This window comes from Gavia stellata, chromosome 4 (assembly GCF_030936135.1).
Source record: "Gavia stellata isolate bGavSte3 chromosome 4, bGavSte3.hap2, whole genome shotgun sequence".
NCBI classification, from domain to species: domain Eukaryota; kingdom Metazoa; phylum Chordata; class Aves; order Gaviiformes; family Gaviidae; genus Gavia; species Gavia stellata.
The window spans coordinates 48232993-48496895 of NC_082597.1; the positions used below are offsets into that span (position 1 = coordinate 48232993).

Genomic DNA, 263903 nt, shown 5'->3' on the forward strand with positions numbered 1-263903 from the left:
TGCTGAGGGTGCACTCAATCCCCTCATCCAGATCATCAATAAAGTCATTAAACAAGACCGGTCCCAAAACTGAGCCCTGGGGGACTCCGCTTGTGACCGGTCGCCAGCTGGATTTCACCCCATTCACCACAACTCTCTGGGCTCGGCCATCCAGCCAGTTTTTAACCCAGCGAAGAGTGTACCTGTCTAAACCACGAGTCGCCAGCTTCTCCAGGAGAATAACTGTGGGAGACAGTGTCAAAGGCTTTGCTGAAGTCCAGGTAGACAACATCAACAGCCTTCCCCTCATCCACTAGGCATGTCAGATGCATTGAATTCTTTCCTGATTGAGATGAACTCTAGTAATAAAAAAGCCTTTTACTGATTAAAATTTAATTGAAACTAGTATAGTCCCATGAATAGTTTTGATAGTGATCATTCAGAACTATCAAATGAAAACCAACTATATGGGCTATTTCCCTATCAAATATTTTTCTTAAAGTGTTGTGATTGTTTCCATTTCTTTTAACCAGATTATTTGTGTTATGCCATGTAGATTTCATTCTAATTACTGATTTATTCAAGCTTATGTGAGAAATTATGACCCCCGGTCTTTTCTAATTTTACAATTGCAGTAACCGTGCAAATTCAGCAAAAAATATTTGACATTCATTTTCAAATTATGTTCAGTGGTGGTTCCATATGCCAGTATAATTCTGCCTTTCCCAGCTTGCCTGCCTCACTTCTTCGTTTGTTTCCCCTTTTTTAAATGCGAGTTCCAATTCATTGATTGCATATATGTACTAATGCCAGTAGTATATTATGTCAGTAAAAACAAAAGCTGACTGTCTGAGATTTCATTTTATGAGAGAGAATGAAAAATGTAAAAACAACAGTTCTCCTACAGGCTGTTTAGTATTCTTTATTTATAATCTTACCCTCCCACATAAATAATGTAGATACTTATAGTTATGACTGTGTCGACTGATTTAAACAGCCTAAGATAAATGCATGACAGTGTGATCTACTTTATTGTTTGACACATAGGAAAATAAGCTGTGATTGTATATAGATATATATTAAAAAAATGTAATACAATAGCATAAAGATGTGTTTTATATTCCTAAAATATTAACTGTGTATACAAAAAAATGAGTATTTTAATTGTATTTTAAGATTGTATTATTGTGAGATTATCTGAGTTTGATTGTAGAGAAAGATAAATCGTAATGCATTTTATTTACTGGAATATTTTAGATCAGTTCTAGTAATTTGACTTGTAGAACATTAAAAACTGCCAGACTATTTGTTGCTTGACAACAGGAAACATTATTAAACTGTAGGTTACATTTAATTGCAAGAGGAATGCTACTCAGTCACAGTAATTTTCAAGGACCAGCAAATAGCACAGGTCAAGGTTACAACCCAGGTAATTACTATACTTACAAGTAAGGGAGCAAGAATTAGATTATTCCTCCTGTATCTTGTACACTCTTCTATCACTCAGCAAACTGAATTATGCTGTGCATCTAGAATGAAGTGTCACAGGATAATTTACATGATAAGGTCTTGCACTACTGGAGAAGTTATTAAAGAACCTCATAAACTTCCCTTCTGAAAGATATATAGAGCAGTCCATCTTTGATAAAGAGTAGCCGGGATTGAAATATCTCCATGCATCTTGATCCCTGATCTCTGGACAAGCTGTTACATATAATGTGCAGATAATATTTCTTTCCACTTGCATTGCAGTGCAACTGTTAAACAGAATACAAATTACCTACTGACAATCCTTGAGGCAGCATTTAAAAACTATACAAATCTTGGTAAAACTATACCATATAAGAAGCATTATATTTCATTACGTCAATCCTACAGATGCATGAGGCCACTGATTTCATCTTTCAACTTAAATTCAAAGCACTGCGACTTATTTTAAATGTTTTGGGGGTTTTTTTTTATCTTTAGCCCTTTACTGTTCAAAGGGTAGGGAGGAGCATTTAAATTATATATGGTAATTGCCTTCAAGAATACTTGTAAAAGTGAATCAAATTTCTGGTTGTTTGGGAAACATTTTTGAGAGTAGTACATAAAGAGAAAGGGAATAGCACTGTGCTACAAATAAAAGTCATTTAAACTAAGTTAGTTTTTTTACATTTATGTATTTGGCATCACTGAAGTATCCACCCATCAGCTGAAAAAGCAGACACACAAACAAAATCATGTTCCTGAATCATAACAAAAGCTCTAATAATTTAATGAAAATATGCCAGATTTCTAATAGCAATTTTGATGTATCCACCTCTACCAGAAAGAAAGGATTTAGGAGCATTTTGACTTATCAGTTGCTTGACTGCTTCTACAGATGACAGGTCCTGCTTGTCACAAAATTCACATAATCATTCATTTATCACAGAAACAAGACGCAGATATAGAGCATATTTTATACCAAAAGATTATGCTCTGTGGCCATATTAGGTATCCATAGATTTATTATTTTGATGAAATATCCACTTTGTAATGAGCTGCAAAACCAAGCATTCAAAGCTCCAGCCAAATCTAATAGGTAAAATTATACAGTGTCTGTCTTAAGCGGATACTGAGGAGCAATGGGATAAGCACCTCATTCAGTTGTCTTTATTAATCAGTCAAAATAACAAGTTACAAATTGACATCTGGGTTGACCATTGGGAGGGAGATGGGAAGATGCACCTTTGGCCAGGAACCTCAAGCAAGAATCTATCTAATTCATCACTGGATCTAGACCCTTCAGCTATGATCAGACTAAACCACATGCTTATTGAGTGGCTCACTTATGAGACACTACCTTGTCCTTTCTGTAACTTAGTGAGATGTTGATGACCATTATTTGAAGTATACACAGTGAGAACACAATAATTTGGCTAATACTTTTAGCCCAGAATTCTTACCCTCTCAGTTATTAATTTTATTCAACAAATTCCCAAATATTTCTAAATTTCTAGGTATAATTTCAAAAGCATTTAGGCTGCCTAACTTCTTAGTATCTGTAATAAATTTTTAAAATTTTTTGCAATTTAACTGAAGTTACAAATAAAAAAAACCCCAACAATAATAAACCATTTTACCTTGATGTTTGTTAACTATTAAGTCCATCAACCATTTTAAATTTTAAATAATCTGTTGTGACAAAAAAACAAATCTAAGACCATTCTGTCATCACTGTAATAGTAATGATGATTTACATAATGATTTTGAGATTAAAAGCTAAAAGTACCTTAAAAAGGAAAAAAAAACACCACCAACCAACAAGCTTAGCAGAACTTCAGATGATATTTGATTGCTTACAAATTAAACAGAGTACTAGACAAATATTTATTTTAGTAATACCATAGAAGTTTCAGAAAATGTATGTATTTCCACTTATGTCCATAGGCAAATGACAACAATGCATCCACTTATGACCATAGGCAAATGACAACAATGCATTTTGTGACTTTATAGTTTTGTTCTTGCTGGTTTTTTCTTTTTAAATAAGACTATTATATAGGTGAAGCTGTATTACAATATCTAGCAGAACTACGGTTTTAAAAGTATCAGTATTATACAATACAGTCAGCCTCCAAAAAAAAAAATCTGTGTTTCTAATGACTATTTGGTTAAACCTAATTCTAAAATTTTCTTTGTTATTCAAAATTATTATATATTTTCAGGATTGTTATACCACCAGTGATGTCAATATGTCTAAGTAATGACATATTCTTATTGCATGTTTTATAAAGTTAAGGAACTATTCAAATGTTAATTAGGAATATTCTTGATGGATCTTGGACAGGATATGGTCAGAAATTATTCATTTGTTGCACAAAATAATATTAATGGTGACTACTGTGGACAATTAATTCCTCAACATTAGTACCGGATCAGGGTTCTAGAAGGCCCATTGTTTTTACTGGTGTTATCAACTCACTAACAAATAGAATCAGCACATGCAAGTAATACGGGGCAGGAGTGCTATAAGTTGATACTTAGCTAAACTTAACCGTTTGCACTTACTATTAGAATCCTCATGTAAAATTAAATCCTCTGGTGAAATTAAAGGCATAAATCATGCTGGACTTCAGCTACAATAATTTACATATGTATACTTTGTCTACTTACCCATATCCTGTCTTAATTAAGCTCTTATTTATACTGAACTGGTGTAGTATTCCTTGCATTCTGAGCGCTATATTGTCATATACTGACAGCAACAAATCTTAAAAGAACTGTTTCAAAATTCCTTGAGAAATGGGAATGCACTTCATTGGAAGTGATATCTATATAAGTTTATGAAGTTACACACAGTCTAACTCTAGCAGTTCATCAAACCAAATCACAGCCTAAATTTCATTAAATTATATAGCCATGGTAGAATACATGGATGCATGGATGATGCAAAGAAATAATCCAAATCCAGTTTAATCTGAACAAAATAGTGAGCTGCCTTAACAGTATTATTGTATTCTCTTAGCACCCAGGAAAGCTCTTCCATTTGTATTTCTGGCTTGTTTATTTGGCAAAACTCAAATTTAAAAAAAAAAAAAAAAAAAGCACTAAGTATAGGACTATGCTGATACTGAGCACAGCACTGTTTCAGATTCCCTATCTGTTCCGCCTATAGAAGAATGACTCATAATGTTTCTGAATTCCTGGGGTTTCCTAGGATATTAATGCTCATAATCAGTGCCTCATTATCACCTACTACAAAATTAAGACATCAAGGTGAAGAGAAAGTTGAGGTCAAAGTTACCTTTGCAGGAAGAGAAGTAAATGCAAAAGAAGGTAGAAAAAGAGAGAGTCAAGGGACATTGAAAAGAGACCATCTGATGAAAGGAACATGAGATTAGCCTAAAAAAATGCAGAGAACTTGAGAGAATATTATCTGTACAGCCCTGGGATCAGAACTAACTGAGGAGGGTGTGACAAAGGAAGAAAATCAGGAAGAAACCATCAGAGAAGAAAACAAAGAAAATAGAAAGAAAAAAAAATACCTTCTTCCTTTTTTTGATTACCTTTTGGTATTTTCTGGAAAGTTAATTTCAGCAACTAAGAAGAAGAATGATGTCAAAAAGAAAGACTACAGGGTTAAATAACATGAAAATTGACTAATTTTCCAGCTTGCCTCATGATGCACATCTAAGACATGCATATTGCACATAGAACCCACATGAAAAACCTTAATTAATTTCAAAATCTTCCCTTTAAGACATTGTTCCTCTCACATTTTTCAGTATGTTATTAACAGTTTCTTGTAGGACTGGTACCTGCCTAAAATTCCTTGTCTGTGATTTTTCAGTTAACTTTACAGAGCCTAAGCAGTTTTCAATAGCTCCACAGTGACAGATAACTCATTCAGGTCACATTTATTTCATCATACAAACCCTTCCTTACCATGGAGAGGAGGAAATGGATACCTCTGACAGATAAGAATTTTGCTGCCATATAATTGTCCCCTTGGAAAGTGTATTCAATATCACAAACTCATTCAGCATGAAATCTTGGAACCTGAGCTATCAGTGCAATGTGAAATACTGATATCAAAGTGAGCTATAAGCAGGTATTATTTTCTACTGTGATAGAGGTTATAGTACACGAGGACTTTAAATGGACCTCAAATGCTATTTTATATATATTTTAATTTAATTCTAAAACAATATTACAGAATAAGTGATAAATTAAATGTGGCCATTTTCATTGTTATTTTCACCCTCATTCTTTCCCTTAATTGTATGTATGTGTTTAGGGATTTCATTTGATTCTTTTTAAGTAAGCAAATGAGACAGAAGTGCTACAGGCTATTTTAAATCTGTTTCGGAACTTTTATCAGTAACAAGATATGTGCAGACTGCTTTTCAGCTACATTATTTTGAAAGCTTTTTTTTTTTTCTTCTAAAAAACCAGTCAAATAACCTAAAGAGCTTTACCTGACAAGTCCTAATTAAATCTAAGAATCTCTGTTTCCTTAGTAACCACTCACAGCATCACTAGCATTCAAGAGAGAGCAGCAGGTGCAAGAAACCATAAAAATGAAAAATCTTATTTTGCCAATTACTTATTGAAATATTAGATTGAAGTATTTAATGCCAGCTTCCTACTGATTTCAGTGCTTTCTGAGTACAATCTTCTATCAATCTTTTAAATAATTGTACACTACTGAAACTCAATTCGATCATTTTCTTCTTTGGCATTTCACATTCTTGTGTTATCGGATAGTGTGCTTGCGTCCATTCTTGTGGTTTGATACAATTGCATGTTTCAGAGTCAAGTACATACTCCTAATGTTATTCTAATGTTCTTCATGAGCTTTTTTTGTCTATATTTTTGAGACGCGTAGACTGTTATATGAAAGTATATAATGCTGTAGAAACTGAGGAGAAAGCATTTAAATGAGCTTTACAGAGCAATATAATCTTTAGAGAGCAAAGCAAAATTATGTAATCACAGTGAATTAAAAATGGAAATCTGTGAGGCAGGACCGTCTATATTTCAACAGTAGGATTTTCAGGATGTTTTATTTCATATTTATACTACAACTACTTTTTATACGAATAATTTAGTTTTATTTAATACCGTCTGCCAAAATGAAGTTGGTTTACATCAAAAGAATGTCTTAAAAAATAGGTTGCCCAGCAGGGTCAGCTGGGTGAGGATGAAAGAATCAAGTTCATCTACTGCTTCAGCGACTCTGCTTGAGGGATGAATATGACCCAAACATAAAGAGACAATCAGAATAAGATAAGGCATTTAACTAGAAATGATAGCTCTCTGGCCTTAGATTCTGAAATGCCACAGTCACCTTGAAACTTTCACCTCTTATCCTCAGTTTTATGTCCCAAGTTATTTTAAACACAATGGCCCTTTGGTCAGCATAAGAACTTTAACAAGCCACTTTACAATGGTAAAATGTTGACATGCAGGTGTGCGTGTGTAGTGTGGCTAAACATGTATTTTGAATCCTTAAGAGAGCAATGTCCATTTTGCACATAAATGATGGCTTCGTAACAGTCAGTCATCCCTGTTATAATCCCATTGTATTTTTTTAAACGACTTCTCCTTCTTAAAATCCTACCACTTGTGGTAATTCCCCACAAACAAACCTATTAGATTAAAAAATAATAAAAGAGTAAGTAAAGGAAAAGGAGAAATAGCATAAAATACAGATCATCCCAGGATGCCTCTGTTTGACTATTTGCCCATCCTGTATCCATTCTGCTCTGTTGGTAAACCAGCTATTTAAAACACAGCTGTAACCAGTCTCGATAGTCAATGGAGGCATCCAGCCCAGAATGGTGACAGAGATTCTCCTTCACAAGGAGGAACGAAGAGGAAAAAAAAAGAGAACAAATTTGTTCAGGTATTGCCAGGTACTGAGGTCATCAAAAGATGTTGGTGCCTTTGTCCTGTCTGCACAGATCTTAATTAAACACTTTCTTAATGCTGGTCCTAAATCTCACCTTTTATGCTTGACCAAATTCTTGGCATTAATGTTTCCCTGCAGCTTAAAATTCTGCCTTTGAAAATCCTGCTAAACATTTAGTCCTCAGTGTGAGAAGGTGCAAGCACCCTACTCAAGTCTGTGACTCTTTAGCATTATTCTTAAATCTCATAGAGAAAGCCCCCCTCTCAATGTCACTGAGCAGCCACATTTACTTGATGACTCAGGATATGTGATTATCAAGTTCAGTTCCCCTATTTGACCTGAGACAAATTAAACCCACATTTCAAGCTTCCTAGCACAGTAACTGAGCTATCTACATGCAGGGCACTCTCACCCTGGCTTGTTGAAACCATTTCATTAGGTAGAAAATAATTGCACGTTTATTAAGCCAAAGTTCAAGAATAAGAATCGCTTTTCAGCCACTTCTTAGAACATTCATATGGGAGGCAGAGTCCTGATCTTCATTTTCTGTTCAAATAACTGCTGTAGTATTTTAAATTATTACTCCATTCTGGTAGAAACTGGAATTCAGAATGGTCCCTTCCTGTGTAGATGTCCCAATCAATAGATTTGACGCTTAGCTTTGCTCCAATATAACGTATATTCACTAGTGGAAGAAATTAAAGGGACAAAAAAAATTCCTAGATTATTCCTTCAAAGCGTCCACATCCTGCTCTTAAGCTCTAAACACAGAAATAGAAATTTGTTTCCCAAAAGCAGCTAACCTCTGCTATGCTTTGAAAAGAAAGATCAGACATTGCATTTCAGGAAAGGATTCAGGAATTCCAATCATGGGAGAACATAGCTTTCACCCAAATTGCCAAAAAGACATTGCTTCACACTGCTTATTAGAAGTTGATCAGATCACCAACATCCCCAAATCTCTACTATCCACCTGATAGTGTATGACTGGAAATTAACAGGGCTCTACATTTTTTTTTTTTTTTAAACTTTATTTGCTACATTTGTCCCAGTAGTACAGTTGCTTTGAGAATGCAACTTACATGTTCTTTGTGAGAACTTTAAATAGAAAAAATACGTTGTATGATGCATAAAAAAATACTAATTTTTGCATGAAATATTATGCTGTTGCATATTTAGTAGACTGACAAGAACTTACATTTTGTACCACTTAAAAATTAGCCAGAAGGCATTGGAAAAAATATAGCAGAACTGGGTTGTACCCAGAAAAAAACAGGTCAGGCTAATTAAATGTGTTCACTAGTTACATATTACCTTAATTAGATTGTTAAGAAGAATAGAATAAACAGATTTTTTTTGAAATTGAATTAGAGGCAGTCCTGTGGCTTTTTTTTCTGACATATTTATTATTACTATTTTTCAGACACTTTAGATACACATTTTTGATACATTTAAAATGATCAAATGAATTTGTCACTTGAAGAGATAAAATACAAATTTAGAGTATCAATAGTTACTGTTAAAAATGGTATACTATCATATACATGGGTCATCTCCAATTCATAGACCTCATGATATAAATAAAACACTTTCATCACACATATACCAAAATTTACATAAAGCACATGATCTATGAATTTTTAAATTTAGTAACCATGTTCTAAAGTTGTTTTTCTATACAGTGATTTATTCACGATATTAAGTTCAGGATGTCACAGACAATATATTGGCTTCCAAAGACTTTTATGACTAAACAAATTATAGAACTTATTACATACAAATTACAGGGCAGACCAAACTGCAAGAAAACTCTATTCTAGGATCACTGGACTTCAACAAAGAAACCTAGATGTAACACTCCAAGAAATAAAGACAAATAGCAGAGACATTTATCTAATAATTCATTCTATACCAAGAAGAAAAGAAAAAGAACAAATAAAGAGTTCAGTTTCTAAGAAAGAGAATATAAATAACAACTCCTATTTTCCTTTCATATAACAAGTCCACTTCAGATAAATTTATTCCTGCTGCCTCTGCATACCTTTTTGAAATAGGTCCTCATGCATATATATTTATGCCTTTACCTATGGTGTGAATAGCTGTCAATTATTAACAATAATGAACAACAGGTTATTTAATGACCTGTATCTACTTAAAAGTCAAGATATTTAAGACAAAGTTTTTCCTTATGAAATCCTCTGCAAAGGAAAATTTCATCACTATCTCATGCTGTTTCTTTAAGGATTGTTTTTTTAGTTTGACTATTCTGGGATTTTTGTTTCATCAGATTTTTGCATTGCCTTTGATTTTAAGAACAGAAATGACCAGTCAAGGTAAACGGTTGTAACATTTATTCCCATTGTTCTAGGAACAGCATTTCTGAGCAGTGAGAGAGAAAAAAGTTTCAGCCTCTTCTTTTTCTCTTAAATCAATTCATAACTTGGCAAAAACAAACTGATATGGAGTGTTTGTACCGTGAACAGAGTAACAAATAAACTGTGCCCACTGCCACATATGTAGCCATGTATTTTGATTGTGTTGCATACCAAGTAAATTAAGGACGTTTAAAGGCTTATCCATAATTTAAACAGTAAAATTTACAAGAGTTGGTTAATTAATTCAGTCTTTCTAGATCAGAGTTTTGGGAACTTGTTGGCTGAAGGAAATATAAAAGACTACAGTGAAGGGAGAAATTTCTTCTCACCTGTTGACATATTTGGAATTACTGGGAATATTCACATGCTGGGAATACATTCATATTTTAATGGAAAGAATTTTCATAAACTCTTCTGATATAGTGATATACATTTCAAGCAACCAAAGGGTTTGTGAAAGGGTTGTCAGACATTGGAATAGTCTGCCCAGGGAGGTGGTTGAGTCACCATGCCTGGAGGTATTTAAAAGACTGTGGATGAGGTGCTTAGGGACATGGTTTAGTGGTGGACTTAGCAGGGTTAGGTTTAAGGTTAGACTTGATGATCTTAAAGGTCTTTTCCAACCTAAACAATTCTATGATTCTATTAATAGACTTTGCATTAATATCCAAGTCTAGATCCTGGCCCCATTATGCTGTGTATGGTGAAAACATACATATGACTTAGTGTAGGTTATATCATTTAAGTGTAATAAACACAAAAGAATATCTCTAATGGTATTCCTTCCTATCATTTTTATTTCTTCAAACATAATAGTTCCATCAACTCAAACAACTGACTTTGATGTCAACGACCTAAAAGTGTCCATTTTTATCCAGTCAAATTCAAAAGAATAGTTCAGTCACAGTCTGGAGAAGAATGAGAATTACACAGTAAAATTCAGGTCACCTTATAGACTACAGGTAGATCCAAACTTTTCCCTTCAATAATATGTCATGGTCCTTGCATGCTCACTCACAGATTGCATATAGGGACATTATTCTTTATCTGCTAATTTCCTCAAAAAACTCCTCGAAGTATTGTGCAGTAGAAATTCTCAGTTGTGCTCATTCCTTTAGTAATTGGGAACAATGTAGTAATTTGTAGGGGTTGAACATTAGATTCCTTCCTGAATTTAGCTAATTAAGTTACTGAATAATTAAATCAGTTTAACAACAACATTAATTATGCAGTAGGTGTACCTTTAGCCACAATATCTAAAAATATCTGAGCAATTTTAATTGAATAATAATTTAATAATTTTACAGGAAAAGTGTTTCTGTTTTTCCTCAAAACTATTTCATTTCTTCAAAAGCTATCTGACAAAGTCTTGGAATTCAACTAAGCTTTATTTTCAATTCAATTATTTCCTGGTCATATATGACATCCTTAGGAGAACAGATATCACTTTAGACATTATGAATTTTGCTAAAGAAAATGTCTAGTCTCTAAATCTCGTTTACATGGTCTGAGTGAGGATAAAGACAATCTACTCTATGACATGCGAGCATTAAATCCTTAATTCATTTAGAAAAGATAAGTTTCAAATATATGATTACTGTATTTTCTATTGTTCTCCCAACTCTTTTTTATCCCTATGATTCCTGTTGGGTTTACTCACTTACGGATAGTAAATGACTATCTAATCAAACTGATGCTCTCAATTTGGTTAAAATTTGTACTTTTTTAAAAAAATTTCAAATGCTATAGAAGTACAAGTACTAGTTCTAATCATGCCATTCAGCTGCTCACTAGCCTTTTGGAAAACAGAATAATCAATCTGTAATAATTAAATATATTAAGATTATTTAAGACACTTAAAAACAAACAAACAAACAACAACAAATGGTTGAAAGCATTTACTTTGGGAGTGGAAAATGTAAGAACCAAATTTGTTCACAGTGTAGACCAAAGGAAAAACACAAAAATTAACAGAGTTTATCTGCTGGCTCTGATATGTACCAAAGTGCAGTAATTAACATAACATGCATTAAAAAAGCTCCAATCATCTTCTTTGATATTAGACACCTAGCAAGAATGAATCATTTAATTATATATTCTTTTCAATATTTGGGGGGGGGGGGGGGGGAATAACTACTTAGAAGAAATAAGCCATTAAGTTGGATATAGAAACCCCTCAACAGTTTCTGGAACCTCTTACTGAAATGCTTTCATTAGTTAAAACCAACTGGGAACAGATCATAGCTGCTCCTTTGATTTTGAATTCAGCTAAGCATCACGTTACATAAACCCTGTAAGAAAATGGGGGTGATGGGCATTTCCAACTACATCAGTGGGGCTAATAAAACTAGAAAATATTATTTCCCCCAAAAAAATCAACATCACTTATCTTTAGAGCATCACAGGCACAAACACTTCTGTAAAATATTGTTACCATTTAAAGATTTCTGCACCATCTGCAAAGAATGCTAGAAGAGTCTTTGACAGCCTTTTCAAAGTATTTGTACTAAATCTTGGCTGTACTGGGAAAAATCCGCACCTGATTCTATTTCGCGTCTATCCATATTTTTATAATTACCTCTGTCATATTTTATGATCTACGTCCAGTCTAATGGAGTTTGGTAAATCTACAACACAAAATAATTCTAAAGAAGGTTCTAATCCAGATGTATGAGTTTGAATCATTGACATTAAGCTTTAAACAGTGCACAGTCATTCACTGCATATAACCAGTTATTAAACTAATTTTGGACTGACTTACACTCACTGTTTCATTAAAAGGTAATTTAGCCTCCCAGAATAAAAGGCAAAGAAGTCCTACCAAGCTAATTTTGTGTGCCTAATGCTCTTGAGAGCTTTAAGTGCCCTCATCTGGGAAGTACATCAGAAGTACACAATCTAAGGCTTTGCACTGAACTTTCTGGGGCCATTACAGTTCTGCTTCAGCACCAGATCCACCTCTTCGCACGTGGCCCCAGTGGCTGCACTTCAGAGGATCAGGAATGAAAGGGGCTCAGCCAGCCAGTTGCTAAAGGACAGGATGCCCTGGGTAGGTCTTTCCTACTGTACAAATGCTGAGTAGCTGGTCTGCAAATATTCAGAGGACTTTGCACTGCATCAAGTAAATTCATTCTCATTCTGCATGCTATTTTATCTCTTTAAGGACATATGTAATATCCACAGATTCCCAGACATCTAAGACATTGCTATTCTGAGCATGTCCAGATGTTCCTCAGTGTTTACAGTTCTGCACCTGTCTCTTCTATAAATCCAGTTAAAATGAATAAAATAGTTGTTCGTCAATCAGAGTTGCTTCAGGCAATCTGGTTCTGAACAGATGTAGAAGATCAGGTTTTCTGTTAAAACAGACTGCAAGGATTTTTAGCAGTAGTGAACGAGAGCTCAATTATTTTCTTTGCCTGAAATGATGCAGGTTTCCCACTCTTCCCTGGTAACTCCCTTAACACTCCAGGATTATGTGCTCTGCAGGAGGACAACGCTAGGAGCAGGGGTAGCAGTAAAAATTTCAGATTCTTCTCACATTGCATAAGTAAAGACTAAGAGAACCAAAAAGAGTATGTAAATTATAATGGCTCTCCATCCTACCAATTAGGATGCTGACCCGGGCTGTTCTAGTACCTGAGTCAATTAATGTTTCAGTTTTATATTAACTAGTAACTGTTCAGGAAAACAAAATAAAAATTAAAACAGAATTGTAACGCAACTTACTTTGTTTCTCTCATGCCATATGCCTTCTCTCTCTCTCATGCTTTCTTTCCCACTTAAAAACAAATCTGTAATTAAATACACAAATAAAATAGCTTTAGCTGGAGTATGTGACCAATCAGGGACACTGAGGACCTGGTGGTAAAGGTCCTAGCAGGATCTTTCATTCTGGTGGATAAAAGATGAAGGATTATATCAATTAAAAAAAAATTCAGTGGGAAAATTGCATGTTGTGTGAGTGCAGTATCCTCTGAACTGTGAGATAAGAAGAAAGCCCATACTTCACATCTCTGGCTGTTGTTTGATAGTTGAAGGTGCAGATTACCTTTTGGGTGGTGATGGATACTGGAGTTATGAATTCCATTTGAAAGAAAATGGCTTAGTTTAAGAAAAGGCCAGGTCCTCTCTGCAGTATTTCTTGTTGACTAACCTTTGAAAGTGATAGTTTATTATGCTGGCTGTAATTAATCCTGTATTATGGACTCTATAATTTCTTCTCATTTTTTAGAGGGCCTCTTGCAGGTGGCACATGATTTTCCAGTAGTCAGGTCTAAAATTTAGATATCTTATTACTCCATGTTGTGGTAAAAAAAATTTATGGAATTAAGTACATTTCATTTCTATTTCTGTCACATCTGTGTATGTAGTTTAATATTAAGCTACTGAGTAATAAGATAACCATTTTCCAGAATTACTAGAATGCCAACATTATTTTAATGAGTCTTCATTCAATTTTTTGATTAATTTGTTTTGATAATTTATGCTACGTCATTACTCACTTGGGCAAAGGTAGGAGCTTCTGTGCCAATGTTGGGGCACCAGAACAGGCACACTCTGTCTTTAAAATGTATAAAAGACAACTGTGCCATAAAGATTCTGAACTAAAGATACATATTGACTGGCACTGTTATTGAAGCTTATGATTTTAGACAGAAAGTATCTGAAAAGAACTGTACACTCCTATTTTATGCACCAACAGGAGACCCTTGAAAAGTATACTAATTACACTTTTGAAGAGTTATTTCAGGTCTTGTTGCACAAAGAACATTGCAAAAGATAACGGCATAAGAGTGTCTGCAGATCACACATTTCTTTGGTGCACTTCTTAATTACTCTGCCTGAAAAGAGGTATAATTGAGCTGTTAGTTTTGCATAGTACACAGAAGTCTACAAGAAAACAGAGTTGGAAATGAGAATACTTGAAATATTTCATGGGCATGATGATTGGTACAATTATTTGGTGATAATATTAATAAGGGGATGCAAAGGTTTAGAAAGGGATTCTTTGACTCCTTAACCATTCATGCTGGTTTCTGAAAGTTCAAACGCATAATTTAGAGTTCTCTATTATGTACGTTAAAAAGCTTTAATTCTCTATTCATATATATATATGAAAACTAAAGGAAAGACCTGATTGCTCAGACAATTTTTTATGAATTCTACACAAACTACTTTGAGTAACGTGTTTAAAGATCTTTCAGGATTCGTCTCTACATACCAAAAGTGAGGATCCATAACTCTTCAGTATGTACAGGTTTCAGCACACACAGGAAGCATTCAGCATACAGAGGATTCAGACATCCTGAACTTTGTGTCCTTTGTTGGTCTAGACCACTCGAAATGTAAGTCTGCTGAAGAAAAGCAGGCATCCAGAGTTATTTAGACTTTTCAGTGTTGGACAGTGACTCACGCTGTCTACATTGCCCACACAAAAAATACCATTTACCCCTATTAGCTCACCATATTCAGACATCTGCATCTTTTAAGTGGCTGCCTTAGGTGGCGATATGTAGAAACACCTGTACGTTACCTCTCTGGTGCACATACATATGAAAATGTCAACCTTAGCCCTTGTATTAGAGGTAGTACAAATGAAGAGAGCAGGATTTTTTGTGGGTGTGGTTTAAGATGTCCAGCGACAAGTACTTAAAAATGGCGTTACATTTTCTTCCACAAATATTGTGTTCTATATTTATATAAACTAGGTCTTCCCGCTTATGTTTCAGTTTCATAAATGTAGCTAACTTGGCATGCATCCAAAGGTTTCACTTTAATGAGGGTTTTCATATACATAGCTTAAAATTTCTGTATCAGTGTGGAAGTGTCTCAACATCAGCTTTGATTTTTTCTCATTATGACTCAAAAGCCAACATGCTTTCAAGATCCTGTAGTGTAAGGCCTTTCAAAGTCCTGTGGTATGTGATATACTGCTGCCCAGGCCAGGGGCTTTTCTTTAACTGTTGGTGGAAGACTGAGGTAGACAAGGGGTCAGGATAGTGCAAGTAAAAAAAATTACAGCTTTTCCCACCCATGGGTTGTGTGATGCACTTGCTGTTTTCCATTCAGGAAGGATGTTATCTGAACTTTGCCTTCTGCCACCCCCACACAGGCATACCAGTGCCTCTTTCCAGTTAAGCCCCTGTGCATGTAACTCACCACAAAATTGAGATACCGGTCTCTGAAAGCAGTTTCAACTGCTGCTGTTCTGTGAGGAGTGTTGACTGAAGAGTTTCCTCTTGAGAGCAGCCAGGGTATGGTGCTGGCATTTGAGGGAAACATGATAACCTTGTGTAGCCTCCAACAGGCTGAGTAACAGACTGGGGAATATGGCTGTGAAAGTACAAAAGTTTTGCCCCTGATTTTAGCAGCATTTTGTAGGGAGTGGTTCTTTCTTCCTATGAAGAGCTTCCTGTCTGCTGGGGCTTGTGTTGTATGAAGATCTTGCGGGACAGGAAGAAATATAAGTGTGTCAACACCTTACAGAAAAGAGATTTTTTGGCAATTATAAAGGAGGAACAGAAGTATAGAGGGAAGTACCAAGAGGAAGAGAGGGGGAGGTTGTTTATTGTACTGTACTGACTTGCAACTTCCTTCTGATGTTTTTCATGTAGGAGGAAAAGAGACGAGAGCAGACACCCACATGAAATGTTCAATAGCTGAAACTGCTCTGGTCAAGGGCTCAGACATCGATACTGTCTTCCAATTTTATACCATAATTAGACTTTTGTTCAGGGGCAGATGAGTCATTATTAAATGCAGGAAACTTACTTTGGTAGAGAGATGCAGCCTACCTTTAACCGCTTTAGTCAGATGGATTAAATCTTGTGATGGCAAGAACTGCTTGGTTTTATCTATGAGGCCATTCAGCTAATGATGTGGATGGCAAAACTCTGTAGCAGACAATTGCGTATAACATTTTTTCACAGGATAGACAAAAAAAAGGTCGCTAGTGTTTAAGACTTGTCTTTTGTTCTGAGCAGAAGCATTTAAAGCAGTGTAAATTGCAAGGAGTATACAGCTCCCAAATTCATTATCTGATCTGAACAAAAGACCATCTAGAAATGGATGGTTAATATATAAAAATATGTAAACATCTACAGTAAAACTGGGCTTCCAAGGTGAAAAAAAAAATCAACTTCAACCTCTTTGAAAAATTTTCAATTATTTAAAAAAATAATAATAAAACAAAACTTGCCTGTAAAATCACTAGTAATCTGTAAATACTTTCTAGAATAAGATTAATCTCTTTGTAGTTCTTTTTTGTTGTTCAGTGCCTCATGATCTAAATTTCAGCAGCAGAGCAGCTGTTGAAACACACATAGAATCACACACACAAATATATAATAAAGTATATTTCATTATACTGTTGCAGAAGATTTTTTAATTTAAAAAATCATGTTTGACTAAATTATTTTCCATAATTTAGAATTATTTTTCTGAAGATTGTAATATTCATCCAGATGTCATCCATTTTTCATCAAACCCACTTCTTTCGTTTCTTTTTAAATAACTTCAGAACATCTGCAGTTAACAGGAAAAGATAGAAAAGCACATAATACTTCTCAGTGCGCTGATTTAGCTTGAGATTGGAGAGAAAGATCTGGTGCCAATTTTGCCATACAATTAAAAAATTATAAACACGTTGGGGCTAGAAAACAGCAATGTGATATTGAAAAGAACTGAAAGAGCTGAATATGTAGACCTATAGCACCTGAAAGTTTATAACAACGTTTATAATTACTATAGTTGACGGATTTTTTTTCTTGCAGTTTTTGAGTATCAGCTAGAGCTTCTATATGTCTTCCTGGAAAAAGTCCCAGTGACACTTATATGTGACAGTTTCTTTCTAGTACTTGCAGTTTAGATGGATAGAGGAAATTATGTATAAGCCTAAACTCCCCATTCTGGACCACTGCCACAGTTATGTGAGAATTTCTGTATTTACTAAAACAGCCACTTGAATACATGTAACTCTTGTAACAACTAATTACTTTGTAGGTTAGTCAAAATGTCTTTTCTCATACGTGACACATGAAATGAGCAATCCCAAGAAAATTATAAAAGAAGAAAAAAGATTCCTTTTTGCTGAGCTCAAGATAAACTATTTATCACACTCACTGAACTGTATACTACAGTTGCTGTGAAAACTGCGCACATCATTCCGATAGTTTTTGTTCACAGATGCTACCTTGCCAACATCTCTTATGCCAAATTGGCTGTTGAGGTACTGTCCAAGCTGATGTCTGCAATTTATGAAGCTGAAGGACCGTTCTGTGTTAAACTCTACCATCGCCAATAGAAATATTCTCTACAACCCTCTGCTAATCAGCATGAGCTGGAGAATGCTGTACCTACATCTTATGGCTAAAATGTCATCTGTACAGACAGAAATATATTTTTTTAAATCTGGAAAATTTTAATCTATGGTGATCCACTGAAAACAGTGACTTCATGTGATTTATTTTGTATCTACTACAATTGTACATGCTTACAAAAAGAATACTGTAATGAAAATTTCTGAAATATCTAGACTTTAACCTGTGTTATTAAAATAATATCAGTGTGTTCAAATAAATCATTTGACAGTCAAATGTACTCATTTTTTTCTGGAATGGTATATATCAATACCGTTAAGGACTTACAAATTAATTTTGATTAACAGAAGAACAAAAGTAAGTCTAATTACAAGCAGTAAAAACAGTATTATACAGAAGTTCAAAGCTTGCATTCATTTAATTGATTTTATTTCTATAACCTTATTGCTATAGGAATTTATATCTCTGATTTTAAATTAAAAAGTAATTAATACACTTTATTGTCTGCACATTACTTTGGGTTTAGAGAATACAAAATACAAAAGATAAAGCTGAAGATATAAAACTTAGAAAGGGGTTCAGGCTTTAGCACTGAAGGTAGGCAAGCACTGACCCAGCCACAATGTCCTCAAGAACTCTGTTATTGAAGTAGTTGTCACTTTCTCACAGAGCTCTGTGCAATTGCATTTATTGTTGGGAACTTTGAAAATTCTCCCATTTCAGACACTTTCTGTTTAATTAATGCTACATGTTCTGTCACCATACAAATACCAAATTTACTAACACACTATTGCTGGATGAGTATATCCCCATCACTTATTTAAATTCATGAAAGCTTGTTCAGACTTTTAACTTCTAGGAAGACAATTTTTCCTGTAGTTTTTCCAGTCTTACAAGAGACGAACCTCTTTCAGTCTTATAGACCAATACTTATAAAGGCATTGCCAGTAACTGCATGAAGTCCTCCAGCAGAGGCACAGCTTGAAGTGTCAAAAATAGAAATAAAATTTTAAAAATTAATCTGTTCCCACATGAAAGCAAACTCCTTTCTTCAGTATAAATTAGCTCTATATGAGATAATTATCTCATCTAGGTAATTACAGCTTTTTCCTACACTTAGGAGTTAGTTTTCTTTTTCTACACTCCCAATATTCATGCAGACGTCTATAAAGCTTTGCAGTGTAGACATGGCTTACGAAAATTAAAGCTATGTAATATAACATGTACATTTTACCCTTTCTTACCATTCTAAGTCTAGGTCCCTTGCTAGCACATAAACAGAAAATAACAGCTTCCTATTTAGACAAAGATATCAAAATTGACTTTGAAAAGTCCTTCAAAAATAGCAGTAGTTTTGGGAAAAGCATTTTATATTTCTACCTAGCCTCTACAGTCCTGAGAAGGGGACAAATAGATAGGCTGGAGACATTGTTTTAGACAACCAGGATACTTTCATTTAGCAGAATCTTGTTTCTCTGCTAAACACCTTCATGTGTCACTGAGTGGAATTCACTGAAATGAAAGTTATCTAATCACCCTTAAACAAGTCTGTGGTGAGACAGACGAAGAAATCTGGGGTTTTGTTAGTACATTATCCTTTGCAATTTGGAAAATAAAAATTTGTAATATAGTCTTATAATTCCTTTATTGCAAAACAATTACATAAAAGATTGAGTTTATTACCAATGAGAACCAAGCCATTTAAAAACAATTCAGTTTTCAAACTCATGACACTTAAAGAAAACAAGTTCTACTGTGTAAACAAAACTTTCATGATGCTCATAGTATCAGCAGAATGTACAAGGAAGAGTTGATTGTAAACAAAAAGCTTTGTATCCATGTAAAATTAACACACTGAATGGAGAATTACACAGCTTCTGTAGTCTTCTTCTGCAGTTTGACCCTTCTGAGAGAGTGGAAATTCTTGTGCTGTATTTTTTTTTACATTTTATTGGTGATATTAAATGTGAAGGAAAAGTTCTAAAGAGAGATTTTCTCCTCCCTACCTTTTGAATTGTATTATTGTTCACATCAATAAAAGGATGATAGCAACTTGGATGCACTCTGAAAGTAGAACTGTTTATAACACTTCTTAAGGATTCTTTCTATATAAAGTGGAATTTATGTACTGATGTTGATGTTGCAGTAGGGTAGTAAGTGTATTAAAGGAGAAATACCAATAAAGCTTCTTCACTGAAAAGGAAGACAGTCGGATCCTCTTTAATTGCTGTGATGTTTTACAGTGTCTTTTCTGCCTTATGGAAATACTATCTTTAGAATGAAAGATCAGCTTTATTTTCCACTCTGCTGGTTACTGAACATATTGTTTAATAGAGCTGTGGTGAGAGGTGTTGTTCAGGACATTCTTGTACATATTTCTGCAGATGCAGACTCTTGAAAGGAGAAAGCAAACAAAGGAAATTTGTTATTTGTTCTCTAATACAACATTAGAATGGCAGTAAAGTACTATTCTTCTGAAAATCCCATTAATTCACACAGAGAAGGAATAATGAGTTTATCTTAATATGTAAAGAGTTTACAGAAGCACACATAAGACTGAATTTTCATCTCTATCTCCCAGCTACAGAAAACAGTCACTTTTTTCCCCTTTTTTTTCCCTTTGTCTCTCTCTCTTCCCCCTCTCCTCTCTATCTCCTTTTCTTTTTCTGTTTTGATTATTACTGCATCTATAACTGCAACTGCAAAATAGGTGATTTTGCCCCCTACCACTGCTTAATAAGACCTAGTACAGAGCATTTACCCTCATAAGTTATCATCAGAGCTGAACCTGCATCTTCATGCAGAGCTCTGAAATCAGCAGTTATAGAAAATATATTGCATTTACCCCACCAGGCCTTCAGCCTGTTATGTAATTCAACTAAATAATAGGAAATGGAAAGTCCTATTTATAGGAATTTTCCTGCTCAAGATCAATGCATATGTCAGTATAAAATTTCTCACTTTTCAACAGACTTGAAGTATGTTTTTATTCAAATCCAACTGACTGCTTATTTACATGAAGATCTGATATTTTCTTTTTCATAAATGGTTTACATCTATTTTAAAGCATTGCAGGGAAAAATATATTTCAAAAGGGAATGAGCAGTCAAATGCAGGATACAATATGAAAATCTAGATTTCTAATTATCCATGTACATGAGTTAAATCCATCTTTATAAAAATAAAATAATTCCATAGAGCACAGCCAAAAATTGCAAAATTAACTGTGTTAAATCATCATCAGGAAAAATATACTGAACATGAAACATAGTCTACTGAAATTAAAGTCTTAGCTAATGGAGCTAATGAAGCTAATGGAGCTAATGAAGACTTAGCTAATGGAATTCCAGTAACCACTGCAGCACCTGACAAGGTAGATGTACTTGACCCTACCTGAACTGGAATTGCTCCAAGGAGCAGAAATAAGACTACTGGTTACAGTTTCTGCTATAGCTCTCCCTCCTGGTAACTCCTTAAAAGAAATTAACTTCTTATAAAACAATCCTTGTTATTGTTGACTACTGAGGAAATGAAAGCAACTATATATTTTGTTGTGAGTTTTCAGTAAATGCATTTATTCTGAGCTTATTAAGGTAATATGTTGAAAACCCAAATACTGTATCTAAACTGACAAGAAAGAAAAAGAATAGGAAGAGATACTACTATTTACAATATAAAGTGAAGTGTGACATAGAATCTGCAGGACTTTGACAGCACTCCTTAGTGAATTTGTGACAGAGGTAAAAAAGAAACCCGCTACTCCATACAGAGTGATTAATTTTCTTAATTGTAAGTCTTTTTTTTTTTAATCTTTCCCTGCTTCATTATAGCTTGCTCCCATTGGCTCCACATATTTAATACACCTGCCTAGCATGGAAGGGGTACGAAAATATTTCTCATCATTATCCCATAATTATTATAGCATGGGCAGAGTCAACAGAGGTAAGTGAATCTTCCAGATCCTCTATACATCAGGAGAGAAGGTTGTCTGTAGGTGTTTTCATGAATTTGGCTAGAGGAAACACATGACAGCTTGTGTGGAAGCTTTGTACAAGACAGGGACCCTTAAATGGTTGACCAATAAAATCATAAGAAAGAAATAAACTATGTAGGATCCAGTTTGCTGAAAAGGTTAAGACAATACAGTAAGGATTGTCAGTGGACTCAAACACAAGACTATGAGTCGTCTTTGTCAATTGGTGCTCATTACCAGAAAACAAAAGCTTCCATTCCTAATGAGGCAACTAGCACTCCACAGTCTAATCAATGTTTAAAAGAAGATTTTTCAAAAGCATCCAAAGGGAATTGGGAACCTTAAATGTCTATTTTTTTAAAAAATAGGCTTTTTGGAATTGAGGTCTAATTGAAATATACGTGGCTGGCCTTCTGTTCCTTCTACAATTTTAGAGTTCATATCTTTGACCTCTTCTGCAGACTTTAAAAAGAGACAAAGAAAGGGGAAATCAGAAATTTATTTTCTGATTATTTTTACCTCCCATTAGAAAACTACAATGTATCCTGGACAGCATTTCAGTTTTTTAAGACAGTTGTAATGAGATACGCCATTGCCAAAGGTATAGATCAGAGCTTTTCACTGAGAGATCTAACCATATGTTTTCTTATCATCTTCTTGTTATGCTGCATTATAAATTGTAATAGTTTCAAACTCTTCTGCTCTCCTCCATCCAGCTTCAGGCAATATATCTGAATCTGATTTTTTTTTCCCCTGAGAATATTTTGTGGCACAACTGACAGAAAATGTGATTTAGCCTGCATTCTTTGAAATGCTCTACATTCCCCAGCTGAAGTTCCATATGACTGTTTTTTATGACAGAGAAAATTTTCTGAACTGGAAACTTGTGTTTGATATAGGAGTTCAGAGTTGAGGCTTTAATTAGGCCAATGTTTTATCAGTGTCTAATGAAAATGCATATTCATCTGAAATTAATATTCTGAAAAAGAATCAAGGAAAGAAATTTTTGACCAGATACTCATAGTTTCTATGCTTGTGGGTTCTCTATCACAATATTTTTCCAGTCTAAACTCTAAGGTTGGAAACCTGCAGTATTCAAACTGAGTTTCTGACTTACTTTTTTTAATTCTTTCAAACAAAGTATTATCATACTGCTACTAAGAAACGCAAGATTCAGAGAATTTTAGTGAGAGAAGAGTAGAAGATTTCTTTCTCACTATTTTCAGAGTTCAAGCATAAGAAAGCTATGTTCCGAAACCCTGATTATTCAGTGGGTACTGTCAGTCATGAAAATCTAGGACACTAAAACATCAATTCAGGCAGCTCCAAAATCTGCATAAACAAATTTAAGGCCAGAACAATAAGCTGACTGAGAAAGATCCATGCTTGATTCCTCCATTCCTTAACACTGTCTTCAATAAAAAGCTGTCATTAACTGTCTAATTAGTGTTTTCTTAGTAATGACAAAGCCGGATGAGAAAAAATTACGAATTTTGCTTTGTATCACACAGCATAATCTATATAGCATTTTCGTAGCATGATCTTAGCAAAGTGATAGGAAAAGGTGAATCTTATATCAGAAACACTTTTTTCCTCAAAAGGAATGTTACGTTATCCTTTTGAGATGTTTAGATGTGGGAACAATTGTTTCATTTATGTAGTAACTCAACCCTTTTCATTTTTCTGGTATTGAAAGAGGCAGGTAAATTTTCTGTTCAGAGTCTAGAAACCACAATACAGAACATAGACATGAGGAAAATTATTTTTTTTCATGTGTGTTAAATTACAGTATTAGTTTCCTTATATTATTTTTCATAAATGCTTCTTTAACATTTTATAATTATCAATTTAAAAGACATTCTGCTGCAGAAAAAAATTTCACTCAGAGCTATACACTTATGTAGTATTAAGGGCATTAAACAGATGTCTCTGCTCAGGTACTGCTCATTGCAGAAGCACCCTCATTTAATCTTTTAGCTTTTCAAAAGTAAAGGCATCAGTTTCTACTTAGTTTCCTTACAAGTCAACTAATTCTGAAGGATTTCTCCCAGGTGAACATGATGGAACCAGCCAGACTGTACAACAAGCACTATGTTTTAAAATATTGCAGTTATTATGAAAGTTTCACAATTGTTAAATATTATTTTAGGACCTAGTAAAAACAAACCTTCATAAATTGACATTACGGTTGTGATGTTTCTGATGATGGCTACTATAATCCTTAGGCAGCAGCTTTTCACATTACAGTATTGGTCCTCTCAGGAAATACTGACATAAGGGACAAGAAAAATTACGATACTAGCAATTTCTGAAAGGTGTAACAGCATAACAGCAAAACATACTTTTGGACATGCAAACCTATATATTTGGTTAAATAGCTGGGGTAATCTAATATGAAGATGCTTGGTAATATTACAGTTAAGTGTAGGAAAAGCAAAAAAGATTACAATGTGAAGTATATTTAGCTCAATATAGTCTCTAAAAATTTCAAATACTCTAATATCTTTCAGATCTTTTCCATATTCAGTAATGAGATCCCCATTATGATATTTTCTCAAAAGATTCTCCTGTTAATAAACAAAAAGAAGTCATCCATGTTCTGACATTATAATAAAATTTAAAAAAAAACAGATCACAAAAAATTAAATTTAGATCCTTATAGACTCCATAATATCATCTGGCTTTTGAACTTGCCAGGAACAAATACAGAAATTTTCATTCTACATAATTTTCTGTGTAAACTTTGTTAAAGGGCAATGGAAACATAGAATTATTATTCTTCTAATTCTTCTAATAATTTTTAAAATTATTTTGTCCAATTTATATTAAAAATCTTTGTCATTTTGTTGCTTGTTGGGTAATATTAATGTTATTTCAGTATGAATTCTTAACAAGTTGAGTTATATTCCCGTGGTTCCTACTATGTCATCTTTCACAGTACAAAGAACATTTTTTTCCAAGAAAATTCAAGTTCTGGTTTATCTTCTGACAAAAAACAGGTGTAAACTCTTTACCTCATACGTAAAACTGGATGTGGTTTAAATAGCATTTCATTAAAACCTGCTTGATAGTGTTATGTCCTCAAAATTATGGTATGAAAGGATGTACTAAAAAATTTACTTCAGGGTATGTTACATAAAACAAAAATTAATCTTATTTTAAAGACTTGATTTCCTATAGCACAAAACATTACTATAGACTTCCTTTGCCCAATTTTTTTTGTTGGTGGTTTTTTTTTTTTTAAATTTGGTACATTTCTAAAGTAAAGTTTCAGAGAAAATAACTGACAACAGAGCAGCCTGCTCACCTAATTAAAGTACAACACCACACAGCACAAATCCTGTCTAAAAATCTGCACAATTCCATTGCTCTACCAGTGTTCTCAATCAGAAAATTACAAATAATACCAGTTTTGTCCATAATAAATATTGTCAGTAGTGACCACACTAGACTTTACATGTGAAAGTACTATAGCTATCCATTATACTAGTTTACTAAGCAATAAACAGTGAAGAGTAAACTGCGTTATTTCTGTTTGGAAGAAAACACATAATCTTGCATTTGAAATACAAGGCATACATTAGACTTTACAAATATTAAACCTATTAGATAAAAAGCTAGATCATAATTATTTCCTTCAAAAATGTTGAATTGTTAAAAGATTTAAGAGTAAAGTTCAGGAAACAAAATTTGAAAGACATAACTACTTGACAGCAATAAATAAAAAAGTAAAAAAGGGAGAGAAAACAGCTGTTTTCTTTTTTATTTGGTGTTTTTTACATTTCTGACAGGATTCCAAAATAGCAAAGTATATTTTTTTCTTAAATCTAATATAAATTAATGAGAAAATAAACATCCTCCCCAAAATGTGAAAAGTATGTTTTACAGGAGCAGGATCCATTAAAAAAGCAACCAAGTATATAAAATATTAGGGAAAATTTGGCATTCCTTTAAAGAAATGTATAAAGATCATAATGACAACCATAAGAAAACATGCTATAGTAATTATCTGTCATAACTGTTATTTTCAAAGAAACAGTGTAGATCTTGCCTTCCTGAAGACTGAATGCCACCTACACTTGTCCCTCATCCTGAAGATCATCTAGCTGATTTACAGTTTATGTTATTCACTGTCAGCTTCATGGTAGCACTCAAACATCATGACATCAGAGGTTTGCGAACCTGATGTTGAATTCCTTGGTAGACAGATATGTTTCATAGTATTTTGATCTACTATTCTAACATGAAAACATAAAAATAATTGATGGAACAGAAATAATGGTGATGAATTAGGTTATTCTGTTGCTAACAATCTCATTGTTGATCTGGTTTTGCTGATAATTATGGTGAAGCCAGCAAATGAAACATGTCACTCATAAATCTTCTTCAACAGTCACATTTTAGAGTTCTATAGCATGATTTTATAACATTTTAATAGTTCAATTAATAATTGAAAAGCAATCACAGAATCACAGAATCACAGAATCAGTACGGTTGGAAAAGACCTGTAAGATCATCGAGTCCAACCTGGGGAAAAAAAAAAAAAAAAAAACAAACAAAAAAAAAAAAAACACACAACGTCAAAAAACCCACAAAAGAAAAAAAAGAAAAAAAAACCACAAAACCCACGCCACACAACAACAATAACAAGCCACAACCCACCCAACACCACACAGCACCATGTCCATCAAGCTACATCCCACAATGCCACATCCACACGCTCCTTGAATACCTCCAGGGAGGGTGACTCTACCACCTCCCTGGGCAGCCTATTCCAGTGTTTCACCACTCTCTCAGTGAAGAACTTTTTCCTAATGTCTAGCCTGAACCTCCCCTGTCGCAACTTGAGGCCATTTCCTCTAGTCCTGTCACTAGTCACTTGGGAGAAGAGACCAACACCCACCTCTCTGCAACCCCCTTTCAGGTAGTTGTAGAGAGCGATAAGGTCTCCCCTCAGCCTCCTCTTCTCCAGGCTAAACAACCCCAGCTCCCTCAGCCGCTCCTCATAAGACTTGTGTTCCAGACCCCTCACCAGCTTCGTCGCCCTTCTCTGGACACGCTCCAGCACCTCTATGTCCTTCTTGGAGTGAGGGGCCCAAAACCGAACACAGTATTCGAGGTGCGGCCTCACCAGAGCCGAGTACAGAGGCATGATCACCTCCCTGCTCCTGCTGGCCACACCATTTCTGATACAAGCCAGGATGCCGTTGGCCTTCTTGGCCACCTGGGCACACTGCTGGCTCATATTCAGCCGGCTGTCAATCAACACCCCCAGGTCCTTTTCTGCAGGGGAACTTTCCAGCCACTCATCCCCAAGCCTGTAGCGTTGCCTGGGGTTGTTGTGGCCGAAGTGTATAACCCGGCACTTGGCCTTATTGAACTTCATCCGGTTGGCCTCAGCCCATCGATCCAGCCTGTCCAGATCCCTCTGCAGAGCCTTCCTACCCTCAAGCAGATCAACACTCCCTCCCAACTTGGTGTCGTCTGCAAACTTGCTGAGGGAGCACTCTATCCCCTCATCCAGATCATCAATGAAGACATTAAACAAGACCGGTCCCAAAACCGAGCCCTGGGGGACTCCGCTTGTGACCGGCCGCCAGCTGGATTTCACCCCATTCACCACAACCCTCTGGGCTCGGCCATCCAGCCAGTTTTTTACCCAGCGAAGAGTGTACCTGTCTAAACCACAGGCCGCCAGCTTCTCTAGGAGAATACTGTGGGGAACAGTGTCAAAGGCTTTGCTGAAGTCCAGGTAGACAACATCAACAGCCTTCCCCTCATCCACTAGGCGGGTCACCTGGTCATAGAAGGAGATCAGGTTGGTCAAGCAGGACCTGCCTTTCATGAACCCGTGCTGGCTTGGCCTGATCCCTTGGGTAACCTGCACGTGTCCCGTGAGTGCCCTCAAGATGAGCCTCTCCATAACCTTCCCCGGCACCGAGGTCAGGCTGACAGGCCTGTAGTTCCCCGGATCCTCCTTCCGGCCCTTCTTGTAGATGGGCGTCACGTTGGCAAGCCTCCAGTCATCCGGGACCTCCCCCGTTGACCAGGACTGTTGATAAATGATGGAGAGCGGCTTGGCAAGCTCCTCCGCCAGCTCCCTCAGCACCCTTGGGTGGATGCCATCAGGCCCCATAGACTTATGAGTGTCCAGGTGGCATAGCAGGTCGTTAACTGCTTCCTCCTGGATCATGGGGAGCCTATTTTGCTCTCCATCCCTGTCATCCAGCTCAGGGAGACGGATACCCTGAGGATACCTGGTGTGGCTGTTAAAGACTGAGGCGAAGAAGGCATTAAGTACCTCAGCCTTTTCCTCATCCTTCGTGACAATGTTCCCCGCCGCATCCAGTAGAGGATGGAGATCCTCCTTGGCCCTCTTTTTGCTGTTAATGTATTTATAGAAGCTTAATAAATATAGTCATGGCATTTGCTAGGTGAACATCAATGAATTTGGTAGATCTTCCTGTGTTTTTTGTGGTGTTGCCTTAATAGTGAAGCCCTTGACAGTGGTTGGTGAATATTTTCTTTCCTGGTCAATACTCCCCTCAGATTCATTAAAACTGAAGTAATTATCATTTGAAAATGAAAACTACTTGATATTTATTTCCAGGGTCTTGGAAACACATTTTGAAAGAGATAAACAAAGAAAAGACTGAAGAACATGGAGAAGTCTACTCTGGGTTAGATAAAACCTTCCCTGTCTAAACTTTTTTATGCAAGTGACCAGAATGACACTGGGAAATTCAGCACTGAAACAGATAAAAGTAAGCCTTCAGCTCCAAGAAAGGAATTCACAGGATCAATATTGTGCCACTGAACATTAGAAGTTGCACACTGTACTTAAGGGTCACAAAACTCAGCTGTCTGAGCACTGAGATACCCAACTAAGCCAGCAATAAGAAATAATAAAATGAGATATATGCCTGAAGCACTTACTCTTGCTTGGGTTTAGGCATATCTAGTTGGGTTTAGGCATAGGTATGCACGGGTACATAGTTTCTGCCTAACTAGCACACAGCCTGTAGATACATCCCTAGCTATCAGCCTTACAAGTACATTAGCATGTTTTCAGTCATTTAAGAATTTTGATATGTAATTTTCAGGTTTGTAAGTGCTTTTTTAGATATGGCCTTTAATGATGTTCTCATTGATAATCATGTCAAAGTTTGCTGCTTCTCATTCAATCAGATTTGCCTACCCATTGTAGCAACTCATCAAGGCAATTTAGTAAAGCAGTGTTTCAAGGTCCCAGAGCATAATGGTGTCCACCTTCGTATCACTAACAGCTGCTTTATCTAGCTCATAAATCTACTGTTTCTGTCAATTCTTAACAATGTTTAAGACAATAGACAGACTTGCCAAATAAATGCAGACACACCTGTGCTATCTACGTGCACAGAACTTTCCAATACCTCCAAGATTTCCAAGAACATTCTCACCACAAGAGTATCTTTCCTGAAGATGACTATGCAATTTTCCTTTTAGCAAAGAAACTACTGCTACTTAAATGATCATAAATGAGAAAAACAGGTAACTTCTGTAGCTTTCATTTATGTAAAATCAATGCTCATCATTCCAATCTGTTTCCAAGTATCTCTTATATACTGCATATTTCAAAATAGTCTTCTAAGAAAAAAAAGTGTGTAATTACTTACATTCTAAATCTCTATCCTTAAAAAACTGTACTCTGCATCAAGAAAAAATATAAAAAGCTTTGGGAATGTATTGTAAGATATATTAATGTATTTCACATACAATTCAAGATCAGTTGGCAGATAACAGTATGCAATGCTTGTATTTCAGGCATACACTCATAGTAAATGTTTCCTTTGGTAACACAGTTTTGTCCTTGCAATAGCTAGAATTATTAATATTGATGTTAGTAGTTAGCTCATCATGAACAGTCAGGTTTATAAGCAATAGCAAGCTAATAATTATCTTTTACACTGTTAATTTTTCAGTGAAACCCTGTCCTAATAGACCACAGGATCGTCCCTGATGTTACACTATTTTGGGGAAATGTAAAGATTATTTACTCACTACAGCTGAAATTAAGCCATAAGCAAAGGGCAGGAATGAAGTTCATGAATTATATATTTTCAAAATATGAGTGGAAATTAGTTGTTATCATCCTTCTTAATTAAGGCAATCTTACCCTTGCAAAGAGGAAGAAAAACACACAACCAAGTAGGGATTTAGGTGCCTCTGCTTTACTAAATTTTATATACTACATAGTATACTGTGACTCCCTTTTTTTTCCTTTCCTTCAGTACTAAGCATCATGGCCTCCATATGCATATTGAACAAAGGCCAAGGCTTTTTACCCTCATCTATGTCCATCATAATTAAACCAGCAAAAATGTCATTATCTCCTTTTCTTAGCATCATCAGGAGCTGAATTTAGAAGATATGCTGCATAGTTTACAAGATATGGATAATTTTCATAATCAATCAACAGAATCAGAAGCTATTAGGATAGATGATGATAAAAATATATTCACTGAATAAATAGTTACTTTGCTTTTTCTCCACTTGTGAATATGTGTTTGCAGATGTGCAGTCACTTGGGTCTTGGTATCTGGTATGAGGGAGATAACATTCGTACTGATCTGTGCTGCATAAAGAAGGCTGTGACACACTGCTAAACATAAGACTGATGTCCCTATGTGCCTTGCCAAAGTGAGTATCAGGAAAGAAATACCACTGAACAGAAGAATAAAGCTCATTATTTTAATATCAAATCCAAGTAAAAAAACTTTATGATTTTGTTCAAGAACATGTACTGAATTTTAAGTACTTTACACTCTTTGCTCTCCTCAAAATATTCTTATTCAGGTTGAAACAGAGACAATATATAAAATAACAGAGGCACATTACACAGCACTAGGACTCCCATAATATTATCAGAAGTTTGGCAGTTTTTTTGCTTCTTCTCACCATTCCATATTAAAATCACCTTCTACAGTACAGCTTGAAACTCTGACTCTTTAACATCAGAAACACAGAAAAGTTCCTTAACCCTAAGTTAACCTTAACATAAAACCAAACAAAATCCATCACCATCACCAGAAAAAATCAGCTCAACAAGAAAAATAAAATAATTTAAAAAAAATCACACACACCCCAAAAAAAAACCAGAACAGGCTCTCTCCTTTCATGTTTTAAATAACTTTTGAATGTCAATGTGCCCTGTAGAGGTGGCCAGTTTTCTAGAAAGTTGGCCTGAACATCTACAATCTCACTTTAAAGAAGGACATACAAAATGACACAACTTTATAAATATGAGCTTTTTATCCGAGAAACTCGGACTCCTTCTATGACCAGGTGACCCGCCTAGTGGATGAGGGGAAGGCTGTTGATGTTGTCTACCTGGACTTCAGCAAAGCTTTTGACACTGTTCCCCACAGTATTCTCCTAGAGAAGCTGGCGACTCGTGGCTTAGACAGGTGCACTCTTCGCTGGGTAAAAAACTGGCTGGATGGCCGAGCCCAGAGAGTTGTGGTGAATGGGGTGAAATCCAGTTGGCGGCCGGTCACAGGTGGAGTCCCCCAGGGCTCAGTTTTGGGGCTGGTCTTGTTTAATATATTTATCGATGATCTGGATGCGGGGATAGAGTGCTCCCTCAGCAAGTTTGCAGACGACACCAAGTTGGGAGGGAGTGTTGATCTGCTTGAGGGTAGGAAGGCTCTGCAGAGGGATCTGGACAGGCTGGATCGATGGGCCCAGGCCAATTGGATGAAGTTCAATAAGGCCAAGTGCTGGGTTCTACACTTCGGCCACAACAACCCCAGGCAACGCTACAGGCTTGGGGAGGAGTGGCTGGAAAGCTCCCCCACAGAAAAGGACCTGGTGGTGTTGATCGACAGCCGGCTGAATATCAGCCAGCAGTGTGCCCAGGTGGCCAAGAAGGCCAACAGCATCCTGGCCTGTATCAGAAATAGTGTGGCCAGCAGCAGTAGGGAGGTGATCGTGCCTCTGTACTCGGCACTGGTGAGGCCACACCTCGAATACTGTGTTCGGTTTTGGGCCCCTCACTACAAGAAGGACATTGAGGTGCTGGAGCGTGTCCAGAGAAGGGCGACGAAGCTGGTGAGGGGTCTGGAGAACAAGTCTTATGAGGAGCGGCTGAGGGAGCTGGGGTTGTTCAGCCTGGAGAAGAGGAGGCTGAGGGGAGACCTTATTGCTCTCTACAACTACCTGAAAGGGGGTTGCAGAGAGGTGGGTGTTGGCCTCTTTTCCCTAGTGACGAGGGACAGAACAAGAGGAAATGGCCTCAAGTTGCACCAGGGGCGGTTCAGGCTGGATATTAGGAAAAAGTTCTTTACTGAGAGAGTGGTGAAACACTGGAACAGGCTGCCCAGGGAGGTAGTGGAGTCACCCTCCCTTGAGGTATTCAAGGAGCGTGTGGATGTGGCATTGTGGGATGTGGCTTGATGGGCATGGTGCTGTGTGGTGTGGGTGGGTTGTTTTGGTGTGGGTTGTGGTGTGTTTTGTGGTTTGTGGGTGGTGGGGTTTTTTGTTTGTTTGTTTGTTTGTTTGTTTTGTTTGTTTTTGTGGGTTTGTTTTTGTTATTTTTTTTTTTTTTTAAATGGTTGGACTTGATGATCTTACAGGTCTTTTCCAACCTTAGTGATTCTGTGATTCTGGGAACTGTGGTATCTCCTATGCAATCAGCAGTTAACTGTATTTCAAAGGCTCTATTTAAGGCTGAAGTACCATCTACAACCTGAGTTGCCTTTCCTCTACCCACCTATCTAAAACAGGAAGAGGACATTAAAAAAAAACCAAGCAATTTGGCAGGAAAGGTCATCATAATACCTCTCTTGTGATACTTCCAGTAATTGTAGTCTTATAAGCTTTTACTTGTACATTTAGAGAATCATGGTACTTTATATTTCCAGAGTATTCTTGCTTTAAAAAACTGGTTGCAAGTCCTTTCAAAATATTTTTTCTTTAATCGATCATCAATATCTGAACAAGTTTCAGTTTCCATATTCCATGGACTGAATGATATTTTGCTCCATCTAGAACAATTTGAATTACAAACATTAAAATTTGGCATATAAAAGAATATTTTCTCTTCACAAAAGCTATAACAGCAGCTTTCATCAACACTCCATCAAGAACATTTTATAGCTAAACGATACATCTGGCTTCACAGAGATTTTATTTCAGCCCAGTTAGTGAACTCTAATTTCTGTACCAGGTTGACAAAACAGTGGTAAGTAGGAGGTAAAACACTATATTGAATTTGTATCCCAAGGCTGCTTTCAGAACCGCACGCATTATACAGTTCACTTTTTGGATTACTTGAATCAAGATAGTCTGGGAGTCTACTTACAGTTTCAGAGAAAGGATCAAGGTTTTGGAGTTTTTCTTAACCCTGCATTGTCATAGATAATAGTGAACAGTTCTGAACAGTTATAAATAATCAGGTTTAGCATACAGTCAGAGTTCTTCAGATTCTTTGCTCTGAAGAACAAGTAACAGAGAAGCATGAAGTTGGAGATACATAAATGATATGTAAAGAGGTCAAAATAATTAAATACCACAGTTATCATATGACAATGCAATAGGTGATAGAAAGAGAAAGCACCAGAAGGTCAAAAATCACACTGCCATAGAGTCAATGTAATGGCTCAGAGCACAAAATCTAAGTGTCTTCACATGACCTATTTAAATTGTTTGGTCATTTATTATTTAAACCACTTTTGCCCTCACTGTCCCTTACTTTATAAAGGATACAAAGATTTTATCCCTGAGTTGTTCCGAAATGTGTTAATTTAAAAAAAATAATTGCATTTCTTTATAAATCATGAAATCTTTGGGAAGTCAATAACAGAATTCACACCAACTTCAACAACAACAGGCTGCTACCCAGAAGTGTCATCCCATGGGGTGGTGCATACTCAGAATTTCACACAAAGAAGAAACCCAAGACTGTTCTTGGAATGGTGCTATTTGAAGGCCTGAATATTTTCAAGCTGCTGCTATTTCCCACTAGGTCTTCCTATACATAATACTCAGATACTGCCAGAAGAGTCTCTAAATCACTTGTCTTCCCAATGACTCCACCATTGCCAAAAAAAGGCTGACTGAATGTATGATGTGATACATAATAAGGAAATAGTTTGTGCTAAGACACAAAAGAGTTCAATGCTTTTGCTACAGTAAAACATTTGGGCAAAAATTACTTGAAGGGCAGTAGATAACCATCAGGTCTTGAGTCAAGATATGTGCACTTTTGGGGAAGATCATCAGATGACTGCATTGTTGCTAAATTAGCTGAAGTTGTCGTGTGGGTATTTGTTTTCACAGAAAGCAAAACAGTTGCCTGGGTATGGGTCTATCCCAAATTTTATTTGGTAACACTGCCTCTTGATGTAGTCCCTATACACAGCAGAAATACACATTCAGAAAATACACATTCAGAAAATACACATCCAGAAAAAATAATCCCCCCTTCTTTTTTCTTTTTTCTTCTTTTTTTTCCCCTCTATGGTCAAATTCATGCTAAAACCAAAGAAATGTACAATATTAGCCACATACCTGTATTTACTAGCATTCAGATTAACAATCTTTCCAAAATTACTTCTAAATCCATGCAGAATTCTTTATGGCCAGCAACAGACTTTATCCATACAGTCTAGTAAACCTGACTGATTGCCTGCTTTAAGCTTTCTACTGTCTTCATGAAACTCCACCTTATGTCTTCAAGCACAGCAAATGTTCTCCATTTTTACTGATTTGGTAGTAGATCAAAAGGTAGATGCAATTATGTGCAATTTACCATAATACATCTATATATGGCTCATAATTTTTTTTTTCAGTTTTAACCCCTACAGTGGTCCATACACTTGTAGCTTCAGAATAAATTACTGCAAGGTTATCTGCAGGGCTATAATTTTACTCAGTTTGGAAAATTAAACAGATTCAGAATTTTAACAACTTAAGCACCCCTTCAAATGTCAAAGAAATTATTGCTGCTCTGGGACCTACAATGACTGGTATGAATGTAAACTTTTTTTCTGATCTATTGGGTGTCAAATGGCTGGGACCTTAGCACCTGAGATACTCCCACTTGCCTCATACAAGGCAAAGATAGTTATCACCAGCAGTGTTCTTGGCCTGGCATTCAGGTTCCATTTTGATTTGAAGAAAAAGAACTATTTGTAGCATATAGCCAGGGAGAAAGCACCCGATTCCAAAATTTGCTTCCAAGGATTTTGGTCCAAAAACTTTTCAGTCGATTTTCTCCTACAGTCTTATTTGTCAGCTGAAAGAGAGAAATAAAATATATGAGGGGAAATAAACACAAAATAATTTCAAGATATGTTTACAAATAGAAATCCTCTTATCTATTTCAATTTGTGATGAAAATAGCATCAGTATCAGTAAGGTATAACTACCTATGAGATACTATAGCAAGATTAGACAGGAAACCAATCCAAAGATTTAAGAAACAGAAAAATTATCTCCGAAGAGGAAGAGTCACTGTCCACAAAGTGATTTAATAATAGCATATGATACAATCAGAAAAAAGTTCTTGTCCCCTTGGATTTAAGAATACTTCTCAAATGTTGTGTTCAGAAAATTCCACAGCCCTCAGTCTTGCAAATCTGCCCTACTCAACGGCAGCATCTACCTTTAAATTACACTCATGAGCAACCTGTGTTTTCTCAGAACTTCACTAATATGTCCTTAAATTTTAAATATAGTGCTCTCAGTAATTAGCTGATTCCATTTTGGATATAACTCTGTGCCTGATACTAGGTACAAACATTGATTCAGCTACAGTATCTTCAGTAACAAGACACCACAGGAACATAACCAGCGACCACTGGCTGACCTTTCACTGCCTGGAGTCAGTGCAAAGAAGATGACAGCCTCTTGAAAATTAAGTAATGGGTGAAAATAGATAAAAATAAATTTAAATAAATTAATTATTTATTATTTATTAATTTGGTACATACTTGTAAATAAATTTCATAAATAAAAATCCCAGCTTCTTAAAACTGTATGTTCAGTAATATTTGTAGGCAATCACTGATAAATATAGCAAACTCCTATTTTGAATTAAACCATCAAAGGTGAAATTAACTCAATAAATTAATGCAGTTCTAATCCATGGCCATTTTTTGTTCACAGTATTATGTCTGAGCAGTTCTGGTCATGTTCTACTGCAGACAGTCAGGACTGCAGTGTACACCAAGAAGACAAATTTTCATCCTTACTTCATTTAGAACATACTTGACAGCAATTTAAGAAAAGCAGCAGGGCTTTGAAAATTATAATGAGAAAGGAAGATCATTTTTGTAATTTCTATAATGTCAAGCGCTACCACTGGGCACTCATCATTGATTTCATTTCAGCGTTTTGCAATGAGTTGCCGCCACCACTGCTCTTCGAGCTGTAATTAAAGTAAAGTTACTGCGACAATCTTGTCATTTCAGATTTTTGGATTTTCATTTTTGAGGTTTATATTTTGATGAAATTCCTTCTTATCAGCCCACAGCTGTAAGCTAATAGACTGTAACAAATCTAAATGTCATATATAATGAATATACAGCAAATGGAAAGCTGACACAAAGCACAGCTCGTTCTAAATTTACAAGTACTGAAAGTTAATCAGCCATCCCTGGATGTGGAGAACATGTTATTCTATTCCCCTTTCCAAAAGTTCTCTCTCAGGACCAAGTAGCCCCACATTTCCAATAAAACACCGAAGCAGTATATCTAGACTCGTTCACTGGTAGTGGTATGTATTAGTCACCTCTGCATTTCCACTGAACAAATTGCTTCAGGAGTCAGACCAGTAATAATCACAAAGCTGTCAAAAATTAAGGTAACTGTGACAAGTATTCTGCACATTGTTACAATCAAAACACTCATCCTTTGGACAAAATGGCTGCAGGATTTGACACCTGAATTAGAGGAGAGGTATGAATGTTAAGATCTGACTCAACTAACTAACTAACGACTGTGAATATGTTAATCCTCCCCAGTCCCCAGCTCCCATTAGTAATACCCAGATACCGAATTCAAGCCAGTTAGTGAGCAATAAACGTAAATTCAGAAGCTTGTGTTTCACGTACAGTTTGTTCATTGCGTGTCTTCTGACTCTGATTGCTGTGCAGGATATATCTTATGTCAACTATTTGATTTAGGGTGTAGCAGAAAATGATGCATTGAGGACAAAACCGAATCCTTTGCAAATGAATTTGACTTTCACTGTTAATTCTATATGCTTTTCTTTAGTCTACTATTGCAGAATGCTTGTAGATAAAACCCATTGGCCTGACCATCTTGACTCAGAAATTAATTATATAAATTACAGTAGATATCTCTGTGAGAAAATGCCTGGAATTACTACCTTCTTTCCAAAAACTGCTAGCCCATGCTTTAGCAGTTTAATTGTTGATACATCACAGAAGTGCAGTGAGTAGAGGAAAGGGGCTTGAACAATACAATGCTATTCTAATTCACTTGAAAGTATGATTGTAGCAAAAGTTGCAAAATCCAACATAATAAGAATAAAATTACTAGAAGAGATCACACAATGATCTGCAGCTATTTTAGGCTAAGTTAAACCTAGTTTAATCTCTTCTGCAGAAAAAAAGTTTTAAGGCTGTCATTGATCTTTTCACATCATAAATAGCATGTTTTTATCCTTAAATCGTTAAACAGTATGCATTCACATGTTTGTTATAAATTCTGTTTCTTGTAGAACCTTTCTTGTTACTCTTAAGAAATAGTTTTCTTTTCCTGTTTTGCTTAAATTATTCAACTAACACTATCCTCTTAACACCATTCTATAAGAAGTCTAAATTTGTCTTGTCTTTACATCATAACAATAATAAATTCTGTATTAAAAGTTACACATTCTTACCAATTTTTATACAGACTCAATAGAAGTTCAAACAAACAAACAAACAAAATACACAAAACCAAAAAAAACCCCAAACAAACAAACCAGACAAAAAAGAAAACAATTCCAGAACACATTCTGTGCAAAAATAGTTTGTACTAATTTCTAGATTCCCATGAATCATGTATGTGAGAGCTAAAGACCTAGTCTATCTTCATTAAAGGTAATAACTAAATTTATATTTTTTTCACAGGCAAATGGTAAGACCTAAAGAAAATTTAACTCCTATTATTCATCAGATAAAATGAACAGCCACATTATTCTTTCTCCAGCTAGTCTGATCAACTTAAAGTATATAAATTCACACTGGTGTGCTATAAAGTTACTAGAAGGTGGCAGATTTTTTCTTAAGAAGATGCATTTATACTCCAAAGTACATTACTTGTTCTATCTGCAGCAAGATTGCAGCACTTAGGTATGTCAGTAGTTTGGAAACAATCAATACCTAGAAATGGTAAGGGAAAGAGGTGTAATTTTTTCTGACTTTACTTAGATTATGCCAATGAAAATCAAAATGTACACTGCTCCAAAATAGCCCACCAACTAGAAATTTGAATGCACAAGATTAATCGTTACATTTCACGCAAATAGTGCTGTTGTCTTGACGCTTCCGCTCTTCACCAGATAAATTGGTCACTTAAAATGTAAACTTGCCTTTTTCAGCTGTACCCTTTGAAAGAATAACACAGAGAAATCATAGCACTGCAGTTCCTACCTGGATGTGAGAGTCTTAGCAAATGTCCTTAACAATTGTATTCCAACAACCATTTTGAAGACAGACTAATGTAAAAAGGATTCAAATGAGTTGTCTGTGATCATATTAAAAGTCACTATGCTAGTTTAGATTGTTTAAAAATATATTTTAATTATTAATGCTGGCAGCATTTGTAGTAAATTATAATAATCTTTTTCTATTATCATTCTGTGATAGATGCGTATTTAACTGCTTTCTTATATTCTCTCTACACCACTTTCACCTTAATCCCAGAAGTTGTGCCTGTGACTAATCATTCAAATAGGTGTGTGAAAACCGATCATCTTTATTCCTTTTTCTTAAAAGATTTTAGATTTTATTTTGCAAATTTTGCAATACAATTGTAAGTCTGTGAGGAGTTTCAACAACTAGAAAGTGAATAACACACTGTGACAAGGAAATCTAGAATGCTTATAAAAATGCTCTATAAAATGCCAAGATCTGAGATTGACTGATCTTTCTGCTAAAAAAAGTGTATGGGAATTGAAGAATTTCTGGCTCTGCCACAGCTGTTCTTAGTGACTTCAGAGCAAACAGACCAACTAAAATTTTTTCTCAGTGAAATTAAAGGGAATTTGCTATTAACATCAAGGAACCAGAATATCACCTTTTATGCTTATGTTCTCATTTTCTATTAATATGATGAGGGTAGTAACACTGTATTTCCCATTCCATTTGTCTGTTCGGATTGTTACTTCTTCAGCATAAGAATGGTTTCTCACTGCACACATCAGAGGGCACTGATCTTGATTAAAACTTCTAGGGCTACCTTAATGGATACAGTTCATAGTATAAAAAGACATAGGCAAATGGAATATATTTCAGTCAACTTCAAAAAGACTGTTCTTTGAATTTCTTTAGTGGTACACATTCACAGTAACAACAGTATATATCTTTGCCTGGAGAAAAAAAAAAAAAGGCAAATATTATTCATTGTATACTTCCTACGCCTTTGCCCTGATCCAAAGCCCTTTTGATGCTGATAGAGATATGATAGGCCTTTGTATTTCCAGAGATTCCTGAAAAAAAATTAAATCCTATTTGTTTCATGAACATTCAAGAATGTTTATGGATCTGCTCTTTAAAACTAAAATAACAGACTTGACTTGGGAAAATTAATTTAATTTATTGTCAATTAAACAGACCAGGATAATGAGAAATAAGACCAAATCTAAAAATCACCTTCCCCCCACCCCTTCCTTTTTCCTAGGCTCGGCTTCACTCCCAACTTCTCTACCTCCTCCTCCCGAAGGGTGGAGGGTGATGGGGAATGGGGGTTGTGATCAGTTCATAACATTTTGTCTCTGCTGCTCCTTCCTCCTCACACTCTTGCCCGGCTCCAGCGTGGGGTCCCACCCATAGGAGACAGTCCTTCACGAGCTTCTCCAACCTGGGTCCTTCCCACGGGCTGCAGTCCTTCACAAACTGCTCCAGTATGGGTCCTTTCCGTAGGGTGCAATCATTCAGGAATGGACTGCTCCAGCATGGGGCTCCCCTGGGGTCACAGGTCCTGCCAGAAAACCTGCTCCTGTCTGGGGCTCCTCTCCACGGGCCACAGTTCCTGCCAGGAGCCTGCTCCTGCATGGACTCTCTTTGGAGTCACAGCTTTTTTAAGGGCACATCCACCTGCTCGAGCATGGGGTCGTCTACAGGCTGCAGGGTGGGTATCTGCTCCACCTCCATGGGCTGCTGGGGGACAAACTTCATCACCATGGTTTTCACCACAGGCTGCAGGCGAATCTCTGCTCCAGCACCTGGACACCTCCTCCCCCTCTTTCACTGACTTCAGTGTCTACACAGTCATTTCTCTCACATATTCTCACTCCTCTCTCCCAGCTGCTGCTGTACAGTGTTTTTTATCCTTTCTGAAATATGTTATCACAGAGGCGCTACCACCATTGCTGATTGGCTCAGCCTTGGCTAGAAGCAGGTCCATCTTGGAGCTAGCCGGAACTGGCTGTACCGAACATGGGGGCAGCTTCTGGCATCTTCTCACACAAGTCACCCCTGTAGCCCCCCCACTACCAAAACCTTGCCACTTAAACCCAAGACACTAGACTTAAACAATTATGTCATTAGCATTTTGGAAAGCCAAGATAATATACTTGAAGAAACAACTGATTATTTCCCTACTGTAAGTAGATAGCAAAATTTCATTTTCATTGTTGTTGTTATTTTAAAGTACTTCCTTTCTCCTTCTACATTTGAATACAGATGGCTAATAGTAATACTTTATGGATGTTCATTGTCTAATGTCAGAGCAACTGCAGACCATTTTACAGTGGTATCAGGAACACACATCCTTGACCAGCAATGTCTCATATGCATATTGCTTCATCTGAGGTAGACAGATGTTCTCTGATATTATTCTGCATTTGGAATCTGTCCTTCTCTTATTGTATGTTGCTGTTACTGACTGATCGATGATGTTTGTCAAACTGTAAAAATTGTATTCTGTCTCTGTGTCTCATTTTGGTTTTTATTGCCAGATCTTTCCAGGAATTATGTGTTACTGCTATATAGATGTCTTTCAAAGAAGGAATTAGATTAAATGATCCGTAAAGTCCCTTCTAGTCCAGTGCATAGTAGTTTTAGTTTTAGAAAAAAATCGATAGTGATAACAGCTATACTGGGTTTCTGCCTCTGATATCTGCTCTGCATCAAGCAATCTGGCAGTCTTCAGGCTTATAGAATATTAGGAGAGTGGAGATAAGTACAATTGAACTTACGCTATACATAAACATGTGCTAAACATGTTTTACAGACACAGAATGTACATGTTATTATTTTGACTGAGATTTTTGGTCATATGATAGCCAGATACCCAGAAATCCTGGGAAAAAAATCTAGCAAAGGAAACATATCTAGAAGATGATCACTCTAATAAAGGATTGTCAGTTAAAGTAGTCATGTGACATCTTCCATAACTAGTGAAAAGAAATAGTCACTTTTAGTCTATGAATTTCCTGACCCCCAAAGAAGATCCGTGAAAAATGTCAAATCCTTTAGAGAAGGAGAGTTTAGGATAAATAATTGAGATCTAGATGTCTAGATTAAAACCACTGAAAATTTAATAGAATTAATCCCACGGTAGATAAATGTTAAAGTGGGTGACTTGAAGTCCCCAAATTTAGCACAAAGTCCATATCAGTTGGAGCGTGTGAAATTCAGTGGCTAGAACAAAAGACTAGTGTTGAATTAGGCAGTTTAATTTGGCCAAAAAGCTGATACATGATTATTCTTTTTCTTTATATATTATGTACTGCAACTATATAGGTAATGAAAGCAACTGTAACTAAGGTTATGTGATATCTGTAATTCCAGTCCTGACTAAATTAAGTTAGAAAGGAATGATCTTTGTGAACTTCTAGAGTGCAAAGTTTTATCAATTTCTGGGCATTTCAGGAAAAACCAAACCAACCCATAGATGTTCTCAGACAGTCTTCTGCTCTGGAATTAATTAAACTAGACCTAGATACCAGTGCAATACAGCATTCTGTAACAGCATTGTTTCACTTTTCAAATGTCCTCCATACACTTACAGAAGCACAAAATAAAGTGACCTCCTCTGAATTACCCAGGTTAGCAGTTGCTGCTCTTTTTCAAAATAGAAAGAGAAATTTTGGCTGATTTCAGCACCTTTGAAAATGAGTCTATTGCAAGACTTATGCTTAAATATGGATTTAGAAGCTGAATTTTAAATATCTGCGTTTGAGAATCTGGCCTAAGTGCAGAATAAGTTATTCATATGTTTGCTTAAAATATTTGCCAGATATCTCTTGAAATGTAACAAATACCGTGAAATACAGAGAGACAGGATGAGAACAAAACTGAAAATAGTTCCTGCAGAGAAATAACCTTCCTTTCATACAGATGCTTTCCTATTAGCCACTACCTCTGACCCTTATACTTAAAAAATGACCTCCTGTAGTGAACAATGTATATAGTAAGTCTCATTCTGTAATAACCTCAGAATGTGTCCAAGCATGCCAGGAAATAAGTATTTTACTGACTGCAGCCACAAGCCACAATATTTATATTTAATAAGCAAATAATGAACATGACATTAAATTGCTAAAATTACAAAGACTAGAAGCCATCCATGAAATTGTCAATTATCTGACTCTCCCTGCAGTGCTGAAAGGATAAAGCGAAGATTCAAATCACACTTTGTTCTGTGTCAATCTCCAATTTATACACTCCCCCTAGCTCAGCCTCTTTAACCTCTCAGAACCAGTTCTCCCCATGCTCATTTTCTTTGAAAAATAACATTTGACCATTATACTTAACCCAAATGTGAGTTCACCTTAAATATGCATTTTAGACCAGTTCCCAACATCCAATATTGTCTTAAGAAATGTTTTCTGATATGATAGGAAATGGTAGAAAAAGAAGAGTATTTTTGATAGAGCTGTTACACGAAGATCAAGGTTACTCAAAACATAAGCATTACTATTTACCTTCCCTGAGTGAATCTCTCATTCCTGAGTTTATCAGTACTGAAAATCATTAATATCTGCAGTAAAGAGATGAGTATCAAGATACTTGACAACTTTCTTCCCTTCACGTGGGCAATAATTACCTACATACCAGTATGGCATATCTGCTGCAGCCTAAACAAAAAGCTTTGACTCCAATTAAACAGCTAGAATTGGTTAGTTATTCTTAGATCTGGGGTTAGAACTGTTCTAATATTTCAGCATTCAACAACTTTTTTTTTAAGAGGGACTAGTGGTAGACAGAAAATGCTAATTCAACAAGACTAAACTTCACTGTAAAAATGTACTGGTTATGAAACTGACTTACTGAAAAAGAGTGTCTGGATCCAAGCTGAAATTTCTAGTCAAAACAGAAGGAAAAAAAAGTGAGATGGGATGCATGATTTCTCTTCCGAGATGAAATATCGAGGTCATTGATTAGCAATTATCCCACAATCCAAGTGAATGTCCCAATTATTGGACGTGTGACTATACTCAGGTAGGGGTTTTTCCCATTACCTGCTCTTGGTATTGTCCCTTTTGTGTAAATTATATTTTGAACAAGATTCAGTTTGAGTCTTATCTTTTTAACATTGCTAGATCACAGTACCATTGGGATTTTTAGTTTAATGAATAACCATCACCAACAGGAGGTGAAAGAGGTGATACAGGCACTCAATTTTGAGTCACCTACCTGAATTTTTTATCAATTTTTTGTGATTTTTTTCTGAAAAGTTCTAGTTTCACCCTTCCAAAGAAAAGGAGCATTTCTTAAATTTCAAAGTTCAACTGATGGAAAAAAATACTGCCTGCCTGCCCAGAATTAATAATATTTTGGGGGGAGAAAAAGTGTACAGATTTCAAACACAGGTCAGTTTAAGGTATTTGAATTCTGGCATTTGAAACTACCTAATCAGTTCTGCCTTCTGTTTTCAAAAGCAGCTTCAGTGACTTTTGTTTCACTCATTTAATTTGACTAAGTGATATTTCACTTAGTTCATTTGCTTAAATACAGTATACTATTTTTGTTTTTTCTGTTAGATAGAACAGGATCAAATAAGTACAAACAGTGGCAGCTCTAATGCTTTATAGTTCTTTGGGATCACAAGAGAATCTTCTCCCATAGGCATCTGTGCATGTTTGTCACAACACAAGTTTAAGAGAACAATGTTCTACAAACCAACAACAGAGGTTAATTCATTATCAAGATAATACAAGATGAGAATGTTTGACTGGTATACAATGGAAAACAGTAAAAAATGGTTATTACCTTGTGAAGGACCTTGTAACTTCCTCCTGTTTTGCTTTTCATGCTCAGCCCAAATTGCCACATACTTGTCTCTGCAACTTTCGGGGTAACTGGGGACATCCCCACTGAGGACTAGTGTACGGACGTATCTCCTCTTCCACCATGTGCTGCTTCTTCGGATGTGTATGTCCAGTTCTGCTGTGTTAGTGTGCCAGGCTTCATGCTAGCATGTGTATCATCTGCATTTAGTGAAAGAGACATTCAGAAACATTTTATTGAGTATTACAAAGGTCTGCTTGGGGATGGACCTCATGGTCACCAAGTGTCGCGGTTTAAGCCCAGTTGGCAACTAAGCACCACACAGCCACTCGCTCACTCCCCCCCTGCCCCAGTGGGATGGGGAGAGAAGAGGAAAAGTAAAAGCGAGAAAGCTCGTGGATTGAGATAAAAACAGTTTAATAAGTGAAATGAAATAAAATAAAATAATAACAATAATGATAACAAAAATAGCAATGAAAAGGAAAATAACAACAAAGGAAAAAAACAACAAGAAAGCCAAGTGATGCAAATGAAAACAATTGCTCACCACCCTCCAACCGATGCCCAGCCCAAGTAGCGGTCCCCCGGCCAGCTTTCCCCCTAGTTTATATACTGAGCATGACATCATATGGTATGGAATATCCCTTTGGTCAGTTGGGGTCAGCTATCCTGACTGTGTCCTCTCCCAACTTCTTGTGCACCCCCAGCCTACTGCTGGTGGGGTGGTGTGAGAAGCAGAAAAAGCCTTGACTCTGTGTAAGCACTGCTCAGCAGTAACTAAAACATCCCTGTGTATCAATACTGTTTTCAGCACAAATCCAACACATGGCCCCGTACTAGCTGCTATGAAGAAAATTAACTCTATCCCAGCCAAAATCAGCACATCAAGGTAAGAGTCAGACCCAAGTACAAGTAAGTGCATGAACATGAATGTGTCACCTTTCTTTCTGCTATAGTCATAGAAAACTGGATTATATAGAATATAATGAACGACCTACAGAAAACAGACATTCTGGTATCGATAATGAGAAGTTTTTGCATAGTGTGGTACTTGTTCTGTCACTTCCTTGTCATACAAAGGCAACAAGTTTATAGCAGAGGTTATATCGATGCCATTACTTGATGTAGCTAAATACATACTAAGCAACATATAGATTCTAGGAGTAGAATACCTTTTCTCCCTACAGCTTTTTCAGCCTCACTTCTGTTTGAATAGGAATATATATTTCCTCACAAATAAGGTGTAATAAGTCAGGATACTTTGATGCTTCACTGTGCTTTGACATTTAATTATTTCTGACATGGTTCCAAAATGTGTTTGTTTAATGAGGTATAGATCAAATCAAATTTGGACTAATGTTTCATTTAAACAGAAATACTGTTTCTTCAATTCAATAAATTCCTTTTTGTATGAAGAGAAATGTACATTTGCACACAGAGTTTGTCATGGTTCTTATCTAAAATACAGTTCTAAACCTTTGTTTCCTGTTTCCCTCTGTTTACATTTTATTTACAATGACTAGCTTTTTTACCACATTTTCTCCCTTCTGCTTCACCTCTTGATAAATGACCAGCTCCAGAAGCAAATTTCACAGATCCATCACATTAACAATTTTCCTTCAACTTATGCAAGCATTTCCTACTTCCATTTGAAGAGCCCTCACAGTAAAAGAATGCTAAAAAATGTAAATCACTCCTTTAAAATGCCACAGTGCTGTCCATTACTGTCTTGCTGGTATCTTGTGTTTACTATACCAGCCTTAACCATGGTTTTATTGTTTATAAAGGATTCATTACAAAAGCCTTTTAGAAAATATCTGCTAGTGTTTAAAACTGTATATTGTAATCATCTCTCAGAGGAATGTGTCTACCTAAGGTTAGCTGGAAAATGCAAAAGACTAATTATCATCGTCAATCACCATTCAGCCATCTGTTATAAGAAGGCAATGCCCAAATCTGAATCACCCAAATAATAAGAACATTGGGAGAGAAGTCCAAATATATTTTGCTACAGTACTTATGGAGGTAATAGCAGTAATATTGCAAATAAACTTCATTTTCAAGGAATGGTAATACTACTTCTCTAAATGTTCATATATTATAAGGGATGTATGGATAGAGACTGCTATATATCAAATACATTAAATAATTACACTGGCATTCCACATTTGTTTCCCCTTGTGTAGGAAGACTGGTGGAAATGAAAGCATGTGTTAAACACAAAAAGTTTCACAAGAGGTTTGAAACAATTTTTATGGTTTTGATACAAACTATTTGGTAGCTTATGAGTTGTGCATTAAATTGAAAGCATATAAATATACATTATGTGTGCTTTCAATTTTTATGTATAGAGAGTTATATATATAATTTGAAATTTCAATAACTGTGTGTATAAACATACATAATGTACACAAGCATGCCAGCTGTTGAGAGTTAACTCAAAATATCCGACTCACCCAAAACCCCTAAATGAGGCTAGGACTTTCGTGTCACTTTCAACAACATTTCCAGTAATTCAGTCAAGCAAATCATAAAGTTCATATTTTGGTTTCCAATAAATACTTCACTTGTGACAGATAGCATCTCTTCTCTTTGTTTGTTAATTATTTACTATATGTTATTTATAGCATGTTATGTTTTAAAACAAAAGGCTGAGGGAGGGGAGGTTGAATCCTTCTGACTGCTGACTGTTTGCGGAGCTGGTGGGAGGGGGTGATGGCGTGTTCCCTGACAGTGATTAAGCATGGTCGACTGGGATAAGCTCCTGGACTCAAGGCTCAGAATGAGAGAAACCAGTAAGAAGTAAGAAGCCTGCAGTGCAAGAAAAGCGACAATCTCAGTTTCTCAGGTCTCCTTAAACTTTCACTTCTGAGAAAGTCCTGTTTCTCAGGACAAACACCTCAGGCTGTGCCTCCAGTAGCAGCTAGCATGGCCCAATAGCAGTAGACCTGTGGAGCAAACTGGTGCTAAGGGTGTGGTGTCCACAGTGTATGTACTTCAGCAGGATTTACTTCAGCATAAATTTAGTCTGGCCCATGGATTGACCGTCCATTAGCAGTAGGAGTATGTGCTTCTGAAATGTATCTTCCAATTTAATGTCATCTAAAAAAAAATAATATAGTTTGTGTACTTTCTGAGGCCACTTTGTAAATAAACCAAAGCACAATAAATAGTGGCAATGGGGAGAGCTGCTTTAAAAATACAGTCCTAATTCAAACTAAAATGTTAATGCAGATAAAATCTTTGGACTTGAATGACAAAAGACTTTTTTTTGAAAGGAGATATGCAGTTGGCAAAATCTGAAATTACATTGAAAATTGCTGAATCCATTCTGCAATAAGAAAATCACAGAACATAAAGAAGTTTTCAGACTTCTTTATTTCTTTTTGTCTCATACAAAAGATATCAGTTTTCTCTGTAGATAGTGTTACTTCATTCTGGTTCATAATATAATAAAACATAGCATTAGATATTTAAAGTCTTTTGGTATTTCTTTGGGTTCACTTAGAAGAAGAGGTGAGCTCAGAGACAAGACAGATACTTAACAGGGAAGAAATAAAAATTCTTTTTTTGTGGAAGGGAAAGATTGATTTTGGAACTAGGGACTTTCTTTAAGGCACTAGATGAAGAAACAATAAACTTAGTATCATACAGCATACTTTTTTCCTCTACAAGCCAAGCAGCACTGTTGACCAAAGCACATATTCTTTGTTTTTCACATTCAGGTTGTGAGCCAAAGAAAAACCACAAAAACAAACATCATAGTCTTCCATCTAAATGCTGTAGTCTAGTCCCATGAATAAAAGGTTGTAGCAAAGCAAGTTCGATACCATACCAGTGATGTTATCATAATTAGTAGATCCTTGAAGCAGGTAGATACCAGAGCTCTGTCTGAATGTCTCTACAAGTACATAAATCTACATCTTCTAGTAGTGCATTATTTCTGTTGAATGAATTATTTAAAGACCTCAGAACAAGGACATATGCATGACTAGCCTGTGCTAATAAAATATTTGTTGTCTTATCAGAAAAAAACAAAACAAGCTAACATAAAACTTGCAGGCTGTTAAATGTTAAAGGAAAATACGAAATTGTAACAAGGTTTCCAAAGGTACAAGCACAGGATGTTACCAGAGTTCTTCAAAATAAAAGCACATGACAATACAGAGGCCACAAGGCTATAAGCATGATCACAGATATATGATTGTAACTTTTTGAGCTGGTTTTAGTGATCTCAAAGAGAACAAAGCTCAGATACCCAGCACACCTAAAATACCACGTGTATAGTAAAACTTGAATGTAACACAGAAATGTGAATCAAGGAAGAAAGAACAAGTGAACTGTGTTAGAAAACCTTGTAAAAAGGAAAAGAGCGAACCTAAGCAGATCCACAAGTGAGGAGGAAAACCGCTTCAACCAGCATCATACTCCTCCTGATGACTGCATAATAAGATTATAATGAATAAATATTTGAAATTTTGATGTGGCCTCCATATTTTTGGTCCACTTCTTGTTCAGGTTCACCTGTAGCTGAATTTATCTAGTTCAGCCACAGTTTAAGCTACACCAAACTTGAAAATAATGACTTATATTTGATTCCAGGTTGAGAAAAAAGTGTAAACAATTCAAAACACTTTTTTGTCTGGGCTCATTACAAACGTGTTAAACCAAAATTTGCAGTGCATCTATGGTTACTGATAGCCAGATCATCCATACACTGTGTTTACCACCTGAAGCCTGCAGTACGTCCTATTACAACATACAGACAGAAGGTCCTGATCAAAACAAATCCAGCAATGTATCATAGTTTCTCTATGTTCCTTAAATGCTTCAATTTATCATAGGAATAAAAATTAAAAAATCAAGCCATTTCTAGGATTCTTTGCACCTCGCTTAAAGAGGAGCCAAGAACATGCTGATAACATTGCACTTTCAGGAGAAAAAGAGAGCATGTCTTCCCATTTTTTCTTGGTTCAGGGCAGCATAGCAAGAAACATAAAGTGAGGAAAAGATGTTTTGAGTAAAACCTTGATTTTTGCTGATGTGTCAATCTGAAAGGGTACACGGTCTTTTTCTTATATGATTATGCTTTAGGAATTGTGCTAGGGAGAAGCTGTGAAAAGGTAGATAAGAGTGACCACTAGGGTGGACTGTTGCCCTAGTTTACCTTCTCCCTCCTGCCAAATTTTAAGTCCTCTGTATCACTGAATATAGTAGAGTAATAACGTTTCCAAAAGGTCAGATGAAAGATGACCATGACAGTGGTTTTTTGTTTTGCTTTGTTTTGTTTGCTTACCTTATTATACTGTATGTCTTTAAAAAGGGGTGGTTGTGCAGCAAACTGAGAAAGCTGCTTATTTGCCTTTCCTGGCTGCCGTAATTTCAGTCAGATAGAAACTTCTGGAAGGATGAAATTTTGCTTTCCCTGCAAATGTCTAAACTTTTCGGGGTGGGTCTTCTTAAGTGCTCATAGAAAATGAGGGAGTGGGACAGCCAAAAGATATCATGGGCAAGCAGAGGCTGTGAAACTGCTGAAAAGAGCACGGCAGAGGTGACCAGGCAAGTGTCCAAGGTAACAGGGAGAACAGGGATTCAGCGTGCACCAGGTGAAGTCTGATGACACCCAACTGTTGTCTCGTAATGCTGTAAAGGACAAAAAAAATGGAACAAAGGCTCATCCTGTAAAGACAGTGTAGAAAAAGTAGTGATTGTATCCAAATCTTCCTAATTTCAGTCTGTTTTAGCCAAGAAATCTGAGATTTTATATTTTAAAAATTACCTGCTTTTGTTTATATTTTAAGAAATTTTAGCTTTATAAGTTCCATGTTCTCTTGGTGTTTTGCTTATATTCATTTAACAGAAAACATTCTGGAAGATCTAGCTAAAAATCTAGCCAATTTGGAATATATTTTACCAACAGTGACAAAAGAAGTGTGTTAGGAGGAAATAATGGGAAAAATGGAATAAAAATACATTAGAAACAAAAATACGATGAAAAAGTGAGATGGAACATATGACAAGAGAAATACTAAAGTATTCTGGATTGTCTCCTTCACATCCTCTCTAAAAACTGAGACACTTAATTTGCCCTGAAAGGCCACATTATGCCCTCACACTTCCTGGCAGACTCATTGATATAGAAATTGGTAAGGAATGATGGTTAACCATGCAATTCTAGAAACCCACAGTGCCACATCATGCCATCATGCTCATCCCACATCCACAGTTAGCCCACTTACCCAGGAGGATGAATGAGTATGACAAACATTACCTTCATCTGATGTTTTAGAGGTTCAGTGCATTAAGACCATGGTGTCAAACTGTGCAAATGGCAATTCTTTTTTAGTGGGGACAAGATTAAAAATTAAAAATAAGTATCTTTATTATTTTTCATTGCTCTGTTTTTCCTGTGTAAAATAGAAACACAAACAGAACTCTATTTCCTATCACTTCCTGTTAAATGCTCAGATACTAAGTTAGCTAGCCCCATTAAAATGTCCATGGGCAAACAAATATCATCAAAAGGCACTCTCATATACAGCAATGTTATATGACTTAGATTTTATGGTCAGGGACTAATTCACAGCCTGAACAGTAAAACTTCAATGTAAGACTTCAGCAAACACACCAAATCCTAATTCCCTTTCCCTTTCTCCGTCATACCCTTTTTTTTTGCGTTAATCTTCAAAATAAACTCAAATATCTAGAACAGCCCGAAGACATTATACCTTGGTCAAGCTACTTGGTTGCATTTGTTTGATGGCCTATCATTATTTATATAGCATTAGGCTACAGGTACTTGAAGCAGCAATGCCATTATACAGAAAGCTAGTCACAAAAACACTGATAACACTTCTTAGTATGAGTTCTAACAAAGACATAGACTCTTGCTTGTTATTGTCTGTTGTTTGCAATTGCCTCAAGATAGTGGTAATATTTCATAGGGTCCCCTTCATAACCCTTTTCTTCCTGTTTATAATAAAGCATAAGTAAGGATGATTTTGGAATATTAAAAACTTCAAACATAACTATGCTGTATTAACTGAGCTCTAAGAAGAATGGAAGAATTCAGAATCATCACTTTTTTTATTGTTTTAATCTTTTCTACCCTATTGACACAATAAAGAGGGCTTCATAACAACTGCTATATCTGAACTGCTGTGGTGCTCCAGGCTATACATTAATCTTCAAAGCTGAAGCATTTCAAGTTGTATTTCCAGGAATGATAGTGTGGTGTTAGTAAATCAATGATTCCAGTTCTGTAAACATTCTTACATAATATTTTTTATTTTTCTCCTGAAAGTGATAAAGGAGCATGAAAAGAATTTTGTTAGTAATTTTTGTCCCATGCGTCAAACTTCACCAACCATCATCTGCAAATTGAGATTAAAAAAGATAAAAAGTGTCAGGTATTTACAGCCTTTTTAAAGTTCTAAAACTGGCAATAGCTAAAGTTTTATAAATAAAAATGCATGTCATGGTTGAGTACATTTTAATAACTGTTATTTATAATAAGTGCAATATAGTGTTAGATTATTACTAATGTAGATTCATGCTTTCCTGATGGTAATATATTAAAAACAACAATAAAAAAACCCCTCCCAAAACACTGCAGGCTGAAGGAATAATTTATTGTAATTTTTTTTTAAAGCAATAAATGTTTCCAATTAGTGCTCAGAGTTCATTACTAATTAAATATATTATGATTAAATATGGAGAAGAAAACAAAAAATGGAATGTCTTGCCAGCAGAGGAAAGACAATGATAAGGAAAGGAGCTAATCATCAGAATCTAGGAAAAGAAAAAGATGCTATATCAATGCTGGGCAAGAAAATAATCCAGAAAAAAGAATAGGTGGTAGAAAATTAAAGAATCACAGCAACGACAATAGAAAAAAGATGGGAAACAGAACTCTGAAATTCTTCAATTTATATAGCACAGAGCCCTGTAAATAACATATTGCCGTCTCTAGAAACAGACCCAGAAATTTTGTGTTAGCTCAACAGCGCAAGGCCTTGGGACTTGTTAGACTTTGTCAGGATTTCCAGACAACCACAGATTTTTAACAGCCGAGTGACAGCTATCTAACTTGTATTAGCTTTTGCTTAGCTTTGTGCAATTATGTGGTTGAACGTCTGTTATAATAATGTCAACATATTTTTGTAACCAGTAGATAGTAACTACAGACAGTTGTTCAGTGCAGAGTGAGGTATCTATGATTCTAGGAAAAAAAAAGTGATATATAAAAGTACAGGATGGTAACAGTGTCCTTGAAAGTACAAACACCACATTACATCAGAGGCCCTAGGGCTATAAACAGAAGTTAGCGGTCACTGCAGAAAAGCAGGCTTGTGAGCTGGGTAAAACTTCTTTTAGGGATAACAAAGAACAATTATGTCATACATGCAAAACACCATGTGTTAAAAAAATCAGCATTGTCAGTAAACAAAAAAAGAACAATAAAGCAGACTATGTTAGCAAACTTACAAAATTAACTCCAGGGAAACCCAGAAGTGAGGGGGAAGAACCCCTTCCCTCAACGTCATACTTCTTCTGACAATTAATTCATACCTCTGAAAACTCACTGTAACAACACGTTGGAAAGAAGGTGAGCACAATGCGAAAGAAAGGAGTAGATGGTCACTGTATAACAGTTTTACGTGCTTGTTTATTTATAATGAGCTGCAATTGGATAACTGAAGCTTAAGTGCTCATACCACTGTAAGTTGACTAATAGCATCTCCTTGGGACTTTTTTTTGGTTGGGTTTTTAAAAAAAAATTTTGATTGTCTAACAATAAAGATTTGTTCTCTGCACATCAGTAATGTTTCTTTATCCCACAAAAATTCTTCTGGGTATGGTGCAAGAAGTAGAAAAGAGTTCTGTCTCTCCAGAGGGAACATACAAGATGGATCTGATACATTTGGTATTACTCTCCTTGAGTCATCTGGTGGGAAAAGACTTTCAAGAATTTTAGGCACAAGTGAAGTTTTTTCTGTCTTACATGAATGCACCCAATGGCGCAGCGAATCAGTAAAGCTCAGCAGATGGCCTGAGAATAGGGGTTGTGATGAAATTCTGAAGATGTTTGACTACTGGCAGTATCTATGGAAAGAAAATATTTCTTGTTAGATAGATTTCAACTATTTTTGGAGTGTGGTCTTTTGGGATCAAGTTTGGCAAGACTTAGAAGAGCTTTGAAATGGAAAACAAGAGAGAAGACTGATAAAGGCAACTATAATTTCCATGCCTGGCTATAATAGGGGATACAGAAAATCAGGTAAATGAGGATACAGTAAAGGGTGCAGGAGTATTTGCGGGTATGGTCATGCAAGTAAGTACAGACTAAGTTTGATATTAATGTGAGTAACAGTCAGACAACACACAGCACAGCTAATTCAGCAAGAACATTAGCTGAGATCAAATAAACAACTAATACAAGCTGATGGAATAAAAAAATGAAGCAACTAGTTAACTTACTGCAATGCATGAAAAAATGCTATAAGAATAGAAGAAACTTCATAACTGGAATGTTATGTTAGAGCATAAGCCATTCCAAAAAACCCTAAAATAAGCTAAAAGTAGTTGGAAAAACATTTATACTAAGGAAAAAAAAAGACTATATAAAGATGCAAAACCTGATGTAGCGTAGTTAGGCTTGACTAGAATTATTCAGAGGAAAGACTGTAAAAGAGATTTTATTGCTTTAATGTAGGTGTCCATGTTAATAAGATAAAGTTGGATTTTAATATTACTAAAGAGACAGCATGAACGTCTTTCTGTTTCAAGATACTCTTTGCAGGGAGAGGGCAGGATAGTGATTGTCGTTATGCCTACATTGAGAAATCCTTTTCACAGAATCACAGAATCATTAAGGTTGGAAACACAACACCACCATGCCCATTAAACCGTGCCCCGCAATTCCTTGAACACCTCCAGGGATGGTGACTCAACCACCTCCCTGGGCACCCTGTTCCAATGCTTCACCACTCTCTCAGTAAGTAAATTTTTCCTAATATCCAGCCTACAATCCTTAAAGCAGGGTCTGGAAGCCAAGTCTCATGTACAATCCCTCTAAACGTGATTCTGCTCCACAAGTGAAGGGTAACAGACCTTCATCTTCGACCAATGTTTGATGGAAAGCAGAAGCTGCAGCTTGTTTTGCGCACTCTCTAAGACTACTTGCTGTATTGAGCCCTTTAGGCAAGAACGATGGAAATGTATGGATTTGGGGAGGTTGATGTAATCCACTGAATATAGGCGAGAGGGTGGTGTTTCCAAATAATATTGGTTCATAACCAGTGACTCAGTGACTTCAGGAAGTCATAGCTATATAAAAATTTTGAGAATTTGTGTTTAAGACTTACAGAGCTACATGCCACCTATACCTCACTTTGGGATCCTCACTGTGCTTGCCATTCTGAAAAATTTACAAAAATGTGCTGATTTAGATTTAAAAAAGAAAAAAAGAAAGTAAATTAATAGGAAACAATTCTATAGCTACACAAATAAAAGAGAAAGAAACAGACATACAACAGTTTTGCAGTGAGAATAAGGTCGCATTTAAAATAATCTAGACACAACCAAATATTAATTGAACACTTTATCTCAGATTTTATGATGAGCATAGTGGAATGTAAGTGGGACTGTGTGAAAGTTAGTGAGAATGCATTATCGAAACATGTCAAAGAATTTAGTGACCTTAAATTGGGAGGTTGGATAGTCTTCATTTTAAAACAATAAAGAAGCTGGAAATGGATCCTACAATAAAGGCTTAAAATGTTTAGCTTTTTTAGCCAACCAAAATTAAGACTGACAGAACATATAATTGCTCTAAACAAATACTCAAGAACTTGAATATCATGGAGGGAGAATTGCTATTCAAGTTCAAGGACAAAGTTGTCACAGTAACAAATGGATTTAAGTTGACTGTGAATAATTTTGACCAGAAGTGAGAAGATTTATGATTCTAAAAGCAGGGAGGCTGTATAGCAACCCTTCACTCAACAGCAGAGGAAAAATCATAGCTAAACTGAATTTAGTTACCCTATGAGACAGACTTATGGTTGTATGACATAATTGACTGTAGGCACTAAGCTCTGTTCCAGATGTTTCCTTTCAATTCTTTGTACTATATTCCTAAAAACCAGATATTTGCAAATATATATAGATGTTGATTTCAAATGTGTCACAGTTACAGAATATCTAGAGAGTTTCCTTTCTTTGCTGTCAATCACTTTTTGACCCTACTTTAGACAGCATTTAACTGAACCCATGGATTTCAAGGTTTATTGCTTATCTTAGCAAGAATGCTTTCCTGTATTTGAGCTGTTGTGTTTGTGACTTAAAAAGCAGCTACTAAGTGAATGAGAAGCAAAAGTTCTCGTTAGATATGTACAAGTGAAGCAAATGTACTTGCTATACTGGTCTGATTATCTGTAAATTTATAAGAATATTTGTGATCCTCGTTTGCGCCAGCATGCATAAAAGCAAAAATTTGCCTAAAGACCTGTTTAGGGAAACAGTGTCAACAGGAATTCACATCAATATTTGTACAGGAATTTAAAAAGCTCTCTGCAGTCAGAAGATATCTTTTTTCCCACAAAATTAAGATATCTGTTTTCTTGTGACTAGAATGCTTGGATACACACCTATAACTTTTCTTCTTTGAGATGTGTTATCTACGTGACAGTCACAGTGTTAATATGCACCAGTTAGTACTATTAGAAAACATCTATATTAGCAGTAACTATCAGTTTGTCTTCCCTAATGCTCCTTCCTTGAATGTTAGCCATAAAGGGCATAGCATGTCCCTTCCTTTCAGGTCTTCTTAAAGAGTACAGCAAATTAAATAAGACTTTGAGAGAGAGGGATAGAAGAGAGTACTATAAATGTCTTTGAAGTAATGGTCTATACGTTCACTCACACTGTGGGTGGCTGAAGAGAGTAGCAACTAACAATTACCTGGAGGAGGACCCTTAGAGTTCTTAATTAAACAAAGATTGAAGGATAACTCCCAAAGGCAGCATGATCATTGGATGCTTCAGCAAGTGCATAATGCTTAGTCAAAGTGTGAACAGAGCTCCAGGTAGCCTCTCTGCAAATGTTGTGTAAAATGTTCCACAGAGAAGCCACTGTCACTGTTTAAAACGGCCAAATGAGCCCTTGTAAGCAAGGTAATTTCTCTGCTATCAGTTTGATAGCATTCATTTACACGTTAAGATAACCAGGATGGTATTCTTTGTGAGGACACTGACACCCCCTGAGGTCTTTCAACCTTGACACAAGGACATGGAAAGACCTCCTGAGGTCAGTGTAAAAGGACAACGAGTATTTGTACCCCAATGTGTAAAAAGTTGCATTTACTGAGGAATCATGGGGCTTAGGAGAGACACGGCAGTCAGAAAACCCCTCTGGTAAAACCTTGGAAAGCCTACTAAGGGTTGCTTTTTCCTTATGGAAATGACACAAGAGGAATCAGCCGTAAGACCCTGTATCTCAGCTAAGCCTTCCTGTAGAAATGGTAACCACTGAAAAGCCTTTTGATAGACAAATGAGGAAGAGATCATATCATTTAAGCTTTATAGAGCCTGCAGTTTTGAACTGAGTCTATCGATATTATACTGTGAAGCAGGTTTTTAACTGTAGGTAAAGCCTATTAGACCCTTCAAAATTTCTCCTGGGGAGTGAGAATGCTGATTAATCTTCTACCTGAGGACATAAAGCCACAATGGTTGCTAAACTGGCTGTGAAAGAAGAAAATTACAGGCCACACATCTTTAGTTTTGAGACATAGCTAAGAACTGGAAAAATTGCTGAGGCTGGGAAACATGGCTTATGAGAGTACCAATATACAAATGCAACTATTTAGTTTGGTAGGTAGATCTACCAGAATTTCTTCTACAGTTTATAAGACTGTTCTTCCCTATAGAACAGATATGGTCTAACTCAAAGCCATCCATCTATCCACTATATTTCCTTTTTCTCATGAGAAAGACCTCTTCAGAAGGACAAGGCCAGGGTGACTGAGAGGTAGTATCTTCAAAAAAAAAAAAGATAGTAGAATCCTTTGCTATGATATCCAAAACTCACTAGCCAGAAATTATAAACTGGGATGTTTAATGTAAATTTGACACTCAGTCCCAGAAAAGAGGCTGAGATGAGGAATTTGATAGTGATTCTAAGCGAGGCAACAATAATGCATGGCTCTTCAGCATACCTTCAAAATATTGTCATCATTCTGTCAGGCTTGTCTCCAAGATGGTTTCTACAAAGACAGGCCTGTAGGTAGCTCAGGGCATGGCTGTGCCGCTGTGTTTTCACTGTCTACTTGGAAGAGATCTCGTGTGTAAAAGAAATAGGGCCTATGTGGACATGTATATGGGCTTCTTGAATCAAGACTGGAGCAAACTCAAGATCTCAAGATGACCGTCAAATATTTACGGAATGTAGTTCATATAAGTATATACACTAAACAGGACTCTTGCCTTTGCAACTGCAGTTCCTTAGAGATATCTGTGGCTGTAGCCATGAGTGGTTTTTCAGAACATGTCTCACCATTATGGACCTAGCTGTGATATCCAAAGCAGCATTATCCCACAGACAAATTTTCAACTAGGATAGAATCAAAATCATTCTTAATTTCTTGGGTATAAACCTGAAAAGAACCTTTAATAGTAGCATACTCTATTTAGCAGCAGCAGTAATAATTGCTGATCCAGAATCAGGAGTGATGAAAGACATTTTCATTCAGAAAAACAGCCAGTATATTTGTAGTATACTTTGATGACACTAAAGGTCTAGAATGTTGCATAGCAGCAACTAAGGAGAAAGGGGCTGGTATATTAAATTTTAAAACCTTTATTGCCCTCTTCAGTTTTTGACACATTAATCAAACATATATTTACAGTCTGAGTCTTTTTCCCTTCTTTTTTTTTACACTATTCTAAAATATAATGTGATTGTGTTTATGCTAGAATGAAAAACTATTCTTCCAAGTATTTTCCAAAAGACTGTTGGGATGGTGCTCTGCATCTCTTAAAATTCAATCCCAACAGTAATAAGTATAATAGTACCACAATCTATGTTGTTACAAAAGTGAGAAAAAAACCTCTTTAAAAAGCCACAGTGTCCAAAATGTACCTCCTTATTATTCCTAAAATAGTATGTAATCTTTTATTTTTGGACAAGGAATTCACCAAAACAGATTTCTCAAAATTCCTTGAGTTGATTTTGGTGTATGATTTATATCTTCTAGGTATTCTGCATGGGAATAAATTCATAGATTAAGTTCACTCACATTTTCAGCTAGTAGCCTTCCAGATTACCATACATGATCATAGTTTCTGAATTTTCATTTGTGCTTTTTTATTCCTCACTGTGAGTTGAAACAAGCTTAAGGCCTAACAGGTAACTTATTTCCCTTTTGTATGATGTGCTTCTCTCTATTAATAACTATAATTAGAAGAAGTAGATATAATGCCATCTTTCTTTCACTGCATGGTGGAACAGGAAACACAGCAGTAAATTATTTTTTCTTTCTTTCTGCGGAGTACGATGGTTTCAATGGCTGCACTTTGACTGAGTCTACATTTCAGATCAGTAGAATGCTTTCAATAAAAATTTCTGAATTGTTTCCACTTAACATAATGTACTTCTCACTGGAAATGATCTTGGAATGCACAAGCCTACTAAATGGAAATAAACTGAGAGATGCACCACTGAAACAAACCTCAACGTGCTACAGCCACTACAGCTGTTCAGTCCGCAGGACTGAATGCTAACCCCTTGAATTGCACATAGTGTAGAATACCCGTTTTTTCATGCCAGCTGCTTCACTCTAGAGCCCTTTCCATTGCATGGCACTTCCTGCTAATGTAAAATCCTTTATTTATCTTTTCTGTTCATCAGAGGAAAAAAATCAGTAATGTTTTTTCCTCTTCCTATAATGAAAAAAAATTGATGGCATTAACAGCCTATATGAATTTCTTGAGGCAGAGAAAATGTTAGGACAAACTCTTAGCTTTCCTACAATCCTGTTGAATTAGAAGCTGTTTAATTTCTTGATTTGATTTCTTAAATGGAGACCATGAATTATATGCATTGCCATCCAGAGGGACCTTGACAGGCTTAAGAGGTGGGCCCATGTGAACGTCATGAAGTTTAAGGCCAAATGCAAGGTCCTGCACATGGGTCAGGGCCATCCCAAGCACAAATACAGGCTGGGGGGAGAATGGATTGAGAGCAGCCCTGAGGAGAAGGACTTGGGGGTGTTCGTTGACGAGAAGCTCAACATGAGCCAGCAATGTACACTTGCAGCCCAGAAAGCCAACTGTATCCTGGGCTGCATCAAAAGAAGCGTTACCAGCAGGTCAAGGGAGGTGATTCTCACCCTTTAATCTGCTCTCGTGAGACCCCACCTGGAGTACTGTGTCCAGTTCTGGGGCCCCTGATATAAGAAAGACATGGACCTGTTGGAGCGGGTCCAGAGGAGGGCCATGAAGATGATCAGAGGGCTGGAGCATATCTCCTATGAAGACAGGCTGAGACAGTTGGGGTTGTTCAGTGTGGAGAAGAGAAGACTCCAGGGAAACCTTATAGCAGCCCTGCAGTACCTGAAGGGGGCCTAGAAGAAAGCTGGAGAGGGACTTTTTAGAAGGGCATGTAGTGATAGGACAAGGAGTAATGGTTTTAAACTGAAAGAGGGTAGATTTAGATTAGATATTAGGAAGAAATTCTTCACTATGGGGGTGGTGAGGCACTGGAACAGGTTGCCCAGAGAAGCTCTGGATGCCCCAACCCTGGAAGTGTTCAAGGCCAGGTTGGACGGGGTTTTGAGCAACCTGGTCTAGCAGAAGGTGCCCCTGACCATGTCAGGGGGTTGGAACTAGATGATTTTTAAGGTCCCTTCCAACCCAAGCCATTCTATGACTTTATGATAGGCATGGTCCAACAAAAATTATAAGCACTCAGTTTACAAATAAAGCACTGCATTCTATAAGTATTCTCATGCTTAAAGCTAAACAAGTGCTTCAGTAATACATTAGATCAGAGTCTACATTTTTAGAATTAGGATGGATGTGACAGTTTCCAGGACTGGGCAATGAGAGATGCACTCTAGCAACACTGAATGAAAAAAACATAGTCTTATGATTATAAACCAGAAAAATACTAGCTTAATACTGGTTCACTACAAAATACTTTTTTTAAAAAAATATTATGAATAATGAATATTTTAAAAAAATACCATTGATGTACTATGTCAAGGCTGAAGACATTTGTTTAGTGCTGGTGTACATACATAGATGAAAGTAAGTAAATACAGCTATATTAACTCATTAATTCAAGTAACAATATTAAAGCTATTATTTTGATAGTTGTTTTGCTGCAGTGCATTATGAAGGTGACAACAGCTAATCCTGTTTCTGAATGACTGTTCATTAAAAGTTTATATTCAAACTTCCATTTTCACCTGATCTGTGTAATCGAGTGAAGAACTGATACATCCCCCAACAGCTGATACATACTTTTAACTTCCCCAGAAACTAACTGTGACATCCCCTTCTCCAGGCATTCACAATCACTTTTGTCCTTGCCTTATAGTCGCAAGAGAAAAAATGCTTCCAGAAAAGGAAGGCAACAAGTTTTTAAAAATATTAACTTTACTGCTGGACAACAGAGATGGCATGCTGGACCCAGAACAGAAAAAAAACAATAACCTGTCATCAACACAAAGTATACAACAGTTTTAGGTCAGACACTGCTGGCATTGAGCAATCTAGTTGACCTAGACTGAATAAATATCCTTAACTATTGACAACAGTTATTGACATGAACTAATTCAAAATAATTTCATGTTTCTTCTAATTTGAATACTATTTGCGTTGTCCACAATCTCATCTTGTAAAAGTCTCACAGAATTTAGAAAGTTACTAGCAAAACAAACATGAAACCTTTCCATTTCTTCAGATTTTCATGCATCAGGAGACGTAAGAAGCCTTTTTGTCTCTATTTACACAATTTCCCTGTAACAGTCCACAACATAATGGCATGCTGTGGAGACCAAAGTGAGTAGCCTAATGTGAGTAGAAAATGCCATCAAGGGAATCTTCTACTAAATAACTAAAATCACTTTATCTGGCCAGGAAAGTGCAGAGGCTCTTTTGTGAGGTAAGACATGCCCCACATGTTCAGAAGAGCCAAAAGCAGAAACTTTTTAAACAGAAATATTTATTTCTGTGTTAATTTGTTGGTTTTGTTTTAGGGAAACTAAGACGAAGACTGAAAATGTAATCCTTCAAGCTCTATGAAAAATAAAATTATGGAAAAAATTGTTTGTTACAGATAAGGAAGTTTCAGAGTGCTGTTGAGTCAGAATTCACTTGCTTGAATAAACTTGCCAAATGAATGCAATGTGAAACAAATTATTGCATTTGCTAAAATAAATACACATTAAAATGAATATAGCTATAGATAGCTGCAGTGCTTGGAGAAATAAATAGAGCTCAAACTAAAACAAATGTAAGACATTGAAAAAAGCATGCAACTTTTACAGAACATGATATAATGAACACTGCACCATTTAAAACTGATTGACAGGTAATGAACTATAAAATCTATACTGAAACGGAAATGACAGAGGAAGAATAGCACAAGGCATCAATGCTATAGTCACAGGGTTGAAAGATGGGAAAATTTCTGAGACAATAGCTCACCAAAATTAAGCAAATTAAAGACTGATGAAAAATCTATGTGTTCTGACTGAATTAACCAGTAGCTGAGAGACAGAACAGCACTAAAATTTAACATGAGTGTTAAACGGATGCTCCTGCTTGTATCAAACTTCCTGTACAGTTGAAAATGAGACACCAGTATAAAAAAAAATGCATTCCTTCACATCTGGCCTTTTCTTGCTTGTAACAACATATGTTAAAAATGGTATCTAAAAAAAGTTGACTATCCCAGTTTCAATACGGTAAGGGCTTGATGAAGCAAACAGCAGTTTATTCTGAACTTTCAGTTCAGGACTAATTTGCTTTGTATCTGTTTTGAATTCCTTTCTAAGCAAATCTTCTCCCAATCAATTTGATTAGCAGAAATCAGAATTGCAGTAATATTTGCCTGCAACATTTTCTGGGACTTGGATTTACTTGATAGGATGATATTTTTTTTTTCCCTAAGGGTGCCTTTGGTTCCTTTCCTGCATAGAACAACTTTCAATATTTGTAGTTTTCATTCAATGAGCTGCAATCCATAGCTTGAAGCCTCCAGCGAATCTGCAGAATACAATCACTTTCAAAATGTTTTCAAATAAACACTGTGACAAGAACTCATGGTAGTCATGATAAACTTTGATACTTAAAAGTGAACTGTTACAACTGTCTGCATTAGGTCAAACAACAAGCAACATTTTTTTCTTTTTTTTTTTTTTTTAAACAGGAACAATATCACGTTGGGAAAAGACCTATCTTCAGGAAAAGCAAAGAAGGTATTTACAAATTGATTGGTTCTTTAGTGGTGTTTTCACAACATCCTATCTGCACGCAATTTGATTTTTCTATGAATTATATGAATTATTCTACATCTTAATATACTGCCTCTACAGACAGCCAATAAGCAAACAGTAATTTCCCTGAATTTTTAGCACCAATGGGAAGAATATGTTTTAGCTATTGAACAAGAGGGATTTGATTTCAAGATTTTTGTAACTTCACTCACTATTAGCCAGAAAGTGCTATTAGGTTATTAATCTTTGTACAAGTAGTTCAGTAAATTTTGCCTTGCATTGTGTTTGTTTAGACATGTTTTCAAAAAAATTTATTTATTCTTGCTTTGAAGTCATCAGTAGATATCCACTGTATTTTCATGGATGTACTATACAGTTCCCAGGCTTTCTCTCCATTCACAAGCATGTTCAAAGGGTAATCCCTTAAGTTTATCATAAATTAAGGCAACAACGTGTGTTCTCCATCTTCTTAGTGTAGTCTAAAAAACTCACCCAAATAGTTTCCCTAACAACTTCAACGTATTAATCCTCAACATACTTTTTTTAAGTACATCCTCAGTGAATTTTCACCTCTTATACCTTGCTAACTGTGTTAGATGATTTTAATGTTGTGTTCTTCAACTTCATGAAGAAGCAATGTTTAAATACCAAAGACCATGATATCCCTTCAGCAGGTACTCCAGGTAATTTCTGAGGATAACAGGTTTCTGATTTTCCTGGCCTTTTTTTGGTAGTGCGGTACATGAATGGAATGAGAAGGAACTATGACACTCATGATTAAGCTCCTTTCCCATATTTCCAAAATCCTGAAATTATGAAATCACCTGGCTACAATTCATCTCTGAATCAGATCCCATTTTATTCTCTTTTTTACTATATGATTTAATTTTATATTTATTTGTTGTCATGATCCATTCAATGTTATTACATTTTGTCTCATGGTCAGAGCACCTCCCGAATGACATTTGTCTTGCACACATATCATGCTTTTAATGTTAAGCTTGTGATAAATTTTTTATAAGTTTAATATTCAAATCAGTCTCCATTGTGTTTAAATTATTTCAGATAAGTAGCTATTTTCAACAATAAACTCTTCAAATAAGAAAAAAAATATTAATTTTTTTTGGTAATGGGTGTTTCAGTGCTAGCCATCCTAATTTTTCTCTCAGGAATGTTAACTTATTTCAATTCAGCTTATCAAAAGGGAAGTATATTTTCTTGGAGAGTAAAAGGACATGACTGCAAGAATGCTGAGAATGAGTAAAAACCATCTTCCTGTCACTATGCAATGGATTATTTTTAACTACTTATAGTTTTTTCTAGTCAGTAATAGCCTGCAAATATACACATCCAATAAATCACTGAATAAGGAGGAATGAAATGGAACAGATCCGTTAAAAAAAGTATAGTGAAGTATGTTCGTTGCTCCAGTGCACTGAAATGAACTTGGACTAGTTTTACTACACTGTTGTATTGGAATATAAAATACAAGACTGTAGGCAATTTACAAAAATAACTTAATAATGCATTGAGAATATTTGTGGATCTATATTGACAGATCTTCATCTTCAAAACACTCCTCAGAATAATAAATATCAGTATCGTCAGTTACTAAAATATCCAGACAGAGACATTTTATCAATTACTGAAGAAATGAAATTGTTTGTATCAGCCTGTGAAATGTAAAACCTTGAGGTTTCTGTGTAACAAAAACTTCACAGTTAGATATAATTCTAAGAATACTGTCAAGAAATGTCAAAATTTGGAATAGCAAAAATGACGCTTCAGTGATACAATATATTAAAGCTGACTGTACAATGGCTTTGTCCAGGAGTAGTTAAATTTGTCAAGGACAAAATTCATAATGCATCTGGTTAGTATGAGAAATTTCTAACACATAATTTACAGAAATCTGAAATATTTAAAATATTTCTAATGGAAAAAGAAAGAGATTAAAGAATACAAGTAGCTGCACAGCTAAACTATATTTCGATTTAGTGCCCTCTGATATGTAAGCTGAAATTCATCCTGAAGGAATCAGCGTAAGAACAGTACACTACTTACGCATTGAATTACAAAAATTTCAGAAAAAGAAAAAAAAGCCCAATTGGTTCATAAGTGATACCAAAAATATCTAAGCAAGACATTTTGCACAGACTGAATTGGAGCTAGAGTTGTGTGATACAGAACTGAACTAAGATATGCTACATAGAAACTGGGTATCTTTTTTTTTTTTTTTTAAGCAAGCTTTTAAAAAAGAAAAGGAAAAATCAAGTCTTGCCTATTCACCCATCGTAACTTTAACAAAAAAACTAAAAATACAATGTTAAGATGGCTCCTAAAATGCCAGTTATTTGGGCTCTTAAATCAGTAACTGACAAAGATTTTTTTAAAAGAAGAAAGGGGGAAGGAACATGAACTTCAAAGTTTATTATAAGGGTAATCGGATGTTGAAAATGAAACCATGATTTCCTATTGTTACAATATCAGTCATTAACTGCCACATAGAGAGCATGAGATGCAGCAGATGTAGGAAGATGGTAACTTATATATTCTTAATTTTGCATGGTTTATAAATAATGGCCTCTGGGATTAATATTTTCTCAGAGTTAATGACTACCTTGCTTTAGGGGCAAACTCCTCCGGCTAGTCATTAACTGTCAAGAAATGCTGACCCCACAGGTCATTCTTACTGAAGTGCTGTATAATACATATAATAGTTATGTAAATGCTGAGTATCACTGCAATGAATATTTAAATGAGGTGATTAGGAAAAGCTTGTGGGTTATTCTTGAACAAATGCTTTGGCTGCCTGTGGAAGGTGGGCACGAGGGTCTGTGAACACTCGCGCACAAGGGCAACCAAGCCTAAGTGTTTTTATTCTCTGATCAAAAGGACCTGGGATTAAGGTTTACTAGCAAAGGTGAGGGATACAGAGACTGCAGAAGAGACTCTTGTTTGGGGCCCTGCCTCTTGTGGTATTTGGCTGCAGTAGGAGGAATTACGCATTGCACTTCAAAATAAGTAGCATCCACTGCCAAATTTTTTCACTGTGTCAGTCACATTTCCAGAACCAATGCATCTGTTTTGCTCACCCTCCTTAGATTCGGATGTGTAGTTCAGGCACCTCCCTTAGGAGCACAACCATTATTGCCTTTAGTAAAAGCTATATGTCTCCAAAGAGTGTCCCTGAATTTTAAGTACTGAGCCTCCTCAAGTTTGCTAGTCAGACATATTGATGGAGGAGTAAGTTTTCCCTCCTGAATTTAGACACCTGATAAAAGGTTGCTATCAAGCGCACCTGCTCTGAATTCAGAGCACTGGGTCCTCCACTGTGGATAGATATATAACTGGGCAGCTATCAGTCTTTTTAAAATACTGATGGCCACAGTTTCCACATTTGCATAATAATAGCCACTAAGATAGAGAACACATCTAGGAAGTGAGTATTCAGGGATCATTTCCTTCCTAAATCTGAGAGGAATTCAGTCTACCTTACCCATTTCCCAAGTAAGTGTCTTATCCTCTAGATTATAACATAGCTAGAGCTAGAAGCACTGTCCACAATTCTGTTGGAATTGGGACTGTTGCATAGGCAAGAAAACAAGAATGAAGTATCCAGAAGCCAAATGTGTAGCCAACTCTTCAACCTTTTAAGTGAAGCATTAAGCATGAAGAAGAAAGGTTTGGTTTTCTGGTCCCCATCCCGACTTCTGCTTTGCTTTTTACATTGGATCAAACACTGAATAAAAAACAAATGCTTGGGAAATGCTTTCCAAATCACTAAATCACTTGGATCAGGCACCCTAAACTAATTTTATGCATCAAAATGAGTGATCTGCATCAATCATACAATCCCTTCCGCTGCCTCCAGATGACTGTTTAGGGTATGCTGAATATACTGCACTAAGACTTTGTTTATAAAAGCCATAATCTTACTACTGTAGCCAAAACAGAAGCCTGTGACACTTATAAATTAAACGTACTAATAAGCATGTAATTAATGCTTGCCTGGAACCTGAGTAGTTAGCCTACTAAAATACTACAATTAACAATGTTATATATCTGTTTTGCAGAACCATGATAGCAAGCATAGCCAGACAAAATTTCTTATAGGTATGTGAACAATGTATTCACCAAATATACAGATATGAGCGTAGTTGCAAGTAGGATCCAAGAAACAAAGTTTGCAGAGGACAAGGTGAGCACAGGGGGCTGCAAATATACAGGACACTTTCTCAAATGTACAACAACCATGACTGGCAAGACAAAAAAAAAAAAAAAAAGGAAAATAAGCAGTACTGAAAGCAGAAGAAACTCCCTCAGCTTTTTGCTGGGGAGGAGGGAGCAGGGGAGGGAAATACTATAAAAACACCAGGCACAAATGAGAAAAATCAGAAAGAAAAAAAGACAAGCCCATTTCCATTATGTCTGCTCTTCTTAAAGTGCTAAAAGCCAACAGGGACAGTAGACAACAGTAGATATCACTGCTAACTATACAGCTTCAGGTCCCTGGTATTGTATACTCACATACACATACACATAATATAAATTAGAATATAAAAGCTAAAGGCTATCAGTTTTGCATATATAGTAAAGATGATGCATTTAACTGATAATAAGAACTGATTGACTTTATAAAAAGGATTGACCATTTACAAGGGGTGTGTCATTAGTGAATTAACTTAGTTTTATAGTTTAAAATTGGTCTGGTTTGTAACTCTTCTAAACAGTCCCATAACAGTGATCTCTGATTTCCTAACTGATACATATATTTGTTGCTACACTACAAATACTTATATAAAAAATGCTTAATATCAAAACACAATAGAAAGAAGATTTAGAGATTTACTGTGGGGTAGCCATCACAAAGGATATTGCGTTTACAAAAGATGGTCATTGCCAGAAAGAAACTCAGAGATGACAAGTATAATTAAAGTCTTTGCTTTGAAATGCTTCTATGAATGTATCTAGTATGACAAGGGAATCCTATTAGGCATCATACATTCAAAATAAAAGACAGAAAAAAATGAGTGATTGTTGATTGCCAGGAAGACAGATTTTTGTTGTTGTTGTTGTTTTATTTATCTTCTATAGAGATTCAATTTTGTGTCATTTTTTCAGACAAAAATTCAAACTGATTGACCTGTAGTCCACCCTTTGAGCTATGACAAGAAGCAGGAATTATCTTAGTCCAAGTCTAATGTCTAGGATATAATTCAATGTTTTGGACTATAGTACACAGACTACCGACCAAACTGTCTGGAAATAAAAATGAAAAAGAGCTAATCAATGAGTATATTGTATTCAATATATAGCCCAGACGTACATTTTCACAGTGAGTATATATACCTAGGCATTCAAGACTAGAGAATTTTTACACTTTTAAACCTCCTTTCTTGTGTTTGATAGAGCTATGTAGGGCAGAACATACACATGCTCTCTCAGATCTGACTGAGCGAGAGAACTGCTGTGCTGCCACATGCTTTAAGAATTCTGCGAAAACCAAAAAAAGGGCAGAAACTTTTCTGTATAAATGTATAGACCTTAAAGACCTACAGATACTGAGGAAATCTTTCTGTATTCAAGTGATATACGCATTACAGAGTAAGCTACCTCAAGCAGTTACCCCATAGCATCATGATTTTCTGAATGTAGATCTCAAAGACCTTCATTAAAAAAAAAAAAAAAAAAACAGAGGACAACTTTATCAAAATGTGTACTATCTCTGAATGCCTTTGTGCAGTGTAGTCAAAATTTTTGATAGTTTTGTTCCCTGTAACTGTGGTCAGAATTTCAAGGGACCGTAAGCAGATGAGAGGCCACTGAAGTAGCGTAAGAAGTTGTTTCATACCCAATACCCTGAGACGGGGAAGTTCTCCTGTCTCATCAGAAGTGCTAACACAGCCCAGTATGCAGTTCAAGAGCCTTTGCATGAAGAAATTTATGCTATGGATATTAAATATCAAAAACATGAGTTTGAAACTCTTCAGGACCACTCCTAAAATAAAAGGGGCTCCTTGCATTGGGGTTGCAGAGTGCAGGCACATAAATGTATCTTAGGGACTAGATTATACTTTTTGGGCAAAAAAATGTTCTCTTGTTTTAGGTGGAATTTGGAAACCTTCATAAGTATCTAATCTCCTTTCTTGCCAGAAACTACTTGAGGCAAGAACATTTTCTTAGGTGGGTACAAAAGTATGTAGATTGCTAGATGCTCAAAGTAAGGCTTAAAAAGCATCCTGAGTGTCAGGATCAAGGGATCCAGGACATTATTTTTTTTACAGATTATTCTGAAGGTTAATGTACAAGTTCTATATGTCTACTGTCTGACAGATAGGACAGATAATCTCTAATGGATATATGCAGTCACACAGTGTACCTGGAGATCTTGCTGTTATCACACAGTACCTACCATAAACTGTAGAATACTGATGGGAAGGCTGAGCCTTTCTGGGGACCCATAATTTTCATCATCAGGCCCTCTGTGTGGGTATCCTACTGAAAAAATTAATTATACTGAGTGTAGGAGATGACTAGAAGGAAAATGAAAAAAAGGCTGGTAAGAAATGCAGCACTCAAAGGGATTTCAGATTTTTTAACTGAAAGAATGTCTTCTCAGAGGGAAAATCATCTGAAGCCATGACTATAAACTTCAGAGCCTGACCTCAGGCAGCATGAAGTTGTACGCTACCAAATGTCCTATCAGAGCTCAGTAGGATTTTATTGAAGTGGTAGGATGAGTGTCCAGACAAGGAATCAAGAAGGTGCCATGAATATGCATGTGTACCGCCCTGTCCCAATACAGGATGTCACATTAGAGATACAGACATTCCATATATAAAGAATGATGGCATAGCTCTACACAATGGATTTTCAGGCCTCCAGTAATTTGTTCTTGCACAACTTGAAAATTATTTTAAAAGTTCTTCTTAATAAACTTGTTTGCTTCACAACATTAATTTGCTTTTATACGTTTAGGGAATACTGTGTTCTAGCACATATTTGTTAAAAGTAATGATTGTCACGTATACGGTTGTCTGTCTCCATTATGCTTTTTTATTTATGCTGCTAGTGTACGTTATTAATTGTTTTCAGCTTAATTTTATGAGACTTTATGAAATATACTCTTAGAGGATTAGCATAAAATCATTTGCAAAGACAATTCCATTCTGTTTCTGTTTTTTAAATTAAGGGTAAAATCTGAAAAAAGAGTTGGTTAACAGTGTGTTCTTTCCCGTAAATAAAAGCAGGGGTTTGTGAATAGAAATATAAAAAGCAGAATTCAAGTATTTCTATTACAAAGAAATTATGTATGCTGTGCACGTGCTCACTTCTGCCCAAAGCCACAGGATGAGACGCTGAGTTAAAACTGACCTATTTAGCTATAGCCCAAAAACCCGCAAGATTATCACTTTCTTTTTCCAAAGCAAAACTCCTTGAGGAAAAGATGATATGGTTTCCTCCACATGAAACCTTCAGTTGCTCTTTAATATTCTTAGCTCCCTGTAGAAGTTATCATCACTTTTTCAGTATTTTACTTAATCTACTTTTTTTTCATTTTCCTTGGGAAAATATATTTGAATTTTGTAAATCATTATCCATCTGCCAATGTGAAAATAGTCATCAAGAGCACTTAGAAATAATGTAAATCCACAAAAATATACAAAAAGCTGTACTGTAGAGCTGTACAACTAAGCAAAACCTATTTTATCCCTTAGTCCTGGTTGCAGAATAAGAAACCTCAGTCAGGACAACTAGAAGGATTGATTTCATTGTTCTTTGTGCCCCCAAGAACATAATAAGAAGAGATGTCATTTTATGGAGGAAGGCTTGAAATATTGCATTAGATGGTATTGGTCTTTAAGAAAAGATGAAAAATTTGACTCTGATATATTGGGAGAAAAAAGACTTTATTATTTTCAGAAACAGTAGCAACATTAGTGAATACAATAAATAAACCAGATGACTAGCTGTCCAATGCTCTTTTATTCAGCCTCTGAAAAAGCAATCTCAGCTTTGACATGGATTGTTAAAGGCCTTTAGCTTTTAAAGAAATACTCTGTTACAGAACCTTCTAAACAGAGTAGTGGTGCTTAGGAGATAGCAATAGCATTGTTCCAATGTCAACAACATTCTCAATAAAGACATATTAAAAATGAAAAAATAATGATACTTTGTGATGAAGCATTTTTTACATTATGCAGATAATTTTTTTAAGTGAATCATCATAAATGCACCTTCACAGTCAAGTAATTAAGATGCCTAATTTTAAGCATGAACAGTACCAATGGTGAACTTCAACAGTCCTCTCTATATTCCTTCTAGACATTTATCATGGTGCTAAATCCTTGTAACATATAAAACAAGTTGTATAACTGTGAAAATCTTCATTTTTGTGTACTAGGAACAAGCACTTTGCTCACACAGTTTTCCTTTTCCAGAGAGTCTAGGTATATCTCACAGACTTGGTTTGGATTTCAATTGCCTATATTCTTGTTTTATTTGTCAAACTGTATAAATCAGCTAAACACTACAATGTCTGCAATAACTTTATCTGAGCTTACATCTTAATTCTTACATAAGTAGAAAACCAGAAGCCAGTGATAACTAAATCCTCCACCAAGTTGTTTCCAAATTACTGAGGAAAATACCTGTTCTCTTACAATTTTTTAATAGGAATCTTACAGCAATTTTAGCATAAATCTAACAGAAAATTGACATTTTTTCTTAACAAGTACTGTTTCAAATTACTTCTTCATTGACTGTTGGGAAACTGTAGAAGATATTTTATATGCATGAACATACATTTGTATACACATAGCCCTTAATCTATGCTTTGCCTTTTAAAGCAGTTGATCAAAAAATAATTACCTAGTTTTCAGGTAATTTCTAGCAAGAAAAGATTCAGAGGAAAGTTTTTTTGTGGATTCAAAAGCCTAGCCACAGTCTGCCTAAAACTCCTGCATGACTTGCCAATCTGGGTAATTGTTACAACCTAATACGTACTGTACCGTTCAGACTTTCCTTGTTCATATTAGAACATCCTATTTTTCTAGCTGTAGGATTATCATACACCTGAATCTAGTCATCTTTCTAGTAAAGTCAATGGCATTATTTACTTTCATTTCATCCATGCAGAACTGGCCGGAGTGCATCTCCTCATTTTCTTTCCTGTACTATCAGACATTACCCAGTAGAGCTATAATCTGTGCTCAGTGTTAGTGCCATTACTTCTGACAGCAATTTATAACATGTTCTATTACGTGAACAGTTAGAAATGAACTGAACTGAGATCTGTAAATGAGTCTCACTGCAAGAATTTTTATAACACATTTGAATTCAATGGGCACATACCGAATCTAAAATTCTGCATTAATTTACATTTCATGAAATGATTTACAGAAATGCAAATTAATCCACTTCTATAAAGTGATTACTGCATTTTCTCCTTTATCTTCACAAAAAAATTTTCTTCCTATTCACTTTTCACTCAAGCCTAAATCAACCAGTGATACTTAATGGTAAAGATGGAAGGAACCAGGAGGCTTCACATTGTCTTCTAAAGATCAACAAACAGTCTTTGGAGAGATCGGAAGAAAGAAATATCCAGAACTAAAGGTCTTTTATTTAAAAATATCACGTACCTAGCAAAGCCTTTTTGCTTGAAACAGAAGGCTTTTTCAAACATTTATTCCTGCAGCTATCATACAGTCACACTTGTTTTCCTATCACCTTATCACTGCCCTTCTGTTATAAATACGAAACCAAATTATGTGTGCACTCTTCTTTTCTTTTCAATGCAAAAACATTGGTTTCATAATTTTCTTGATATTATAATACAATTTCAACTCTGCAGTAGTTGTCTCTCTGAACTTCCATTGCAATACCTTGATATATAATAAACCATTACAGATATGCCTTACTGTATTAACTGATACCGTATTAACTGAGGAGAACACATTTAAATAAGTTTAAAGTGAGTCAGATCCTTTCATAGGTTTATGCTTAATTATTGTCTAGATGCGATGGGCGAGTTATATACTGCAAAAGTATCTTCTGGAATTTCAAAAATAAAGTGACTAGTGAAGGAACGCATACCAATTAAAGTGACTACAGTACATATCATGTAGCAATATATTTGCATGTGTTATATAATCCTTTTCCTCTGTAAATCTGAAAACCTTCATCACTGGAGGCACAGTGACTTATTAAAGTTTAATTGGCAGACCTTTAATCTACCAAACACTGGAATGATGTGAAGTTGCTAAATGATATTCAAAACTATCATGTGTCCGAGAACGCAAGTCACATCTTGGCAACAGACCTCATAAATACACAGATCTATCTCTTTATCAAGGCTAATACATTCAGATTCTTACAGCCCATCTTGGTTTTACACTATCTTCTTCTTATACTTGATATACGTCATTAGACAGGGAAGACAGCAGTGTGACTTTGTGGCTAGGGGATGCATTGCCCTACAGAGCCTCACATGTAAAGAAGCACACACAAAAAATAATACCAGTAATGCCAAGATTTTTCTGTTGCTTCAGTGCTCCCAGATTTGGTCTGGATACAAACCAAGAAGTACAAATATAATATCAATATTTCTTTGTGTCTCCAAAATCCAAACCAGTTTCAGTTTTGGAAGAATGTTTAGGCTATAACTTTCTGATATATGTATGTACTAATGTACTCTTTATTACAGCTAACAGAATTAATTCCATATTGCAAAACCAGCAGGGTATACAACTTTTTCTGACCTGTCTTTTCAGTGAATTGAAACTTTTCTCATTCAGACCTGTGTAATTGTGTCACAGTCTCTGTTAAGTCAGAATCAGAAACAAAAATTCACCTGAAGATGGACCCCTACTTTTGGGAAGAGAGATAATCAAGTCTCACAAAATAAAATCGAAAAATAAATACATTTTTATTTAAACATTTTTGAACCAAAATATGACTACAAAGTTAATGTGGTATGTATACAATCCTTATGTATGTAACCCCTTTTAGCATTGCCAAAAATTAATAAACACACTGTATTCATTATTTCATAGTTATTAGGTATTTTGTTCTAATATCTAAACAGCATGAATTATGTGAAAACAGGCAACGCATCAGAGGGGATATAGTAGCATATTGTTTGAAAGAGCAGGATGTCTGCAAGAGCATAGCCCAGTTGATTTATCTCTGGAATTGTAAATGATGTTTCGCAGAGCAAGAATCACTCCATGCAAAAAGTAATAACAGCATTACTCCCTTTCCTTCTGACAAATAATTTTCTGCAGTGTCATAATTCTATAAATCACTAGAACTGATGCTTTACTGTCCTTTAAAATTCACCTCTTTCACAAAAAATATTTTAAGAAACAATAAGACTGGTGTTCTGTTTATCTGGACAATTTTCTAATTTTTGTGAAGTTAGATTAGCAAATCTCTAAGTGAGTAAAATTTCATCTGGAGAAAAAACCTTGAATTACCACCAAGAGAACAGTGTGCCCTCTTGAAAACACTTTATTTTATTCATTCAGTTTAGCAGATTGAGTCAGATCAAGTGGCAAACAGTAAGACAAGGAACATGGACAATTTTTGAGAGTCAGGCTTGAATATAAATCAGTGATGTCAGATATTAGAGAGGCTAGCAGATTTACAGGATTAGAAAGTGTGTAAATTTCTGAAGAGGTAAAGGAATCAAGTTATTTCATAAGGGGTGGGGGTGAAGATCATTGTTCCCTACATTCCTGCTAATCCTGGAGAGGACTTAAAACTTAAGCTCCTTGGAACAGAATGTTCTGTATTCACAGAACACATCAGCTCTGGACATATAAGTCAGTGCCTTACAAACACAAAATTATAATATAAAGCCTTGTCGTTCATGCAGAAGTCATCTATTTCTGTTTCTTGACATAATATTCCTTTTTTTTTTTTTTTTTCTGCTGGATTAGATTTCTTCCAGTTTGGCATTTTGAATCAGTTTACTAAAGGATGAAGAAGCACCAGTACTAGCACAAAAAAGGGAGAAGGCACTTGCAGCTGGAGTTGGAATTGCACTAGGGAGGGAAAGTAGGAAGCAGCTCAGACTGATTTAATCTGTGTTGGAAGTAATTCTAACTGAGATAGTTAAAATGCTGCAAAATTTAAGAACAAGTTGCTACTTCCTGCGTTAGCAAAAGGTGTTGGAATTAATTTCACATTTTATAATACTGATTTGAAGGGAAAGGCACTGAGCATTGGATCAACCTCCACTTAAACAGTATAAACTTTGAGTCTTCAAATATAGCCCTTAAAATGTCTATTACATCTATAACATTTAAATGTGTACATTTTCTTCATAGGAAAAGGCAGCAAATCAGAAGTAGTGTACAGAATCAAACAATCATTGAGGTTGGAAGGGACAGCTGGGGATCATCTAGTCCAATGCCCCTGCTCAAAGCAGAGTCACCAAGAGCAGGTTTCCCAGGGCTGTGTCCAGATGGGTCTCTATTTTCATAGATCGAGACTCCACAACCTCTGTCAGCAACCTGGTCTGGGTTTTGATCACCCACACCATGAAAAGGTGTTTTATGCTCAGATGGCATTTCCTGTGTTTCAGTTTGTGCTCATCGCCTCTTGTCCTGTCACTGGGCACCACTGAAAAGAACCTGGCTCTGTCTTCTGTACTGCTCCCATCAGGTATTTATGCACATTGACCAGATACCTCCTGAGGATTCCCTTCTCCAGGCTAAACAGCCCCAGTTCACTTAGCTTCTCCTCATATGAGAGATGCTCTAGTCCCTTCATCATCTTCATGGCCCTTCACAGAACTCACTCCAGTATGTCCATGACTCTCTTGTACTCGGAAGTCCAGAGCCAGACCCAGCACTCCAGATGCAGCCTCATCAGGGGTGAGTAGAGGGGAAGGATCACCTCCCCTGACCTGCTGGCAGTGCCCTGCCTAGTACAGCCGCAGAGACTGTTGACCTTCTTTGCCACAAATGCGCATTGCTGGCTCATGCTCAATTTGGTGCACACCAGCACCAGCAAGGCCTTCTTTGCAAAGCTGTTTCACAGCCTGTCAGCATCCAGGGGTACATCATTCCTCCCCAAGTGCTGGACTTTGCACTTCCCTTTGTTGAACTGCATGAGGTTCCTGTTGGCCCTTTTCTCCAGCCTGTCCAGGTCCCTCTGAATGGCAGTACAAGCCTCTGGTGCATCAGTTACTGCTGCCAGTTTTGTAACATAAGCAAACTTGCTGAGAGTTCACTCTGTCCCATCATCAAAATCACTAATGATGATGTTAAACAGTGTAAGACTTGGTATCAACCACTGGTGTACACTGCTTTGAACTGTCCTCCAGCTGGATCACAGAATCACAGAATCACAAAATCACTAAGGTTGGAAAAGACCTGTAAGATCATCAAGTCCAACCTTAAAAAAAAACAAACAAACAAACAAAAAACCAAAACACCACAACACACCAAAAACCAACCCACCCAACACCACATAGCACCATGCCCATCAAGCCACATCCCACAATGCCACATCCACACTCTCCTTGAATACCTCCAGGGAGGGTGACTCCACTACCTCCCTGGGCAGCCTGTTCCAATGTTTCATTACTCTCTCAGTAAAGAACTTTTTCCTAATATCTAGCCTGAACCTCCCCTGGTGCAACTTGAGGCCATTTCCTCTTGTCCTGTCACTAGTCACTTGGGAGAAGAGACCAACACCCACCTCTCTGCAACCTCCTTTCAGGTAGTTGTAGAGAGCGATGAGGTCTCCCCTCAGCTTCCTCTTCTCCAGGCTAAACAACCACAGCTCCCTCAGCCGCTCCTCATAAGACTTGTGCTCCAGGCCCCTCACCAGCTTCGTCGCCCTTCTCTGGATACGCTCCAGCACCTCAATCAGCTGCTACTAATCACAACCCTCTGGGCCTAGATGTTCAGGCAGGTTTCAGTCCACCTCCCTGTCAACCTCATAGTCCACACTTAATCAGCTTATCTATGAGAATGCTAGGGGAGACAGTGTCGAGATAAACATCATCCACTGCCCTCCTCTCTTACACCAAGCCAGTCATCTCATTGTAGAAGACTATCACACTGATTGAGCATGATTTGCCTTTTGTAAATCCATGTCAACTACTCCCAAACAACTTCTTGTCCTTCACATGTTTGGAAACAGTTTCTGGGATTTGTTGCTCCTTCACCTTCCAGGGATCAAAGTGAGTTTAACCTACACGTAGTTCCCCAGACCCTCTTATTACTCCTTATTACTCCTTGTGGAAGGTAGGAGTGACACTTGTGTTCTTCCACTTCTGAGAAACATCACCCAATTGCCCATAGCCTTTCAAAGACAATCAAAAGTGGCCTCACAATGGCACTCATGGTCATCCCATCACGTCCTGTGCACTTGTGGGTATCCAGTTTGTTTAAATGTTTTCTAACCTGATACTTTTCCACCAAGGGGAAGTCTTCCTTGCTCCAAATTTCCGCCCTGGTCTCAGCAGCCTGGGATTGCTTAAGGCTGGCCTGATTAGTAAACACTGAGGCAAAGAAGGCATTGAGTACCTCAGCATTTTTGGTGTCCTTTGTCACTGTGTCCCCTTGCCCATTCAGCAGCAGGTCCACGTTTTTCCTTCTTTTTGCTGTTTATGTACTTGTGTGATCCTTTCTTGTTGTCCTTCATGTTCCTTGACAGATTTAACTCCAGGTGGGCCTTGACTTTCCTAATCCCATTCCTGCACAATTGGACAGCATCTCTGCATTACTCCTCAGACACCTGCCTGTGCTTCCACCTCTTGTACACTTCCTTTTTATGTTTGAGTTTAGCTGGGAGATCCTTGTTCATCCATGCAGGCCTCCTGCTGCCTTTGTTTGGTTTTCTGCGTGTCTGAATGCTCAAATTCTTGAGCTTGGAGGACGTGATCACTGAATATTAATGAGTTGTCTTGGACCCCTCTTCTCTCCAGGACTGTCTCCCAAGAGGTTCTTTCAAGCAGATCACGGAAAAGACTAAAGGCTGCTCTTCTGAAGTCCATGGCTGCAATCCTGACTTTAGTCCTGCTCCTTCTGTGTAGCATCCTGAAATCCTGTCACAGTCACTGCAGCCGAGGCTGCCCTGGCCTTCACAAGCCAAACAGTTTTTTCTTGTTTGTGAGTATGAGATCCAGTAAAGTCTGTCTTCCTGTTGGCTCCTCAGTCACCTGTGTTAGGAAGTTGCCATCAATGCACTACTAAAACCTCCTGAATTTCTCATGCCCTGCTGTGTTGTCCCTCTGGCTGATAACAACACTGATAGGCACCTTTGGGTGAAATGAGAATTTTAACATTGACTGGCAATACGGTTTTAGACCTCAGTCAGTACCTTCTAGTGGATGAAAAGAGAGGTAGATACTTTGGCTAGATGATTCTGGTAAAATCTTGATGAAGACATGCAAGAATGGTGGAACAAGACTGCTATGTTACAGAGTGTATCACACATTCCTGTACTTTTTTTACAGGCCGGTATCGTAAATATATAAGGTATAGATGATAATTCTTTATTTTTTTAAATTCAGCCTTCTGCCAGAAGTGCTGAAAACAGTAATAAATATTTTACTGTATGACTTATGCTGCCTGGAACAATTTTTAATTAATTACATTTTAATGCTGCAATCCAAGCATTAAACTGTCAAAGTTATGATTAATAGAGTTGCATTCTAATAAAGGAAAAAAAGCTCTATAAGAGAAGAGAATTTTGTTCATCATTACTATGACAGTGGTATGATAAGTGTACTGCACCATCAAATGTTTTGTAATAATAGAAATGTATAGAAAATACATTTTATGGAAATACAGCTGAATCACATACTTTTGAAAAGCCATAGTTGTAGCAGTGATGACCTTCTTAATTGCCACTGCAATAAAAAGGGGGAGGAACAGATATCTGCATTAGGATCATAGGACTACTTGTTAACCAAAATACCAAATTTTAGGGTCTAACTGAAGTGTAAAGTAGTTATTTCAAGAAAATAAAAATATTTAACACATTTTAAAAAATTATTTTTTGTTTCAGCATGAAAACCAAAAAATTTAACTTCAGGTTGATCTGACTGTTTCCACAATTGTTTCATTCAGCCAATGAACCAAAAAATCAATTAGTTGCACAGCTTTGTTTCGATGGTTCTTTTCTTACTTGACTGGTCTCAGGGAGAGTAAACAGCATAATAGTCCCAAGAGTAATCTACTATCAAACCCAAATAAAGGTTCTCAAACTAAATACCTTAACACATAGAGAGAACCCTTACTTCAGACTGATAACTTCTGAAGGTAGTTATTTATGTGTATGTGACAGAATACCATGGATCATCTGTAATTTATTTTTCTTTTCATCACTACTAGACACTTCAAAAAGGTCAAACACAAATCAAACTGTATTCCCTCTCCAGGTTAGGGAAATAGCATGGATTATATTTCCAGAACTTCAATCAAGTATCCACACAATATATTTGTTGTAGTGAAGAAGAACGGAGGCACAGAGGTGAGATTTGAAGTATTTTATCATTTAGATCTAAAAGATTTCTCTCAGGTTGGAAATGTGACTTCAAATTTGTACAAGATATACTTGAGGATTAGTTAGCTGTCACCCAAGTAGAAGTGCAGATCTGATGCATGCTGGCTTACCCTGTGCTTTGGTATCAATCATCTTGCTGTGAGGGAGCTTGCAGCAGAGTACACACACAGACACACTCTTTAAATCCTAATTTACTTAATAGTAAAGATAACACTTTTCATTTTACTAATAAGTCTGCAGTAATAAAATGTGCTGAATGGCAAATTCAAAAGAAGGGGTTTTTTCCTACAGAAGGGGAGGGAGATCCTGCTACAAATAAGTAGTAGCATTGCTTTTAAAATCATTAGTAAAGTTAAGGAGCAGGAAAAAAAATCTGTTAAATTTGTGATAAAACAGTTCATTTGAAATATGTATTTCCACTTTGTCAGAAGAACTGAGGTCTGAACTAAACTTATTAAGCTAGCACATACCAACCATGAGGGAGATATTGGTACATTGTTATGATTAGTAAGCACATGAAATATTTCTAGAATAAATTTTTTATTTTAAAGAACTGTAAAGAAGATCACAAAGACTTCTGGCTAAGTTTAACAACAAACTGTGTAGCCATTTTCTCAAGAACAAGAAAGGAGTAACTGCTTTGGCCTTAGCAGAAGGTAACAAATAATAATTTAAGATAATTTTTACTTCCTCCACTGCTAAATAAAACCAGTGTATTTTTCTCTATATTAATGAACAGAGAGCTCAGAATCACTGTAAAAAGATGCTAAACATGAAATGCACATAAACAGCTACTCCACTAGTGAAGTAGGTCAAAGGCAGAACCATTCGTGTCTTTAGCTAAACTCTTCAAACACAGTGCCCACTTGTCATTAGCGTATCACTCTCCGATATCTCAAGGTCCTGACTCCATTTCTATGCAATTGACCTCTCCATAAGAGCTTTCTGAAGAAAGTCATACAGTAAGATTTTTCATAGGTATTTAGCTTTAATTTGACAGTACTATAGCAACACAAACATCAACCACTATATTCATAGCTGAGGCAGACCAGTAAATAGGGATCTTTTCCACTTTGCTCTAAAAAAGAGAAAAAATAACCACCCCCAAACTTAAACTTAGATTTTCTAGTGAGCCTCTAATTTCCTGACAAAGACATAAGCATTTGAAATCACTGCTATGTATATACAAGTATAGATACATGCATACAAACTGACACCTACATATATATATATTTTTGGCAGTACAATATGACTATTAAGTTCTCCAAAAGCGTACGAATTGGTACTTTTGGAAAAAAACAAAAAAAGATCCTCTGTTGTGTGTAACATCCTGCTTATGTCCTGCCCCATGCACATCTTAATTTCTATTAAAAAAGCATTATTATTTTTTGCATTTCTTACAAATATCTACATCCAATTTCAGTAGGTCAGAGGACCATGCTTTTTGCTTCTCCTCCAGCCTAATGCAGAAATCTTGACAAAAAAACATTCAGGATTTTTTGGTAGCATGACTAAAAATGTTTAATACCATGGTCATTGCTTTGTTTCTGTAGACCCTGGAGAACTTTGAGTGGATACCATCATCAAAATCAGAGAGCTCTTACTGACTTATTCTTTAAAATTAAAAGTAATTTGAATAAAGTGAAGTGAATAAAAGCAACATAGTCTTGAAATATTTTTTTCTCCTGAAGAATGCACATGGTGGCTGCTATCATCATATCATAACTTCTTTTCATAATACACAGCTTCTTAAGTACTTTTGATTATTTAACAAAACGTGTCAAAAAGAGGACTGTTGCCATCTTGCATTTTCAATTATTCCAAAAGATTGGAATCATAGACTTCAGGAAACAGGGAGTTTGTTGTCAAAAACAGATTCAGGTTTTTAAAGTATTGCTAAACCCATGTTTTAAGCTTCAACACAAAACATTTATCAAATCATCATGCCACATTTTATTTGTCCCAGTGGAAAACTTTAAAACAATTAAAATTAAAAACAAGCTAATAAAGAAAAACAATTATGACCAAATACATAATTAAGGTACACTCTTTAGTTAAAAACTGTATTCTTCTCCCAGCTGATATCTTTGCCTTGCAATCTACATTTTGCAAACACAGGTTCATTAAACTTGACAAGCAATGGATGAATTACTCAACATCTTTTCTGCACATATGGCCAAAGAGATGAAAAATGAAGAAGCAAAAGCATTTGATTTGAAAATACAAGTATTTACAACAGTGTTTGAATGCAATGTTTTAATACAGAGCTTCCTACACTTAGCAAAATGTCTTATCCTTTACCTGAGCTTATGTCATTCTTTTTTACAACTGATTTTTTAAACCAACCAAAGAAGTTTAGAAAAATCTAAACTGAACATTGTTATCACCCACATTTTATTTCTTTCCTTATTTTTCCTTTACATTTAGTAAAGATTATTGTTACAAATTAAAAAATGAATTCATTTATATCCATTTATTTACGTCCATTAAGCTGTTTAAAAGATACTACGATGTATATATTAAAAAGTTACTGTTGAAGATAAAACTGTTGGCAGATAATCATATTGTTGCTATAATAGAAGTATTGTCTATGTTACATTGTAATACAATGAACAAAGAAAATTGCCACTTACCCCAAATTAATACCTGCATATATTTGGCTCTTTGTGAATAAAACACATACTAAGTCAACTAAAGAATTTACAATGGTTGAGGAGTTTCCAAGCAGGTATGGCAGATGCAGGTTAAGAAAAGTTAAGTTTCTTTCCATCCCCTCATTTAGAGTTACTAGCCAGAATAAATCACCACTGCCTTACATTCAAAAATAACTTCAGAACAAAGCAGCTCATATTTTTCAATGAAAAACAGAAAGAGAGAACAAGGGTTCCAAGCATGTTGGCTTTTGTAGTGCTGAAGTTCCAGATGCACCAGCAGGAGCTGTAAGTATTGGTTGGCAAATGTGTCATCAAGAATGGCAAAGACAGTTGGGCAGTTCCCTGCTTTGTGCCCAGTGAGCCACATGCATGCTGGAGGCCGCACTTGTTCCTCCTCTCCTCTCATTCTTGCCTCAGCCTCCCAGCCCCCCAAAGGTGCATTTTCAGTTTCATTACTCCCTTGCTCTGCTGCTTGTCCAACTTGCTTTCCTCACCATTGCAAATTAGAACCTAATCTCACACCCCAGCCACCTTGATCCACCACAGTACCCACTACATCCCTGTCTTGGCCTTGATCATGTCTATGGGACAGGAACAGCATGTCTCAATGTTAGCTGAGGTTCCTCAGCCACATTTGCAAGCAAGCCAATTAATCTGAAGTCACTTTTGTGTACAGTTGTTAGTTACTACCAAACACATAATTAGTAACTGGCTGTGTTAAGCTGACAAATTTAGGTCAGTGATTGCAGTATTATTATTTACACATTAAAGGAAACTGATCACATGAAGACAGCTAAACTTTCACTTAGGTGATAGTTTGAATATAGGCAAAGGGAAGGTGCTACCATACTGAAATGGTTTGCATTTCAGCACTGTCACTAGTATGATATTTTGGAAACCCTGATATATAAGATAGGAGATTTGATAAAAGATGCTTAGCATTGTGTGAGCACGTGGTGCAGAAAAAAGAAAATGGAAAGAATTCTTTTTGGTAAATATTTTCTTTGTGGTAAATGTTAAAAGGATTTGCAGCAAACTAACATGGTCTTGCAAGGCAGCTTTCTTTTTTGAAAAGAGTTCTTTTACCACAGAGCTATGAAGGACTGAGACCTCTCCAAGATTAATTTGGGCAGTCTACCAGAGGCTACAAGTCCATAGATAAGGACTGCTATCTGTCCTTCATTTTATTCAAAAGTTACTCTGGTGGATTAACCTTGGCTGGCTGCCAGATGCCCACCAAGCCACTTTCACACTGCTCCTCAGCAGGAAAGGAGGAGAAAATAAGATGAAGAAAACCCACATATGGGTCAAAATAAAAGCAGTTTAATGAAGGAAAAAAAAAAAAAAAGAAAAGCAAAGGCTGAAGCAAAGCAAAACCAAAGATTTATTCTCTACTTCCCATCAGCAGGCAATGTCCAGCCAGTTCCTGGGAAGTAGGACTTCAGTATGCATAGTGGTTACTTTGGAAGACAAACAGCTTAATAACGAATGTTCCCCCTCCTCCTCCTTTCTTTTAGCTTTTATTGCTGAGCATGACACCATATGGTATGGAATACCCTTTGGTCAGTTTGGGTCAGCTGTCCCAGGTATGTTCTCTCTCAACCTCTTGCCCACTCCCCAGCCTACCAGGCTTTGTGGGGGGGAGGGAGGGGCTTGAGAGAGAGCCTTGATGTTGTGCAAGCACTGCTCAGTAGCAGGAAAAACATTGGTGCATTATCAACATCATTCTAGCCACAAGCGCAAAGTGCAGAACTATATGGGCTGCTATGAAGAAAGTTAACTCCATTCCAGCCAGACCTAGTACAATCTCCACTCCTTATTCCATACCATTTGCACCACACTCAGGTCCCACATGATTTGATACATCTGTGTAACTTCTGACATCCCACTGTATCTATTTCTTATTCCTGAAATCCCCTCTTATCAACATTTACAACTTATAGTACATACTAAAACCATCTTTACATCCAACATACAGTTTTATACATTCCCTGTCCCTTAACAGATAGATAGTTCCCCATTCCATAGGCCTCTGCCACTCCCCAAAATGTCCATAAGGACAGGCAACGACTTGGGTCCCATCTGTCAAGGTGGTCACTCGGGACAGGATAAGCAGCATGCTGGATGGTTGGGCAGCAATATCAGGTTGGTTTGATGATTGCTGTACTCTCCCCGTTCCTTGTGAAGCTCACGCTTTTTTTGTTCAGGTAGCTCCTTCTTCATTACTTCATACAATATACAACTTACATAGTGGATTATTTTCCCCCAGGGTTAAATCTTGTTGCGGTACACACCAGATCTCCCCACCCTTCCACATTATCCACCAAGAGCACCTGGATTCTTGAGAGAAGATAATCCCACAAATGGGTTTGCCTTTTCTCAAGGGAGGAGCAACCCACACTGCCTTCCCCAGCCACTTTCCTGTGTATACTATGGGGATCTTATCTCCTCCCACAGCTTGTAGGGGCTTTGTTTTTGCAGGACCAGGATGATTAGCAAATCCTATGGTGTTAATCAACCGAGTACTGCTAAATTTATATCCCAGTGCTTCCAAGACCCAGTGGCCAACATTCTCAGCATAGTCTTTCACATTCCATTATATCACTCAATCTTTCCAGAGGTTTGTGGGTGATAGGGGACATAATACACCCAGTCAGTGCCATGTTTCTTGGCCCAGGAGTCCATGAGGTTATTTGGAAATGAGTCCTATTGTCTGACTCAGTTCTTTCTGAGGTATCGTGTTGCTGTAGAACTTGCCTTTCAAGGCCCAAGATGGTGTTTCAGGCAGTAGCATGGTCTATAGGGTATGTTTCTAGTCACCCCGTAGTCACTTCCACCATGGTGAGTACGTATCTCTTGCCTGGGCAGATTCATGGCAGTGGTCCAATATAGTCAATTTGCCAAGCCTCACCATACTGAAATCCCAGCCACCGCCCTCTGTTCTAGGGAAACTGTACTTGCGTGTCTCTCTTGATTGCAGCATGTTTACATTCATGGATTGTCGGGAGTTTCCCGAAGATGTCGGGAGTTTCCCGATGCCAGGAGTTGACCGACGGTTCGCGGCTGAAGGAACAGATGCGTCCGACTCAATATGAGTGATAAAGCATAGTCCGTCTTTATTATTCAAGCAACACATATTTATACAGTTAGACCTAATACGCACCTACTTGTCAGATCCTAATTGGCTGAGCCTAAAAGTTACTTTTGTTTATGTTCTTCTGCTTGCAGTTTGAGCCTAACAGTTACTTTTGTTTATGTTCTTCTACTTGCAGTTTGAGCAGCTGTATAACTCCCTTCTACTTTGATCATAACTTCTTGTTATCTACATCCTCACTTCTCAAGGACGCCCAGTCCTTGCCACGTAGCCCTTATTTATTGCTTCGTTTGTAATTTTCCACAGGCCCGTCTTTGTCTCTCTCAGAACAAGCTCTGATCTATCAGCTGCACAGGACCACCCCAGGGGCCCGCATCCTGCCTTCCCACAATGGATGACTTGTATGATGGCCTTAATGGTCAGGCCTCAATCACGAGCCCATCTGCATGTTGCACCTCTCCCTAGATGTCCCAATGTTTCATGGGTCCATCAAGCTACAAATAGCTCACCCTTACACTCGCAGCCCAGGTCCATCTGAGTCACTTCGGTTTTGACAGCCTGGGCTACCTGTTCGTTGTTTCGATGTTCTATAATAGCACGTTTTTTGGGCATGCTGAGTGTCTATATGACATCTTTACAGCAATGTTTTCTACCCAGGCAGCAATCTCTTGCCACAATGTGACAACCCAGATGGGTTTACCTCTGTGCTGCTGGATGATCTGCTGCCACTGCTGTAGCCACCCCCACAAGGTGTTTGCCACTACCCATGAGTCAGTATAGAGATAGAGTACTGCTGAATAAGAAAAGTGGCCAATCTCCAGCACCAGTCAGACAGCTTTCACTTCTGCAAACTGACTTTACTCACCTTCTCCTTCAACAACTTGTCCTGTGGGACTCCACACAGCAGCTTTCCACTTTCGATGGTTTCCTATGATATGACAGGATCCATCAGTAAACAGAGAATAATGCCTTTCATCTTTTGATAACTCATTATATGGCGGTGCCTCATGGTACAAGTCATCTCCTCAGGCAATGCTGCAAAATCTTTGCCTTCTAGCCAGTCCATGATCTCTTCCAGGATTCCTGGATAGTTGGGGTTCCCATTCAGGCCCATTACATGATCAATGTTACCTACTTACTCCATGTAACGTCAGTTGCATGATGTGTAGAGGGGATATTTCCTCTGAACATCCAGTACAGCACAGGCAATTGTGGTGCCAAGAGGAGGCATGCTTCCTTACCAACAACTTCTGAAGTGGCCTTAACTCCCTCATATTGTGCTAGCATCTTTTTTTCAGTTGGGGTGTAGTGGGCTTCGATACCCACAGCTCCAAAACCCTAGAGTTCAAGCTCAGATTTCTCCTGGTGTGCCAGAGGCTCCAGGTGGAGACCATGCTTCCCAGCTGCAGTGTAGAGCATATTTTGCACAACTGGTCCTGTACGAATGGGTCTAAGGGCTACTACTCACGCTATCTTCAGTTTGATCTGCTCAAAGGTTTGCTATTGCTCAGAACTCTACTCAAAGTAGTTCTTCTCTACAGTCAGTCAATAGAGAGGGCTCACAAGATGCCATTTGACTCCCAAGAACTGGATGTCTTAGGTAGGTCCTTTGACCTTGCTTTTAGAATAACCTGAATTATTCTTTTTCCCTTCTCAAACATTTATTCTGCTTTGTTGTCCCACACAATTGTTATTGATGTATTGCAGATGTTCAGGGGCATCACCCTGTTACAATGCAGTCTGGATAAGTCCATGACAAATGGTAGGATTGTGCTTCCACCCCTGAGGTACACATTCCAAGTGTATTGGAAACCCCTCCACATGGAAGCAAATTGTGGCCTGCATTTTGTTGCCAAAGGAATCAGGAAAAATACATTAGCAATATCATTCATGGCAAACCACTCGGCTGCCTTGGACTCCAGTTCATATTGGAGTTCTAGCATGTCCAGTAAAGCAGCTGTCAGTGGTGGCATGACTTCAGTCACACCACAATGCCCTACTGTTAACCTCCACCCTCCATCAGACTTTTGTACTGGCCGTATAGGGCTATTAAAACAGTGACAGTCTTGCTGATCAATCCTTGGCTCTTCAATTGATGAACCAGCTCATGGATGAGAACCAGAAAGTCTCAACTGGTGTGGCAGTGCTGCCAATGCGCCATCATGGTAGCAACCGGCACCTGTTGTTCTTCAACCCGCAGCAATGCCACAAAACTGAATTCTGCTTCCTCCAGGAGTCTTTGACTGAGACAAATACATTTTTCTTGTGTGAAAATCATTCAAGTGTTAAAAATTGTTTTACATCTTATTCAAACTGTCCACAGAAAAAGATTGCTTTCTGCCAAGGGACACTTGAAATGGTTTGTTTCTTCCAAATTAACCATATTTCACCATGTTATTTGAATAATGTAGATTCATCTGTACCTACACTGTTTCCCAGCTAGAGAAAACTGAGATAGTGAAGTGTAACATTTACTAATTTCAATTTCTTTTTTATGAAACATTTAATAAAACTGACTATCAGCAATTATTAGTATCAGTTATGAAGGCACTGACAATTTTTTCTGACTATTTTGGACAAGTGTCTTTGTAATGTTTGCAGCATTTCACATAGATATGCATGTATCAAAGAAGAAAATGAAGTCTATTAGATTTCTGAGAAGTGAATCAATAAACTCATGATGGTACTTCAGGGCAATCTTTAATGCAATACATCTTTCTGATTTCATAATTATGAAAGTTTATAGAAAGCAGTTGTACATTTCTTGAATATTACTAAGTTCTTTGATATGTCTATACTTCCAGGCTCTATTCCTGGGAAAGTCCAGATAGAGTCTTCCCTTCATAACAGAAGCTTTTTGAGAAATACATAAAAGAATGGCTGTTGATTTATTCTGAACAAAAAAATATCAGCATGTTTCACTGAAGACTTCTGTACCAGAATGCTTAAACTGCAATAAAGGGGTAGAAACTAGCCTGTGTCTGTAGCATTTGTTTGTCCTACATTTCCTTTGCTCAAGAAAAGAAAAGAGGTGGTTTTTGGGCTTTTATTTTCATTTTGTTTCCTTAGAGGAGATAAATTACCTTCATCAATTAAACACAGCTCTGATGTCTCCATTCTTTACTATCCTGTACAAGTAAAGGCAGTACCCAAAATAGTAGAAATAGCACCTCTGTGTTTCCAATGGCTGCAAAAGCTTTGTCCCAACCCACTTTCTCACTATTTGCCCCTCTTCTCCTGACAGGTTTAGTATCATGTCCACAGGGTATGGCACACCAGGGAAAAAAGTTAGGATGGGATTCTGGTTCAGCTTTGCACTGTTACAAGTAGGTGGCTACGTATGTACTAGGTATCTCACCTTCTATGGACACCTATTAACATCATCAGTGAACCCTGGAGAGCTGTTCTCCTGTATAACCATGCCTTCAGGGCCCTGCAGTATCTGACACATCTGCATAGGATTGATAGAATCACAGAATCACTATGGTTGGAAAAGACCTGTAAGATCATCAAGTCCAACCATTAACACAAAAAACACACAAACAAAAAAGCACACCACACACCACCATGCCCATCAAGCCACATCCCACAATGCCACATCCACACGCTCCTTGAATACCTCAAGGGAGGGTGACTCAACCACTTCCCTGGGCACCCTGTTCCAATGCTTCACAACTCTCTCAGTAAATAAATTTTTCCTAATATCCAGCCTGAACCTCCCCTGGCACAACTTGAGGCCATTTCCTCTTGTCCTGTCACTCATCACTTGGGAGAAGAGACCAACACCCACCTCTCTGCAACCCCCTTTCAGGTAGTTGTAGAGAGCAATAAGGTCTCCCCTCAGCCTCCTCTTCTCCAGGCTGAACAACCCCAGTTCCCTCAGCCACTCCTCATAAGACTTGTGCTCCAGACTCCTCACCAGCTTCGTTGCCTTTCTCTGGACACGCTCCAGCACCTCAATGTCCTTCTTGTAGTGAGGGGCCCAAAACTGAACACAGCATTCGAGGTGCACCCTCACCAGTGCCGAGTACAGGGGCACGATCACCTCCCTACTCCTGCTGGCCACACTATTTCTGATACAGGCCAGGATGCCATTGGCCTTCTTGGCCACCTGGGCACACCACTGGCTCATATTCAGCCGGCTGACAACCAGCACCACCAGGTCCTTTTCTGTGGGGCAGCTTTCCAGCCACTCATCCCCAAGCCTATAGCGTTGCCTGGGGTTGTTGTGGCCGAAGTGTAGAACCCAGCACTTGGCCTTGTTGAACCTCATCCAATTGGCCTCTGCCCATTGATCCAGCCTGTCCAGATCCCTCTGCAGAGCCTTCCTACCCTTCAGCAGATCAACACTCCCACACAACTTGGTGTCGTCTGCAAACTTGCTGAGGGTGCACTCAATCCCCTCATCCAGATCATTGATAAATATATTAAACAAGACTAGTCCCAAAACCGAGCCCTGAGGGACTCTGCTTGTGACCGGCCGCCAACTGGATTTCACTCCATTCACCACAACTCTCTGGGCTCGGCCGTCCAGCCAGTTTTTAACCCAGCGAAGAGTGCACCTGTCTAAGCCACGAGTCGCCAGCTTCTCCAGGAGAATACTGTGGGAGACAGTCTCAAAGGCTTTACTAAAGTCCAGGTAGACAACATTCACAGCCTTCCCCTCATCCACTAGGCGGGTCACCTGGTCATAGAAGGAGATCAGGTTGGTCAAGCAGGACCTGCCTTTCATGAACCCATGCTGGCTCGGCCTGATCCCTTGGTTTTCCTGCACGTGACCTGTGAGCGCCCTCAAGATGAACCTCTCCATAATCTTCCCTGGCACCAAGGTCAGGCTGACAGGCCTGTAGTTCCCCGGATCCTCCTTCCGGCCCTTCTTGCAGATGGGCATCACGTTGGCAATCCTCCAGTCGTCCAGGACCTCCCCTGTTAACCAGGACTGCTGATAAATGATGGAGAGCGGCTTGGCAAGCTCCTCCGCCAGCTCCCTCAGCACCCTTGTGTGGATGCCATCAGGGCCCATAGACTTGTGGGTGTCCAGGTGGCATAGCAGGTCGTTAACTGCTTCCTCCTGGATCACCGGGAGTTTGTTCTGCTCTCCATTGAAATGACAGAAGACTTTATGAAATATTTGTTCCTTTCCTTTTTGGCAAGGCAAGATCCCCTGGGACATCTCTGGCATCTGAATAACACTTTGTGCATGCACTCCAAGGTGAGCTGAATCACTCTGTCTCCCCAGTTGCAATGATTAGACTTTCATTAATTACAGTTGAAGTTTAGGCAACACAGAAATACTTATATGAAAACACTTAAATTATCAAACCCTAGACATCAGCTTCATTAAATAGTAGATGTGAATACTAGTTAAGGGGTCTGAATAACATTATGTTCTCAGACCACATTCTACTTTATTTGCATTGCAATGGGGGGAACACCTCATAAAGAAAGTCAGCTAGAGGAATATAGGATGCTTCTCACATTGATGAACATTAAAAATTCTCACACAAACATTTTACTGTACTGGACTAATAAGATAAACTGCCATTGAACTCTTATGCAGAATATTTTAAATAAAATCAAAATATTTGTCTCAGAAATCAGTGGTAAAAACCTCACCAGCTAATACCTCCAGCAAAAAAATTATGTTATGAAGGAAAACAAGTACAGCCATACTAAATCAGGCAGGAGTTTCCTCCAGTTCAGTAGTCAAAATATAAAAAATTTGGGGGGTAGGGGGTGGTGGGACAAGCCATAGAGGAAAGTGTGGGGAAAAACTCTTCCCTGCTAATCTCCAGTAAATCAAGCTTGGTTTAAAACTTGAAATATGGTAGTTAATTTTCACATTCTTGTGCCAGTAGCTTAAATACTGCAATCACGAACTGTCTGACAAAGTATTTAGTTCCACCACTTTTGAATTTATCATGCTCTATTTTAATTGAACACCATTTTGTGTTCATATTAAGAAAAACAGGTTATCTAAGTTCATCTTTTCTGCAATTCATTATTTTATGTAGTTAACATTTTGTTTTCATTCTTCACTTCTCTAGGTTAAGTCCTTTGTCTTTCTCCTTTGAGAGTTTTTCAATACCACTGGCCACTTTTGTTACAATTCCCTGAATTTTATGTAATGATAAAGTATTGTAAATTTACAGCGTAAATTGGTACAGCGTATATTATTTCCTATGAAATTATACTGTTGATTTACTTGTCTTTTTAATGTTGTCCACATTGTTCTCTTCCTTGTTTCTATGCAGACTGTTTTCTCTTTTTTCTCTGTTTTCTTTTCAGCAGCAGAAGAGACATTACCTGAGCTCTCCCCAGTGACATCTAGATCCCTACCTTGTATTAGTATAGCTACTGTAAACCCATGCAATAGGTAGGGATAGTTTATATTTTTCCTTACAACAGATTGTATTTTGCATGCCATCCAATAACTTTATTTCCATTCCTTTGCTCACTTAAAGTTTTCATAGTTTCCACTTACCAAATCTAGTAACTTAGTTTTTTTACAAATGAAAACGTGTAATGTGTATTAATTTATAAATATATAAATCTTAAAATATAAGTAAACATGTGTTGGACACTACATAGACTAGAGATACTTTCATATTAAACAAAAAAGGAGTATTAAAGATTTTGAAATGGTTTCCTTCATAGAAAAATGGCCCACATTCAGGATAAGAGATAAAAGAAAGCCAAAGATGTAAAAGAAGCCATAAAATACTTGCCTACCTCACAGACAGCTAATATAACAATAATGTAACTACCACTTTCTGAGGGTGGAAGTAATTATCATAAAACAGATTTTATAGCCACAAAAAAAGAAAGTGGATAAATCAGAATATGAAATAGGAATCATGAAATTCCAGAAGGAGTAGATGTGTTCAAAAAAGTAATAAGAAATATCCGCATTTAAAAGAAAAATTATTTTTCCAAAGTCCCAGTACATATAAGAGGACAAAGGATGCTTTTTTCTCTCCATCAGTAAGCCCACAGGTTTCAGAAAGGCATCTGAACACACAGAACTGAAAGTTCTTCTTCAGATTAACAATTTTAAACTAATTGTCTTAATTCTTCTTGTAAAAACCACATACATACATTTATACCTAAAAATCGCAGAAAGTAGAGTAAGATTGAAAGTTGTAAGTGACAATAATGTCTATCTACATAAGAACAATTCTTAATTTAGTAAGCATAACTCCTAACCATATTTGTATCTTCTGGAACATGCTTTCTAAAATCCAGGGACTTGTAGTAATTGTGAGAACTGAGAACACTGTGTTGTATTCATCCTCACCCCTTAACAACCTCTGTAAAATGTGACTTCAGTAGGAGTATGTGAAGACTCCCACTTCTCAATCATTTCATTCATTATACTCTCAAGTAATTAAGTTTGCTTTAATCAAGATTGTAAATATACTTTCCAAAGTCAGAGACTATTTTAATATTTTGTCTCCATTCATCTGAAAGAATTTGACGGAATTTGGCAAGTTATCTAACTGGAATTAATTTTGCTACTAAAATAAAATCAAACCATTGATTCTATTAAACAAAAAACTTGATTCCAAGAGAAAGTATGAAATCATTGTTAAAAACAAATTTAAATTTACATTTAAAGCAATTTAAAAAATAGCCCAATTATCCAGATACAATTCCACCACTGATTTCCTAAGTAACCTTGGTAAAACTGGACAAACTACCTGATAAAACAAAACACTTGTAGCTGGAATTGAAATAAGAAAGTCAGAAGCTGTACCAGTCTGTCTCTTGTATTTGCTTAATAAGTCATTCAAATATTGATGTATAGCACCTTGCAAATTTATTGTAAAGTGAAATTAATATCTGTAAACTATGTTGAGATATTAGAAAAAGTCTATATCATTGGGAATTATTGATAGCACATGAAATACAAGATTGTTTCTGGATTCTTTCTGGAACTAATACAACAACAAATGCTGCTGAATATCACATTTTTGTCTAAATTTATTTGAGGAACTAACAACACCTTGCCAGCATGAAAGATACAATAGAAATCAAGAAAAAAAAAAAAAAGAACTGAAATAAAGTACTGAACAGATAAACTATTGAAACTGATTTTCTACCATAGTGTGCTTTGATAAACAAGAGCAGAGGATAGCAGTTATATTTCATCACATCTAGCATCATTGTTCTCTCTCTTTCTGTAAAGAAAGGAAAACACTTAGCATTTGCAAGTAGCAGCGTAGCAGCAAAAATGGTAGACATTAAATCATATTTTTGAAAACATAAATTGAATATGCAAAGATGTCCCAGTTAAGTAAAAGGTTGATAATGAAGTATCAGTTAGTATATAGAAAGCACAATAAGTGATACCCACAAGGCAAAAATAAATGCCTAATATGTTAGCCCTTTTCTTCAAGGTCAACTGAACACTTCAGTGTTTACGCTCTGTTACAAAGAAATCAGAAATAACGGAGGTAGAATTATCATTTCTTCTTCATCTCAAGAAAGAAAATGATCTAAAACTGATGTCATCATGCTAAGGCAACTATTTTAATAGACTTTCAACTGATACTTGGAACAGATGCTTTTGAATCAAAAATATAGCTGAGCGGACCAATGACTAAATCTTTGAGAAAAGTTTTTACTATAATTGGGAAAATGAAAAGAGATTAGCAGCTTCATCCTGCTTCTGTTTTCTTAAGAAATAGGTAATATCAGATTGTGTACAACTTTCTCTTCATAACTCATTTTAGTGAATTAGTCCTTTTGTGATCCATTGTGGAACAGGGGTTTTGAAGCTGGGGCACCTTCTGCTAGTTTTGTTACCTTGCATGTCAATGTGAGGCACTAAGTGCTGGACTGGAGTCTCTGTGCTACATTGTTTAGGATTTATCAGATAAATTGAGTGTCATAAAATGCAACAAAGACTGGCATGGTCATCCTGAATGGCTTTTGGAGAAGTGGTCAGCACTGAGACCAGCTTGATGACTTAGACCAGCATGTAGTAGCTGGTCTAAGTAACTGGACAAAGAAAGTCAACAGTCTATTATTTAAGTGCATTGGAAGGGTGCATAAAGAGTTTTGAGGTTTTCTTACAGAGATTAAAACCTTCCTTCAGTGATCAAAAGCTTTCTAGCTAATGCCTCCAGCAAAAGAATAATTATGTTATGAAGAATAAACAAGAACAAACTGTTTAGCCCATAGAGAACTGCAGAACTCAAGTCTTCTATGAAAGCAGACAGCTCAGTAACTAACCTTACTGAGAACAGTGGTAAACAAGAAAGTGAAATCAACCTTCTAAACTGACCTCCTCAATCTATGAGAAGCATCTCTGGGGCATGGTACTGGGAAACATGAATGTAGCAAAAAAATCACTACCTGTAGCAGGAGCCAGTTGCTCTTTTATGAATTTAAAAGGCTAGTGCTAGAGAGGCTGAAAAGCACTATTTTAGGAACATATTTTCTTGAAACTTTTAGGTATTTCAAACCACGTAAGTGAATTCTTATTTGGCTTCTTGTATTGTCCACAGATAGGATAGGAAACATTGGCTAAAGGGAAGCAGCACAGACCAAGAGAAGCAGTACAGATCAGGAGTCATTTGGGCTGACTAGAAGGAAGTATGTTATGAAATTTATGAATGTATACAGATAGAGAAAACCTGCTGTAAGTTGACATGTACATACTAGTTAATGGCATTAATAGCTAATTAATAGCATTGTTGATTAATTAATAGCATGCTAATTAATAGCATTAATAGTTCAGAGCATTTTGTATCCATTTAGATATCGAACTTATACTGTTATATGTTACAGATTTATTTTCCACTCTTTTTTCTTGGGGAAATACTCGGTAAATGTAACTCATTATTATTTATTTTAAAAAATTGAATTCTTTAGAATTAAAAACAAAGTATTGCTGTTTTATACTGGTTGACTGTTTTGAAAAATTCTTGCTTACAAATTCAAAGTGCCTACAAAATAAATGCTAATAACACTGATACATAGGTCACACGTTTATAAACAATAGTTATTGTTAAACATCCATAATAATTGTTAGCACTATTGCATGGTATCATGGATTAAAGAGAAGAATGGTGATTTTTCAGCTTCTTTCTGGAAAAGTAGCTTTTTTTTTTTTTTTACACCCTACAAAGGGCCTTTGAAGCTATGTATCATGCAATTTAGTTGAAAATCAACAGGCATAATTTATTTTTATTTTCAATTCTTAAACAAGACTTTTCCAGCTAATTAACAATATAGCTCTGAATTATTCTTAGATCATTCTTTCTGTTTACTGAAAAAGATGTAAAGGTTATATCTAACAAACTCCTGCTTGCAATGAGGACAGTAATTTAGTGTTGCATAGGGATAGATGTAAAAAAGACAAATAATTAGAGCTAGTGATATTTAAACCTAACTGCATGAGGTCTGTTTACTTCAAAGAAATTGTGTGTCACTACAGTAAGGGGGAGGGGAGGGAAGGAGATGGCAGACTGCCAAGGCAAGTTTCTGTTGGGTGACAATCAGAATTTCAATCTAGAAAAATGCTTCTGTCATTTAAGCAAATTTGACAATGGGTAAATCAAGCTACAAAGCTATCCCTCAGTAAGAGATACATGTGCCATTACAGGGCCATAGCCACTCTCACATTATTAAAGGAAGTTTTCCTGGTTCATAAGTTCAAAGACTTCTGTAAAACATTTATATAGTTTGGAAAGCACCTTGTGTTTCTTCTGAAAGTATTTTGAAATGGAAATGTTGTGCTTCAAATTTTTTTGAATGTTTTTTTTCTAGTACTGAAGTTGCTAAGTTTGTTTAAGTCTGTGAGAGTCTCTTATGTCTAGAACATGTATTGGAGGGGAATCCTACATTAGTGAGACTACAGAGACAAGATAGTAAATCTGTAATTAACACTAGTGTCAGAAAAAGAAGGCGGCCAAGACTATGAAACATAATACTTTCTTTCTCACAGCTTTGACTAATCACTTTGAAAAGCAGTGACCACTGCTCCTCCCCTTTCCATCCCAGGGAACACTGGCAGTTGCTACCATCTACAACTCCTTCAGAAGCAGGAAGAAGTCACAATCCAGAATGTTCTCCCTTTCCCTTCTCAGCAGGCCATGAAATGCAAGAAGCTTAACAGGGTCAACATGTGAGGAAAGATTACTTACTTGTAAAAGGGGTTTGAAGTAGATAGGAAACACTGCCAAAAGAGACTTAGCATTCGGGGATAAGAATTAACATGGAATTTGCATAAAGCAGCAACAGAGGGGTAGGATATCCAAGTAAAGAGGAGAACAGAGACTAACAGGAGAGAACCTACCTGTCCAAGAAGCCTCACAAGTCCTTACTTATCTTCCTCATTGTGCTGGTTTTGGCTGGGATAGCGTTAATTTTCTTCATAGTAGCTAGTATGGGGCCATGTGTTGGATTTGTGCTGAAAACAGTGTTGATACACAGGGATGTTTTAGTTACTGCTGAGCAGTGCTTACACAGAGTCAAGGCCTTTTCTGCTTCTCACACCGCCCCACCAGCGAGTAGGCTGGGGGTGCACAAGAAGTTGGGAGGGGACACAGCCGGGACAGCTGACCCCAACTGACCAAAGGGATATTCCATACCATATGATGTCATGCTCAGTATATAAACTAGGGGAAAAGCTGGCCGGAGGACCACTGCTTCGGCTGGGCATCAGTTGGAGGGTGGTGAGCAATTGTTTTCATTTGCATCACTTGCCTTTCTTGTTTGTTGTTGTTATTTTCCTTTTCATTACAATTTTTATCATCATTATTTTATTTCGTTTCACCTATTAAACTGTTCTTGTCTCAACCCCCACAAGCCTTCTCACTTTTACTTTTCCTATTCTCTTCCCCATGCCACTGGGGCAGGGAGGGAGTGAGCAAATGGCTGTGTGGTGCTTAGTCACCAGCTGAGCTTAAACCACAACACCCATCAAAACACCATTCATCTCTCGTAAGCCAAACTTCTCCCTCTATTGTCCCTGAAAATCTTTTTGAACCAAGTTTAGGAGAGGGGAAAGAAGGCTCAGACAAGCCTTTACCTGTTTCTAACCAAAAATGAATTCTTATCTAATCTAACGAAATTTAAATTCCCCACAAAAACACTGTTTCCACTATCATATCCCCTGAAAGGCACTATGATGCTCCTCAGAAATAAGTGCGGAGGAGCAGAGTTTCATTCCCAGCTATGCTCATGACCTGATGCATGATGCTGGACAACTAACATAGTTTTTAGTGCCCTAATATCTGTTTAAAATGCATGCACTTTTAGGCAGAGAATATTTTCTGTTGCAAAGGTCAAAAAGAAAAATAGAATTGGGAAAAAGGATGTATTTTAACGACTTCTTTTATTAATATTATGTGCTATAAGCTTTTGTTTGTGTATCTCTACACTATCAAATTCTATTTCATGACCTTCACAGGAATTGCAAAAAAGTAAAGAAATATTAACTTCATTGCAGTATGTTTGACTAGATCAAGGGAACAAAGCCAAAACACTTGTGCCTAAAAAGATGTTTCTCAAAAATAAAGAAATAATTTGTCTGAATGTTTTTGTCAAAATGTCTGAAGAATGAAGAAAAAAAGGAAGTAGATATTAATTAAACTGTTAATTTGGCTTTAGAAGACTTTCCTGGAAAATAGGACAATTTCTACCAATTTTGTTGAATTATTTCCTTAGTCTGCTGCCCTTTTAAGTTCATTGGAACTTCAAAATCTTGTATACAGAAATAGGATAAAAAAGATTGATTTTTTTTTTAACAGAAAAATTTATTTTCTATATATACTATTTTATAACCTTTTCTGTTTTCTACATAGTCGTCTTAGCTCAACAGCTCAATTCAATCCTAACATGCTTATGACCCTACAGTCTTTGAAATTACTACAAAACAATGCATTAAAGCTTTTGAAGTGACAATTCTATGTTTGTCTTTCCTTAAATATCAAGGATATTTTACAAATTAATCAGGTTTTCTTCCTGATTCTGTTATGTTTAGTTATCTAATTATACAATTTACTGATCAAGCTGCATATTTTACTAATCAACCAGTACACTTTCATGAGTTGCTTATTTTAGTATTTGAGAACTTACATACTTTACTGATTGAATTACACAATTCACTGATCCAGTGGAATATTTTATTGATCCAACTGCATAATGTGAAAATCCAGGTAAACACAAAGCTGATTGGCTTTTAGCAATACTCTGAGGACTTGTTTTTAGCTTAAATATTATTCAGATACAAAATACTCTGCGTTTGGACAGTTTCTCTCCTCTTGACTGCTGCAGAAATCATCCCTGCACATTCAAGTTTTAACATTATATCTCCCTGGCAAGGTGAAACAGCCAATACTGTGCTGCCAAGCTACTGGTGCCCATGATAACTAATTTAAAGTCAGCTCAGGGAAACTTGTTCTACTTTATGATCACAATCTAGCCAATCTGAGGTTAAATTAAGTAATAGCAGACCAGGTATACCCTGACTGAAGAGATGAACTGAGCAAGCATCTGGTAGCTGTAAAGGAAGAAAGGAAGCAGAAAGGGACTGAGGCATCTGCACAAGTTCCCTGAAGTGGGAGCTGGGGAGGAGTCTTTCTAAGTAGAGATCAAACTTTTACTTTTCTTAGAACATTTTCACATAGGAAACACTTATTTAGAGGATGCTGAAATGAGAAAGATGGACAGAAAGGTCAACTCCATATTCCCCATCAAAACCATTAGCCAGAAAGAACTGAAAAGTTTTGAAAAGGCAACATCATGAAACTGCCTGTTGGCTTCTCCTATGTGAGAAAAGAACTTCAAGAGTCATCATGAAAGCTTTACTGGTATGTACTGCCATTCTACCAAAGCTGGAAGCAGATAGGAAAGTACAGGCCAAACAGAAAGCTGGGGAGACATAGGGAATCCCTATTCCACAAAGGATCAAGAGGACTTCTTGCAGGGAAGAGCAATAAGGCACTTCAGTACAAAAGGCTGAAGTCACTGTTTGATATAGATACTGAGATACAGCTTGTAAGAAGAAGAAAATACCAGTGCTAGGTGGGTTTCTGCAAGATACTAGGTGTTAAGTCTCTGAAGGCTATGAGCACAGGCAAACAGGAGCATTTTGTGTTGGGAAGATCAGAATAATTTTTCTGGGTAAATACTTGGGAGTTTTAATTCTAAATGCTTCTGGTCACACGCAGAAAGAAGGGTTAATGAAAACATTTCAGTTACATCATTGCTATACAGCACTAATCATGGTGGGTTATACAGAAATTACATTTTGTAATGGTGCATTTTAGTTCATAGTCCTTGAATTATACATTTAGCATCCTGCTTTCCTACAAAATATTCCATGTTGTTGATTTACCATGCTTTGGGAAATATATGGAAATGGCTGCATTTTATTTCTACTACTGCCAAACTGCTACAGTATATTTGCAATTTCTGAGTAGTAAACAGCCATCATACTTTTACTTACACACACACGTATATATGTATATCTACCTTTAAATAATTGAATGGAGACTTTTTTCATTCAACTTCTCCCTCATTTCTTGACTCAGAATTTCTGTGTTTTCATACCAGCTTGGTTTGAGTTTAATAATACACTACCAGTGTCCATTACAAAAGAAATATTTCTGTTAGCTTTGTTATTAAAAAAAGTAGCAGAAGGCTAAAGCGTAATCTATTCCTTATAATACTGAAACAAATGTCAAGCAAGTTACTTAAAACTCTACATGAGTAAAGTATTGGTATCAGGCCCTAAGCGAAAGCTAGGTTTTAATGGTTATACACATAACTCATACATTTCCTTACACACAGCATTCAAGAGAATAGGTTATATGCTGAGTGTTTCTGAAGTGCTACTTCAGTTAGAGCAAAGCAAAAATTGATACCATTTCTTACGGGAACAAATCCCACCTTTGAGCTAAGTATTAATCTGTGCTCATAATAACCATCAAAAGTGCAAGTGAAGAGGAAAGTGAATGAAGACTTTAAAATCTGTCATTAGTTTCTTTCCATCTTAACTATAATCAAATAATATTTTGGAATTTTAATAAATATTTTTAAAATAATTAATTTTCTATTTGTACTTTGGTGACAAGAGTCACCATGCCACTAGGCATGATGGAAATTGAAATAAAATTTATTTGAAATTCCACTATTGGAGTTTTTATAGAAAGATTCTTTACTTTGAAAGAACTAAGACCTATGTCATACTTGTCAAACTTACATTAATGAGGTGATATTGACTATTAAGTAACTGACCATGTGTCACTCAAAAGATACAGGAAATAGGTTCTGACTTATCATAGGTCTTCCATTACTGTATACTTATGTACATTTATGCAACTCACATGTAAAGATGCTTCTACCTGTATAATTTCATGTTTAATTTTTTTTATATGAAGACATCACTCTTTACCTTTTTGTTGCCCTACTGTAAGAAAAAGTGATAAAACAGACCAAGATTTTTTCATATAAAGAGTGATTTCATTAAGAAAAACTTTATCTACAAGCTTATTTTTTTCTAGCATTTGGCTAGTCAAAGTTAATGGAAAAATTTTACTGAGTGCAGAAGTGGAAAGAGAATCCTAAGAATACATTAGAATTCTAAAAATACTTTCTAAAAAATCTTTAAAAATTACTAAAAATACAGGTCTCTAATGACTGAATTAAAGAAGTCAAAAATGTTTGACACTTTAAGCACAGATAGAACTTATTTTGTAGCCATTATACAGTGGTGATTCAGAAAGAATTCTAATCATACTATGTAATAGGAAAGAAAGTATTTGCATTAATTTTTTATGCATAAATTACATATTAATAGATGAAGACAAAGCCAAGATCAAAATAACACTGAAGGATGGGAGGTATGACCATTCATTATCTTACTCTTTTTTTCCTCCTAGGGATTATATATTTAATAAGTTTCAATTAAATAAAGGTAAGGGTAGATTAAATGTATTTAACAATGCATGAAAATAATATAGTAATGGTGCTTTTTATGTCACTTAATACACAATGTTATTAAAAATAGGTTTAGATATTTGTTTTTTATCATAAAATCACAAATCCTGAACATAGTCAGGAATTGCTCTTTAATTAAAAACTGAATTTTTTTTACATGGTACAACTGCGTTAACTTGAAGTTACAAATATCAAGGGCTCTTATTCTAACGATTTTTTTAATATATATGTTTTCTGTCTTACATACTCTCTTAAAAGTTACATTTTCATGCAAACACAAACGATTTCACTAGAACAACCACAGGTATAAATGAAAACTCAAAGTACAATATGAGAAGCTCAATTAGGAGAAAATTTTAAGTTACCTCTGTATAAAGATATATTTCCTATTTACTTTTCATTTATGTGCAAAGAAAATGAAGGATTGTTAAAAACTGTTCCAAAATGTGGTATTCTGTTTCAGAAGGAATTGCAAGAATCAAAGAAAAACTCAGATTTTTTGACATAAAAGAGTGTCCCATTGTTTCACCTATTTCATCTGCATGTAATATACTAATCCACTTTTGTTCATAGACAAAATAATCAATTATATTAAACCTGTTAAAATGATATGCAATCTGCTCGTAAGTAACTCTTTTCCATGTTTCCATGATTCCATCTAAGCCAGTCAGTATGGTTCCTGAATTTTTTTAAGTAGATCAAGGAGACACAACATTTAGGTATCACCTCAAAAAGTGAAAAGGATTTGTCTCATATGACAGATGAGGTATCAGTGAAGGCCTTTCGCAGGTATTACATAGCATCAGAAACTATCCCTTTAATCTTTTCTAAAATTGAGTCTATAGTAGAAAGAAGTCCAAAAAATGTTGTTGACTTCAATACCCTTACAATTGTTTTGGACCACTTAAATAGGACCATTTTGACTATTTTGGACCATCACAAGTTGAAAAAGCATACTATACAAATTAAGTCCAGGACAAACAAGCTTAAATGGTCACAGTCCCTCCTAACTGCTATGGAAAGCAAGTCAGCTTCCAGGTTCAGTGTGGAATATTATTGTTTTGCTCCAGATTTAACTCCCCTTCCTCTCTTTCTGCAATATCTTTTCTTCAAGAAGCTACCAATAATATCTTCACACACCTTAAGTAAATATTCCAATATTAGCAACAATACCACAGTATGAAGGAGGACTAGCAGTAAGATTTCTTGGACAATCACAGAGCCAGACAATCTGCCTTACCCTGTGATATGTTACACAAGTCTTCAGTGTCAGCTTTATTTTGTGAGAAACCACAAATAGATTCCTCCTGCTGACCTGAGCACCTAAAGGGCTGGTCTGCAGTGTTGCTCAGATGAAGCCTCCATTGGGAATAACATGAGCATTCAATTGCAGAGTAGATGCTAACATCTATAAATTCCACCTCACTTATGCATCAAAAAGATTTCATGATCTGGAAAGTCAGTGAAAAAACCAGGGCAATCCTTATATGTCTGATATTGGGGGGAAGGCAAGGAGAGGGTTGATAAATACTATCAGAACAATTGTTTCATTTCAGTGTTTTAGTTTAGTTCTATAATAAATACAAAGTGAACATCGTAAGTTGTCTGGTGGTTACAGTTTATCAAGGATGAAGAAAAATGAAATGTGACCCTTTCTTCTTTTCTTGGAGTCCAGAGCATGGATTTTAATCAAAATCTTGTTACAAAGCTGTCTGTCAATGGGTTATAACACTGAACTATAAACAATTCTATAGTTTCTCCCGGAGTAAAATTCTATTTTATGTCTCAGCTAATCTAACAGTTCACCATTTGCTGCTGCTTGTTCTCTTTCCTTCCTACATCATTTTTTCCATTTGTATATTCCTGAACCTTTTTTTGAAGTGACTTTGGCACTCATCAGGCCTTTTATTGATCTGATCCAACCAACCAGGCTACTAAAAAAATAGCCTTTGTCAGGTTACTTTTTGATCACTTTAGCAAACTCACTCACATGCAGGGTCAAACACTCCCCAGAACAAGAAAAGAGGTCATGATTAAGAAAGAAGACAGAGCAGGGAGTAAAACTTTGATTATATATAGCTCCTTAAATTCCTCAGTACACACCTCCCTTTTCCTGGTCCTAAGTTCCTACCTCCTTTCTGATTTCCCATGCAAATTTCTGTATCTACACATTCATTCTCCTCTTCCCAAACACAGTTGAAGTGTCCACATACCTCACCTTTTGATACACATCTTGTCCATTCTGCTAATGTCTAATTGTCTAATCCCTAGATCCTGCAGCACTGATGGGCGAGTGCCTCACAGTAGCCACATCGCTACTACCAAGCACAACCCTGCTAAGCGCAATGCTCACAGCTAAGCACAATCTGCTTTTTCATACCCTTTTTTCCACCACAGTGTGCTTGACTCCTGTTCTTGATTGCCTAAGTTACAGCAGGCTCAAGGAGGAAAAAAAGCATAGTTTTCCAGACCACTGCAGTCATGCTAAGATGGACAGTTATAACGTATCCTGTTGTCTCAAGCTTTGTCTCAACATCTACGGCATACTAAGAACAAGGGCTTTCAACAAAATCTCTATAGCCAGCCATCCCTGAGCATAGACTGCTCCTAGGTTAGTGCCAAAAACTACCAAAGTCGCAAATCTCTTGGAAAACTCAAATGCATACCATGTCTGCCAAAACATAACTTAGTGACTCACAATCTGTAAAATACTGATGATCTAAGATGAGGGAATCATGTTGCTAATGCAACAGGTTTACCGTAACTGTTCACCATGACTCAGTTCTAGAGGAGGTAATAGATATAAATAGCAATGAATACTGTTTGTTTAGACATAGTCAGCATGAAGCAGTGCAAAGAATACGTGTGAATAAACCTAAGGATTTCATACTTTTTTTTGCCTATGGGTCTCCCAAAGTAGCCTTCATTTATTTGCATATTACATGTGGTTTACCACTTTCCAGATTCTTCTTTAACTAAGTATTAAGACATAAGCATCCTCACAGCCAAAGTTCTTAGCAAGTTAAATTGATTTTTTTTTTAACACACAAAAAATGGTTTCAGTGTCTGTATAAACAACTTATGAAAGACAGCTTATTTGAGAAGCAGGGTTCATGAAGATCTAGAAGAAAAATTGATGAAAAAAGATTCATCCTGAACAGGATATATGGTCATGTTTCCTCTCTCAGTATACTTGTGGATATCCAAAACTCAATACAGCAAGTATATTTCCTCAGGTCTTAAAAGGCCCCTCACAAATTAAACCTCTTTCATGAAACACATGGGCTTAGCGTTTCACATTTAAATATGTATTAATTGGCTACACCCTGGACTTCTAAACTCTAAATTAAATATTTAACATTTCTGAGGAAAAGAAAGTCTAGACAATCCAACATGTAACAGCCTGATTATGCAATAACTTGAGCAACCTCGGCCATACATGCCTGACATCACCAAATTCAATGCTTCATGAGTAATCCATAGAGTTTACCCTACAGCATAGCCTGCAAAAATTCTCTCACAACAGTGAAATTGGAAAAGGCATGGGAAAACAAGAAACCCTTTCCCCCAGAAGTCTGGACTCCTGCAATGAGGGGGTTAAAGTATGAGCCTATCATGATTATTACTGTCTTTTTATTCAAAAGGAAAACACTTATCACTCAGATTTAGTAATATTGCTTCAGCAGAGGAAGATAAAGCTCTGCAGGATACTGCATGTATTTAGAGGGAGGTTGCCTGACAGCACTATGAGGCGCCTCTAACATTTTTAGCTTCAGAGGAATGTATAAAGTCAGTTATGGCCTCTGTTTCATGTATTAAAGGGAAAGTACATTGATAGTAAGAATAAATCTATGTGCAAAGAAAAAGGAAGGGAAGGAAAGATGATACAGGATACAGTGAAGGTATAACAATTCTACCGTAGGTTATGTCTTTGCAGAGAGTTGTAAACCACTGAAGGTGAATCCACAACATCAGAAGGCATTACCCTCATACAAGAAAACAATTTCTCATGACTTGAAAGAAATAATTATTTCAGATACATCCTTCAAAATTCTCAAACCTAATCCAAAATTCAAAACCATTTTGTAAGAAAACTTTTGGAATAGGTATGGGAATATTAAGAAATTTATTATAAAAATTGTTTTATCATGTCACCTATTTTTGTACAAAACTCAAAACCACTGAAGTCTATTCTGGTAGATAAACTATACAAATAATTTGAATCAAGTGTTTATAAATAAAAGTTTAAAATTCCAAAACTAATACTTCATTGACACTGTTATTGATTCACTATTGCATAACTTGCATACTATAAAAGCTATAAAAAACACTATGTTTGTCTTTTTTGCTTCCTGATTATTATAATGTGGATATTTTAGAGAATTTTGTTATGATCTAAGTTATTTTCACATTGCAGATCAGGCAGTAAATCAATAGCACAAATGATGAAGAAACTTTGGTCTTCCAAACTGCTGTTCAGGGCATTAGTCAGTAGATAATGTTCTTGGATCCAACAAAAGATCTATTAAGTGAAATGTGTTGATTTGTGAGTATAGAATAAATAAAATAACAAAATTGAAACTGATTCTCTAGCTAGACCACCTCAGAAAGGAGCAGATACAAAGCTAAGATCTGGATAGCAGATAAGGAAACATGGCTATCAGAGGTGTATGCTGTATAAGTTATCCAGAAAGTACTAGAACTGAAGGAAAGAGAAGGGGATTTTTTTTTTATGCCACTGTATATTTCGTAACCAGATTGAAAGAATAACACAGAGAAGATTAAATAATGTATTACATTTACTTCTATAAAATTCAGTCAGGAAAATTGCAAAGAAGAATACCAAATACAGAAGCAAAGTTCTAGGGTACTGTGATACTCCTTTTCATCAGTAATATGGCATTTGTAAACGAAAGTACTTTCAGAAAAGAGTTACTACCTTAGGCAGTTTAACCATGAAGTAGTTTTCAAACAAGCTGCTGACTAAAGACTGGAAATGAGCCAAGTACTTAAAGAAACATAAGTAAAAAATACCTAAAGCTAGAAAAATGCTAAGTATCTAGAATAATCTCCATGTTGCTGGATATGAAATGCTGAAGGTTTGTGCGAAGGGAACAAAGCTAATTTGCTGGCTTCAGAAATGGGCATTGTAAAAAAGTATTCAATAAATTAAATAGTTTGGGTTCAGTATAGCATAAGGAAACATCATCAGTATTAGTCACAAGAAAGAGCCAGGAAGTTTACACCTGAATTGTTATTTGTAACAATAATTAGAGATAGTGCTCTTCTGGGAAACCATCCAGAAGGTATGTGTTAAATGGAACAGTCTGCCAGCACACTAAAGAGACAAAAACTACAGTACTTAGTGCAAAAAAAAAAAACAAATAACCCTGTAACTAGAAACAGTACACAGCTGCAGGTAAGACAAAAGGTTGTGTTAAATAGGAGTAAAATGTAAAGAGAGAAGAGACATTATTACTATACAAAATTTTGTTGAAAATACCCTCCTCCAACTGTTTCTGCAAACAGTAGGACAGATAACTTTGGTAAATGAAAACAAACAAGGTGAAGAACTGAATGTACGCATTGCCTTTTCAAACCTGTCTTTATAGCACAGTAGTAGAGTAGGCAACTGAAATCAAAGGTCTGTATTTACTTCATGAGGCAGACACTATTATTTGTCAGCAGCTTTTATAACGGAGGTAATATGAAAATAAATATATTTCACTATTTTGATTGCAAAAAAGCATGATTGTACCATAAGAGAAATTATACTAATCAAAATACAAATTTCAAAATAGCTAATAATTTGCTGCTATAACAGTCACTGAAGTTTAAGGAAAGCCAAGTAGGTCTCTTACATTTGTGAATATTTATGATTAACAAAAACGACTGTGAACTGACCACATTTTCTGAAACCAGGAATTCAGGAGACTCCATCAGCTAAAAGTAAAAATCACAATCATCTTTCTTTTTAGTCTAGTTTTAGAAAAAAGTTATATAGATCTAGCTAGGCAAATAAGCAAGCTTGCTGATATATTTACCTGGTGTCCTCCTTTTGCTGCTTGCTGTATTTAAATGTGGTGCCTGGTACTTCCCTCCGCTTCCGAGATATGACGTATTGCTTTGAAACACTGCAATTTATAAACTTACTTAATGTTTCATTGCACTCTTCTGTAAATACATACATTCTTAAAAAGCAGTAATTGCAACTACATACATACGTCCTATAAGTTTTCCCCAGGGCTATATATTCAGCCTCACAAAACATTTGTTAGGAATTCTACAGGGAATTTTATTACCATTCTCAGATAGAACAAGAAATTTGCTTAAGAGTTGACATTTCAAATAGTCTTTGTGGTACCTACCAGTCTTATGAGGTATTTCCTGCCCTACCATGATGGATTATTTACAAGAGAATGCCTGTATAAACAAAGCCTGGAGGACTCCAAAGAGCTGGAGGGCCACCAGATGCTCCATAAGAAAAAAGTGGGCTCAGAGAATAATATCTTGATCAATATAACTTTGATAGTACTGGAAAGCTACTGGAATATGTTCTTACTGTCTGATACTTTTCCAATTTCCAGGAGACCAGTTATGCTTTCAAAAAGAATATTAAGTCAATTAGGTTGTAGATAAACCCACACCATCTGTTTTAATAAGATCATTATGTTTTAGGGTCATAGGAATTCATTGCTTAATTCAAAATTATCTTGAAAGTTATGACGTAGGCAATTAGAAGTAAAGGATTAACACACTTGGAATAAGGATTAGTATACTCAGAAACAATATACTACTTAAATAGTTCATGTTGGAGACATGGATCTACTGGAAAGAGTCCAGCAAAGGACCGTGAAGTGATTAAGAGACCAAAGCATGTTCCTATGAGGAAAGGTTAAGAGATCTGTGACTTTCCAGGCTGGAGAAGACTGCGGGGGAACTTATTAACGTATATAAACAGCTGAAGGGAAGACACATTGAGGATGGAGCCAGGCTCTTTTCAGTGGTGCCCAGTGACAGGACAAGAGGCAATGGGCACAAACTGAAACACAGGAGGTTCCATCTGAATGTCAGGAAACACTTTTTTTACTGTGATGGCGACTGTGCACTGGCACAGGCTGCCCAGAGAGGTTGTGGAGTCTCCCTCCTTGGAGGTATTCAAAAGCCATCTGGACACAGTTCTGAGCAACTGGCTCTGGGTTACCTTGCCTGAGCAGGGGAGGTTGGACCATATGACCTCTAGAGGTCACTTCCAACCTCAAGTATTCTGTTATTCTGTAATTCTATGGTTCTGTGATATTGGCAACTAAATATATATTAAGCCTTCTTTAGCATACTTAGCTGAATTTACAACAGTGTGTTGTAACTTCTAAAGTTCACCAAAACATTATTTGATTACATCATTATAAAATAAACCACTACTCTTCTATATCCTAATTCCCATAGTTCTCTAACATTTAATTTCACAATTTAGTCTGCTGCTGTTAGTTATTTATTTTCTTTTATAAGTAAAGTCCATGGTGGATTTCTATCCACAGAGAAACCTCTCTGTCAAAATATTCTCAAAAGCTATTGTGCATAATACAGTCCTTCAATATATGACCTTCAGAGAAAAGCATTGGTTCTTCCACTGCAGTTTCCATCAGCAGTTATATGACATTATTCACCCTTAACTGGGAATTAAATTTCCCAATTTGATCTGAAATTATATGAATGGATAAGATTATTCATACATAGCTCTTGAACCACTTCACAGTTTGGGAAACTGAAGTGGGGTTGGATTTGAAGGAGTTGGTTGTGATCACAGGAGATCAATGACACAGACAAAATAAATGACTAGTCAATTAACTTCCAGTTGTGAGATGTATTCAGTCAAAGACTGCTCATACTTTAGATTTCTCCTTACCCTCCCCTCTATTTCATCACTTGGAAGTCAATGAAAGACCAAAAACTATCAGTAACCATAAGCTGAAGAGTAGGTCCATATTATGAAATCTATACTTTCCAGAAGACAGCTGATTAATGTCATTCTAAGCATCACCAGAACTAGGAAACACAGAATGGTTTAGGTTGGAAGGGACCTCTGGAGGTCATCTGGTCCAACCTCCCTGCTCAAGCAGGGCCACCTAGAGTCGGTTGCTCAGGACCATGTCCAGACAGCTTTTGAATATTTCCAAGGAGGGAGACTTCACAACTTCTCTTGGCAACCTGTTCCAGTGCTCAGTCACCCTCACAGTAAATGAGGATGAATAAGTGAACAATGTTCTTAAACTAACCTTCACAGAATGACTCTTTCCTGAATATTTTTAGTGTTTCATATTGCTTCAAAGAAATATTACCACTTTTGCCAGTCAAGAAACTTTCTGTATTCTTTTTGTCATCTTCACCCAAAGCTTCTTTTCTGCTAATAGCCAACACAGTGTTTCACTATCTAACCTCCTTCTCAAAAGTTTCTCCTATCCCATGCACTGACAATTCCAGGACAAGTTTAATTGGATTTCCAAATCTTGAAGGCACTATTTTCAAGTCTCTAACACTCTATTATATTCCTGACAGAGGCAAGCATTGCAATTTCAGATAGGAAAGCATGGTAGCTCATAAACAAAATGTTCAAAATAATTCATAAAACCAAAGACTATATTGTTGTGGATTAATCATTAGTATGGGCTAAAAAGCAATGAGATTCTCAGAAGAGCAATGCTTAGAATTAAAAAGGAAAGGACTTGAAAAACTTTTTAAAAGAAACAAACAACATAGGAACATATCAGAGCAATTCACTAGCAAAAAGGGAAGGGAGGAACTTACCAGTTAATTGATGGACAGTCGCAAAACCAAGATTGGCACAGGGATTTTTTGAGATAGCATTTTGTTATTATTGAGCCCAGATTTCTAGGCCATAGAGTGGTTTCTCAGCACAACATAGAAAAATGTCATTTTTTAGAAATATAGCAGCCCTGACTGTTGACAAAGATGCTCTCTCAGGCAGCCAAGACCAATTGCATTTGTGTCTTACAGTCATAAAAGCAACTGATTTCTATCATATTGAGAATTAAACAACCCAAAATAACAAGTTGTTAGGATTAGCATTTTAAATTCTGGTCACTATATCAGTTGAACGTGATTTAAATTTCAAATCCTGACCAGTTGTCATGAAAGACACCATGGCAGTTCTGTTTGTCTTTTTTGTTTGTTTTGGCAAGCAAGAAGTAGTTCCAGTCTTTTGGTTGATTTCCAGTTTAGTAATTAATTACATTCTGTCCACTTAAATGATCTTAGAAATTTCATGGGGAAAAGTTACTCCTCCTTTCTTCCCTAAATGTAGCATATTGCTGCTTTCTACTGTTCAAATAACAAACTTATTATAACCCAAGGCCATGTCTGGGTAAACAAAATGAGTTCTAAATGAAACTTACTTAGGGGAGTGCTTAGGGATTTCTCTTGAAGACAGTGTTCAAGACATACAGCATGAAACTTATCATTAGAAAATAGGAAGGCTTTATTTTCAAAAACAAATTGTTAGCTATGTTCAAACTGTTTTCTAAAATGTGTTTTCTTGTTTATTAAAAGTAGAAAAAAGCTTTAAGTATGACAAAATGTGAAAGAAATTCTGATTTCTGACTTTTCTTTCTTGTCTTTTTTCTCTGCAATATCACAGGCTAACAACAGGTGAACATTAACTTACCCAATTGGACTGCTTTCTGGCAAGTGTTGCTTTTTAGTTTTTGTCATTTATCAAAAGAAATCTCTGGTTGTCACTAATCTTCTGAGGATCAAAAGGTTGGTGAAGGAAATTGAAGTCAACATCAAAACAGACCTGCTGTGAAATTTCATTTTCCTCTCTAAGAGTTCCTTTGAAACTTCAAGAATCTCACTCTTCCACTCAGTTCTGTGTCCCATACTGAGATGAGCGATCTTCTAGATGTCAAAGGCTAAACATTTAAGGTACAACATATTCCTAATATTGAATGACAAATGAAATCCTTCTCATCAATAAGAAACATGTTTCAAGACTACAGAATTGCAAAACATATTTGCTGAGCAGGAAGTTTTTAGTTCACTTTCCAAATGGAAAAGAACAATTGTTATCACAAAGGAATAAATTAGTAGAAAGCCATGGGAATGCTTGATGCTCTAAAAAAGATGCTGGAGTTTAAACATTATCAGTTCTCAGAATTGCAGTAGTGACCAACCAAATAAATTTCAGAAGAAGAGTGAGGTGAGATACTACAATTATTTTACACACAAAAATCTTGGGAATGCAGTATTATGACAGTTTCAAAGTCAAGCCTTGAAAATATCTCCTTTAAAAGGGTAAGCTATCTCATGATTCTTTACAATACATTTATTCATAAAACTAACCTTATCATCCTTTGAAATAAAATACTGCTGTCATCAAGATCCTGCTAGAACCTGCGTGTATCAGAATTTTTGTACTAATTGGATCACATGAACTGTGACCATATGATGCTGTCCATTCTTCCCAGGCCTCCTCTTCCACATATTCCACTATTTTCTTTCTATTCTATATTTTTCTGTTCTTGGCTTTAGTGTATCTAAAATAGAAAGGAATATTCCTAAAAGTAATTTTTTAAGTTCACAAATCCTCTTAGGTGGAATGCAGACACATCCTCAAGTCTGAGAGTAAAGTGTTCAAAACAGTTTTTACCAATAAAGATTCCTAGCCCTTTAGAGTTCCATTACTGAACATAATACAGTTATCTGGTCACAGATGAGCAAACAAAACCTCTCTTCATCTACATACTAGCCAACCCTTGCCAATCCAGCAAATTGTCAGAGATTACCCAAGTCTTGGAATCAAATTCTTTCTCAGACTAAGGCTTTCCAACTCCTTTTCCCCAGAAAAGTTTCATAACGTTTGGCTACAGGCTAGTCAGTTTACAGGACATGCTCCATTTTTACCAGGTAAAACTGTATAATTGTGTAGAATTCAAAATTAGGCTCATGAGAAAAAGGTTCATTACCTTCTAACCCAATGATCCATTTGTTCAGAGTGTCAGGGATCCAGGATTTTGTTTCCTTGAGCAATTTACCATTGTGCAGTATTAACAAATCTATATTGGTTTCTGAACTAATATTTCTATGTGGAAAACATATTCCAAAGGTACATATCCATTGAGATTAGCGCAGGTTTTATTCAGAGCTGTGAGCATCAAACCAGGGCCAATGAGCCTACATTCCGTATTGGACATGAAATACTGCAATGTCTCTGCATGTCTAAGCTTAGATGTCACTGAAATCCAACAGTGAGGTTAGACTTGTCCCAAAGTGGATGTAATCAGGATGTTAGCAAATAGCTAACAGTAACCTGGGCTGCATTAGGCAAAGTATTTCCAGCAGGTCAAGGGAGGGGATCCTGTCCCTCTACTCAGAGCTCGTTAAGGCCACATTTGGAGTGCTAGGTCCAGTTCTGCACTCCTCAGTACAACAGAGACAGGACATACTGGAGAGAATCCAGCAAAAGACCATGAAGATGATTAAAAGACTAGAGCATCTCCCCTATAAGGAGAGGCTGAGAGAGCTGATATTGTTCAGTCTGGAGCAGAGAAGGTTCAGGGATTTCATCAATGTATACGAAGACCTGAAGGGAGGGTGTACAGAAGACAGAACTTGGGTCTTTTCAGTGGTGTCCAGTGTCACAACAAGAAGCAATGGACACAAAATGAAGTTCTGGAGGGTCCCTCTGAACATCAGGAAACACTTTACTCTGGCACAGGTTGCCCAGAGCGGTTGTGAAGTCTCCGTCCTTGAAGATATTCAAAAGCCATCTAGACACAGTTCTGAGCAACAGGGTCTGGGTGACCTTGCTTGAGCAGGAGGGGCTGCCACAGGTGCCTTCCAACCTCAACCATTCTGACTCTTTGGAAACTTGCACTTAGTGCAAGTAATAACTAACATCTTTTCTGCTTTCTTCTTTTGTTTTTTCCCACCATCTAAAAACTAGATTTATTAAAACATTTTTATAAAAAATGGCCTGCTGATGGGACTCAGAAAACATTCCCACATCCTGTATGATAACATGATCATATACTTTATAGATCTCAATGATATCTGCACCAATAATATACCCTGGCAAATATCAAGTACAACATATCAGGTAATACACCTGAAATCATCTTGCCAATTGTTCTGAACACTTTATTACTAGTGATAAAAAATACAAACTAGACCCCTGTAGTTTTACTGTTTATCCCTAGAATTCCTGTTGGGTAGTATCCACATTACTATTTAACAACACTATAATTTACAAAGGACATTCACAAGTGTTTTAGAGAGATAAACTCTTCTCTCACACATTCCTTTCAGCTCTTTAAGTACTCTGCTCTTTCATCCTCTTTTTCCCTTTCTGTTAGTCAGTTTATTGCTCTCTTTTTTTTGCTACAGAATTGTTTCAGGTTATTTCTTTCCCTTCATGTTTTCAAATACTTTTCAGAAAGAGCTGAGCTAGAGTTTTTTCCATCTGAAATATGACATTTTATTTTTAGGAAGTAGAATCATAGCTCTTTTTGATAGTCCTAAATGCTTTTTAGAAATGAACTTTAATTGATTCTTGGCACTTGTTCGGCTTAATAATCTACATAAAAGAAATGAAAGAGTAACATAATTTCCTGGTCACTTCATCTCCTTTTCTATATGACATATTGAAACATTTCACAATATATATTTTATTATTATCCACAGGATTCTGATATCTTCATTTTTTTGCTGAATACTTACATATATGCTCTTTTCACCTAAGAACACCTTACTATTCATTTTTCTTCCCTCTATTATACCTTTGCATAGCAATCATATGCTAGTCTCTCATCCAATGTTATCAAACTGTAAATAGAGATGCTCTGGTCAGCCTTCTCAGCTCATATGATATGACATTCCTCTTGTTCAACTGATGCTTCCATTCTTCCTACCTATTTTCCACACTATTTCCCCAAGGTTCTGCTCAGCTGAATTTATCACACACACTTTGTATGGTCTCTCTATTTTCTTACCAAGATAAGAGTAAACCAAGGCATTCCTGTGCCGATCAGGGGATAGAATGCAAAACAGAGTCCACAGGGAAGGTCCTGATGGGTGAGAACCTACTGCTGCCCGAACTAATAGAGAAGAAGAATGTGTTCAGACAGCAGAGAAGATAAAATGCAGCAGATTTGTTCAAGGATGAAGTCACACCAAATGGCTTTGCATCAGCCGGAACTGAACAGAATTGAAGGTGCTGGGAATGAAGAAGGGTGGTTGGGCAAAGGAACTGGGGCTGATGAGATTAAAGATATTTTTTTCCCCAAGACAAAACCAAGAGGGGTTTCTTTTAGAGTCCCTTCTAAGAGCCACAGTGAACTTAGTGTTTAACAAGAAGAATTACTAAAAACTCGTTTCTTCATTTCTAGTACATAATGCAGAGTTGTTATACCTTCAGGGAGATTAAGTGGAAGCCTGACTGCTGCACATTTTGCTAAATATTATCACCATCATATTTTATGAAACATTACCACCATCACATTCAGAGTATTTGATGTAATCTGTCCAGTTGAAATAAAGGATGATTGACCTGGCCTGTTTTGACAGCTCATTAAAATTGGCAGTATCATTAATGTGCTATATCCTAAACAGTACTAAAATAGGGAGAATTAGATGAAGTTTTCAACAACTGAAATTTACAGTGATTCTGTTCTCACTTTGTTTCCACAAGGCATGTGAAAGCTCTGCCCTTTCTCTTTGGTGGCTGAATGCCAAACCAAAAGGGGTTTTAATCATTTCAGTATGGTGTTGTGCTGCAGCACTGGATTTATAACTCAGTACCATGTTAGTACAGTAGCATAATTTCTCATTTGGAGTTGATGGGAAAATCCTAATAGCAGTATGCATATGGGCTAACAGAAATCTAAAGTGGTAGCCTCCCCTTTAAAGTAGCTAAATCACCCATGCACAAGCTGTAGTTTTTTAATTTTTTCTGCATACAGAGAGATCAATTGAAACAGTCTAAAATATTTCATAATGCCAAGCAATAATGCTAAGGGAAGTATAATCAAAGGAAGTGGCAATACCTAAGAAAACTCAGTAGCAAGAAATACAGAGATACAGTAAAATATTGGACAAATTACAAGAATCAAATGTATCTTGGCTGCAGAATAACAACTTGCTAAGATTGCCATACTTGAATTGTTACAGACTAATATTCACAAATATAAAAAAATATGGGATTGACCTTTGAACCATATTCCTCTGATCTGACTTCCTATTAAATCTGAACTTTCAACCCGTAGGTATAACTGGAAATTGAAAGTAGTCTTGAAAACTAAAAAAAATTTTGTCCTTAGAAAACTTATTGCATATTTTTTTCCTGGAACACAAAAATATAGAAAATTTAGATATAATTTTTTTCTGCCACTTTCATGACCGTTGTACTGCATACATGATTTGTACTGCATACATGGTTTGTCTTATGCACCATCTGGACAGTATAATTTGCTGCATTTTTCATTCAATATTTCCAACAAATTTCTTTTAAACTTGCCTTTACTGAAATATGTAGTTCCTTTGGGACATGCTTCCTCAGCATCTCTTCAGCCTCAGATTACAAAGAGAAGGCAAGTCAACAGTTTTCAAACTATCCATGTTTCTGTTCAGATTTGATTTTGGGAGATCACATACTTAGGTCTTCTATCTTTAGCTTGCAATTAGAGATGATCATGTCTCAAGATACTGTGCATCTGAAAAAGCTTTGCCATCAATGCTTCCCTTCTGGCAGATGTAGCTACTATAACAAAGGCTATTTGGTTGGAAAAACATGACAAACAAATTCTATAGCACATAGCTCAAAAGATAATTATGCTGATCTTTTGAATACAGAATATCCAAAAGGGGAGAGATTTTCAATGGCAGATCTTTCTCAGAAGACTTTTTCCAGAGTTTAACCACCTTAGTCAATGAAATCATTAAGTAACCTTAAAAAATAGCAGTAAGAAGCTGATATTCATAGAATAGAATCACAGAATCATTTAGGTTGGAAAAAACTTTTAAGATCATCAAGTCCAACGATTAACCTAGCACTGCCAAGTCCAACACCCAGCCATGTCCTTAAGTGCTACATCTACACATCCTTTAAATACCTCCAGGGATGGTTACTCAAGCACTTCCCTGGGCAGCTTGTTCTAGTACTGACACCTATCCAGGCCATGAGCAGGCAGTTTCTCCAGGAGTATGCTGTGGGAAATGGTGTCAAATGCTACATATTGTTTCTCAGTGAACTCATACACTTCAACAAAATGCAAGGTTCTTTACTAATAAAAGACACTTAGTGTGGCTGGTAGCTCAGTAAAAGACAGAGCTAACTGGAGGTTTTGTTGCCCAGCTACTGAAGCTTTTCCATTTGACAGAGTGATTAACTCTCAAAATCCTTTTTGGTGTGGTGGAAATTGTTTTATACTTCAGCTGAATCATTTAACAGAAGTCCTGTCTTAGTTTTAACAGTGTTGGGAAACAGAAAGCAGAAAAACATTTGTGAATTACACCAATTGTTATTTGGCCTTTTTTAAAAAGTTTACATAAACAAAACTTCTATTTCATACCACAAGACTCTGCCACCTGTTTTAAGTTATAAGTAACATTTAAATAGCCTCTAGAACACAAAAAAGATAGATTTACCTGACTTTGTTCTCTGAAAAGCACTACTTATGTACATAATCACTCTGTTTTTAAACATTAATGCAATCACAGTAGTTGTAGATTTTTCTTTATTTATTTCAGCTATAAGGATCAGATATTCTCTTTATGGAAGCAGTGGAGTATGTATTTTCTCAACCCATCTTAACTGAAAAGTGCTAAGAACTCTGCAGGAGATGAAAAGAGATTGGATTATGAATGTGCATATAGGTGATACACCTTAAAGAAGAACAGTTTCAAGTAGTCTGTTTGTATATCAGAACTCTGAGTTTCACCACACATCCTGCAGAAAAGCTCAGAGTCCCCTTTAAAAAGACCAAAGGACAGCCCTCCCAAAAAACTGGCAGTTTCAGTACCACTGTGAGGTTTAGCTGAAAGTATGAACAAAGCTTCAGGTATTTGGTTTTGCCATATTATTAGCAAATATTCTACAGAGAAGCCACAAAATTACCAGACTTATAACAAAATGTTCCCCAGCACAAATAAGGTTTTCTTTCTTTGTAAAGAAAGATCCATATAGAATTTCATAGTTCTTACAAAAGATCAAGATACAGTCAACTATTCAGTGGCATAATCTCGTGTCATCACTGAAAGCTCTTTAGATGAGAAGGGCCCAGAGATGTCTCCCTCTCAATCTCTTGTTGCTAAATATAAAGCTATAGATGCTCTAAGTACTGACAGGAACTCCTCCAGGAAGACTTGGATAGACTTCACTTCTATATTCAGAAAATTGTAATCTCTTGAGGATCACCAGTGCCCATAAGTTAAAAAGAAGGGCACACCTTTTGATGTTTTTCCTTTGCATTTGAAGGATGAATGAGAGTATGGGTGCCAATATGATTACCAATGTGGTTTGATGTAACTAAGTTTTCCTGAATTTCCTGAGACAGAGGTGAAGGACAACAATTCTTGTTCTTACTGATAAGAAGGACTAAGGATCTGTCCAAAGCAGATCCTCCCCATTTCTCTCTCCTCAGGTTGCCTTTACTACCCTAAGTTCTTCCTATTGGCCCAACATAAGAGCTCCACGAGCTTGTTAACCTAAAGATGGTTTGCTATGTTCACTCACAACCCTGTTTGATAAGCGACACAAAAGTTGTAGATTCAATTCTTATTGGTTAACTGTTTCTCTTCTTAATGCCAGAAGCATTGGTTATGGCAGTCATCTCATGAGGCCAGTTTTTCACAGTACACAATTTTGAAAGTGAGTGGAGAGATTGAAGCCCCACATACTTCAATTCATGCAGCAGCAGCAGCAGACAGCCTCTGCTCCAGGAAAAAGGAACTGGAATAGCACAACAAATTATCCTCTGAAAAAGTTAGACGCCTCTGAAGAAATTACAGGAAAAAGCCATTTAAGTTAAGACTGCTCAAGTTGCCAAACAGTTGAGGAGATGAAATAGTTTTACGTGGTCTTCTTGCAAAAATGGTGAATGAATTAGATTTTTACTATGCTTCAGGTGAAAAACAATGGCTTACAATATTTATGTATTACCAGTTCAGTCACAATGTGAGTGCAAATATAAACACTCTAAAAATAACATTCAACTCCAGAACAATATAAAACATTTCCTCACATTTGAAATTTACTTAGAAGATCAGGGTTTTTTTTCTCTCACAATGTGATTGCCTTGGATCAAAGACCAACTTTTATAAGTGTTTTCAAAATGTCTAGTATTTAGGGATACTACTATAGAAGTATTTTTGGCTTGGCATGCTGAACAGCTATTTTACAATAATGGATTTGGTATGCCAGTCAACACACTTCAAGAATGCAATAAAGAACTGCAGAGTAACCCACAAGTGCTCTATGAAATTGTTTATACTAGGAGTGACAGTGAATTTTCATGTATGCAAAATTTTCAATGTTTTCAATAAAGTTCAGTACAATAAATGAAATATTCCTTTTAAAATCTTGTGATATTAGCAATTAACACCAAACTAAATAATCTAGCTGTAAGAATCAAAGCAGATTTTAGTTTTGTCTTTTCAGTAACCTGATTTATTTGGTTATATTTATTTTGTTATATTTTCTGCTGAGATAAAGGTCTCATACAAAGGTAATTTCAGCATGTTTGGTATCAAAAGGTTCACAAGTAAATCAGATAAAGCAGATATATTTCCTGAAGATATTAATTTGAACATTTTAAAAAGGCAACTTGCACAAAAGTTTGGACATTGGCTTTGTCTTGTACTGAAGTCAGTAAAGCACTTGGGTATATTCACAGTCACAGATGTAGAGACTACTTAAAGCCTGCATAATTAAAAGACTTGATTAAGAAAACTTTTAACTGTGCTGATTCAAGTGTGCTCTCAATCATCATGATTGTGTATCTGTAAAAGTAGTAAAAAAGGTACTTCCACCTCTCCAATTTCTTTTTCTGCAGTGCCCACAAATGAATTGTATTTTAGCTGCTATTTGCACATAGGTTCAGCAATACAGCATGCTTTTCAAAGCATGACTTCTTTTGGGACTTGCAGTAGAAAATGTCTGTGCTCACCATAATTAATTTGGACTATTTCCTTTTTTTTTTTTTGGAAAGAGACCTTCTCCTAATTTTATTCTTTTGACCGATGCTATACCAAAGTATTACAATTAGTGTCAGTATTTTTAAATGCTGGAAAATATAACAGAGCACAGCCAATGTGCATCATTTAGAACATAATATGAAGAAATTAGCTTAGCAATATGTTAGCAAATATTTGGATGTCACAGTTTAGTATCTCCACCATAAATGTGTCAGCTCAAACTAAAAGGGCATTGTATACTGCTACATTGTAAGGACAATGAAACTGAATCCATCTTCATTTTCATTGTCCAAATGTGTGTCCAACCCTGCTGATATGGTAAATATAAAGCTGCTTTGTTGTTTCAATGTGACATTGATTACATGGAAACAGACTAGTTTGAGTTTAAATGAGAAATCAAATTGATTAGCATATAATTAGAGATAAACAAGCAGGCTCATATAAAAATCTGACCTCATGCTAGTATTGTTTGTTCAGTTAAGTAGGGCTCAAACTGAGCTTTCCATTTATAAACATAAATTGGACTTAAAGCTGAGAATTGCTCTGTCTCCTGGCTTTCAGTGATATGATTCAAAATACTTGATACTCTGTCATCATTTTGTACTGACATTTATAACAGTGAATACCAATATATACTGCAACAAAGTCTGTGAACTTTACATTTGTGATTCAAGTTAAGCTTCTTATCTACTCTTTAAGGAGAAAAACCTTGATGGCTTAATGGATAAAATCCTGATCTTTCTCAGTCCACCTTCTAAGCAATGAGCCCTAGTGCTGTTAGTGGTTAATCCTACAGAAGCAGGATACTGCATCCCTCACAATCAGCAATCACTATTCAAAGACAACTTGAGGAATGTTTACACAATGTCACTCAAACTATTTTAATGGATCATAAATATTTTAACCACATGATCATATACAACAACATTTTTACGCATAATCTTAAGTGTGTCAAAAAAGAACCAGGAATATTTTAGACTTTAATTGGAGCCTTTTTTCTAACTGGACTTCAGAGAAATATAAATCAATTTAAGATAATCTCCCATTCAGGCAAAGCTAGAAATGGAGAAATGGAATTTCAACTGTTGCAAAGACTAATCTTGCTTGGTGTTCTAGCTGCATTCAGTTTTATATTTGTGACTTGGTTTGGAAAACACTTGTTAAAATGTCTTTGTATGTTTTATTACAATATATAAACAGCATGAAAAATAATTTAAGTCAAAATATTTTAAAATATAATTGCTACTGCTTAGCTGGGTCCCACTAGAATTTGCAATCCTATCTTCAACAATTATAAAGAGACAGATGAATCATTCAATACTTTAACTGGACTATTTTAATTGCTTAGAATTAAGATAATTCTTCTTATTACACTAATAACTGGGCTGAGTTATTTGTGAAGTTGTTCATGTTTTTCCTTGAAGATGCTTCAATGCTCAGCATGTCACACACTGTTACTAGCCTCATGCATATCATCTCATCTTTATTTTTCAAGGAAATAAGTGAAGGAAGTATAACTTCAGCTTGGTATCTCAAGCAACTAGCAGTAGTACACAGGGTTAATACTCAAGATGGAGAGTCACTTACATGAATGGCAACTTAAAGAGATACTGAGTACATGTGAACCATTTCCATTACAGGCATTTTACTTGCCAAACACCATAATGCTATGCTTAGTCATAATCAAACACCATGCTTGGAAATTGAGTTGAAATTAAAATTATTTCAGAGAGAGAAATGAGAAGTATAAGGAATATTCTTCAAAACTCTCTGCATGAATAAAAAAATTGAGATTTCACCTTTGAACGGCTTTGGAGAGCAGAAAATGTAGGCCTTAATATTGATTTAAATGAAAAGATAAGATTGTCTTTGCCAGAAAGATTTTTTATTCAAGATAGATTACTCCCAAATCTTTCTTGGTTCTGCAACATATTGTTCTGCATCTTTATAAAGCATTTATTCCTTAGTGCCCCAACAGACTGCCTGGAGAGCTTATGCAGTCTCCATCCTAAGAGGTTTTCAAAATCCTGAGGTTCCTTGCAGCCTGAATTATCCTGTGTTTTTATGAGGAAAGCAATGGAAAGATAAACATAACGTCTTGTCCCCAGAATTGTCAGAATGTGTGGATTCTACGTGCTTTCAGAACAAGAGATTTCACATTTATTTACAATTGTAAAGAAACATTAAAGTGTCTGAAGAATTCCCTACTAATCAAAGATTGACCTGATGACAAGTATAGGATAGACCATTAGTGGTGGGGAAAAGCCTACTAAATGTCTTCCAGCTTTTAAAAAAATACCTGTTAAATGAACAACAAAAATTGTTATCTGGAGTTTAACATGTCATGAAAGTGTCTTCATGAAAAGCAATGGATAATTGTTTTTCAGCATAGTGAGGTAGATCTGACAACTCTTTGCTTGATCACTTAGACCATTATGGTGGTGCTGTCTATCATAACCAGGCAGCCTGACCTTTTAAGTCAGCTAAAAAAGCCAAACAAGCCAGATTCACTGCTGCATCCTTTGGAAATGACAGTAAATTCACTGTGAGATCTCAAAGCTGAGCCTGCATTTGAACAGAGAAATGCTTGCCTTTTGCTACTTTTCATGGTAGTGAAAAGACATTCCCTTGTTTTCCAATAGTCTAAAGTTGAAGACTTCGAAAGGTCTTTATAAATTGCTATCTATGTAGCAAACAGCGGGGTAATGAAAGGACTTTATCTATTCAGCAGACAGTGCAGGCAGGGCTAGCAAATGAAACAATCAGAATATGACCCAATTGTCACAGACATGTTCTTACCTTTCTCCGTGACTTTTCCTAAACAGTTTTTCCCTTACTAATGGCTTGTTTTTAAAATATAAGAGGATGAATAGAAGTATTTTTCTGTCACCTGAATGTGTACTCTGAAGATATAGATGCAAAATTGCCAATTACAAAATATTTTTTTAGAAACTTGACCTAATGTAAAATGATTTACCTCTAAAACTTATTATTTGATGTGAGCTCCTGATTTGGGGGGATTGGAGAGAAAGGTACGATAAGAAAATAAGAAAAAAGTCTTCCACAAAACTGAGGAGAAGCTATTTCTATCTTTCAGAAAATAACTGAAGAGATTTATACCTGTAACTCAAATAGTAAAAAGATGACATCCGCTGGAGGAAGTGGATGACAATGGCCTTGAAATTAGGCAGAATGACCTTTTGAATTATTTTCAGGATCCGTTACTTAATATTCCATTTCAGGATTCCATTCCATTTCTTTCTAGGTTTTATTTAAAAAATGCAAGTGGAGCCAGGAAATACAAAATAGTTGCAGTTTTCAGCAGAACAGTCAAATTGACAGTCTGGAGAGAAAAAATAGCCTATGTGCAGCAGGAAATGAAATAAGACAAGACATCCTTTTGTGAAACAGTTGTTTCTTTCTCAGTCATTACAAGTTTCTGAAAAAGGCTGGTAATACAGTGGGAAAAAACTATCTTGTCAAAAACAGTTGAAGATCTTCTTTTCATTGGGAGAATAAATAGCCAGAAAACAACAGTTGACCAATTTATGAGGTTTTGCCCACTGCCTTCAAAGGCAGTTTAGATTCTAAGGGACTCTTTCATAATAGAAAAATGCTGTGCAACACAAAAGCATAACCAAATAGAAGATCTGTGCACAAAGTAGTGCAGGACAGCTGTATATCACAGAGAAAAGAATTTATCATAGGCCTTAATAGCAGTATCACTAAATCAGCATAGGGTCACACCAGGTTAATAAATCCTGCCAAGCTCAGCCTGGTCACAGACCCCTGGTTACTGAGCTATCAAAGTTGTTGCTACAGCATTCATTCCATGATATGATGCTCATGTTCCTAAAAATGTTATTTGAATTTCTTCTGGACCAAGCCCTGAAATCCAAACATAATTTCCTCTTTATTTCTTTTGCAGGTAAAGCTTTGAAACAGAAATTTTACTTACACATCTTCAAGACCCAGACATCTAAGAATCTTCAGAATTAGATGAATTTCATAGGTATCTGATAATTATGTGTGTTTAAAAATATTGTGTTGTAGCTATATATGATCTATTATTGCTAATGCAAAAATGTTATAAAGAACTATTTTGTTAATATACATGCTTATTTTTCCCTTTAGTAATTAATACTTTAGTGGAGCACATGTTGAAAGGTGGGTCATCCCCCCTGCCCCGTCTTGATTTTAACCAATACTTATCCTATTAGCTGGGTTTTAGTAGATAGAGCTGCATATGCAAGTTCTCCCCAGAATATGTACTTTAAAAATCCAGATTTTTATTTCATAAAAATAGTTTACCTCTGTAAGACACAATACTTGCTGACAAAAGCAACAAAGCAGCATAGCTACACATTCAGTAACAATTTCTCCATTTAAGTTGCCTGAGATACAGGAGTCACACAGCAATGGTATAGGTCATTCTAAGTTGTGTAACCCTTGCTAATTCAAAGCACTGATCTGTCAGTTGTGATGTGTATTTCTGCCATGCCTCAGGACAGAGAGGTTAAAGCAATCTAAGTAGAGCTGATATTTTAATTATATTTCAACACAATAACATAAAGATTTAGCCAATGTTGATTAAAAATAAAATGCAAATGCTTTAAAATTATTTATGAGAAGAGTTTTGTTGTTTTTTTCATTTGTATTAGGGTTTATTTGTTTTACACTTCCTTGAAATTTAAGTTGTGATAGTCAAGGAATAAATGACAGTTAAGAAATTAGTTTATTTCAGTGAGAAGTGATTACCTTAGTCTTACAGGTGATTGAGTCTTCTTCCCCATCCCACCTACAGTTTTCTGTTTCAACAGATGTTTTCAAAGGATGCAGTGCTCAAGACATTGCATATTGGTTGAATTCTGTTGCGTTTCAAACAGTCATTGAAGTGAGAAAACACAAAACAAACCAACTGCTGTCATGTCTCTGCATTTCATCAGCTATTCTGGATTCCCAGAACAGAAACCAGACATGCTATCACTTTGGTCTAACTCCAGTTTGCAATGACAGAAAAATATAATTGTAAAATGCTTGTCACTGGGATGAAGTACTCAATATATAATAGCTGAATAAAAATTCAGCACTTCTACACTCATGAAAGCTGATTCATTGCTGCACACTCTTTAGGAAAGCACTTACAGTACTGTTCCTGAAATACTTCCCTGACATTCACTATTTCCTCTTTTTCCTGAACTTCCTGTGCAGCCTTTGATATTACTTCCTTGCAAGCAGATAGAGAGAATAAAGAAGTGAAGCAGTGAGAAATCTACAGACAAGTCTCCACACCAACTAACTTCAGCACATTGTGCTGTACATTCTAGCTCTTACATTAATTTGATTGAAACCATGTAATTTCTCTGTTTATTTACAGACAGTTGTGCTCTATGTTATTTACCTAATTATGCAGGTATAAATCTTAATCACACAAGAACAAAGGCAAACTGAATGATATAATTTCCATGGATTGTCAAAATACTTTTGACAAAGGAAACTAATCAGTCCTAGCATAAAAGAATAGCACATCAGAAGTGTGAAGATCCTTGCATACCTAAATAATTTGCTTAAAGGCAAGAAACAGGTGGTAGGAGTACATTTTGAGTCTCCATAGTCAACGAAGAAATGTCACCAGAAGAGCTATGCAGAGCTCTGAGCTGGGATCTATACTAATCCACAGACTCTCCAGCAGACTTCATTTCACTCCTCAGTCTGTTTTGCTATGTTACACATGTCTATCTCACATTAAAGAGAAAGGCAGACTCTGAAGACTTATAGAAGCATCATGTAAAATTGACTGACTCAGCAATAAAACATCATATGAAGCTTAAGGTAGACAAACATAAAGTGACTTATATGGAATAATCACAGCTTCACATATCTTTGAGATGCTAAATGACTTATTAACCAAGCAAACAATCTTGGCAGGGGGGGTGGGGGTAGTGGTGTTGGTGACAGGCAGTTCCATGAAACCACCAGCTCAGTAATACAAACCCATTTCTAGCATTTGATTTGCTTTTTTTTTTTTAGAAAAAAATGACAAGCCAAAGGAAAACTTCATTATTCCACTGCACAGATCCATGAGTTGCTCCCACTTTGAACACTGTGTGCAGTTATTTTCCCTCATCTACAGAAAGAATACAGCACAGCTGAACACAAATTGTTCAAAGGGCCACAAAGATGATCAAAGGTATGGAACAGCTTCCATATATTGAAAAAGTTGGTGGTCAAGGACTTTTTAGCTTGGAAAAGAGATGACTTAGAGGGGATGTGACAGAAGTTTAGAAATCGCAAAAAGCACAATAAGGGTGAATAAAGACTGACTGCTCATTTTGTATTACTCATAAGAGCTTTGTGTCATCCAATTGTTAAGACAAATCATTGTTACTACATGAGAAATTAAAGAAAATATATTACAGCAAGATAGTATCAATCTGCTTTCCTCTAGGTAATCACACCACTTCCTGTGCATCCTTCCCTATTGAAAATGCTGTTCAAGTTTTGTTACATAGTGCTTCTTTAATTCATAACCCAGAAGGAAAGTTTAGAAATTGTTCATCACAGAACTAGACATAGAATTACAGGATGTAATCAGAAATCAGAGAGTCAGAGAACCAAAAATCAGAAAAGAACATCAGAAGTCATGAAAAATTCCATGCTAGTATTTTTAACATAATTATTAAAATTCAAGTGTTTTCTTGGAAAATTATACTGTACGTAACATGTTTAACCACTCGTGTGGAAGTTGCATTGGACAGGAAAGAATTTTCTCTAATAAATTTTGAGGAAAAAGAAAATCAGGCTTTGTGTATTATGTATTTCAGAGACAGCTGGAATACAGTTTTCTAGTAAGGATATTTAGGAAGAAAAGCTTTTCTTTCAGTTGTTCATTTTATTTCAAGTAGGTTTTTTAACCTAATGGACTCTACTACCAGTCTGTACTGGAGCCCTTACCATAGCCAGGTCTGGAGTCATATTTTCCTATATGATACATAAGATTAAATATCTTTTTGGCAGGGTTTTAAAAGAATACATGACATCTATTCTGTTTCATGGATGTGCAACACAGATAATAGAAAACAAAAACTTCATAAACTTTTCAGTTGTTATTGTTAAATCACTTTATGTATCTCAGCAGCATGCTACATATACCATGTCATGCATAAAACTGTATCCTATCATACTTTTTCATTCTGTATTTATGAAAATGTTACAGGCAGCTGCTACACAATAAAGACTGAAAGTTCCCATTTTATTTTTTGCTTACCATGCCTTCAGGATTAAGCTCTGTACAGAGACAGGTACAGAAACCTGTAATTTATGACTCCCACTGCAGTTTAGGCAGGAGATAGCTTCCAAACAGATTAGTGTTGTCAGAATTTCAACTATCTGTTCATGCCCTGCAGCGGAAAATTAGATATCTATAGGATTTTGCTAGAAGAAATTTATATGCCCAAGGAATTGAGCTTCTTTCACACCAGACAAGGATTCTGAGGATCTACATTTTAGATGTTATTGCCTAAATCCCCTTCTAAATCGACACATAGTGTTGCACTGCCTAGTGCCACTGCAATTAAAAAAATTATATCAAGTCAAACTTCTTTAATTTTTCAAATTCCAGATGAACTATACACCTAAATATGAAAGTAAATCTCACCAAAGTTTTGTAAAACACAACTTGCAGCAGACTATATATGCTATACTAACTCTTGGCAGATTTTTTTTTTATTTTATTACTCAGCCTAACAGAAAATCCTGGAAAAGATTTTGTCTCACTTAGCAATTATGGCAAGAAATGATTTAGAATCTGCTGTAAAAATGCCTAGAAATGTAATAGTCTCTGAGAGAGCATACTGACCTGCATGTTAAGACAAAATGCTGGTCTTTTTCTATGACTCAGACTTAAAGTTGTATTTTAAAAGGACATTAAAATAACTACAACTCTCTAAAGAAGGAAACAAATGTTTAATGTAAAGAAGCAATGATAGGTTTTACTAGAACAAAACACAAAGTCTGTGACTTTAATAAGATACAGCTTACATTTATATTCTACAATTCAATTCCAATTGGTTATTGCTATTCACATTTAAAACCACTTTGCAACATCTTTCTTGTTTAAAATGCCTAAATATTAAGGATGAAGAGGTAATATGGGTGCCACACCTGACAAGCCACCATGATATTTACTACTCAGCAGTAATGAAAAAGTATGTGCCTTTCTTTTATTTTCCAGGAATGAACTTATATTTGTCTGCAATCATATCTAAAATGCTTTCTCCTAAAAGAATCTCTCAGTTTCTTCTGAGACACATGTATACAAAAGTACTATTTTGTAGTTATGATAATCTACTGTAAGATGCTGCGAAGCTCAGGTCACTTCCCTCTCATTTCACACCGAAATAGCTGAGCTACTTTAATGTTGGCATCCTCCAGACACGAGGTTTCCATGAATTTTTATCAATTTTTACCAATAAAGTATATTTAAACTCTTCAATCAAACATGAATTGAAGCAGAAGACTTAGGAATATAATAATTTTTACTGTATTTAAACACATCACTGAAGTGAACTTGAAATAATAAAACAGTAAGAAAACAAACCACATAGTGTCAGAAGTTTGAGATTCTAAACACTGTGACCTGACGTCATTCTTGCAAGGACATTTTACTTAAAGTTTGTCAAATGGAAGGTGTGGTATTTCCGTTTCTATTTGTTTGGGAGTTTTTTACTTCTTAAAGAAAAAAAAGAGATTGCAAAGAGACGACAGTCCTTAAATGCGCTTAATAAAGACTGCATAAGGCAGATGCACTGTTGAATCAGTTACGAAGATTTGTCTATACATAGCAAAGTCTGAATTGCAAAACTTCTGTTATTCCATTAATTTTAAACCTAACTTCTTTCATCCAAAACATCTGCAGAAGGAAGAGAAAGAAATCACTGCAGACAGCAGGTGGATGACCTTAAATAAAGACCTTCACATATCTTTAATACTCTCCCTAGCTTTAAAATGAGGAGAACTCAGACTTCCTTTAACGGAGATGTTTAAAAACCCCCAGATATTAGCATTAGAAAAGCTCAATATAGTTATTCTATAAAGCAGTACAAGGTAAATAAAGACATTTGTAACTGCTGTTCTGGTTTCATAAAATATTCCGACAGTGTTCAATAATTATTAGCATGTGAGTAATCTGAAAACCATCTATGGTGCATAGCGTGGTTTTTTTAATATTTTCTTAATTTCTTTAATGTTAATAATAACTAGAAATAAGAAAAGAAACTTGTTCATATATTTGAACAGTTGTTTGAGTTGCATTGTGCAAAGGTTTTTTTAGTTTTAAAAGGTAGATTTATTTGTCAGTGACATAAAATAGCTATAGTGCAAAAATAAAATTAAATCCATAACTGTTGAAATAGTTTGAAATACATTAAAAGAAAAAAAAAATCAATCCAGTCAGCAGTTTTTACTGCAGAGGAAAAAGAAATCAAAATGCCTGAGATTTAAGTCTGGCCAGTCTTATCTAAGTGACAAGAGGAAGAATGACAATCCACAGATACTGAAAAAAGTTAACATGCTAAAAGAAGTTGTTCAGCTCAGGACAACCTAGAGTTACAATGCCCACCTAATATTTTTATTATTATTTGCAGTGTATTTTCCATGGAAGTCTTACCAGTAGAATATTTGGTGTAATTATTGAACAAGAAGAGGAAAAAACCTTGAAAACTTTGGGTTTTGCAGTCCAAATAAAGATAGTTTCCCTGGAATGATCATTTTACAAATCTATCTGACCACAGAATCAATGAAATCTGTTAATGCAAAACACTGTATCTGGTTTAAAACATGTTATCTACTTTGTCTGCCATCTCTCTGTTAAAGCATTCAAACCAACAGCCAGTCTAGAGGGAACTGGGAAGAATTAGTTGATTTAATAAACATGAAAATTAAAAGCCAGTGACAATTACCATTTGTATTCTAGTGATATAAATACACAAGCCCCTGTGTCCCTTGTGCTTTTCCATTCATACTAAGGGATAGTGAGGAGTCTGCACTGTATTGTCCATTCTTACATCTTTATGCTAAGATTCAGAGTGAGATTAGTCACCATATTGATGAAGGATCAGTGGCTGTTGCTCCTGACTACGTGAAACAATCATGTGCCAGACAGTGCTGTTGGGCAGATTACAGCTGTGCAAGAGCCTCCAATAAGTCTGAGATATTCCATTCAAAATTTTGTCCAACTTTGGCAAGCATAATAACAAGCTTCATTACATAAATGCTGTCCCTACGCACACCAATTTTATACACACACATTCAATACTGATATTTTATATGTATCCCAGCATTTGCTTTCTTTACATATAAAGATATGGTGGATTAAAAGAAAGCTAGGACAAAAAACAAATGAAAAAACCACAAAAACCTTGCTAATTTCTTTCATAGGGTAATTAAAGCAGAAAATCATATATAAAGGCAATGGAATAAATACAAAATGAATGCAGATCTTCTGCACTTTAATCAAAACCATAAAACCACTCTGAAATTTTTAGAATTCAGATGGTCTGCCACATTATTGTAAGAGTAGAGTATAAGACAGAAGGATATAGAGCATTCTGGAAACTGGAGAATAAAAGGTGCAATGAGTCAAAATTCTGTATCTCCCTTGCCCACCTTTATGATTCAGGGAAGCCTGCTGATCGCAGCATTCTCTGCATTTTATTTATTTTAGCCTTTCTGGACCACATAATCATTTTTCTTGATGTTGTGATGTACCTATTATCCAGTGTTACCAGATATGCATATCTACATCTCATAACTGGAAGTGGCAAAAACTTCAATCTCTATACAAGGTTAGCAAAATTAACGTTAATTCATGTAATTAACTGATCACAACTTTGAATTTGATCTGGGCAAATATTTCCTTAAAATGAGCAACATCACTGCAAAAAATCAAAACCAGAAAATCCCAAATCTCTACAAGCTAACTTTTATTATAACACAATACTAAACACTGAACTTCTTAAAAGAGAAATTCTTAAAGAGAAATGCGCTCTGTAAAACAGACTAGAAACAAGTGTCTGCCAACCAGTCTGTCCCCTTGCCCTAGCTTATTTGCAGTTCTTTTATTCAATCTTTTTCTTCAGTTCAACAGCTTTAAGGGTTATCTGATTTGCACTAAATCCTATCCAGTCCTCTCTTGGTCCCTAGGAAGAAACAGTTCCTGTTCTGCAGGTAGGAAACTTTGCTGTATCATCTCCCTTGATTTCCCAGGAACCTCACCTCACTTTCTGTGAGTCTCAAACCTTCATAGATGACCCCATCCCCACCTCTAGGACCCTCTCCTGGCTCATGGTAGTAGCAGCTCTCAGCAAAGGATCAATCTCTCATGCCTCTAGGAGACAGGAGTATGAAAACAACCATCACCACTGCTGCTCAGCTTCTCCCTTCTTAAACTAAGACCACAACAGGTTGCAGACAAACAGCAAGAACAAAGATGTGTCACAATGGTTTCAAGTTAGACAGTTATATTCAGAACCCCAAAGACCACATCAGAAAAAGTAAAATTTATAGTATCATTAGGAAATAGATTGAAAAAGGGAGGAAATAAAGTACATGAATATTCAACTTAAGCTACTAGTATTCAGACATAAGACTCTTCAATGGTCAGCCATCCATGGTAAATGTGGCCCTTAAGAGGGAACACTTAAATCTATAAGTGATAGAGAAGTTAAATTTTTTTTTTTTTTTTTTTTTTTTTTTTACAGACTGAGTTGCTCCTTACTATATCTCCATGTCCCTTCATAGGGGGATAGACAGTTGGATCTTGTAAAGAGCTGGATTCAGTCCAGAAACCAATCTGGTAAAACTCATATTACAGTTTTATCATCAGCTAGTTAACTGTTCATAATATCTGACTGCTATCTAGTAGTCTTTCATTTTCTTACATGCAGTACTCCCTTGCTATGATTTAAACACCAGCAGGCAGCTAAGCCCCACACAGCCACTCACTCACTGGCCCACCAAGGGATGGGAGAGAGAACTGGAAGGGTGAAAGTGAGAAAACTGGTACATAGAGATAAAGACAGTTTAATAGGTAAATCATAAGCTCCGCACACAAGCAAAGCAAAATAAGGCACTGATTCACTAGTTCCTATCGGCAGGCAGGTGTTCAAACATCTCCAGGGAAGCAGGGCTTCATCACATGCAACAGTTACTTGGGAAGACAAACGCCATCACTCCGAATGTCCCCCCCCCCCCTTCCTTCCTCTTAGCCCAGCTTTTATTGCTGAGCACAACATCATATGGTATTGAATATCCCTTTGGTCAGTTGGGGTCAGCTGTCCCAGCTGTGTCCCCTCCCAACTTCTTGCCCACCCCCAGCCTACTTGCTGGCAGGGAGGTGTGAGAAGCAGAAAAGGCCTTGGCACTATGCAACCACCTCTCAGCAATAGCTAAAACATCCCTGTATTATCAACACTAGTTTCAGCACAAATCCAAAACATAGCACCATACTAGCTACTATGAAGATAATTAACTCTACCCTAGCCAAAACCAGTACATCCATCTGAGTCCCTAACATGACCTGGTCTGTGGGAAACCAAACAGCTGAAATTTATAAGTTATCTACAGATACCTAAGATATCATAAGCACATGACTGAGTTTTACACTTTTCAACAGGTGATTACAGTCCCATTGAGGTCAGCACAACAACTAACTTATCAAGAGGTGCAATCATTGTTATCTGGTATTTTGCAATATTCAGTATGACGCTGACTTTCACATATTAATACAACTCCTAATAATTCCAGTATCTAGTTTTGTGGTACTATTAATTCTCTGCTTTATTCTAAAGTGGATGTAAAAAGGAAAGAAAAGCAGCTTGAAAATAGTTGGGCTAGATTCCACGTGTCATTTAATGCTTTTGTGACTAATTCCTCATGTTTAGATAAGAAAGAAATACATTAAATCTTGACATAGCTTATCTTCATTTTGATTAGTACTGTCATGCAACCAAATCACAAGGAAGTCAGCAGGTACATATGGAAAGACTGTATGAAATATGACATCAGCTAGTATTTTCCTGAAGGTAGACTGTGCAATGTTACACAATCATAAAATAAAACCTCCAAATAGTTTACCTCTACAACATACTAATTCCAATCTCCCCTTCCCCAGCTTTCCTCCATTTGTTCTTACTAAAAGTTAGATTTCTTTTGAAAGAATGTAGGATACTAAACTCATAATGTGATAGTTGCTAATATGCAATTCCTTTAAACAAATACAAATATCATTTGCAGTAATAAGAATGAGTGTGGTTTTATACACAGGAGAATTTCAATGATCAAGACATATCTGGATGCATTTGAAGTCTTCAGAGAAACAGAAGCCCAGGAAAGAAGAGTAGAGTTCCATTATTCTTAAAGACAAGCCAGACATTTAGTTAAACCAAGAGTTCTACTTTATCAGAATTCAGATAAATGTAATACCAGACCCTTTTAATATTTCAATTCAGTTGTCAACAAAATGCTTTATAAAAAGCTCCATTTTATTTTACCATACTACCTGGACAGAAAGAATAGCCATTGTATGCCTTGAACATTTGTGCATTTTACTGATACAAGTAACAAGGGTCTGTTATTATTGTCAGGAAATGGCAAGAATCTTCTGATTTTTTCTTTTTTTAAAAGCTTAAACTAATGACTACATGTTATGGCTGGAATGAGAGAGAGTGCACTTCACTCACAAGAGAGAAGCAACAATATATTTTATTGATACACAATATTGAGTTAACAAAGTTCAATGGTAAATGCAACAGTGGTTCAACAAGATTCAATGACAATTTGACTATTTACTGCATAGAGGACAGTCAGACAAAACTATCACGGAGACCTCTCGTTGAATCAAGAGATTCAGAAAGGATCTCCTTGCATTTTAAACTCCTTCTCAGAGAGGAGTCTAGATACAGCTAGATACAGACTTAGTCCCAGATTTAGTCAACAGTTCATGCTTAAAGGATTATATATGTGAAATCAGGCCTTCATATCACTTAGCTAAGGTTTCAAAGTTTCAGCATACTATTAGACACTTACCAAGAATCTGTTACAGCTTTTTCAGCAAGGAATCTCTCAACCTTTGCAGAGCAACCCTACTCAAGAGACAATCCTGACATGCAGCCTACTGCCATACAAACTAGCTCAAATGGCCCTTGGGCTCCTCACTATTTATGGGGGTAAGATGATTGACTCATAGTCATATTTGCATACTGACCACAGATGTTACATTGACCAGCACTGCAGTCAGGTGGGTGGATTGCCCAAATTATCTGTCTCACCTGAATCCACTTTGGGCGAGGTGCAGCTGTCACAACCACCACTGGTAGTTATCGCTTGATAAAGGTTAGGCTAGGGCAAGGGAGAAGTACACCGTCAAACTATGTAATACCAGAAATGGTTATAGAATTTAATTTTAATATGATACTTAAAGAGACTGCTCTGTTTTAGCAGTATCTCTCCTCCAATGGCTATTGTATTTTTTGTGAAGTTCCCTACTAGACCTTTCTGGATCTTTAAAGTGAGAATAACTGTGTCATCACTTATTTTCATATAGTATGTTTAAACAATAATATTTGTATGTCAGCACTGAATCATTACCTTGTTGAAATGATTGCAGTTGGAACATATGTGGCATCAAACTTGTAAATTTTTTATTCAGTTTGGCAGTTGGCAAAGATTAATTACTATGACCAGAAAAACAGGCTTGAAAATTAATTGTTCTCTAACTGCCAAACCTGCCTAAACTACATTTCATTTCTAAGAGAGATATCAATTTTTGCAGCAGTTTTTCAAAAATTTAAGTGCATCAAGTACCATATATTGATTTTGGAAGAATATAATTTTAGTTTTCACACTACAATACATTTTTAAAATACTTTAAAAATGTATAGAAGCTATAAAATATAGTTATAATATAATATAGTTATAATAGTTATATAGTTATAATATAATAGAAGCTATAAGATACAGTTAAATTTAACGTGTTTGAAAAATAAACTTGAGTTATTTATTTATAAATATCAGTAATTTCCACACAGAGAAAAACTGAATGTACTGTTTTCTTTGCTGCTGGATATTCATACTTGTATTTTTTATTAGTACATGAGAGATTTTACCTTCCTAATAAAATACTTAATTAATTATAAAACTTTGAGTCTCAGAGAGATGTATACATCCAAGAATTATCATAGAGAGAACACAAGGGTTAGAGATATATTAAATTCTCAAAGGAGAACAGTAAAAAAGGAAGAACTTTTATAATCCTGAATTTACACATCATTAAGAGACTCAAAGTGTTTGGTTTCTTTCAGAGGTTTATGATGCCATTGCTTTTATTAGAAACTTATTTTGGTCTATGAATAAAATGTAGATAATTTAGATAACATTAAAAAGAAGGTGACAGAGCAACCTAACACTTGATAGTATTTTATATGCTTTAGGAATTACAACACACTGGTATTTTGAAGTGTCATAGAAATCATGTAGTCTGGCTTCACCCCTACTACAGAGAGTAGTCTAGGATTAAGAAAGCCCATCAGGGGACTTGTGCTGAGAATACTTTAAGCTGTTAGAATTCCTAAATTTAAGCTCTTAGCTTGCACCCAACAATATCATTTTAAAGGCGAAGCTTTAAGCAAATGACAAAATTAATTTAGTATACAAATCTCTTAGGGGTGGCACATTTTGTATTACTGAAACATATAATTTTCCCACACATTTACATTTTCTATTTTATATGCTTTATAAATAGAACATTGTGATTGTAACACAGGGAAGTGATGAAATCTTCTGTGATTATTAAATGTGTTGCACATAATATTCATTAAATCCCTGAGCTTTTTCATATACAGTTATTGAGCTAAAATTTAAAAATACACTAGATGAGACAATACAGTGAAAAAGGTGTATAGGTGTTCATGGTTCATGTATAGGTTACAGTTTGATTACTACGACAAATATATTAGAAATATAGTAAAAGAAAACAATTTTTAAAAAAAAATAGAAATGAAAGGAATAGATAAGAACTGTTGGAAGCCAGGCTGAATCAGGCATTTTGTAATATTTCAAGCAGATTAAAAATGGTATATTAGTCATAAAAACAGAAAGAAAGAACTGTGACTACTATGCAGTGAGGATAATCATAAACAGGACAAAATAAAAACATATAGATTGTCATGGTGTTGACCAAATTAGACAAATTTTACAAGATCCAGGATGTTTTAAATAATAAAAGTTTAATATCTCATTTTGTCTCCCCGATTCCCCAAACTTGCTTCCTATTCTGAGCACAACATATTTTTTAGGTAAAACTCATATATACTGCATACCACACTAACACTGTCTACACAGTCTGACTCGGTCTGAACATTAGTCCTTTCTGAATAGAACACCATTTACAGTGAAAGCCCATATAAGGAAAAATCTCCAGTAAGTTGTCTGGTGGCTCAACAAGAGGGAAAGTTGACAGCATAGTAAACTTCTTGTTCAGCACTTCAAATCAGCACTCAAGCAGAACTTTTTGAGAACAAATACAATATTGGAGAGAGAATATAGTATCATTCAGAAAAAGACACTTTTCTGATATATTTTCCTTTTCTAAATAAAGAATGCAGATCAGTGCTGACACCTTGGTATAGATACAAACTTTGAGTCATTCTGGCCATCTAGTGGGGTATTTCCTTTCAATTTTGCTCTTAATAGGAAAAAAAGACATAGCCACCAGTGCATATACTCAATCATTTCCAGCTGTGAAAACAACATGTTTCTGCTACATGCCACTGGTTCAGCATTTTTCAATCTGCATGAGTCCCAACAGTATCCGTCAGTCAAACCAAACCAAAATGCAGTCAGTGGAAGAGTTAGTTCTTATTCATCAATGCTGATGTTTCTTTAGGTGTCTTTGGATACATTAATAGGATCCAGTCAAAAAGAGAAAGCAGTGTGAGAACTGCTAGAGATGAACTGGAAATACTTGGCATGTAAACTATTCACTGGAAACTTCTAATTATAAAAAGAAGAGCACAAATCATGAGTTTTATTCATAATGAGCTCATAACTGACTCTCCTTAATACATCTAGAATTAGCCAAACACAGTCCTAAACACACACATATAATTTCATTTTTATGCTGAAAGTAGAATTTGACCAAGGCTTTTAACCTAACAAAGAAGGTAAATTTGAATAGGTTAAGGACATCGAATGAGTTGATAATTTGCCTCTCAACACAATAATTCCCTCTATCTCCTGCTCTAAAACATCACTAAAGAAATTCTGTTAAAACTAGAAGAGACAGTTAGGTTTTTAACAAAAAATTTCATTTCTGCATATGTATGTGATTAGTTACAAATCTTTGTATTCATGACTTAGCTTTTCATTTATTTTCCCAGTGTGCATACTGCACATGAATTTTAGCACTTTAAATAATCTTTAGGTCATTGATTTCTCAGCCAGCTGATATAATGCAACCTGTGTTATTGGCAATCAGCAGTACAGAGTGTGTTCAAATCTTCATTTTTGGCACATCACTTTCAAGAGGTGTCATCCAGAGAAAGGAGGCCTGTCTATCATGCCTCGCTAGTGGCACAAAAAAGTTGCTAAATAGTACATTATTCAAACCAGAAAGCAATCTATGAAGAAAACCTGGGTTTCTGTTGAAAACAGGTTTTCTAAATGGGTGGGGATTCCATTCAAGATGAAGGCAACTAAATGTTGGTGTTAACATAAAAGCTATGTGTGTAAATTTCCATTATAACTAGTGGTAAGCTCACTCTCAATAGATATGTACTTTCTGGTCAACTGAGTATCTAAGGTATCTGTCTAGAACTGGATTCCACCTGAAATATTAATATAATTTTGTTTTTTGTTAATATGATACCTTTAAAAAAAACAGGTGAAAGAGTTGAGTTAATTCCTCCCTTTTAAACGTGACAATTGGCATACAGAGTTCTAAGATATTACTTGAATTCACAGTACAGGTTAAAAAAAAAAACCATATAAATATTGTATAGCATTTACTTATGTCAACTATCTCCGTGACTCACAGCAAACATTTAACTGAACTTAACTTTACACAATAAGTACAGAACAAAAATTATATATATAACCATAAAATATTTGGTAAATTATTTAAGTACACACAAATTGCCACTCTGTAAAGTGACTCATCAAAATCACTTCCAGCAAATCTGATTTTCTGTTCATTAAATTGAAGTATTTTTATGGAATATTCTCTTTTAATGTATAATTACACGAAGATACCATTGCTACAAAATGTGTATTGCAGGCTGTTCACATTTTAATCATTGTCATTAATCATCACTGCTGTGCTAGTCTATGAGTATTTGACGAATTCTGTATTGGTCTTTGGATCACACAGATTGCTTACCATAATCCTATTCTCATCCAAATCGCCATACAAGAGAGCTATCTAACTTTTGGAGACAAAGGGTCTTAAAATTTAAACTACCATTTTCAGAATTATAGTTTAAAATCTGAAAAATAAATATAAAAAACTTAATCCTGTTCCATTAGAACCAACCATACTTTACCTATTTCTGTTTAGATATTTTTAAACCTAGAACATGTAATGCACCATAACAAATATAGCACAGAAGGCCTGTAGCATCACTATGATTAAAAATTACACAGGATTTTCCCAGTGTAAGATTATATTTCCAAGTGCTTATACTTTGCCAGAATTCCAGTATTTGAACTGAAATTTCCCACAGTAGTTATCTACTTAAGTACACAGTTTTATTTATGTCTGTATTTTAACATTATCCTAAGGTGAGGTAAAAAAAAAATTGTTTTCTTCTTTAAAAGTCCTTGAATTTTTACTCAATCCTAGCACTGATGTGAATCAAGGAAGCAATGTTAAATCCTTCAACAAGTTTGGCTTTTCAGTCAGAAGTGTCATTTTGCCACATCAGTAAAAAAGTCTTGATTTTTTTTTCATCTTTTCCCAGTTATTTCAACTAATCCTGTTTTAATTCCCCAGAGAATGAAGCAGAATGAACAATGTTAAAATCTCTCTTGTGTCTCCATCTTGAAAACAATCAAGCTATACCTTCAAAAAATCCACATGTAATTACTCTTACACAGGGAATTAACAGGAAAAATTTGCAAAACAATATTATACTCAGCAGCCAAGAATAAAATTATAAAGATCTCTCTGTCTTCGACAGAAAAATACACTATTTGAAAATGTCCACAAAGCCCTGTCTGCCAAACAAAAGGTTAGTTCTTTGTAATAGAAGCAGAGAAACTAAAATTAATTACGATATGTCTATAAAAATCTTATTAAATCATACAGTGTAACCTCAAACCATTTCTTCGAAACAGAGCTCAATTCACACTTAAAATGTAGGTAGGTCATTCATTATAATCTCTTTATCATACAAATAAGTTGTCCAAATTCATTCTGTCTTTGACGTAATGGTTTGTTGAAATTTCTATAAAGAGTTTTGCCATTGCTTATGTGTTATTGTTGAAAGGAAAAGTAGTTGTGTGCATTTAAAAAAGTCATTTCATTATTAAGACTTGTAACACCAACACAGATTCACAGACCAATCCGAAAAATTGGTTAACTTGTTGTTATAAAACTTTTTAATTTAAATGGATTCTCCAAACACTACTTTCTTTCTCCCTTTTGACTCACCATATGCTGCTACTGAAAACTATGAATTCCTCATATCCAGCTCCTGGAAAAAAATCCTCCATTTGTTCTCACCTTATTTTTAATAACACTGTATTTTCTTTAAGCCAAAAGGAAAGTACTTGTTTGTTAGATGAGTATCTTACTTCCAACCTGAAGAAATTGTAGAATCACCTATTTGTTTCTACAGTTTCAATCCTGTAATAGACTCTGGAAATCTAGGTGCCATTTTGTATACTTTGCTGCTGTAGGCTTACAGAATTCTTTTGCTCATTTGCTCGTGATTAAAATTTCTGTCACAACTTTGAGTAGTTCACCAGATACTTTGAATTCTAACATTATATTAGATAGTAAGGCACAATATAAAAAATGAAACAAATATCACCTTGGCTTGCCCAGCAAATTCATTCGCGGGTTTATCCTAGCAAGCTTTCTTCCTTTTACTATCTCTGTACAAATCCATGCTATATTTCTGTCAGTGTCACTGTGTCAGCTGAAGACCTTGGTTACTGTAATTTTTTACACTCCATAACATGGAGGTTGTTCTTATTATCATATGTCTCCAAAAAGAAATTGCATCTGTCAAATTCACCTCTAATCTTTGCGATGACATTATGACAATGCACTGCTATTAGAACATCTTGTCATAAAGCAGTAGTCTCTGCTAACTGAATGGTAATTTGTACAGGAATAACCCTATGTGTCACAGACCAATTCTGAGTGAGCAGTGAATATACAGTTGTATTTAATGGAGAAAGATGTTACACTCTCATATTTTTCACTCCTTACTGTTCCTCTTTCTTCTCCACTCTCCCTCCACGTACGTACATTTAGATTAAATCAACAGCTCCCAATTAACAAAGATAGACATTTCTAGAAGTGTTGCTTCAAGGGAGCACTAACAGCATGTAAGTATAACAAATCAACACTTCACAGATTACTGTCTCACAATCACCAAAAAAAAAAAAAAAACCAGAAAATCACATTCTTTGGTTTCAGTTATTTACTATACAGGATTTAGGGATACAACAGAAATTATATACAGCTATCTTTCAAACTTTCCCAAGTGACTACATATGCATCCATGACAGGGCTTGTAAAACTCTGCCACAGAAATGCAGAGGTCAGTCTCTAAAGCAAATTTAGTGACACTGGAACACACAGAATAGGAGGGTCCTCACTGGACTAACATTTCCAAGTATGTTTTCCTTTGGTAGGGGCATCCCATTCGCTGTTTCCTTAACTCTCCCATCAGCTGTGTCAAAAGCAATGAATATGTGATATAATCTCAGGTAGAAGCACAGACAATTTTCTCCATGGTGGCAATATTGTTTTTTAACCACCTGCCCAGAAATGTGATCAGTCTAGTTCAAGAGAATGATTTTTCTTCTAAAAGTCCACTCTAAGTAAAATCTGAATGTCAGAGTCCCATTAACCCTCCTGATCCTTCAAGCATTTCTTTATTGTTGCTAACCTTACCCACTGTATCAGAAACATGTTAACACAAAACATTAACAAGAAAAATTTTCTGAAACTGAGGTTAAACAGTTATAATAAATAATAAATAATAAATAATAAATAAAATTTATTATTATTCTTACTTTGACATTGCTGAGCATTCAGGTGTGAGAAGGGAGAGACTCAGAGTATATTATTTGGGTCCTTTCCACTCCAAATCCTCTTGAAATGAAATTAAATCAAATTGTAGGCCAAACTTTTCATAACTAGCAATCAATCCATTCTGTAATTCTCCCAGATAGACAACATTTCAGCAAAATTTGGGTAACCTTGTTTTTGTTTTAGAGGAAGGGTGTTGTCACTTTGACTGTCTAAGAGTGAGCTGAATAAAAAGTTTTGCAATTTGAAAACAAAGACTTGGAACTTATACCTTCTAAATATGGATTTCCATATAGAGATTACAATTTTAGGAAAACAAGTGGCCATAAAAGGAAGAAAAAAGAAAAAAAAAAACACCAACAGCCACACAAAAACCAACTCTTCCATCTCCACATAAATTTAACTATTCAACATCATGCTCTTTTAATGAAAGCATACTATGGCCAGTTGAAAGTATTATCTTTTGTTTCTAAATACTTTCACTTTGATTTTTTTACATATGTAACATTATGTTATACATCAAAAACCCTGCAGTCATTTCCTCCTGCAGAAGAAAGAGCTTGGATCAGGTTGCAACCTCAGATTATAGCAAAATTTATTTCAGAAGTATATTTTTCTTGCTTAATTTCATCCATTGCATAAATTCTTCACACAAAAGCAAGTTATTGCTGATTCTTAAAAATTTTCAAAATTCCACTCAGTAAGAAAATATTTTTAAGTGCTTATTTAAATTAGGCAAATATTGTGACAGCCCATTCTTTCAGCAGACTTAATTCAGTGCCTGCTCACATGGTCCATTCATCCTTCCAACACACGTTCTTTCATACCTATAGTCTCCAATTCTAGCCATATATCTTCATTAAAGATTAATTCAAATCAAGATACAGAAAAGGCTAAGAAAGGTTAGCCCACATAGGTGGACATATATATTCACATGCTTCCAACCAGGCAGATTCAACCCAAATGTTGCTCAGAAGCTGTGCAGCTGCAGTAACACTGTTCTTGAGCCAATCATACCCTGCCTCTCAGCAGGAGAATGACTGTCTATCTTATAAGTGGAGAATAAATGAAAAAGACTTGTTTTGCCTAACAAAACAAACAGTGAGATGGAATATAACTGCTATCTCTAAACACACTGGGGGGTAAACATTAGAAAGGAATGAGTTACTTAAGCTGAAGGGCACCGTTGGCACAAGAGCAAGTGAGTAGAAACTCACCATGAGCTGCAAATCAGATTTCTATCCAGCAGAAGATGAAGTTCTTTATTTGCTTTCCAGCAGTGCTGACCACTAATAGTTTTTCTAGTTTTATTATGGGAATTCATAAGTTTATGAAAGATCCTATGGATTAGCTACCCATTGTAGTAGTGGTTGGACTGAATGACTTTTCCAGTTCTTTGCTCTCATATTCAGTCAACAGATGTGTGAATAAATATTTCTGCATTATGCCATATTCTTATATGTTGTTTTGTGATTAGCATACCTTCCTGTTTTGATATCACTGATCTAATTTTGAACATTGACTGGAAGCTGAAAAGGTGTTCAAAGTAGTATACTTTAACTGTATCCCTCATCTCCTTCCTGCAGAAAAAGCTGTCCAAGCTTTTTAAATTTTAACTCATTCAGATTACCCAAGAAATTTGAAAAATCTTCTTAACTAAAAAGTATACCATTCAATAACAGTGCACTGCAGAAGTATATATCACTTCCACACAGCCAGAATATAATTCAGCCATGTGCTGATTGACTCAGTTAAATTGCACTCATATTTAAAGCAAATGTGAGAAAAATGCATCATCATCAAACTCGACTACAAAACCAATGCACCATTTAATAAAATGAATCAATTCTGAAGAAACACTGCTATTGACAATCAAGTACTCCCAAAAATTTTGGCATCAACAGCTTTATTCAATGGATAAAGAGGTGCTACTAAAAGATGCAACTAGCCATTATTTTTATCTTTTAGATTAAATTAAATTAGATGGAAATACCTTCAAAGGATAACTTGAGCCAAGGGAGATGGTTCCCAGAGGGATTTTTTTTACAGTCAGAAGAAAAAAAAGAGAGGTTTTTCCAAAGAAGAATTCAGATCAGGAGTCTAACTCACGTGTCCTGAAATGCCCTTTGAAGATCTATCTGACCCATGAAACAAGGGAGGATCGTTAGGTCTGGATACAATACTTTTAATAATTCTCAAATATCAAATCAAACCACTCTCACAGTCTTAATTCAGCTCAGCTCTTTTGGTCATGTTTTGCTTTCACCGGCTGTTAGATCTGGCATTTTCTGATTTTTCATGTAACTCGAGTACTGTTTTTGTACAAGTCTTCCATAGCTCTTGTTAGTTATACCAGTCCCAAGCAGATGATGGGATGTGCAGCCTCCTTCCCATGTGCTCCACACCTCGAGGTATGAAGCTTCCAGTAGACAGAATATCCTTTGCACAGGACCAGAAAGGTAGCAAGAGGACAGCAGGGACACCAGCTCTCTCTGGTGTCCCAAATGGTGTGATAACACTTAGGCTCAGGGAATCACTCTGTAAATTGCAAAGTATATTGTATAAGCATTGCTTATAATCCATACAATAAATCACAGAATCACAGAATCATTCAGGTTGGAAAAGACCTGTAAGATCATCAAGTCCAACCATCAACCAATACCACCATGCCCACTAAACCATGTCCCACAATGCCATGTCCACACGTTCCTTGAACACCTCCAGTGATGGTCACTCCACCACTTCCCTGGGCACCCTGTTGCAGTGTCTCACCACTCTCTCAGTAAAGAAATGTGTCCAAATATCCAGCCTGAACCTCCCCTGGCGCAACTTGAGGCCATTTCCTCTTGTCCTGTCACTAGTACCTTGGGAGAAGAGACCAACACCCACCTCTCTGCAACCCCCTTTCAGGGAATTGTAGATAGCGATGAGGTCTCCCCTCAGCCTCCTCTTCTCCAGGCTAAACAACCCCAGCTCCCTCAGCCGCTCCTCATGAGGCTTGTTCTCTAGACCCCCCAGCAGCTTCGTTGCCTTTCTCTGGACACGCTCCAGCACCTCAATGTCCTTCTTGTAGTGAGGGGCCCAAAACTGAACACAGTATTCGAGGTGCACCCTCACCAGCGCCAAGCACAGGGGCACAATCACCTCCCTACTCCTGCTGGCCACACTATTTCTGATACAGGCCAGGATGCCGTTGGCCTTCTTGGCCACCTGAGCACACTGCTGGCTCATATTCAGCTGGCTGACAACCAGCACCACCAGGTCCTTTTCTGCGGGGGAGCTTTCCAGCCACTCTTCCCCAAGCCTGTAGCGTTGCATGGGGTTGTTCTGGCCAAAGTGCAGGACCCGGCACTTGGCCTTGCTGAACTTCATCCAATTGGCCTCGGCCCATCGATCCAGCCTGTCCAGATCCCTCTGCAGAGCCCTCTTACCCTTGAGCAGATCAACACTCCCGCCCAACTTGGTGTCGTCTGCAAACTTGCTGAGGGAGCGCTCGATCCCCTCATCTAGATCATCAACACATATATTAAACAAAACTGGCCCCAAAACTGAGCCCTGAGGGACTCCGCTGGTGACCAGCTGCCGACTGGATTTCACTCCATTCACCACAACTCTCTGGGCTCAGCTGTCCAGCCAGTTTTTTACCCAGCGAAGAGTGTACCTGTCTGAGCCACGAGCCGCCAGCTTCTCCAGGAGAATACTGTGAAAAGGTCATCTTTTATTTACTCGAACTCAAAAAGAGGAAGAGCAACACCAAACATTTCTTGCTGATATAATTGATTGTTCTTCTCCTCATTTACTGCTTTACAAAGACTTTCCTTAATTTCTTTAGTTTTCTCTAAGTGCCTGATAATATGTCGGAAAGTATTTCATTACATACCAACCAGCTGGGAAAAAACAATGTTCCAGTTGGGTTAAGAGAAAACAAGTCACTTTCCTCTTTAGATGAAAAATGAGTCACGCAGAATGGCAAGTATATAAGCAACTACTGAAATTTGTAAATTTGAAAATCCTACATTTAATCAAACCCAGTCAGACAACCAGATGGGTCTTTGCTTGGAAAACAAGGGGGTTTTGATAGAATTCCACAAGCACACATGTTTCTGGAGATAACATTAAAATTTATTTCTCTAGTTTTTCTACTGTTGTTTTGTGTTTAACTTTGTAATTAGAGGTATCTTTGTAAAATATTTCTGCATTATTTTGTATCAACTTCCATATCAATTCAAAATTATTTATTGGTGCTCTTTAGAAATATTTTTTCTTTCTTCTTTACCTTGTTCTAAATTATTTCATTTAAAAAACCCCTTATTCAAATATTGTAGAATAACTACTAAAATTTTACTGATACACTGTCACGGTAAATTTGAATTAGAGAGAAAATATCTCTAGCCATGCCTAGAGGTCTGAAAAAAGTTTTTTAATGACAATTTTGCCTCAAACTTTAATTTACTTCCCGTAATTATTTTGATTTTTCTCATTAGTTCTCATGTGTGCTACCAGCACCTACCTGAGGAATATTCAAGGGCATGAATCAATTTTCCATTGGTAACAGGTGTGAACACAATGTTTTGCAGCTCTGTAAAGAAGCAGACTACTTTTCAGTGTGACAAGAAAATCAAGATTTTTTGTGTGTGTGTGTGAAAGGATGTAACTCTTATTTGTGAAACCGGTTTATTACTCTTTATAAAAGAGATAACAACTCCACTTTCAGTTCCTATGCTTGATCCTGTTTACACAGCAAACCCTGACAGCTGTGAGCTGCAAAATTAATTTTTGGTTTCTATTGTCCAAGGATGGAATACTCCCAGTATACCTGAAATGGATACCTCCTCTGACATAATACAGGTCTCTATTGAGTATGTTCAAATCACAATGTTCTTCCCAAATGTGCCAAATTGAAGCAGATTTTTCATGGTTTCAGCAGAATACTTCCAGATGCAAAGGTAATGTCTATTTCTATTTTGTGTTTCTTCCAAAAAATGTGGTGCACTTTTCTTAAACTTATCCTGAGAAACCAACAGAAATATCATCCAGATTATTATTAATAATATACTTGGTCTGTAATATTTTGTCTCAGTTACAATTTAGTAAATATTTCTAACCTTAACCTTGTAATTGAAAGTGTAGAGCTATATTAATAAAAATGTGACAAACTGGACCATCTAGGAATTTTTTTATTTTACACTGAACTTCAGTAGCAAAAATTACTTTTTACATAGGAAATATTTAACATAAGCAAAACTGCTTTGAGCAACAGCTGCATGTATAGACCTGCCTTTTAAATTAAGTTGTAAAGTCTTTTTAAGTTTTTGCTAGACAAAAGACAGTATTTACATGTTGTTAGTTTATTTTCCTTTGTGATGTTTTCTGAATATAACTTCCATTTGTCTACATTGGTAAATACTTGGTGTATAAAATAGTAATTCAGTGGCTATACAGGGTTCAAGAAGAACTTCAAATTCATTTTCAAGCTATACATCAGTTTATTGCTTCAAAAGTATTTGAAGCATTGAATTTCAAGGTAACTTTGTTCCAAAATACACTAAGCTGTCATATAAAGCTATGTAGCATGATATAATAGGGTAAAATTAAATACAACCACTCTAAGCTTATACAAAACTTCAATTGCATTTAAAGTACAAGCATGTAAACTATTGGCTGCATTTTAGCTACCATTTAGACTTTTTCTCTCTCTTCTTTAGAGCAGTATACCTGAAAACTGTCTTACTTGGATTAACTTGGAGTAAGGGTATTTAAAAACATAACCTAAACCAGATGGCTGTTAAAATGACTGAAAACCAGTAGAAAGATGTGAATTACAAGTTTCACCAATAGACTGTACCAATCACAAAGACATTGCCAATTATTCACTTTAACAGCCTATGTCCATTTGGCATATTTTCCCAAACAGATTTCAATTAGAATATTACTACATTGGAGACTATACATATTGAGACAGGAGGGCAGACCGAGCCCATGCTGTGTTCTTCCTTCTCTTGCCAAAAAGCAGTCAGAAAAATCTGTCCTTTCCTCTTCTGATTTGGAGCAACAAGGCTCCATTTTTGTTCTCCTTCTCACAATTCTTGCGGCCAGACCTCTTCCTGCAATTTCAATCTATTTCAGCTACTGACTTTTGGGTTTGAGGAAAAATTTAAATGAAGGTTGGCTTAGACCAGTATGGTGAAGTCCTGGCCAGAAGAATGGTTGCTGGTTTGGGCCTCTGTTGGAGTACAGCTTCACAGAAATGGAAGCTGGTAAATTATCAACATTAGGAGTTTGACAGAAATTGATAGTATTTTAGGAACATTGACAGAGAATGGTAACCCTGTTTTTCCGAAAGGCTACAGGTTAGCGTTGGAAAGAGAAATTAGAAAGTTTAGTACAATCAATAATGTAATTCTAATTTAAATCACAATAATAAAATAGTTTGCATATATTAAGTTTATCAGCAATGAACATCTTAACATATTAACTAATACACCTGAGGAATTTTGCAAATATACAAATAAAATATAAAAGATACATTTAAAGGGATGGTTCTCTCAAATCTTTCCCAAGACTGCTGTTTCTAGTCCTCATAATACCCTACTCCTGCCAGAACATGCCAAGATGAACGAGGTGAACAACTGATTTGTTTACCAATCCAGCCTCTACACAAAAGCGACATGATTTCTGCTTGAGTGATCTCCTGACTTTGACTAAAGATAATATGAGTTATTTGGGCCCTGTGTTGTCTTCTTTAGTGAGACAAATGATACCACAGGCAGCAATTCCGACTTTCGACACTCAGAATCACTGATTTCTACAACAGTTGCTGAATCACGTTTGGATGCAGCCAAGAGAGTGTAATTCTGACATAGCTGCATATTCTGCGTGTATAACTGTGTTTCTCTTTATTATCATCTAAAGTCATTCTGTTCTTTTCTCTGTGCTGCTGTTGAAGAACTCAAAAGAATTTTACTGCTATTCACTGCCAGTCTAAACTAAATTTCATTGACCGTTCTGAAACGTGTTCTACTGTTTCCTGATGAGATGTATGAAAAAGGCCTCCTCACCAGTGGTCAGGCTCTCACTAGCTCATTAAGAACATAAGATATGTGAAGTCACTAGTGGTAATACCTGGTTAAATTGTCGCAACTTGCATATGAACCCCCAAAAGCAAGATATTATTACGAAATATGAAGGAACCAAAATAATTACTGATCTCAGCATCTATCCTGTAGACTTTAAAGGCTTTGGGTGAAGGAGAAAGCACAGTGTATACTGAACAAGATAGTGGGTATAATCTTGTCCACAAATATTTAAACTGATTGTAGGTGAATCATGTATATGACAAAAAGATACATGCTCCTCTGGTTTTGTAAGCTGGATTTTGAGTGGTATGTGTTGAGACAAGACAAGACACATTATTTTCTCATCTTGTTAGGGAAGAGAAACAAATAAATGTCAGGTACAAAACCAATATAAATCATATGTTACCCATACTCGAGGCATCAAGATATGGAATTTTGCTTATATAGAGATGTGAGATACCAAGATATGAATGAACTATGGAGCTGGAATCTGCTTTTGGCCAGCACTATATTTGAGGTAATTAACTTCTGAAATATTTGATAAGGTGATCCTTCAGAATTTTAAATATACCAGTTCTTTTGAATCAGCCAAAAAGTGATTTTTTCATACACAAGAACAAAAAGAGACAGTGAGCCTTATAGCTGATGCATAATACAAAATTGGGCCTCAGGGATTTTTTATTATTTTTTTTAAGTGGCCTGCATATTCAGGCAATAAAATTAGATTTCAGTCAGGATTATAGATAGAGCTGATTTATTGGCTGTTCTGACTGACAACTTAAGTCTAATTCCATTACTGAGGGATTTTTTTATTTTAAGGGCAGAATAGCTACCGACATGTGACAGAAGGCTTACTATTGAAATATGTTGTGTCACCAGTGTCAGTAGCTGCCTATTATAATCTCTGAGATGTGTGATCATTTTGACTGTCTTTAAATTAATAACATGCTGTTTGTCAGCTGGATGGACCTTCAATTAGCATAAGAGATCCACTGAATTTCACTCCTCTTGAGTGAAATTAGGATATCCTAATTAAGAAGGAAATTTGGCATTATATAGTGTCAAACAATTTTAACATCTGATATCTTCAGATTCTCAGAGTCAATTTAGGATTCATGTGTCCTTCATGGCAGAAAATGAATGTGCAAATTGAATTTCTGCCCCTGTAAATCTTGTTGTAGACACAGATGACTAAGAGGGAAAATCTCATACAGAAGTGCACATGTATACAGACAACATGGCTACTGGCTTCAGGAAAATCTTCCATTTGACCTAAATGTATAAAGTAACATCTGCACATGGAGTCATGATGCCCTATTTGCTTTTTAGGGCAAATCAGAGGAGATGAAATGTTTGTTAAGGAAGTGCAATGGCTGCAAGCCATAAGTAAGCACCAGAAATGAATACCTTAAACTTGTTTATGTTGTATGTCACATACACAAGAAGATATCTTTATATTTTTATATTTTAGAGGATTTTTTTATTCCTAGCAAACAAGGAGAACATATAATCTTGTCATTAACACTTCTCATCACTGATTTAGATGGTTTTCTTCCAATATATATACATATGCAACAACATCAGCATCCACCTCATTTGTGTGGACGACACTCTCAGTGCAGACAGGAATTCTCCATATGTTTGTGAAAATAGTTTTTTTCAATGTGGAATAATACAAACAATTTGATCTGTATTTGGATTATGGTCTCCTTTAAAAATATCTAGTAGATGTGGATGCCTAGAATGTGGATGGCTCCTTGTTGCAAGATATTCATGCACACAGCCCTCTACAGAGAAGGTCCCCAGATCCCACAATGACCCCCAATTGGATTGCTCAAATAAGCAGCCTAGGCTTAAGTGAAGCTTTTGTTGGTGGGAAGGAGATTGAAAGGTTTCAATCTTTCTCTGGTATTAGCTACTGAAGAATCAGGGGTGTTGGGATTGTGTTCTAACCTGTCTATGGTCTATGGGGTGTTTGCTCAAGTAAGGTCATCTGTCCACTGACTTGTTTAAAAGCAAAGATTTTTTTTATATTGAGTGGCAAAGATACTTAAAGTCATAAGCCCCAAAATACGAGACATTCTAATTAAGGTATCAATAGGAGATTATATGCTGGCATTGCAATGCAGTATAGCTGAACTTTTCAAGGAGACAAGAAAACCTTTCACCATATTGGGCTATAATCACCCCAATAAATACTACTTTCACTATGGCATTTAAAACTGGCTTTTCCCATTTACAATTAGACCTGCATGATGAATTAGCTGAAGGATCTACTACAATTTGTGTGTACTTGTTATTTTGATAGACCTTGTGCTTCTTCCTTATCCAAGCAGAAAAACAATTGGATACCTGTTTTGCAGAGATAACCAGTTATTGCATGCAGATACTCCATAAACACTCTTTATGCTATAGAAAAAATGACCTCTTATTGATATATCAATGTTTATAGAAAAACTTGTGAGCAGAATGTATAGAAATATGCCACCTGTCAGACAAGAGTTTTCAGTTTTAAGAACAGAATACCTAAAGATCACTCTGTGCTAGTTTAAATATATATATTTAAACTGATTACTACGCACTGTTGGTTTTGCAGGTTGGCAGCGATGAGGTTGAACAAAGTAGCCTAAAATTGATCAAGAGGGACTTCAGAGCGCTGGGGAGACTGGTTGAGGGATCGGGAGCACAGGTAGTATTTTCCTCAATCCCCTCAGTGGCTGGGAGGAACACTGAAAGGAACAGGAAAGCGAACCTGGTTAACACATGGCTCAGAGGCTGGTGCCGTTGGTGGAATTTTGGGTTTTTTGACCACAGGGTGGTCTACACGGCACCAGGCCCACTGGCAGCAGATGGAGTTCAACTATCGTCAAGGGGGAAAAGGATTCTCGCTCATGAGTTGGCAAGTCTCATTGAGAGGGCTTTAAACTAGATTTGAAGAGGGAAGGGGATGAAACCAGGCTGCCTAAAGATGAGCCTAGGGGTGGCGTGCCGATGTTGGGGGCGAAATCAACAGCCCAGCTCAAGTGCATCTACTCCAATGCACACAGCATGGGCAGCAAATAAGAGGAGCTGGAAGCCGTTGTGCAGCAGGACAGCTGTGACTTAGTCGCCATCACAGAAACATGGTGGGGCGACTCGCATCACTGGAGTGCTGCAATGGATGGCTCTAAGCTCTTCAGGAGGGATAGGCAAGGAAGGAGAGGCGGTGGGGTGGCTCTGTACATTACGGAGTGTTTTGATTGTATAGAGCTCAACAATTGTGACAACAAGGTCGAGTGCTTATGGGTAAGGATGAGGGGGAAGGCTAACAAGGCAGATATCCTGCTGGGTGTCTGTTATACACCACCCAACCAGGACGAAGAGGCGGATGAAGCATTCTACAAGCGACTGGCAGAAGTCTCGCAATCACAAGCCCTTGTTCTTGTGGGGGACTTCAACTTACTGGACGTCTGCTGGAAATATAACACTGCAGAGAGGAAAAAGTCCAGGAGGTTCCTGGAGTGTGTGGAAGATAACTTCCTGACACAGCTGATAAGGGAACCTACCAGGGGAGGGGCCCTGCTTGATCTGCTGCTTATGAACAGAGAAGGACTGGTGGGAGAAGTAATGGTCAGAGGCTCTCTTGGGCTTAGCGATCATGAAATGTTAAAGTTCTCAATTCTTGGTGAAGTAAGGCAGGGGGGCAGCAAAACCACTACCATGGACTTCCGGAGGGCAGAGTTCGGCCTGTTCAGGACACTGGCTGAGAGGGTCCCTTGGGTGACGGTCCTGAAGGGCAAAGGGCTCCAGGAAGGCTGGACCTTCTTCAAGAAGGAAATCTTAAAGATGCAAGAGCAGGCAGTCCCCATGTGCCATAGGAAGAGCCAGGGGGGAAGACGACTGGCCTGGCTGAACGGGAAGCTCTTGCTGGGACTCAGGAAAAAAAGGAGAGTTTATCACATTTGGAAGAAGGGGCAGGCAACTGAAAAAGAGTACAAGGATCTTGTGGAATTAGGAAGGCAAGAGCCCAGTTAGAGCTCAATCTGGCCACGGATGTAAGGGATGACAAAAAACGTTTTTACAAATACATTAACAACAAAAAGAGAACCAAAAAGAATCACAGAATCACGGAATCATTAAGGTTGGAAAAGACCTGTAACATCATCAAGTCCAACCATCAACCAACACCACCATGCCCTCTAAACCATGTCCCACAATGCCATGTCCACACGTTCCTTGAACACCTCCAGTGATGGTCACTCCACCACTTCCCTGGGCACCCTGTTGCAGTGTCTCACCACTCTCTCAGTAAAGAAATGTTTCCTAATATACAGCCTGAACCTCCCCTGGCGCAACTTGAGGCCATTTCCTCTCGTCCTGTCACTAGTACCTTGGGAGAAGAGACCAACACCCACCTCTCTGCAACCCCCTTTCAGGGAATTGTAGAGAGCAATAAGGTCTCCCCTCAGCCTCCTCTTCTCCAGACGAAACAACCTCAGTTCCCTCAGCCGCTCCTCATAAGACTTGTGCTCCAGACCCTTCACCAGCTTCGTTGCCTTTCTCTGGACACGCTCCAGCACCTCAATGTCCTTCTTGTAGTGAGGGGCCCAAAACTGAACACAGCATTCGAGGTGCACCCTCACCAGCGCCAAGCACAGGGGCACAATCACCTCCTTACTCCTGCTAGCCACACTGTTTCTGATACAGGCCAGGATGCCTTCTTGGCCACCTGGGCACACTGCTGGCTCATATTCAGCCAGCTGTCGATCAACACCCCCAGGTCCTTTTCTGCAGGGCAGCTTTCCAGCCACTCATCCCCAAGCCTGTAGCGTTGCATGGGGTTGTTGTGACCCAAGTGCAGGACCCGGCACTTGGCCTTGCTGAACCTCATCCGGTTGGCCTCGGCCCATCGATCCAGCCTGTCCAGATCCCTCTGCAGAGCCTTCCTACCCTCCAGCAGATCAACACTCCCACCCAACTTGGTGTCGCCTGCAAACTTTCTGAGGGTGCACTCAATCCCCTCATCCAGATCATTGATAAATATATTAAACAAGACCAGCCCTAAAACTGAGCCCTGAGGGACTCCGCTTGTGACCGGCCACCAACTGGATTTGACTCCATTCACCACAACTCTCTGGGCTCAGCCATCCAGCCAGTTTTTTACCCAGCGAAGAGTGTACCTGTCTGAGCAAAGAGTCGCCAGCTTCTCCAGGAGAATCTTGCGGGAGACAGTGTCGAAGGCTTTACTAAAGTCTGGGTAAATAACATCCACAGCCTTTCCCTCATCCACTAGGCACGTCACCTGGTCGTGGAAGGAGATCAGGTTGGTCAAGCAGGACCTGCCTTTCATGAACACGTGCTGGCTGGGCCTGATCCCTTGGTTGTCCTGCACGTGCCCTGTGAGCGCCCTCAAGATGAACCTCTCCATAATCTTTCCCAGCACCGAGGTCAGGCTGACAGGCCTGTAGTTCCCCGATCCTCTTTCCGATCTGGTGGTGCTCATTGACAGCTGGCTGAATACGGGCAAGTAGTGTGCCCAGGTGGCCAAGAAGGCCAACGGCATCCTGGCCTGTATCAGAAATAGTGTGGCCAGCAGAAGTAGGGAAGCGATCGTGCCTCTGTACTCAGCACTGCTGAGGCTGCACCTCGAATGCTGCGTTCAGTCTTGGGCCCCTCACTACAAGAAGGACATTGAGGTGCTGGACCGTGTCCAGAGAAGGGTGACAAAGCTGGTGAGGGGTCTGGAGCACAAGTCTTATGAGGAGCAGGTGAGGGAACTGGGGTTGTTCAGCCTAGAAATGAGGAGGCTGAGGGGAGACGTTATTGCTCTCTACAATCACCTGAAAGGGGGGGCTGCAAAGAAGCGGGTGTTGGTCTCTTCTCCAAAGTTACTAGCGATAGGACAAGAGGAAATGGCTTCAAGTTGCGCCAGGGGAGGTTCAGGCTGGATATTAGGAAACATTTCTTTACTGAGAGAGTGGTGAGACACTGCAACAGGGTGCCCAGGGAAGTGGTGGAGTCACCATCCCTAGAGGTATTCAAGGAACATGTGGACGTGGCATTGTGGGAAATGGTTTAATGGGCATGGTGGTATTGGTTGATGGTTGGACTTGATGATCTTACAGGTCTTTTCTAACCTTAGTGATTCTGTGATTCTGTGATATATATATATATAAATGTCTTCTGATGCCCAGATTTGAACTAAGGCCTGTTTTTTATTTGTTTGTTTTAAAAAAAAAAAACCACACACACACACAAGAAAACCTCTAAAATTCTTTTTTTTTTTTTTTTCTTTTCTGATCATGCGCTACTGGTACAGCAAACATTGCTGAAGTCACAAATATAATTTGCTGCAATGTTTCCTGTGGAAGGAGTACCGAGACAGGAGGTGCATGTAGGAGGTAAGAAAAGAATTTTTTCATGTCATCCACTCCTGTTGAGACTAGCACACGTCTATATCAAGTGTATTTGGGCTACTAAATGCATTTCTTTCTAAACATGCACCTCCTATCCCTGAAAACATAACTTAAAATTATTTGTCTTAATGCAAGCAGTTAATTCATACATAGGTGTATTTATATTTATTACACAATTAACTGAGCTTACTACAGCATTAACTTTAACATCTTATAAGTCACTGCTCAGGAGGTCATTTGCAAATTTAATGAAGAAGATGATTGTTGCATGTAAAGGATACTGAACAGCAATTATCTTTTAGAAGAGATGCAAGTATTTACTTTATGATAAGGAAAGTCAGCTATAAAACATAACTATCTCCTGTTCTAATTTTAATTTTCATTGAAATCTATACATAGTCTAGACAGATTTTATAGATGTAAATTCTCATGTGCGAAAGCTACAGCATGCAAAATTTTATATTCAAGTACAGACTACAGTGAAACCAAGTTCCAACATTATCTGCAAACATAGAATTACAATGACCATTCAAAAATCAGTTATGATAAAGCATAGTCAATAAAAAAGTTAATGGAAGTCCATTTTCCTGAGGGTACTCAGGCAGACCCTTAGGTCCAGTTACAGGCTTTGTGCTTAGAAACGGGAAGGGATTTCTTGCTCAGCCAATGTGACTGCTGTGGTTTACAATGCCCCAGAGGAGGCTTATGGGGAAAGGTAGCAGACAGTCATTAGAAAGAGTAATGAGGCTAACACCACCTTTTCTGCACTCTGATAGGGAAGGTGCCTTTACACAGTCTTTCCCCTGCTCTTCCAAACAACGCAGCTTTGTTTCGCCCTCCATTCAGGTCAGCCATTAAGCCACAGACTGTGGCACCAAATCTGTAAGGATCTGCAGGGCCCCAGAGGACAGTATTTTTAACAAAATGATGTTAACATATAAGAGGTCATTGCGTGCATCTAAAATTGAGAAGATTTACGTAGGTTTTTCACTAAATCCTCTGGTCTTCCTGTTGTCATCTCTCTCCAGTTTTATTATGTTTCAGAAAGCAAAATCAAAGCAAAACTCCATAATGTGTTCTCAGATTCTTTCAAAATGCCGAAAATATTTGTCATTTAGCAATTTGAAGAGTAGTTAAATATATTTACTATACTGACACTCTTAAATAGACCACAGAGACCATTCCTTTTTGGAGAGGTTACAGCTAACAAATTCGAGCACCAACTGCTAGTTTTCCACAAAACCCAGGTGTTGCCTCACTGTTCTGAGACTTTCAGAGTCCCTTGATCTCACTTATAAATTTGCTACTGCTGCTATGCTATAATTTCCCATACATCTGCGAAAACACCAGCAATATACGTGCAAGGGGGCAATATGCTTTGGAAAGATTCCCAGCAGATCCGTTACTCTAACTTAGTGGCATTCTGACTTCACAAAAGGACATGAAAAAGTAATGTGGAATAGCTGAACCTTCATTTTTTAACCTGAGGGTTTATGTAGTAATTTAACAGCAGGTTGCTGGAGCTATTTGCTTACTTGCAGAAGGTCAGACAGTTAATTGTCACTTTTTCCTCCTCATCTCACTCTATTTATTTCAGTTGATTTCTCTCAGATAGGCACTGAAAATTTACATTAAGGTGATTAGATCTGCTAGTCTTTGATCAGTTAAAACTCATATCAACTTTGACATGGTCATTTAACAGTCCTGTACTGAAATTCAGTATAAGATAAATACATACGTCCAAACATAACTGGTTTAGATGCATTACTTCCAAATCTATCAAAATAATTCTGCTTACAGTTGGCTTCAGTGGGACTCCATATGGAATGTTGTACCACTTGCAGCAGATGCAGGTTCAGTGTATTTAACATCTTCTACATCATTCTTCATTAAGCTGTCATTATGTAGTATCTTATCTCTAGCAGGTTATTTAATAGGTGCAGACTGTTGTGTGTGATGTCTGTTGTTGTCTATCAAAGATAATCTACAATACATATTTCCCTCAGGTTATATCTGAGAATGTTGTGGGTTATTCTTTTTTTTAATCTCTTAAAATAAATTTCATGAAAATTATACAAAACAATATCCAAAAACTTACATCAATTAATTTAGTAAGTAAGTTCTAAAGCAAATTACTCATCTTGGTTTTAGAAAGACATGCCTATAGGATAAAAAAAGGAGCATTTTTGTGTATCCTCAAAATGCTGTAAATGATTGAACCACTTCAGAATTGCAATTGCAGTGAGAAACCTCTGACATGCTTCTAGATGCTAGTGCCCTTCGGTGCATAGACTGACCGCTGCAACCCTTGAAATTTGTGTCCTTCCTCTCATATTACTAAAAAATCTGTTCACTCATTGGATAGAGTTTCTTGACCTTGCTCCAGAGGATGCTGACTAATATATCATTTTTATAAAAATTCTTCTGGTATTTGAGATCTTAGATAATCCTACTGTTGAAAAGTAAATTAATGTGATTACCTAGTAACTGCACTTTTCCCAACCCTCTTTAGAATTTCATGTCAGAAAGTAGGCTGTGGTCTTTAACAATGCTCCACAACTATCTAGCAATTTTGAAGAAACTGAAGGACAAAAAAGCAAGCTAAATTATACTTTTTTAAAAATCTCCTATGTGGGAAAGAAAGTTTAGAAAACTGAGGACTTATTTAATTTCATGCTTTTTTTTTTATGGTCTATTACTAAGTGACGTGGGAAAACAAAAACTAGAAATAATTGGTAGAATTGAAAATTTATGTCCTTCATAATCCCTACCACAGGTAACAAGCTAAAAACTGTAGATTTGAAGCTCAGAAAAAAAGCCTACTTGTAGTTGTCTTGTTTTATCTTGCGATGTTTATGTCACTGTACCCTGCATAGAGAAAACTTCTAACAGTCACCTTTCTCCCAGAATGCCTGGTATGACCGAACAGGATGTAATTATGATTGCTTCTTTCCTGATCTATAAATTTTGATTTGAAAGAGATGTTTTCTTTTTCTGATGACAGAGAAAAAAAGGGCATTACCTAGGTAAAAAAAAGGTGTTACCTGAGAAGGACAGTGTAGGTAGAGTCAGTCAAACTTACAGTTTGGCACCTTATCAAAAACCTTATGTATGTTGCAAGACTGAATGAGATCAGAACTTGCTGACACTGCCATCTCAGCAAGTACAAGAACACACAATTTTGTTCACTTTTGTCTTATTTTCCTGTGTCCGTTACACTTTGTACTGGAACTGCTGCCTTGAGAGCAGTCAATCATAATTTCCCAGGACATTTTCATATGCACAACAGCCAAATACACTGATAACAGTACTAAAGTTAATTTCATTTTAGTCAGTTTAGGAATGCTGCCACACTAGATTAGACCATTTATCCATTTAATATGGCAGGACACTTCTAGCAATGGGTAATGTCTGTTGTAAAACAATGTTCTCATGTTGCAAAAAGCCAAGTGTGATTTACTACATTCACATGAGAAATAGTTCTTTCATTACCAGTACAATGACTACTCTCTGTCTAAAATAATGAGATTTTAATATCTTTGGCACAAACTGTGATTTTTCATCAAGGAAAACTAACTTAAAATTTTGACCTAACAACCAGCCAAAACAAATTTCATCATTTGAAAGTATGTAAGTAAAAGTTGTGCTAATAGCAGAAACATCCTTAGTTACTCATCTAGTTTCTGAGGTGGATGAACTGGCATCTACCATGCTTTTAGTGTCCTATAACTCACAAAAAGCAAGCATGTGAAATTATACTGATTAGATTTGAGAAGGTTTGTAAGAAAGAATTCCCTATGATACATAGAATTTATTCTCATATTTTACGTTTGAGGGAAAACACATGTTCTTCCAGGTTAGGCATAAAATGGAAATCTGGTTGCCAGATTTCTTATTGAAAATAGCCAGAACACTAGCCTCTAATCTGTGCAGTCACTGCTGCCACTCTAATTGAAGATATGCAGTTAGCAACAAAAGCTTTCTGCCATCAGATGCCTCTTTAATTTCCATCTCTATCCTTCCCATCACCTGCCTCTGGCATTCCTACTTCTGCTTCCCAGCTGACATAGTGAAACAGATGGAAAATTATGTGAAGAGTAAAACAGAAATATGGGTGACAAGACTCTTTTCCACATAGTGACTTCACCTGCAATGTCAAAAGAGCCAGAAGTCGGCAGGTTTGGAAAAACTGAAGAAGTACTATGCTGCACAGCTTTTAATAAGGAACCTAAGGTTTGAACTTGCAACACAAAAATCCCATATTATATGGGATGGCTAGACAATCCAGATGGAAAGACAATCCAGAGAGGATGTTGTAAGGGTTGTCTTAGTTGGAGAAAATTAGAAATCCTATAGAGAAAGCGTAAATTTCATAATCAAGCTTTTTCTTAGAGTTTTGCAGCCCTATACTAGCTGGACAAGGAAATAAACAATATTGAAAGGAAAAATTGTTTTCCAAATCCTATCAATGAATTTATGTTTCTGAGTCACCACTAAAAACACGTTTAACCTACACAATAAAAGTGATATAATGAAAAACATTAACAATTTTATCACCTATTTTCTGGCTAAAATAAACCTGAAGTTGTATCCTAAACTGTGTACAAACACCTAATAACCATTAAATTACAGTAGCTTTCTTTAGACTAATAAGGATAGCCCATCTTAGTTAATCTATTTCATGTAATGCCAAAAACATTCTTATAAAAATATTGTCCAAGTTCTAAAATCACTTTCTTTGTGAATTTGCATATGAGCATTAAAATGCCTGTAACAGTGGACTTGATATAAAATTTGGGAGGAACATCTCAAATGCATTATGCTTCTCTAACTGTTCCTGTCAACTTTTTAAAATTACGATGTTTGCAAAAGGGTATATACGTCTTCACCTGACAGGATCATCTTATTATAATAATAAGAGGACATACTATCAGCTTCTCTCTGCATATTTATCAATATATGCCAAATTTCTCTTTGACTTTCCTCTATTCCTTTCTAGTGATCTTTCTCCTTATTAAAGTACTGCCTCATGTTTCTTATGCATTTAGGGAGTTAATCTTTACTGTTTCAAATTATTTTCCAGTGAAGTGCAGTACTTGAAGTAATGTACATAATCACAACGCTCATTTTTTTTAAAGGATTTTACTAGTGCAACTGAACTTTTGAACTCAGATGTTGATTATTTGGAAATTCTTTACTGAGGTAATTTGGCTTTATCAAAAGCTACCAGCAGTGTTTGAATAGTAAAGAATTCCTGTAATAATCTGACCAGTTAGTTTTAAGATAAAAAATTGTATGAAAAACTAGGATGTCAGACCCATAGTTTAACAAGCAATGTGCTGTCTGCTATTTTCTTTCTTTTCTTGTCTACTAATACTTTTCAGTTCTTTTTGTAATACTTTCCTGACAGACAGCTTGCTTCTCATTTCTATGCTTGCCCACTCAGAATGACACTTTTTGGTAAACTGGCAATTTAAACTCCATTATTATTCTGCATTAAACTGCTGCAGAATGCCAGTCAGGCATTGTGATTTTTTTTTTCACTCCAGCTGTGCTGAACTACAAGTAGATATGAAGTAATTGACCTTGTTGTTCACTGAATTGTACAATGCTTTGCTACCTACTGTTTTTTGCCATTCACTTCACTTTATGTATCTTCACAAGTCATGACCTTTATGGTGGATATTATTCTCCAACATAGACAAAAAACGCCTTTACAAAAGTAAAACTAACCATGATCAACACAACATTTCAGCAACAGAGAGGCCAAGCAAACCTGCAGGTTTGCTACTAAGATTAGAGATTCTAGATGAGATTTTTTCAACAGGGTCAAAGAAAAAAAGAACTGTTTTTATGAAAATAAACACTTGAAAATCTCCAGTGGTCAAGTTAATCCTTCCTATTCTCTCAGAAAGACATGATGGTTTCTTTAGTAGCTGGGAAAATTAGACATATTGAATGTACTACTCAGAACAATTAAAAAAAAAAAAAAGGTGGTATAAGCAGTCCACTTGGCTAAATTCTATAGAATTACCACAGGATTTAATTTAGCTTTAGAGAATTGCTAATCCCTTTCAATAGTAGAGACTGTTAAAAATATAAATTCACAGCTTATTAAATAAAGCTAACCACTTACATGTGTATTTTATTTTAATTCTAACAGAGGGAACAATTCTAGGAGCTAAAATGGAAACATGTATCTATTCCTCTTTAATTTCCTGACTGTTGTAATATGAAACAAGATATTTGCAAATAATCCTTCTGAAGATACAAGTGCCGTTTTTAAAACGTATTTGAGACAAATTTTGTATTGGGTGTATCTGTGCGGCACAGCAGCTGTGAGAGAGATGAGTGAGAAAAATGTGAACACGAAGGTGAAAGAAGAAGTAGGAGCCGGAAGAGGTGCTCCAGCTGCAGGAGCAGAGATTCCCCTGAAGCCCATGGTGGAGACCATGCCAGAGCAGGTGGATGACACCAAACTGAGACGAGTGGCTGATACACCAGAGAGACCTCAACAAGCTGGAGAAATGGCTGTCAGGAACCTCATAAAGTTCAACAAAGGGAAGTACAGTCCTGCACCTGGAGAAGAACAACCCCATCCACCAGTACACGCTGGGGGCTGACTAGCTGGAAAAGAGTTTGGCAGAAAATGGCCTGAGGGTCCTGGTGGATACCAAGTTGAACATGAGCCAGTAATGTGCCCTTGTGTCAAAGAAGACTAATGGTATCCCGGGCTGCATTAGGCAAAGTATAACCACCAGGTCATAGAATCACAGAATCACTAAGGTTGGAAAAGACCTGTAAGATCATCAAGTCCAACCATCAACTAACACCACCGTGTCCATTAAACCATGTTCCACAATGCCTCGTCCACACGTTCCTTGAACACCTCCAGTGATGGTCACTCCACCACTTCCCTGGGCACCCTGTTGCAGTGTCTCACCACTCTCTCAGTAAAGAAATATTTCCTAATATACAGCCTGAACCTCCCCTGGTGCAACCTGAGGCCATTTCCTCTTGTCCTGTCACTAGTCACTTGGGAGAAGAGACCAACACCCACCTCTCTGCAACCCCCTTTCAGGTAATTGTAGATAGCGATAAGGTCTCCCCTCAGCCTCCTCTTCTCCAGACTGAAGAAGTCGAGGGAAGTTATCTTTCTCCTTTATTCAGCACTGGTGAGGCCATATCTGGAGTACTGTGTCCAGTTCTAGAATAAAATATAGAATAGAATAGAATAGAATAGAATAGAATAGAATAGAATAGAATAGAATAGAATATTTCACTTAGAAGGGACCTACAATGTCCATCTAATCCAACTGCCCGACCAATTCAGGGCTGACCAAAAGTTAAAGCATGTTATTAAGGGCATTGTCCAAATGCTTCTTAAATGCTTGGGGCATCAATCACCTCTCTAGGAAGCCTGTTCCAGTGTTTGACCAAGAAATGCTTCCTAATGTCTAGTCTAAACCTCCCCTGCTGCAGCTTTGAACCATTCCCACGTGTGCTATCACTGGATACCAGGGAGAAGAGATCAGCACCTCCCTCTCCATTTCCCCTGCTCAGGAAGCTGGAGAGAGCAATGAGGTCACCCCTCAGCCTCCTTTCCCCCAAATTAGACAAACCCACAGTCCTTAGCCACTCCTCATAGGACATGCCTTCCAGCCTTGTCAACAGCTTTGTTGCCCTCCTCTGGATGCGTTCAAGGACCTTCACATCCTACTTAAACTGTGGGGCCCAGAACTGCACACAGTACGCAAGGTGAGGCCGCACCAACGCTAAACAGAGCCGGGTAATCACCTCTGTTGCCCGGCTGGTTATGCTGTGTTTGATGCCCCCCAGGATGTGGTTTGCCCTCTTGGCTGCCAGGGCACACTGCTGACTCTCATTGAGCCTGCTGTCAACCAGCACTCACAGATACCTTTCTGCAGGGCCAGTTCTTCACCCAGCACACCATGAACCTGCTCATCCCACAGCTGGACAACTTGTCCAGAAGGATGCTGTGAGGGACAGTATCAAAAGCCTTACAGTTCTGGGCTCCTCAATACAAGAGAGACACAGACATACTGGAGAGAGTCCAACAAAGGTCCATGAAGATGATTAAGGGACTGGAACATCTCTTCTATGAGGAAAAGCTGAGAGAGCTGGGACTGTTCAGCCTGGAGAAAAGAAAGTTCAGAGGGATCTTATTAATGTAGATAAATAGCTGAAAAGAGGGTGCAAAGTGGACAGAGCCGGGCTTTTTTCAGTGGTGCCCAGTAACAGGACCAGAGGCAATGGGCACAAACTGAAACACAGGAGCTTCTGTCTGAACAACAGGAAACACTTTTTTACTGTGAGGGTGACAGAACACTGGGACAGGATGCCCAGGGAGGTTGTAGAGTCTCCCTCCTTGGACATACTTAAAAACCATATGGACATGGTCCTGGGCAACCAACTCTAGGTGACCCTGCTTAAGCAGGAAGGTTGACCAGATGATCTCCAGAGGTCCCTTCCAGCCTCAACCATCCTTTGATTCAGTGATATGCCCTGCAGGAACTGTGGTCCATGGAAAGCCTATGCTTCAATCAAGTTTATTCTGAAAGACTGCATCCTATACGGCGCCCACACTGGAGCACTTCATGAAGGACTGCAGCCCATGGAGGACCCACACTAGAACAGGGGAAAAGTGTGAGAAGGAAACATTGGCAGAGGTGAACATTTATGGACTGACTGCAACCACCATCCCCCTCTGATCTGCTCAGCAGGGGCAAGGAGTCAGGAACAAAGGAGTGAAGCTAAGCCTGGGGGAAAAAAAGGGGGCATGGTGGAAGGAGGTTTAGTTTTTGTCTTTGTTTCTCACCATCTCACTACCCAACTCTGCTATTTTAATAGGCAATAACTTACATTGATTTTTTCTAAGTTGAGTCTGTTTTGCCTATGACAGTAATTGGTAAGTTAACTTGACCCACAAGCTTTTTAATCTTGTTTTCTCCCCCTGTCCTTCTGAGGAGTTGTGGTGAGAGAGCAGCGAGATGGGCGTCTAGCATCCAGCCAAGGCCAATCCACCACATTCCTTTCTACCAATCACAGCAGCTAATTAGTCTGAAGGACATCACTGACCAACCCCACAGCAGAGTCTGCATTGTTAGGACAAAAAGAGTGAGAACAAGATGTTCTTTTTTTATCTATAACTTCTTTCTGCAGCCTAATGAAAAGATAGTCAAGATAGCTGAAAACATTTTTTTTAAAACTAACTAAAAACCCTCTCTCTTCAGTCTATCTTGCTCCTAGTTTTTTTCATATTTTTTCATCTTTATTGTACTATTTGTGCATTCATTATGTAAAAATGAAACAAAGAACTCTCCACAGCCCAGTCTTTTTCTCCCCTTTCCCTTTCTAGCTTCTAACCTTCTTTGTTCCAATCGTTATGTCTTCTGATAATGCTTATGACTTTTTTTGCTAATTTCTTCAGACCACAATGTTTCTGGTTTTTTAACAGAGAACACAAGAAAAGAGGGAGAAAACAATTATATGACCTCCAGATGTCCCTTCCAACCCCAACCATGCTGTGACTCTGATCTCCCAGGAGGCTTAACAACACCGATGAACTACCAGAGTAGTAGACATTAGGCTTAGTAAAATAAGACTGCCACCTATTCACTAGGGAAAGCACACTCAGACATATTCCTACCCCAGTTCATTGTAGCCTTTCCAATATTCAGCAAGGCTAAAGTTATGCACTTGCCAAAAAAAAACATGGTAGAGGTGAATTATTAGTCAGACAAATGATAAAACATGGCAGGTTGTCCCCTCCATTGCAAATGGCAAAACTGGGCTGTCCTAGATCTATAGATGATCTATTTTCTTCTTGGAAGAAGGGAAGATCAGCAACTTATGTCTGTTCCAAATCATTATAATGGCCACTGAAAGGGTAGTCTGTGTTTCAAACAAAATGCTCTCTGGAGGACCAATATGTTTCATATTGTCACCTGCACAGTGATATACTTCTGATGTATTCTGTTTGCTTGAAACAGCCACACAAAATCACATAAATTTAAGGACATGCTTGAGAAATGCAAAAAAAAAAAAAATTAGTGTGGTTTCCTTCAAATGGGACAATATTATTGATCACACATGGATAGCCAGTCAATTACATACTAAAACTAGTCCATTTAAACTACTGAAATAGATATGGTGGGGGAACCCACATAGAGTGGGTTGTGATATCTGCAGTGGAAGTGAAATAACTTGAATGCTTGTGACTGTCTGATTGAGGTGTAAATGTGCTTTGGAAGGTGAACAGGGCTGGTAAAAGACTCAGGGTAAAGTGATGCAGTCAGTAATCAAGTAGTTTTAGCCACACAGATGCTGTTGACTCATCTAAAGTCTCAAGAGGAGATTTTTCCTTTGAAAACTCTAGTATGTAAAAAAAGTCTTCCTGTAAAGGAGGAAGAAAAGAAATTTGTTTGTATAAGACTTATTCCAAAATGAGAAACACTGATTGTCCAGAGTATCTTCTTTTACAAACAAGAAGCATTCCAGAGTTTTCATGAAGGCAAAGGGTTTTCTAAAAATCAATCGTATTTGGAGTAAATTAAAGATATTTTTAAAATACTTAGCAGTTTTTATCAGCTCATTTTGAAAAATATGATTCAAAAGAAATTAAGTCAGTCATAATATTTTGTTATTAAACAACATAAGTAACAAAGAATAATAATACTAAGAATACATTGTCATGAAAAGATGAGAAAATATTTGTCTATTTTTTTGGGATAGTTCTATAGAGCTTTTTTTTAAAAAAACACCCTGCATGACAATACAAAGCAAAGTATCTTATTTTGAAACTTTTTTTAAAATCAGTTTTGTTCATCACCTTTATAAAAGTAATGCTAAAGAAAAAAAAAAAAAGACTAATAAAGGAAAAAAGAAGACTTTTCTTGAAGTGGACAGGATTTGTTATTGTCCTTTTCAGGTATGCTCTAGTTAATTCTATTACACTGGAAATTCTAGATAAAGTCATCTTAGTCCTTCAATGGTCAAACTACTCTAAGTTAAAGAATAACTAAGTAATTAATAAGATTATGGAGATGCATAGGTAACAAGAGTGTAACATAGTAAATAGTTACCATATGAAAATAGATGTGATTCTGTATAAAACTGGACTGCTATTTTCAGATTATTTTAGTTTTTTAGTATAAAACTGCATTGAAGGAATGGATGAACAGATAGAATAAGCAGTGGTCAAACTACTTTTTTGTGGATTATTTTCAATTATTTATTTTTTTTAAAACAAAAAGTGTGTACCCTGTCTAGTCTAGGTGACTGTGCATCAAGCTTTTAGTTTGGGTTTTTTTTAATTCTGCTCTGTATGACCCAAAAGTTGAAGAAATCTCTTTCAGGCTCCAACAAGGCTCCAACCAAAACAAAAAAAAAGGAAAGGAAAAAAAAAAAAAGGAAAATCCTCCACCTCTTTGGCGTTATGGCTTGTTACAAGAAAAATGAAAGAGGATTCTTAAGGTCCCTCTAAAATAAAACCAAAACAAAACAAAAAAAAAAACAAGCAAAAAAAGCCCAGGAGAGGTAGGTAACACAGAAAAGGACTAGCAAAGAGTATCATGTTGGATTTTCTACTCATTACAAGTTTTATAAGAGAACCTAAACTATTCATGTGTACTTTGAGAAGGATAGCCTGAAGTGTATTTCCACTAGAAGGAGGCAAAGGGACCCTGTTCTGATGCTGTAGGTTATTCTTTCTCCACAAACTATCAAATCTCAATACTCACAAGGCAAAATTCAATTCACAGAGTATTCCTCCTTATGTGGGACTATGAATGAAAAGGAGCGAGGCAGATAATTAAATTGTTCCTATTCAAAATGTCTCTTGCAGATGTTCTTATGGAAAGACACCATCTATTTCTCAGTTAATACTTAGATAACATTTCTATGCAGAAATATTCCATAATGTCTAGGGCTCTGCAATACTTTTTGATAATGGAAGCCATGGTTCAATTTAGTTCTGAAGCTCTAGTCTATAATCCTGTGCATCTAAATATAAGGCTTAGTAGGAATTAGTAGGTTTATTAGCATAAGAAATCCTTAGCTGCTTATTGTTCTTATCATACATTTTGAATACTAGATAAAAGGGTTTTTTTTTGTTTTTTCTTTTTTTTTTAATCAGTCAGTTGAAAAATATGTTTTCTAGGCAAGCACCAATTTTATGAGACACTTTTACTAATTCATCTGGATTTGTTCCTCACCTCAATATAAAATGTAGTGGCTTCATTTTGCTTCTCTCCTTGAGGGACCTGAAGGCTCTTAAACTCACATTACCAATTAGACCTTCAGAGCAAACTATGGAGATACAGCTACTTACTACTCTTACAAACATAATGTAGTTCTAAAACTGTTTAAGATATGACATACTTTACGTCAGCAGCAAATTGCTGTTAGTAAGTCTGCATTTTTTAAATAACATGGGCACATTGGCACCTGGACAATCAGAACTATTTAAGAGGTCAAAGGTAAGTTCAGTCTCAAGAGACAAAGATATCACAGCAAACAGTTTCCTTCCTATTTTTAAAGTTCTGTCATAACAAATCCTTTATTTCCAATGAGTTAGTGGGATAATTGCCACTAATTTCTGAAAATCTGTATCTGGAATATCTAGGAGTCATTAGAGCTGTTTAGTAAAATAATACATTTAACTAAATATGTACTATTCTAAATGAAAGCATGTATAAATACAATCAGGCCCTATATTTCTTATGCTAAGAAATGTCTTCAACTAAAAGAAGGCTACTTTTGAATGGTTCCTTATTATTATTAGCACAAGTTTAAAAGATCATCAACAACCAGACTGTCAAGAGTAAATAGAGCATATTATTTCATATCTTAGAACAAAAAAAGAAAATAAACTAAGAAACTAAGCGTTCCCTAATGTTTTACTTGTTGACGTGACCCAGTATAAACTTAATCTTAACTCTGCTTTGCCTTGTTAGCACATGCTATCAATTTTCAAGAAATGAAGGAATGTGGTCTCAAAAAAAAAGCAGGAAGCCTGGAAAAGGCAGATGATGATGGTTCTGACTAACCACCAAATTCTTATGTTGTTACCTTTTTTTTCTTAATTTAATGGAAATAGGATTGCTTACCTCAAAGAATGTGTCATGTGCCTTGCTCTAATAAATGTTAATAAAATGCTCAGAGACTCAGAAAAGTTCTATTTAAATTCCAAATATTATGATAAATAGCATTTTTCATTTTATGGAGAACGCTACATTCAAAAACTCATTTCTCTATAGTACACTGGCATATCCAATTTCTATATGGAATTCATAAATATTCCGCAAAATAAAACAACACATTATTCTTCATCTTTCAAAAATATCACACATTTTTACAATAATTTTGACAGGACTCACAGGTTTAGAAACATAACATACTTGACCATCTCCCTTTTATCATTTACCACATGGCAGATTTATCTACTCTGAATAAACAACTCTGACGTTGCCAAAGAATGCAGACAAGAGAATAAAAGAGCCTGAAGTAAGCTGCTGCATAGAATAATAATGTGGCTTCAGAATGATCCTAATCTTTAAAACCAAGGTATTAATTAAATAAAAAGTAATGGCATCTCAACAAAAGCTGCACTCATTTCAAATGACAGCACTAAAACTGCCTGGTAATAATAGTCACAAGATGTCTGTCATGTTTATGTATGTGAAGTATATGGCTTCACAGAAGCATCAAGCGCTTCTTAGTATCATCTGTGTAGTATTTTGTTTGCAAGATTTTAAAAACTGATAGAGCCTTATGCTTTGAACATGTCAATGGGAAAGGTATCAAACATCACTGTTCGGATTGCCAAGTTATCTGTTTTACTTGGATCTAAAAGCTTCAGTAACATTTTAGTCTGGGTTTCTGAATGATGTTCTAATGAAAGAAAAACCTGTGGATAGGTTAATAACTTTCAAAATTAATCATCTTGGAGAAAATTTTTGTTTCAGCCTTGGCTGCCCTTCCTGAAACCTTCACTCTACAAAATCCCTGGAGCTAATCCTGTCTCTGGGAAGTATTCAGTAAGATCTGTTTTCAGTTTGCTTTCCAATTAATTTCCTAGGAATTATTTCCTTGTAGAAAACTTGTTTTATTTTCTTTGTGTCAAAGTAGATGTCTATGCTTGTACTTCAGAGTTTATTTTGCATACATAGAGCATTCAGATTGGAAGCCTTTGGGCAGCAGTGTGAGCACCTCATTCCAGTAAGGAACTAAACAGGAGGGCTCATTCAGACCCCTCTCAGTTGCTTTGCACCCAAACCATGGAAGTCAGATTCGGGCATGGGTGTGTGCATGTGCCAGGGTGTACAGGGAGCAGGGAGCAGGAGACCCAGAAAAGTAGGCACATGTCACTTATAATAAAAGTAATCCTTTTTGTTCTTCGAATATATATTCCCCTTCCAGCAATTACTAAGCCTGAGTATTTACTGTCCACATGAAGTAAAGATTAAAAAAGAAAGTCTGCTTCAGGTAGGAAAGACACTGTACTAACTGTACTAACAGGTGATTATGCTCATGCTCATAAGATATCATTGTACTTGCCCAGCATCCTTCCTAAAGACACTGAAGTAATGGAACAAGACAAACAGAAACACAAAACTATGGGTAAATAAAACAGATTCCCACATATGGGAATATCTAACTGTAAATGCTTTGGAGTTAAACAACAGTCTTGGGAATAATAAAAGGCCAGCAAGAAGTCATTATTTCCAAACAAAACCTATATAATTTTTTTCTTGAAAACCCTTCTTGGGCATATTCATTCCTGAGTTCTAAGGAGGAGTTAATGGGAACAAGGAGTATCTTCCAACACAGTATCCTTCTGCAACAGATGATTCACCTGCTTGAGAAAAGACCTGGATTCTGCTAATTAATAAGGAATAAGGGAACACTTTTTCAGTACTTTCAAACACTCTTCAACGGCTTTGCAATTGAACAATGAAGACCACAGCTGTTTCCTAAAAGGAAAAGACATACAAGGCAGAGTAAGGTAAGTGTTGAATTATTCCTGAAAAGCAGTTTATTCTGGCTGCTCAGAGAGAAGGAGGAACATAGAGCATTGAAACAGAAGTTGAAGCACTAATGTAAGAAATATTTCCTCTATAAATCACCTTGCTACTCTCAGATGCACTGAAACCTTTCTCTTCTTCATCTCTACACTGTTGGAGCATGAAATATTGGGTCAGAATTTTTTGAACAAGTTTGAAGCAGAAGGTGGTGTTTTCCCAGCACAAATGTGTCATCCTTTGTTAGTAAATATCACCTAGTTTTCTCAGCCTCCTGCATTATCCAATGTACTAAACAGCATGACTTCTGTTGAGTCAGCCTGCATGCTACCTCTTGCATTTGCCTGCAGAATACCTAAGAGTCAAGGTCTGTAAGAAGTCATCTTTAATCAGTATAAATTATATACATTTTTCTGTGGAAAAGATAAGCTTCTGGGTACTCAAGCCTCTCTCCACCCCATAATAGAGTATTGACACTTTTAATAAAAAGGTTGCAGGCTTCATACAGAGTTTGCAAGGCCTCAGGACTGAGGTTTGACAGGCTTGCTCTGTCTAAACTTTTTGTTGAACTGCCCAATTTAGCAGCAAACAGCCGAGCCCAGAGAGTTGTGGTGAATGGAGTGAAATCCAGTTGGCGGCCGGTCACAAGCGGAGTCCCCCAGGGCTCAGTTTTGGGACCGGTCTTGTTTAATATAATTGTCAATGATCTGGATGAGGGGATTGAGTGCACCCTCAGCAAGTTGGCAGACAACACCAAGTTGGGTGGGAGTGTTGATCTGCTGGAGGGTAGGAAGGCTCTACAGAGGGATCTGGACAGGATGGATGGATGGGCCCAGGCCAATTGCAGGAGGTTCAACAAGGCCAAGTGCCGGGCCCTGCACTTTGGTCACAACAACCCCATGCAATGCTACAGGCTTGGGGAAGAGTGGCTGGAAAGCTGCCCTGCAGAAAAGGACCTGGGGGTGTTGATTGACAGCCGGCTGAAGATGAGCCAGCAGTGTGCCCAGGTGGCCAAGAAGGCCAACAGCATCCTGGCCTGTATCAGAAATAGTGTGGCCAGCAGGAGTAAGGAAGTGATTGTTCCGCTGTACTCGGCACTGGTGAGGCCGCACCTCGAACACTGTGTTCAGTTTTGGGCCCCTCACTACAAGAAGGACATTGAGGTGCTGGAGCGTGTCCAGAGAAGGACGACGAAGCTGGTGAGGGGTCTGGAGCACAAGTCTTATGAGGAGTGGCTGAGGGAACTGGGGTTGTTTAGCCTGGAGAAAAGGAGGCTGAGGGGAGACCTTATTGCTCTCTACAATTCCCTGAAAGGGGGTTGCAGAGAGGTGGGTGTTGGCCTCTTCTCCCAAGTGATGAGTGACAGGACGAGAGGAAATGGCCTCAAGTTGCGCCAGGGGAGGTTCAGGCTGTATATTAGGAAACATTTCTTTACTGAGAGAGTGGTGAGACACTGCAACAGGGTGCCCAGGGAAGTGGTGGAGTGACCATCACTGGAGGTGTTCAAGGAACGTGTGGACAAGGCATTGTGGAACATGGTTTAATGGGCATTTTCAACAGAAACATTAAAATAAATCCCCAAAACAAACTCCAAAGAAACAGCCATTTATTGGATTAAAACATCCCTCTATACAAAAATCTTCTACTGAAGAAATCTTCGCTATAAAATCATCCACTGGAGAAAAACTTGTGCTATAGAAATCGGGACAAGGTTGAGTAATAATTATATTGAAAGTGTAAGCACATTTTGGAAAACATTTTAGAGTCTTTTAAAGCTTCTACAGTCAGTTCAGCACAGTTTCAAAGATGTAAAATATGTTTTATGATCACTAGTGTTCTCATCCTGAAGCAGCATTTTCCTGGCTCAAACAGAAAGAGGATCAGAACTGTTCTAGTAGTAAGGGACTCAATGATCAATTTGCCCTATGCAATGATGCATTCTTCCGTTTACTTATTTAGTTATAAAAGCTTAATAGAGCTTCCCACAGGAATTGCAATATTTTAGAACCTACATTAGAGGGCATAATAAATAAAATTGCGATGCTTTTTCTGATACTACAGAAATTAGTATGTTTCTAGAAACACATTTTAAAATATTCCTTCTCCCAAAAGCCTAGTTGGAAACAAGATAGGAGCCTTCAATAAAAAAAGGTTTCAGCTTCATCTTATGAATTCTGAAGGAGTTTCTGAAGTCTAATTCAAGTACAAAGGTTAAAAAAAAAAAAGGAGAAAATGCAGATTATATTGTATACCTGAAAAAGGAGAAACAGAGAAGAGCATGCTTCAAGCAAAATACATAACCAGAATATGAAGGTTGAACCCCCATCTGATTCTGTGTGTTAGCATGCTGCAGAATCATAATTATTTTTTTTAATATTTTTCTTTCACTTTGCGGAGAATGTGATGATACACAATAAAATGTGCTGAATTAGTGTTTATGGTCTGGTTCTTAACTCCAGAGGCACTGACTGTTGACGAAAGGCTTGCCTAGAGAACTACTAGTATCTAGCATACGGTTTTCTTAGGATTTTGCTTTATATGTATATATGAAAGGTATAAGTTTTCAGCTGACTTTAAAGAGCTCAAATTTGTATTTATATTGGATATGTTTGCAAAGTCTCATGGAAAAGAAATTTAATATAAAGAGGAAGAACATGAGTGTCTAACACAGATTTGCACGTATGGGCTGGAGGGAGTAAGAACGTACGCATGTGCCCTTACCCCCGCAAAAGAAAACCTTAGGAAGGGAGTAATGCTGATTTTGGTGGTGATTACTGAATAGAAACTGGACCTTTGATGCCTCCCTCCTGCCCTCCAAATGGTAATACATCCTCGCTCTCTAGAGAGCATCTCTCCACTCTACATGGGAAGAAGCTATGCAGTTATATTGGACCAGAAAACAAAGTAAATATGAATCCCACCTTAAAGCTCATTACACTATCATCATTAAAATTACCCAGAAATATGTTCTCCCTAAAAAATATTTTTTTCTGTGTGCCAGGGAAGCAGCATGGGCTCTAAGTCAAACATTAACAGTTCAACAAATTATTAAAAAAAAAAATTCTACTGAAGAAAAATACACAATATGCCAGATCATACCATGCTATTGTTTTACATTAAATATCATCAAACCATCCACAAATATAAAGACACAGTCAGATGCATCTTAGCAACAACATAACAGCGACAACAACAGCATCATATCACTGGATATGTTAAAAATGGTGAAGTGTTTTAACTTCACTTTTTCCAGAAACATTATGTTATTAAGAGCTGTGTACTTAATTCAATTGTCTTGCTCTATGATGAAATTTAAAAAAATTAACTCTGGTCAAATTCAGCTTTTCCTGTGTCACTGGTAGAAAGGATCGAAACAGAGTATTTTAAAAGGTCTCAGAGTACGATTCTACACTGGAAAAAAAACTAAGGCATATAGCAGCATCAAATCTCTCCTGTTCATCAGTCAAAATATTTCAGGTGGGGAAAAAAAAAAACACAACAGGAAAAAAACAAACAATAAAACCCCAGAAAATATAACACAAATTGAGATAGTCCTGCCATTCTTCATTATGGCAAATAAAACAGCAGACAGCAATACTGTTGGACTAAAAACCTAGAAATCCACAAATTATTTCAAACCCCTAACTGCAGTAAGCCAGCATAGTTCTCCTAGGCTCATAATTGTAATTCAGTTCTAATTAATATGCTTAACATCACTGAAGAGTTACACCCAATTCCTTAACATTCTAGTTTCTAATGGAAGCTACTAGTTTATTCTAAGTATTGATACCACATACAGTTTCTTCATTAATGAAAAGATAAACAAATAAGAGAGGCCTATTGTCTCTCCAAAATCATAAGAATTCTGACTAGAACAGTCAGATTACGTTAGCTGCAAGGATAATAGTCCTCTATCAGCGAGATAAGATATGGCTGTTAAAGTAACTTTAGCTGATTGTCAAGCTTCTGATTATCTCCAGTAGTCTGAAGATAAAAAAACCACAACTGGATTTTTTGCCTCCAAGATTGTTTGCTATGCTTAGACATTGATGTTCCCCTTTAATCAAGACAATGTTGACATCATTGCATTAAAAAATATGTTTGAGATAAAACATAATTTGGATATGTCTACTTGTCTCATTTACGTGTTTTTCCAATTAAAGATAAATATTTATATGTACTCAAAATATTTCCTTCTGGATTTACAGCAATCTGTATTGCAAACTACAATTTAGGTAAGCTGCAGTTTTATCAGTCCCTTTTCACATTTTTCTAGTGAATTTTCTCTCTAGATGAACTCGTCTCCCATTTTATTTACAGAAGTTTCTTCTGGTGACTTAAGACAAGAAACTACACTCTTATTAGGTAAATATTTTGTTTCAGTGAATAGAATATTGATTTAAAAATTAAGACCGCAATATATTAGAAATAATCCTTTATTACAGATAAATATTAATTTTATTAATAATTATTTTATTATTGTTTAGTTCTAGTTTTAATTGGTTATGTGTGGTAATTGGAAATAATTTGTCTAATTACAATTCCAGTAGTTTGTTCCCTATGTCGGTTCACTTAGATATTGTCAGATACCATGCATCAGATTTTGCCTTTTAGCATCTTATCTTGGTCCTAAATGTGAGTGGTCTTTTTATCAATATATCAATTTTATGGAAAATTTCAACATTTCAAAGTTTTCAATATCTTCTGTGGAATATACATTAGAAAAGCATTTTGTAAATGGATGAAATTAAAGCAAACATAATTTCCAATGGAAATTACAATTCATGTGTCATTTTACATTGTTGCTGGCATAATAACTGTAAAAGTGTAAAAATAAATGAAAATATGTCATAAACTCTTTTCATTCAACATTTTTATTTCATTTTTATCAGTGACCTCACTAAAATCAATTTTATTTCTGGCCAAGAATCTGATTGTGGCAAAACATTTCAATAGAACTTTTCTGATCAGCCCTGACACAGAAACAGTGTGTCCCTGATAGTAAACTAGCATGCACTGGATAGATAGTCTGCATTTAAAATGACTGATTTTCCATTTCACTTCAAATTGGGTGCAAGGCTTTCTGGCAAAATAAAGAAAATAGGCTCACAGTGTGAAAGCAGGCAGAGGCACATATGAAATTATACACTGGCTGGCAGAAAGGAGACCCAGATCTCCCAGTCCCCAACATAGCCGAAGTCCTCCAGCCTCCAGGCACAAGCTACCACCACCTTGGCCATATGTGTCTCAGTTCAGAAAGCTGGTGGGTGGTGGCTAAAGAGATGTTATTATTCTTGATACCAATAATATTAATTCATGTGGTGACAGGGAAATAGTATATTACCTTATTTCTAAGCTTACCAACTTTTTATTTATGCATATTTGCCAGCCAAATTCAGCAACTTTCTTAAAAAAGAGGCATTAATAAAATTACACACTTCAGAAGTGGTTTTGTTTCATCAGTGAATAAAATGACATCAACTACTTTAAAAAAAATCCCTATACAAAAGGGCAAATCAAACTGACTTGGGGGTTATTTGAGTGAAAGTGTACTTTGTTATGAATATTTCATAATGTGATACATAAATCATTGTAGAAAAGCCTGTACTGCAAGTTAACTCAGGGGATGTTGGAAAGGTTAAAGCCTAGATAAGTAATGAATGAGGGAAGGAAAAAATAAAAACTTTTTCTTGGTAAGGTAAGGTATTGTATCATGACAGATTTTTCATAAAATAGATCTATTAATATCTTCAAGCAATCTTCCTTTTGCTAAGGATCTTACTCATTAAAAGGGAAAAATGGACTCACACTGTCATCAACCGCTGTTTCTACAGTTAGTATTAAAACATATTTTTCTTAGTCTGAGGTTTCCCTAGGTGTCTACAAGTGAAAAATAACTCTTAATTTATTTCCTCTTTTTCTCCCAGTATCCTTCCCCTTGGATCCGTGCCCCCGCCCCCCCCCCCCCAAAAAAAAAAATAATAAATGCCTGAAATAGATTAAGATTTCAGTAGAGTTTTGAAAAGAAATATAGAACCATTCTGCTCTAATAAATTATAGTTCATAACAGAAAGGAACATTTGTCCAAGATGGTATCGTGTTAAAGTCAAGGGAAGTGGTAAAATTCTGATCATTTTGAAAAGTTCAGAATGATACAATATAAGTCTTGCTGTAAAAAAGAACTGTGATTAATGTTTACAAAAATATTGTCAAATAGCATTTATGTGCTATTTTAAATTATTTTTCACATCACATTTTTTGAACTAAGGAGCATTTTAAAATCATTCAATATCAGTGATTTACACTACCAAAGCTTAACAAGCTTATTTGTGTACGATTATACGTACCAATACATCATTGGTCATTAGGAAAACACAAAAACATATGCAAATTCAAGTTCACTTATGGAGCTCTGAGAAAAAAAGTGTTATCCTAGTTTATAATTATTTTATAAACATTCACATAAAAGAATATTCTAAAGCATATTTACTTCTCACTTCTACTCTTACACATATCGAACTGTAACACTCCCAAATTCAGTATATGGCCAAATGTTAATAATGCCAAAACACAATCAAAATAGAATTTGGACTGGTATAAAGGGTAGGAATGAAAAAAAAAAATTAACCAAGAAGCTCCTAATTTAATCAAGAGACCTCAATAACTTGTCTGACCTCCATAACCAAAACAGGGTTCGTAATGGTAAGCATTAGAAAGATTCTCTGAGTAGGTTTGCTGGGGAATTCAGCGTGCATGAATAAATATGGAGTGCCACAAGGCAGCAGCACTTTTCAGATTACACCACACTTAGCAAGAACTCTCATTCATGTTGGAGGCGGAGGGTGGCTGGATGAGCACAGCAGCTGGAGTACTGTATGGGCCTGACAGGTGGACAAAGACAGACAGCCCTGGCTTTTATTCACTGCTCAGCAATATAATGGAGAATAGAGAAACAGAGATGTAATACTTGATTTATTGACAGGAGAATAACCAGTATCTAGCTCTACATATGACAACAAAGCAAAGCGAGCTATCAAGCCTCTTCTCACAAGGCTGACGTGGGATTTGATTGTGTTGAAGTCCTTTATTTTACTGGAACTCTTCAGTACTCCACATGTCAAAGAAATGCGCAACTTGGAAAAAGAGAAGAGGATGGCTGAAAAAGAATCTTTAACTTAGTTTTGCAGGTCAATTATTATGCATTGTCATGCTTATTTTTAAGAGCAAACAAATAATATTCCCACAGACTACAATAATCAATGTAGATACAATGCTTTCTGATGCTCAGAATGTGATCCTCTTCACCACAGCCACAGTAGGGCCATTTATTTTCTACAGAAAGAAAAAAAAATGTAACTGCTTACCTCTGATCCAACACAAGTAAAAATACTCAATTTACATTAGAGTACTCCCTTAAAAAAACCCCGCCAGCTTAGCACCTCTGGTTTCAGCTGAAGTATTTTGAATTTATCCATCTTGGAAAGAAATCTGAGGCACAGTCTAACCAAAATTTGATCATGATAAAGATAAGATTGGGGGTAGATTGTTAAATTAAAACTAAAAAAGAAAAGAAGTGTAAATATCATATTTATTTCAAACATAGTGAGGAAAAGATCCTAGTAATGAAAATGATGGAAAGAAAAATGCAATGTTCAGTAATCATCCTTCTACGAGACACATTGATCTATGCTGGACATCTCTACATTGTAGAGTTCACTCCCATATCTTTAAGATCAGAGAAATTTTACTTGCTGGGTCTATTTGAGAATTTCAGATTGATCTTTTAGCCACACTCGTAGTTTCTCCCCACAGATACATGACACAATCCAAGCAGCTGCAATCCATGAAATATGTTATGCAGCTGCAGATGCACTCCAGGAACTTGCTCTGTTATTTTGTTTCCTGGTCTGACTGGCCTAAGTTTACCTTACTCCAGCCTCCCATCTGTTTCTTACCATCTCCAAACTGGCCTTAGCTTTTCCCTTTGTTCCTTTTTCTGTGCCTTGCAATATAGATGTTGTTCTTTAGCCTAGTTTTTGGCCAGGCTCTCAACCTAGCCATTTGGCTCAGCATTTTACCACATTTCTTTTCAAGAATTTCAGTTTGGTATCTTCTCAGTTTCCCCGTTTTGGTCTGTCTTATCTTAAGCAGTTTATGTTTTCTGTTAGCCAGCCCTAGGTCTTGGTCCTTGTCTCACCTGCCTGGTATAGAACACTCTATAAGTTTATTACATAATGTAGGAGAGCACAGAAACACAGGACCTATATCAGTTTGTTGTGGGTTTTTTTGTTGTTGTTTATTTGCTGTGTTATAACAGAAACTCCAAAAACACACAGGAATCCAAAGCAGAGAAGAAATTAGAAGGTGTAATGCAAAGCATCCAGTCATCATGATCTCTGGTTATCTGAAAACACAGATGGAAATAGGGAAGAAAAAATACTTCAGTGTATTATATTGCAGAGATTCTGTAGAGGTACACCAAGATGATGAGCACTTGGAGTACTAGTGTGCTGTATGTGGAAGGACTGCCCTACTGAACAGATCAAAGTTGATGGTTTCATTAATTTATGATGCTTTGCAAATCTGTGTGAAAAACATCATGTCACTGCATTGTACACATTATTGGTAGGAATGTTTTAGGGAGAAAACACAGTAGCTGTGTGACCCACTCAATTGTCCTTATTAATAGTTTTTCTGTATTGTCAATTCTATGCATTCATATAATGATTCTCTTAGGTAAAAAAATAAAAACTGAATCATGACGGATGCAAATTCTTTCATATTGTAGGATATAAATTTAGCATAAAGCTCCAGTTCAAAGGAAATTTGCTATTCCTCAATCATCTAATAATTAACTTATAAAAAATTAATCATTTTATACTTTCTTGCAGAAACCCCTTTCTTGATCACCAATATACTATGGTGAGTTGGCAAGAGGGTTTAGCAATTTTTTCCAAAAAGGGTTTCTTGTAAATTTCAAATCTAGTCAATGTTTTATTAGCTGGTTTCAGTTGGTTTGCATTCTGGAGATACAAGCCTCCACTCTCTCAGTAACCTCTGATGCATGGCATTCAAGCATTATGAGAGATATTCAGATTCAGATGTTGTTGGAGACAAGGATTCAAATCTGTTTATTCAAAGAGTGCTGTAATGAATAAACTTCATAGTAATACCTTTTTGGAGTTGTTCTATCTGACATAAATCATCTATTCTGCTCTGGCTCAACAGATATTAATTCCATATCCTGTTATGTAGGTCATTTGTTTCAGATGGTGAAGAACTTTGTTCCTACTCCTGCTTTGAATCGAGTGCACAAGGATCGTATAGCTTTCTATCTCTTAGTGGGTACCCCATCCACAGGCTATAGTTTACTCTCATCTGGGTCCAGAAATATCACCTTAGTGACATTTCTGTAGGAAACAGACATATGAAAGATACAATTCTTGCCCATTTTTCACTCCAGTCAGTTCTAGAGACAGTCTTCTCATGCCTTGAAGAAAGTGATCCAAGTGCTGCTTTACTCAAAGAGTAAGTAAAGGCAGAAAATATGCCTTAATTTGTTTGAATTCTAGGTTACATGTTTATATTCCAGCAAACCATGCTTGCTTTATTATAAATGCATGTAAATGAATGCACAAAGAAGCTCTCAAAGGTTTAGTGATTAATTTATTAAGAATCCTTTCCACAAACACTTACCAGAGGAACATTTTATCTCCATCTAATGATCTAGGTTATAAAAATCTGTTCATTAGAACTCATTTTATGCCATCAGAAATATGAAAAAGTTACGTCCTGTTATACAGTGCAGGTTGAAGCCTTTGCAAATTCAGCCTTTTCCCACAAGATGTTTATATTCATCAGTGCAGACAGGCTGAACAGTCAGGCTAGCATATCACAGAATCACAGAATCACTAAAGTTGGAAAAGACCTGTAAGATCATCAAGTCCAACCATCAACAAACACCACCATGCCCATTAAACCATGTCCCACAATGCCTCGTCCACACGTTCCTTGAACACCTGCAGTGATGGTGACTCCACCACTTCCCTGGGCAGCTTATTCCAGTGTTTCACCACTGCTAATTCAGCTTGATAATGACAGCATTATTTAGGTTACTCAAGTCATCATCTACACAAAACAGGAACTGCAAACATGTGGGGGTTTTTCCACCCTCATTAATTTTCTTAGTACTTAATCTCTAAGGTTTAAGAGATCCTATTTATTTTCCTTTTCAGTGATTAAAAATACTTCACTTAACATTTCCATACTTTAAATTCAGCATATTTCATGCAATATGATGCATTCAATTGCTTATGCATTATAACTCCCTTTTTACAATGCGAACTCTGTCATTATACCCTTAGAGCTCTCTTACGTCAGCAGCTCCTGACAGGAATGTAAACCTATGAATTTGCTGGAACTGTTCAGTGGGAGCAGTAAAACTCCCATTCATGAATTGTGGGGCACACTTAAAAATTTTCAAATGCTTGGGAAAAAAAGGGGGGGGGGGGGAGGGGGGGGGGAAGACCAGTCACTTCTTAATAAGCATTAATGAAGAAACTGGCAAGCAGTCATAAACCACAAAAACAGTAAAAATGTGAAAAGCTAAAAAATAAAAAAGTGGATGAGACCAAATAAGCAACTTCAGAATGGGACAATTTTGTAAAAGATTATATGTTACCACACAGAAGGGCTATGTAGCAATTTTAGTGCATTCTCTCAGAATATGAAGATTCTGTAAAGTGATTCTCCACTAAGCCTGTTAGTAAGATGATTTTAAAACTAAGGAAAATCTTGTTATGAAGCCATCCAGAAAAAGCATCAGAAAAAGACCAAGATGAGTATTCTTTGTTATCTAACCTTAGAATATTGATAGATTTATTTTTTCAATTCAGAATTGTCTAGAACTGAGAAGCTTCATGTCTAAACATAAATGGGACCCAAAACTAGGTGGAAAAATGTTTAAAAGAATGCTTAAAAGAATTTGAGGAAACCAGTACGGTAGACACACTGCAAGTATTCCTAATACCAAGCTATAGGACTGGGTTCCCGAAAATAAACAGATGAGCCACTCTCTATTAAAACAAAGGTGATGGTGTTGCTGGCAATGTTTTCTAGTATTCTAAAAGTTTTTGAATATCTGAAATTAGGAGCCCTGGGATTTCAGCAATATGGAGGATTAATCCAAATTTCATATATTCTTCAAAATTTCAATATGGATTATAATATAACCCATCCCATCTTGCTAAGATTATACCAGAAAAATGCCAAATTCTTGGGAGTCAGGACATATACAGAACTATATCATGTCTGGAAATAGGCTCATATCAAATATGTGTGCTTTTTATTATCAGAAAGAACAATGTTTACTCACAATTCTGGGAGACATCACATGCATGGAAATGGGGAAAAAAAAAGTTTATTATGTTATTTCTTTGGTTCTTAGAGGAGAAAATAATACTGGTCTTTGGGCACCTCACATAGACTAATAATGCAAAATTACTTAGGCCAAAGAGTCATTCTCCTTGAAAACGAAAACCCATCCAAGAGCATAAGGGACAAATTCTACATTCAGTCTTTTGCTTTACAATATCAAGTAAGTTAAGAAACAGAGTTTCTGAAGGTAGGATCTCTCAATATCCTTCCTCCTTGAAATCCTCTCAGTATTTAGGCTTTAAGTCAGCTGTTTTGTGCTTCGTTTTTTTGTTGTTTGCGTCTATTGTGTGGACTGATACTTGATCCTCACCTCCGGAGATTCCAAAAAGTAGGTGTTCGCAGGGGATAAGGAAATTCTGACCACTTGCTACATGTTGTCATGTTCAGCAGTAACCCCAGTTATTCTTGAGGTAGGACTGTGTCACAAATAGACACAAGGAAGGTTCAGGTTGCTTTAAGAGAGCAGAGTTTGATTCTTGCTCCCCTGCAACTGGCACTAAATCCTCCATTCCCTCCTTTCTGAACCACTGACATACAAAGTTGCCATAAGATAATAGGGTAAAAACTATTTTCAACCTGTCTATTTTTTTTTCTCCTGAAATGCATTGAGATGCCAGGTTGTCGAAGGGGCTATGGGTGACTGCCCTGGTCAGGAGCCAGGTGGCAAACAGAGTCTATTACAAAGTCTCAGAAAATGGAACAGGTAAAGCTGAAACACAAACATAAAATAGCATGTGAACACAAAAATAAAATAGTCATAGCAAAAAAAAATCATGTTCCTTAGTATAGTAAGGCAGCAATTAAGTTTAGATAAGAATAGAGGGTTTGTGCCAGCCCTGAAATAAAAGATCCAGGGATAAACAGATCTTTTTGAAAATGCATAAAGTTCAACTGGCAATGGAAGATAAGGGGAGAAAACTGACACTAGTAGATGCAAGAGATCCACAGAGCGAGCACAGAGTTCATGGCCCGGTTGCCCTCTTTTTCAACCACTCAAGTAAGACAACTTAATTAGGAATCAACTGCCAGGATCACCTTTGTGTTTTACAGACAAAAATCAATGCAGCAGAGGAACTTATAGGCTCTATATAATGTCCAACTTTGGTAACCGCACAAAAGGCCAAAGTCGAACAGCCTGGATCACCATACTGCCTTGGGGCTGAATATACACTTTCTGTAGCTGCTTTCTTTTCAATCTCCCTCTCCTTTTCACTTCCTCCAGAAGCAGGAGAGAGGCCAGTCTTACAGTTCTGCTCTGCTCCACGAGTCCCCTCCCCTCAGCAATCCAGTACTGCAGGACCTGAGACTGTACAAACAACGCGGTACAAGTTGATTGCACCACACAGAAGTCACCACTAGCATCCAAAAGCTCAAACACAGTGATAGCAAATATAGAGGTTGTTCAGGAGTCTTTATATGTCATATTGTCATATGTTATTTGGGTTTTTTATATAGATATTACACTGAAAGAAAGAAAATAAGAGAAAAATATTAAAATAATACATATAGTAATATATAGGCTGTTAAAATCACCTAAGTTTTTCATTATTGCTGAAGAAATTACTGTCCTGAGAAATGTCATTTTCTAAGAAGAGGTTCTTTTTTTCCTCTTCTCCCTGACTTAAATGTCTCCACAGACATTTCCATCCACCATTTGAAGTTTATACAGAAGCAAACACGAATAAAGTTGGTATTAGGTGTTTACTGTGAAAAATAGTATTCTGCTGGTATCAACTGGTTCAATTTAGCAGCTGAAAAACAGAACACACCAACCTTCAAAACTGAAGACTTTTCTGAAAATTCAGTCAAAATAATTCTATTTATAAGCAAAGCTCTTTGCAGAAAGACACATTAGGTTTTCCAGCTGAGATGCATTAATATTTTAGTCAAGTCCTTCATGGCATTTAGTGTAGCATGTATAATGCAGCATTTGAAAAGTTGGCTGACTCTCTTAGGATCATAATTATTTCTGTAATTTTGAAACCTGGTAGGATATGTGTAACTGCAGTAATTATAGGCCAATTTTCTTAATTAATGCAGTCTGCAAAATATTCACACAAGCAATAACAAGAATTATTAGAATTGATTCCTACCAGAATTAATTCGTAAAAAAGACACACTCAAACAATAACATAAGGCTCTCCCTTGATCTCACTAATGAAATTTACAATAAAAGTAATGAAGTGATAGATATAGTATCAGTTAGAGCAAACAGGCCAAATTCAAAATTTAATAGTGTAATATGCTTTTGCTAGAGTACAACCAGAATAATGCAATGGAAAAAAGAATCTGATTTTTCTGGAAACATAATTTCCTAATTAGTTTAAGCTACTACTGATATCAAAGTCATATATCAGCACAACAGGATTCTGTGGCTTTTGGTTTATTGTTGGCAAATAAAATTAAGTAATCAGAAATTTCTGTTATCCTTGCCAGTTTTCAGTCATGATGGATACAAAGTTTTAGAAAAGACTGGTACAAAAAAAATCTGAAAGAGAAGTAAAAATTGGGAATAAGGATTATAATTTTTCACACTCCCTGCAACACAGCTGAAATGACCTAAGAGATTCAGATCATTAGGCTCAGACCCAAACTCATTGAAACCAACAGAAATAAAAAACCCAAACCTTGCAATAATTCCAAAGGGTTTTTGAACAGAATTAAAACTAGTATGTCCTAATGTATTTAAGAACTACTATGAATATGATTATCACAATTTGCTATGAAGACTTATAATATCAGAGGTAGCTGATATCTAGTGTTATTAAAGACAAATGTCTATTTACAAAAGATATGAAAGGAAATTGAAAGTGATGATACAGGAAATTATCTGTCAAAGCAAAACATTTTGGTTACTTGCTGACCTTCTTTTGGTAGCGCTTGCTAAGAAACATAACAGCTTGTCTGATTCTGCATCGACAGATACTATATTGTATTAGAAAGTAAAAGTTCCCAGAAAAAAAACAAAAAATTTCAGAGTGCTTCAGTGTTTTGTCAAATGAGCAACAGAGCCATCAGGATAATGATTCATTTTCTGAATTTTTAAATATCTTTACTTTTTTTTATTACAAAGAAGCTTTTTCTTCTATTAACAGGTACCTCTCTCTCTTACTTTAGACTTATAGAATCAAGAGCAACAGATTATGAAAATGTATATAAACTATTACATTGGCAAACAAAAAGATAATAGCTATTGATGCAATCCTAGAGCAAGCCTAAAACCATGGATACACATCTAGAGATCTAGTATTAGCTAGGACAGATTGGTTCCACTCTGTTGCACTTTGCACAGTTATGCTGGCATGAAGTGAATTTAAAGCGAGTTCAAAATGCAGCATGCAATTATCCAGAACTAGTAACATACAAGCTTGTAATCCTACCCCACCAAGCACAACCTACCACTAGTCTGCCAGCAAACCTTCAAGAAGTTTAGAAATGAGAATTTTGTCTTGGATTGTAACTTAGGGTCTTGGACAATCAGCTTCTGACACATGCAGACCTCTAGCTGCCTGCTCAGCTCAGGGAAAACTTCCAAGCTGCAGGGGAAGGCAGGACTTCTGACAAAGCTATCCTCAGAGCAGATCTGCTACAAGTGCAATACTGTCTTGAAACGTCATCAGCTCATCTCAGCTTGTACTCAGCCAACAATATAGGTCAAAAAACATCCATGAACTTTCTTACTTGCCAGAATTTGGTCATTTAAGCTAAATGGATACAAGACATGGCTCTATGTGACATAGCACAAGCCACCAAGACCCAAATGCCAACTTAAGAGAAGTTGCAAATGACCTGTATAATGACGTGCCACATAGACATACTGAAATCCGACATAGTAAGTCTACTTAATTTTGTTCAGCTTGGAGAGGAGAAGGGTGATCTCATCGCAGTCTACAACTTCTCAAGGGGGGCAGTGGAGGGGGAGGTGCTGATCTCCTCTCTCTGGTGACCAGCGATAGGACATGTGGAAACAGAGTGAAGCTGCATCAGGGGAAGTTCATATAGGACATTAGGAAAAGGTTCTTCACTGAGAGAGTGGTTGGTCACTGGAACAGGGTCCCCAGGGAAGTGATCATGGCATCAAGCCTGTCAGAGTTCAAGAAGCGTCTGGATGATGCTCTTAGTCATATGATTTAATTTTAGGTAGTTCTGCAAGAAGCAGGGAGTTGGACTCGATGATCCTTATGGGTCCCTTCCAACTTGATATGTTCGATGATTCTACTTATGCCTACACAGATCAACTACTGAAACAACATCAAGCTAATTGTGTCTGCCTGTTGTAACCATATGTACATAATTTCATGTATTTCGATGCTACCTGGCTGCTGTTCCAGAGACCTTATAGTCAGATATCCAAAAAAATGAGCATCTTTCCAGGCAACATAGGATTCAAAGAACTTTCAGATCCTGTAAGAAAGCTAGAAGAAAGAAGTTCCTATTACAAATCCCGCAGGATCACAAAACAAGTTGTCGTGCTCTCTTATGGTCTTTTGTTTGTTCATAAATTGTGACTGAACCAGCTAAGGGATGGTAAATGTTGTAAGAAACTTCTGAAAAGACAGATTAATGGCAATATCAAAACAAATAGCTAAAGATGCACAAAAAATATAATACAACACATAAATACAACACAAATAACCTTTTATTCGTATGCAATGCATTAATGCGATTCTAAAATCATAAATGCCATGTGATTTAGAGCCTTCCTGCCTCCTGCACAAAAGGATGTCCCTCAGTTTGCAAGCTTTATCTGAGAAAAAGTTACCTAAATACCTTCCACTTTTCCTTTTGATACAAGTCAAGAACTGTGACTATTTGATTATCCTAGGTAAGAGACAATTTTAAAAAACATGGTATACATCTGTATCCAGCCACAGTGGCATGGAGGATTTGCTGTAGGTGTTCTTTAAGCTATTGCAGCTCCACCTAACTTCTAGTGAAGACAACTCCAGTGTTAGTGGGATGTAACAAGGTAGCATCCCCCAAAGACCTCTGTTCCCATATTGCATCCACAGAACTATTACAGAAGAATGGTTACAGCCACTCTTTCCTTTTTGTCTGAATTCGCTGACTATTTATAAGACATTTGTAAAAAAGAGCAAATTTACTCTGTAGTCCCATTCATAGGCAAATGTGATTTCCTATTCACAGAATCACAGAATCACTAAAGTTGGAAAAGACCTGTAAGATCATCAAGTCCAACCATCAACTAACACCACCATGCCCATTAAACCATGTCCCATAATGCCGCGTCCACATGTTCCTTGAACACCTCCAGTGTTTTGCCAACCAAAGTGTAAATATGACATCTATTCAGCAAGCAAATTGCTCTTTCTAGCTTTCCAACGATCTCTTATACATGATCATTTATTGTTAAGAGTAAAAGGCATGAAGAGTAAAAGGGGAAGGAGGGATTGTCTTTCCCTTTAAATACAGTATTAATCTCCCTACATACATTTATCATTTACTTCTTATGTCTTTATACTTAAAAAAAAATCTTTAATTGATAGAACATCCTTAACTGGTTGGCTCTCCTGGTGAAGAAAGTAAGCCTGTTCCTATTTGTAACACACAGTCTGACTAGCTTTTTCTTCACTTGCACAGCATTGCTTTACCTCACTTGTGCTTGTTTTCTATCTGGAAATCTTTCTGTGCAAATTTTGAGGAACTGATATATTTACCTTGGATTTCCAGATGTGCAAGTTACCTATATGATACTTATTACATAGCTAATAGCACCAAACTTTTCACCAGTGGCTGCCATTCATCCAGAAACACCTGACATACACACACTGTAGTTGTAGGACATCAATGGTATGTCTGACATTCTCGGAAAATGCTGGATGTAATGGTCATGATCTATGCTATACAGTCAATGTGGATACAGAGTAGATCTGATGTTTCAAGAAAGCATCGGACTCCTTCACACATGATAAACAGCACATTATGATCATCTAGGAGATCCTCTGTGGGAGATTTTCTGGTAAGAAATGGACATCCTGTGAACACTCCAAGCACTGAAAATCTGTACTTAACTTGTATGTAGGCCTCTGTACTCAAAGGTTATGAGCGGACAATGATACGGGCTGAAAGGTTACTTTCGGGCAGCATGAATGCTGTGTGAGAAAAGGGAGGAAAGCATGATAAAGGCAGAACTTCAGCCAGGATTTAGGCGGGAGCCACGTTCGCATGGACAGCTAGCTTTAACCAATGATAGAATGGTTAGAGTCGCGTGCTTGCTTGCTGAAAACCAATCATAAGGCCGACGGCGCGTGTAATGCGATAACAGAATGTATATTAACTGAGCTATCTGTGCAATAAAGTTGGCATCAACCTGATCAAATTGGTCGTCATGTTGTTGTCCGTGACTTCCGTGTCAACAATCCTCAATCAATATATGGCAACCCTACTCATGCATCAATAGATTTGGAAGGCCTGAGATTAGATATAGCTATATTCCTACAATTCCCTATTTATAGTAATTCCTCGTTCAATGGTAACATACAGATTGCTTCACCACAAATTCTGGGAACTGTATAATACATTTGAGTTTGGATAATAATATGGGAACTTGCACTACCCTTCCATCATGATCTATAATTATATACTATTAAAGAAGATTGGTGGGATTTTTTTAGTTCTGTCTGTCCAGGGACAGAAGAATAGGTTTACCTGTATTTCCCACTGTCATTTAATCTTGCAGGAAGGGCATTCAGCAGCAAAGAAAAGTATTCGTCCTTTCAAATTAAGTATTCAGTGATTTATCTTGAGGAAGACATTGGAGCTGTCTCCCAGTTCTTTACCAAAGTTTGAAAAAACGCAAGTTTCAAATTAAAAAATGTTCTCCACAATTAGTATTCATATTTTTGTAACAGTCAGATGATCTAACCAAGATCAAGGCTATGAGTCATTTTTATGCAAACTGAAAATATGGAGTCGAGGAAGTAAAGTGAAATCAGTCACAGATCCTGTGCTATTTGCTCCCAGTAGTTCCCTGCATGCTGTCAGCTCCGAGCCGCTGGAAACAAACATTGCGATGCTGCTGTGCTCACTAATGCCAATGGGCTACGCAAACAGGTTAGTGAGCATATTTAAACAATTCCTTGGAAGTGTATTAATAAATAAAAAATCTTATGCAGTAAGATACTGTCTTTGAAATTTCCCAAATGTCAAATCATCTTGACAGCACGTCATGCCCTGTTACACTGGCATATTAGGTAAGGCTGAATGCCAAAGTAAGAATGCATGATAGGCCAATTATCCTGGCCTGAGTGTCTTCTTAACTTTCAGTGTTTCTCCAGTATTACCAAACGTTATACTAAATAAGAACCAAAATTGCACTGTTACTTTTGCAACCACAGAGGATCTTACAGTTCACGCAGGTTAGAATTTATTTTCAAGAGTCCCAACTTTGCATCTAATGCCAAAACCTGACTATGCATTTCAAGTTTTGAATGTACATGAAGCATGGGCTGATTAAACTAATTTTGATCATTATTTTTTCTGTTAGTAGGAATCTCATAAAATAATTACCAGATAAAGCTCACCCTAGTCACAGCACAGAAAACTGATGTTTATCAAAAAAGTTTGAATTTGAAAGGTTTCAGCAGGGGTGAGGTGACAAATGAAGATCTACCAGTAAAGACTGACTTAATTCTAGCTACCTGTAGGGTGTTTTTATGACGCTTTAAAAGCATTTGCTACATTAATTCCTTCCCCAGCTTGTTCTCAGTCTGCAAAAATAAGTAGTCTCTATTCATCAGCATTTTGCCCTACATTCTCAGTCACATTTGACAAGGCTGGCCAGCAGCAGGATTGTCTCTTTCTCTACCTCCAGTGGAGGAACCATTCAATTAAGTGGAAGGTTGTTACTATCAAATACTTGCTCACTATAGCTACCTACATTAGAATCCATGCTAGTACCAGATAATGTGAAAATCAGACATATGACTACTCATCCCCATCACCATAGTGATGGTTTTCCAGTTCTGCCTTTATAACTGTGGATTTCCCATTGATTCACTTGCTCTTTTTGAAAATTAATCACTTACATAAGAATACCAATAACATGACAATTTTGACTTCTGACATATAAAGCATATCATGAACAAACACGCCCAAAATATATGTACAAGCAGATACTGAACCCTGAAAGATTCTTTTATTAATATTCAAATCACATTGTTTAAACAGTGTGCAGGCTTAATGAATGCACGAAGATTCAAATATCAATGATATAATCTGAAATTGTATTTATATATAAGTAGAATTAGGTTTTCAGCAAAGAAATGACTGAGATGATTTGAAGATTAATCACTAGCAACAGAAATATACAACAAAACAAGAGAGAATGAGAAAATAACCACCTTTAAGACTGATGAAACAAGAACAACCATATAACTTCCTGTGTTTTAATGTTTATAACAAATAGAATGTAAACAGCCATCTCCTGACACTTGACAATATGTATTTCTTAGTATTAGAATTAATGCAATAACATTAATGAGAATTACTATAATGAAATTGCTTGGAGGTATTTAATTCTTTGAAACTTCATTTACCATGTCCTCAGGTTAGTTGTTTGAAATCATTCTTTCCATTTTTAAATTGAGATATTCTTAGATGATACAACATACGCAATGCTTTCTATGTGACTGGCATCTTCAATACTTCTGGAGCAGTGTGTATCTTAGTAAACACAAATATCTGCTCTGGAATTCCAAAAGATTTTTCTAAAAATAAGTTAGTCCTTAGTATGACTGAAAACCTGCACATGAAATTTTATTTATTTTAGATGAAAAATTGCTGAGCATTTGTTTAGCAAAACAAAAACCTGAACAATACACAAAGAAATGTTTGTTCTGGGAAGCGTATAGGAAAAAATACTAAGGTTGTAGCACTTAATAACAAGGGCTACTGAGTTAAATCAGCAACAGCAGATAGCATTGATATGCTTGCCGCATAGATTCTCTTATGTGCAGTCAGACTGGATTGACATCAACTGGAAATGCTTTCCTTCAAATTTTAAAGAATTTTTTCCTGTTACCTAAAAATAAACAGAATGGAAAAGCTGGACTACAAATTCCTGTTTCAGAAATCATAGCACCACTGTCACTGTTGTCACCCTCAAATTTTTGTAATCATGCTTGTTTTCAAACTTTCATTATCATTAGCTACAGTCAACAGGAAGGAGAAAAACAGGAGTAAGTGTCATTTATATCCACCCTATTTGCCACCCAGAACAGTTTGGGGTTTGAGTTTACAGGAATACTTACAGAATCAGTCTTCCCAGCTAATTTTTTCATTCAATGAAGTAACATGTACATAGATAATGATTCAGTATAGTAATTAACTATTTGCTCCAGGTTAAACTCATCTTTAAAGCCTATTAATTTCAGTGACATTTAAAGTTCAGCACATGCTTTAGGTACATTGCTGAACTGGACTTCCAGGTTAGCCTGCTAGCAGGCATTGTGTGCATCCTGTGACAGCTGTTCAGTCTTTCCTGACAACTGCTGTCAGTTCAGCGTTCTGAAATATCAGACATAACAGCATTGTCCAGTGCATACCTCCATTTTAATATTAACAACAGACAAGATTTCAAGATCAATTACATCTGTCTGTCTTTTTAACAGAAGCATATATGTATTAAGATACATAAAAAGTTTCCACTGTTCTAATGACTTTAAAATGTTAAACATGAAATATTGCCTGAGGTAGTTTCTCTAGCATATTTTTTGAACAGTTGCAATTGTCTTCAATATTTGGAAACATGACTGATAACAAAATTGTCACTTCAGAATAGCCTGCCATGGGAAAACTGGCAGTGTTCTTTACTGCAATGAAAAATGACCTACATTTAAAATTATGATTAAGAACTCGATACTATTTATTAATAACATTAACAGCTGTAGTTCTACTACCTAGGTTAAATTTGTAGCATATTGTTCCTAACGTGCTAGCAAACATATTAATACCTAAAAACACAGAGTCAAGGTTTGCATTTCTTAATCAACTTGACAATACAAAACGAAGATCAACTGTTTCTTTCTGCATTGTTATAGCAGAATCCAATACCAGTATAAGCATAGTTCCACTTGGAAATCCAGAGAACGATTTTTCATCCATAAGACAATGATTTTCCATCCATAAGACAAATATCTAAGTCAGTTGGTTTATGGCATGCTGGGCTCTTGTAAATTCTCTCCACCTAAATCCTAGCAGAGGTCAGACATCAAAGTGAGCAGCAGCTGCATAAGAGTGAGGTCTTTTACTCTCCATAGCACAGAGCTCAGTCGTTTCTGCAACAGTTAAAAATATATGCAGGATCAGGCACATTCACCACCACCACCAGAGACGTTAGTAGAACCTGAAGCTCAAAAAGCAAATAGCTCTAATACCTCCAAGCTAAAACCCATGACACCAAACCTGTCAGCTCCTACCTTTTGGCTCTGAACTGGAACCAAGACTCTCTCTCCGTACTGAATACTCCAAGAGCTGAACTAGAGTGTCTCTCATGCCTTTACAGAAGTCTTTCTACCCAGTCTCATACTATCAGTAGGGACAGTGGGATGCACGCTGATTGCTTAGCTTCTTGCTTTCCAACTGGTCTTGGAAAGTAAGAACTGGGTGTTTGAGTCTGTTCAGCAGAGGAGGTGACTGAAACCACATTTCTTATTTTTCTGGAATGCACTCTGAACAGAAGACCTTTTATGAAAAAAGGATACAATCTACATATTCTCCGTTACCACAGTGTTAAAAGAAGATAGTAAGTTATAGTAATTTCTTTGAAATAATGGCATTACAACCACTGTCACAGGAATACTCTGGACCATGAACAGTAAAGCACCCAACCCCCCATAAAGAGAATTACTTTAAACACATGCTTTTCCTCCACATGTCCTATTACACATTTTTAAATATTATTTTTTGCAGTGTTTTGATATTTGTACTTCTTTTTCTCATGTTTCGTGTAGAAATAGTGCAATGGCATCTTTGACAGTGATCAGCACAATCTCACATGCTCATGTGATTTCAAGATGATGTTAATTTGTCTATTCTTTCAAATACCAGGTGCCAGATAGTTCTCTGTCCATTGTATTCAGATGGTCAAGTGATACATATTTTTGCTTTAGATCCCTATGGAAGAGATGTCATAACAGCATATATCTTGTAAAGAATTCTAGAGAATGAGGGTTTCTTAGAATCTATCAGAGCTATCAGATTTGGTCCAAAGGAGCCAGAAGAGACCCGACATTTTATACCATTTTTGTGCTTTATTTTCTAATTTTTCAAGGCCCTAAGTAGAAACAGCTGGAATTTTATCCAACTATCATTTGTGGCAGCAGACCAGCTATGCAGAGTAGCATTTATGGGTTTTTAGCCTACATTATATTTAAGAAAAAAGAAGAGTTACTCAGGAAGGATTATTGGTAATTGTCAAGGAAGAAAGCCTCAGAAGGCAAGAGCAGCAGCCTAACACACTAAGGAAAATATTTGCCTAGACATGAACAGAAGTTCTCCCAGTTGCTACAAATTTCAGTGTTAATTAATTAAGAGAACTACACAGAGAGTAGAATTAATAACCCAAATTATAAACTAGGAGAGGAAGAAAGCAAACAAAATAAAAAGTACACCATTTAATAATCAAAAGCCCTCTGAAAATGACAATTATAAATCTAGAAAAGTATATGTTGTACACCATTTACATGGTGTGTAGCTGTACACCACTTGTTCATGCAATTAAAACACTGTTTCTGTATTTTTCTTGTAAATCAAAACCAAATTGCCATTATATTGATGCAAAATTCAAGAGAAAAGACACTATCTTTTTTTTTCCATCCTGTTATCTCTCAGGTTTTTTACATAACTCTAGAAAGGTGAGAAGAAAGAGCATTTAGTAGTGTTTCTGGAGTTTTAAGTTTTTTTCCCATTAAAGTGGTCTAGAGATGCACAAGATCCTAAAGATAATGTAAAAAATAGTCCCACTTATGGTCTATAGATACATTATGTGAGCTAGTATACAGATATTTTGAGATCTACTAATCAGTTGCCCCTCCACAGTTGCAAGACATAGGTACCTGACACCTTCATCAGGTAATAAACAACCTTAGATCTATTTCGTAAGTCCTATAGCACAAAGACCTCATAGTAACATCAGGGGTTCCCAGTACCAAATAATCTACTGCTGTCGAACCTGTTCAGCAACTGGTTGGAAAAAAGTCAGAAGTCATGTCTAATAGATCTAAAAAAACCCCAACCAAACAAAAAATCCCAGGCTATTAGAGATTTTTTCCCTGAAGAACACAAAAATTACCATCATTAGCAACATGAGAAAAGTCACCCTCAAAATATTTTTTATACTTAATATAATTATAATCTATGAATTATGGCAAGACACAGAAATATGTTTTGCCTTTTCTCAAATATTTTGTTTGCACAGAGTGCAAATAATGCAAAAACAATCCCCTTTCAATATCATTTAGAGCACTACTAATGTGCTGTGCAAGAAACTAGCCTGAGGCATTTGCACACTTGCATATCATTTAGGAAAGTTCATCAGTAGACACTGTTGTAATTTTCCTTCATTCTGTGGTGGTGATATCTAGCCACACAATTGCCACAATTTATAAGACTGGAAGTTAACATAAAAGCTAGCTGAGGTAGCAGAACGGTCAAGGGTTTATTTCACCCTTTTAAAGTCTCTGAAATTATGGAAAATAAGGTGGGGAAGTAAAAATATCTCATGTTTTTTGCTGCAGTCCTACACAACCATTGGTGACATACGTATAAAAAAAAAATAGAGCAAATTTCTTTTCAGAGGCATGCAAAATGAATCAGTCAATGTCCTGCTGATGCATAAAATCCGAGGTTACCACTTAGTTTCATAAAACTGTCACTACACTATAAACTCCATGATATGCATTACTTCTTGATACTTGTCAAAGTTGAACACAAAAGTTATATGGTTCCATGTTACTACCAGTGCAGCAGGCAGCTTGAAATCAGAGACGTGGGGCAGATTTTCTCTTCTTCAGGCAATGATTTTTAGATTTGAAGTTATGGCCTGCACCTTGCTGTAACTATCATTGAGCATTTTCTAAGACAGAAAATGAAGTACATATTTCTCCACTTTTTCTATTTCTTTAGATTTCGTAATACATGGGTATTACTTATTACTATTACTTAAATCACCAAATGATTGTGAGCCCTCACAATCACAATCAATGACTGAGCCTTCTATTTTTTTCCTCACTTCAAATTATCGTTCAGAATGATAGGCAATATGCTTGCAGATGCAGAACTGACTTTTCTGCTCAAGATCCATAAAGGCATTAAAAGAACCTAGTGAAAAGTATGGATCTGAGTCTTTATGTCTACAGCAATAAAATCAAAGCAACTGGATGATGTGTGTAGTACAGTACAAAGATACATATCCTTCATTCTTCATCTCTATACTAATGGGTCAGCCAAATCTGCTCACCCAGAGGTCTATCACTTTCTCCACACTATCTACACAAAGGAGGGAAAGACATATACTCACTAGCTATTCAAAATGATACTCCAGTTCAGCTTGCATGAGATGCACAGCTTTAAGACTAGAAAAGGAATCTTCCTTTACTTCATTAAGCAATTCACCTTCTCCTCTGGCTTTCTACCCATGAAAAACAATACTGAGTAAGTTACTGCAACCATATAGATTTCCAGAGGATGTGTTATGCTCAAGGAAAAATCATAAGTATTCTAGATCCTTATAACATTTTTCATTCTTTCATCTCACTTGGGACAAGAAATCCCTATTTAGTCTTTTAAAGTTTTCTTGTCCTCAATTTTGTCCACGATTAAAGGTATTATGAGAGCAAGACCATACTTTCTTAGTAATAAAAACCTTTGTCCTCGTACTAAAAACCTTTGTCTTAGTACTAACCTTCAGCGTGCTCAGCAGGATCCCAAAGTCCACAATATTGTGATCACTGCAGCCAAGGCTATCACTGACCGAGATATTACAAAGCAGGTTTTCTTTGTTTGTGAGTAGCAAGTCCAGCAGTACCTCATTCCTGGTTGGCACATCTAACATTTGAATGAGGAAGCAGTCCTCTACACATTCCAGGAACTTAATGGATGACATGTGAGCTACTGTATTGTTCTTCCAACATATGTCTGGATAGTTGAAGTCACCCATAAGAACCAGGTTCTGTTGACCCGAAGCTTGCTTAAGTGACCCAAATATTGCTTCGTTGCCCTTATCATCTTGGTTTGAAGGTCGGTAGCAGATGCCTACTGTAAGATCCCCCTTGGAGAAGACCCCTCTGATTTTGACCCAGAGGCATTCAATAGGGCTTCCACAATCACCATAGTGGAATTCTATACATTCAAGTGGCTCCTTAACATAAAGCGCGTCTCCTCCTCCTCTTCTTCCCTGCCTGTCTTTACGAAACAGCCTGTAGCCATCCATCGTGATCCTCTTGTCATGTGAGTTGTCCCACCATATTTCAGTTATTCATATGATATCATAACTTTCTGACTGGGCGTGGAGCTCCAGTTCCTCTTGTTTGTTCCCCAAGCTGCATGCATTGGTATACATACACTTGGGGTGGCTGGTCTTCCGGTTCTCATCTTGGGAGGCAGTTAAAGAACATTCGTCACTGTTCTGGTTGGCCTGGCTTATTCCCCAGCTGTTGCACTGGCATGAGCATTGCCACTTCAGACCCTGCCCGAAGTCCTTCAGTTTTCTCCAAGGCTTTTGATGCAGCTTCTCACAGCCTCTGCCTAGAGAAACTGAGGCATTACAGTCTAGACAAGTGTGGTCTGTGTGGTGGCTGGGGAACTGCCTGACAGGCCTCACCCAGAAGGTGGTGGTAAACAGCTCCTTTTCAAACTGGCAGCCTGTCACAAGTGGGGTCCCCCAGGGATCAATATTGGGCCCAACAACATTTAATATCTTCATAAGTGATCTGCATGATGGGATCAAGTGTACCCTGACGAAGTTTGCCAATGATACCAAATGGAGTGAGGAAGTAGACACTTTGGAAGGGAGAGCCACCCTGCAGGAAGACCTGGATAGGCAAGACACATTTGAACATACATTATCTCTTCCCTACCTTCGGAACTTTTAATAACCTTCATTAGTATAAATCACATAAACTGACACATAAAATTCCATATATATTATATTGACAAACTGCACATTTTATCACAGTTTGAGAATGAAAGTGTGGGGAAAAAATTTGGGAAAAATATATATGAGAAATAATTTAGTTTGCTTATAAACGTGAATGTTCGTTGGAAAATTCGGAAAGAATTTAGGCCTCAACTAGTGGTTTGAAAGCAATTCTGGCAATTTATCCAAAGGATAACCAGTACACATTGAAGACATACTAATACTCTTCCTAAAGACAGGCCTCCTACAGACAGTAATAGTCAGCCCACATCTGTGCTTGAAACAAAACTTCAGGCCTGAGCAGTCAGCATCTGAAATATGTCAGGGAAGAAAACTTCAGTTTGCTGTAACGTTTAGAGTCAATTTAAACTTGACTTGACCTATCTCATCAACTCTGTAGGTATCAGCTCTTTGGCCAGCTGATTCCCTCACCACATATGCCATTTTACCTTGCAGTGCTGTTATAAGGTTAGAGCAATTCAGAATTGCTGGTGTCCTTTGCAGCTACAGGGCAGGATGGAAGTCAGAAAATACACTGTGCTTTATCATTTACCTGTAACGTGTAAAAAGTGCATATGCTGTCATGAGTCACTTCAGTATGATCAATAGTGTTTCGTCAACTCTTGTTAATCAATGTTAATGTTAGTTCTGGAACAAAATTCTAAGAACTCTTTGACACAGACAGATCCTCTCATTTCAAACTTTCCTTTCATTGGATGTAGCTTTCTACATCTCAGACCTTTCTTTACTAAGAATAGGAATTCATCACAGCACTGACAAGTGAATCTGGGAGTGGCAGGACCAGAACTGTGGGTTTCTATAGATTTATGTCTCATGGTTAGTTTTCTAGCATGTAAAATGACGCGAGCTCTGACTGAACTTTTTCATAGCTGAAACATTCACAGTGAATCTCTCACATCTGATATTCAGCAAGATGTAAAACACTGAAATCTGTCTTCTTTATTTTCACAGGGTTTGGAGAAACTCCCTCTCTTAGGATAATTTGTGAGATTTCAGAAACAAGTGATCATGATTTAAACTCAGTCAAAAAACAAAAAAAAGGGCTCCTGCTGAAATGCACAGACATGATGCTTTAAGAACTAGTGCTTTCACAAATTTAGCAAGCATCATCTGAAAAAAGAAATAAATGTTCTGATACATAGAAATCTCTTAAGATTTTTTTACAAGATATGCAAAGAAGAGATCACACTGGATTAGAAAAAAAAATCACACTGGATTAAAAGTGCAGCCAAATTAAAAGCTTACAATGAATGGCAGAAAGGATAACAATGTTAATAAATGCAAATCAGGAACTACAAATTGAATAAAATTGGTAAGGTAAGCATAGGGACACATGAGGAAAATAGCACAAACCACACAACAATGTGAGGAAGGTGTTTTGAATGTACATTTTTAAAAAATAGTAATACTGATAAATGCATTAATATACTCCACAACAGAAAGAGTGGATAAAACCAGGAAGAACTAATAATTTCTATTGTATGCTAGAAAATGGGGGGTGGGAGGAGAAAACCAAGTCAACAATCATAGGAACATTTTTAAAAAATAGGGTATTTCATCCCCATAGTCCAAACCAGGGTCAACTATCCTATACCATTCTAGACACTCATTTCTAAAACTCAGAACTAAAATTATTCTTCTAGCATGGGAAAGACAGTATCTTTGTAACATCCTTACTCATCTTAGTCTGTGAACTGTCTCCCTTAAAATAATTTAACCTTAAAATAATTTAACCTGAGTATTACTTGCTTTCTCATATCTGGATGCAGAGACGATTTTGCCATTAATTAAACCCACTTTCTAGTTATTTGGCTTGCTCATGCAATTTCAGGGGAGTAAAATTAACATTATATGTTAAACTGACATAATATGTATACTGGGATAACCATTACAGCTTTCCTTCTTGTTGCATCTGGACATCATCTTTCTCAATATTTTTATAAGAAATATTTCTCTAGTAAACTAATTTACATTATCTGCAATACTTTCGCAGCTATAGCTCTCAGCAACAGCTAATCTTATTATGGGTATTTCCAGTCACAATATCCGTAGAACATGATCTCCAGTGACCCTGATACTGTGGAGTTTAAGGGAAGTGAGCAAGACTGACAGCAGAATTATAATCCTGGACTTCAGAAAAGCAAGCTTTAGCCTCTTCAGGAACCTGCTTGGCAGCATCCCATGGGAAACTGCCTCAGGGGGCAAAGGGGTGCAGGAGAGCTGGCTGATTTTCTAGGACAGTCTCCTCAGAGCAGAGGAATGGTCCTTTCCAGCGTGCAGGAAGGCAAGCAAGCATGGCAGAAGGGTGAACATAGAGCTCCTGTCTGAGCGCAGATGGAGAAAAGTGGGTGGGACATAAGGTGGAAGCAGCAGTACAAAGACATTGCCTGCACAGTTAGGAACAGAGTCAAGAAAACCAAAGGTCAGCTGGAACTGAAATTACCAGGAGAAAATGAGAAAAGAAAAATGAAATGTATGTGCATCAGTAGCAAAAGGAAAGGTAAGGGGAGTGTAGTGGAAGAAAAGAGTTCAGTATCACTTAACCCACTTGGACATGCACAAGTCCCAGGTACCAGATGGGATACATCCAAGGGTGCTGAAGGAGCCGATGTCATTGCAAGTCCACCCTCTACTGTCTTTGAAAGGTGACAGCAATTGGGGAGGTTCTTGTTGACTGGAAAGACGCAAAGGCTACACCCATCTTCAAGAAGAGCAGTCTCTGGGAAGGCTATGGAGAAAATCTTCTTCTAAGACCTTTTTTAACATATGAACGACAAGGTGATTGAGAGCAGCCAGCAAGGGTTTATCATGGGCAAGTCATGCCTGATCAACTTCATTGTCTTCTGTGATGAAGTGACTGGTGCTGTGAGCAAGGGGAGGGCAGTGGATGTTTTATAACTTGATTTTAGCATGGCTTCTGAATAGTCTTCTTATCACCACATCCATGAGCTACAGGCTGGATAAGCAATGAAGTGGATAGAAAATTTGCTGCACTGCCAGACTCAAAGGCTGGCATCTGACTGTGTAGAAAGCAGCTCTGCAGAAAAGGATCTGGAGATCGTAGCAGAAGACAAGCTGAACACAAAGCAGCAGTGTGCCCTTGCAGCAAAGAAGCCCAAAAGCATCCTGGGTTGTATTGGCAAGAGCGTAGCCAGCCGGTCCAGGCAAGTGCATCTGGAGTACAGCATCCAGTTTGGGGCTCTCCAGTACAAGTATAATGTTGGCATACTGGAACAAGTGCATCTTGGGATGGCTGAGGACCGGAGAACATGACCTGTGAAGAAATGTTGAGAGAGTTCTGCCTTTTCATCCTGAAGAAAAGGCTCAGGCAATAAGAGGGCTCACTTCCGTCTACATCTACGTGACTGGAGGATACAATGAAGGCAGAGCCAGACTGTTCTTGGGGGTGCACAGCAATAGGAGGAGAGGCAGTAGACACAACCCTGAGAAACCTGATCTAAATAGACCTGTTCAGAGCAAAAGTTTACTCTGGACAACCCTTCCAAACCAAATTACGATTCCATGATTCTTACATATACAGAGCAGAGCCAATAAACTTCTATTTCTAGAACTAAACAGTTATCTAAATTTCTTCTTAGTCCTCTAGCAGTCTACATTTTAGGTAGTGGTGTCCTCTACATTGTCTTTTGTTAATTACTGCAATCACTAAAGGTTTACACCAGTGTTGCAGGTGAGATCATAACTTCATTGGAAGTGTAATACAGCTTGCTGCATCCTGTTGTGCAAGAGGACAAATTCTTATCGACACTAACTGTTTTGCAAATTTGAAAGTGTTATTTGAGTAGCTTAATATTGATCTAGAAACTGTTTCTCTGCTACTGTATGAGATGAGAGCAGTACTCCTAAGTATTCTAATGTCTCTAACAGATTAATTAATGTACTGGAGCTGAAATTTTTAATGCTATATATTAAATTATACTTCTTATTAAGAAGCTTTAGGAGATCCTAAACACAAAGATTTTCCAATCTGGAGAAGACAGCCCCCTCTTTCAAACTGTTCATAATTTGAACTCATAATGGCTAAAGAATACTAAAAGATGGAAAAAGTAAGGTGGGAGGGAATGATGATGCTTATAATAAAAGCAGAAGATGCTTCCAGCTGATTTTGTTATGTTTTGCTTATTTGGTGTATTCCTAGGAAGATTAGAAGTATGTAGGAACATTATCATCATCAATTCTAGTCTCATTTCCACCGTTGTCTTTTGTATATTTAAGTGTGGTCGTTGTATCACCTGTGTTCTCTTCCATAATCCATGTAATAAGTTTCCAAAGGTGATATTTGCATAATTACACAGGCAGAGCAACAAAGGTAAATTACCGCATGTCTAGCAGAAAAGTATTCTCTATTCACTGTTTGGCAGAACTAAACAGGAACAGAGTAGCTCAAATGTTGTTTCAATGACAGGGTCATCTAAATTCAGTGTAAATTTAATAGACAACAGTTCTAGGAGTTACTCTGCGCTTATGCTTGTATAGCTGGCAGCTGTACAAGATGACATTTAAAAAGGAATGGCAGGCTTTAAGGAACAAAAAAGTTGAGAAAAAAGAAGATGGTATCTAGGTTCTACGTAGTGTAAGGGTTCAAGATCCTTAAGTAATTTAGGGGAAGATCTAAAAGAAGCTAATATTATAAAAGGACCTTTATAATGTTGCTCTCTCTGAAGTTTACAAGTTTGCAAAGAAATTCAGTCAGACACCTGATGGGAGTTAACCATGTAATCCTTTTTGGATGTTAATTCATTACAAAGTCAGCTCAGAGGATTAGAGCGCTCAAGGTTACTTAGTGTAGGCCATCAAAATGAAAAGCCGTATCTGCGAGCAACCATTTCCTCACAGGTACTGCACTGTGCTGTTGCAGTGTCTTCTAGAAACATATCCTATGATTCTTTTTGCATGAATTATTCCAGTTCCTTCCCAATAAACTGTGAAATAACTTGTCAGTATTTCTGGACACTTTGGAAGGTGATAGAAGAAGATGAGAACTGAAGTAATTTAGCTTGCTTTATCACTAGCAAGACCAAGTTCCGACATGTGTAAAACATTCGACCAAGTGTTAGTCATCCTACACATCTCTGCTGGAATTTCTGTGTGTTAAAAACCATATTATTTACTTGCCTTTTCATAAAACTAGCATGTGTTCCAGTCTATACTGTGGCACTACATGTGCAAATAATTATTTAAAATGCAAATATACTATTGGCTAAACAGTTCACCCTTTCACTTCAGATCAGTGACATTAATGCATAAATCATTAAAAACAAAACCTTATCATGCAGATCAGAACAGTCAAATGTATGCTTGCAAGTGTATCTAGATACACATACACATGTGTATAGTGAATGAAATATTTTACAAGACTGGAACTATCTTTAACCAACTATTTTTGTAAAAACTGTAAGCATAAGAATATTTATGTAGTTAAATAAAGACATACTTGTTGGGCACACTATTGCCCTAAGCCAGCTCCTAGCCAGAGGCCTCAAGCTGTATCTAACATAGTACTGTATCCAAGCTAATGAGCTCGCTGAGTGCTTGCAGTTAAGAGCAGGCTACTTTGCAGCATGGTCAGACTGAGCTTGTTTTATTTCCTGGAAATAATTTTGTAGGCACTCTTTAAAAGTGAAGATGCTATGCTCAAAACCAGTGCCACACACTGGCATATAATTGAACCTAATCTCCCCAAAATACCAAAGAATACCCACAAATTAATCTGGAATAAACAGCCATGCTTTACTTAAATCAAGAAACTGGGACAGTGACAAAGATTATTCATTAAAAAGGTCATCAGATTAAAACAACAAAAGATCGAAAATAATAGATTTTCCCAAGCGTAAATATAGTGGAGTAAATCAATTATCATCTGTTCAGAGAATAATTTGGTTAGGAAAAATAAACTCTGAAAAATGCATAAAACTGATAAGTGTCATTGCATCAAATTTTACAAATTTACAATATTGTAGCATATCTGCTACATACATAGACCTCACTAGGAGATAGTAGGGTGCATTTTAGTTCCAAGATTGGTATTTAGAGACAGGATTTGAAGAATCTTTCCCCTTTTTATCTCAAAATGTTACTACAATAGTCCATACCCTTTTGTATTCAAGGCTTTTCTTCTCCAGTTCTTCCCCTTTTCTATTATGACCCTTTTAACAAGACCGGCACGTGAAACAATTTACAGTTTAAGATGAATACCAAGTTTCAGCTCACATTATTCCAGAATCTGTAGGTTTTCTCAGTCAATTCACGTTGTATGTGATTCTCTGCAATCAGCAATTGTCATACACATGCCTCTTTATCCAACACACACATATGAAGACAAGAAAAATATATCTGATTGGACAATGCACCACAGTTCTGACATGCAAGATTATGTCCTCCACCTACTGAAATTACCTCTCACTATACCAGTAATCTTCTCACGAAAAGAAAAAACAAACCACCAAACATTGTCAGATTTCAAAATCAGATTCAATTATGTGGATAACTGAGCTCCTAAATTCTTTCCTGTTAAAAAAAATTATGTAACTTTAAACTTATTTTTCTACAGTGAAAAGCTGATGCATATCATTAAGCTCTTCCTTTTTCTTTCTTGAAAAATGACACCATTTTGTTTACTTTTCTAAAAAACTTTTTTCATTGAAATTTATTATTCCAGTCACTGCAGCTCTTTCAACCTCTAAATGTTAGGATGCATTGCTAGAAAGAAGAAAATCAACAAACTCCGAAAATTAAGTTGATTTGTACTAATTCATCCACAAAATTCATAGGGAAAAATGTTCTTTATTAGCTTCTTCACTGAGAAAAACCTCATTAATTTTAAACACAACAATCTGAAAATGCTACCCATGTCAGATAGAATAATGACTGACATTACAGAGAGCACAATAAACTGCACAGAAAATACAATCACCCATTATTTACTGTCATGTGAATTTATATTCATGTGTGTAAATACACATGCTTTTTTGTACTATGACAACTTTGAAAAGTAGAAATCTTAAGAGTAACTATGATGTAGGTGAGGACAGAGGTAAAGAACATGGATTTAGAAATTCATATAGAGACAGATAAAATACTGACTTTTGCATATCGTTGAAATAATTGATGCTATCATGCATTCACTGATCACCCTTGGTCCACAGACCTAAACATCTCTTCACAGAAAGCAATCAAGTTGTTCAGGTTTGATTTATTCTTGGTAAATCCGTGCTGGCCTGTTCCCACTCACTTATTTTTTTCATTTCTGGAAATGACTTCCATGTGACTGCAATGTTACATTATAACACTAGTATCAGTCTGTTAAATATACCTAGCTGTCCTATTTAATTTCTGAAATCTGATCATTTCAGAAGCACATTCTTTCTCGAGGTTTTTACAATTGAAGTTGTCCTTTTGCTTTTTGTTCCTTGTTACACACAGTATGGAAATGCCAGAAGCAGTCTGACTATTTTTCTGATTAGAAGTTTAAATATCTGATTGAATGGATGGATGGTGGGGAAACAAATAAACAGTAGTTTCATAATATATGCAGATGTCAGTTAGGTAAGCTGTTTTGAAGATATCAGCCATCTAAATGGATATTAAAAAAAGTCTGTCAACATATCTGTTAAAGCACACCCCCACAACACCTTTTTGTAGTCCCTGTGGAGGCTTGCTCATCTCATCCAACATTAGTAGTCACATTGTGTAGCTTGATTTATTGCAACTAATTTAAGTTGAAGGTAAAAACATCAAAGGAGGGTGAAAAAACCTGGTCACCTGGGAGATGTGAAAAACAGTAATTCTCAGAGAAGGAAAAAACATCAACAAAGTAAAATAGTGTTTGTAGAGGGAAAAAATGAAGTACTATTGTGAGGTATGTTATTCACCAGCATATACAGTTACTCTGAGGCCTTTCCTCTGCAACACCCAAGTTACATGTGTTGTTCTTAAAGCATGAGTCATTCTTCTTGTCTTGCCTCAATATCAACCCATTTATTAATTTATACATAAAAAAAAATAAATAGGTCAGCCAACCATTCAATTGATATGAAGGAAGATCACACCTGAAAGGACTTGACATACTAAAAACTTGTAAATTGTTATCATCTTTGTATTAGTGATTACTTCTTTATTTTTCTTTTAACACTGGTTATCACTTTGCTGTAAATATGATCTTTAATGCCTGACAACTAAGGTCTATTCAAAGAAACTTATACTCTATTGCAGATCACTCATGTTTCTCAAGTAAAACCTGCTATCAGGCTAAATTAATGTACCTGAGTTTGAGAGAAAAGTCTAACTGTCCATACAAGTGGGGGACCAGTTCCAGGAGGAGTCTATCTAAGGGAACTTTGAATTCAGAAGTTTACATCCACTCTCGTCATACTTAGCTGGAGCTTTCCTCAGTCTATCAGTATTTTCCCTGTATTGGGTGGCCCAGAACTGGAAACAGTATTCTAGATGTGATCCAAAAACTGGTATCATAAGTAATGGCATCTCTCAGATTGAAGGAGTGTGAGACATGTTTTTACAGTACCACAGAAGTCTTAGAAGTCAAGCACAAGTCTCACATTCAGGGATGAGCCTGCCCTTTCTCACTTATTTCCCCAAAGGACTCACAATCCATAAGAATGTCTTCTGGGTTAATTATTTCTTTTGAATAGAACACAATGCTGACACGAGCAAGTTCAGAAACATTATAGGACATTTCTGAAGATATAGTTAGCAGCCAATGTATCTACATTTACATTTTATTTCTTCCTTGTTCTAATCTCCAAATTCCTGGCAAGACACAACAATAGTTTGTTATGTTGTGTGGAATACACATCAGCTGCTCTAAATGGATGCAATGCACTACATTTCACAATTAATATGATCTTTGATCCTATTTCACAAGAATGTGAGCAGCTCCAAAGTGATGAAATTAGCAGGTTCCACAGATTCTGTTAAAATATCTTCTCTACCCACAGGCAAAAATGAAAGTAATTCTTGCTCAACTTTCTTCTCCGATATTACATTTTTCACACACATTAAAGAAAAAAATAACTTATGGCATATTCTACAAATAGCTTGACATTCATTTTATGATGAGGCATGTGTGGAAATCTCCAGGTCGAAAAGACTTTTTAAAGCAAATGTTTTTATCAAAGCTATTTCTATCAGAAGTCCACTATTCTCAAGTATTTCAAACTAGGGTGTTAAAATACAAGACATCAAGACTTATTTAAACATGCAAAGAAACTGCACTAACACTGTGCTAACACAAAATATACACATAGATACATACCTTTTTCTTACAAAGAACTTTAAACTTCCCTTAAGTAATTCTGAAGACTCTTTCATGGACAAAAAATGAAGCTGACTGTCTTGTAGTTCCCTCTATAATAATTTTCCTTTTTGAAACATGAGTTCGACATTTGCATTTTTGCGGTCATTGGGAATTCCCTCAATCCGTACACCATTTTAAAAGTAATAGAGATCTCTGACTTGATCAGCTTCCACTGCCGGTTGTTCCTTTGTTTGAACTCAGTGTCTAGGCACAGAAGTTTGGGAGACCTTATAGTGAATATAGAGGCAAAGAAGTCATTGAATGTCTCTACCTTATCTGCATCCTCCACATGACTAATTGACTGACCCATTTCATCATGGCCCCATATTTTCATTTATTCTTTTACCTAACACGTAGCAGTAGGAGGCCTTCTTGTTGCCTGCCACATTCCTTGCCATTTCAATTCTAACTGAGCTTTGGCTTTTTTGACACCATCCCTGAAGGTCCAGGCAATGTTTCTAAGCACCCCTTTTGCAACCTGTCCTCATTTGAATCTCCAGTATATGTCCTTTATATTTTGGAGCTTGGTCATGAGCTCTCTGTTGAGCCAAGCTAGCCTCCTGATGTACATATGTGCATTTTTCTAAGTATTAGGATGAACCATTCTTATCCTTGAAGGCATGCTAAGTATGTATGGGAAGTCTCAAGGAAAAAAAAAAGAAGTATAGACATTACCCAATCATCTTACCATTCCTTTTTAATATACATGTTTTACCACTTCAGGACTAGGATAAATATTACATAAAATGTAAGGTTTTCCACTGTTTTTTTCTGAAACTTACTGGAAACTTAAAACTAGATTTCAAATTTCACCAGGTATTACCCTGTATGTCCTATAGTGTTTGCAGACCCGAATCCAACAGCTACAAAACTCACTGGACTTCACTGACTTCAGAGAATGTCAGATGGGAAGCATTAGTGACGAATAAATAATAAAAATATTTAAAGCTGGTTAAATATCAGAAATTAAAAACTAAATCATAGGAAAGACTTTGGAAGATATGTAGACTTTTTTTAGTTCAGGTAATTAAAAGTTATTATTTTGATTTATAACATGAAAGTTTATATACTAGTTGCATAATTCCCTAAGAAAACATATCTTAAAGCGTAAGATTTTTAACAGTGATGACATATACACAAATACTGTTTAGGGAGATAATTAGAGAGAAATATAGAATAATAAATAGTAATTAGTTTTATTAATCCTGGCCTTTAGCATATTTGGTTCATCTAAGACTTTGCTTATTTAAAAAAAAAAAAAAGAATTCTTATTGGTTTCACCAGAAATACTGAGAACGATCAGTCCCTCTGTGCTATCAATGCTCCAGGGATCATCGTCATCAAGAAAATCCTTGAAATCTTTTTTTTTTTTCCTATCAGTTGTCCATAATTATTCAATTTCTATGTGTTCCAAATCTTTTGGATCAGGCAGCAGTCAATCAAGTGAACACATCTTTTCCAGTGCTTCAATTAATAAGCCTGTATTTTATATTAGCTTCTTAGCAACAGGCAACTAGACATTTAACTCTGTCTAGGATCATATCTTAAAATCAAGACTAAAGTTCAATATTCTCAACATCTGATCTTGTTCAGTTTTCCCTTAATAGACCCAAGTTAATGGTGAGGTGTTATTTATTGACTTGCTTTCTAAAACTTGCTTGCAAACAGAATTGACACAAAACTGCTTTCAACTAGTTTAATTTCTTCTGTCCCTTTTCCAAGTAATTTTTTTAGTGCTTTTTGATATTGTCTATTTGATAGAATGATGTTTTTACTTAGTGAAACAGCAGTCACAGAATCCAGCTTTCTGAAAATTTCAAATACATTTTATTTACCCTCTTTGGCTCTTCGATTTAAACAGAACTTGCAGACAAGCAGCAGCAGCAAATCTAGTTATTTTCTTTTAAAAAATCAGTTATTTTGACTACTACTTCTAGAATATATATTTGTGTATATTCAATCAAAAAAAAAATAGTTTTCTGTTGAGTTCATCCTTCACTACAGGGCTCTCTGAATAGCTATTCAGATAAATGAATAGATGCATAGCTATTTGCCTTTTGTATGTTCATATAGAAAGTCTATTATCCAGAATTCACATTTCATAGTTCTTTCAGTTCAATTAATTTAGAATCAGAAACAATCTAATATAATTCATGACATACCCAGTTTAATTAATAATTAGTTAATATTCAGAAGTACTGATCACCAAATCAAACACACCATTAAAGCAATTGCAATGATAAATATAAGCCATCTTATTCAAGCCCTTAAAAAGTAAAAAAAAATTGTATTTCTGATGGACTGATGCCAGACTAGATAGTCACCCCCCCAAAAAAAAAAAAATTAGATTAAAAATTTTTCTAATGATTAGGTATCTTACAATAACAGTATCTCTAAAATTAAGATAGAGCTACATTTGTCAAATATGGTGGTGCAATGAACTCTACTCTTGAGAGCTCACTTATGTGTGGTCTTCTCAGTTAAAGAGGAAGGACTGCTGTGCATGGCAGGGAAGGTGATGTATATCTAGAGGAAAATGTGTATATAGAATCATAGAATCATTTAGGTTGGAAAAGACCTTTAAGATCATCAAGTCCAACCGTAAAAGTAACACTACCAAGTCCACCACTAAACCATGTCCCTAAGTGCCTCATCCACATGTCTTTTAAATACCTCCAGGAATGGTGACTCCACCACCTCCCTGGGCAGCCTGTTCCAGTGTCTGACAACCCTTTCAGTGAAGAAGTTTTTCCTAATATCCAATCTAAATCTCCCCTGGCACAACTTGAGGCCATTTCCTCTTGTACTTATGGTTGCAACCAGCATTAAAGAAGAATGTGAATGTATCTTTTTTTCCTTACCCCTTTACACATTTTTTTCTCTCAGTAATATATATATTATTTCTCCTTGGTCTCTACTTCACACAGCTCAAGCTGTTATGCAAATTATACTACATGATCTTATAGGTCAATATTAAAAGTGTTTGGATACAATTCAGGTCTATACTTTTTCTGGATATGATAATAATTCATAAGGCTATTAACTCATGCTCCTTAATAAGGAGTCCTTAGAAAAATAACTGATGTTAACAACAAGCTGCTCAGAAATATTTCTGCCTCCTTTATGCTACTAACCGCTTTCAACTCACAGCTCACAACTCTTCCACAAGACAGGAACTACTACTTGCCTCGGCACATTCTAGGAAACCGGGGAACTGGAGCAAGTCTGTCATATCTGAAATTCAAACCCATAGGTAATTGACTCTTAGTTTACAGACATTTCACTACTACATAATGCAAATGAAGGGAAGAATGGAGACAGAGAAAGAGAGCACTAGAGAGAGATAAATGACATTTATGAAGAACATTCGACATCTCCCCAATTCAGATTACAATCAGCTAGCATGGGAACAAAACTAAAATTCACACTGAAACGGACTTTGGAAATGAGAGTTAACTTATTTATTTGAGTCTAAAAAGTTAAAAGCAAATCTTCCAGATTTCTAATTACTTCAGCACTTAAAAAAAGAACCACTCACACACACAAGTCTACAATCAATTGTTTCCATAGCTCATAAAACAGAGACAACATCTCAGCTGTGCCACAGTCACAGAGCAAATGTAGAGTTACCTCAGGTCCCCAAGCTCTCCTTTGAACTCAGATGCATCAGGGGAACCTGTTCAAGTTATCTGTTCATATACAGAATGTATGTAGTCTTCACAGGGAACAAAAAATACAATTTCCCAGATCAAAACATCTTCACATATAAATGTCTATGTCCAACCTGATTAAATATTTTGAGGTGCTATTAAAAAACAGAGAAAGAGGCAGAGCAACAGAGAATGACAAAGACAGAGTAAGAGAACAAGTTAGAGACGGACAGAGAGATGGAGGCAGAGGGGCAACAGAGAGAGAGGCAGCCCAAGAGACAGATGACTGAAAGAAGACTACATATGCTTCAGTGATGGGCACACAAGCCCCAAGCAGCACGGGGACTACAGCCACACATACACACCTTTGTCCCATGCAGTTAATTGTTGGTGCCAAGGGAATTGTTGAAAAACAAGAGCCCAGATAAACTAGGGCAGTCTTTAAACCAGGGAACAAGGATGCTGCTTTTTATTTGTACCTCTTTACAGAATATGAGCTACCTGCAGACCTTTGCTTTATTTTCCTCAAGTTTTCTCAACTAAAGGCAAAGGGAAAAGATTTATACTTGAAGTTATCTTGTGATCATAAAGGGAACAAGCTGTGCTCAGAAAAAAAGAGAAAAAGAATTGCATTTCCCTGAAAATGTTGGTATATCCCATCTGAAAGGCCAAATCATTCACCATGGAAGGTGTTGCACTCTGGATGGATCATTTCTTTATACAATTACCTCTGCAAAAAGCAACAATGCAATTAGTAAAGCTGGACTTGAATACTAGAATAAACTCTGATAGCAAATAATCCTTACATTAGGAGTAATTTCTGAAACTGTTCTAGAGTTTTCACTTTCTAAAAGGCTCAAGTGGATTGAACAGAGTGCAACCGGACACCCCTCCCTAGTGTCAGCGCAAGATGAACACTCTTCAAAGTGGAAAAAGAAATAAAGTCCTTAAGCATTTGGTAAGCACTTCAGAGAAATAACATACACAGACAACAGCACCCGACAACATACCCAATAGGTAAGGCCAGACAAAGCAATTGCTATAGATGTAAGGACAATAACAGCATCCTTTCTAAAGAGTCTTATTCAACTTCCCCTCCCCCATTCCCACCTCTTTAGGGCTTGGTTTCAAACAGAGAGTGTAACAGGATGATCCCGTCTTCGGTAGACATAATTACTGTGCTCCTTAATCAAACTGTTAGCAAGTCTAAGTATGAAAGTTGCTAAAAAGAGTAAGAAGACATGACAATCTACTTGCTAAAAAAAAAGCTTAATGTCTTTAAAGAAGGTAATTAAGGCAACATGAGGGGAGGCCTCTCCATGTAGTCTGATTTGTCTGTTGCTCAAACATGCTCATTTTCAGCTTTCTTAAAATGCAAGAAATAATTTGGTGAATTATGCTATTGCAACGACTAGACCAGGAACAGATAATTACTCCATGATGCATGTGGTCGTTGTGAGATAATGATAACCCATCTCTTGTGGAATATGATGAAACAATATGCTTCAATTTCTCCCCGAAGCAAACAACCTAAAATACATGCTCTAACGCTGCAAATCTCAGCCAGGTCATTACTCGTTAAACACCTTAAGTACCATCAGTCCTCCTTGAGGAGAAAATGCACACAGCTAACACAAGGAAATACTTAGAGTTAGATTTGTCCTGTGCAGAGAAGGAATTGCCAGAGTTTAACAAAAAGGGCCAGCATAACTGTATATATTTGCTACTGTCCTGAAACTCCCTCAGAGTATCCCAGCAAGCAGTAGATTTAACAAAGATGGGGAATCAAAATACCCTGTTCAAGAAATTTAATTTATGGCCATCCTTTACAGGTTCACTTCCATTTTCACTGTCCTCACTGTTACATTGATGGCAGTGTTTCCAAGGTTTTCTTTCCAAAGATACTTTCTTGCTTTTAAAGTGCACAACCTCTACAGTTCACATTTATAAAAAATTGCAAAGGGAAATCATCAAGGTCTTTACATAGACAAAATTGTTTTTAAAATATGTATAGCAAAATGAAAGTAATCTAAAAGAAAACAGAGGTATCCTTCAATATGTAAGCAGATGCTTAATTCACAGACGTAAAGTCAAATTCTTTATGAACAATAAATTTGTACTTTATTGACTAAGCTATCTTTGGTCAGAGTCACATATTTTATAGTTCTTTCTCCCTGGACAGATAAGTATTTTAAGCTTGTACAAGACCTTGATGTATAGCAGGTTTTTTGTTTTGGTTTGGGATTTTTTATGATCAAACACAGCTGCTAGTAAAATTCAAATTTATGCAAGATTAGACACAATATTACAATAACAACAGTAAATAATAAAAAACAATATTCAAATAACTGGCTTGATCTTTGTCTTTAATTGTTTGCATCCAGTTAATAATGACCTAAATTTGTGACACCGCTTTACCACCCATACATCTGCTGTAGCAAATGTTTTAAAATAAACATTTTGAGTTACCCAGCCTTCAGTTGACAAATCTGCTGGTTTCCACAAGTGTGTGACAAACTGGAAAGTTTTTCTTTTCTCAGAAGGTCAGAAGTGAGATGAAAATTTAGCCTTTTCACCTCAACTGTTCTGCTGTATACAGGAGTAATAGATTCCCCTGCTATGTTAGTGAAAACAAGGGCTGGGAGCTGCTGTCTGAGATTTCTGCCCAGCTGAGGGGGCGATCAAATTCTGATGGGCCTTTTCTTACCGGTTCAGTGCGGCAATCTCTGGGTAGCAGATAATGGACCTCTGCCAGCACCGCCTGTCAGAAGGTGAACAAATCTCAGTACAGGATAAGAACAAAGAACAGATTTGAAAAGAAATGCTCTTTTTACAGATAGGCACGTGATGATAAGAAACGTTAGTTGTAGATGCTGTTTTCTCAGAAAATATTACCAAGATGCAATAGGAGAGACGAAAATAGGGGAAAATTCAAAAGTGTGTTGTTTCTCCCACAGAGCTGAAGCTTGTTTTTATATCATTGTTCATTTAATGTGCTCCTTTTGCAAAACATACAGGTTCAAAAACTTAACCTTAGCAAATTATATGGTAGGTAATGGGTAAACTGAAATTCCATCAATCTGATGTTCTGTAGCCAGTGGAATATTAAAAAAGGTTGGTTTGGGATCTCAGACAGCAAAGTCAGAGACGTATATTTGAAGTAAAATACTAAAGAGAAAAACTAAAACTTCATTCATGTGGTTTTTTCCTCACTCCTCTCTCTCTGTCCAGTGTTTTTGCCCTTTCTTAAACATATTTTCCCAGGGGCACCACCATCTTAGCTGAGGGGCTCAGCTCTGCCCTGCAGGGTGTCCTGGATACCAGAACTTGCTTCTGAAGTTGTATATAGCCAGGTTTTGCCCAAAGACAATGCCATGCACCGAGTATTAAGTTAAGACTGCCTGAACTACACCCTCCTCAAACTTGCCATATTATTGCTTTTGAAAACCTTCACAGAATTGAGCTCTTTAACAAACTGATACTTATGAGCAATATTGTCTCTGTATTATGAAATATTGTGCAGCAGCATTTTAAAATGGTTGTTTGAAAAGGTGTGATACACACACTACACAGACCATAAGTACGCTGTTTTGTTCAGTAGTTAGAACTCACAAGACATTCTAGCTGTGAAAAAGAATTTACTACGTGAGCTGTGTTTGTAATCCTTGAGAACAGTTGGAATTTTGAATTATCCTGTAAAAGGTCAACAGAATTAATAATTACAGCTGTAACTATGTGTGAAAAACTGTAATTAGGCTTTTTCTAAATAATTATAAAAATAGTCTATAGAAAAGCAAACTAAAACCTTGCTACTGGATGCAGCAATAATTTTTTTGGAAAGTGTGTCTAAAAACCAGTCACATCCCGTAGTTTTCTAAGGATCTACATTCATTTTCTGGTTTTCTTCAGTGCTCTATTATTCGGTGTGTGAATTGGTATATAAATGGAAGGTTAGTTATGTGTACTTTATATCATACTGTTCATTTTTTCTCTCTTAGATATTATTAAAGTTCAATAATTATACAGACAAAGCAAGCAGAATGCCAGAGTCAAAACACTGACAACATGACTTATCCTTCACATCCGAGATCACTTCAGAACCTCTCTCAAGATGTTAGTCTTCCTGCTCACTGAAGACAGACAATAATTTTAGCCTACTGGACAGACAAGAACCCCATGTAATTGTCAAAGGGTTTAAAAATACCCTCAGCGAAAGTCCAAAAGCAGAAAATCTGAAGTAATCCCTTTGAAATTACAAACATACCCTCCAATCTGTCCACATCCTGCTCCCACATTCCTTCAAGGCTCTCTCTTACAGTGACTCTGAGAGTCCTATTGTCCAGCCCACCTGGCTCCACAGCCAAGGTGATTTATGAGGCCCTCTCCTAGACCTTTCAGGGTGTCTGACATTAACTCTCCCTTGAAATGCTTATCTGCCTGTAACTAGTTATGTAAAAAATGCCCCAAAATTTTTTCAGGTGCTTTCAAACAATCCAGAGACCAAGACCTTTATTAATCCCCATTTCCTGACTTCGAGAAGGTAGAGTCTGGTTTAGAATGACTGTTTTCTCTCTCTTTCTAAACAAACATCCCTTTTCCATATCCTGTGCCCTTAGACCACATCTTGTGTTAGCTTCTATAGCTTCTACAGAAACGACAGTTTCCAGAAACCTTGTACTTAGACTGGAAATATTGTTTTCTACCTTAAAATGCCCATAAAGGGACAATCACTTATGCTGATCCTCGAAAAAAACCAACCAATCAATCCTTCCCCACTATGGACTCCCAAACTATCTGTAAGGATTCAATCAATTCCAGCTTCAGTGGGACTTACTGCTGTTCACCACTGTAGGATCTAGGGACTAGCAAAGTTTCTCAGTCAACTGCAGGGTGGATCTGCTTACTCTTTCACAACCGCTACAGATATCCAACAGAAGACTTGGAAGGAATAATTAGTTCTCCTAGTAAGTAAAAACAAGTTTTTCACATTATTCTGTTTATCAGCTTCTGTAAATGAAGAGCAAAGGGGAAGGAAAAAAAAAAAAGTTGCTACAGAGAATTACAAACCTGTGGTCACTGTGTCTTGCTTCTCCTTTGCCTGCTTGCCTCTAAATTCAGATGAAACCATGAAGGAACAACACGGGAACTAGATCTGCCTATCTAGTAAAATGCTGATGTAAAGCCAAATGCACCATGGACAATAAGGCTACTTCCAGAAGGGGGCCAGACCTCCATCAGCTCCAAAAGTAAAGGTTCCCAAACTAACATTTTGTAAACACCTGACGACATAAACAAGAGAACAAGCAAACTTTAGATCCCTCCAAGGCTTAAGTTACAGCAGAAGGCAAAATCACAAGTTGTAAAGAAATGCTGAGGAATTTGACAGAAAAGAAAAACCTATCCACATATTTCAGCTACATTTATACAATTCTTTTTCTGTACATTATAAAAAAATGTAACTACATGACCTCATCTCAGGATTTTTACATGCTTACTCAGAGTAGTCCTTAGAAGTCGTATTGAGATAGAAGGTATTAAAAAACGTAACTAAACCACAGAATCATGCTAGACATGAAGCAACAAATTCTATTTCCTCATAAAATACACTAAATTTGAATGCACTGCAACAAAAAACAGTAAGAAACTCTCCAGTTCACAGTAGACAAATCTAAGTGAACATTAAGCACCAGGACAAATAAGTGTTAAACAAATTAATCAAATTTGAAATTTCCCCCAGAAAATGGAGACAAATTCTAATAGTCTGAAGGGCACTGTCAAGACTTTTTATAAACCTATATAATGAAATGAGAAGTGGCAGCTCTGTAATAAATGTTTCTTTCATCAAGCAGTTTTGTGCAGTGAAGATGCACCATGAGAGACACAGTCTAAGCTTTTTTCCATACCTTTTCTGTAGCTTCCTTAAAAGTCCATCTGGATACATATATTAGCAACGTGTCTATGACTGGCTTATAAGCAATTAAAAAGTTGCCAAATTAACAGATTCTTGTATAGCAAATTTTGTTACATTGCAACACATTTACTTACAAAATGAAGCAAAATAGTAAGATAAAACAGAACAGCAAAGCATAATATAGTAACAAGAGATGTTAAAACAATTACAGTGAATAATTACAAAAAATAATCAAAGCTATGATATCTAAGTGAATGCAATTTTAATATGTCACATATATAGCTCAGCATACCTATGCAAGTGTTTACCTTGTTCTGTGCCTCTGACACTAAGCAGATGCATGTTTTCAGCTATATCTAAGTAGGCAGCTTGATTCTGGCACTGACTTGTAAGGTTCTGGAATTTAATCGCTCTTGGGAAGGAGGAGAAAATAATATCAGGCGTCACTGGCCCACAAATAACCTCATCTGGCAAAGTCATGAACAGTTAAGTTCAACAGAAAAATAATTTATTTTTTAAACACTTGTATAGTCAGTTGGAAGTTCCACATAGGATTCATTAAACAGACAAAGATCTAACAACTGCTAATTTGAAAAAGAAAAGAAAAGGTTTATTTGGAAGAGTGAACTTAATTTTCAAGATGAAGCATAGACTAGCATGTTCTCATCCAGCAACATAGGAGCAGAAACTGCAACAATCATATTAGGAGAGAAAGAGACAAATCAGTACTTTCACCATATCTTTCTCCACAAGATTGGGTTTTAGAAGCCACAAAACCTCACAGACTCCAGTCAGAGCCTAGCTGTTATTGAAGTAGAAAGCCACAGGGAGAGTGCTCAGTACTTCCAACCTAAATCTCCCCTCTGGAAAAAGGATTTGCTAGCAAAGTGTGTTCTTGGGGTGGACAAAAAACAGCATTACATGTTTCCAAACTAAACTCTAACAATCCAGCCTTTCATTGAGAGCCTACATGACGTAAAAGAGCATGTATGCCTTCCAGGTTAGGGTAAGGGTTTGGCGAGAGATAAAGTGCAGAGCCCCAGTGGTTGTAGGGCTGTGAAGGGCCTGCCAAGGGAAGGTGAGGGCTGCCAAAAGCTTTCAGTTGTGGCCACTCGTGTAGGAGCCGTAGATAGAGGTCTGTGTTGGACCAGAGCTCTGTCTAGGATTATGGTTACAGTTAGTTTTTGGAGAGAGAAAGCACAGAGCCCCAGTGTTTGTGGGTCTGATAAGGGGCTGCGAAAGGAAGGTGAAGGATGCCAAAACCTTTCACTCCTGGCCCCTCTTTTGTTGGAGAGGGTTCAGTTGGAGAGCTGCAGTTCCGACCTCCAACTTCCATATATAATGGCAAAAGCAGATCAGGAAAAGATGGAAAAAAATAATAGCTTTGTATCCTATGCTTATAAGACTTGGGGCTGCAGTTCTGTTCATATGTTACTACCATACCATTGTAGCTACTGCAATTAAAAATAACACTGTCTCAACAAGCTGCCCAGACTGCAACTCTATTAAATGAAAGTTTAGAGGCTTCCATTGAACTGGGTCACCATTATCAGCAATCAGGTTTTCTCCCACATGTCAACATCACCTCCCTGGCTTTCAGATTCCTCAGCCATTAGAATCACAGTATCTATTTTGCTTTGCCTAGACTATTCCGACTCTGCTCCAAAGACTGGATCTGCTCCAAAGATCTGGTCTCCTATATGTTCATTAAGTAATCAAGTTCCACCTTACATTTCCTTCTATTAACCTTTTTGTATTTTGCCTTTTTGAAAGGAACGTTTTAGCCAAGAGCTTTGAGAACTGAAGAATAGCTCATCTCCTTTAGTGTCTTATCCAGTTGACAAACAACAGATGCCCAAACTTTAGTGTTTTAGCTGAGATTAGGAGTGAGCTTTTGAAGATCTCCCAATCATCACTACTCACAATACATCAGTTTGCACTGCAGAAAGGCCTTGAAGAGTACACACTCTAGTCTTTCTGTCTGAAGCCATACTAGAAAATGCGCTCTATTAGTGGATCTTCAGGACTTGCAACTTCAATTTTCTCTTCAATCTTATCTTTGCACATGAGGGCTGCCATTTGAGCAAGTTCAGATGAGACAGTCAAAGTTTCCCTCTCAAATACATAACAGAAGTTTTCTTTAATTATTACTTTCCTATGAAATATTGAAGACACTAACATAGCTAAAGTTTTGCACCTAGAAAAAGTAATAGTTATATCCAGTATTTGAGTAACTCTTTTCATTACTATTAGACAGACTCAAGAGCAAACAAAAAACACATAATGTACCATGAAGAGGAATATGTTAATTGATTGGAGGTGCTTTAAATTCTTATAAATACACTTTTCATTATCAAGTATGATGATTTCTTGATTAAGACCAATTCTAGATGAACCAGCAATAATTCACAAGAAAATCAGAAAATTCAGGCAGTTTCCTGTAAACTTGCAATTTATAATATTTCTGTTTACCCTTCAAAGCATGATTCAGACTGCTCATTTTCCTAAATCCTTCAGGATATTGTACAATTCGAGGACAATGAGAGATGTACTCGTTACTGAAACAATGTGCCTCTCATATATATTGAGAAGAAAAAAAGAGCTGTAATACACAGTATATTTAGGTTTTATCATTTGCTATCCCTTATGAACAATAATATATCTTTAGGTCAGGCAAACATTGAAGAGACTAGCCACTTTTAAGACTGAGATGTTTCTGTTCAGATATCAAAGCCAGATTTCTTTTCCCTTCAAGTTCCAGCTCCACAGAAACTGGAGTTACTGGTTTATCTTCACTTAATGCATGATCCAATAAAACAGCTACCACACAGAATTCAAATCAGGCTGGCAGGAATATCCAGAAATCAGACACAGGTAGTAAGAGATACTAACAGTGCAAACTCTAAATTGAAATAAGAATGGAAACAACCAAGAACTGAAATAGAAAGGAATGATTTCTTCTTCCCCCCTCACAGGGCAGATATTATGCCCTTAGAAGAATGCTAAATGGTTATTTCACCACTGGATTGTTTCTGTGCTGCTTATGAATTTGTTACATACTTTTCCCTGTTGGAAGAATAGTCTCAGAGCAACTACTCAGATCTGCAGGTGCTCACTGTATGGAGGAATATGAGTCAACTACAAGGCAGAATCAGGAGAAGTGTCTGTTTACAAAGTCCCATGGTAGCCAGAGAAATTGTTCTGGAAGGGCTGGCACTGCTCCCCCAGGCTCCTATCTGTTGCAGGTTCTGAGTCAGCTGAAAGAGCTGAAAAAAATCAGTCACCTGCCTCTCCTCCCTTCCTTTCCTATTCTTAAACTTGCAAGATCCTGCAGTACCACAGTCCACTGATAGTTTGATGAAAGTAGAGAAAATTCCCTTTGTAGTGATGTTGCTGTTTTGTGCATCCAGCAGACCTTCAGTAAGCGACTTTAATTTAGCTCTTTGGGTCTAAATTACAGGATGTTGGGCAAAGAATGAAGAACAGCTCACAGGAGATTGCAGTCAGGCTCTCAACATATATACTGTCTAGTGATATTTAGTACAATATGATCTGATGGACTGTGACTCCTTTTTATTCCATCTATTTTTTCTACTGATTAAGGGTGTCAGTCAGACCCATTACACAAGAAATTGCATTCATTATTTCCCCATGATGCTTCAAGGAAATCAAAACAACAAGGAATATTTAGTAAAAGGTAATTTATATTACTTTAGGATTAGGTGGAAAATTAGCTCACTTGTGTTCCCAAGGTAAGATGCAGCTTTCTTTAAAAGTCCGAACATGTAAGTCAGCAGTGACTCAAAGAACAAAGCCTACAAAAAGTGAAATGAAGTTAGCAAAGGGAATAAAGAAAAGGCTTTCAGTTCTAAAATATCCAGCATTTTAGTATAGTCAGGGAAATAAGTTATTGAACTAAGGCCTGAAACACAACAGAAACTCTTCAGGAGAGGACACTTTTGTCCAGAAAGGGTTCTTGCAGGATGAGGACTTTACATTTTTCTCTTTCGCCACTATCTGTATAATTTAGGAAATTGAATGGATTTTATATAAATAGATATTTTGGTCTGACCACTAATGCAATGATTTTATTCTGCTTAACATATGCTAACATTTCCACAGTACAAAATATCATGTCATACAATATCTACCTACATGGATATTGTCAGATGCCAGCTTGATACACACTGAGACATTCTCATTCAATTTTAGTACCCCAGCTGAAGCGGCCAATAAGCCTTTTGGGCAAAATACAGAACATTTTACAAGAAAAGCAATATTAAGTAACAGAGCAGTTCACCTGCTATTTGTTTTCATGTTTATCCCATTTTTACTTCTCTCTCTACTGGGCACAGACATCATATAGTATTTATCTAAAAATCATCATTGCGGTATAGCCTTAAAGATCAGATTCCTTTATTATGTTTCCAGTACAAACATTTAGAAAAGTATGTTCCTTGCTTTTAGTGATTTCCAGTTTAAACAATTACATGGTAGAAAAGAGGAGTCAGTGCCTTTCTGCATACAAAGCTAGGTGTGGGAGAGGCAGGAAATAAAGTACAAGCAATAGCTACATTTTTAAAGATTCTGGAATTAGAGTCATAGAATGATAGAACAGGTACCACATGCCCTTGTAAAAAGTCCCTCTCCAGCTTTCTTGTAGGCCCCCTTCAGGTACTGGAAGGCTGCTATAAGGTCTCCCCAGAGCCTTCTCTTCTCCAGGCTGAACAACCCCAACTCTCTCAGACTTGTCTTCATAGGAGAGGTGCTCCAGCCCTCTAATCATCTTCATGGCCCTCCTCTGGACTCGCTCCAACAGGTCCATGTCTTTCTTATATAGGGGGTCCCAGAGCTGAACACAGTACTCCAGGGGGGGTCTCAAGAGAGTGGAGTAGAGGGGGAGAATCACCTCCCTGGACCTCCTGGTCACACTTCTTTTGATGCAGCCCAGGATACGGTTGGCTTTCTGGGCTGCAAGCATACACTGCCAGCTCATGTTGAGGTTCTCATCAACCAACACCACCAAGACCTTCTCCTCAGGGCTGCTCTCAGTCCATTCTCCCCCCAGTCTGTATTTGTACTTGGGATTGCCCTGACCCATGTGCAGGACCTTGCACTTGGCCTTGTTGAACCTCATGAGGTTCTCACAGGCCCACCTCTCAAGTCTGTCCAGGTCCCTCTGGATGGCATCTCTTCCCTCCAGCGTGTCAACTGCACCACACAGCTTGGTGTCGTTGGCAGACTTGCTGAAGGTGCACTCAATTCCACTGTCCATGTCACCAACAAAGATGTTAAACAGCACCAGTCCCAATACTGACCCCTGAGGAACTAGATATTCTTGCCCTACAAAGCCTCTCACCAGTTAGTCTAAAGGGGGTAATTTTAACGTCACAGAAAGTAAACAAGCAATCTCTGCCCTTAAGATACGAATGAAAAACTATCCTAGAGATTTCACCACATTAGAATGTAGTTGCACTACAGCTGCATTAAATATTTCAAGCCATGTCTGAACGCACTCAGTCCATTTCTAAGAATCATGAAAAATTGACATGGTAACACTTAGTTCATTAATTCTTTATAAATACATAAGAGATATGATTTTATGATATGAATGAAAAAATTCACGGAGGTGATGTGTCTCATCAATCTTCTCATCACATAATCTTCCATAACACTCACAGCAAGAAAATATAAGTCACAGAAGACAACCACAAACTAGAGTTGCATTACAAGAAATATTACACATAAAATTCAAACTGTAATGACACTGCAGATGATCATCTGTCTGTTTCAGTTATCAACTGTCTGGTTTTTCCTCTAAGATTTGCTAAGATCAGCTAATTTGCATAAATTTTTTAAACAGGTAATTATTTATAGTGCTCACTATTATTTTGTGAACTAATGTATTGGGTTTGTGTAACAAACAGGATGTCTGGCCTATTAGATATGCTTTAAACAAGCCGTTTTTGAAAGTCAGTGGGAAAAAGAGAAGCAGCAAGCTTTGCGGAGGCAGGGCGGTGTCACTTCCCCCCTTAACCTCCCCATTTTGATTTAAGACGCATGTGCAAGGAAAAGGTGACATCGCGGTCACAACCATAGGAGGGGTAAATTGACCACCAGGACCCCCCACACCCCCAGACTCATTTCAAGAACATTCCAAGTACTCAAAAGGTGCTCATTTGGAGAATGTTCCAAATACTCCAAGTAAATAGTGCGTCTGCATGTCAAGACTTCGCCTGAAGGGAGGATTCCAGGAAGAAAGAGACTATAAAAGGTGCCAGAAGAGACTGGGAGATGGCGCCCCACCATCCAGGAACCATGAACCAGACACTATGCAGGATAAGACATCACTGGAACCTAGCGTGGTGATATCTCCCTCTCTTTTCTAGTTCTCGTTTTCTCTTGTCTATTCTTACTCTTCCTTCTTTTTCCTTTTACCCCTTGTTTGAAAACTATATAACTATACAGGTAGTTAGGGATGTTTTATCACTTTTGTCTGCAATCAATAAAGGATTTCTATTGAATCTCCTGATCGCTTGGTGTTAAATCGCGCCTTTATTTGTCCATGGGGGATCATGAAACCTAAACACAACTTGTCCTTTAACCCAGGGCTTTAGGACTTGGGTTGCGACAGTTTGCATGACAAGGTTTCTGTAGTGGGGGGGCTACAGGGGTGGCCTCTGTGAGAAGCTGCTAGAAGTCTCCCCTATGTCCGATAGAGCCAATGCCAGCCGGCTCCAAGACGGACCTGCCACTGACCAAGGCTGAGCCCATTGGCGACGGTGGTAGTGCCTCTGTGATAACATGTTTAAGAAGGGGGAAAAAAACCAGCTGCGCAACGGCAGCAGAAGAGAGGAGTGAGAATATGTGAGAGGAACAGCTCTGCAGACGCCAAGCTCAGTGAAGGAGGAGGGGGAGGAGGTGCTCCAGGCGCCGCAGCAGAGATTCCCCTGCAGCCCGTGATGAAGACCATGGTGAGGCAGGCTGTCCCCTGCAGCCCATGGAGGTCCACAGTGGAGCAGATATCCACCTGCAGCCCGTGGAGGACCCCACGCCAGAGCAGGTGGATGCCCGAAGGAGGCTGTGACCCCATGGGAAGCCCGTGCTGAAGCAAGCTCCTGGCAGAACCTGTGGCGCCGTGGAGAGAGGAGCCCATGCTGGAGCAGGTTTGCTGGCAGGACTTGTGACCCCATGGGGCACCCACGCTGGAGCAGTCTGTTCCTGAAGGACTGCACCCCATGGGAAGGACCCCACGCTGCAGCAGTTCGTGAAGAACTGCAGCCCGTGGGAAAGACCCACGCTGGAGAAATTCATGGAGAACTGTCTCATGTGGGAGGGACCCCAGGCCGGAGCCGGGGAAGAGTGTGAGGAGGAAGGAGCGGCAGAGACAAGGTGTGATGAACGGACCGCAACCCCCATTCCCCATCCCCCTGCGCCGCTCGGCGGGGGGGAGGCAGAGGAAAATCAGGAGTGAAGCTGAGCCCGGGAAGAAGAGAGGGGTGGGGGGAAGGTGTTTCGAGATTTCATTTTTCTCTCTCATAACCCTACTCGGATGTGCTTGGTAATAGATTCATTTCCCCGAGCCGAGTGTGTTTTGCCGGTGACGGTAACGGGTGCGTGATCTCTCCCTGTCCTTATCTCGACCCAGGAGCCTTTCATTGTATTTTGTCTCCCCTGCCCGGCTGAGGAGGGGAGCGATAGAGCGGCTTGAGTGGGCACCTGGCGTCCAGCCAGGGTCAACCCACCACAAATAACTACCAAGCTGTTAAATATTTCACTTGTGGAATTTCCATGCCATTAGAAAGGAAATACAAATTCAACAATAGATACGTTCTGCCTCTTCACCCCACACATATGAAGGTTACATACACACATGACAAGGCACACTTTGCCTTTCCCCTACTGATATTTTCACTTCTTTTATACATTATGAGTTAGAGGATAGAAGTCATTAAATTAACATATTAAGATAATCTGCATTTCTGAATTCCCTGAAAGAGGAATAATTTTCTGAAAGGTAATCTCTAAGCTCTCTTGCTGTCACAGTCCTAACACAAAAGAAGCTTTTTTCTTTCCCTACTGAAATGAAAATAACATCTTTAAAGAATGCACCAGCAGGTTTTGGGAAATTATATTAGTTTTCACTTTTAATCCCAAATATATAAATTCATATTCTGTGAGAACAAATTTAAACTAAATAACTATTATTTTAAAGTTTACTTCTTAATAGTTCCTTCCAAATTTCCAGTACTTGCAGAAGGAGAAGCAACATTGACTAGTCAAGATAAGGTCTACAGGAATGTTTCCTGAGGGAGGAAAAGAGCATCCAGTTTCCTTGGAATAGGTTAACTAATTTTTATTTTCTTCTTTAAAAAAAAGAAAAAAAAGCATTACAAAGTAGAAAGAAGAAAAGAGTTGAACAGTGAACTGAAGTGAGAGGTTTCCACAGAAGTCTGCCTACATTGGTGAGTGGGTGGAGCTCAACTCTGGCACCTCCACTCACTACTTCCCCTGCCACTTAAATACAGACACCCAGCACACACACATCTCCCTAAAAGGCACAAAGACAGGGGAATAATGCCATGCCCAGGCCTACTCTGCCTATGCCATACAGCCAGCCAGCTTACATCTCCCGGACCTCCCAACCCATGGTCATTTTCTGTTCTTTGAAGACAATAACAAAATGGGCAGCTGGAGAGAGAAGACAGGAACAGCCAGTCTGAGTAATATTGTATTACTGAGCCTGCAAGCCCCACAACATCACCCCAGTACCGTCTTCTGTAGTCCACCTCCCTCCCCGCCACTGGCTCCATCCACAGCCCTTTCTCCTACCACCACTCCAGCCTGTCACCCAACACCATTCCTCCTGTTTAGTCCCCCACCTCAGAGGGGCCAAACAGAGAGAGATGACTACAGCAGGATCTTAAGATAAGGGAAGAAGGATGCAGCTGCTCAGTGGGATTGGAGACAAGGAGAATGAAGATCAAAGTACAATTGTGAGAGGGTCAGGAATCACTTCACTCTGTAGAGAGATATACTAAACACACAAGAAAGTATTAAAGAGATCTTAGGCCAGGTGTCCTGTTGTCAAATTAATTCCTTAGTTGATATGCACTGCTTGTATAGAGAACCCAGTGAGAAAATGTTTTGTTTTTTTAAATCCACCATGAAATGAAAAGCTAAGGCATACAAATCAAAATGCAGCCACCATCTTAACCATTCTCATTTTCAAACACAAAGAATGGTTAAGTAGCTGTTTTCTTGAGTTGTAGTCTTGATTGATGGACTACATGGATTAACAGTCTATTCTCTGTCTCCGGAAATAGAAATGTTTATTTTGCAGTGACTGTGTTTTCTAGCCCTCACAGCTGAAGACTTAGGGTGATGCTTGCCCCAAATCAAATGTGTCCATTTCTTCCCCTCAAATTTCTCATCCTGTGGTTCTGTAAAACTTTATTATTCCCTGCCATGTTAAGGAAAGATGATGGCAAAATACCAATAAAATTAATTATACATAGCAAGATAAATAATAAAAAGATTACTCCCAAATAGTGTAAGTGTTCATATGTAAGTGTTCAGTACTTACCACAGCTTTAGAGATTTCACATAGGGGTCTTTTCAATAGTTTATTGTTTTTAGCATCACTATCAAACATAAGGATTAGAACTGACAGAAAGAACAGACCCCTAGCAAACACATGAACAGATGAACAGTCCTGTAAAAGCATGAATGCAGTGTTAACTGGTCATAACCAGTTAACAAGAGGCATGTCAAAGTGTAAACACAGGGAAAAATCCAAATTATTTTTCCCTTTCTAAAACCTTTTTCTGCTACACTTTAATACATTTTGCTGAGTGTGGACTATGTTAAGTAACACGTTGTCGTGGTTTAAGCCCCAGCTGCCAACTAAGCACCACACAGCCGCTCACTCACTCCCCCCAGGTGGGATGGGGGAGAGAATTAGAAGAGTAAAAGTGAAAAAACTCATGGGCTGAGATAAAAACAGTTTAATAGGTAGAGCAAAAAACGCCGCGCAGGCAAGCAAAGCAAAACAAGGAATTCATTCACCACTTCCCATCGGCAGGCAGGTGTCCAGCTATCTGCAGGGAAGCAGGGCTCCATCACGCGTAGCGGTTACTCGGGAAGACAAACGCCATTACTCCAAATGTCCCCACCTTCCTTCTTCCTCCCCCAGCTTTATATACCGAGCATGACATCATATGGTCTGGAATATCCCTTTGGTCAGTTGGGGTCAGCTGTCCCGGCTGTGTCCCCTCCCAACTTCCCGTGCACCCCCAGCCTACTGCTGGTGGGGTGGTGTGAGAAGCAGAAAAGGCCTTGGTGCTGTGTGAGCCCTGCTCAGCAGTAACTAAAACATTCCTGCTTTATCAACATTGTTTCCAGCACAAATCCAAAACACAGCCCCACACTAGCTGCTATGAAGAAAGTTAACCCTATCCCAGCCAAAACCAGCACACACGTGTTTCTAATGAGCCAACATGTCATTTTATTTAGACCTCTAAACATACAGTCAGTAGTGACTTGAACCCTTCTAAGCTACTACAAGTACAGCTGGTTGCATAGAAGCCAAAACTTCCATATGCCCAGTCTTCAGCTATCCTGTCCCAGCCAAAAAATTACATACATGACCTTGAATTAGTATTCAGATGGAAGTTTCTGTTTTGGAAGAATGATTCTTTTTGGTAGTTGATCCCATACAGAGCCATAACTGACATGCCAACCTAATTGCACAAACATTTATACACACTACTCAGATTTCATTTAAAAAAGAAAATAGAAATATGGTGATAATGGACTTTTTCAAGATGCAGAAGAAAAAAAAAAGAACACTTAGTTTAACGGCATTTAGAAAGCACTTTAAAGCTACATAACTTGTAAACCAAACCATTTTACAGCATTATTGGATCTTCAATATAGGCTACAGCATAAATAATACTTGTGAGAAAGATTTCTAACTGCCTACAATTCCTTCAAAATATTTTGTTGTATCAGTCTTTTAAAATTAACATTCCTATGGTTGTGGGGGCACCTAGTGGCAAACTAAACATGTTTATACATAAAGTAGTTGATTGTCAATTATCAGAAATCTATATTCTTTTACTTTTGGAGGACTATTCTCTTGCATAACAAACACTCATCTGTGTAAGATTAATTTCAACACAAAGCAACATCAAGAAATAACAACTGAATATCATACACTGGCAATTCCACTGACTCCCCCCTCCCCAGACTGACGTGTGTCTACAGGAGCTGAAAAATAGACTTTGAAAATAAAACCCCTTTTTATCTTGTACGCCCTGTCAGAGCTCATTACTCTCTGAGCAGCTTCCTTTAAACATTCCACATGAGAATGGTTTAATGTTTAATACCAAATTTACTTATCTGAAGATATTTCATGTTACACTGGATTTTGATTTAGCAGAGGGATATGACAATGTAGCAAAATCACAATACAGACAGACCATAGCAATTCAACATACAGTTGGATCACAATACAAATGTGATTTCTATTACTGGTCTTCATATGTTCACTATCATGGCGCTGGGTATCCCCAGTCACCAGGAGGGAATACTTAAGTTGAATACAGCTCAAGCCCATTGCTATTTTCCATCCATTCTGTTGGCTATTTCATTTTTATACTTGATTGAGTGACTTACACACTTCCTCCATGCTGGTCTGGCTAGCTCAGGAAAACATTCACATTCTTAATTAACTTGGGAAGAAAAAAAAAAAAAAATCAATTACACAACCAGTTGATCCACTCGACTGATAAAGCCAGAACTAAAACAAAGCCCACCCTCCGTTCCTATTCATGTCGACCTACATTCAGCTTTCTTTGCAACAGCTGTGGTCACTCCTCTATTTCTTCCCTGAGCTACATGAGCTGATTGCCTGTGTCCACCTCCTCTGAGCAGTCTTCCACAGTGGCAAGGTTGTTGATCAGTCACGCCACCACTTCTTTTTCCTTCCCTTTATCAGAGAGGGACTATGCAGGGACAAATTGCCAGTTATGTCAAAGCTGTGCTCAGTTGCAGTGAGGAGGAGACCACCTGGCAAATGGTTTCCTCTCCTTCATCCCACGCTGTGCAACAAAATACATGCAATAGTTACAAAGGTCAGGAGAAGAGTTTTCCATTTGCAAAAGTTTCCTAAAAATTGCACACCTTGGCCATAACATCAAAAAAATGGATTTTCAGCATAAACTGGTTTTGGTGTTGCCCTGTGATGAAGCAATATTCTTGCCACCTAGATGAGAGCCTATTTTGAGTATCCTAGACAATACAAAGGACCTCTGTCTGCATTTGAGGTAGCGCTTTTTTTTTCTTTTCCCTCTTACTGTCATTAGCATAAGATATTTTCTTCTGGCAACCCAGTACTAGATTTCCACAGAAGTTCTTCACATGTTTAGATCTTATAAACTATTTCCTCATTTCAAAAATTAAATGTTTTATATGAACAGTGAATGCCACTCTGTAGTTATGTTTCTTCTATTCAAACTCTCCATGCAGTTTTCCAATAAGCCTCCTAAGTTGTCTTCCTTAAAGCTTTCTCCCTGAGCAGTTGCCCAGATTCTTCTGCCAAATTGTTTTTCTTTTCCTTGTTTCTGCCCAAAGCCTGTATGAAGACAAACATCCAGGGCTTCTTCAGGCAAGCAGTCTGGCTAAGCATTCATTCTACAGAGCAAAAATCCCAATGTTTCCCAGAAAGGCATCATATAAGGATGTTTTACTTGCTCCTAACAGAGTCCTTGGCACTAAATTCTGGCCTACAGATTATTTCATGGCACATTCTTGGTGCCAAAGACACTGACACTTCAATTATTAACATTTTACCAACACCTCTCCAGCTGCTCAGAAGCCTCATGCTCTAGCCATATCATTACAGCACTAATTCATGAATGCCAGCTTAACTAGGCTTTGGGGGGGCATTTGTTTGTTTTACCTAGATATATCCAGCAGCAAGTAATATGTCCACTCCGTCTCCACTGGGCTGTACAGATCCTGAACAGAGTCTTCAAGGCTGGTAATACACACTGCAGCATCTCTCTAGGGAATCAGAGAAATAAAACAAAAAAAAAAAAAAGAAAAGCAGATTTTTATATGGGAATACAGCACAGTTTTATCATGCTTATGAACAGAAAAGACAAGATAAACTTACAGTTTAAATCCAAATACATACTTATCATATGAACCTGTACTAATATCTCCAGGGGCCCACATCCAAAAGCCAGAGGCTTCCCCAGGACTCAGTAACCACCACCACACACCCCCCCCACCCCCCTGCAACCACAGAGCTCTGGCCACTCAACCCACTCCTCACAAGCGAGAGGGAATGCTAATCCTACCATCCTCAATTACCTCGTGTAGCTCGGTCACTAACATCATTTTGACTAACAACTCTTATCAGCTGGATCTCATCATCAGCTACATAGAAAGTTCACTGAACTCGTTACAGAGAGCAGATAGGAATCACTTGCTCATCTTTGTGTCAGGATACAGAAATTTTGTGCAACTATGTTGTATTGTAAGTTTACCTCTCCATAAAACTGCACATGTTTTCACATGTCTCTCTTAAGCCTGCTTTATCGAAGAAGCCCTTTCATCAAAGAGGTAGAAGCATTTATCTATGTATAGAAATCATTGATTCTTTTGTCCAAATTATTCTATGAAAACTGTCTCTCACCATTATAATGAAGCATTATTGAGTAGCTATAAAACAAGGAGTGAGCTGCCCTCTGAATCTCTGGTGTGGTCTTGCAGCTTTATGTAGGACCTTTCTAGAAAACTAACTACACTCAAGACTGCTTAAAATCACAAAGTCAGTCTTTTCCAGCCCACATTAGGATAGCATAATTGAGTAAACCTATTAACATAAACAAACACAGGAAGAGATTAGTCAATTAGTCAACCTGATTTTCACTGCTTATACAGCTGTAAGGCAATAATTTCCATGTGTGGATGAAATAACTAAGATATGCTCAGCCAGTGAGGGACGGCCATAAATGTACAAAGTACAAACATTTGTGTGAAGATTTTACTTTAGTTTATATGCATAAAGACATTGCATTGCCTCATCTGTGGCAATTAAACACTTTTTATTGTACCACTATTGTAGTGCTGAAAAGATAGTCCTGCTGTCAAAGTGACCTGAAAAATACTTGCTGAACAATTTAAGTATTGGAATTAACTCTTTCCCAGATTATTTGCATCAGAGGTGATATCCTTTCACAATGGCAACATAAAAGGGAAGGGTCATTTTTATCTACACCAATGCACAACTGTGGAAAATCACAGGAAATGAAAAGTATAAAAGAGATGAACAAACTTAGAAAATTTAATTACTTTTTACAGAAATTTCACATGTATTCACAGGACCTCTTTCCAGTATTGCTAAAGAGTATTTTATCATTGTTTTCATCTTTCCTTGCCCATATCTATTCTCTGTTTAAATGACATATCTCCTATATACCCTCTGTATTGTACGCATGCTATGGTCTTACCATTGCACTACAGAAAGCATACAAGACAAAGTTGACTTTCGTCATCCAAAACTAGGATACCATGATTTATGAAGACCACAGAGCAAGAAGGAGTCCTATTAAGACTTGTTTTCAGCACTGAGGAGCTATTCTGGTGCATTCACTCACACATGGATCAGGTCATCCCCTAAAATGGCCTCAAACAGATGTTAGAACTTCACAGTTTTCTCTCATGAATACTCATCTATATTTATTGTCAGTCCAGAAACTCCAGCTTAAGATCACCCGTATCAGAACATAATAAGTACTCTCCAGGGTCGGGCAACTTGTCCACCTAACACAGTACTCTGTCTCAGACAGTGGCAACAGGAGATGTTACTTCGGAGGAGGAGACAAGCCTGAACATTTTCTTATGCCTGCTTCCCCTCTACTTTCCCAGCATCTGCTACTACAGTATTTGTGATACTAGAGGATGTATCCTTGCCTATTCTCTTATTTTCCATTAGCAGAACTCTTTTCTATGAATCTGCTTAATTCTTTTTTGAACCTGATGATACCCTCTGCTTCTACAACCTCCTGTGGTAGTAACATTCAGAGGCTCACTGCCTGGTGTATAAAGAATTACTTTCCTCTAGCTGTTCAAATCAACATTTTCTAGTTTCAAGTGTCCTCTAATTGTTGTATTATAGGACTTAGTGAATAACAGCTCCAAATTCAACCTCCTCCTCACCTTATTTAAGTTGAGAGGTCTGTCTTCCCTCACTAGGTAGCTGTTCTACCCCACTGCTGGTTCTAGTTGCCTTTTTCTAACTCTTCTTGTCTCCTTATAGCACTTCAATTCTGTCTTGGTCTTCATGTCCTTCTTAATGATGTCCAACAACTTGTTGACCATTTTGGTTGCTGCTGCATGTTAAGGCAATGATTTCAGAGGACTGTCAAAAATTACTCTAAGATCTCTTTCCTGAATTGTAAACACCAATTCCAAATTTAATACTGTGTCGCCCTGTGTCGTGGTTTAAGCCCAGTTGGCAACTAAGCACCACACAGCCGCTCGCTCACTCCCCCCTGCCCCAGTGGGATGGGGGAGAGAATAGGAAAAGTAAAAGTGAGAAAGCTCGTGGGTTGAGATAAGAACAGTTTAGTAAGTGAAATGAAATAAAATAATAATAATAATGATAATAAAAATTGTAATGAAAACAACAACAAACAAGAAAGCCAAGTGTTGCAAATGAAAACAATTGCTCACCATCCTCCAACCGATGCCCAGCCCAAGCAGCGGTCCCCCGGCCAGCTTTCCCCCTAGTTTATATACTGAGCATGACATCATATGGTATGGAATATCCCTTTGGTCAGATGGGGTCAGCTATCCTGACTGTGTCCTCTCCCAACTTCTTGTGCACCCCCAGCCTACTCGCTGGTGGGGCGGTGTGAGAAGCAGAAAAGGCCTTGACTCTGTGTAAGCACTGCTCAGCAGTAACTAAAACATCCCTGTGTATCAATACTGTTTTTAGTACAAATCCAAAACACAGCCCTATACTAGCTACTATGAAGAAAATTAACTCTATCCCAGCCAAAACCAGCACACCCTGGATGCATTCCTTAGATGCCTTACCTTAAAGTAGTTAAAATTGAAATTCAGCTGCCACCTTTTGTCCAGCCTCTCAGTTTTGTAACATCCTACTTGAAGCCCTTGCCACTGTCATGGTATTTGGCTGCCCAGCACAGTAACTATTGCACTTTATGCAATAAATATAGCAGTCTTCACTCTGCTGGGGGACTTCTACCTACATATTGAGCTAAAAAATTTATTGGGTTTTGGAAGTTTATATTAATTTAATTTCTCTTTTGAAACAATACTTAGGATTTATCTTCTCTTACCCAGCTGTACACTTACTTGGCTAGCTACCAATACATGAGAAATATCAAAGTATATGAAGACAACAGGAATAGGCTGACCTGAGGTGCTCTGCACTTTCAGCAATACATACTCCCAGTGCAAGCTGCCCTTTTGGTTGCCTGCAAGTCATTAAGCTACTGCCCTTTATCCTTACATGGACATGGTAAGGCTTCATCCATTTAAAAGGGTCTTTCTAAGCCTGTTCACACCCTTTTCACATAGCCTTGAGAGGCAGGCACACAGCAAGCCTTCAGCTAGTTGCCTCTAGCAAACTTGCCAACTGCTCTTCTGAAGTGCAGGACTGCTACCAAAGAAATATCCTCTGCTCCCAGGAGCTAAACACTCTCTGAGCTTCCCTGTCCTCCAAACCAAGGAGTTCTTCCTTCTGCCCTTCCTGAGCAAAACTGCTGTGCAGACTGCCCTGTTAGCTATGTTCTCATCATCACGCAGCTACTGCTTTTTATCATCACCTGAACAAGCTCTGTATTTCCCCTTAGAGGGTTCATTAACTCAGAGACAGGGGAGCCTAGTTCCAGCTATCATTCATCTTACCTAAACATCTGCCAAAAAATGATCACAGTTTTGCCATTTAAATTAACTATCATTTAACAGTTAACATAATTAACAGAGATACAAGCAATCCACATCCAGAAGAAGAGCTGACATTTCAGCTTCCATACTTTCCTTTCTGGGCTGAGTTAAGCATCACCCACAAACAGCCTGCCCCATTTTGAAATGTCTTTCAGACTAACACAGTTCACTCTGCAATGTTTGTCTATGTGATCTTAAAATAAGTGTTGAGAGTTTCCTCGGGGTTGATATCAACCAGGGGTCTCTCTTCAGTCTTTCTCTTGCTTCCCTTCTCCCACCAACACAGACCTTTTGTATTCAGCAAATATCCGAAGTCTACCAGCCTATAAGTCTATGTGCCTGTGTACCACATTGTCTTCTCCTTATAGCAGCTTCTCCTTCTGGCACTGTGCATGCATGGAAAAGGCCAGGATATAAGATGCAGAAAGCGAATGTGCAAAGATTAAAAAGTATTATTTTAGGGAAAAAGTAGGGAATGTGAGCTAAGATCCCTTTGATTTAAGCATGTTGTGGGAGGATATACTAGAATCACAGAAAACTGTGGTCAACAGTGCAACCTGGGAGCAGAAAATGAAAACTCCTAACAAAAGATGCTATCCCAAGAAAGTTTTCTGTAAAGGCAGACCAATGGAAGATTATGAAACTGACACTGACATTTTATAGCAGAAGAGGGTTAGAAATATCAGGTTGGCCAAAGCACGTATTCATATCCAAAGCACAAAAGTCTGCAATCAGTCATCAAAAAGGTGTGTATGTGTCTGACAGAGGAAGAACATGCTTCCAATTTCTTGCTTATAATCTGTTTCTGTCAAAAACTTAGACACACAGAGGGATAGTTACTGGGTTGCAAATGAAGACAAAATGACATGAGTTGCCTAAACTTGAAACTGCCTGACATGTTCCCAGGACACATTTTATAAAATTAATGTCAGGATTTCTCTTGACTAAATCTGCCACTAAACTTTCTCGCCCCACTGAAAAGGTGCAGGTTGGGAAATAACCTGCTAAAAGAGAGCAAAGGTGAAATGTTAACCCCTAGGTCTTTAATTTGCTGACATTTAACTGCATCCCTACATGTTTTCCTAACTCTAGTACTGAGAACTATTCAAAATGGTATCATTAAACTTGCATATGTGCATGCAGTAGTAGAATTTATGCCATTGTGTGAAACCTATAAAGTCTAAATGGAATTATATTATTAATAGATGTTAAAAGACCAACACCGTAACTTAAAAGCGCCTTAGAAAAAAAGGTGTCTTATTAAGGATACTTTTTTCACTAACTTAGGTGAAGAGGGAGACAGGAGGTGAGGAAAAATAAGTGGTGATTTTTTTCCAGTAAGTATTACATTTTCAGTGAAAAGTAAACCAACCACTTTTCAGTTTTTAAAAATGAGTAATCTATAGATTACTTTTTTTAGTTTTCAACTCATTTTGAAATAAAGAAATTCTCAGTGTGACATGTTTTATTTTGTTCAAAAATATCATTTCATCATGAAACAAAACTGTGACAAGTCTTATTAACAAAGGCCTGGATCCTGCAAAGATTTATGTACATGCTTACAGTTACAACATCTGGCTATTCTCATTGACTTTGATAAACTTTTTCAATATTCAAGATTTTCTGTGTCTACACAGAGTATATATTTCAGTGTGTGTGTGTAAACTTCTGTGCTGGTTTTGGCTGGGGTAGAGTTAATTTTCTTCATAGTAGCTAGTATGGGGCTGTGTTTTGGATTTGTGCTGGAAACAGTGTTGATAAAGCAGGAATGTTTTAGTTACTGCTGAGCAGTGCTCACACAGCACCAAGGCCTTTTCTGCTTCTCACACCACCCCACCAGTGAGTGGGCTGTGGGTGCACATGAAGTTGGGAGGGGACACAGCCGGGACAGCTGACCCCAACTGACCAAAGGGATATTCCAGACCATATGATGTTATGCTCAGCATATAAAGCTGGGGGAAGAAGAAGGAAGGGGGGGACATTCAGAGTAATGGCATTTGTCTTCCCAAGTAACCGTTAGGCGTGATGGAGCCCTGCTTTCCTGGAGATGGCTGGACACCTGCCTGCCGGCGGGAAGTGGTGAATGAATTCCTTGTTTTGCTTTGCTTGCCTGCGAGGCTTTTGCTTTACCTATTAAACTGTCTTTATCTCAACCCATGAGCTTTCTCACTTTTACTCTTCTGACTCTCTCCCCCATCCCACCTGGGGGGAGTGAGTGAGCGGCTGTGTGGTGCTTAGTTGCCAGCTGGGCTTAAACCACGACAACTTCCTTTTCTTACATTGTTAAATTTGCTGCCTCTCTCCAGCATTGTTCTTTCCAATTCTGAAACTGGTTAAGCCCATGCTTCACTTTGTTTCTCCCCCATAAAACATTTCCAGAGGACCTTATGTAAAACAGAGAAGTAGCTGTCAAAGAAAAGATAATTTCTCTAACACTCACAATGCTCTAAGAATACTACTATTAGCAATACCAATAGGATTAAACAATGTCTTTGTGAGTAAATTCAGCGGTTTAATCATTCTGTCTCAGACCTAAAGCTGCAGCTTCCTTAGTTATTTCTAAAACAAACACAAAACAAAAGCATTTTTGTCCTTGCTTTTGCAATAAACTATGGATTTAAGAAAGTTAGTTTCTACCTTATATTTCAGATATATTTTATCTTTCTTTAAAAAGTAGATTTCATGTAACTCACATGCCATTTGTGAGGAACAAAATAACTAGTGTCTTGATTTCCAGAGAAAAAAAAACGTATTTTAATAATATCCCATTTGCCCACTTAACTTAAATACACTTTTGGAAAGATTCCTTCACTCACCAAAAAAAAGAAAGAGCACAAGATACAGTAGGGTTCATAACTTATGCAAGGAGTTACAGACACTGTATCTTAGTATGTTCTTCATTCATATAGTTTATCATTAAAAAAAGAACTGATAACCAACATTTTGCTATAACTTTTTAAAGTTTTCATGGTTAGGCTTTAATTCAGAACTCCTCACTATCATACGACTTACATCTTATAAAACAGTCCTGTACTAGATTTCCTCTTTAGTCATTGCTGGTCTCAGTTTTATGGTTCTCATGTTGTATGAATGAGAGACATCATACCACATAGAAGTGAAAAAAAGAATGTGCAAACATTTAGGAAAAAGCTTCAAGCTGAGACTAAAAACATGAGAGGAAGTAAAATGTCATTTTAAGATTGGAATACATTTCTGTTTTTTCTAATTCTTGGTCTGACATGCAAATTCCTTATCTGTTATGCATAGCATATGCATATGCATATGCATTCTCATATGAAACATAAAATACAAAAAAAGATTCTCCCTTTAAATGTACAAGATCAAAATTATAAAAGTTTAACAGTAAGAACAATAATTTTTAAAGACTCCGTCCTACTGAAGTTCCATTTGAAGACTTTTCACCACAGAATCACAGAATCACTAAGGTTGGAAAAGACCTGTAAGATCATCAAGTCCAACCATCAACCAACACCACCATGCCCATTAAACCGTGTCCCACAATGCCTCGTCCACACGTTCCTTGAACACCTCCAGTGATGGTCACTCCACCACTTCCCTGGGCAGCTTGTTCCAATGTTTCACCATTCTCTCAGTAAAGAAATTTTTCCTAATATCCAGCCTGAACCTCCCCTGGAGCAACTTGAGGCCATTTCCTCTCGTCCTGTCGCTAGTCACTTGGGAGAAGAGGCCAACACCCACCTCTCTGCAACCCCCTTTCAGGTAATTGTAGAGAGCGATAAGGTCTCCCCTCAGCCTCCTCTTCTCCACACTGAACAACCCCAGTTCCCTCAGCCGCTCCTCATAAGACTTGTGCTCCAGACCCCTCACCAGCTTCGTCGCCCTTCTCTGGACACGCTCCAGCACCTCAGTGTCCTTCTTGGAGTGAGGGGCCCAAAACTGAACACAGCATTCGAGGTGCACCCTCACCAGCGCCAAGCACAGCGGAACAATCACTTCCCTACTGCTGCTGGCCACACTATTTCTGATCCAGGCCAGGATGCTGTTGGCCTTCTTGGCCACCTGGGCACACTGCTGGCTCATCTTCAGCCGGCTGTCAATCAACACCCCCAGGTCCTTTTCTGCGGGGGAGCTTTCCAGCCACTTGTCCCCAAGCCTGTAGCGTTGCATGGGGTTGTTGTGACCAAAGTGCAGGACCCGGCACTTGGCCTTTTTGAACCTCTGCCCATCCATCCAGCCTGTCCAGATCCTTCTGCAGAGCCTTCCTACCCTCAAGCAGATCAACACTCCCACCCAACTCGGTGTCGTCTGCAAACTTACTTCCATACTGACAAGCCTGTCTTCGAATAGTTTTTAATTGGTCAGTACAAAAGCACAAGTAGTTGAAAATATAAATAGATATTATAGTATACCACATCTTGTACTCTTTGCTACTCGAGGTATCATTCTGTAGCTTATCTTCTCATGATCCGAACATCTTCTACATAACAATAATAGCACTTCCCCAAAGAACCACAGGAATGGTTGGATTTGTCTTCTTCTTAGGTAAAGACATTTCTTTCTTTTTTATTTTAATATTATATTTCATTCAAGCTGATTGATTTCTGGTGCACATTGTCTTCTTTTGAGACAGAAGTGATACCATAACTGTGTCATTTGTGCCAGTGAAAGCTTTTTCAGAGGGGTAGGTCTGTTCACTAGCCATTTTTTTAATCAACATTCTTTGTGGGTTATTTATATGTGAGGAAATTGTCAGACAGAATCATGGACCTTATTGCAACTATTGTCAGCCACTGCAATGGATCTCATGACAGTATCAATTCAACAAATTTTTAGGAATTTGCACAGCTGCAGTGAGTCAGTTGAGCTCAGGTTACAATACAATAATAACTAGATGTTTATTTTAGTCACTGGCCCCGCATACACGCTGTGGGATCTGAGCATAAAACTACAGCTGATTGAGAACAGAGGAAATTAACTGGCTGACTCCATCAAGATGAGCAGTCATAGTAGCAGTAGTTACAGTCATACCAGTAGCTCTCAAGAGCTTTGATTTATAGATGTCTAATTGTTTTTAGTGGACGTGCAGGCTTAAGTATAGCAAATTGAAACCAACTGACAGTTGCCTTGCTCTGTAAGTTACCCATTATATGCTTTGAATATGGTCTCTCTTCCCAGTTAGAAAGCACTACTAGTGCCTGGACAGGAAGACATCCAAAAAACTCATTGTTAGTTTCTCAATACCATAGTTTGGACACCTAGGATATGCTAAAGAGACTTAGCCTCTGAGAAGGTATGATTACAGCTAACATCTGCAGGCAAGAGTCCTAGTTCTTCATTTGCTGGATGAAAAGCTGAAATGGTGTAAACACTTTTTAAAATAGTAAATTATTACAGTTCATTTTTTCAAATTGTATTGCAATGTCTTGGTGATACAGAAAATCATTCTGCTTCTGCATTCAGGCTTATAACTGTCTGTTTTATCCAGAGTCTTATATCCACACAGAAATTGTAAGAGAATAAAGGAGGAGGGGGCAGAGGAGGTTTGTTTTCTTTTTATTTATTTCAGTAGCATTTGACAATTCACTGGGCTGGATTTTTATGTACTAGACTTTGCAGACCATGTCAAGGCAGGTTGCAGACAACTCATTTTTTATTTAGGAAATGTATGCTTAATGGCTTTAGTGTCTGAAGTTTCATCTGAATCAAATTTTTGTACTGCCAGCTTTGGTTTCATTTCATTTGGAATCTGGTAGAAAAGAAGTCACAGAGGGGAAAACAACAAAACCCCACATTCCTTGTTTATGTCCTTTCCCCTAGCCACAGTTGAGGCAGACTATGAATTAATTATGAGTCCTTATGAAGCCAATATCTTCGTGACTGAGGTTTTTATGTGTTTTGATGTTTTATTACAATATTATACTCAGTAATTGTATTTCCCTTGGTTTTGCTTACATTCAGAGTTGCAAAGATCTATGTGCATGTGTTTTTCAGGGTCTTTTTAAACATATGAGTTATCTGAGTGTAGTTAATTTTAGTGCTAAATATGTTGATTTGGTACATATTCAAGTAGTTGCTCTGAAAAAAGAAAAAAATTAATACCAAAGGGGAATGCTGAATAGCTTATTTAGGTCTAAGAATTGCTATTCCCCTGCAGGTCCAAATGAGCTATGGGAATTAACACTTTCTTTAGCTCTGGAAATACATACAGACCTGTGACATTAATTATGGATGTGTCTTTATGGAAACTATGGATCAAAAGAGAGTATATACAAATAATTATACAGCAAATGTATTCAACACTGTCCCAGAAACAGATGTAAATCACATAGTAATCTCACAAAAGAGCAGTAAATAATTAGAAAGTTACTGTTAAAGAGGAACATGAATCATTGGATAAATGATCACAGTGCTATAATGTTTGTTACCATACAGTCAAACACCAGAGGCCTGTGTCCAAGAACTGAGATGCAGTACTGGTATCCTTAGGATACAAGTCTATTGACTCAGAAGGGTTTCAACAGTCTTGTAAGCAATTGTCTCGTGACTCTTCAAAACATCTTCTAAAAGAGGTAATAATAACTTAAGAGGTCTAAAACAGGAATGCTGAAACTAATGGGAAACTAAGTCATCTCTCTGCAACATCAGACACTGCTCAGATTGTCTACCATGTCTTACATAAACAGTTCCTCCTACATGGAATCACAGAATCCCAGAATCACTAAGGTTGGAAAAGACCTGTAAGATCATCAAGTCCAACCATCAACTAACACCACCATGCCCATTAAACCGTGTCCCACAATGCCTCGTCCACATGTTCCTTGAACACCTATGGACACCGATACTGCAACTCTCTGCACAGGGGTTCAGCTGATACAGCACAGTTACATGGCCAAGGCTCAGATCTGCTAAGAACATTGTGCTAAGCTGAAAAAAAAATTAGTAAGCTAAAGGCACTCATAAAAACAGAGTGTAGTTGTTGAGATAGTGAGTGGCTCAAGTATTCAGGAGGAAAAATACTGACATGAAAGGATATAAAGCTCTTAAGCTGCGTATATCCTGTTTTCATTGTGTATAGTAAAAGACCTCAAACAAAAGTGACCTAGCGAGCTGAATTACAGATAGCATCCTCCCGCAAGCAGTGTAGGACTTCAAGCCTTAACAAGTCTTTGGGTTTGATGTAAGCCAGCAGTGTAAAATTTGATAGCCTTTCATACTGAGGAGGTAAGACTACATGATTTAGACATCCTTTTTGAGCTTAGCTTCATGAATTTAAGTCTCTCTCAAGGAAAGGATAGCTTTGATTTTTAAAGAGAAGCAGTAATAACATTAGAATGCCTTGAAGCTAACAGCTGCATCTTGCCCAGGCTGGCAAGGGCCTTGTAAGCAGAGAATGCAGAAAAGCTTTGTGAATAGCTGCCATGACAATACAGGATTGTGCTTGACAGTGGTATGAAAGAAAAGTACACTGTAGAATGCCTTAACTGTCTGAAATAAAGAAGCCTTTTTAGCCATGTATAAAATATACCTGTATATTATTTTCCAAAAGCAGAAAGAGCATGCCAGAGGATTCAGCCCACAAAGATAATAGCCTAGCCAATGCTTAGGTGGCCCCCATATGATAGGATCAAAGATATATTTCCTATTTTGGCAAAAAAACCCTTCCTTGTTGACACATTTGATTTCATCAAGAAGGTTTGAAAGTGCAAATGAGCCACCTACAAATTGCAAGTCTCAAACCTTTGAATTCCAAAAGTGACTTAGAACTAAGCTAGACAAAATTTCATGTGAAGGCATTTTCAGAAGTGCAAATATTGCTGAGATGGGACAGTAAGGAGCTCAGTGATTTAAGAGTGGGGAAAAAAAAAAAAAGAAAAGCAGAGAATAAGACAGCAACTCAACAGCATGAAGGATTAGACTATACCAAAGAGCAAGAGAGGCTAATACCTTCCCACTTGATGGGCAGCTGTTGGGTTGGCAGACACTCCCTTTGTTGGATTTGGTGAGTATATTAATACTTAGCCTCCTAGCTAATTAATCTTAGCTATCTATTGTGTGCAGTCACCAATAAGCAATTGCTGCAGAGCCTCTCTGTGACTAGTAAAAGTTCCCAAAGTGGGTGGAAAGAGAGCTCTCAACAGAGTGTGCTGGTGTCACGGCTACATCTTATTTTCTCTCCAAGTTAACCCTGAATTATTTAGAAGAAGATGAGATAACAAAGCCATATTTTACACATCCTATTATTTTAACTGTCAAGAAATAATCTAAGAGGAAGGCAGTACCACGCTGTCACTACCTTCTCCTTCTACAGCAGTCGTGCTTTGAAAATTCAGTGATTAGCTCTTATCAGTCCTCTCAGACAGTGCTGAAAAAAGTTAGGGGACTACTCTCAGGATAAGATTCTGCTTTCTGAATTTCAAGCAAAATCACATATTTTGCCAAAGAATGGTCTGACTTCAGCAACACAGATCTACGGAGGAAACAGAGATTAGATGTTGTACTTACCGTTTCCCACCAGCTCTAGGTGGCCTCCAACCAAGCCTGGGATTTTTTTTATTCACTTTCTGAAGTTCTAGTTCTCCCAACACACTGTATAAAGAGCCTCATCAGGCTTCATAATCCTCTCTGAGACAATTCACCTACAGTTCATGAAATTATGGACATGCGCAAGCTGTTGCAGGATTAGAGCCTGGCCTAATGCACATTTTCAGAGATAGAACAACTGATTTGTTTTGCTAATTTCAAGGACAAGCCATCAACACTAAGACAAATATATATAGTACAATTAAAATCAACACAGATAAAAACACATTGAGTCTTATTAAAAGTCCTCTTGCTTCAGACTTCAAAACCATAAAGGCAAAATTAAAAAAAAAACAGCAAACCAACCCTCTTTATTCCATGCAAATCTTAAATATTTATTACAAATTGGTAGTATAGAATCACTTGAGGAATCAATAATTAATTAGTAGAAATGTTTCAGATCTCTTATAAATATCAAAGGCTTTTAATAATTACTTTACAAATCCAGATCAGCACAAGTCATGAAGGCTTTAAACATTGTGGGAGGCGGAAACAAGCTAAGAAGTTGAGAACTATAAAATATATAAAAAATGAATAAAATATGTTTTGATACTATACTGCCTTGTTACAGAGGAGATTAATACTATAAGCATGATGTAGCATGGATCTGATGCTCACTAGAGTTAACAACAAAGCTTTTCACAGCTTTAATGATCCAGAACCAGGCTGATAGAAAGGACATAGTATCGATGATATTCAGTTCAGGTATCATTAACAGCAAGCGAGCTAGCAGTTGCCATTAGAGAGTAAACTTACTTTCGAATCTTATAAATAACTTATTAAAGTTTTCTGAAGTACCATTTTATGTGATCAAATGAGTAAAACTCTAGAGAACTAATTTCAAATGTTAAAAAAAACCCCTTCCCCCCCGGAGACTGAAAAAACCCCGACAATAAAGACCTCACCGTGTATTCTTAAAGAAAAGCAAATTGTTTCAACTGAAGTGTCAATGCTGACCATTTCTAATTATGAAAAAAGCATAAGAAAGGCATTTAAATTAGACAATATTACTTAAAGCCTAGTTCTGACAGTTGTCCTGCAAAGGCAATATATCCATGAAGAGTCTTTTTAACTGAATGCAAAAAGTAGGCGTTTTCCTCTTAATTCATTATATTGCTGTATAAATGCTCTGAAATCTTCTCTTGTAGTTCTTGAAACCAGTATTTTCATAAAGAAAAGCACAACAAAAAAACATTACAGTAGAAAATCTTGTCCAAGCTTCAATGGTTTTATTAAACATAAGCACATCTAAGTCCCATCACTCTCCCGTTGGTAGAAGACAGAGAACAAATTGCAAATAACTAAACAGTTCATTGTCAAGTATGCTATTTCTTGTATAATATAGATATATGGAAAAAAAAAAAAAAACCTGTGAAGCTGTAAGAGCAGGAATCCATAATATACATTGATTTGCACCAAAACCACAGGACAAACAGATGCTGAAGAACTAAGGCAAGACTGAGATACTGAGAGAGAGTAAAGGACTCCTTGAAGGAGAGACTAGTGACAAATCTAGCATCCCTCTACTTCATTCTACAAAAATAGTGGCAGTACAATAACCACAGTAAAAGTCAGCGTAGTTTAATTAAACAATCATTTTCCATCTGTGTGTTGACTTTTTTTTTTAATCTGGGAGACCACCATTTTATATTTAGTGGAAGTTAATAGTTACGTAATCCCAATGTCTTTATGCTTATAGACTGTGCTTGAACATACATTCATGTATCTCTATCATCTTTGGTGAATCTGAAATTTCCTCCTCTGTCCATTTACTACTCTGTGAGTGTTTGTCAGTAACATGAACACAGTTAATTCCAACTCTTGGAACCCAAACACGAATACAGAGGTTCATAACGTTAGCCAGGATAAACCCAGAGCTGAACTGAAAAAGCACTTGGCACCATTTCTGTGGTTATCAACTAAAGACCTTTTAAAACAGGGATTTTCTATCTTAACATGAAAGAACATATTCCACTAAAATACTTGCAGTGTTTCTTGGGCAACAGATGCTATTAACATCTTAAACGGCTAATATTGTTAACTCTAAGATTTTTTAAAAAGAAGTGGTTTAGCAAGGCTGGCAGGCTAGGACTGTTTAAAAGGTAAAGAGAGAAGAGGGAGTTCTGAAGAACAGATGGGGGAGAAACAAATCTGTTGTGCATTTGTGTTCCTGAATAAATACCTTATCCACTTCACTCTGTCCATGCTATCTAACGTCATAATTCATGCATCATTCTCAGCAGCCTTATAATTATTTAATGAAGGACCTGTTCAGCTCATCTCTAACAGCTGTTAATCCCCCAGAAATAGTTTATTCACTAATGAATCCATCCTCACTGTAAATACTATACTCAGTATTCACCTTCACCCTTCATTAAACCCCATTTAGTTATATGCTTGTACCCTTTCATATCAAGACTACTCATATTAAGCATTTTTTCTTTTTTAAAAAATTATACTTCTGGTTGAGGAGAAAAAAGCTATTTTTGGAATTCAAATATTTTTGTGTCTGTTGATACAACTGGAATATATCCATATACCATTAACTATGACTTGTGCATGTTACACATTCTGCTCACAAGTATTACGATGCAAATAAACAATAGGAGTAAGAGGATCTGTTTCTAAAGAGTACAAGGTACCCAAAACCCAGCTCCTTCTGCAAGCCATACAACTGAGACTTCTGCAGCATCAGGCTGCAGAACCTAAGAGGTGTTACAAACAATTCATGTTATTTCCTCTCCTAAATTCATGCGCTATATTCCTTCTAAGTTTAACCTGAAGAACTGTGCAAACTCCTCTTTTCTATCACACACACTTGCTCAAACGTTGGCACTTTTATATTTTAATCATCCCTTTCAGTGGCCTTGGGAGAAGTTACACAGATTTTTGTCTAATCTCTGTAAATAAGAGCCTAACTGCCACTGAAACAGCACACATCAGTAAGTCAGCTGCCACAGGAATTTGCCAGGGAGGGCAAGACAGAGTTTTCAAAAGGATTTCTCTAAGGTCATCCACTCCCAAAACAAAGATATTTAAATACAGCTATTGAGATAAAGAGTATCGTACAATGACCTTAATTTGAAAGCTGTATTTGTCACTCTCTCCTCCTGTTCTTCTTTCAGTTTAGGAAACAAAACCGCATTTCCGTGATAACTTATTTGGAAAGGCCTCTTTCTCTCTGGTTTTCCTCTCCTTCCTCTCTTTCCCGAAGTCCATCAGTCAAAAGCATTATCATCAGCTATCCCACAGAAAACATCAAAATCCTATGTTCCATCTCAAGTAAAACAAAACACAAGGATATAACTTTCCTTGTGTTTTCATGATACTTGCATTTTTTTCAGACATCCAACAGCATAAGCTACCAGACTTCTGAAAAGACAGGTATTCCTCAGATAAATCATACATGGTAGTAAGTTCAGGGTTAAGTTTACTTTTGATCTGTGCATACTTAGCAAACCTGACACATCAGACATACTCAGCATGCAATAAAAAATCTCTCAGAAACTGCGTAGTATATCTATCCCAGTCTATGAACAACTCCAATCAGTACCACAGTTAGTAACCAAAAAGATTAAAATAGCTGGGGGAACAGAAAGGGGCTGATAACAAATGCATGATCCTGCAGTGAGGTGCAGAGATACAAAGGTCTGGGCATTTATTCTAACCTGAATAGTCGAGTCTATTTGACACTTTATTCAATTGCCAGAAATCTCTTTATTATCAAAACATTCCTCATTACAAAGGTATGCAATTATATGTTACTTCTTTGCTTGCAAGAGAAGGCAAAAGCATTTCTCTCCCACATTCCATTACACCTCAGTAGTTTGAATTTGCACCTAATATTTGGAATTTATCTACATTCCTTCATGCAAAAATTGCAAGATGTTAATAAACAGACATGTATAATTTAGATCTTATGTTGTAGTCCACCCTGTTTACTTAAGAAGTGAATGCAATTAACTGTAGTAACTGGTATGGATTCATTCTAGATATTTATTAGGAGGAAGAAGAAGATGAAAAAATAGAACTAGACTAAAGCAGCTGGATAGAAAAAAATCAATCATCGTCATATTTGCAGCAGTAGTACAGGATGGCTCTTTGATTATTCAGGAGAGCCACAGTCTGTGGCCCACCCCAAACATCTTCAACACCAAAGAAGGAGAAATGAGCAAACTTAGAGGTCCACTGCATCAATGCATTTAAGAGGCAGCATTTGCCAGTGGAGTTCCTGGTGGAGCCCCCACACAACTACTATTTCTTGGTCAAAAAAAGCTCATTCTGTTGTAGAGTTACTTCCTGGTTTACAGGAATATGTGGGTTGTGCCTACCTGGTATAACGTGAACTAAATCCTATGCTGTATCTGTCTGTATTTCACCAAAGAGGCTGTATGGTGTTGATTACCTCTTCACTAAATAGTTTTTGTTTTCTTCACTCTGACAGATATACACTTCTATTTTCTCTCAATCTGTATTTTACAACAGCTCAAATACAAGCATCCTACTTTTTTCTTTCCCCATAATTCACCAATGCTAACACTTCCATTTCCAGCACATTCTTTTGCCCACAGTGCATATTATACAATGCAAATTAAAGTCTTAATCTTCTTAAACTCTGAAGTTGAGATTATATAAAGGCATTCAGCTCATGAGTGATTCATTCGTAGAGCGAAGGTTGGACAGAAAGTAATATAATTACAATGATTGCCTGTGAGACCTCAAGAGGCAGAACCTTGCAAGACCTGAGAGTTTAACCTCATAAAAGATATAGCAGAGTCTCAAAAGACAAGATAAGGCAAGGCCAGAGAAGACTGGCCACAAAAGAAATGTCTTGATTGTTGTTGAACTGTTTTCTTTTGGTGAAATGAAAATTACTTCTTACTTATTAAATACTGATACAATAGTGACAGCAGACATTTATGAAAAGTTGGGTAAAGTACAATAGCACTTTTTTCTGTAGTTCACTAGAGTATCGAGGGCAGAAGATAGCAAAAAAAAATGAACTTTGATCACTACTTAGCTGCTCAAATGAAGCAATTATAATAGCAGGATTTATTTTAATTCAAAGACCCAGAAGTATAAATAAAGAGTTACCTTCTGTTTTATTTTATAGCTACACTCCATGATTTGTTCTAGTTTTTAATTCCTTCAGAAAGAAACCAGATCCCAAAAGAAATGGCCATATAAGCTTCATATTTTTGTATTTTTGTTCCTGTCTTGTGCAAAATAATGTTTCTGAGTGCCAAGAATCTTGTAGAACAAAAGAAGAACAAGAGTATAACAAAATATCAAAGCTCCAATAAATGCTATGAAAAAGTAGGCATCCAACTACAAGGGGAAAACAAAAAAACCCCAAACCTCCTTTGCCTAATTCTGCCCCCTCTTCCCAAGTTACAATAAGTACTCAGGTGTTAAGTATCAAAGAACCCACAGAAGTCCTCAATCTCAGGATGCATTTCCAGAAAAAACTCTTTAAAAACCTCAAGTTGTTCATCCTTTTCTTTTGCTAATTTTTAACTTTCTGATATATAAAACCATACGTAGGCTAGAAGCTGTAGTTGTACGCATCTAGTCCAAACTCAGTGGCCATAAAATAACACCTATTTGCATCAAATTCACAACATTGTTTTTCCTCCTCCCCTTGACTTATTTTCCTACAAGTCCTTCACATAGTAGTACTTGTCCTGTACATTTCAATCATGCGCATATTCTCATTTATTTGTTTCTTGATCTTATTTTAGACTTTTCCTTCCTTCCATTTTCAATGTTTTTCTACTTCTCTGTTTAACCAAACACATAGTTACATAAACTCCATCAGAGCAGCAAGTTTCAAATATTATTGTAACAAGAGTAGTAGGAACATAATCTAAATGGGTTAATAAACCCCTGGGTGCAAACAGGTGACATATGCTAGGTAGACAGTAGTGGATTGGGGTTGATAATCACAGAGATCATCATTAGAATGAGCATCTGCAATGTACTATGCAATAAGGATGCCGAGGGAAGGATGCTCCCATTCTTTACAGACAGAAAGCCAAATACAAAAGGCAATTCACAGTACTAAGAAAGAGGAAGTACCTCCAGCTTCTGTAATAGGTACAGAAGCTCTGCTGCTTTTCTATTTTCTATTTTGCCTCCAACATCTTGCAAATAACTTCTGTGATTCATCCTTTGTCTCTACCTGACCCACACCTAGCACTTTGGTTATCTTGGTTTAACATGGCTACCTTGGTTTTTTATTCCAGAAATGAGGCTAAATCTTCATCACTTCTCACTCCTCACCTGCAGAGTACCTCCACACCCCAGTCCCCAGATCATGCCTCGGAGAGTGACTGTAAACTGCTGCAGCCTTTTATGCTACCTAGAGGTTTCTCTTTGTCTAATTGACAGCTCACACTGCAAAGAAAACTCTCCTCTTAAGACCTGGACCAAAACAACTGTTCTCCCTGATGCCCCCAGGAATGGTCTCGCCATTCTACATTTGTTTGCAAGTGAAAATCCTGGGGGCAGGTGAGAGGGGAGAAATTGGACAGCAGAAAAGCACTGTCTCATCTAATGATTACAGAGGTGTCACCTTAGGGGGAAGGTGCCATTTACCCAATCACTCTCACACTTCCGCAGTTAAATGCCATTCAGCTACAAAAAAATTTATGCAAAATAAGCAATGCTTAGGCACTCCCCCCCAACACAGCAGAGAGGCTGAGCAGGAGGCTGCCACTCTCATGCTTCATTAACAATCTTACCTGCTAAACTCTGCTCAGCTATACCTCAGCAATCCTGACTACAGGCCCTGCATTTGCCAAGGTTCTGTTAATAAATTAATCAGAAGAGTGGAGTTTGCACAGGAATCATAGAGAAGTTAATTTGATTCCTCCTCATTTTCAATATTGATCAGTCCTTGAGAAAGAAAAATAAAACCAAAAATTTGATATTTCTGGAGACCTGGTTGAGTTTTTAGTGTTAGCAGCTCATAAGACTGGGGGTTTTGGCTTTGATTTTTTTAGTAGGTTGACCATTAATAGTAGGAGAATATTCAGAAATAACACTCAGTTATATCATATTTACATCCCTTTGCAAGAGCAATATTCAGCAGGATGTGTGATGCCCCTCCTTTAGGAGGAGGAGTTTCTTCTGACACTTGCTTTTAATCATACTTCCAGGACATGACTGAGCAAGCTATGATGAGCAGGCTCTCTCCTGGAAAGTACTCCTCCAGGAAACAATTGAAAGGTAAATTGGAAACATAACTTGTGCTGCTATTGAGCTATAAATGTATGCAAAGAATCATTCCTACTTCAATGCTTTAGTAGCTGACAAATTTGTTTTATGAGCAAGCACTGGCAAGAAGAATTGAACAAGGAACCTGACAGAAGACAGCTGCTTAATCTGCCAGAAAAATGAATCTAGTTTAATCCATGTTATTTGTTTTACAAGCAGCAAACTGTTACACTGCAAAAGCCCAAGAGGCTAAACTGATTTCTCAGCAGTTGCCTACTAGATACAGAAAATTTTCATCCATGAAATCTGGATCATTTATCCATTTAAAAGTCTTTCCATGCTGACCACTCTAATATTAAACAACTTCTTTTCTTGTGGCAAAAAACATTAAAAAATTTTTTTCCATGTTACAATATATTTTGCATTTTTTTTCCCTGTGTGATACTTGCTCATTGTATTTGCCCGTAGGAGACAACCTGTGTTGTTTGGTTGGTGTGCTCAACTCACAGCATAGTTTGCAGACAGGTGGCAGAAAGGCCAATTAAAAGCACATAATAAAAAAATAACAAAAGTCCAAAACATTGAGTATTTCCACAACAGCCGAGACGTTAGTTTTTCAGGAAGCCTTCAGGTCCCTTAAAAACAGAACATTTAAGCAAAGGCCACAAACAGTTTTCTAGGACTGGGATTAGCCATTGAAATGAAGAAAGTTATCTTGCCATGTCCCATCCTAAGCCATAGCGCTGACCAGCTATGTATCAGATTATTTTTAGGGTAATACTAGGAAATAATTTCTTCATACATCATACAGTCTGCAGTAAAACCTAGGCTTGTGAGGCACAATTCTTTGAGAAAACTAAGGACATGTCGTCTTCTCCTTTGTATTTGCTCCTCTGGTAACTTGCACCTGGAGTGGGTAATTGTGAGACCAAGGGGGGGTCAGACTGATGATGAAGAGGGCAGGTCTCTGTAGGGAAGAGATTACCTCCCCGCCTCTCCTGGACAGCTGCTGGTGCAGTGTGCTCACAAAGTCCCAGACCAAATTTCAAGCTGTGCTCCTTCGGCGGAAGCCTGATTGCAGTACCACTGCCTGTCTGTCTCACAGGACTCAGAAAGAAAAGATAATGATAGACTTTGGGAAGAATAATCTGACCTACTAATGCACCTTACAGGGCTCTAAATTACCTGCAATAACAGAGAGGAAAAAAGGACTCAGATACTTCTCTGAACAACTCAATAACAGTCTCTGCTCAATACACGGCATCGATCAAAAGAGCAAATGGAATGTTAGGATGCAAACTGAGCGATGTTGAAAACGATATTGAAAGCAAACACCATCATATAAATCAATGAGAGAGCTTCCTCTGAACCGCTGTTCTGTGCTGATCACATCATCAAAAAAGGATGTGGCAGAAGGTTTACAGACAGACAACAAAAATGAAGAGAGGCTTGCGAAAACATGGATTATGTGGAGAATGAAATGACTGGGACAGTTCAGCTTTGAGAGGTACTATTTAGGGTGCCATGAATAATACATTCACTAAATTGAACTTAGGGAGAACTGGGAATTTTCTAACTGCTTAGTTCCTGTAGAAAATGTGAATTTGTTAAAACAGAAGTATTTTGTGGGAATGTATCATTTAACAAAATTATTTCAAAGGAATCACAGCCAAGGATTCTGCCTGTCAAGGACTTTTCTCCCATTAGAAACATGCCTTATTTCCTCCAAGCAGGCTACCCGGAATCCCAACTTTCTGTGGCAAATATGTGTCATGGGCCTCCTCAGACATAGGACAAGGGATTATTTAGGTTCAAAACTCCAGGGCAAAGCCACTCTAGGGACAACCAAGAATTTGAAGCTCAAAATTTCCAGTGCTCTGGGAGCTTTGGATCCAATAGCACTGCGCTTGTAGAAAGGCAGGAAATCTTAAATCCCGCCCAAGCTGAGTCTCTCAGGATTTCACAAGCATACCATCCTTCATTGTTCATTTAGCATACTCCTCTTCATAAAGGAAATGAGGAGGCACACACAGACCAGAATCCAAGGTGAGCCAAAGGTTGCAGGCACTATGTCTTTCCCAAGAAGCCTTGTAAGACAACAGTGAATCTGCACCAATAGTCCTCCAAAGCCCAAAGACAAACTTAGTGGTAGACCTCACAGTTTAGGTCTGCTCCTGTGGCTTAGGTGCTGGACTGGGAGTGCATAGTATTTACAGAATCCAAATAGTTCAGGCATTCCCAGTGAGAAAAGGCTTGGATGATCTCATTCATGTTTCCCATTAACACTAGCCCTAAGAATAGGGTTTGAGAACAGCTACAGATAACTTGATGATAGCTTTTGCTGTCTTCATTTGCATTTACCTACTTCAAAATGGTCAATTGATGAGTAGCCAGGTTGGGTGTAATATGTTATGCAGGATGATAGCCACCATCTTCAACTGTTGCTTCTGAAATGCTGTCGAGCAATGACAAAGTCATTGTAGTGGCCGACGACTCCTTTCCTCTTTTCACAGAAACATGCAGACATTGCTGGTACAAACCACAATCTCACAAGACACTCACAAGTCTATGGGGCCTGATGGCATCCACCCAAGGGTGCTGAGGGAGCTGGCGGGGGAGCTTGCCAAGCCGCTCTCCATCATTTATCAACAGTCCTGGTTAACGGGGGAGGTCCCGGATGACTGGAGGCTTGCCAACGTGATGCCCATCTACAAGAAGGGCCGGAAGGAGGATCCGGGGAACTACAGGCCTATCAGCCTGACCTCGGTGACGGGGAAGATTACGGAGAGGTTCATCTTGAGGGTGCTCACAGGGCACGTGCAGGACAACCAAGGGATCAGGCCCAGCCAGCACGGGTTCATGAAAGGCAGGTCCTGCTTGACCAACCTGATCTCCTTCCACGACCAGGTGACCTGCCTAGTGGGTGAGGGAAAGGCTGTGGATGTTGTCTACCTGGACTTTAGTAAAGCCTTCGACACTTTCTCCCACAGGATTCTCCTGGAGAAGCTGGTGAATCGTGGCTTAGACAGGTGCACTCTTCGCTGGGTTAAAAACTGGCTGGACGGCCGAGCCCAGAGAGTTGTGGTGAATGGAGTGAAATCCAGCTGGTGGCCGGTCACAAGCGGAGTCCCTCAGGGCTCAGTTTTGGGACCGGTCTTGTTTAATATATTTATCGATGATCTGGATGAGGGGATTGAGTGCTCCCTCAGCAAGTTTGCAGACGACACCAAGTTGGGTGGGAGTGTTGATCTGCTCGAGGGTCGGAAGGCTCTGCAGAGAGATCTGGACAGGCTGGATCGATGGGCAGAGGCCAATTGCATGAGGTTCAACAAGGCCAAGTGCCGGGTCCTGCACTTGGGTCACAACAACCCCATGCAATGCTACAGGCTTGGGGACGAGTGGCTGGAAAGCTGCCCTGCAGAAAAGGACCTGGGGGTGTTGATCGACAGCCGGCTGAAGATGAGCCAGCAGTGTGCCCAGGTGGCCAAGAAGGCCAACAGCATCCTGGCCTGGATCAGAAACAGTGTGGCCAGCAGGGCCAGGGAGGTGATCGTGCCCCTGTACTCGGCGCTGGTGAGGCCGCACCTCGAATCCTGTGTTCAGTTTTGGGCCCCTCACTACAAGGAGGACATTGAGGTGCTGGAGCGTGTCCAGAGAAGGGCGATGAAGCTGGTGAGGGGTCTGGAGCACAAGTCTTATGAGGAGCGGCTGAGGGAACTGGGGTTGTTCAGTCTGGAGAAGAGGAGGCTGAGGGGAGACCTTATTGCTCTCTACAATTACCTGAAAGGGGGTTGCAGAGAGGTGGGTGTTGGCCTCTTCTCCCAAGTAACTAGTGACAGGACTAGAGGAAATGGCCTCAAGTTGCGCCAGGGGAGGTTCAGGCTGGATATTAGGAAAAATTTCTTTACTGAGGGAATGGTGAAACATTGGAACAAGCTGCCCAGGGAAGTGGTGGAGTGACCATTACTGGAGGTGTTCAAGGAACGTGTGGACGTGGCATTGTGGGACATGGTTTAATGGGCATGGTGGTGTTGGTTGATGGTCGGACTTGATGATCTTACAGGTCTTTTCCAACCTGGGAATTCTGTGGGATTCTGTGATTCTGTACCTATAAGTACCCAGTCAGAAGTTGCCCAATTGGAAGAAATACCCAAAGGTGAATTTTGCAGCAAAGGCAGTCGGTCTGTGCTGTTTGTGGTTTGATTTCAGATCATAGCTGCAAGTAATTGCATGTACGTAAAGCAACCTTGATATAAAAGCTGAGCTTAGGACAGAATTAGCTGGGGATCTCACTAGCGTGGTGATATACTCCTGGCCAAGGGCGCTTGACGATATGACACTGCCAGTGGCTGTAATTGCAACTGTAAGTTTGATTTATATTGCTATCATTTTAACTTTGATAAGGTATTTGTATGTCTTTATCAATGAGTATCTGCATAGAGTTACATCTGGTATAGTTTCTATTTGTGAGTACATAGACACTGAATAAATTGTATATAAGTTGGCAATCTCGATGTTTGATTAGTTTACTTCTCTTCCCCTGGGGCCCAGTGGACCCTTTTCTTTTATCTCTTATTCTCAAACATCATTCTGTGGACACTGGTTTGGTATTGCATATACACCCATTTTAGAGAGTCGGGCGGAAGTAAGGCAGATGAAAAGTGCAGCTATGTGACCGTGGTTATAGGCAATCATCTGGACCTGTCTCTGCAGCAGCCTGAACCTTAACCAACACAAAACCCCTCAGAATCGTTGAGTTATGACAGTCATGGCGCTAGCTCTTGGCAGAAGGCCTCCACTGTGCATCTCCACATCCAAAGGTCTTACTGCATCCACTGCTGGTCATCCCTGTCCTGAGGACAATGTTGCCCCACAAGCCAGATGTTGAGTCAACCTCTAGACACAATCTCTGATCAACAAGGGGCAGAGCAACTGCAGAGACTCTGAGGATGTTATTAACCCATCTTCCTGATCTGTGAGAGTGGGGAGCAGGCCATCAAGGTGTCCTCTCAGAGGTATGCTGCAGCTGTGTGAGTAAGCCTATTATTCCCCCAACCTTCACTGGGGCTTTGCAGTGGTCAGCAGTGAATCAGGCAGCAGGCACTGCAATGTCGTCTATAAAAAAGCTGGAAATGGATAAGCAGGAGCAGAATTCACACCCCATTGAGGATGATGGTCATAGGGACAGTGATGTGCAATCATCATCTCTGTGGGGCAGGCAAAAGGACACAGTACCATATCCTCATGAGGCCCACTGTCCTGATCGCAAAAGTTTGTAGGAAAAAACCTTTTCCCCAGAACACTCTAATATGCACAATTAAAACTTTCTACACCTAATCTGGGGAACTCCCTACTTTATCCTTAAATCCAAGAAATTTTTACAATTTCCCAGTTCTCTGTCAACAGCCTGTGGAAAGTTGCCCTCACAGGATTCAGGGGAACACAGGCATAGTGGCATCCTAAAATTCCAAAGAACTGAGATAGCAAACTGCTCTGATTTCACAAAAATGACAAGGGAGGCAAAACACAACTTGTACAAAATGAAATACTGAATTTTAATCTTTTTGAAATGTCAGCATTTTTAACAGAATAAAAATACCAATTGTCTGTCTTCAGTGTAGTTACTAGTTTATAGAAAAAGGGCACATCAATTCATGGAAAGGAAAGTCAAGAAGTTGAAACCTGATTTTAAAAAAGAATACATTTAGTACATCAAAAAAAAAAACAACAAAAAACTGTGGAACTCACCATTCCAATTACATTAGGCAGAAGAAAATAAAAATCACTCACGTCAAGCCATACGATCACTACCAAACAAAGAAACTTTCCAATGCGTGTACTGCTTATTATTTCCCTGCTTTGGAAATGCCTACAGTTTCACTGAAGCACCCTCTTTTGGTCACTCTTGGAAAAGGGTTATTGGGATATCTGGATTGGTAATCTGCCTGAAGAAATCAAGATTTATTATCCTGTAGACTTTCAGTCAGCACAGATATCCTACGCATGCAGGGACTACAAATTGCAGGTGTTGCAACTTGTAGATTCTAAGAAAAAGGAAGTACAGGTTATGAATTTACAGTACAAGAAGGTCACTGAAACAAGCCATGGAACATGGAAAATAGTACTTTTAGCAATAGTAAAATAGGATACATTATATATATATATATTTATAAAATCAGGAAACCTTATTTTTAGGACATTAGCTCTTTGCTACTATTTGCCTGGAGTTTACATGGGAACTAAGAGATTGGTTTTCTCTAGAGCAGCTCTGATGAGAGTCATATATCAGATTCTTGAGAGATGAATGATATGATCTAGTAAGCTAAAATCTATTTTCATTATGCACCCTTACAAGAAGTGGTTGCTAGTCTATTAGAGTAGGTCTTATGCACTGTTATTCCTTGGCTTTTAAATAATGTTAGTGTGTACCATCTTAGGGATTTTAAAATAATGGCTTTTAAAACAGCTTTTTCGAGCAAACCAAATGTTGGATCAGTCATGCTGGAATAAGGGGAGGAGAGTCTGCTGTGAATCCCTGAGGTGTGTCACTTTAAAATAGTGCAGTGCACCCTAGGGCAAATAAAACAATAGGAAATCAGGAGAGTTCAACTGCTGCAGCTATTTATTCTACAGCAACTTCAGTTCAAGCCATGCTGATAGTTTTTCTGATGCCTTAAATCAAACAGTAGGTATCTGTGGCCACAAGGTAAGAAATGCTAAATATCTGCCACTTTCCAGACTTGAAACATTGCTGCTGCCTTACCTGAAGGAAATTTTACTGTTACTGTACCAGGAATCTCAGTGCTACTGTCATGTGGCATTTTCACTAAGGAATACATGATTGTCACTTCACAAAATGTTGAACAACTCCCTCTCCCAACGATCCAATTTTAAGTAATTTGTAAAATAGTTTGGTTATCATATTTTTCAATTCCTTATACTGGCCACAAAAATATAGCCACAAACTGTTCAGGTTTAGTTCTTTAATAGGCTCAAGACTTCTCTTGACAGCTGGCAGTGACATGAGAAATTATATCAGTGTCTAATTCAGCAATCCCTCCATCCAAGCTGTACTGGCACTAATCCTGCTGACTTGTGCTTTGGCCTATGAGAAAGACCTACAGATGTAAACATAATGGAATAAACCGAATAATCCCCCAAAACAAATATTTCATTTCTGAATGTTAATGGCCTGCTACTTATGAGCACAAGCTATTCAAGACTTTTGTCTTCTCCACCAGGTACTCCCTATGCCAACAGAACAAAGGTTTTGATTGGCACTGGCCAACTGAAAGAGCTGGTATGAGACATGTTTTATTTTATTTGCAACTGATCGTCATGTTTCCACAATTTATTGTTCCTCCTACAGTTCTCTACTATATTTGCCCACTTTGCAAATTTTGCTTTGAAAGTTAAAGTCTTGCTGGATTTTACATCCTCATTCATCTCCAAGAGCAATATCAATTTGGCAGGCTGCAATGCATACTGCAGTGAAAACCTTGGAAGCCACTCTGCTGAGATCAGTCAAAATACACTTAAATTTAAGAATATGAATAATTGCATTGAAGTCAATAGAATTACCATGGGTCATGTCAGAGCATGTTGTGCTTGGTGCATATTCCTGTAAGGCAGTATAATCTTCAAAATCTGCTGGGCAGATTCACCTGCTGGGCAGAAGGAGTTGTGAAGATGTAAGAAGCACATTCTACCCTTAGAGTGGAAATTTGTTAATAAGCCTTCATCATGCATGATGATACCAACCTTTGAAGACATTACTTTTGTCCAAGGAAAGCAAAATGTGTCAGAAAAACCCCAAAAGTGTCTATTGTATATGTGTTCTCACACCAAGTAAAGAGTCTGGGATGTTCAACATACCTTCTCAAAAGGTACTGTAAATTTTAATTTACAGTTGCCTAACTGCCTTTTTTTAGGAAATAAAGAGAGGAAAGAAGCAGCAGGACTTCCCTTGTATTTTAAGCATAATGTTTGTACTCTCAGGTGCCTCAAATATTGAATAGCACAGCAGCATGTTTGTATCATTATTTTCACCTGTAAAAAAAAAAAAGAATGTGAAAAGCAAAGGCATTTAAAAATACCTAAAGGTTATTTTGGAAAGGTTAAAGGAGATGCTCAGTCTGGGAACACCTCTTTTCAAAGACTGTTTCCCTGAGAAGAAGCTGTGGTGAAGGCTGTCCAGAACAGGAGGTAACAGAAATGCCTTTTGGAAAGCATGTAGGATGAGGAAGAAGTAGGGTTACCTCATCACTGTGTTTAAGAGACAAAAAATAGCTCTTTAGCAATTTTGAATACAGGCTGTTGTACCTCTTCCCTGAGTTGGCCATTAGAAGCATAACAAGCCTATTGAGTGCTTTTCTCTTAATTTAAAGTCGCTGCAGAACACTGCAGAGAGACTAGGTCTGGAGAGCTGGAATCAGCGCACTGTAATGAAGGTTCACTCCTGGGCGATGTTCGAGCACATTCCTGTGACTGCACTGACCCCTAGTGACTACAGAGCCAGTTAAATAATTTACAGACTTTTTTTTAAAATAAATATATATATCTACATAAAGTATTTCCATAAAAAAGAGTTTTCATCAACAAATGTGTTAGGAAATTGTCAAAATCCTTCTTTTTTAAGAAATCTCTACAATTCCAAGTGAAATTTTGTTCAGTTTTTCCTCAAAAAAAAACAATTTTTTCCTCATTCAGGTGTTGACTTGAGATGAACTTTGCTACCTTAATTAATAAACACCTTGTTTAAAATACCAGTTCTGCTAAGATACCGGGAGTTCGTGGTATTAATTTAGCCCTATAAGATTGTTCAGGAATGCAGGATCTCAGAATGGAAACTTCACAAACTTTTAACAAAATACAGGTGGTACCACAGTTAATCTGTTTACTATCTAATAAGATTCACCTACACTAGACCTCTGATGTGCTTTAGGAAGTTCCATCTGGAAAAACATTAGCATATTCTAACACATATAAGGTAAAAGAAGCAAATCATTGCTTTCCCCTGGCCTTTTCAATTAAGAAGCACATTATGAATATGCATACACGATACCAGGGCAAGTTCAAGTCTCCTTCAGTAGCCCTCTAGCTCTGATCTACAGCTCTTTAAATAACAATAGGAGTACATCAATCCACTTACTGTACTACAGACTTTTCACGAGATTCAATGGGACATCTGCAGAAAAAAGGGGAGCTGAGCCCGGGAAGAAGAGAGGGGTGGGGGGAAGGTGTTCCGAGATTTCGTTTTTCTCGCTCATAACCCTACTCGGATGTGCTTGGTAACAGATTCATTTCCCCGAGCCGAGTGTGTTTTGCCGGTGACGGTAACGGGTGCGTGATCTCTCCCTGTCCTTATCTCGACCCAGGAGCCTTTCGTTGTGTTTTCCCGCCCCTGCCCGGCTGAGGAGGGGAGCGATAGAGCGGCCTCGGTGGGCACCTGGCGTCCAGCCAGGGTCAAGGCAGCACACGTTCAAAGGCTGTACAGCGAGGCAGAGAGCCTGGGTAACGGCAGGAGGCAGCTGTCCCGGCGGAGGCAGAATGAGACCCAGCGAGGTCCCCACAGCCTGGGGCCAGGGCATCCATGCCCCAGGCCCGGGCGTGCGGCACCCCGGGAAGCAGAAAAGGCAGCCTGAGGAAAGGCTGCCAGGCCAGGGGAACGGCACCGCCAACGGCGAAGGGCCGCCGCCCCGCGGCCGCCTCAGCCCGGCGCCGAGCACAGCCGGGGCGGGGCGGGGCGGGGCGGGGCGGCCCTGCCAGGGCGGGGGCCGCCGCTGTGGGAAGCGGAGGTGCCCCAGGCCCGCGGCCGGGCTGGGCGGCGGAGAGCGGCGGAGCCACCGCCCCGCTGAGGGCTGCTGGAGAGAGGCGACCGCGCCCCGCCCCGCCCCGCCCCGCCCCGCCGTCCCCGCCGCCCAGGTGCGTCGCGGCGCTCCTGGCGGGCGGGAGGCGACGGACTCCATTTCCCGACGCGCCCCGCGGCCGCGGGGCGGCGCAGGCGCAGTTCCGGCTCGGCGCTGGGCCGGCGGCGGGAGCCTTGGGCTGGAAGCCGTGTAGTTGATATGCAAAGTCGTCTCTAAGTGCTAAGTTCTTCTAGATTTCACTCTCTAAAATACATGAAGTATGGTTTAAGTGAACATGCCAATCGAGGAACTGTTCCAGTTTTAAAGTTTCCTATCCGTAAAGCTTCCTTGCACACTAGAACTTGTATAATAAAGGGCGTCTGATTTCCGTGGGGAGGATTAAAAGAAGCATGGAGGTTGGGAGGAAACGAGAAGACTGTGGTTCGTTGCACCACTGCGGCTCTTGCCTCTACCTGAAATTGTAAGGAAACTTTGTATTAAACTAGGCGAGACTCTACAGCTAGATTTTTACATTCATCCGCAGTAGTTAATTGAGGACTTTAAATAGTGTCTTTGGATATAAAATTTCCCTGGTGGCAAATGAGAATTCGTACCTTTCCTTTTATGTAGTTGATTCTGCTGGTTTTATCCCTCTGGAAACTCCAGGGCCACCCTATCCGTGGGCCAGGCTGGATGGACAACCCAACAAGCAGGCTGCAAAAAGGTTTAAACGATTCTAGTATCTCAGGACTTATTTTCACGTCGTGTTAGTTTAAAGCAGCGGGGGGGGTCTGTCATGCAGCGAGTGTGTGAAAGCACAGAAATGCAATCTTTAGGGCCTCGCTGCATGAAGTGTTGAATATCCTCAGTAGCCTTTGACTCCGCTCTGGGGCCCTAATGACAGAGACAACCAGGCAGAAGGGGATGAAGTAGTCTAACAGGGGATGCACCTGTGATCTGGAAAACAGGCATGTATTTTTATTACTTTCGTGGACCTTGGTGCCTTTGAAGCTGTGGAAGGGAGCGGTAAGGTCTCCCCTCAGCCTCCTTTTCTCCAGGCTAAAGAACCCCCGTTCCCTGAGCCCCAGCACGGCACAGCACAGCCTGCGCCTGCACAGGCTCGCTGTGTTGTGGATCGGTCACTCCTCCATGCACAGGGCGCTGCCGGTTATGGGGTCGGGGGTGGGAATGGGAGAGAGGAAGATGCTTTGTTGATCTGAGGTGCAGAGTTTTCTGCAAATAACTTCAAAGTTGAACGATGAGTTCAAAAAAGGCATACTTCATGCTTGTCAAGCCAACGTAGTCAAAGCTCACAGAATCACAGAATGATAGGGGTTGGGAGGGACCTCTGGAGATCATCTAGTCCAACCCCCCCGCCAGGGCAGGTTCACAGGTTCATTCCAGATTGCACAGGAATGCGTCCAGGCGAGTTCTGAATATCTCCAGAGAAGGAGACTCCACAACCTCTCTGGGCAGCTTGTGCCAGTGCTCTGCCACCCTCAAAGTAAAGAAGTTCCTCCTCATGTTTAGATGGAACTTCCTGTGATGAAGTTTGTGCCCGTTACCTCTCGTCCTGTCGCTGGGCACCACGGAAAAAAGACTGGCCCCATCCTCCTGGCACCCACCCCTTAAGTATTTATCAGCATTAATAAGATCCCCCCTCAGTCTTCTCTCCAGACTAAAAAGACCCAAGTCCCTCAGCCTTTCCTCATAAGAAAGATGTTCCAGTCCCCTAATCATCTTCGCAGCCCTTTGCTGTACCCTCCCCAGCAGTTCCTGTCCTTCTTGAACTGGGGAGCCCAGAACTGGACACAGTACTCCAGGTGCGGCCTCACCAGGGCAGGGCAGAGCAGAGTGGGAGGATAACCTCCTTCGGCCTGCTAGCCACACTCTTCTTGATGCACCCCAGGATGCCGTTGGCCTTCTTGGCCACAAGGGCACATTGCTGGCTCATGGTCATCCTGTTGTCCCCCAGGACTCCCAGGTCCCTTTCCACAGAGCTGCTCTCCAGCAGGTCAGCCCCTGACCTGAACTGATGACAGTCCTCTTACAAGCAAGGGAAATAATGTCTCTAAAATATAATAATACATCTTTGTTTTTATTAGCTACGTTTATTGTACCTTTATAATATACAAACAACTATTTTTAAACACAAATTTCCATACAAACAACTACTTTTAAACACAAAATTCCATACAAGCAACTACTTTTAAACACAAATTTACATTTTGGTCAGTTTCTAAACGTTAACAGTGTTCTTCCTCCCTCTTACTCGCTTCATCTCTTTCTCCTCTCTACGTAACCTTCTCCTTTTCTCCTCACTTCCATGTCTTCTCGGCTCTGTTGTCAAAATAGATGTACAGAACATTTTGTGCATAATTTATCAGAGTAAAACTCTGTGCTCTTTCAGAAACATTTTAAGAGACACAAGATGGAGGTTCTAATCTCTGCTTTCAAGTCAGCTGTAAAATGTATTAATGGTCCTAAGGGCATCGTGTGCATGTTTCGTAGCCTGAGTCCCCTTACGAATTTGGACCTCGGCTGATCATCGTTCAGCTGTTGCAGATGCTTCCCGAGCAAGCAAGCAGAGAGAGAAATAGATCACACTCCTGTAGTCTCTACTGTGCTTTGTCCAGTGCCACAAGCCAAAACACGCTTCTTGTAGCTCCTCACTTTAAAGGCAGGTACAGAGTTTGCTTTCATAGTGGTAATACTGTGACAAATTAGATAGTCAGACGGGCAAAATTACATGTCCGCAAACAAACGAAACCATTAACTGCTCTTTCAGACTACTCGGCGTTGCTTAGAATCTTGCGGGTTTTGGTTGGGCAAGTTTTCAGAGCCATTTCACGTTTTCTAGGTGGGGAGAGACATGTCACTTTTACTGACAAGACGGAATCGTAAAAATTTCTATCACAGTTACCTGAATGGTTGTTTGAAACTTAGAGAATGTTTTTGCTTGTGGATTTCTTTTCCTCCAAGTTGGTGCATTGTAAGATCCTGAAGTATATTTGTCTATAGAAAAAACATATACATTGTTTCTTAATATCAGGGGCAGTTTGAGGGAAGACTCCCTTAGCCTGATAACGTGAATTAAGTATCGCGTTAGCTGAAGTATCAATGAATGGACCAGGTGACTCACGCATCACCTCGGAAATACAAGTTAGGGTTAAATACAGACTCCCTCTCTGGCACTTTAAACATCATTTGTAACCTTGCAGCGTTTCCGTCAGGCTCGCAGGATCTTCCAATGAGGCGATTCTGCCACGGACATCCTTGCCTTGAACAAAGTGAATGTTCCTGTGTTGAAAATCTTCAAAGTCATTATTATTAACACTCTGGCTTTCTGTTAATTCCAGCTTAATTCCATTAATTCACATTCTTAATTCCACAAGAAGCCTAACATCTTCAGTTTATACACAAGATGTAAGAATTACCGTAGTTTTCCCTTTGGGTCCAAACTCTTCTGTTTGTGTCAAGCTGATTCTTTTGTTTGGAGCATTTCCCACCATATCGCTCAGGTTCTGCTGAAAAGAAAGGTAGTGAAAATGGTAAAGGTCGTTCTTCTGAAAATTAGGAAATATATAATAATTAAGTCCCTTTCACATTGGAATACTTGGATGCAATTGGTCCTTTTTCCCAAGGTAGTGCCTCGTGTCTTTTCCCTTCAACAAATGTGTTCCTCTGCGCCACAGAGCAGTCACCTCCTACAGGAAAGGAGTCTCACAAAGTTACCTGTACTCAAGAGCACCCTGAGAAATGTGAACAGTGCACAGAGCCTGCTCTTCTTATAATTACATTAAGTTTTTAACTGAAATGAATACAAAAATGCAAAGAATACAGTGAAACCAAACAGCTGATTCATTAAGGCTCACAAAAAATTAGAGACACAGTCCATTTAAAAAGCTTTAAATACAGAGGGGTATGAACGGAGGTTCAATTATGGAATTGTTTCTCAGTGGTAACTGTTTCTTACTGAGAGTAAAGAACACCTACAAGAAAGATACATTTTGTGCATAAAGGTGGGAGGAAAAGAAGTAGCATGTGAGATACATTTGTACTGTGCAATGCAGTTCTGGAGCTAGAAGATGCGTGCCGGTTTGCTCAAAGCTAGAGCAAGCATCCCTAACGTGGTACTGCATTATTTTGCATTGACAAACCAAGGGGAAAAAAGACGACTACAACAATTACGGCTGTTTTTACCACTAATAAATGTTTATGAAGAAAAAGGATTAAATACCACTAAGTATTAAGTACATGCAAGGAGAACGGGGCATTCTTCCACCTTGATGACATGATTCTATACTGAACTCAATGGGGCAAAACACTGTGTCTTCTTTAAGATCAAGCGAGTGTGTGCAGAGGGGTCAGCTCCCTTACACAAGATGCAGGACTGCAGCTTTAATATTTCTCTGTATGATAACTGAAAAATACAAAGCCTTTTCATCTGAACTAGGGATAGTCTCACAAACATAACGGTTCTGAAAGCATTTTAACTTGTACGCATTTCTACGCTTGCATTTTTGCATCATCCTACTCAAATCTGTTTTACATAATTATCTGATTTTATCCCTAAGATTTACACAAAATAAGCAACAGTATTGTTTTTTTAGTAAAAATAGCAGGTCATATTTCTGCTTGGCAGTTTTTGATGACTGATCTACTGACTACTCTGGTGTCTTGTTATAGTAAGAACCTAACTCTCTGCTAAAATGGAATTACGTTATTACTTATTCACTAAAAAAACTACTACAGATTTTTTTCAGTCATGCCACTTGGCCAGGAATGAAGGAGAAGCATAATAAGGGAGGTAAATATTTATTAATTTGTATTTCTTTCACCTTAATTATGTTGGATAAAGCCCAACATTCGAAACAAAATGGAACTCTCTCGTTCTTACCTTTCAGAAGACACTTAAAGGGGGTATTTATTTACTCTAAATTTAGTTCTAGAAAAGTTTGATGTGTCGCTACATTTCGTCATCTGGACACCCAAGAGAGCCAGCAGAGAGCGTGGAGCACCTCTGGGGAAGTGACTCATCTCGCCTTTCGCTGGCGCTATCTTATGATGCAGTAAACAGCCCCATAGGAGTGCCTGTCTCAGTAAACAGCCCCATAAGAGTGCCTGTCTTTCTCCATTGGCAACAGAGAGCCCAGATGAGAGACTTAAACTACATTCCTGACCTTAGGATGGTTAAAATTAGACTACATAAATCTGGACCGTGAAGTAAAATTATATGAAAGACCTATGTTGTGTATCTCGGGCAAGTACACATAGGGTTAATAGCCCATTTCTACCTTTTCCATCTACAATCGATGCAGGTAGTCACCACGTGTGTGACACTACGTGTATCTATATCTATATATAGATGGGGAAAAATTAATGAAGTATTTTTACGCTCTTTGTAACATGCTCTCTTCTGTTGTCACTAAATTAAGAAAGGGGGGAGGAGGGGCAAACTGTGTAATAGTTTCTCCCTGTAACAGTAAGTTTAAAAGCGGTAAACGTTGTCCAAGAAGATGAAAAGTACTTGCCTTTCTGCAAGTCTCGCTCGGTAGCTTCCAAGGGTGATAGCTCATTTTCCCGAGGTGAAGACACAGTTCTTCTTGATTGGTGTTTGTGAGGGTACCGAATCCTGTAATACTCTCCTAAACATTCACGAGGAGGGGAAAAAAAAACCAACCAACGTTTACTATAGTGGCATCATTGCTGTTGAGGGAGGAGTGACTAATTTCATATTTACCAGATGTATAGCATATTTCCTTTATTGCTCTTTCCTCTTGAATGTCTTCAGCAGTCTTAGGCACCCGATTAGAAACATCTGTAGGAAATATTTTTAAAAGATTTTACTAGATAGCTATACAAAGACCTGCAACAATTCTTAATAATCAAAGACCATAGTGAATTTCATTTCGGTCACGATTTGGCTTTTTCTGACTGCAACCTCTGCTTCTGGACAGAAAAGTGATTCCTTAACAGTAGGTGTTTCCAAGTGCAATAAGAATTGCAGTTACAAGACATATTAAGAAGCAAATGCTTGTGGAATTAACATGATTCAGAAACATCTTCAGGACTCATTGTCAAAATAAGCCATCATTTACACCCAAAAGGAAATCTTCTGATTAAACCTGTCATCAGGGAGTGCTTGTGACGAAACCTCTGCCCAACGTTACTATCCTGTAATGTCTGCCGGCAGAGCTGGCATTACATCACTTTTTACATTGTTTAAATTAATGTGGCTTACTCAGCCTAAAACCGAGTTAGAAACCACGAACAGGCAGCCCTGCCCGCCAACCTGGAGGGCAGGGGGATGGTGCAAAGCAACTTGGGGCTGCCTGAGAACTAGCGGGGTAATTTGCGGAGTGAACGTGTGAGAGTAGGCCGTTCTCTCACTTTCCCTCGCTGGGAACGGGCAATTGGTTCCTTCCCTAGGAATCTCTCATCTCAAGGGAGATACAGTCACAGCTTAGAAGTACCTCCTAAGCTTGTAAACTTGTAGTTTTGTCCCCAAATTTTGAG

The 263903-nt window shown here is 37.5% G+C and overlaps 1 long non-coding RNA gene across 1 annotated transcript; it reads right to left on the reverse strand.

Annotated features, from left to right (window-relative positions):
• Positions 1–34499: 34499 nt before the first annotated feature.
• LOC132316969 (uncharacterized) lies at positions 34500–211601 on the reverse strand. Its single transcript, XR_009483967.1, has 3 exons — positions 211564–211601; positions 44460–44677; positions 34500–35305 (listed from the first exon to the last, which is right to left on the reverse strand). It is a non-coding gene; the product is annotated as an uncharacterized LOC132316969 (long non-coding RNA).
• Positions 211602–263903: the final 52302 nt, after the last annotated feature.